Source organism: Lontra canadensis, unplaced genomic scaffold (assembly GCF_010015895.1).
Source record: "Lontra canadensis isolate GAN:19392208 unplaced genomic scaffold, GSC_riverotter_1.0 scaffold14, whole genome shotgun sequence".
NCBI lineage: Eukaryota > Metazoa > Chordata > Mammalia > Carnivora > Mustelidae > Lontra > Lontra canadensis.
The window spans coordinates 25129417-25417774 of NW_022631008.1; the positions used below are offsets into that span (position 1 = coordinate 25129417).

Below are 288358 nucleotides of genomic sequence, written 5' to 3' on the forward strand. Positions count from 1 at the left end.
CAGTTTAATTCAGTTCAGCCCGCTCTGTCCTCTCATGGCTTCCACACTTTTCCTTTAAGACACCCATCCCAATTTGCATTTCCCTATCTGTGGGTACTTATTCACGTAGCCATTGTCTCCCCGCTAAACCATGAAGGGCATGGCCATAAGGGCAGGGCCAGGGTCTCCCCACTCTATGCTCAGCCCAGGGGCTGCTGACAGAGCAGGACTCCCGCAAACCTGCTCTGAAAGAAAGACACCGTGAATTCACCAATGAATGTGGTTGCTCTCGAAACAGTCTTTGACCCTTGGAAGTTGGCCTGATGGGCAAACAGCTCCAGCTCCACAAAACTTATGGAAGTGTCACTGGAAGAAACAAATTGTGTCCTGAACTCGTCAGTGCCAATTCTTTATTTTGCTTTGTTTTTTCATCTCCTGGGCTCCAAGTGATCTTACCTGTCTATAATCTCCTGAGTCTTGTCCTTGCCTTCTGCCCTGTAATAAGAGGCTGCCTGGGGGCTTGCTGGGCTGTGGTTTCGAACGTCCACGGGTGGCTTCTCTCCTGCAGGGGAGGGGACGTTCTGGAGGGCAGAGCTGTGTATCCACCTTCCCCGGCACGCTGGCCCTCAGAGGCACGGCTGGGCACACGTGGTCTTCTGCTCTGTTGAAAACACACCTGCTCTCCCCTCTCGGTTCCCTGTCTGGGGTGTGAGTTCATTCTTACTGTGAGAACGAAGCGACTCTAAAAGCCATTTCTTAGTAAAGTTGGCAGCAGAAAACGCCAGCACCAATCCACATGCCCCTAATCCTTTCCACCATTTCTGGTGCAGCCAGACCTTGGTGTGCTTTTGCCTTTTGCTTCCAAGCCGGCCCCATGGTTCTTTCTGGCAGATGGCCCTCAGGGCTCAGGGAGCGGCCTCAGCTGCATGAAGGGAGCGCCCAGAACCCACTTCCAGTGCTGGGGTCGGCGGAGACCACCCTCTGGGAGCCCGGGCCTGCCTGCGTTCCTCCCCGGTCCTGCCTCCCCCGACCACTCCCTACCAGGCTCCTGCGTCGCGCACACGGATCCTTATCTGGGGTCTGCTTTGGGGGACCTGATCTAAGACGGTTGGTACCCGGAGTGGAGCTAGGAAGAAAAGCACACCGAAGCCAGGAGTGAACAAATCCACAAGCGAGGAATCCAAGAGGATCTGGCAGAGGCTAGACGCTGCCCACTAGCCCCCCACATTCAAGTTCAGACGTTTCATTATGGAGATTGACCACAGTTTATAGGAAACGTACAAGAGGAGAGTCAGTCCGACAATTCAGAGTCAGGTCCCACCCCCCGCCCCTCCCCCACCCGGTGTAGCTAGTCTGGAGAAGAAATGGATTTTCTTGTAACCCTCCTCTACCCCTCACCTTTGGCCCCTTGGCACTCTGCGGGCTGTGACCCTGCCCTTCATACCGGCCGAGTCTGAGTTTCTGGTTACCATGGCTCGGCCTGCTCTAATTGTCGGGTCACAACTCGCCCCAGGCCTGGGAGTGACCTGGAGTTCCATACATACTCCTGCCTGTCCCCTGCAAGCAGGGACTCCAGATGACCCATTATCCCACCCAGGATGGCAGCTCCTTTCTTTGCCTGGTGGTGGGCTGCCAGTCTGAGAAGCTGCCAAATGACCAAATGCTTACATTGATTCAGGCTTAGTGGGGCTCCTTTTGGGTCCCTTGCCAGATGCGGTGTCTCCCTTCTGGGAATCAGGGCCTCTGGACCCTAGATCTGGGGCAGTTGTGTCAACGGGAGATGCAGCTTCTCTCAGGTAGGTCACCTGTACAATGGTGGACAGAGCCACTCCCACTTCCATTGCTACCCTCCCCTGTCTGACCCTCGGGCTGGACAGTCATGTGCCACGTGCTCCAGGCCCCCCTGCCGGGTCAGTCTCTAAAGCTGGCCTCAGTCAGACTGTTCAGACCTCATTCTTCTTTGGCCTCCTCACTTTCCCTGGCCTCATCTCCCTTCTCCCTTACTGGTTACCTCTGGGAGCACTGCCTTGCTGAGTTGTTTGTCCCCAACTCTGCTTTCTGGGGACGCCAACCTAGAACAGAACCGGAAGTCATGACAAGTGGGGTGGGCAATGCCTCCCCTTTTTGAACATATGAAGTGGACTGAAGTCAGGGTTAAAGGAAGGAGGTTTGAGCTACTGTGTGGAGCCTCACACTGGAAGGGGAGGCACAGGGGTGCCTGGGTGGCTCAGTCAGTTAAGCGGCTGCCTTCTGCTCAGGTCATGATCCCAAGGTCCTGGGATCACGTAACCACGTGGGGCTCCCCGCTCGGTGGGGAGTCTGCTTCTCTCTGCCCTTCCCCATTCATGCTCTCTCTCGTTATCCCTGTCTCTCTCTCTCTCTCAAATAAATAAAAAACTCTTAAAAAAAAAAAGGCTGGAAGGTGGGAGTCACACTACTATTGTCCCCTCATGGGAAACCCCCCAAACAGGCGTCAGCCCTACCCTGTGTCTAATATGGATCATGTTTAACCTTGAGCAACAGAGATAAACTATTCTCATAAGGTACTCATAGCACATTTATTTACATGTATTGAATTTTAATCATTTAATCATTTGCAGGTAATAATATGTAATAAGGTACAGGTGACCTTTGAACAATGTGGGGCTTAAGGGCAGCATCTCTCCAACCACCTTGCACCCTGCACAGTGGAAATTCATGTATGAGCTTTGACCCCCCCCAGACTTAATTACTAATAGCTTACTTTTGACTAGAAGCCTAACCAGTAACATAAACAGTCGATTGATACAAATTTTGTATGTTGTATTATATACTGTACTCTTGCATTAAAGTCGGCTACAGAAAAGAAAATGTTATTAAGAAAACGGTAAAGAAAAAAAAATCCCATTTAGAGTACTAGCCTGTATTTATCCAGAAAGATCTATATATATGTGGACCTGTGCCACTCAAACCCATGTTGCTCTAGGGTCAATGGTAACATGACAAGAGCTAACACTTTCAGGGCACTTCTCCACTAGATTCCCTCCTTCGATCCTGACATCCATCCCATGCAGAACATATGATTTTTAGTTAGGGGTCCCGTTTTACAGGTGAGGGAACTGGAGGACAGAAAGTGATTTGTCTGCATGAGAGGCAGAGCTGAGAGTTAATCCAGGCCCCAGCTCTAAACGGCCTACCGCACTGTGAGCGGGGGGACCCATGAGAGTTCTGTCCATCTCTCCCCAGTGTGTCTGGGGTGCGCAGGGGCTTTGCCATTCTGGGTTTTAAGTTTGCACACACAGAATCCAAGATTTCTTTGAATTGACAAGAAAATGCTATTTGGCTGGGCTCTCCAGGGAAGCGAGGGGCAGCCCGAGGAACCCCACCAATCCTACTCCAGTGAAGGAATGTGGTTGATGTTCATATCACTTGATATTTGATATTTTCATGAGGAAATCGTGGCCGTCCTCAGCTCTTGGGTGGATAGGTGTGCCCCCACGTGAAGGGCACTACAGGGGAGTCAACAGCTTCCTTTCTGGTTTGAATGTGCCAAAATCTCTTCCAGAGGCCAGAGTCACCATTAAAACACACCTACCCTTAGAGCCATTTTCTTAAAAAAAGATTCGGTTTTCCCTCCTGAGAAGTCGTTTGTCATGAATCTTGATTGTTAAGTAAATTTGAATTTGATTTGGCAATTGGTAAGTCCAGGTTCCCACTCAGCCTGGCCCAGTTTTATAGATAAGACCCATATAGAATGAACATCTTTGTTAGACTAAAAGCCTTAGAGTGAGGCTTGTGTTTTGTTCACTCCCAGGGGTGGGGCCTGCCGCATACATACTAGGTTCTCTGTAAATGGTGTGACCTTAACAAACAGGTTGACAAATGACTAAAGAGATCTAGTACAGTTCAGGGGAAAAGCCCAGACTCTGGAACCACAAGCCTGGATTCAAATCCCAGGACCTGTGTGACCATGGGCAGGCGGACATACCTCTCGGTAGCTTGGTATTCCCTTCTCTACAACAGGTACAACATCCCTCAAGAACACTGGGAAGATTAAATGAGTTAGTACTACATGAGTTTGGGAAGTATTCAGAACAGTGCCAGGCACACAGCAAGTGTGAACTCACTGTAATTTTAACAGACTGTGACATCCGAGTGTGGCCCTGGGTACTCTCCTCACAGTTGTGGCCCTCTCTCTCGGCCATACTAGAGAAAACAAGTTTTGCTGCGTCTGTTAGCTCGAAAGCCCCTCATTCTCATTCTCCCCTGAAGTGTCTCCATATCTGGAAGTGGGGTGGGTGGGCTGCTAGATCTCACTGTTTGTACAAAAAAAGTGCTGAGATCCTGAAAATTCTTCCCTGCAAAGAGCGAGAAGAGATTCATTTTGTTTTTCCTGCAGCGAAGCTGACAATTTCTCATTGCCTGCCAACATCCTCTGCTAAGACTGCCCTTCTCAAACATTTGAAACCCTCTCCTTGACAGCCGCATCAGAACAACAAAGTCCCGAGTCCTGAGAGAGAGAGAGAGAGAGAGAGAGAGATGGGACTGGACAGGTGGCTGGAAGCCAGGTACAAGATGCTGCAGCAAGACTGGGGGACAGCTGAGCTTGCCATGACCCCCAGTCTGCAAGCCACTCCACAGGCAGGAAAGGGCAGTCTGCTAATGGCCGCCATTGTGGGCCACTTGCACTCTGAGGGACTGGTTTGTACACATTCAGAAAGCTAAGCATTCATCTCTTTGTTTCATTTACTCTTTGTTCATCTCTGTTCATTCAACAAATATTTCTGAGCCTTGACTATGAGCCAAGTGCTGGGAATGGAGAAATGACCAAGATAAATGTCTCTGCCTGTATGGAACTTACATCACGATCATTCATATCATCGCGATCATAGAATGTAAAATCATAATTAATATTACAGTGGGTTATTATCCACTCACTACCTACTGCAAACACGGCTCACCCAGGAACGGTTCGTGGAACTGTAGCAGTTCCTCGGGGATTCTCTGAGACCATTATAACATGCTCAGGGATTTTCTGCAAGTCACCAAGAGGCACTTGGCTTCTCTGGCCATGGGGAAAATGTTAACAGTAAGTACTGTTGTCACGTGTGAGTTGCAGCCCTGGCGTGGGGAGGCCCAAGGCTCCTGCCAGTCTGCACAGGGCTCTGTGCTCGAAAGTTAAGGTGCCATGCTTCACCCCCCTCAGGACGATCACTATCACAAACAACACCAACAACGGCAACAGAAAATCTCAAATGTGGATGAGGAAGTCGGAACCTTTGTGCACTATCTATGTGAATATAAAATGGTGCCATGGGTGTGGAAGACAGTTTGGGGTTCTCAGAAAATTAAAGATAGAATTACCATTTTGGGGTCTACAACCGTAAGAACTGAAAACAGGATCTCAAAGGGATATTGGCACACCCATGTTTATAGCAGCGTTATTAACAATAGCCAAGAGACAGAAGCCACCCAAACGTCCTTCAAGGGGTGAATGAATAAACAGAAAGTGGTATATAGAGACCATGGTTATTATTCAGTGGTTAACAAGGAAGGAAATCCTGTCCCATGCTACAACATGAATGAGCCTTGGGGACATTAAGCTAAATGAAATAATCCAGTCACAAAAAGACAAATACTGTATGAGTCCAACTCCTAGACACAGAAAGGAGAATGGTAGTTTCTAGGGGCTGGGGAGAGGGAGCGTGAAAAAGAGAGCTGCTGATGGGGCGCCTGGGTGGCTCAGTGGGTTAAAGCCTCTGCCTTGGGCTCGGGTCATGATCCCAGCCATCCTGGGATCGAGTCCCGCATCTGGCTCTCTGCTCAGTGGGGAGCCTGCTTCTTCCTCTCTCTCTGCCTGCTTCTCTGCCTACCTGTGATCTCTGTCTGTCAAATAAATAAAATCTTTAAGAAAAAAAAAAAGAGAGAGAGAGAGAGAGCTGCTGTCTAATGGGTATGGCTTCAGATGTGCAAATTGAAAAGGTCCTGGAGATTTGTTTCACAACAATGTGAATATACTTACCACTACTGAACGATACACTTAAAAAATGATTACATTGAATTTTATTATATATATACATAATGTATATAATATATAATGTATGTAATGTATACATTGTAAATTCTACATACAATGTATCTATTATTTATATGTATATACACATATATATTTAAATTTAAATTTAAATTTAAAAAATCTATTTAAAATTTAAAATTTTAAATAAGAAAAAAAGAGTTCAGGCTCCAGTGGCCAAGGACTGGGACTCTTTGGCTTCTTCCTAGACCCCAAAGGAGGGGAGAGAAGGGTGTGTGTAGGGTTCCTGGGGCAGGGAAAGGGCTGGGTTCTGCTCCACTTCCGTCCTGCGGCAGAGTCCTAGAAATTGAAATGAACCTGGTCGCCAGAGAGCCTGGGGTAATTTTTACTTGGACTAAGCCCCCAGAGGAAGTGCATTGGGGCTCACTGCCTGGTAGTTGTCCCTGCCAGGTCTCAAAGTCCCCAACTTTGTTATCACAAAAGAAGAACTAGAATATGGTGTAGAACAAGCATTCATAAGTTCAAATCCTATCTCTGCCGTTTACTTGGCCATTGGGGCCTTCAGCAAGGTACCTGAGCTCTCAAGTGCCTCAGTTTCTTCATCTGTCAAATGGGGGCAGTGGCACTCCTATCACAGGCATAGAGTGAGGACTAAGCAGCCGTCCTGTGAAAACCCTTGAACTCTGGTTGCTATTTAGGAAGGTCAAGGATTCTTGACAGGGTCAGGGCACGTATGGGGATATTCCTGCTGCATCTGAAGAACTGGGTCTCTGGGTGGACGTGGATGTAGTGGGAAGAAAACGTGGCTGAGGCAAAGTGGGCACCACGCACTCTCCAGAGCCACGTTGCTCAGCCTTGGGAGGCCAGCCTCAGGGCTGGGTGGACTGAGAGCAGGAGAGCGAGGTGGCCAGTGCTGCCCCAGCTGTCATTCCCCTCCAACCCGCCCCAGTCATATATGATCCCCTTCTCCTCACGCCCAGCCTATCAGGAGGGGGCGGCCCAGGTGTGTGGGATGGGACAGGCCACACCTGCCAGAAGCTGCCAGCTCCTCCGGCGGGGTGGGATGGTGGGACACAGGCCACCTCTGGGGCTTGGCACCTCCCTCCCAGGCTCCAGTTTCCTCTGAAGAATCACCCAAGCCAACTCCTGGGGGTGCAGTTTAAAACCGGTTCTTCTTGGGGCGTCTAGGTGGTTCAGTGAGTTAAAGCCTCTGCCTTCAGCTCAGGTCATGATCTCAGGGTCCTGGGATCGAGCCCCGCATTGGCATCATCTCATCGGACTCTCTGCTCAGCGGGGAGCCTGCTTCCCCCCCTCTCTCTGCCTGCCTCTCTGCCTACTTGTGATCTCTGTCAAAAAAATAAATAAAATCTAAAACAAAACAAAAAACCGGTTCTTCCAGTGATTAACCCTGCAACTCCTGACAAAAACACAGACCCAGGTGGAGCTAATTAGGGTGGGAGAGGCAGTCAGGACTCTAGGAATTTGGTGCCAGCCTCCCCTACAGGTCACTCAGGGGTTGGGGCCTCAGGCAGGCAGCTCAGAGCCACGCAACCAGCAGATGCCGCCTCCTTTCACAGAGCCCACATCTGATGGGGGAGGGGGTCACCCCTCCTCATGCTGCTTCCGGAGGTTGCCCCCTGGTTTGGGGGAGCTTCGGAATCCCGCAAGGTGACCACTGTGTAATCATAACACCTAAAGATGAAGGATTTGGATAAAGGCCCACTTCTTTGGCACTTGGTCTGTGGAGCAAGGTGCTTTGCAATTGACTCCAACTGGTGGGTACAATTATTATTCCCATTACACTGATGAGAAAACTGAGGCTCAAAGGTGAGAAGGTGCTTGGTTAAGGCCCTGAGGCTTTAAATGACGGAGCTGGTATTTTAAACCTGGGTTTGTCAGACTGCAAATCCTACTCACCACCGTTTCCCTTTTCTGCCTCGTACTGAAAATAAAATGATCTTACGCTACTGTGCTTGGCTACTGTGTTCTGCTCTGCCTGTCATGCTTATAGGCAACTGCTGGAGTTCAATGTTAATGCTGAGAGCAATGTAGTTATGATGCAAAACAGTCCAGAACCTTAAAACTCTGCACCTAAAATAGGATCACATCACTCTTGTTTTCAAAAATCTTCGGGGATTACTTACCAGATCAAATTCAAACTCTTCAGCCTGCGATGCAAAGCACTAAAGAGAGTATGACAAAATGCCAAACTCCCGTTGCTCTTTCCTCTTTCAAGAATGATCTTCAGTCTGGAAAGGGAAAAATAAACCTGCTGAGTTGGAACTGGAGCCCAAGGTTGGTGCAAAGATGCCCGTGACAGGGTTGGAGGAGACTCTGGATGCCCTCCCAGTGCTCCCCAGCCCCAGCACAGCCAGGGGGAGAGCAGGATCCCAGCTCGCTCCAAAGCTGTTGTTAATCTTTCATAGACCGTAGCAAATGCAAGAGATCCAAAGATTGGGGTGGGCAAAAGTCCTCATCTTCAAAAGGGAGAGTGCTTGGGTTCTGCAAACTACATATGTACGGGTACGATGGGGAGCACCAAAAAGCCCAGCACAACTGTAGTACATGCTAGTAAGCAAACGGTGCATGCACCCTAGAAATAGGAGCACAGAGAGCTGAATCGCTGCAGGGGTCCACTTGAAACAAGTCAGGCTGGCGTCACTCATTTCCTGTTCTGATGGGGTTCTTGGGCTGGTAGGTCAGGGAGACGTTGGTGATGACATATCCAGATTTCAGTGGCACAGTGGATATCTCTTAGGACTTTCTTGTAGACAAAATTGGAAAATTGTGAGCTGGATGTGCTTGTATTTAGAACACATGACCTGAGGAATGCCAACTCATGGTAACTCAGAGGAAGTCTGTCCTGGTGGGCAACAAGTCCCTGCCCAAGCCTGTTGTTTTGGATACTTTTATCAATAACAGAAAGGGCAGCGGATGCAAGGAGAGTTAACAGTCTGGGTGTGCAGAAATAGGATCTAGACTGACTGACACAATGGGCAGGATCTAATAGGATGAAGCTGAATTAGAATAAGTGTGGAAAGTTCTGGACTTTAGCAAATCAGTGACGCAGGGTGAAAGGACTTCAGGAATTCTGTGGACTAAAAGCTCCATGAGTTAATAGAAATCAAGTCCTAGAAAAAGGCTCATGGCTCCCCTCTGCCTTCAGGATATCAGATCCCTCCAAAGGATCAGATGGATTATTCAACAGGTTCCGGACTGTGCCACGTCCTTGCACACCTCCCACGCATTGTTCCCACCTCCTTCTCTAGCTCACCTGATGGATTCCCATTGACTCTAACGTCCATTTTCCAGCCACCCCTGCTACAGAATGTTATCTCTTCTGGGCTCCCTCGTGGCACTCACACATTGTTCAAATGATCAATTCACCTGTCTGTCTCTTTCACTGGACTATATTCTCGCGGAGCACAGGCTTTCTCATTCACAGGATGGGCGTTCAACAAATGCTTGCAGACAGGTTCTTGCAAAGGGCTAATCCTGTCTTGCTATGTTTGCACAAGAACGATGGGCAGAAATGATTTCCTAATTCTGCTCATGCAGGGAAGATCAGACAACCTGAATATGGATTTCAGTTCTGGGTCCCACACTTCAAAAGAGACGATGAGACAGGATGGAGTGACCCCAGGCTGGGTGGTAAAGGGTTTAGATGTTCTATCACATGAGGAAAAGCAAAAAGAAGGGAATGTTCAGCCAGGAAAAGAGGCAGCTTGGCCAGGATCACAAGAACTGTCTTGGAGTGTTTGATAGAGTGGTCCCTCACTGTCTGGGGTGTAAGAGACTTCTTTAAGCCCTCAGTGAAACACACACACACACACACACACTCTCTCTCTCTCATGGAGTGGGAGGCAAGTTGGGGTGTGGTTAAGAGCCCAGCTTGAGACTAGGACTCAGAGATCTGAATCCTGGTTGTGCCTTGAGCAAATTACTTAACCTCCTTATCTGTTTCTTTATCTGTGAAATGGACGTAATGATATTATCTGTCTCACAGGAGGATTACATGTGACAATAGATGGAATGTGTTTAGAACAAAATACGCCACATTCTATAATGTTAGCTCAGAAATATAAGAAGGGTGTTGTCCCGCAAAGCCTGAAGAAGTCTGCTCAGGAAGGCTGCAGATACCAGATTCAGAAGCCCCGGAACCCCCACCCTGTGTGGATATAGAGCCCTCGTGCATCTCTGGCCTGTGAGAATCTGTGGGTCTGGGCCTCTTCTTTCCCCTTTGTCTGAGCCCCACACTCTCAGAGCCCATCCTCTGGTTAAAGAACCCACCTCCTTCTGGCCCATGTCCACACTGAACAAGTGTGGGGACCGAAGCAGGAGGGTTCATGGCCGCTGGTAATACATGAAAGTTAGAAATCAAGCTGAAAACTGCTAAGTAAAATATGTTCTGTCCTCATAATTCACATCTTCGTAACAACCTGGAAGTCCAGGTTCCTATGGAGAACTCCTTGAAATTCTATGCCAGGACGTCATGGCAGGTGGAGAGCTGGCCCCAACCCCCCAACCCCAGGCAGGCAGCCTCTCCCCCTTCTCTGCACGCCCCTCCTCACATCCCTCCCCAGGAGGGGCTCCACAGGCAGATGTGTAGACACCCAGGTGTGTGGTGTATAAGCCATGTTTATAACCATATCCCTCCCTTCCCGTCTTGCGTCCCCATGAATGGTCGCCCCTCAGGTCTAAGGATGACGGCTCTGGAGGGATTGTCCATCCTCAGGAGGACGGAGCAAGGGGAAAGACCAGTCAGGGCCTATAAATATGCTCCAGGCTCCTTGGGCAGGGAATTAGATGTCAGACACCTGGAGCAGGGGCGAAGGGGCGGGGACTGGAGTTGCCAGTTTCCCTTGGCTCTTAGAGTCCTGGCCGTTTAAAAGTGAGGTCCAGAGGAGGGGCACCCCAGCCCAAGCTGGGGGCAGCTGAGGGCAGCACTGTGCCTGTGAACCCTCCAAAGCCTGTGTGCTTCCAGGCTAGCTGTCCCCTGCCTACCCCGCCCAACACGATGGGTTTGGGCAGGTGCCGTGGGGAGTGTTTGCCTCTAGGGAGCGATGCCTAGAAAGAGGAAGAGAAATCTATTTACTCTGGGGTCCGTTTAGAGAAAGATAAAAGGTGGTGTTGGCTTTACAGAAAGGGCTAGCAGGAGCAACGCCTGAGACCTGCCCCTAGGGGACAGGCTTCCGCGTGGCTAGACCACGTGATGTCAGGACTTCCGGTCTCGTGGCATCAGGACTTCCGGTCTCCTGCGCGGGTCCCAGGCCTGCTCGTGCTCAGGCCGGTTCCTGAGCGTCGGCTCCGCTCTGTGTGGTAAGGAGCAGGCTCTGCGGGCGGCACTGTCCGGGTGTGGGTGGGCAGCCAGAGGCTTTGGCAAGAGGTGGGAGGACTGCTGGGGTGGGAGGAGGCGCGGTATTTCTCCCCCTCCTGCTCTGCCTTGGGTGCCATCTCTGGCAGCAGACCGGCTTCTCTCGTGACCCCGGCTCCCGCCGTGGCTGTGGCCTCACTTTTCCTTCCGGTGACCTTCGTGCTTGCCCTTGGAGAGCCTGCCTGTCCCCTGTGTCACTCCAGCCTCAGGCGGTGGTGGCGTTCAGCTGTTGCTGATCTCTGGGCTGCCGCCCTCTCCCCTGGTTGACTTCTTAACTTTTCCCGTCACCTTGAATTCAGTTCCTTGCGTTCAATTCCTCTTGCTTTATATCCTCGGAAGCCGGTTTCTGTTTTCCTGAAATCGACATGCATGGAGCCCTATTAGGTATCAGCTGACTTCCTAGATCACCAGTTTGACCATTCAGACCCAAACCAGTGTAGATCGCATTTATATATATAGACTGAACACTGAGTTTCTAAGAGGCGAAATACGTTGCTAAGATTCCCAGCTAGTAAGTGGTAGAACAGCTAGGTTTTAAATCTTAAGTTTGCTTCCCCTCCAAGGCTGCTCTCTTTCCAATGCACCTTACCGCTTGCTTGGACGACGTGCTGGGAAACATTTGAGGCGGTGTGGGAAGCCGGTGGAAGAAGAGTTTTGGGGTGAGGGTGGCTCTTGACCTCCCCAGATTACGCCGGCAACCACCTCGTCTCTGCTAGGAAGGCATAAATAAGGAGAACTTTAAAAATTCTCATTTTAAGTATTTTCAGAAAATCTGAATAGAAAGAAATCTCACGGAGTCCATGCAGACTTCCATTCAGACTGCTGGAAACATTTAAATTGTTAAACTGAATGGAAAGCTGGGTGAAACACTATGATTTTTTTGAGACATAAGAAACTTGGCTGAAAGGAAATGCCTGCTATCATGAGACAATCTTAGATTTAATCCCTGTAATACCAATGCAAATAATTCTGTCCCCCTTCTCTCCTCCTGTTTTTTTTTCCCCTTCACTTCTCTTTTATTTTTTATTTATTTATTTTTAAAGATTTTATTTATTTATTTGACAGGGATCACAAGTAGGCAGAGAGGCAGACAGAGAGAGGGGAAGGGGAGCAGGCTCCCTGCTGAGCAGAGAGCCCAATGTGGGGCTCGATCCCAGGACCCTGAGATCATGAGCTGAGCTGAAGGCAGAGGCCTTAACCCACTGAGCCACCCAAGCGCCCCTTCACTTCTCTTTTAAAACCTTAAGCCAATGGCTCCCAGCTGATGTTGGTGCATCACAAGCTGGATTGGGGTGATTTGTTCCCAAGGCAAAGAACTTGGGTCTTTTCCTAATTCACAGGAGAGGGTGAGAGAGGGAGGAAAAGGTGGAAAATTAGGTTCATGGTATAATTTTCCTCTGTTTTAAGAATGTTCTTATTTAATTCTTCTTAAAAATCACCTGAAATGCTTCTGTGGTCCAGAATATAGACCATAATGTGAGGCAGCATCTGATTTATCATGAGTTTACTTAGAAAGCCTTGAAGGTGTGCCACAGAGTGGCAGGGCTCCAGTCACTCTGCCCTAAAAACAAGCTGTTGCCTTCAGAAGCGTGGCAAGACACCTGCCTGGACGCACAGTCAGATTCCATCTTGGGAGGGAAGGCACTGTGAGGAACATTTTCGGTGACTCCCAGTGTCCCAGACTAGCCAGGTCCCAGCTCATGTGACCCCCTGCGTCTGCTGTTGCACACCAGACCAGGAGCAACCCCCCCCCCCGCCCCCATCTTGGTTCAGAAAATAAGGTAGTGCCAGGCAGGGGAAACCGCTCCCGGTAGGATGACCCACGCAAATGTCGGAGGGCATTGTTCTGGAGTGACCTAGAAGCTTCGAAAGGATATAGGAAATGCCTTCCTTACTGTGGTATGGGCAAGGAGACTCTGTGGCTGGTCAGTGTCCCCTTTCTCTCGGTCACTCCTTGCACTAACCCAAAAGGTAGCCAAGACCTATGAGTGGATTGGTAAAGCTGATCAGTTTCACCTTTTGAGCCTGGTCATGGTGGGGAGTCTGCGTGAGGTCCTTGTCCTAGAAGTGGAGGAGAATACCAGCTCCACTTTAAAGAGGAGAACCCTGAACATTGGCCCTGGAGCCTGGGCTCTCCCTATCCCCAAATGTTTGCCGATGACCCCCCTATATGGGAGAAGAGGAAGAAGACTCTTGTCAAATTTAGCACAAGGCATTCACAGCCTATTTTGCTATGTGGTTTGCCAACGACGAAATGAGTTCCCCAGCAATCAGCAGTTGGTGGTGTTTGCAGATCCCATCCCAAAGCCCATCTCAGGAAACCAGGGCACTCTGCTCAATATTTGCACCACATCTCGGTAGGGGTTAATGGAATCTAGATCTGTCCTGCAGGGAATTGTCTTTTATTATTTCTAATAAGTCACCAGAATTGGCAGATTGCAGACCAATTTTTCAGAACAGCCAATATTTAATAGACTACCTTAGATGATTAAGTGAAATGATTTCTTGGAGTGGTCCCAGAGATCGCTCTAGAAGTTGTCTCGGCTAATTATCTTAAAACTGAAGGAGGAAGTCATAACGCCACTTGCCAGTTAAGTTTGGTTTCTGCCAAGATGAGGGCCTCATAATCTAGTATCTGCGTGCCCAGAAGGTCCACAATGAGGCCCCAGACAGTGAGTACCTTAGGTTCACACAAAGTTCTGTGTGTTTGTATCAGTGATCATCAGATTCCCCCGTGGATCCGTGACCCCAGAGAAGATAAAAATGCCTGCTTGGGGGCTTGGTGTCATTCATTTTACAGGTCCTTTTCTATAAACTCCGATTGATTTTTCATGTTTGTCTCAGATTTCTCCCCTTACTCTGGGTGGCTTTTGTCTGTGGACCCACGAAAACTGCTGGATGTTTATCAAACTGTTTCTGCGGCTGAGAAAGAAACGACATAATTTGTTTGGGAAGCTGACACCTCACTGCCTGTTCCTCCCCTCCCCTGCCCAATAATAAAATGTTCACATCTAAACCTGGAATAGTGGGGCAGGCAATGTTCAGAGTCTTTAAAATAAAGGCAAACCCGAGTTTCCCCGCCCCCCCCACAAATGACACGTCAAGTCAGATTTCCAAACATCTCAGGATGGTGCCTGTTCCTTGTCTCGGTGGGGTTACTAAATTACCCTCAGCTCCTTCTGACGAGGTCTTTTCCTTCCCACACCCTGGCAGTTACTTGCCCATTAATACAATCAAGTAACCACCGTATGAATAACTTTTAAATTTTGAATTATCAGGTTGTACATTTTCTTCACTCGCCTCCATCCACAATTTCCTGAATTTTCAAGGTCTGGGCTTTCCCCTCTCTCTCTTTCTCTCTCTCTTCTCGTTCCACTGAAAACCGGCAGGGGTGGGGTAGTGAGGAATATTCATGCAAACATCTGTGTGAAGGACTTATGCCTCCTTCCTTCCTCAGTGTACTAGTCACATAGTCTAAGCAGCAAGGCCAACGCGGGCTGCAGAAAAAGCCTTACCCACCCTAGAGCTGTGGGGTGTGTGAGCCCAGCATTGGAGATCCGACTTTCTTGCTGTCGGTTTTCTCGCTGTCCGCTGGGATTCCCAGAAAACAAAGCCCTCTTGTTCGGGTAGCTCAGAGCCCTTTAACACCTACGCATTCATTCCCTCTTCTGCCCAAAGTGCCACCTGGAGGCATGTTGGGTGGGGGTGAGTCAGCAGCACCTGCCCAGTGTGGTCCTCCGGAGGAATTTGGATCAGCGCACCTGTGTCCATTTTGTCCCAGTGACCCACTCTCCTCGGGTGGATGGAGGTGATGGAAACTCCTTTTCTTACTCTCTAGATATGTGTGACCCTGGACGAGTCACTTAATTTCCTTTGCTGTCAGCTGGTGGTAGTGACGCCTATGTGACCGGGAAGCAGAGCCAATTCACTTAGATGAAATATATCAAGTGTTTGGTTTCTTCTCACTTGTAAAGTAGGGGTAATGATACTTGGTGAGAATATAATCCTACTTATTAACAGCCTCCGAAGGGTGGTTCTGTGGAAAGCTGCAAGGAGTGAATGTGTATGGATTTTTCTAAAGATATTTGACTTGGAGGTTGAAACTTCTGAAGTATAATGTCACTAAGACGTGTACATTTGCATTAGGCTTTCCTAGGGCTTGTGCTTTTGGAACCAAAGAGATGGCGATTGTGAAAGAGTTCTGAAATCAAATGTGGTGTTTGGGAAACGCTGTAACCTATATGTTCCTCTAGGAAGTTGGCATTGCGCATTTGTATCTTAAAGTCCTGTGATTTAAAAAGAATGTTTAACTATGATTAACTCAGTGATTGCACATTTATTGGACCACTTAATAAAAAGGACCCTTTTATTCATGTCACATGGTTAATATCCCTGATTTGATGAAATGCTCCTAGATGTGCTAAATTACCCTACTCCTAGTGTAAGCTATCTCAAGGATTGTAATAATTTTAAAGATAGATTTTAAATTGAGTTGGAAATCCAAAAAGGGGGTGTTCTGTGACTGTATATTTAGTCATCAGGAATTTTTGTTAACCTGTGGTTTAAAAAGACGGCCTTCTTGCAAAAGATGGGTTTGGTATCTTTTGGATTCAGATACTCCAGCATCTGAGCATTTTGTTTAATCAAAAACAATGCCACTTTTGGATGTATGTGGCTTTTTATCTAGCGGGTCTACTACTTTATCTAACTGGTCTGCTACACAGGATCATCAAGGCACACAGGAAAGAAGCAGAGAATCCTTTATCCACATATTCCTGGAAGTAGTTTTCTCTGCCCTGAGCTGAAGCTGCATTGGGGTGTTTGTCCTCCCAACTGGACACACTGTATCTTCACTCTCCAGAAGCAATGCCTCAAGAGTTTCACATCTGGAGTGCCTAGGTGGCTCAGTGGGTTAAGCTTCTGTCTTCGGCTCAGGTCATGATCTCAGGGTCCTGGGATTGAGCCCCGCGTTGGCCTCTCTGCTTGGCAGGGAGCATGCTTCCCCCTCTCTCTCTGCCTGCTTCTCTGCCTACTTGGGATCTCTCTCTCTGTCAAATAGATAAATAAAATCTTAAAAAAAAAAAAGAGTTTCACATATAGCAGCATAGGCAACAGTGTCTATTTTTTTGAACAATTTTTATTTAATTAATTAATTTATTTATTTGAGAGAGAGAGAGGGAGAGCATGCGAGGGGGGAAGGTCAGAGGGAAGCAGACTCCCCATGGAGCTGGGAGACCGATGCGGGACTCGATCCTGGGACTCCAGGATCGTGACCTGAGCTGAAGGCAGTTGCTTAACCAACTGAACCACCCAGGTGCCCTATTTTTTTAAACAATTTTTAAAAAAGATTATTTACTAGAGAGAGAGTGCACAGATGTGAGAGTGGAGGGGAGAAGGGGCAGGGGGAGAGGGAGAATCTTCCAACAGACCCCGTGCTGAGCGCACACCTCCCCTGCTGCCTGCGAGATGGGGACTCAAACTCATGACGCTGAGATCATGACCTGAGCTGAAATCGAGAGTCACACACTTAACTGACTCTGTCCTCCAACTCTCCCCCCGGCCCGCCTCAGTGTCTACTGTTAAATGTGTTAGACACTAGGTGGTGTGCTTTAATCCTCATCACAGCTTTCCCAGGTAGGGATTATTTCCTTTATCTGACATCTGAGAAGACTGAGGCTCAAAGTGGTTCAGTTGACTTGCTTATAGTCAGATGTAGAACTAGGTCTCAAGGCCAGGTCTGCTGACTGAAAAGCTGTGGTCCTTATATCACCTTCACACCTTCGCACCTCTTCTCCAAGAAGTCTGAAGCTTTCCATGGCAGGATCTCATATGCCACACTTTTTATTACCTCCATAAAACTACATCAGTCTTAGTGCTATAGACTGTATGTGTCCCCAGATTCATATGTTGGAACCTAATCCCCCATGTGATACTATTAGGAGATGGGGCCTTTGGGAGGTGATAAAGTTGTGAAGCTAGCCCTCACGAGGGCTTGTACCCTTCTAAAGAGGCCCTGGAGAACTCCCTCATCCTCTCTGTCATGTGAAGACAAAACAAAAAAACAGTCATCTATGAACCAGGAAATGAGCCCTCAGTAGACATCGAATCTGCTGGCAACTTGATCTTGAATTTCCCAGGCCCCAGAACTTTGAAAAATAAATTTCTGTGGTTTATAAACCAATCTGGTATTTTGTTATAGAGCATGAATGGACTAAGACACTTAGTAAAGGAGGAAAACCATTTCACCATTTCAATCAATGCAGAAAAGCACTTAATAAGATTCAGCACCCATTTACGATAAAAACTCTAAGCAACTAGAAACTTCCTTAGGTTGATAAAAAGCAGTTCTGGAAAACCAACAGCTAATATACTTTATGGTGAAAGATTAAATGCTTTCTCCCTAAGATGAGAAACAAGGCGAGGATACCTGCATTCACTTTTATTTAATATTGCACTGGCAGCTCTAATCATTGCAATCAGGTAAGAAAAGTAAATAAAAAGCACAAAGACCAAGAAGGAACATACAAAATTTTACCTTTTTGCAAATGTTACAATTATTTATATATAAAATCCCAAGGAATCTACCATATAACTAGTGGAACTAGTAAGTGAATTTAGTGAGGTTGCAGGACACAAAGATATTATAGGAAAAGCCATTATATTCTTAAATACTAGCAGCAAACAATTTGAAAAGGAAACTTTTAAAAAAGAATTCCATTTGTAATGGCACCACCAAACATAAAATAGTTAGAAATGAGTCTAATAAAAATGTCCAAGTCTTCCATGCTGAGAACTATGAATCCCTGCTGAGAGATATTAAAGAAGATACAATTAAATGGAAAGCAGTACTGTGTTAGTTGATTGGAAGATTCAGTATTCTCCCTGAACTGATCTACAGATTCAACATATTTTCAATCAAAGTGTTAGGAAGGAAAAAAAAAAGTCTTAGGAAGATCTTTTATAAAGATCAATAGGCTTGTTGTACAATGTACGTGGACTTGGAAATCACACAGGACAACTAAAGCTGACTTTAAAAAGAACAAAGTTGGAGCACTTACTCTACCTGATGGATCATGGAAGGAGATGACCCAGCCACCTGGAGCTTGAATAATAAAGAAAGGAGGTGAGACTGATCTACTCAGCAACATTCCATTCAAAAGCTTGATTTGACATGGAGACATAAGAGGAAAAGCACGGAATTCTAGGTATAGCAGGAAGGAACGAGTGTAAGGGGACTCAGGGAGCCGAGAGGGCCACATGAGTCTGGCCTTGGACAGTCTGGGCTTTGACTTGGAGAGAAGGGTAGCCATGGAGGCTTTAGAGCAGGGGAGTGACATGGTCAGGTGGAGGGTTTTAATAGACTGTTCTGGGCTCTTGAGGAGAGATAGTGAAAGCAGAGGAGGTTGGTGACCCAGAAAGGACAGGTCCTGAGTTGGACAGTATGTTGTTCAACCTTGTCCTTGGCCCTGTCACAGTAACCTGTGACACTTAGCTGTCTCCCAGGAGGGTGGAAACTGCAGGCCTCCTACCCTTTGTCCTCACACTTAATCCTCCTGCTCAGGCTATCCATGTCCCAGTGTATCACTGTGAGCACTGTCTGAGCTTATCTCTGAGAGCCTCCCGTAAAAATGTGTGGGTTTTGGTTTAGGCCTTCCCTCAGCTTTTGCCCCATGAGCTGGAATTGCTTTCTGGCCTTTGACTTTTGGCATACTGAGGCAAACGGTAGTAAAATTAGGAAATATTGGGCATGTTAAAAATCAAAACAGCCTCTAGGGCTAGGATGTCTCTAGACAATTGTAGGGTCCAAGGCAATCACATTGTTCAGTTAGGATAAGCATGATAAGGCCTCCAGGAGAGAGGTCCTTCTGGCCCCCACAACTGAATGGAAGAGGAAGGCAGCAGCATGGTTCCCCTCTCCTGCACAAGGCTTGCTGTCCCATCCCAAGAGATCTTAGTTCCATCCCTTCGCGCTTAGTGGTTTTTGACTGAGGGTTACTTTGCCCTCCAAGAAACACTGGTGAATTTCTAGAGGCATTTCTTCGCTCTGACGAGGGGTGCTACCAGCTTCTGGCAGGTAGAGGCCAAGAATGGCACTAAATATCATACAGTGCACCAGGTATCCCCCTACAACAGAGAATTACCCAGCCCCAAATGTCCGTAGTGTCAAGTTGGAGAAATCCTGGGCTAGTAAGAAGGCTGAGTGCAAATTCCAGCTCTGTCATATAGCTGTGTGACACCAGGCAAGTCACTTACTTCTCTGTGTTTGTTTCCACTTCCATAAAATGAGGGTGATAACAGCAGGCTGTTATGAGCATTAAATGAGTTCATAGTATGTCCAGAGTTCAGATCAGTGACTAGGCCATGGGGAAACTCTATCTAGGAGTTTGTATTGGACAAGCCCTTGTTAGTATCACTCAGATGGTCATCACCCAGAAGAGTCCGAGCTCTTCATCCCCCTCCCCCTGCCCAAGAACTACCCCATCCCCAGATAAGCCCTCTCTTCTCTGGGCTACACATATCTCTTCTCTTCAACTGACTCAGCTCCCAGATACTTTACCAAGCTGGTCTCTTTTCTGGAAGGATTCTAATGTGTCAGTATTAAAAATAAGCCTCCCACAATTGGACCCAACAGACCTGACGTCCGAAAGTATAGAGGGACCATGCTATTACCACACTCTGCTAGGTGAACCCTTTGATGGATGTGTTTGAGTTGGGTTGGCTTTTACTATAAGACTAACCTTGTGCTTCGATTGGCTGCTTCTACTTTGACCAACTGGGATTTCTCCGCCATTCTTCTGCAGTGGAGGAGTCCTGGGGCAGAGAGAGCGTCCTGGTCAGAAATCACAGAGAACGTGGCTCTCCTGTGACAAATTCTGTATCTAAAAAGAATTTTCCCCTTAGCCTGAAAATTCAGTAGAACAAAACTCAGGTTTCTTTGAGGTGAAGTGCAGTGCCGTTGAACTGGAAAGAACCTCACAGAAAAGCCATGTCACTAAGGAGACCCTGACACCTGCATGCCTTATTCCTCGCCTGCCCTCCCCTCCTAGGTCAGGTCCTCGGTCTGATTTACTGTTTTTATCATTTATCCTAACACCTCAGAGAATAGCCCTTTCTAGAAACAGGAGCTCATCAACGACTTCCCTTTGTCTAACGGATTTACTCCACAGCAGGCGGGAGAGTAGCTGTTTGACACAGGGACAGGAGACCCCGCTATTTTGAATAGCAAGAGCAACTTCACCTCCAAACTTTGTGCAAGTCTTGGGGGAGCCAGCCTAAGCATTCCTCCCGGAGGTTTCCGGGAGGGTCTGTTAAACTGTCATGGCTTCATTTTGGTCCCATTAACCTCACACTGGGCCAGCTCATGCCCTTAGCTGTGGGTTGGCAGCTACTGCCGATTCCAGGTACAGGAGTGGGCAGGGAACCATGGACACTCACTTGGTGCATTACAGGAGAAAATGTTAACCACGTCCTCCAGGCGCGAGGGAACAAACAGCCCGGCTGAGGCATGCTGGTCAGAGGTGCACGGCCCACCCAGAAATCTGCATCAAAGCCAAATCAAGTGGGAATGAAGTACGTGGCCAGCTTTGAGCATGAGTGAGATTTGCTAGTTTGTTTTATGTTGTCTGCTGCCTTTTACTTAGCGACTATGTTGAATGGCTGCTAATTCCAGCTCCCCGTGATTAGGGAACAGCTGAACCGATTTCTTGCGTCCAAAGAAGTCTGTTTTAAAAACCTGGCTTTCTGTGGGTATCCTCCACGCTAAGCCCTTGCTTTCTGTGTAAGTCGGTGCCCCCCATCCCCCGCCGCCAAGTGGGTCCCACAGCTTTTCTGTGGGAGACCCAGAGCCTGTCATTTCCATTCTCACTCAGTGTCCTTTTGTGGTATCCTCCTCCACATCCAGGAAGAAGCTCTTCTCCACACACGTCCGAATGGTGGTTTTTAGCTTGAGGGCTACGGTTTGTAACTGGTTGATGGGACATGGCACTGGAAGAGTCAGCAAGGATCCCAAGGAGCCGAGGGCTTTTGACCCAGCCATTCACGTGCCAGTGGGAGGAATCAAGACCCAGACTCCAAGCTGGGTTCTGTAGAACCCTGAGCAAATCCCAGCCCCACTGCCTTTTCAACCAAGCGCCTCTACTTCGATTTTGAATTTTTCAAGTTTAACATTTACTTAGAAAAAGGCAGTCATCATCAAGGTACAGGTCAGGGAGGTTTTACAAACTGTGCACATTTGTGGAATCAGCACAGCTTCAGAAATAGAACATCCCGGCCCCCCAGGAGTCCCCATGCTCCTTTCCAACACTGCCCCCGAAAGGGGAGCCACTCTCCTGACTTCTCATAGTATCTCATTGATGTATTTTATATATTGGGGCCCTGCATAGATATATTTTTCACTTTTTATTTTAAAATAATTATAGATTCACAGGAAGTTATACAGATAATACAGTGAGGCATTCTTTCCAGATGTTCAAAAAATTCTTTTTAAAAAAAGAAGTTTAAAAACCAGTGGTATAGTAGAAGAAAATGGATGGGTTTTGGAGTCAGACCTCACGGGATGGAGCATGTGACCCAATGTGTCCTTCAGTAGTCCTGAGCTGAAGAGAAGTTTCATCCTCCTTTCCTGCTGTGAGGAGCTTCGGGATCAGGGTAAGACAGGGTGTGAACGTGCAAAGTATAGGGCACTGTGTGCAAAGGATAGGGCACTGTGTGCAAAGGATAGGGCACTGCATGCAAAGGATAGGGCGCTGCAATAGGGCAAGACCTCCCCGGGGCTCTAAGTGGAGCTGGCCAGAGCACGGGTGCCCAGTGGCGGCTTTGTCTGTCTCCAGTCGGGTATCACTGAGCACTCAGGACCCCAGCTCTTTGACCATTCCTCTGCCTCCCACGTCTGCAGCAGCATCTCCCTGGAGCTATTTGGGCAGGTGGGGTGTGGAGGAGTTGGGGCCTGGGCGGGAAGGCTGGGTGGGGAGGGCTGGCCAAGCGGGCCCAGGAGGCGTGTCCCTCTCAGACTGCTCTGGCCGGGCCTGCCCCCCTGTCCCTCACCTTTGGGCCAGCCACTGTGAAATCAGCCCTGTTCATGTGCCACCCAGAATGGCCACCAACCCCCGCCTCCACCCTCCATTCTGGGGGAAGGGTGTGCCTCACTGCTCATTAAAGGAGAATTCCCACTGTGGATGAGTGACAAAAGACAGCCTCAAGGAGTGCCCTTACTAAATCCGAAGGAATCTGGCCTCTCATTATCAGGAGGGTTGCTGAGGGCGACTCTTCGCCTGCTGCCCCTGAGTCATCCCGGGGAAGACAAGTCAAGCCCACATGACCCATCTCAGAGGCCTGAACCGGGGCAGACAGGTGCCTGGAGCCACCCAAGAGATAAAATCTGGGCTGGCCGGATCCACCAGTGCTTAACAATGGACAAAGGCTGTCCACTCTGCCTACCTCAGGCTGTACCTGCCACACCCCCAGACCAGAAAAGGGCATGCCCACAGAGGAAGGACTTTGTTCCCCTGGTAGCTTGCCATCATCCTGGCTTCAAAGTGTGTCACCCACTACGGTCCCCTCTAGAGAGCATCACGTGGCCTAGGCTGCCTCTGAGACGGCCACGCCCTTCTGGGAAATAATCCCTGCCTCGTTCCTTCCTTGGCAGTTCGGCTTTTCAAGGACATCTTAGGGTGCAGTCTTAAGCCTAAGGTCGGGGAGGGGGAAGTTGTGGGGTGGAAGGAGTGAAGATGTTGATGGCGATGGTGAGAGTAATAGCAACAACAGGATGGTAGGGGGCCTGGTGAGCAACACGGGAGCAAGGACTGTCTTGGGTGATAGCCTCAGGTAGCCCGGGTGCCCTCCCGCTAATGACAGCTGTCACTTCTTGGAGGCCTGTATGAACCATGCATCGCTCTCAGAGCTTCGCACGTATGGCGTCACTTAATTTGGTAACCTATGGAGGTCATTATTGTAATAAGGATGTCCTTTAAGTAACTTGCCGAAGGTCATATAACCGGTGAGTGGCAGAGGCGGAACATGGCTTGAAGTCCCTTCCTTCCCTCTCACTCCTGGCCCCTTATCCACCATACAGACACTCGACCTTCCTAAGGTTTTCCTCTGGAAAGTGTTTATTCTTAACAGCCTGCCACCCTGTTGCAAGTGACTGACACCTGTCAAAGCATAAGGCATTACTCACCTCAGGGGAGTCCGTGTTTTAACAAGAGCCTGGGGGATACAGTCGGGACCATCATTTCCATGGAGCCGTGGCTCTCAGGGTTAGGGTGCTGGCATTGCAGTTGGCAGACGCCATTCACATTCATTGTCTCCTTGCTCTAGAGCGGGTCTCCCCTGACGTCAGAGGGCGTTGGAACCACCCCGGGGACTTGTGCCAACACAGATTGCCTGCCCTTAGCCCATAGCTCTGATTCTCTAGGTCTAGGGTCGGAGGGCCTGAGCATTGTATTTTAAACAATTTCCCAGGTGCTGCTGATGCTGCTGTTCTGGGGACCACACTTTGAGAACGACTGCCTTGCAGGAAACCTGTAAGATTAGAAGAGCAGGCATTTTTGCTTCCGTCTTTTAGATGAACATGATGCACAGGGAGGTTAGGTGACTTGTCATGGGGTGACAGAGTGATCAAAAGGCACAGGAGGGACTTGAACCCAAGATGTGACATCTTGTACCCCCGAGCAGTACTTCTCCACAGGGCTGTGCTGGACTGAGATTTGTGCAGTGATGATCCCTCCCAATTATAGGAGCCTCTCCTGGGTCATCTGGGGGACCACCAAGATCCGGGTGCCTCCCACTCTTCAGGGTCCACCCCCACATATGCGTATGTGAAGGCATCATCCCTGGTGAGGGAGACCTGGGCAGGAAAAGCCTGCCAGACTCCACAGCCCACAGCCACACGCGTGTGGACATGTCACACACATCTGTATCTTTACCTGGTTTTTCATCCAGCAGCCGGTGGCAAGATCCGGCCAGCAGGACCTGAACCTTCCCTTCCGGTGGAAAAGGCAGAGGTGCCAGACGGCTGCCACAGTGAGAGCTGCTCTCAAGAAACATAATGAAAATAACTTAAATCCATCCTCAGAGGCATGAGGGTGTTGTTGTTTGTTTAAACAGACATATTTTTTACGTTTAAGAAATGCTCTATTCAGGGGCGCCTGGGTGGCTCAGTCGGTTAAGCATCTGCCTTCATCTCAGGTCATGATCCCCAGGACCTGGGATTGAGGCCCACATCTGCTTCTCCCTCTCCCTGCCAATCCACCTGCTCTCTCTCGAAAGAAAGAAAGAAAGAAAGAAAGAAAGAAAAGAAGAAAGGAAGAAAGAAAGAAAATGCTCTACTTGTACTTACGCCTGTAAAGCCCTAATAACGGTATATTGGGGTCTCTAGGGATGGAGAAGGCAAATCCCAAGTGCCATGACTTTTCTTTTTCTCCTTCTTCTTCTTTTTTTTTTTTAAAAGATTTTATTTATTTGACACAGAGAGTACAAGCAGGGGGAGCAGCAGGCAGAGGGAGAGGGACAAGCAGGCTCCCCGCTGAGCAAGGAGCCCAATTCGGGACATAATCCCAGGACCCTAGGATCATGACCTGAGCCAAAGGCAGATGCCCAACCGACTGAGCCACCCAGGTGCCCCTGCCTTGACTTTTCTTAGAGAGGTGAACTTGAGCTACCAGAACATGATGAGAAGCTTTGATGAATGGAACCAAAGAACATAAATCATAATAAATTAGAGTAAAACAGGTCTGTCAGGGGGAAGGGTTACCAGCACCCCAGGGGCCAAGGTCAGGGGTTTCACAGTTGCAGAGTCGAGGAGAAACTGAGCAAGTCTTCCTGGCCCAGTGTAAAGAACATTAGATCTAATAATGGCAGGCTTGCATGGTGGACTGTGCACTATCGTTTCCTAGTCATGTGACTTAGGACAGCTCACATAGCTTCTGAGCCTCAGTTTTATGATTTATAAAAATGGGGATTGTACTCCATAAAGTGCTTCTCCACTTTTAAATGAGATCGTGTCAATGAAAGCCTGACTTAAGTACGAAGTGTCATACAAATGTTCATCCTTATTGTTTTCTCCCCCCAGCTTTATTGAGATATAATTGATGTATAACACTGTGTAAGTTTAAGGTGTACAACACAGTAGTAATTTTATACGTAGTGGGTGTGTACGCATGTGTATATTGCAAAGTGACACCATACTACAGCTGGTTGAAACATCCATCATGGGGCCCCTGGGTGGCTCAGTCATTAAGCATCTTTCTTTGGCTCGGTTTATGATCTCAGAGTCCTGGGATTGAGCCCCCCATCAGGGTCCTTGCTCAGCGAGGAGCCTACTTCTCCCTCTCCCTCTGCTGCTCCCTCTACTTGTGCTCTTGCTGTCTCTTTCTCTCAAATAAATAAAATCTTAAAAAAGTTATGTGGGGGCGCTTGGGTGGCTCATTCAGTTAAGTGTCTGCCTTCATCTCAGGTCATGATCTCAAGAGTCTTGGGATCAAGCCCCACGTCGGGCTCCCACCTGAGCAGGGAGTCTGCTTCTTTCACTTTCCCTCTGCTTTCTCTCTCAAATAGATAAATAAAATCTTAAAAAAATAAAGTATAAATAAAACATCTATAACATCACCTAGTTACAACTTCTTGCATGAGAACTTTTTGGTGAGAACTTGTAATCAACTCTCTTAGCAACTTTCAAATATATAATAAAGTGTTGTTAACTACAGTCACTATGCTGTACATTACATCCCCAGAACTTACTCATCTTATAACTGGAAGTTTGTACCCTTTGACCATCTTCATCCATTTCCCCCCCCCCCCCCCCTGGCAACCCTCAATGTGTTCTCTGTTTCTAAGAGTTTGGCGTTTTAGATTCCACTTAAGTGAGATCATTCAGTATTTGTCTTTCTCCCGCTGTATTGTTTTGTCCATTTTTAAAGCTTTTGTTAGCCACCCCACCAGCTTCTGTACTTCTGCTGTTCCCTGTCACTACCTCTCCATCACACTCACAGAGTAGGAGCAGTCATTCCATCCCTATGGCCATGAAGGGTCAGTGATGGTGGCCACTTTCCAGGTCTCTCCAAGGGAGGGAAGATTCTATCTTGCTAGACCTGGGCGGGGCCTTGGCAGTCTTCTGGTCCAATACCTCCTGTGAGAGATGAGGAAGTGAAACCAGAGACACTGGACGTGACCTTCTAAATGCCACGAGGGAGTTAGTGGCAAGCCAGGAATGTACTCTCTGGGATTCTTTTTCAATAAATTCTTTTCCCCGTTCTTCCTGTTATACACAAGAATGGAAAAAGGTGCCAGATTTTCTGGGGGCTTAAGATCCCTTTGTCTGAGATTGAAGTGCACAGAAAAACCAGAGAACCCTGCCTGGCAGGATAGAAGATGCCAGTCAGGACTCATGTCGTGTCCAGGAATGGAGGGCAAGATGGCAGAGGGTAGACGGGAATGAGCCACTGGAACTGTTATAAGTCCTTAGAAGCTTCAGAATGAAGACTGAAGTATTTCTGTTAAGGATATTCTGAGAAGGGGTGCTTGGACCGCTTGGTTAGTTGAGTGACCGACTCTTGGTTTCCCCTCAGGTCATGATCTCATGGGTCATGAGATTGAGCCCTATGGTGGGCTCTTCACTCCAAGGGGAATCTGCTTGGGGATTTTCTCCCTCTGCTCCTCCCTTGACTCACTCATGCATGTGCTCTCTCTCTCTCTCTCTCTCCCAAATAAATCTTCTTTTTCTTCTTCTCCTTCTCCTCCTCCTCCTCCTCCTTCTTTTTAGAGATGTGGTGAAAAGACTCTCCTCTTGGTAGAAAAGTTAATTTTTTTTCTTCTGTTTATATCCATTAAAAGGTAATTTCAGAGGATCCCTTATAGGGAGGGGAGGAGGTCCTCCAGAAGAAGGGCCTGTGAGGCACAAGAGAGAGTGAGTCATTCCAGAAAACCTGAGGGGCCTGGGATATGGGGAGGGGCTAAGGATATGAAACCAGAAAGGTCGGCCCTCCTTAGTCACAGCACAGGCCAGTCATTTAGCTTGGCACATGGCAGTGAACCTACAAGAACTTTTCTTCCACACTGGAATCAGGAACCTAAGCCTTAGGACATAGTGAATTTAAATAAAAACTATTTGGCTGGAAATGGAAAGAAGAGTGAGTTAAAAGGATTGACACATTTAGAATATGTAGAATCCAGAGAAGTTAGGCCAGGCCTTACCTTAAGAGAGAAGGCTTTAGGTTTTTTTTGTTTTGTTTTGTTTTTGTTTTTAATTTGTAAACCTTTCAATCAGAAATCCATATGTGGTGTATGCTGCTGCATGAAATGTTTTGACAGTAAATGGTTTATCTAGTCAAAGATGTAGGTATTTATCAGAAACACAAAAACCATCTAAAGCATTATTTCGAATCACATTATACAGTTAGAAGCCTAGAGTTAGACTTTAATCAGATGTGGCCAGCTCAAGAGATTAATGGTATTTAGAAGACTATCCTCAAGAACTATGGGATGTATTAAGTATAAAACATGTCTCAATTCTGAATGTAGATTTATGGGACTAGTGATGACTTTTGATTCCAGCTGATTTCTGGTAAATGTGAGGCATAGAGTTTGGCCCAAAGCAGACAGTTCAAGTACCATTTGTTTTTTTGTGTATCTTCAAGCTTTTGGAACTCTCCTGTCATCTAGGTGGTCAATCCAGTGAAACGGAGTTATCCTTATGGGGCAGATGCGTGGTAACTGAGCCACACCCCAAGTTGAAAGGCAGGGAGAGAAACTTACACATGATTCACATCACTTCGTCTGTGACTGTCTTCTTAAATTGTGATTTTATTTCCACCAAACACCTCTGCGGTGGCTCAAATCTGTCAACTTTGTGGCACCCAAAGCAGTTCAGAAATGGGAAAGAAAGGCTGTTTTATTTACTTTTCAAATCACCACCCACATGAGTCGGGAAACCTGTATACTTCCACGTTCTCATTAGAAATACTTTCCTTCCCCTCACGGCCTCGACGCCATGCGTTGGCATCATTTATGCCATCATGGGCGGGCACAACCATGTGAGCCCCATCAGAGCATGCTGATGCTAACAAGAGCCGGTTCTGAGGAAGCCGCTGAGGAAATCTCTCCAAGTTTCTAGAACCCAGTCATTTGCCTGCATTAACATAGACCGGATGTGCATTCTTCACTTTGTCTTCTTCCAAGTGTCCCATCACTGGCTGCAGGGGAGGCCAGGAGCGTGGAGGAAACTCACCACCTTCATCGCTTCCTTATTAACCCTTCTGCCAGCGAGGAGCCTGCCTTGCCTGGTCTCTGGGTCTTCTGATGACGCCCTTCAGGAAGTGGGGCCAGCTGCCTTCTCCATTAACTTGAATCAACCCTTCCTTCGGCATCAGGTGAACTCCCTTTCCATGCCGAGAGCAAAGGACTCAATTTCTTGCAGGCAGGGAGTTAGTCCCTGACTCATTCGTATGCGCTGATGGGAAATTTGAAGATATGCTAAAAACCTCAGGCCTGACACACCCTAGCGGAGGAGCTGGAGGCAAGAAGGCCAAATCCCCATCTGTTGGAAGGCCCTTAAGACAAGAGGCAAAAAAGCCAAGCTTTACTGCAAGGTGGACACAGCCTTTACTACTGGCTGATGACTGTGTGTCCCTCAGAGCACCCAGGGAATGGGGCAGGGCGGGACGGAAAGGGCAAAGAAGTTCATCTCATAGGCCAAATCTAAAAATCGCTAATAACGGTCACTTTAGCACCTTGTTAAGAGGGATTCTAGGGCCTTGTCCAGGCTCCCAGGAGACAGATCTGTCATTGTTTGGTCGGGTCTGCTGTGGGCTCAGGATGGAGGAGCCTCAGTATCAGGCATCCCGTGTAGGTATACCTTACACAGTAGCTCAGAATGCTCCCAATCAATTTTTCCAGCAGGGAAGCCAGATCAAATTTAACTTGGCCTCCAATCTTCACATGTTTGCTCACCATTCAGGACCCCCTGAGAGAAGCTCCTTGAGGCTGCATAGAAAGGAAGAAGTCAGGCTCCAATGAGAGACTTGCCTTGGAGAGCTGGGGGAGATTCCTTAAGCTGCGGAGGCTTCCTCCTGCTTGTTACTTGGGCCGCCCACCATCAGTTTCTGCAGTGGGATTAGCAGTAAGTTCTTTAACTCAGTGGGGAACTGATTGCTGATTTGCTTGTTTGGAGGAATGAAGCAGAAGGGAGGAGCCGAGGAGACCGCGCCTTGCTCAGAAGCTGGTCAGGGGGAAGAGAAGTGCTCTTTGTCCCGTAGCAGCTCTGGAATGGAAAGAAAAGTAGGTCAAGTGCCTGCAGCCTGTGCACTGGGAGGCATGCTGCCCTCTGGATGGGCAGGTGATGGAGGGGGTAGGCGGGGGAGAGGGAGGTGACAGGGGACCGAACAGCTAGGAATCAGGTATGATTTGTTTTTCTTTTAACTGCATTGACCATGCCTTCTGACTCTGATAAGGTGCTGATTAATGGGAAATACTGATAGTTTGAGTATATGTGTGGAAATAAAGGGAGCTGGTTCACAGTTTTGGGCGAAGAGGACATCCATGTAGATATGAAAATAACCGCTTCTCAAATAAAGACTTTGCTTTTCCCCCTGTAGAAGTAACTCCTGATTCTATAGATCTATAAAACTATGGACATGAATTATACCATGCTAAAGGATTTTCTTCTGGTTTATTTTTTGTTTGTTAATATCATGGCAGCTAAACGGATTGCAAATTTCTAAGTCACAAATTTCCATCCCTATCAAACTTGCCTTCTTTCCAACCATTCTATATTCCTTCAAAGACACCGGGGGCATTGCCCAATTAGGTCTTCAGTACAAATTCTTTTCATGCCCCCAATATTCTTTAAAGAACGAGAAGAAACAAAATATGCTCATTTTCCTTGGAAAATTAACTGGGGCTATTTTATGAATTGAAACTCTTAAAATTAAATCATTTTACTTGAAAGAAGCCAGAACACATATTCATTCTCAATGCTTCCTGCCTCTTGGTGGGATGGTAGACATTTCCAGAAAGTTGCCCTGCCAAAGTTCCACAAGTCTGGTCTTTAAACCTGTTTTCCAAGCCTGCCCTCCAGTTGTTTGTGGAGAAACATGCCTTTCATGGTAAATGGAAACATATCCAGTGTCAAGTTCTTAGCTCTAAAATTAGAAAGTATTGCCGGGGGGGGGGGGGGGGGGGGGGGGGTGTGGTGACGAGGGTAGGACTGATGGTAGTTACTCAGGAAGAAACTCAAATTAGATGGGATTGTACAGATTTTGTAATGTGTTTTGTTTTATTTTTCTCATAAAAGCCAGGGACTTTCGTAAGAAGGGCGAAGGGGGGATGTGCTCCCAGGGAGAATGTAAGGAGAGAGCTGTGGTCCTTCATTTACAGTTTATATTAAACTAGGAGGCTCCACATCCTGTCCCAATTCCTCCCACCCCCCCAAAAAAACTCTAGTTCTCTATTTTCTCTTTATTTTTACTTCTGAAAGCAAAAAGCGATGGATGGATGGATGGATAGACAGACAGATAGGGGTGTGTGGATGTGTGTGTGTGTGTGTGTGTGTGTGTGTTTAACCTAGGGAAAGTTCTAAAAATTTGCTGTTCTGCCTCTGAATTTTCTCTGCCAGTCAACCTCCTCCTGTCTTCTTTGTCCCAGGCCACCTGTCCCCGGGACACTGGGGTGTCCTGACCTTTCTGTGTTTCTGAGCAAAACCATGCTGGTGAATGTACAGCAGCCAGAGCCACAGAGGTGAGATGGGAGAGACAAAGGGGCTGATGTCCAGCAACATTCTTCTGCTGGGGCTAAGACATGGTTTTCTTTTCCCTTTGGCTCTACCAGGAAGGGAGGAAGTAAGTAGGCTAGGTCCTTGCCCTCAGTCTCAGGTAATGTGAGCAGTTTAGCATTGCCAATAAAAACAGAGTTTTGCCAGACCCATCCTATGCCTTCTGGTTTGTTCACTTCCTCCTTTGTTTAGGTCCTAGGTCATTTCTAAACGTTAGCTCTCCTCTTCAAGTCTGCCATGATTAGATGGCCTTCTGGAGCACAGGGACTTGGCTTTATTCATCTAAGTCTGTCTTCAGGGTTTGCTGCAGTGTCCAGTACATAATGAGATTTCAACAAACATTTGTTTTGTTTTGTTTTCAAGATTTTATTTATTTATGAGAGAGAGAGAGCACGTGCTCATGAGCAGCGGGGAGGGGCAGAGGGATAGGGAGAAGCAGGCTCCCCCTGAGCAGGGAGCCTGACATGGGACTCGATCCCAGGACCCTGGGATCATGATCTGAGCTGAAAGCAGATGCTTAACCAACTGAGCCACCTGAGCGCCCCCCAACAAACAGTTGAACAAGCAAATTCTCTTTGGCACAAAGTTACTGATGCAGACTATGTGCAAGGCCCATACCTCAGACTTCATGTGTCAGAGGGAGGCGGAGTGCCCTGGTGACTCGGCACCGACACCTTGCAAGGTCCTAGTCAGGTGAGGGAGAGGAAAGGCATCTACCGTGATGCTTGAGGCAGGAATGACACCTATCGACAGGTGCAGACAGAGGTGTGCCCATACACGTGCATGTTGTAATAAAACACTTGATCATTCAGTTTGCGTGTTTTCAACCTAAGATTTCTGAAAGCTCTTTCTGGCTTCTAGCCTCCATACTTCCCCGATCAGCCAGGCCACTTCAGAAGCTACACTTGGATGCGTCCCTTCTCTCTCCAATCTTCGTGGAGGCTTTGACTTGAATCCAAAACTTACCCCCCCCGGCCCTCCCCCAGATTCTGTGACTCCTCTTTCCACTTCCCGCAGCCCTCGGCAGGGGATGCTTAGCCCCAAGCTCTAGAGGCAGAGGGCTTCTGCTGAGCAAAGGTGTGCTGTTTGCAACACTGGCTAGTGGTTGTGGTAAAACAACCAGAATTAATCTCAGATGGGACATGGGCTTTGTTCTGGAGAAGTCCATCACTACTGTGGTCTGTAGAGCAAAGGGATCCGAGGACAAGATTCGCAGGCTGGCCTGCCAAGGAAGAGTGGGAGAGGAGTGGGGTGAAGGGGAAGAGGCCACATTTACTTTCACAAGAAGAAAAATCCAGAAGGCCCAGTGGAGTTCTGTTGGTTGCTCGCTGGCGGCGGTGAGGGCAGGAGGGCAGGAGGAGAAGCTGGAGTCTGGTTTGGAGCTGCCACAAGAGCCCGATATTATGGGTGGAGTTTGCTGCCTTGTTTCAGATAACTAAGACGATGTTGCCAAAGGAGAAAGTTGGAAATCTGAAAGTTGGGGCAGAAGTTATTCTGGAATTCTCCATTCCTTTGACATTGAAATGCAGTGGAAATGAACACCCTTGCGTAGTTTGGAACCCTAATAACACAGGAGGTCCCAGAGGCCCGATGGGGCCACCTGCATCAGGAGCCCCCCACCCCAGGTCTCTATTTTAATGGCTGATTTGTGTCTAGGGAGGGTGGGCACGAAATGACTTTTGTGTCCTATGTCTGGGCTGAGGATGAGGGTCTGGGGAGAAGGGTGGTGGTGAGGCCCTTCTCCAGCCTGGCCCTGGAATGTGGGCTCAGAACAGTGACACCTTTTGAGAAGCGAGGGAAAGCTACAGACTTATCCTGGTGCTCCCCCTACATACTGCACATGCGCACAGGAACATATACAGGGGCTTCCTGGCTCCCCTGAGCCCACCCATGGGTCCTGAGCACTTCATGATTCCTTTGCTCCCGAAGATGTGGCCTCACTTCACCTCCGGAATGAACTCTTAGTTCTCATCATGATGTTCAAACCTCCCACGGCAGGGCCCCAACCGCCCTTCCCAGGGCCCCCCGTAGCCCGTTTGGTGTGGCTGCACACGGGCCTGGGGCTGGCGTTCCTGCCACCGCACTCCCTGTCCCAGCCCCAACCACAACGTGCTGCTTGAATGAGGGCTTCCCTAGCCCTTTCCGCTGGAAGTATTTGCTCTCTTCTTAACAATTTCTGAGTGCTTGGACTTCACTATATCCATCAGATGATGCTGGCTGTGATTTCACCTTCTATGTGTGTCACGTGATACCTAGCCAGGCCCATGGAGAATAAGTCACTCAAGGGCGGGCAGTGTCCCTTGTCTACCAGGTGTCCCTAGTATGAATAGTACCTAGGAGCCAGGATAACGCCCAATTTTGAGGTTTGAGGGTCTTAGGAAATGTGGGAGAGAATAAAGATAAGAGCAGAAAAATCTCAGCCACCTCAAGATTGGCAGGGAGCTGGGCAGGGAGGGGACTGTTGACAACTATGCCTAGTGTCCTACAAAGATGGGAGACAGGGCTTGGCTTTATGTCCTGGCAGACCTCCCCCCACAGCCAGCAGGGCCCCAGACCTTGACACCCTATGCAGGACTAAAACGCAAAGGGAAAACTCACAGGATGCAATGCAAGATGGCATGAGATGGTTAAAAAAAAAAAAAAAAAAAATTGCAGTATACATTCTTTGCATATGGCATCAAGTAAGAAGTTTTCTGGTAAAAAAGTTCTGTCGTTCATATTTCATGGGAAGCTCCAGGCCTTGATAGCATTTTTGACTCTTCTAGTCTCCTTCTCTTTTTCTTAAACCAAAGGGTTCTTTGCTGTTTACCGAACAATTTAGGCCTTGTTCTCATTTTTCACTTGGGATATTTAAAATGCTCTCGGGAAACAGTCCTGCCATTCAGAAATTCCAAATATATCCGTGAGCCTTTATTATTCCTCAAGGTTACAGGAATTTTCCTTGGAAACTGTTTGAATCTGAGTGGAAGTTCTGCTTTTCACGTCTCCTCTTGCTTTTAAAATGAGCGTAAGTAAATTGCCATCTCTGAAATTGTAGTTACTTGTTTATTTTGCCACATTTAGTTGGTCTAAATATGCTTTGTCATTAAAAAACAAACAAGCAGAAAGTAATTTCAGGCCCCCCCCGAAATTGCCTTTTAAAAATTAACCCAGTGAGCTATTACCGTGTGTCATTTGTTACCTCCAGCATAAAGCCGATATTGACGTTAACAGATGAAGCCAATGGAACTTAAAAAAGACATCTTTTGGCATCTCTTTTAACAGTCTGAACGAAACCTCGAAAGCCATTCCATCTCCTGATTCCCAACTTTGTAAACGAGACCCTGGACTAGGCCAACTTCTCTTAATGAGGCGCTCCTTGGAAAAGAGTGCAGTCTGGGGGTCATGGGGGGTGGAAACAAGAGTCCCCCCATCTGAGGCGCCGAAGGGCCAATGCTGTCGGTCTCCATCTTCACCTGACACTCTGGAGTGGAAGATTGACCGCGCTGGCACAGTAACCTCGCCCATACGGCAAGCGCGTCCCAGCAGTCTGTCCTGCCCAGGCGCTGTGCAAGCTGTAGAGGCTGACTGGGAGCCAGATCCTGCCAACAGGCTCCAGAGCTACACCCGGGAGCCCAGAGGAGGCACCGAGTGTAGCTGTGCAGGGAACAGGAGCACTGCCTTGCTGGAGTGAGCCCGGAAGGGGCGGCATTGAGGGACTCCTACAAAGGGGGAGACCTCTCGCCTCGCGCTGGCCTTTAACTGAAAGGGACATCGAGTGGGGCCTGATGTGGGCCCCGGGCTCTTTTTGCACAGGCAGGTTTGTCCAGGTTTGGTGAGAAGCTAACCTGACCGCAGCTCACCATCATTTCCCCTTCAGTAGCTGTGCATCCTTAAGAACATCACCTGACTCGTCCCAGGGTGACTCAAGTGGGTTCAATATATGCCTTCGGCTCGGGTCATGATCCCACGGTCCTGGGATCGAGTCCTACATTGGGCTCCCTGATTGACGGGGATCCTACTTCTCCCTCTTCCTCTGCCCCTGCTTCTGCTCTCTCTCTCTGGCTCTCTCTCACACTCTCAAATAAATGAAATCTTTAAAAACAAAACAAAAAAACCCCCAAACCGTCATCTCTGGAATGTAGATGATAATGTCAGGCCTCCAGATCACTGTGAAGAGTAGGGAAGCATTTGGTAATTTGTAAAACGTTATCAAACGGAGGTGGGGTGGCCTTATGACTGTCTGGGGCTCTGTGCTCAGAGGGCTCTTGGGAGCTGGCTCTTGGCTTGGGTTTATGGAGACATTTGGCTTCATGCTTCTGTTTCAAGGCCCATCACCCTGTTCTAGTCTCCCCTGTCCTTCTGCTTCCCCTGGGACCTCGGCCAAAGCACTCCACCTGTGTTTCTGTGCCTCAGCTACTCCCTCTGGAAAATGGGTCTGTCCTGTAACTTCCCCTGCCTCAGGGAGACCCGGCAGAGCAAATCACATTCATTTCCTGAACCAGAACTTACGGAGGGTCTACTCTGTGCCTGGCACTTAGGGTAGGATTAGGAATCCAAGAAAACCTCCGCCCTTCTTCTGAAGAAGAGACAGGCTAGTGATTGGTCCACTCCAGGCCACTGCAGTTGGGTGACACAGAAAAATGGGAATAATGCCCACTTAAGTAGCAGAATTAGAAGGGACCTTCTTGCCAACTCCATCTCACTGACTCCTCTGCAAAAGAGCCCGTGCTGTGCTCTTTAGGGAGACACAGTGAAAGCAGGAACTAGTCACACTTCTCACACAGGGTTGTTCTCTGCAGCCTGCAGAGCCCCAGGGGGAGAGGCTGGTGCACTTCCCCTAGTGTTCGGAGAGAGTCTTGCATTTCACGGAGAGTGTCCCGAGCAACCCCAGGTGCACCCAGCGTAAGGTGGTGTCACACCTGGGCGCTTGGCTAACTTGGCTGCTGAAAGTTCTCTTTTATTGGGGCCAAAGTCACACTAAGCAGTTACAGTGTTTGATAAGGGGGTAGTGAATGAGCAACCCACAGCGAACCTGAGAAGTCAGGAGTGGCAAGAGGTCGGCCTTCCCTGACTCACCGACTTGGTGACTTTTCTGGCCACACCTCCAAGCTGGTGCAGAGGTCCCATCCTGTCCCCTGCCTGCAGCTGAGGCGAGGACGTTGTCTGGATATAGGTTGAGCAGGGCTGTTGTGGTAGGCACAGAGCCAACTGAATTACACAGAAATGATTTCTTCTGTTCATGCAAGCATGTATCCTTCCATTTGCTTATAACTGTTGTACTGAATGGGCTGGGCTCATTGGGGTATAACAGGAAAGAGCGTCTTTTTTTCTCTTTCATCACTCTCTTTCCAGACTCCTCTGTCCCATCTTTCCCTGGTCAACATCTCAGGCAGATCCCATGTACTATTCAGTTCCTTTCAGGTGTTAATGAACAGCTCTCGTGTTGCAGTATTGAAAAACCTAGTCCAATATACACTTACAACTATTCCCTATCAAACCTGAAGCTATTTCCCCTCTCCCAGCTCAGGCTTGACCCAAGCTCAGAAAGGTGGCACTATCTGCCTTTTATCATTGTGTTGTCTCTTGGCTTTCATTCACTGGTTCTGACTCCCCAAGGTAGGGCAGAGAGTGGGGAGAACAGGAAAAGGAGCAAAATTGTCTTTTTACTTAGCTGGGACTGCTATAACTCAGCCAGTGGTGTCCTCTAAATACAGACGCTCAGATACTGATTATTTCCTTGTAAGGCACCTTGATAGGTCCCTTAGATGTGCCCCACCCAACCCAGGGCCTGTGCCTTGAAGTGTCTACACTCAGACTGATGCCCTCCCTGGCTGACTCTTATGATTCCGTTCTAACCCCGGTGCCAGTGGGATACTCCACGGGCCATCTAATGCCAGGTGCTTCTCTCTCTGGCAGTAAGGCCCTGGCTGGTTGTATCAAGAGGACTTAAGCCTAGCTGCCATCTGCAGAGTCCACATGGCCCACAGAGAACTTTTTTACCCATTGTCACAACAAACCCTGGAAGTGCAGGCCTTGCCTGAAAACACTTTTCCCCCCAAGATGGCAGAAGCCATGGCAGGCCTACAAGACCATGCAGCCGAGCGAGCGTCCACCAGAAAGGAAGATTTTAGTCTCTGCTCCTGGCACCCTCCCCTGTTCTCTGAATGGCCGTCTTCTGGCCATCTTTACTTGGATCAGTGATGGGATGAGCACTCCTTCCCCTTGCCCAGTCTGAGAGGAAAAGGAAAATAAATGCACAATACTTCTTATTAGAACTCCCTTACAACCAACCCAAAACTATGTCTATGTTCACTTCTATAGTTTTGGCCAAATCTTAACAAATCCTACATGGATGAAAGCTGCATCTCTCTTTAGAATCTGGGGTCTCTTGTTACCATCTCAGCTTTGGGCATCAGCAGAAAATCTCAAACAACAGAAACATTCCAATTTAACTCTCTGTTTTTCATTAATTCAATCGTTCATGCTATGTAGTCACCAAATACCCAGCGTGGACCATGTGCCCAGGGCTATTGCCCAGGTATGCCCAGCAAAGAGTAAGACTGGCCTGGACTTGGCCTCTTCTGGGTATGCGGGGAGCATCCACCACGTGCTGGCCTCTTGAAACCTCTTCAAACCTCTGCATTTGATTATCTCAACATCCTATCAACAGGAACTCTGTCATTCTTCCGTGGTATGTGACTACAGAGCCAGAGCTTGGTCCCAATTGCAGCAAGATTCCAAGTGCCTTTGGAGTCACTGCTAATAACTTGATCATCACAACTCTTTTAGTCTTGAGTGTGTATTGTTGATACCTGATTCTTTAGCAAGTATGAACTTCCTTATGAGTCTATCTTTATACTAAATAGATGTAAGCTCTGAGACAGAGGTGGTTCCCATTGTCAGAATGTATGCTAAATCCTGACACCCCATTATTTGAGAGACTGAGTTCAGGACTTTTTTCTGTTTGTTTATAAAGTAGTTCATAATTCAACAAAAGGTGTATATGTGTGTATAAATTGTTCCCACTTTGTTGTGTATTTTCTTTTATTAGATTGAATTTTCCTGGTATTTCTCCTTTTATCAAAATAAGTAAATAAGTAAAGGTGCCCACTTTCAGGCTTAAATGGATAACTCATTGAAATGATTAATTTAACTTGATTTTTTAAAATGCAAAGTCCTATGTTTTTAAAACACTGCTGCTGTTCTTGGCACTGCCAGTCAGAAACATTCAACTCAGAATGTCAGCCTTGTTCCTGAAGTTGGATTCTGTGTGTTTTGATTTTGTGGGAATTTTTTTTCTCATCTCATTAAACCTCTGCGTAGATGAAAAGTTTTGATCTCGTCCAGGGGAAAACACCAGAGAATCTTTATTGTTGCCAACGATTACATTTTAAAAGTCTTGCTTTCTAACCCTGGTTCCCTGATGTAATATATAAATCTTGTTAACCTTATAAATATGATTTTTCAAGAGCAAGAAACGTCTCCCTGCTTCCTTTATTATGTCTAATTTGCATACCAGCCCATAGTCCAAGTGTTGGCAGATAATAATATTTTAAAGGGCATTGAAGTATAAGAATAACTACATACTTGCAGATGTGTTATGAAATATACCCCATTAGTCACTTTTTATTTGAAAGGCAGAAAACTAGGCACCTAGCAATAGCATGCCGTCATTCAGGATTAGAGAAAAGCCATTCTACCTCTAGGAGATATTAGCCCCCTTTTGGGGGCTGTCGGACTAGTACATTTAATTACACAAAAGATCCTCACAAGGGACTTGGCTGTTGATGGTCCATATGCACAGTGAATGACAGTAATGACATCCCCCAAAGGATGGCTTTTGGCAGCAGCGGCTGACAGGGGGCTTCTTGTTGGAAGCCTTCCAGACAGGTTCAAAGTCAGTCCTGTGTGGGGAGACTTCGAGGCTCTGCTTGAGAACTATGCTTTCTCTTCTGGAAAGCCACCATCTTCTTCCTCTCTTCCCCTCTGAGTAGATTGGTAGGAGGATGTGGACCCCCCACAGAACCTAGAAGTGTAAGGATCCAGCACCCAATACTCATGCAGGACCTGTCTTCTCCTGTCAGCCACAGGGAGAGCCCACATTGACATCCAAATAGACCAAATTTCTAGAAGGTTCTTTTCTCATACCAGTTAGGACAAGTAAGAAGTAACAGCAGGCAAGCAAAGGTGATGAAGAGAAGAGAAATCAAAATCTAACATTCCACTGGGAAGAAATTCCTTCAGGAATCCCCACAGGTGCTTGTCCCACAATGGGGGCCAAGGCCATTCTGCAGTCATTTGCTGAGCCCCTATGGCAAATTCAGGGGTTCAGGCTGAGGATATATAGCTCTGTACTCAAGCAGGTCCCTTGCAGGCAATGGAGCTTGGCATCAGAAATGTCCCAGAAGAATTAAGTTCTCTGCGTCATGGAGACTTTCAGCAGAAATTCACATAAGATCAAATCAGCATCTTGCCTTCAAAGTCTTTTCTACACTGGTTAAGTAGAAGAGTGTAGAGGAGAGCAGTACAGTGGGGACTCATCTGCTCGGGAAAGCTGGGGCTTGGGGGAGATGGGCTTCCTTCTCTCCTTAAAAACAAAAAAGGAGAGAAGGGAGAGAGGGAGAGAGAGGAGTATAAGAGCAAAAAATCATACCCATGAGAAGTAGATACTGGTCATGGTTGCACAACATTGTGAATGTACTTAATGCCACTTAAAAATGGTTAAAATGGGGGTGCCTGGGTAGCTCAGTGGGTTAAAGCCTCTGCCTTCGGCTCGGGTCATGATCTCAGGATCCTGGGATCGAGCCCCGCGTCGGCTTTCTGTTAAGCGGGGAGCCTGCTTCCTCCTCTCTCTCTGCCTGCCTCTCTGCCTACTTGTGATCTCTCTCTCTGTCAAATAAATCAATAAAATCTTTTAAAAAATGGTTAAAATAGAAAACTTTATGTTATGTATTTTACCAAAATTTATTCCAGGGCTGCAAGGTTGGTTCAACATCCGCAAATCAATCAATGTGATAAAACACATTAATAAAAGAAAGAACAGGAATCATATGATACTCTCAATAGATGCTGAAAAAGCATTTAACAAAGTACAGCATCCCTTCCTGATCAAAACTCTTCAAAGTATAGGGATAGAGGGCACATACCTCAATATTATCAAAGCCATCTATGAAAAACCCATCGCAAATATCATTCTCAATGGAGAAAAACTGAAAGCTTTTCCGCTAAGGTCAGGAACACGGCAGGGATGTCCGTTATCACCACTGCTATTCAACATAGTACTAGAAGTCCTAGCCTCAGCAATCAGACAACAAAAAGAAATTAAAGGCATCCAAATCAGCAAAGAAGAAGTCAAACTATCACTCTTTGCAGATGATATGATACTATATGTGGAAAACCCAAAAGACTCCACTCCAAAACTGCTAGAACTTGTACAGGAATTCAGTAAAGTGTCAGGATATAAAATCAATACACAGAAATCAGTCGCATTTCTCTACACCAACAACAAGACAGAAGAAAGAGAAATTAAGGAGTCCATCCCATTTACAATTGCACCCAAAACTATAAGATACCTAGGAATAAACCTAACCAAAGAGACTAAGAATCTATACACAGAAAACTATAAAGTACTCATGAAAGAAATTGAGGAAGACACAAAGAAATGGAAAAATGTTCCATGCTCCTGGATTGGAAGAATAAATATTGTGAAAATGTCTATGCTACCTAAAGCAATCTACACATTTAATGCAATTCCTATCAAAGTACCATCCATTTTTTTCAAAGAAATGGAACAAATAATCCTAAAATTTATATGGAACCAGAAAAGACCGCGAATAGCCAAAGGAATATTGAAAAAGAAAGCCAGAGTTGGTGGTATCACAATTCCGGACTTCAAGCTCTATTACAAAGCTGTCATCATCAAGACAGCATGGTACTGGCACAAAAACAGACACATAGATCAATGGAACAGAATAGAGAGCCCAGAAATAGACCCTCAACTCTATGGTCAACTAATCTTCGACAAAGCAGGAAAGAATGTCCAATGGAAAAAAGACAGCCTCTTCAATAAATGGTGTTGGGAAAATTGGACAGCCACATGCAGAAAAATGAAATTGGATCATTTCCTTACACCACACACGAAAATAGACTCAAAATGGATGAAGGACCTCAATGTGAGAAAGGAATCCATCAACATCCTTGAGGAGAACACAGGCAGCAACCTCTTCGACCTCAGCCGCAGCAACATCTTCCTAGGAACATCGCCAAAGGCAAGGGAAGCAAGGGCAAAAATGAACTATTGGGATTTTATCAAGATCAAAAGCTTTTGCACAGCAAAGGAAACAGTTCACAAAACCAAAAGACAACTCACAGAATGGGAGAAGATATTTGCAAACGACATATCAGATAAAGGGCTAGTGTCCAGAATCTATAAAGAACTTAGCAAACTCAACACCCAAAGAACAAATAATCCCATCAAGAAATGGGCAGAAGACATGAACAGACATTTCTGCAAAGAAGACATCCAGATGGCCAACAGACACATGAAAAAAGTGCTCCATATCACTCGGCATCAGGGAAATACAAATCAAAACCACAATGAGATATCACCTCACACCAGTCAGAATGGCTAAAATTAACAAGTCAGGAAACGACAGATGCTGGCGAGGATGCGGAGAAAGGGGAACCCTCCTACACTGTTGGTGGGAATGCAAGCTGGTGCAACCACTCTGGAAAACAGCATGGAGATTCCTCAAAATGTTGAAAATAGAACTACCCTATGACCCAGCAAGTGCACTGCTGGGTATTTACCCTAAAGATACAAACGTAGTGATCCGAAGGGGCACGTGCACCCGAATGTTTATAGCAGCAATGTCTACAATAGCCAAACTATGGAAAGAACCTAGATGTCCATCAACAGACGAATGGATAAAGAAGATGTGGTATATATATACAATGGAATACTATGCAGCCATCAAAAGAAATGAGATCTTGCCATTTGCGACAACGTGGATGGAACTAGAGGGTATCATGCTTAGCGAAATAAGTCAATCAGAGAAAGACAACTATCATATGATCTCCCTGATATGAGGGAGAGGAGATGCAACATGGGGGGTTAATGGGGTAGGAGAAGAGTAAATGAAACAAGTTGGGATTGGGAGGGAGACAAACCATAAGTGACTCTTAATCTCACAAGAGGGGGTGGGGGGGGGGGGGTGGGGGGGGGGGGGGGGGGGTTATGGACATTGAGTAGGGTATGTGCTATGGTGAGTGCTGTGAAGTGTGTAAACCTGGAGATTCACAGACCTGTACCCCTGGCGGGGGGGGAAATATATATGTTTATAAAAGAAAAAAAAACTTTATGTTATGTATTTTACCAAAATTTTTAAAATACTGTAATATACCAAAACTCACTGATGTACATTTTTATGTTAATTTAAACATTTTTACTTTTATTCCAGTATAGTTAATGTACAGTGCTTAAATATTAGTTTCAGGTGTACAATATAGTGATTCAACAATTCCATACATCACCCAGCGCTCCTCAGAATGAGTCTGCTGTTAATCTTACATCACTTATTTCACCCATCTCCCCTGCCACTTCCCCTCTGTAACCATCGTTTGTTCTCTGTACTTAAGAGTGCTTTCTTGTTGTTTGTCCCTCTTTTTTTTTCCTCCTGTGTTTATTGGTTTTGTTTCTTAAATTCCACATATAAACGAAATCATATGGTATTTGTCTTTTTTTGACATACTTAACATTATACTCTTTAGCTCAATCCATGTTGTTGTTAATGGCAAGATTTCATTCCTTTTTATGGCTGAATAATATTCCAGTGTGTATAAGTGTGTGTGTGTGTGTGTGTGTGTGTACACACGTATATGTCCCATCTTTATCCATTCATCTATAAATGGACACCTGGGCTGCTTCTGCAGTTTAGCTATTGTAAATAATGTTCAATAAACAAAGGGGAGCATATATCTTTTCAAATTAGTGTTTCCATATTCTTTGGGCAAATACCCAGTAGTGCAATTACTGGGTCCTAGGGTAGTTCTCTTTTTCATTTTTTGAGGAATCTCTATACCATTTTCCACAGTGGCTGCACCAATCTGCATTCCCACCAATAGTGCACAAGGGTTCTTTCTCCACATCCTCACCAACACTTATTTTGTCTTGTGTTTTTTATTTTAGACGTACTGACAGGTGTGAGGTGATACCTCACTGTAGCTTTGGTCTGCATTTCTTTGATGATGAGTCATGTTGAGTATCTTTCTGTGTGTCTCTTGGCCATCTGGATGTCTTTTTGGAGAAATGTCTGCTCATGTTTTCTGCTTGTTTTTAAATCGGATTATTTGTCTATTGGGTGTTGAGTTGTATCAGTTCTTTATATATTTTGGATACTAACCCTTTATTGGATATGTCATTTGCAAATATCTTCACCCACTCAATAGTTTGTTTTTTAGTTTTTTAAATTGTTTTCTTTGCTGTGAAGAAGCTTTTTATTTTGGTATATTTCCAATAGTTTGTTTTTGTTTCTCTTGTCTTAGGAGACATATCTAGAAAGAAGTTGCTACATCTGATGTCAGAGAAATTACTTCCTGTGCTCTCTTCTAGGATTTTTATGGTTTCAGGTCTCCCCTTTAGGTCTTTCATCCATTTTGAATTTATTTTTGTGTTTGGTGTAACAAAGAGGTCCGGTTTCAATCTTTTGCATGTAGCTGTCCCAATTCTCCCAAGACCATCTGTTGAAGAGACTGTCTTTTTCCCATTTCATAGTCTCACCTCCTTTGTCAAAGATTAACTGACCATGTAATTGTGGCTTTTGGTTTTGTTTTTCTTGTTCAAGATTGTTTTGGCTATTTGAGATCTTTTGTGGTTCCATACAAATGTTAGGATTTTTTGTTCTAGCTCTGTGAAACATGCTCTTGGTATTTGTATAGGGATTACATCAAATCTATAGATTGCTTTGGGTAGTATGGACATTTTAGCAATATTTGTTTTTCCAGTCCATGAGTATAGAATATCTTGCTGTTTGTGTCTTCAGTGTCTTTCATTAGTATTTTATTGTTTCCAGAGTACAGGTCTTTCACTTCCTTGGTTAAGTTTATTCCTAGGCATTTTATTATTTTGGGTGTAATTATAAATGGGATTATTTTCTTAATTTCTCTCTCTGCTGCTTCATTATCAGAGTCTATAGCAATAAAGGGATTTCTTTACATTTATTTTGTGTCCTGCAGTCTTATTGAATTCATTTATCACTTCTAGCAGGGATTCTTTGGGTTTTCTGCATATAGTATCATGTCATCTGCAAATAACGAACATTTTTCATATATGGCCTTTATTATGTTGTATGTTCCCTCTAAACCTACTTTGATGAGGGTTTCTATCATGAATGGATATTCTACTTTGTCAAATGCTTTTTCTGCATCTATGAAAGTGATGATGTGGTCTTTACTCATGTTCTTACTGATGTGCTGGATCACATTGATTGATTTGCAAATATTGAACAACCCTTGCATACTGGAAATAAATCCCACTTGATTGAGTGAATGATATTTTTAATGTATTGTTGGATTCAGCTTGCTAATATTTTGTCAAGGATTTTCACATCTATGTTCATCAGATGAATTGCTTTTGGTTTTGGTATGAGGGTAATGCTGGCCTCATAGAATGAATTTGGAAGTTTTCCTTCCTCTTTTATTTTTTTTGGAACAGTTTGACTGAATTATATCTTTTAAGTGGGTGAATTGTACAGTATCTGAATGTATATGTCAAAAAGCTGTTTTTTTAAAAATAGTATCCACAAGTTGTGTACGTGTGCATGTGTGTTTACGTGCACATGTGTATGCGCTAACAGGAGAGACTGCCAATTTCCGAGTTAATCAACCTTGCAGAGAAAATGTCTGTGAGGACCAGACAAAGGTAGGGAAGAGAGATGTAACCTGTCTGCCCATAGTTCATGGGTATCCTAGAGGATGAAAGATGTAAAATTCAGCATATGCTAGAGTGGTATCATAATAGTACTAACTCCACGTATTTTTTTTTAAGATTTTATTTATTTATTTGACAAAGAGGGACACAGCAAGAAAGGGAACACAAGTGGGGGCAGTGGTGAGAGAGGGAGAAGCAAGCCTCCCACTGAGCAGGGAGCCTGATGCGGGATCATGACCTGAGCCAAAGGCAGACACCCAGACGCCCCTCCACGTATTTTTATAAGAGGGAGGATTCCCCCACGAAAAGGTCCATGCCTGATTCTGCTTTCTCTGTGCACCTTATTTTCTGAGTCAGAGGCATGGCCAGCTCTGCCTGCACAGGCTCATGAAGGTGTGGCCACTAATGACCCAGCTGAAGCTTCTGTTTTCTTTTTGAAGTACCTGCTTGTGCTTAGGAATGCAATACATCACCTTTGATTACACCTTGAGGCCAAAGTCCCTGTTCCTGGAAGCACACCGCCAAATGTCAACGTCTCAAGGTAGAGGGGATGCTGGGTGTGGGTGGAAGACCTTTCTCCCTGCCTGGGAGAACTTTAACTATCCACCTGGGATTCTGGGGCCATCACATGCAGATGATGATACTTCCCTTGCCTTTTCCCTAGAGTAGCACAAGAAACAAAATCTAAACATGGTAACATGTAAAAGCGTTCAGTAAACTGTGAATCACTGTCTGCCTTCGTGGAAGTTTTTCTGGATGCGTGTGAGAGAAACCCAATAAATACGCAAAAGAGGAAGGCACTGGCTTGAAGGATCTTGGGCCGTGTCTCAGAAAGCATGGCTGGAAGGGAGGCTGGATCCAGAAATGGAGTCTGGAGAGTGGGGACCACAAGCAGCTCACTCCCTTTGGCTCCTCTGATTTTCATTTCTCTCTCTCTTTCTCTCTCTGTGCAGACTGGCTTGCAGGGCCAAATATGGTCGCTCCGTGGCACTGTGATTACACACCCCTATGTTCAAGCCACGAACCCAGACTTTTATATCAGGTCTTAATTCAGACTGGTTGAGCCTGGGCTGGGGGTTCACTCCTTGTGTGCTGAGTTGTCAGTGTGGGTAGGAGTCACAAGGCATAAGCTCGGTCATCCTTTGGCCATCACCCTGAGCTGGGCAGGTCCCGGGGGAGGTACCCACTACAAAGATTGGGGCAACACCTGGTAGTACAATTACAACAGTCGGTGGAAGAGTGAGATTCAGTTTTAAGAAACTCCCTTCATAGCGTCCCTGTCTCTGCTGTCGTCTATGAGTTCTATCATGTGAGCTCTGTAGAGGCTGGTCAGGGCTGGGCATTGAGGCCCAAGTGAGCAAAGGTGAGGTTGGAGGGCCCAGTCAGTGAGTGGGGCGAGGCCCACGGGGGTGTCTTGGGGATCCTGTAGCCACCTTGCCTCTCCTTCAGCGTGATCAGGCTACTCTGTTGGGTATCCATGGACGCCTCCAATCCCAAGGTGTCCATGTTGCATTTCTCACAAAGTATATTACATATGAGAGTGGGTCCAAGTTATAGAAACTCATCCCAAGCTAGCTTCAACAAAAAAGATCGTTCTGGGGCTTCTTCTCCAGATCGCTCTATCCTTTCCTGCCTGCTGCCCTCTGAGCCACTCCATTTTCCAGCTCTCCACCCAGAGACAGACATGGCTAGCGTTCGGCATTGATCTCCTCCTGTGAAAGGACAGTGGGAAGATGCTGAAGCAAGGGCTGCTGATTCTTTTTTTCCTGTCTTTTTCTTTCATTGCCTGTGGTCTGCAATTACCCATTCCCCTCTTGGCCTTCATAGCTGTGAGAGGGTGAGCAGGTGTTGAGAGCAACTTTGTTCTTTTTGAGTCAATCTCATTACATGGCAAAGCTCCAGCTCTCTCTGGGTAGCTGGCAGCTCCTCCAAGGCCAGACCACTGGGCAGAGATCCCAAGAGCAATGCTAGTCTGTTTGGTGTCACAAGGAGCTGGGCCAGGCCTGCTCGTCCCTGCCCCCAAGAGCAGGCTGCTTTCAAACAGATGTACAAATAATTGGATGCTTTGGATAGAAAGCAATGGTGTAAGGTAGCAACTCTAGTGGCTTGCAGAAAAGTAAGAAAGAAAATCTCCAAGCTGAGGATGCTTCCTTTGTCCCCCTGACCGTGCCCCCCTTTTTAAGATTTTATTTATTTATTTGAGAGAGAAAGAGAGAGGAGCTCGCTGAGTGGAAGCCCAACAGCAGGGCTCGATCCCAGAACCCTGAGATCATGACCTGAGCCAAAGGCAGCCCCAGGTGCCCTTGTCCCCCTCAGTTCTCTGCCATCCCTCGGTCTCATCTGTCCACCTCTGCGGCTGAGCATAGGTGAGCCAGAACTTAGCCCCCGCTGGTCCTGGCACTAGTCACTTCACATTGGTCAATTCATTGAATCCTCCCAGTGCTTTGAGGTAGACGCTTTCATCAGTCCGTTGGACAAACGAGGAACTCCAGGCGTAGATTGGTTACACAGCATGCCCGATTTTACACAGTGAGTAAGAGGCAGAGCCAGGCTTTGAGCCCAGAGAGCCCATCTCCAGAGGACTACACAAGCTCTCCCCCATGTCCTCAGCCTGTCGGGATGCAAGTAAAACACCATACGGGAGGGAATCAGTCTTTGCTGCTGTGAGCCCATGATAATTTGCTTGATTAAAAGATGCCGCTAGAGAGGAGAAATATTTTAAAAATCTAACCAGTGGAAAAAGGACTTTTAGTGACTAAGCATTTCACGACCGATCCAAAGCTCCGCAGTCAATCGGCAATGTTGCTCTCTTCCCCTGGGAGTCACACCGGCCATTCTCACGGCCATTAACAAAGAGGAGCTCTGACCTTGACGTGCAAAGCCATGCAAGAGGAGGAGGGAAGCGGCTGTTATTTAAGCCATGTGATCTGAAGGGAGGGGCTGGAAAATGAGCAAAGGTGGGAATTATTCCATAGCAGCTCAGTGACGTTTATCGTGATTTACAAAGCTGTGAACATATGGTAACTGCTGGAAGCGCGGAAGGGCAGTTGGAAATGGGTAGGCTTGAGGGCAACCAAACCAGCCACACATCCTTCCTCCTCTTGGCTGCTGCTTTGCCCACAGCCCAGACACCGCGGTTGTCTTGCTAGCCGCTTTTGCTCCCAAATCTGCAGGAAGCCCAGGAAGAAAGGCCAGGACAAAGTAGCCCCTTTTCCTTAACCCATCTCCCTATTAGTAGGTGTAAGAGTCTCCGCTTCCTGCAAAAGTTGGTATTTGGTTCTCAGCTACTGGTGTCTCTCTTGTGTACTGTGCCCTCCCCTGGTTTTTGCTGATCTGGTTAAGTGCACTTCTTTGCTTCAGGTGGTTGGATGGGGAGCTGGAAACGAGGGGGTGGCACTTTGTCTGGGATCCCCGGTGGCCCTTGGGAATTCGGGACAAGCACTGTTTCTCTTGCCAGTTGAGAGAACCCTACAATGTGCTAGGCAACAACCACCCCTCCCTGTTCCCTTCCCCTGTGTTCTGCCCGGAAACCCTGTATCTTCCCGCTCCCTTCTGACGCCTTTGGGAGCGGCCAGATGATGATGACCACGATCTTCTCTGTGCCTGGTGCTGATGCACTTAGCTTCTGTCTTAGTCTGTTCAGGCTGCTAGAACAAAAGTCCCAGAGATTGGGTGGCTTCTGAATGACGGAAACTTACTTTTTTTCTTTTTCTTTTTTTTAATTAATTTTTTTTTTACCCAAATAAGCCCACTGGCCTACTTTGTTTTTTCTTTAAAGATTTTACTTATTTTTTTGACACACAGAGAGAGACAGTGAGAGAGGGAATACAAGCACGGGGAATGGGAGAGGGAGAAGCAGGCTTCCTGCCGAGCAGGGAGCCCAGTTCAGGGCTCGGTCCCAGGGCCCTGGGATCATGGCCTGAGCTGAAGGCAGATGCTCAACCAACTGAGCCACCCAGGCGCCCCCCAAAAACTTATTTCTCACAGTTCTGGGATCTGGGAAGTCCAAGATCAAGGTGCTGGCAGATCCCATGTCCTGTGAGAGCCTACTTCCTCCTTCATGGATGGCTGTCGTTTTGCTGTGTCCTCACGTGGCAAAAGGGCCAAGGGAGTTCTGTGGGTTTTTTGTTTTTGTTTTTTTTTAAATAAAGGCACTGCTTCCATTTATGAGGGGTCTGGTCTCATGACTGCATCACCTTCTGGAGGCTCCACGTCCCTAACACCACACACTAGGGGAATACATTTCAACTGATAAATTTGGGGTCAGGTCACACATATTCAATCAGTGACAGCCTCTCTGATGAGCTGCATGTTTTTCTCTCTCTCCTAAATTTTAAGATCATGGAGGTTCAGAACCACATGTTCTACTTGCCTTCTGCCTCACGCCATCAAGTCGCGCCTACTGTGTCTGTGAACACACTCATCTCTGTGTGCTCCATGCTGAGTGCACTGTCTCTCATCAGGAAACGAATCTGCTGCTTCATTCCCTGTTTTCAGAATCCTTTTTTCCTAACTAAGTGTCCTTGGGAAGTAGGGATAGTCCTGGAACAGAGGCCAGTTTTGCTCCCATCTGAGTGAGGGAGGTCTGAAAGTCAGTTTCATAGGTAAACTGAGGCTCCTGCAGATACCTGCCCTTTCACATAACAAGTTATCCCAGTGGGATCAGGCCAGGCAGCAACTTCTTGCCTAAGCACATCTCTCTAGGAAGTCCCATACAAAGAGTGCTAGTTTCCTTGCAATTTCCACTCTCCTTCTTTCTGAGTAATGGAGTCCCAGTGCCATTTTACGTGGCATGCATCCAGTGAAAAGACTCTCTTGTAGAAGACAAAAGCAGAAATTGTTGGATGGAACCTCTGGGAAAGCTTTTTGTGCCATTCCATCCTACCTGCTTACTGTTGTTTGGGATGTGGATATGATGTTGGAGCTGCCACAGCCATTTTGAGGCCATGAGGAAAAGACTAGAAGAATCACAAAGACTCAGCCCTGATTTTCCTGATTTCTTGCTTGAACCAGTAATTACCTATGTCTGCATTTCTCATGACATAGGGAAGAAAAGAGCCTTTTCGTATATGTTTATAAGAGTCTTATATGTTTAAAAGAGCCTTTTCTTATATGTTTAACCCACTTTAGGCCGTTTTCTGTGTCCAGCAACCAAAAGCAATTCCAAGTTGATACACCAAATTAGGAGGTAGTTCAGTGATACTCAGAGGCCTTAGCTACAGGGAATTGAGCTCTTATGAAGCCTCAGTTCTCAGAATTTTTTCCTTTGCTGACAAACCCTAGTGTTACTCTTCTCTGAGTTAAGTGACATCCTTTTTGGTGTTCCCAAATTTAACTTCTCTGGCGAAAGTGAAACACGAAAGCCACTGGGCTCCCTCCCGAGAAGCAGTTTTTAGGAAAGCAAGTCATCATTTCCCTTTGACGTGTAGTCACCTGCAAAAGCATTGCTGATACCATGCCCATGAGTTCCACGTTGAAGTTCTCCAACATCTGGCAGCTGAGATGCTACTTGCTTTTTTAAGCACAAGTAAAACCAAGCATTCAAATGTTCCCAATTTAGCCTGCTAAGCATAATGTTGGGTGTCTCTACCTTGGCCCACAGCTGTCAGCAATTCAAAGCTCTCTCTTCGACAGGCATTTTTCGTGTTTTTAGTCTGTGCATTTTCTTCACTCCCAACTGTGGTGAGGTCGCATTGGAGAACTTTCAAAGAGGTGACCTCTGTGGTGCCTTACCAGGAATAGGTGTCCACCAGCTCTCTCTGGGGATGGGGCGATGGGAAGGATCCTCAGAAGAGGACAGAAAAGGCTGCCCATGAAGCCAGAAACCCCATTTGCTATTAATCCCCTTTGAAGAGCCTCTTCCACTTGGTAGCCAGGTCCTCCTCTCAAGTAACCAGTTTAAGTAGTTGTGGGGCCATGGCGGTGATGTGGCAGAAATGGCAGCCCCCACCTTCTTTCTGCTTCCTGCCTGGGTGGGCTGAGAAGTGAGGTCGGTGGTAGGCAGAACTCTGGAGCAGATGAACTCCATCCTCCAAGGCCAGCCATAATTTGTCAGTCCTCCCATCCCCCAGTGATACTGCCCAGGGCCTGAGGGCTCTTAGACTGCCCTTGATCTCCCGACATTGTTTCTCCTGTCACGCTCCTGTGAGTGCTGCCTTCTGCCATGAATGCGTGGAATCAGAAATATCCAGAGTAGAGGGAGCCTCAGAGGTGGCCTCAGCTCACTTTTTCATTTGACACATGGATACATTGAAGTCTGTGGCAGAGAGACGACCTATCTCAGGGCATGTCACGGGTGGATGGCCTCGCCCTGGGCCAGCATGTTTGTCGAGGGAACAAATGATAGCTAATTCTTATATAATGTGTGCAATGTGTAAGGTCCATTGTAAGATATGGGTACACACACAGAGGTGTATTTAAGCTTTCCCATTTTATACGTGAAGATTATAAGGCACAGAGGGGTTTAGTAACTTGTCCAAAGTCACAGCTAGTCAGTGGGAGAGAAGATCTGAACTCAGGCATCTTGGCTATGTTCTTGGCATTATACTGACATATTACTGTCCAGTCCTTGACAATTCACAGCAGGTTTGGATGAGGGATCCTTAATAAGTTCCTTGGCCAGAGAATTGTTGGCTTAATGTCTTACCTCTGGAGGAGCATTTTCCAAAACATGACAGCAACAGCAACCAACCAAAACAATCAAAACAAAAACAGGAATAAATTCCATGGTCAAGTAAATTTGCAATGTTGTATGAAACCATGTTCAACAGGGTCTTGTTTTGGTTTTTGTTTTACTACAGAACTTCTCAGAGCCTTTAATATGCTAGTGGACACTGAATTCTCTAAGAATGTCTAAAAGCATTTGCTAAACTCTTTGGACCACAGAATCTTTTTTTTTTTTTTTTAAAGATTTTATTTATTTATTTGACAGAGAGAGATCACAAGTAGACAGAGAGGCAGGCAGAGAGAGAGGGGGAAGCAGGCTCCCTGCTGAGCAGATAGCCCGATGCGGGACTCGATCCCAGGACCCTGAGATCATGACCTGAGCCGAAGGGAGCGGCTTAACCCACTGAGCCACCCAGGTGCCCCCAGAATCTTTTTTGATGTAAGGATGTCATCACCTATCATGTGGCCTGTGGAAAACTCAGATGAGTGGAAAAGGTAAATCGTGTCTTATTATGAAAATAATTTTGATCTCAACAATCTCTTAAAATGGCCTAAGACCTCCCCCAACTCAGGGTTCCCTGGAATACACTTTGAGAACTGCTGTCCTAGGAAACTGTACTAAAAAAAATAAGACTTAAAGCACATTATCTTGGGGCTAAATATTATCTTGCCCCTTGCAAAGGGCAAAAGAGAAAAGCAGACAAAAGAATGTGGATCTGTGTTTTGAGAATCTGTTGCTCATTCTACTAATACCTTGTTTCCTTTTTTCTTTCTTCCCTTCCCTCCTTTCTTCTTGTCATTTAAGAAGTTTTGTTCCACAAAGGATTTAAGGTAGCTTACTCTTCTGTTAAGTCAACATTCTTGTTGATGTACTTAAGTCAAGTGTTATTATTTTGGGGAGACTCCTGACCTTCTACGCTATCCCTTAACTTCTCCTTTACCAGTGTCCAGTAGGTCAACCCCAAATTTCTATCATTAGCATTTTGTTTATTTGGGTAAGGCTATGTCTTTCTAGAAAGAGGCCCAAGCTCAGACACAGCTTCAGTCTGGTGAGAGGTGTGAACACATCGGGTTGATACCTCCTCAATGTGTGTGAGTTACTCAGGTTACAGAGCCCATCCAGGGAGGGGATCCCGAGGGACAGGGAGTTAGGCGGGGAAGTTCTACAGTGGGTCCCTGCATGGAATCCTGCAGAATGAGATTCCATGATAAGAAATAGCTGCTCTTTCCTTTTCAGGGAGATGTCCAAAGATGCATTATGTTCATTTAACAATTTTATCTAGACCCTGCCCTTGATCGGAGGTCATTGTGTGTTTACCCTAGACCAGAGGTCTTTGAACCTGATCTCAAAGCTCAGGTCAAAGCTAATGTGGCATTGTGGGTATTGCACTCAAATTCGACAACCCGGACCAATGGCCAAAAATGAAATGTGCTTCGGGTAGGCAGTCCAGGATCCCCCCCTTGGGATACTGGCCCACAGCAAAGGAGCGGCACCCTTTGCTCTCAGGCAGGGAAATCCCAGGAGGAAACTCCATTCTCCAGATGGAGAATCAGAGACTAGAGGGGACCCCAAGTGTCCTCTCCCCCTTAAGAATGCCACCATTGCCTTCCGTGTTTCTTTGTCTTTCCTATCCTCTTGGGTTTTAGGGCTCTGACATTTGTCATTGGCAAGTAAGAGGGCATGCCTGTCAGGCGATGCTAGCTCTGAATCACCAGACTCTCCACGCTTGCCATTGTTGTGCTGGATTTGAGCTCCAGCTGCAAGCAAGGTGAGTCCTTTGCTATTTGCCTGGTCTTGTATGGATGGTGTGGCCAAGGTAAACTCATCCATCAAAATATTTTATAAACAACAAAACAAGTTGATGAGTTTTTCCACATATATTAGTATACACATTAGTAACATACACTCCTTTTAGAACATTTAGAAACTATAGGTGAGACAGTGGAAAAATCATCCATAACTCTATTACCCAGAGATGACCACAGTCTGTTTTAGCTAGAAAACCTCCCTGCCCCTCCTTTCTCTCTCTAGCTCTGGCTTCATACCCAGCTGCATACCCATGTGACGGACCCAGATGGGATCCGTCTGTGGCCAGAATTTGGGCCCCTCCCCCCACATCACCCCCTGCATTGATTGGCAGCCTGGTCTATGTAGGGAAGAAGCCAGGTTTTGTGTTTGGATTCTCAGGCCTGGAGGGTAAATGGACTGGACAGCATGGAATCTGGCCCCCTTTCTACCTCAGGGGTGTGTTTGGCCCAGAGGAGAGAGGAATGCACACCCCGGTCTAGGACCCGAGCTACAGCTCTGCTCAGACAAGTGAAGGGGAGGGAGGATGTTCATTCTCAACAATTCCTGAAGCTGTTCTTTTTGGTCTTGGCACACAGTGGTCGTGGAGCGGGGCCTCCAGTAGGGATCCCACCCTCTTGGCCAAGTGCCTGCCGCTCCAAGTCACGGTTCCTCCAGCGCTCACCACTGATGCTACTTTGGTCTTCCTTTTAGATTTCTTAGTTCAGAGTCTATATTTAGTCTTTTCTGCACTAGAACACACATAGTAGTTAAATATGAAATCAAAGACGTCACAGACCAGCAGCCTGCTACTCCATGGAAAATGTGCGGAGAGATACGAGCATTCATGGGCTGGGATGAATCACCACAGGTTCTCAGCAACCCACCATCACTTTTCATTCTTTAAATCAAGCAAGGAACGAGCGGGGGGAAGCTGGGCTCTTTTAAGGCCAACACCAGCCAGCTAGAGTGAGGTTCCTCTCTGTTGGCTCAGCCTCTCCCCAGGCAGCCCCTGCTGCTTTATGGGTTTATCTTGCAATTTGTGCTAGAAGGAGACTCATGGGGAAATTTTTGCTTGGGGGCCCAGAATTTATATGTTAGAACTGCTCCCCCTCCTGAGAGCACCAGATTCTGTAGGAGGGTTTGAAAGCAATAGCTCTCAGTGCTCTTTCTAACAAGACTCTTGATACTAATCCTCGGTGATTTCAATATCCACAAACAAGGTCCTTCCCATGCCTCCCAGTTCCTCAACTTCCTCTCCTCCAGCAATCTTGTGCTTTATGGTATTGTGGCCCCTCACACCATGGCTATGCCCTTGACGTTATCATTACCAACAATTGTGCTCCCTCCGTAATTTCGATTTCAAGCATCCCCCTCCACTGTCACAATTCCTCCTTCCTGCTCAGTCCTCTGCTCTCCGGTGGTTTTTCAACCTCACTGAACTCCACAGTTGATTGATTTCCCACGTTTCCGCTGTTTCTCTCCACCCCACCACTGGCTGCAAGTCCTCATTGCCCTCCTTACCCACTTGGATTCTGTGGTCCCTCATGACCCCCCACTCATTGATATATAATCAACTCCCTTTGACCTTTCTCTCCCTACATTGTACCTTCCTGGCAAAACTATGACCTTGGCTCAATCTACACTCTGTCCACTACGTGTGTACCTGGACAACCAGGTGTGGCTGCCTGGTCTTACTTTAAATTTAGCACCACAGTGGCTGGCGGGTCCTTGGGGCTCACCTGCACTCCTGTTCACTTCCCTACACCACTGTTCTCCCATCCTTCAAGACAATGATTTCACATTTTCTCTTCCCTCCAACTTCCTCCCCTGCCCTCATTTTCAGTCGATGGCCTTGCTTCCTAATCCACTGAGATAATAGGTCAATGAACCACGAAGTTGCACGTTTCCACCACTGTACTCACCTGCTCACCGTCCTTTCTGCCTGCCCACTCTGCCTTCTCTCCTAGCAGAGGATGAATTCGCAAGCTTCAGTCGGTGCTACTTAAGATGTGGTCCTCAGTCTTGATTGGCAGCATCAGCAACACCGGGGAGATTGTCTAAGATGTAAATTCATCAGCCCCACTCCAGACTTGCTGAATCAGACTCTCTAGGGTGAGGTCTGGGAGTCTGTGTTTGAATGGGCTCTCCAAGTGATTTTTATGCATGATGAAGCTTAAGAAGCACTGAGTTAGGTCCCCTTCTCTTGCACCTGCTCAAGAACGTCCCTCCGGAGGTTACCACCTTTCGTGTGCATCATCACACTATCCCCCTCTCTCCTGGATCGTTTTCTATTACTGTATAAACATGCAGGGAACAAAACAAAACCTCTCTTGATCTCAAATCCCACTTTAGCCACCACCCCATTTCTCTACTTCTCTTTTCTTCTTGAACTCCCCTCAGTCAGTCTTTTGGTCCCCCTAGACCCCAAAACTGATCTTGCTAAGGACGTTATGGTAGAAATTGGCCAGATGGTCACAAAACTGTTTCCTCTCCCTGGACACACAAATAAATGATGTTTCCCAGTTTCTTTGCATCTAAATGAGACCATGTGACTAGTTCTTGCCATTGGAATGTGAGTGAGGGTAATGTGCCAGCTGCAGGCTGAGGCATTTGAGTATGGGAGTACTTCCATATGACTGTCCCTTCCCTTTCCAAGGTGACCCTGGAGGCCACACATGCAAGATGGAAAGAGTTTGACTACCCTAATCACCGCATGGAAGGTCATCTACTAAACACTTGACTGCACTATAACATGAGTGAGTAATAAGTTTTTATTGTCTTAAGTCAACTGATTTGGTGGTTATTTGCTACAGAAGTAAGCCTATCCTAATAAAATTACCAGTGAGCTCCAAATTTCTAAATCCAATAGTGAATTCTCAGTTATTTTCACATATGACCAAATAGCAGCATTTAGCCAAGTTAGTCAGTGGTTCCTTCTTGAGAAATTTTCTTCACATCCTCTTCAAGACTGACTGACTTTCTTTCTTTCTTTCTTTCTTTCTTTCTTTCTTTCTTTCTTTCTTTCTTTCTCTCTTTCTCTCTCTCCCTTTAATAAACCCTTTGCTCATCTTTCCTTGTATTAGCTCAGCCCAGAGCTCAGTCCTTACACCTCTTCTCCATCAGTACTCACTTTTCTGGTAATATCATCCTTGCTCTTGGCTTTATATACCTTCTCCTCAAAGATATTCCCAAGTTTACATCTCTTGCCTGGACCCAAGACTTGCTAACCCAGTGGCCTGCTAGACTCCTCCACTCAACTTCTAGCAGACATCGCAGACTTGGTGCATCTGAAATCATTCTCCGGATGTCTTTTACCCTATTTCCCCCATAATCTTCCTCTTCTCAGAAAACTGCTAACTCCAAAACTGCTAACTTCCAACCGCCTAAGCCAAAAGCCAGGGACTAATCCTTGACTGTCTCTCATTTCCCACATCGCATCATTATCGATTCCTGTAGGTCTTGCTTTAGAAATATTAAGCTCCTCCCCTTGCCCTCACAGTGCCCTGTCACGGTGCAAGCTGCTGCCATCATCTCTTTCTTGCATTATTGCGGGGTCCCCTGATAGTCTCCCTGCTCACATTCTTTCCTGCCTACATTCTGTGCTCAGCAGAACAGCCAAGAAGAGCTTTATACACATAAATCAAATTATCTCACTTTTCTGTTCCAATCTCTCCCCCTCCCTTGACACACAGGGTTTTCCCAGATCACTCAGTATTAAAACCAAAGTTCTTAAAATGGCTCTCAGGCCCTGCATGAGCTGGCTTCCCATTACCTCTCTGACTTCATCTCCTCGGAGTCCCTCCTTGGCTTGCTCCATTCCTGTAACAATGTCTTCTTTGCTGTTTGAAGTATGCTCTTGGCCGGAACACACTTGCCCAGAAAGTCGTCACTCACTGTGTCACTTCCTTAGACCCCCAGTCAAACTTATCTTAATGGTGTCACCTTCCCCTGATTCCAAGTCATGCTCACCCACGCCTACACTCCTTATGCCTCTTAGCACTTGCCACTACTGGGCAAACCCTATATTCAATTATTTATTTGTTTATTGTTTCCCCGCTCCCCCCAGGATGTAAGGAGAGCAGGAACTTTGTTTATTCTGTGTCCTCAGGACAGAGAACAATGTTCCGCATATGATAGATGCTCAGGAAGTAATCGCAGAATGAACGAAAGGATGAGTAGCTAAATGGTCCTCTATAGCCTTGTTGGCCCAGAGGAGGAATCAGGCCCCACAATTGAGCTTTGCATGTGTGCTTCATTCCTGGTGAATCTGGAGCCCTTTCTTGCTCTCCCAGAAAATTTCATCTTAAGAATCTCATCTTCAAAGCCTTTTGGTATTCAACTTGGAATTATCCCGGGAGACTAGTCTACCTTCTCCTAGAGTTGGCCTCACATATGTTTGGTGACATCCTGTGTGAATCCAGCACCAGTTCTTGCTCGTGAGGCTCCAGGGCTCCATTTTACACCGGGCGAATGGGCAAATGGGGTGGGAGGTGCTGATCCCCTGACCTGTTCTCCTACCGGGAATTCCTTGAGATCTGATCGTGAGAACAATGGGCAGCACTGGGTTCTACTTTTGAAAGAGTGCAGGGAAGAAATCATGAAACTTTCAGAAGAGAGGATGGAGATTTGGAGACCAATTCAGTCATAGTCGTAAGGACGGATGAGCAAGATTAGGTGGGTTTCTAAGAGGTGCTGCTTCCTGGTCCTCCCCTCCCTGCCCTCCAACACTATCTCTGGGAAAGGTTGTTGGAACCAGAAAACACACATGCTTGGCGGATGAAAAGCCTGTTTATTCCTAGTACACTGGACACTTTGTTCAGGAATAGTTCATCCATTTGAAAATATTGCCCTTGTAATGGTGCCAAGGTCGTTGCCTGCTGGGGTTATCAGCAGAGTACGTGCCAGCTCTGACTGGGGTATTTTAATAGGTGTATCATTTCCCTGCCAAAGTGACTACAGAACATTGCATAGTTAATTTGTATTCAGTGCTCTTCCTGCATGCATTCTTAATATTCAGTTTTTGTTGGGACTTTAAGAGGAAAAAAGAAAAAGAAATGAATAAATTTGTTAGGATACAATGAACTGCTTTAAAAAGGAATTTTAAGTGATACTGAGTCATTTTGGAGTTCTCCGTACCCATTTGGTAACAATAAACATTACAAAGCATTGGATAGTTTTAAAAAAAAATTATATTCATTCTCTTCCTTTGATGCTCAATTCAACCCTGTAACGTAGGGCAGAGTGGTCCCCTATTTTCGGTGAAAAACTGAGATAAATAGAAATTAAATGTCAGATGAGATCAAGGATTTAAATATGGTGGAATGAACATTAGGGCCCAAGTCTCTTAATGTCTAGATCAGATCATGTCAATCCCATCATGGCCAGCTGGACAGATATAAGGGGGGTCCATGGAGGAGAAGGATCTGGCTGCGTTTGGTCAGAATCTCTTGAAGTCTAGAAGTGAAAGTGAATGGAAAGCAACTTTGTTATTCAGTATAGACCTCTGTGTCAGCCAAAGCAAGGTAATAAACACAGATTCTTGCTGTGAAATCTGTGTGAAGACCCCACCTGTGGAGTGGATGGCGAGCATCTGCTCAGGTATAATAGGGCCTGTGGGAGGTAAGCACCCCCCATGGCGACCCCATGGCACTGTGGGAAAATCTCCACCTGGGCTTCAGGAGACTGGAATTCCAGTGCCATTTCCACAGTGCCTAGGTCAGCTGTGTGGCCTTGAGAAAACCCCACATAAGACATATTTGATCACATCTGCTCACTCTCTTGGTTTATCCAGCCAACTTTTATTGCAATGTCGCCAATACAGAAATAAAAGGTAGACCCATCGAGTTTGTGAATGCCACACTGCTGGAGAGTGTAGCTAATAATGACACATGATAGGTCAGGTTTCTAGATGATCTTGAGACTGGTCAGAACGCTGGGATGAAACTTCTAAGGCAAATGGGCAGAATTATACTCAGGTTTAACAATGACGGAGCCAGTGGTGGCACTGGTCATTGATCCATAGCTTTCTTACTCTGGGAAAGGCTTTGAGAAAGCTAAAGTCACATGCTTGGACTGGAGAATATTGAGGAGTTTGGGGGGACTGGAGGCTAAGCATGACTGGGGTTCACAGTGCAACCCGAGGCTCCAGGACAGAGGTGTAGGGCCTAGAAGGACTCCCCCTGGAGTTTGCATGCGTGGCCATGTGAGCACTGGGTTCCAAAAGAATGTTCTTTAAGAGCGTCATTGATAAATTGGAGGGGAATACTCTGTGGAGGGGGGGACTTGATGGTGGTCTTTATGTAATTAAATGGTCAGGGAGATGAAAAAATACAGAGTCTATGTAGAAAGCGGCAGGATCAGAGCTAGGCCAGTGAATGGAAACTAGAGGGAGGGGAGTTTAACTGTAAAAGTAGGGATGGGAGGTCTGGTGAGGGGTTGAGCTCCTTCCCATCAGACGGGCAAGTCTGACTTCCTGGCAGGGACTGGTGTGTAGCATGTACACCATGTGGGATTGGAGCTAAGCAAGGTCACTTGATTGACACTAGTCATCTAGGAGGTGACAGAATGTGTGTGACACGAAATTTAAATGCTGGATGCAGGCTGCCCTATCTGAGAGAGGAGCTGTAGAAGCTGTAGAAGCTGCCTCTGCATCTGCCTTCATCAAAACACACTCCATTATTCCCACGTGAAGAGAGAAGTGTCTGTCTACACTCACTCTTTACTGGCCTTAGAATCAGTTGCTATACTCTGCCCATCCCTCTGGACATGCCTGGAGAAAATAATATTCCTTAGACAAGACTTAATGAGTGTGTTTCATTTCCCTTTCATCACTGAGGATGTCGGAGTTCCAAAAACTTCAGGGTGGGGAAGAAATTCAGAGGCACCTCTTGTAAGAGCTCACCCTCGAGTGTGAATCTGTTCTAAGTAAATCAGGTAAGTTGGAAGCTTTGCAAACATGAATTTATTGGGTGTCCTCATCCCTCGCTCTAAGAATTGCTAAAGCCCCTGGCCAAGGGTGTGCTTCTGAGCCAGATTTACATGCAAAGGCCCTGCCCCACCTTTTTAAAAATTTTTTTAAAATTTTTTATTAACATATAATGTATTATTAGCTCCAGGGTTACAGGTCTGTGAATCATCAGGCTTACACACTACACAACATTCACCATAGGACATACCCTCCCCAATGTCCATAACCCAACTACCCTCTCCATAACTCCCCCTCCCCTCAGCAACCCTCAGTTTGTTTCGTGAGATTAAGAGTCTCTTATGGTTTGTCTCCCTCCCGATCTCATCTCATTTCATTTATTCTTTTCATATTCTTTTCATACCTACCCCCCAAACCCTGCACATTGCATCTCCACTTCCTCATATCAGGGAGATCATATGATAGTTGTCTTTCTCCGATTGACTTATTTCGCTAAGCATAATACCCTCTAGTTCCATCTACGTCATTGCAAATGGCAAGATTTCATTTCTTTTGATCCTGCCCCACCTTTGACTGGGGAGAACCCATCTACAAATTGGTCTGGACCAAGCAGAGACTGTCTCCTGGAAAATGGCATTGGGCCTGGCCAGTCTGGTGGTCAGTGGCTGGCTGGAGCTGGGCACAAGATGGAGGCAGGGTTGAACCAGTCATTTCTGATCTGTGCCTTCAATCAAAGAAAAACCTCCTACTCAGTGGTAAGAGCTAAGAGAGAGCCTTCTGTGGATATGGGTGCCTCCCTCCTTCCCCTCACTAACTGTGATTTCCCTGGGACGTCATTGCTAAGAATGAGCTTGTTTTCACTGAATTCTACCACAGTAAGAACCGGGGTGCTCTTGGAATTTATTGGACTCTGTGCCACGGGAAGTACATATAGGTGGTTTTGAGTTCACACTGAGAGTCATGAACTGGCGTTATAACCTTGGACTGTGTTTGAGACATGCTGTTTTCTTAACCTTTGTGACGTTGGGGGCCAGAGGCTGTGTTAGTGACTAATCTCACAGGGCTCCCCAAAGGCTTCCTTTCAGGTTTTTAAAATAATAGGCATGCTTATAGGGCTGGTGCTCATTATTTTGATTCAGGTGCCCATGCCTTACTCTTCTAATTACTTTTGCAAAACATTAAAACTCATTCTGAGGTTGTCTTTTATAATTTTTAAGACAAATGGTGTATCGACAAGAAATCGTATTTGGCTGTGAGTAAGAAAGACCTGAAAAACGGAGACATAAGAAGTTAGAGGCTTTATTTCTCATGTTAAACAGAAACCTCCGGGTGGCATCCAGGGCTTGGTATGGTAGCTTCACGGTCCAGTTTCCTTCCATCTGCCATCCTTAGCATGTGGTTTCCATGCTCGAGGACGTCAGATGGCTACCGGAACGCGAGCCATCAGGGCTGCATTGCCAATGGAAAAAGGGGAAGGGCCAAGAGCACAATGTTAGTTGGGTCCCTCCCAACAGCTTCTATTGATATCTCATTGGCTAGATTTAGTTCCAGGTTCATCTGGCAGGGGAGGCTGGAATATGGAAATATTAAGCCTGGCTCATAGCAGCCTCAGAAAAAAACTAGAGTTCTATTAGCAAAAAAGAAGTGGGGTGGGGAGGAGGTCTAGCGATCTGTGCTGTGTCTAAAGAAACATTTCTGTAAGAAATGTTCTATGGGCTTAATATTTTATCATCAAAACCTGTTTGAATGTCATATAAATTTTTCATGTAACGTTGTGAAATCTCTGGTAGGATTTCCACGGCTGACTTGCCATCACGTCAAACCAAAGCCATAATTGGTTTCTTAATCATCCCACCCAAATGGCTCTTGTTAGCCAGTTCCCCAGACCCAGGGCTGTAGTTTGCCCTTTGTTTCCCTTCATCCTTCATGTTTACCCACTCACAGATGTTATCTGCTTACTATCCAGGACACGTCTGAAATCTATCTGTTCCTGTCCAGCCCAACCATCGGGCCGACTGGATGTCCACTAAGTCAGACACCGTGCTAGACTCTGCATATGCAAAGATCATTAAAGCCCTTGGTTGTAGGACTTCAGTTCCGGGTTATGCACCTGCACCCGTCCAAGAGCTAATCTTCCTGATTCCACTTCCACACCTGCCACTCCTTGTGCGGACAGCCCTGACTCAGATACTTCATCCCCTCCTTCCCCCAAGATGGGGTCAAAAATCTATGTTTTTCAGATGCTCCACAGCCTGTATCCATTGTAGTTATGAGTCTTGGCTTCCCCTGGACAGTTGGAGGGAGGGCAGATTCTAGAAAGATCCCTGTGGTGCCACTGTGGCAGAATCTCTGGCTGCCAGAGGTGAATGGTGACGAGTAGCAAGGAACACTGCAGTGAATTTGTCAGAAAGAGGAATAGCAAAAAAATGTGAAAGAGCCTCCTGTTTTAAGAAGGTACTTGACTACCTTTGGATCAATTCAAGAGGGCCTTCAATGAGTCTTAAGAGGATTAAGCCAGAGGACTTCAGTGAAACTTTTGTGCTTTTGTTTCCCGGGGTGGAAACCCTTGATGAGTGTTACAGACAAACAACACTTCAGGTGGAGCAAGAGCTTTTCAATGACCAATTGGGGGCCCAGAATACCATTCAGCATCTCTGAAGAGCTTTAGGGTCTACAAACATTTTCAAAATATTTCATTTAGCCTTCACAATCATTGAAATGCTTGAAAAATCCCACATTTTGAGATGTCTCTATCAGAAGCATCACCAGCGTCCTCAACAGTCATTCTAAGAGAGGACATCTCCAGGCCTGTCACCCTCTTCCTCTTTTATACAACTCTTTAGAGAGAGTGCCTGGAAGGAAGTAAAGTGAACATCTTTAGCCCTGTCTGCAGTTGTGGGCATTGAGACTTCATGCGGTGAAGTGAGTCTTTTGGAATTATAGCAGTAAGGGGCAGAATTAGGGAGTGAAATCTGGTCATCCAACTCTCGGTCTGTGGGGAGACAGTGAGAGAAAAGGAAATGGTGACAGTGAGGAAATAAAACCATGTCATCCTCCTGCTACTCCTGTCGCAAACCTTGCTAAGATTTCAGAGTGACAGGAGAAAGGGAACACGTGGGTAGGGATGTGCTAGTGTTGGAAGAGCTGTATATGTGTTCTGGAGGGGCTGGGTATCAAGCACATTGCTGTGTGAAGGGAACTGGGGTCACAGATCCAGAAGCAGGATCCCAGAAATGGACTTAGAGGACCAAAGCAGGAAGACTATAGTCTTCCAAGTAATTTTAAGCAGTGTGGATTTACAGACTGAATTTGGCCAGGGGAGTGAACAACTGTTCTTTCCATTGTCCAAAAACAGTTTGCTTTCTCCTCTTCATAACCACATCCTAACCTCCTGCTTGGGAACTACCACCAACTCCATTCTCAGTCTATGGATTTCTGGAGGAATTGAATCTAGCCCTGGCCTGGGAATCAGGGAACTGACGTGGGCCTAGGTTAATCACTCTATCAAATTTCCCTAGGCAAGTGACTGATTGAGGAATGGGCAGTGACCCAATTAGAGCCAATGAGGTTTTCCACATTCATTTTCTGCTGGGTGTGGACCTGGAAGGGTGTAGTTCAGGAACCAGCTGACAGCCATCTCATGGTCATAAGCCTGTTTAAGAATGGCTTTACCATTCTACATGAAGCTGAGCAGAGACAAAGATAAAATTGGATCCTGATAAACTTCATGTGAAATCTTGTATGCAACGATCTTCCTCCTGAAATTTTTGGTATATAGAGAAAAAAAAAATTTGTTTGTTTGTTTAACCTGGTTTAGGACGTGTCTTCTCTCAACTGCAGTCAAATGGGTCCTGCTTCATAAAGTAAGATTTTAACTTTACATTTAAAATTACATTTACATTTACTGTCTACGGAGTAAATGTTTGTTACACAGATTTCTTATAATGAAACTTCTTTCTTTTTAATGGAATTGTGTTAGGAAGGTTCGCAGAGGGCTTCTGCTTCGGGCTAAAACGGAGTGGCTCCTAACAGATTACCTTCCTCTCAAGAGCAACCATGAAAGCTGTCCTTGAAAATACATACAGCTCTTTGACAGCGTGGAGAAGTGTTGAGGCAACCAGAACTGCAGGGGATTAGATCTCTGAGAGAATGAAGTACCATTCTAGATATAATTCTAGAGGTGGCACTCTACACTGAGAGAATGAAGTACCATTCTAGAGATCTCTAGGTCTCTGAGAGAATGAAGTACCTTTCTAGATATAATTCTAGAGGTGGCACTCTACACTGAGGTAAGGAACATGGTAGAAAGCATGTTTTGGTGGAGGGGTAAAATAATGAATTAGGGTGAGGGCACATTGACTTTGAACTGCCATTGGGACCTCTTCTTGGAAATGTAGGCCTAGGGATGAGGAGAGAAATCAAAGCAGAGATATAGATCTGGGAGTTGCCATGTGTATGGGACATGGATATTACATATCTTCTCAGAGTCTCTTGCCACCACTGCCCGTTGGACCCTTGACCACTTGTTCTGCTCTAAATGGGATCACCACCAGTTGACTGAATCTGCTTGCACTTAGGCAACTATGCCAAGCACCCCGCTCCTTGGTCACCCCCACACAGTGATGCCAAATGACAACATATTGTAGATTCGGGCACCTCCTGACACTTCCAGACTTGGATGAAATGGTTCATCACAGTTCATGGATCCTGGCATTCCAAACAGTCACCAAGAGGCCAATGATATAATCTGAAAATGTGGGGGAGCTAACTCCTCATGGAATAAATGATGACCAAGGGGTAATTGGAGAGCAGAGGAAATTCCTATGTCCTATGAACTGATACGGAGGCATAGTGTGTCCAGCTGGCCTATTTGGAAATATCCATGTGGTCAAGCAGACATACTTGCTAATAACCTGTGACTCATCACAGTTCATTATGAAGCAATGACTAGTGTGGTGATGCATGATCTTGCGTTTGCTTCACATTCTTCCCTTCCTCGCTTCTCAAATAAAGCATAGGTACCTAATCTTTGCCTCAGGCTCTGTTTTTGAAGAAACCTGATCAAAGACAGCAGCTGATAGGTGGTAGCTGAAGCCAAGGCTATTGAATAGGCAGAATATGAAGAGAGGCAAGCCTCATAAGAGCCATAAAAAATATCATTAGGCAAAGGATGAGGGAAAAAGAGGAACCAGAGAAGAAGACCAACACAGAAAAGTCAAAGTCACAGGACGAGCCCGTCTTCAGGGATGAGAAGTTCTTTCTACATTGGATGCAGTTAATAAAGTCTAAAGACATGGATCACAGATATTATACTTGGTAATAGGGAAATTGAGGACAAACTGTCCCATGCTTATCTTGTGTAGTTTTTAAAAAACTGTTATATATCTTCTCTTCAGTTGTTTAACTAAATTTTGGGGGGGACAAGAAGTTACATTTGTCTCAAATAGATATTACTATAAAACCCTACCCACTTGAGAATCCTTATTAAAGTACATCATGTTAACAGTGTGTTTTGATGTCTCTGGAGTCAACAGCCTCCATCAACCAAATGGCAAAGTCACTCCCTCCCTTGTATGGCTCTAGGAGCCCTCCAGCAAGAAGAGGAGTGGATCACATAAAATTTCTGCTACTGCCAGAGTCCCAACCATTCCTCTGCTCTAGCTGAAGCCTTCCTTTTCCTTCATAACCGTTGTGTCCATCCTTTTGGTTGGTCTGTTGATGCCACCTGCTCCATCTACCTCCATGCCTTGCTAACTCTTCCCTACCATCTGGGGGTGTCTGCCACTAACACCGGAAAGAACCCCAGCACCAGCTGCCTGCAGGTGTCCAGTACTCTAGCATAGCTAGGCTCCGTCTACCTGTCGTTTGGGTATCTACTGCAGGGATTGGCACATGGTCAGTGATTGATAAATGCCCGTGAAAAGAACTATTAAGTAGGAGAAACAAAGTAATAATAATGGATGGGACATTGGTATGCATGCAGCAGAGAAAGAAAACACTGTATCCATCTAGAGTAAATTTTAGCAAAAGATACACAATCCTTATGTCAAGGAAGAAAGAAGCCTTTCAGGTTTGAGGGGAAAGTTAGTGAGAGTGAAGTCAGGGAGGCTCTGAAGCCATCCCAACACATGGAAAATTAAACAGGAGGCAGGTTACATACTTTTGTGATGTCTCTGGCCTTTTACCTTGTGTAATTTCCTTTAAAATTTCTGGCCTTGTATTTTGTAGATATTTGGGGACTAGAAATCATCTTAGATGTCTTATTTGTGGATAACCAGTATACGTCACTTTTTTCAGTTTTGGTGTTTTTGCTTGCAAAGTGCCACAGCAACTCCCACTACAGTTTAGTTACCATACTGACAGTTAGTGTTAATAAGCAGTGATGCAAGTTTGCGAGTATGGGTGCGATTGTGCGTGATGGTGTATGAGAGAGAGACAGAGACACAGAGAGAGCCCACTGATGAGCAGTGCCAATGTGGTGAATTTAAAACATGTCTGAAAATTCTTTGATGTTTGTCCCATTGAGAATTAGGGTGACTATCTCCTCCCCTTTAATTTGAGCCTTTGTGATTAGTTGATCAACCTTAGTGACCGATTGGCCAATAGAGTAAGGCCCAAATTACACCTCCTGTCTTGAGGTGCTAGGTCATAAAAGGCAATGCACCTTCTGCCTGGTTCCCTTGGAATTCTTGTCTTTGGAGCCCGGAGCTGCCAGTAAGAAGTCCAAGGTCATCAAGCTGTGAGGAAGTCCCAGCCGCACAAAGCTCAGGCATAGGTGTTCTGGCTCATAGGGCCCACTGAGGGCCCAATGGACACATGAATGAAGATGTCTGCAGATGATTTCTATCCCTACTCCCTGAGTTGTTCCACCACCAAGTTTTTCCAGCTGAGACTATAGACATTTTGAGGTGGGAACAAGCTGGTCCTACCTGGTCTTTTTCAAATTCCTGACCCACACAATCTTTACTACAGTGATTGTCTTTTACTGTTGAATTTTGGAGTAGTTTGTTACACAAAAGTAGATGTTTAAACAGTCATAGAACTTTTATCAGAACATAGTTTTCAGTAACTATGCTTACCATGAACAAACAGTTGCTTTTATGCTTCAAATACACGTCTATTTAGTATCTAACAGTTGTTAAATAAAATGAAAAGTCAATTTCAGTAGCTTCTTAAATGGCAATCTCCTAAATACAATATTCCTTCCAGGGTCTCCACCCCAAATGCCAAATATGTGTACATTTGTACTGTCTTGTTTATATGAACATTACTCATAAGATTGAAGTAGGAAGACACACATAACATATTCATACCCAATTTTTAAGGAAGTGTTGCGCATTTTGATTTAGACTCAGAGGGTATTTATTATGGTCTAGTATGATGCCTATGGTAAGGGAAGCTAACATGCTAGTTCCTGTGGAGGTAGAATAAAAATAACTCAAGAAATGAATATAGGGGAGCTGGTATTGAAGGCGAGAGGCAGAAAGCAGGGAGGAAAACACTCCAATGGTTAGAAACGGCCAGGCTAAACTAGATATTAAAGTAAAATGCCCAAATGGAATATGGATATGTGTAGATGTATGAAACACACATGTCTTTGAAACTTGAAAACAAAGATAGGTAAGATCATACAAAACAAAGAAAACAGAAAAATGGGATTGATCCCCCAAATCAAACAAGGTTGAGTTAAAGACAAAAACCATTAAGTTCAGCACTAAATTAATCATTAAGACAGAGCGTCCTGTTTTAGAATGATAAAAGTGTAAATCACAAAAGACATCTAACAATTATAAATATATAATTATAAGTTATATAAGTTGATATAAGTTAATATACCAACAAATATAAGTTACATATATGTTACACATAAGTTAAATATAAGTTAATAATATGCCAACCAATTAATGAAGCAAAGGCTACAGAACATTAAAAAAAAAAAGAAGGAAAATATTGATGGTAGATTTTAATTTTTTTTAAATCTGAGCCCAGACAGGTACATAAAAATAAAAATAGTAAAGTCCTAAATAACATAATAAGATAGACCCATGAATATATATTCAAACATTGTATTAGAGAATATATCTTCTTTAAAGTAGACGTATTCATACAATAGTCAGAAAAATATGACTATATTAAACTGAAAGAATATTTTATTTACCTGAAAGATATGGAAATAGTGCAGGTCAAATTCTCTAACACTATTTCAATAAAACTGGAAATGTGGCCAATGTAAAGTGAGATGTACTGTAAGTATAAAATACACATCAGATTTCGAAGACATAGTATGAAAAAATGTAAAACATCTCATTAATTCATCTTACAGTAATTATTTGTTCAACTGATAGTACTTTATTAGGTTAAGTGAAATATTATGATTAATTTTACCTGTTTTTGTTTACTTAATGACAAATACGTCTCGCTTTTATGGCTTACATTTATTTCTATTGGACAGCACTGCTCTAGATCTTCTAGGTCTAGTCTTCTCCATGGCAAAATGACATGGCAGATTGTAAAAGAGAGAGGATGAGGGGGTCACTTTACCTCCCCTCCCATTCCATTAGCTACACTCAGTCACATGTCTACACTTAACTTCAAGGAAAGAGGAAAAATGTAGTCTAGCTTTGTAACCAGGGGGAAATGGATTTGGTTAATAACTAGTTATTCTCTTACACAAATCCCTAACTCACACCTTATACCAATGTTAATTATGATGAAAGAGTAAAATGTTTAAAAAGAAAGAAGGGAGGGAAGAAGGGAGAAAGGGAGGGAAGAAAAGAAAACATAGATAATGGGACGCCTGGGTGGCTCAGTGGGTTAAGCCGCTGCCTTCGGCTCAGGTCATGATCTCAGGGTCCTGGGATCGAGCCCCGCATCAGGCTCTCTGCTCAGCAGGGAGCCTGCTTCCTCCTCTCTCTCTGCCTGCCTCTCTGCCAGCTTGTGATCTCTCTGTCAAATAAATAAATAAAATCTTAAAAAAAAAAAAAAAGAAAACATAGATAAATTTTTCTAATTTTTAAAAATAAGTTGCAGAATTTTTTTTGGAATTATTTTTTTTAAATCTCAGAGTGAAGACAGCCTTTCAAAGTCTGACTTAAAATGTAGAAATCTTAAAAGCAAAGAATGATAAATCTAACTAATTTTAAAATTAAAAAAATTCTCAGCCAAACAAAACAAAACACCAACAGTAAAGTAAATACGAGTCAAATTCTAACTGGGAAAAAATCTAGCACATTGAAATCTCAGCCAAAGTGTAAATTTCCTAATGTGTAAAGAGCACTGACAAATCAATTTTAGGAGAGCAAAAACACTCAATAAAATAATGAGCAAGGGATGGGAAAACACAGTTCACAAGAAAGGAATAAATGGTTCTTAATGGTATGAAGAGATTCTTGACTTTGTTTACAGTAAGAGAAAAGTAGAACTACATTTTTAACCTGTCAGACAAAGAGGAAAAGACTAATAACGTATTGTGTTGGCAAGGGTGTGAGGCGATGCTCTTGAAGGTATGGATTGTTCTGACCTCTGTGGAGAGCAATTCAGCAGAAAAATGTACCATACCCTCATCCTTAGATCCTGTAAGTCCTCTACTGGACTTTTTCTATAGGAATTTATGTACAAATATACTTGTACCTAAATGAAAAGACAAACTACAACAGTACAATAATCATGGTGAGAGATTGGACATACTTAAATGTTCATCAATGTGGAAACAGGGAAATACAATGGAATATGATAAAGCCATAAAAAGAATAAGGTGAAATAAGTCATGGAGAACTCATCAAGATACACTCTCAGGTGACTAAGGCAATGTAACAATAGTGTATCTACAGAATGCAATGGTAGAACAGAGGTGGACTTCTGGGAGTGGAATGGGAATCTGGAAGATAATTAGGTGGCTGGAGGAAAGGGGTATGGGAACAACTTTCCTTTTGTAATATACCCTCCTTGTAAATGTTGTGCAGTTTGAATTTTGTAGACTGTGTATGGATTTCCCATTCAAATAAGTAAATAAGATGCATTTTTAAATTCTGGAAACAGATGCATTATTTGGGTCCTCTGAGAAGCAAACCCCAAATGAAATAAGACACTCAAGTGATTTACTGGAGAAAATGGTCAGGGAGAGCCCTCAGATGGTGATGAAGGTCTGACTCCTGAGAAGAAGAGAGGGAGGGAAGGATGGAAGGAAGTTCTGGCAGGGCCAGTGGGGGTCCTTGAGCTAAAAGCCCAGTTAGAAGAGTCCCACCTCATGCACGAATGGGTGTGCCTTAGTCTCCCTGCTGCACTTGGTCATTGGCTGGGAGCCACTGAAGAAGCATCCTCAGAGCTCCTGGTGGCTTCATAGCTCAGCAACCAAGGCTCTCGATCCCAGTGCTCCCTACTACAGATGTGCTGTCCATAGCAGCTCCAGAATCTGTTTTGACCATTCCTTTGGCATGAAGTCTGCCAATACTTCTCTTACATGATGAATTCCTGTGATTTTATCTTTGTGGTGACTTGGGCTTTTCTGGTTTTGAATGCTTTTTTTCTTAATCATTCACTCATGCATTTGTTCATTCATTCATCCATCCATCCATGCAACCAGCATTTTATTAAGTACTTACTATATACTATCCATTTTGCTAAGTGCCAGGGACACAAAGTTGAGCAAAACAGACATGGGTCCCAGACTCGTGGATCTTATAGTCGGTTGAGCTGGTTGACATGAATCATGATCAGACAGCATGTAATTTCAAACTCTAGCAAGTGCTGTACAGAAGTGTAGTAAGTCATGTGCACATCTAATGCCACTCTGGGAGGTTGGAGAAAGCTCCCCCAAAGGAGTGAAACACTGGAAGTATCTTGCTTATTCAGAAAACAGGGAGAAGACAGAAGGATTTAAAGAACAAAACTAAAATCACCTAGAATTCTAAAACCCAGGGATAACCTCAACAAGAAATTTTCTTTGTTTTAAAAAATGCAGTCGTCTAATATAGCACGGTCCAAAAGAAATAGATGTGTACTCTATGTTTAATTTTAAGCGTTCTAGTTGCCATGTTAAAAAAAAGTAAAAAGAAACCAGCGAGATTAACAATAGAATTGATTTAGCCTAATATGTCTAAAATATTGCCATTTATGATGTAATCAATAAAAAATTATTAAGGAGGTAGTTTATACATCATTTTTTCATACTAAGTCTTTGAAATCCAATATGTAGTTGACACAGCATCTCTTACTTTGGACTAGCCCAATTTCAAGTGCCCAATAGCCACATGTGGCTGGTGGTGATCATATTAGATAAAACAGGTTATATACACATATACAGGTATATAAATATGTATATGCAGGTATACATAACACCAGATTTGAGATCTTAATATATATTCAGTTTTATGTCTTATATTTCAGTTAACACTATATTGTGTACACTTTCCCATGACAATGTTTTTAAAAATCATCTTAATACATGGCAACCAACTGTTCTACGGATCCGCCATTATTTGTTGAACCATTTCCATAGTGTTGGAGTTTAAGTTATCTTCAACTCTTCAGTATTATAAATCACACTCGTTGCAATGGTCATAATAATAAACATAACTGTTCATTTGCCTCACAGCTTGTTACCTTGCAAAACATTCTTGTTGGAGTTACTGGATCAGAGCGAATGAGGATTTTTCAGGCTCCTGAGATATTTTATCAAATTACTTTGAGAATGGCTGTCCTCCCTGCACTGCCGGCAGTGAGCACGTAGGTCTTGCTGTGACTCCGGCAACAGTGAGTACTGTTAAGTTCTTCTAAATTTGCTAATTTGATTTTGCCAAATTTGGCATTTCCTTATTTACACAGGCAAGTCTTTGAATTTCAGAGGGGCTGAATGTTCTTTGTCTTTCACTTCATTAGCTGATTCATTTCTAGTTTTCAATTACTAATTTTCTTCTGTTAAAAGCGAATTAGTGGTGCCTCTTATATTGAATAGGGAAGGATTAGGCCTGACATTTGTGTTTATCTTTCTAAACTAACATGGTTTGACTGCAGATTCCGCCAACAATTGTTGAGTTCTTCGAACTGGGCGATGCTGGGCTGGTATTAGAGGAGATCCACAGAGACATGGACGACCCTCTCCAGGAGCTTAAGGTTGTAGAGGAAGGCAGGCCACACGTGCCACCTGCTCACCCACCGGGCTGTGAGCACAAACAATGGTCTGGAGGTTCCCAGGGCGTACGAGAGTACAGAATAGGGCTTGGTCACCTACTCCAGAGGGATCAGGCTTCAGGAAGGAAGTGAAATTTGAGACAGGCCTTGAGGACTAAGGATCTCTGGGCAAGTAGAGTAGGGTGAGAGGGCCCAGCAGACACACAGAGGTGTGGAAACGCTCCTGGTATTTCAAGGACAACTGGGATGAGTCTGATAAAAGTTCAGTGATAGGAGATGAAGTAGGAAGGCTGCTGGGCTCATGTTCCAGCCGAATTTAAATACCTGCTAAGGCTTCATTGTATAGATTTTGAGGATTGGTGGCGCTTTTAAGCGGTTGTTTTTCCACATGAGAGAGAAAATCTGAATCCATGGAGCTTTTCAAGGGAAAGAGTCTAAAGAGAGGTAAGATCCTACGTTCTCTGATCTGCATTCGTTCCCCAGGTTGATACGCACCTCCAAGGTCAATGGAAGGTGCAGAATGGTAAATTATCACGGAATTATAATGAACTCAGATCTGATCCAGATAGAAGAAATTAACCTGAAATCCTGTTGTTGTTTTACAACATGTTCATCCATAGAATCTTTGTAATGTTGTTTTCCACAAATGATTTCCTGGGTCGTAAAGGAACATAGCCACTGAGACAGTGGACCTTCCTGATAGGGTCCTGCTCATGAATAACCAGGTCTTCCCATCTCAGAAATTCTCAACTAGGGTTGAAAGTGCAGTGACTTCCTCCCTTGTGGGTATGTGCCCAGAGGGCAGCACTTCTGACTGGCTGCCCCCTCACAGGGTTCTAACACCCCCAGCTAGACTGCAAAGACTGTCTCCCCTGAAGTCAGCTGAGCAAGAAGAGATGGGCTTTGGTTCCTCAGAACCACACCCGGTGAGTCCAGTGCATGCCACGGACTGGCCAAGAGGTCAAGATAGTGTCGGAAGACTCCTGGGGCTGGCAGAGGCTTCCCTGTCATGGCGGCGGCTCGGTCAGGTTCCAGCTTGACCCAGTTTTCTGCCAGGCCTCTTCTAGTCCTTCTTCCACCCCGTGCACTCTTTCCATCTTGACCGCTCCACCTCCACTACCCCTCCGTGTCTACCCCTCTACCTTCACCTCCTCCACCAGCCCCTCCACCTTCACCACCAGCACTCCCCCTCCTCCCCGCCGCTCTAGCCTTCTGGAGGAACTCGCGTTGGCCCGCCTTTGGAATAGGCTGACCACTGACTATTTCTGACTCAGGAATGCCTTCAATAACACTTGGGACTTCCTGCATCTTCATTCCTCTAAACCTAATCAACAATCTCTGAGTCCTACCCACCTCTGGGCAAGGGGGAAACAAGGCATCAAGGTTTCTCTCTGGAGAGGGGAAGTAACTAGAAGCAGAGAAAGCCCCCTTTCAAGGAAGTCTTTTCCTTAGGAGTGTCTTTTCTAGAACGCAGGTGTTATAGTAAGATTGCAAACACATACTGCTTGTGAATTCAAGCAGAATACACAAAACCCACCCCAGCACTGGGTTGTCTGTTGTTGTAGAGGCAGGTTTTACAAATGCTAACAAGCCACTCCATTTGGCCTCCTAGGCAAGTACATCCTGGATCCTCTGGCCATTTGACAATTGCTAGTGCTTGAAACTCACTTTGGCTTCTTAAACCGTGGGTGGCAGACCGGAGGGGCAGGCTGGTTAGAAGTTCAATGGCCAGACTCTCCTAGAATAGGTTAATGTTCCTCTGGCCTTCTGTTCTCTGGTATGGAGTGGGAAGAAGGAAGGTGAGAAGGTTGTACTTTTCTTGATCTCTCCGTTTCCCTCAGACTTTCTGTCTAGAATTCTCTGCACAAGAAGGAGAGGAGGATTCTTACACACATGCACACGCTCCTCATCTCTACCTGTCAGATAGGCTCTGTGAGGGGCTAGGTGAGGGCTGGGGCATATTTGGAGAAGAACGCCTAGTCACAATCCAGTCCCAAAAATGAATCCCAAATCTGTGGGCGTGTGTTGGCAGAGAGGTGAGGGGCAAGACGAAACAGGGAGGATAAAGACTTGCATTAGCAGGATTGCTTTTTAAAAAGTATAACAGTTTGAAAAGGCTTTATTTTCTGTTTAGAGTGAAAGATAACCCTTCGTGCCATTTACGTAGCAATCCTGCCAGAGGGCTGTCCTGCAGTTCTGAAACAGTAGCCAAAGGCGGGCACAACCAGGCCCTTCTGACTTTGGCTGGTTCCAGACAAAGTTTCTGGTGTCACTGCTGCTCTCCCTTACTCTGGGCTCTATCTGCTGGGTGCGGGGAAGTTGGGGGGGAGGGGAAGTTGGGGGGGGGCACATTAAATATTAGGAAACCGGAAGAAAAGAGCAAAGGAGACCTAGAGTGCCGTCCGCCCTTCTGAGGTTTGTGGTCCAGGAACAGTGATAGGAGACTGCCACCTATGGGCCAGGTTCCAGGGGAACCCGCACGTGGGGTTTGGCCAGGACTCCATCTCCCCATAGAAGGGGTTCTTCATGGCACAGTCACTGCACCATTGGCCTGAGACAAAAACACTCGTTCAGGACAAGTGCACATTTTCCCTATTGAAAGAAAACTTTTCTGCAAGGGAATCAGCTTGTGAGCTGAGTTCTGTGTATAAAGAAAATAATGTAACAGACACCTCTGGACCCACCATCAAAATTAAACAGATGTTCACATCATTTGGCCGCTAGGTGCCACGGCAGAGCCCCCCTCCTCCCCCTCCGCACAACACCTAAAATTTTATGGCTGCTTCATAAAGATGAATCAGGGTAATGAATCAGAGATAAACATCATCTAGCGGGGCCATCCTAGTAGACAAGCAATAGGATAAATAACAACTGGGCAAACATCAAAGACATTACAAAGGACGCCTGTGAGGGATGGGAGGGCGGGAAGAGTGGAATCAGGCACGAAGGGGAAAAATAAAATCGAGTAAAATAGAACTAGAGAGGGGCCTCCCAGAATGGCGATAGTAATGGGCTAAGAACTGAATGGTATAATTGCATCAACTCTGCTCCTGAAGTGAAAAAGAAAAGAAAATTCACAGGATTTGAGCTCGTGCAAGAGGAGGGGTCTGTTGTGTTAAGTGGTTTCAATAGTATCGTGCAATTGTCCTTTGATATTTGAGATCTATGTGTTCGTGACTAGTAAATTCTATTATTCCCGTTGTGTTCCATTATAAAATCAGATCTGCCACACAATGTCTACACAATATTGAATTTTGAGTGATTCAGCAAGCTGGGGTCCTGTTGCAGAGAAGGGAGAGAGGGTGTGTGTGTGTGTGTGTGTGTTTCTTTATATGTGCTAGTTTGTGTACGTGTGTGCATGTGTGTATCAGTGTGTTTGTGTGAATATGAAAGTGTGTGTGTGTGTGTGTGTGTGTGTATGTGTGCACATCTTGAATAGAGGAACAGAGGAAGGATCATGGTTCTGGAACTCCAGGCTGAAGGAAGTTTAAAAGGTCCTCTGCCTGGGGTGGCAGCTCCTAGAGGAAAGCTAAGCCCACCCAGGGAAGCGGCAGCCCCTGAAAGGCGCAAGGGCCGGCTCTGCGTTTGTCTCAGAGGCATAGCGAAGCTATAGAATCTTCTACGGAATTCAGCAGGTAACACTTGGGGCGTCGGGCTGTACCTCTGGGGGATGCCCAAGGAAACACAACAAGGGGATTTCCCAGTGCAAACCAGCCTAGGTGCCAGAGAACAGTCCAGAAGCTGCAGGAGAAGACAGGAGCCTGTCCAGAGCTATTCTGTCACAGCCCCGCTGCTGGAGGGTCATTCTCCTTGATTCCTTAGTGAAGAGGAACTAGCTCTTGATATTAGAATCCACCGAATGTCTTTAGGGTTCTTTGTACCAAAGCACACAAATAGCGCTCATTAGTGGCTCAGTTCTCAAAAAGCCCTTTTATGTTTTATGTGTGAGCTCAAGGACCTCCAGGACACCTGGACGAGGAGGTGCCTCTCTCTCCGCCTCAGTGAAGTAAGATTTTGGTAAGATTTTGATATCTTTAATGCATTTGTAAATAATATGTGCTATTGTCTCGCTTATTTTCATTTTTATGTAAATGATACTGCATATAAATATTTACTTTGCACCTTTTTAGCTTATCATTATATATTTTGGATTTATCCACGCGGAGGACAGAGAGGTAGTTCACTCGTGTTAGCCACTGTGTGGTGTGGCATTGTATAAATAATGCACATTTGGGGGCGCCTGGGTGGCTCTGTCGTTAAGCGTCTGCCTTCTGCTCAGGTCATGGTCCCAGGATCCTGGGCTCAAGCCCCGCACTGGGCTTCCTGCTCAGCGAGGAACCTGCTTCTTCCTCTCTCACTCCCCCTGCTTTGTGTTCCCTCTCTCGAAGTTTCTGACTCTCTGTCAACTAAATAAAATCTTAAAAAAAATAAAAAGGGGGTGCCTGGGTGGCTCAGTGGGTTAAAGCCTCTGCCTTCGGCTCAGGTCATGATCTCAGGGTCCTGGGATCGAGCCCCACATTGGGCTTGCTGTTCGGCGGGGAGCCTGCTTTCTCCTCTCTCTCTCTCTGTCTCTCTGCCTGCCTGCGTACCTGTGATCTCTGTTTGTCAAATAAATAAATAAATTTTTTTTAAAAAAGATTTTATTTTATTTTTTTTTTTTTAAAGATTTTATGACCTGAGCCAAAGGCAGAGGCTTTAACCCACTGAGCCACCCAGGTGCCCCAATAAAAAGATTTTAATAATGCATGTTTTATTCCCCCCATTTTACCCCTGAAGGCCAGGTAGCTTGTCACCACTTTTCAGCTAGCGTATGGAGTGCTGAAAAGAATGTTCTTTTGTTTGTATCTCCTTGGGCCCATGTATCTCTCAGGAGCTTCTAGATACATCAAAGCGGAGTCATTCACAGGTTATACATTCACTTTCCCAGATATGGCCAGATTGCTGTCAGCCATGGTTATAGAATTTTATACCCCCCACTAGCAACAGATGAAAGTTTTTATCTCTCTGTTCTCACCAACTGGTATTGTTGGTAATGTGAGCATTAATAAACATTTTTTTTCCACTCTAGTAGTTGTGACATACTATCTATTTGTTGTAATTTGCCTCTCCTCCCTGTCTTGTGAAGTCGAGCATATTTTCATGTGTCTCTTGACCTCCTCTGCTAATTGCTTCTTCCTATCCTTTGCCTTTTTGGTATTTTCTCATTTCTCTTCTTATTTTTTGGAACTTACTGTACATTTTGGATACTTACCTTCTCTTGGAAGTGTAGGTTGCAGATATTTCTCTAAGTGCTTGTCTTTTTACTTTGTTATTATTATCATTTGTCATGGAGAAGTTTTTAAAAATTACATAGTGCAGTTGATCACTTTTCCATGATTTTTGTTGCTTTGCCCTTCTAGGATGTTATATATATTTTCCTATGTTTTGTCTGCATGTTTGCAACTTTCTCTTAACATATCTGAAATTTATTTCTGTGCACGCTGTGAGGTGTGAATATAATTTTTCCCCTCGAGAATGTTGTTAGCAAGGAGTCCCAGTGCTGTTTATGAAATAATTACCCTTTTCCTACTGATCTGTAATGTCCCCTCTGTCACATTTGAAGTTCCTATGTGTATAATAATTCTAGGTTTTACAGAAAATCTCACCCATTGATCTGTTTACTTAGATACTGATACTAGAGTATTTTAATTGCTATTAATTTGCGATGATTTGAGATTTGTTAAAGTGAGGCCTTTCTGTGTTTCAGCATTGTTTTGGCTATTCTTGGGCCTTTACTCTTAGAGCTGCATGAACTTTATGAGCTGCTTATCTGGGTCAGTGAAGGAAAAAAAAACTCCCCAGGGACTTTAAATATTATTTATTAAATTTATAGTGTAAATCAAGGAGAACATTTACTGTGAAGCTCTTGTCTTCCCATATATGAACATATGACTCCATTTACTCAGGTTATATTTTATGTCCCTCCATAAGCTTTTAGAGTTTTCTTCATAAAAGTTACCACGTCTTTTGGTAGATTTACATCTGGGCACCGTATAGCTCTTTTATAGTGTTGAATCTTTTGACTTCAGCCTTACTCGTGAATGACTGTTTAACTGTGTATAGAATTCTAAGTTAGCAGGTATTTTCTCTTGACATTCTGAATATAATTTCTCTTAATGAACTAAGAATAGATGGGAGATTCCTTAACCTGAAAAAGAGTATCCACCAAAACCGTAAAAATTTTCTTTTTAAATTTCAAGTTTTTTTTTTTTTTAAAGATTTTATTTATTTATTTGACAGAGATCACAAGGAGGCAGAGAGGCAGGCAGAGAGAGAGGAGGAAGTAGGCTCCCCGCTGAGCAGAGAGCCTGACAAGGGGCTCGATCCCAGGACCCTGGGATCATGACCTGAGCCGAAGGCAGAAGCTTTAACCTACTGAGCCACCCAGGCGCCCCTAAATTTCAAGTTTTCATTTAAATTCTAGTTCGTAGCATATAGGGTAAAATTGGTTTCAGGTGTGGAATTTAGTGATTTATCATTTCATACAACAACCAGTGCTCAATACAAGTACCTCCTTAATACCCATCACCCATTCAGCCCATCCCTCAACAAATATTCTTCTTCTTTTTTTTTCGTTTCAAAGATTTTGTTTTTTCGTTTATCAGAGAGAGTGCACGCACAAACAGGGGGAGTAGCAGGCAGCTGGAGAAGGAGGCTTTCCGCTGAGCAAGGAGCCCAACATAGGACTCAATCCCAGGACCCTGGGATCATGACCTGAACTGAAGGTGGACGCTTATCCAACTGAGCCACCCAGCCATCCCATCAACAAATATTATTCCTAATGGTGAAATGCTAAGAGCATCCCATTTAAAGTCAGTTACAAGACCAGGAAAAATATTCAAATGCAAATCATCCTAATTACCAGGAACAGACAAAAAATGTAATTTAAAAAAAACACTATGTACAGCTGAATTTATTTAAATCTGAGTCTCAGTCTTTTACCTGGTATATTTCATCCATTTACATTTTTGTGATTACATATAGGGGTGTGCTTTTATTGTGTGCTTTATGTTCATCCTGTTGTTCTTTTTTCTCCTTTTCTTCTATAGAACTAAAAATGTTTTTCCTGTAAGTGATTCTATTGCTATTTTTTCCTATTTACTTTTAAATTTAGCAAGCATCCTGTTCTACAGTCTTGTAAGTTGATCAGTAGTCCTTGCTCTCCTTTCAAATAAAATAAGGATCTTGGGATACTTTATCTCTTATCAGTCTTCTGCTGTTTTCATTTATTATTGTTGCAGCATTTTAATTCCATCAAATTTTATAACTTCTGTGAGTGCTTTTTCTACTATTTGATACATTTAATGCTTGTTTAGATTTGACTATATACTTATCAAGTTCTTTACCCTCTATTGCTTTTTTAAAAACATATTTACTGAAATATATAGTCAACTCTTGAGCAACACAGGGGGTGGGAACACCGACGCCCCACACAGTCAAAAAAATCCATGTATAATTTTTGACTGTCCAAAACTTAACTACTAATAGCCTACTGTTGAGTGGAAGCCTTACCAATAACATAAATAGTCATTTAACACCATTTTGTATGTTATATGTATTATATACTGTAGTCTTATGATAAAGTAAGGAGAAAAAAGAAAATGTTAATAAGAAAGTCCTAAGGAAGAGAAAATACATTTACAATACTGCCTTGTATTTATTCTTTTAAAAATCCATGTATAAGTGGACCCACCCAGTTCAAATCCATGTTGTTCAAAGGTCAACTGTAATTCACATTCTGTACAATTCACCCAATTATAGTTTACAGCTCAGTGGTTTTTACTGTATTAACAGAGCAGTGACTACCAGCAGAATCAACTTTAGAATATTTTCATGACCTCAAAAAGAGTCTCCATTTTCCTTCAACCTTCTCAGCCCTACGCAACCACTAATCGGCTTTCTATATCCATAGATTTGCCTATTCTAAATATTCATAGAAATGAAATTATAAAATATATGGTCTTTTGTGTCAGGCTTCTTTTGTTTAACATAATGGTTTTTAAGTTTCATCCATGTTTTAGCATGTATCAGTTCTTTGTTCCTTTTATGGCTGAATAATGTTGTATGGCTATACCACTTTTTATTTGTCCATTTGTCAATTGATGGACATTTGAGTCTCCCCTTTTTGACTACTATGAATAATGCATCTATGAGCATGTGTACACATTTTTGTCTAGACCATACTTTAATTTCCCTTGGGTATATATCTAGAATTGGAATTACTAGGCCAAATGGGAAACTTCAGTTTAGTCTCTTGACAAACTTCCAGACTGTTTTCCAAAAAGGCTGTATTATTTTACATTCTCACCAGCACTACATGAGAATTCTAATTTCTCCATATCCTTACTAACACTTGTTACTGTGTGTCTTTTTTATTGTAGCCTTCCTAGTTTGTGTGCATTTGTAATATCTCACTATTGTTTTGGTTTGTATTTCTCTTATGACTAATAATGGTAAGCACCTTTTCACGTATTTATTGGCTATTTTCTTTGGAATTCAAGTCTTTTGCCCATTTGTAAATTAGGTTATTTGTTTTTCTGTTATTGAATTGTAAGAGTTCTTTGTATGCTATAGATGGAAATCACTTATCTGATACATGATTTACAAATATTTCTTCCCAGTCTGAGGGTTTTTTTTTCCCACTATCTTAATGGTGTCCTTTGAAGCACAATAGTTTTTTAATTTTGATGAAACCCAGTTTATATGTTTTTCTTTTGTTGTGTGTGGTTTTTTTTTTTTAAGATTTTATTTATTTACTTGACAGAGATCACAAGTAGGCAGAGAGGCAGGCAGGGTGGAGGGGTGGGGGATGCAGGCTCCCTGCTGAGCAGAGAGCCCGATGTGGGGCTCAATCCCAGGGCCCCGGGATCATGACCTGAGCCAAAGCAAAGGCTTTAACCCACTGAACCACCCAGGTGCCCCAATGTGTGCTTTTAATATCATATCTAAGAAGTTTTTGCCTAACCCAACATCTTTATCCCTATATTTCTTCTAGGAATTTTATACTTTCAACTCTTACATTTGCATCTATGATTAATTGTGAGTTAATTTTTGTGTATAGAGTGAGGAATAAGTACAACTTCATTCTTTTACACATAATTATCCAGTTATCCAGAACCATGTGTTGAAAAAGATTATTCTTTCTCCACTGAATATTTTGTACCCTTGTTGAAAATCAATTGACCATAACTCAAGGGTTTATTTTTGGACTCTCTTCTGTTGATCTGTATGTCTATTCTTAATCTAGTACCACATTGTCTTCATTACTATAATTTTGTAATAAGTTTTGAAGTCTAGAAGTGTGAGTTTTCCAACTCTGTTCTTGTTCAGAGGGCTATTTGGAGTCCCTTGTACCTAAGTGTGAATTTTAATATCATCTTGAGTTCTGTACAAAAAGTCAGATTGGAAAAAAAAAAAAAGTCAGATAGGATTTTGTTAGCATTGTATTGAATCTGTAGATGAATGCAGGAGTACTGTCATTTTGACAGTAGTATCTTTCAATCCATGAACATGGGATGTCTTTCCATTTATTTAGGAATTCTTTAATTTCCTTAAAAATATCTTGTAGTTTTTAGAGTACAAGTTTTGTACCATTGTACTTGTACTTTTGTTAAATTTATTACTAAATATTTTGTTCTTTTTGATGCTAGTATAAATGGAATTGTTTTCCTAATTTTTTTTTTTTTTTTTAGATTGTGCACTGCTAATTTATTGCTTATTGAATCCTTTCTCATGGGTTCATTTTTCCTATTCCCTGAAGTATATCTTTATGTAGTTCTTTTTTTTTTTTTTTTTTTTTTTTTTAAGATTTTATTTATTTGAGAGAGAGAGAGAGAGAACACACTGGGAGTGTGAGAGGGAGAAACAAACTCTTCACTGAGCAGATAGCCTGATGTCATGCTCCATCCCAGGACCCTAGGATCATGACCTGGGCTGAAGACAGATGCTTAACCAACTGAGCTACCCAGGTGCCCCTCTTTATATAGGTCTTTCATTTAGAATCTGTGAGTGGAAAATTATCTTAGTCTTTGTTTGAAAAAGTCTTTATTTCATTTTCATTTTTGAATTATAATTTAAATGGGTGTAGAATTCTAGGTCTGCAGTTCTTAAAATATTTTCCTATTTCATTTTGGCCTCAATTTTTGCTACTGAGATGTCAACTCTCAGTCCAATAGTTGTTCCTTTGCAGACAATGTGCTTTTTTTAACTGACTGTTTTTACACTTTTCTAAGATTTATTTTTGAGGTTCCACAGTTTCACCATATATAAGTGAGTCTTATTTTATTTATTCTAGTCAATGTTTGTTGTGTTTTTTCAATCAGAAGATTTATTTTTCTTCTTAATTCTAGAATATTCTCAGCTATTAATATTTGGATATAGTAGGCTCTAGTCTCTTTCTGCAACTCCTGTGAGTATTACACTTTCTCATTTTAGACTCTCATTGTCTTTATTTTGTTATTACAAAAATCTCATTCTGTATTGCACTTAGAATACTTTTCAGATCTATATTCTATTTCTTTCTTGTGATTTTTGACTTAATACAAAGTAAGGGGATTAACTCTCCTCAAAAAGAATATTAAATTTGAAAAGGAGGACTGAAATTTCTTGGGGGGGGGAATCCCATAAAGACACTCTACCTTCTCCAATTCCACCTTTTAAAAATAGAGCATAGTCCTACAGTGGCTATAATCTTTTTAACAGAATATTGGTTAATTAATAGGATCTATGCTAGGGGAATATCTCTGAAAATAGTTGGGAGAAAAGACTGCATATTTTACACTTTTAGCTGTTGAGCGTGACAAATCAGTAGGATGCAAAAAAGCATATACTTTGGGGTCAGCTGAACTTGGGTTTCAATGCCAGCTTTGCCATTAATCTGTTGTGGGACTTGGGCAATTTCTTTTAACCTCACTGAGACTCTGGAATTTTAATTTCATCATCTGTAAAATAAACCCATCAGGATCAACATGAGAAACCAATGATAAGGTATATATAAAGAGGCTTGTGCAAAGTCTGGCTAATGGCAAGAGCTTCGTAAGGGGTATTATTATTTCTTGCATGAGAATCTTAATCAGAACTGGTGCCATTATGTGGGTTATCCCCATTTAGTATTTGAGATCGTCTCATTAGTCATGTCCCATCATAACCCCTTTGCTGTAACTCTGATCTCCCTAAAATACACAGATTAATAATTAATCTAGGTAAGGGATAGAATAATTGCTTGTGGAAATGTCTGCGGTAAGTGATATTTCACACTCTTTTCTCCTGCAGCAGTCCCCTTGGACAGCTACTGAAGGCCCAGAATAAAACACTGTGGGGTCCTTTCTTGCAGCAGAAGATGTCATACAAGTTTATCTGGGAGACACACCATATGGGCAAGACCTCTAGGACTCTTAAAAGATAAACGCTTAGAAAACTGATTCAGTTAAAATGGAGCTATTATAAACACACTTTTCTTGTAATTTTTCAAATGAAGATATTTAATTCTGTCTGGCAGTATCCTCTAAATTGAATTCATGTTAGATAGATGAGTCCATTGGAAGAATATAATATATTGATCAGGAATTACTCTGCCTTTGGTGGGGCACTCAGTATCTCAAAAAGTTGAGGCTGCCTTGTGCTCAGGGTCTGATGGCAGTTTTTGCCTTTCCTAGGCTGTTCTCATTAATTCTTTCCCTAGTGATAATTATGACAGGAAATGGAATTTTTTTTTCCTGTTAGCACATTTTAATGACTAACACCCCTATCTGTGTAGTATTTAGGTCTTTTTGTAGATGGGCTTCTTTTCATGGATGGGTACAGCCACTTGAATGTAGAATAGATTCCATCTTTATTAAACAAGATCAATTAGCGTATTATCTGCAACCCACTCTTGTACATGTCGTCATTACCTAGAGCCCAGAGAATGCTTGAGCCCTAAGCGAAACAGGGATCCCATTGTTAATATTACTAAGCTATTTAAGGTGGGGAAACTGTAAATAATTTAGTGATTGTAATAATCATAATAGTTAATATTATATGGTCTCAGTGTGTCTGGTATTACGCTCAGCATACATATATTAATACATATCTATATGTATATGGTATATATTAAATTTAGTGGACATAGTAACTCTGTGAGGGAGATACTATTATTGGCCCCATTTTACAGAAGAGGAAATGAAGCACAGACTGCATACCTGTGAAACAACTAGAGAATGACCAGCTTGTGACAGTGTTTGGTCACAAGCTGATCACACTTTAGGTTGCTCGGGTAGGATCATTTCAACATCTCCAGCCTTTTCTTATACATATTTGGCCTCAAGCCTTGCCTCTGGTGCTGTTAATGTACCATGTTCCTGCTCTGTGGCCTTCCCAGCCCATTGCTTGACTCTGCCACAGTCCTCCCTCCTTTGTTGCTTAGGCCTCCAAGGGCCTTCCTGATAGAGAAGGGCTAAAGTACCTGAACCAAGCTGGCATTGTAAATTTCAAACCACTTGAGGTGAAATGGAATTCCACTTCCGAAGTTGACAGGAGGTACAATAAGAGCATTAACTTGGTTTTAGCACAAAGACTAATTCACAGATATCTTCAGAAGGGCCTGGAAATGTTGGACCATAAGCGAGCATTTTAAGAAGACCTTCTTAAATTTTGTTGCAGTGATTATAAAAGAGCTTTCTGGTCTCCTCCTCTGTACTAGTTTGTATTAATCAGTTTGGGCTGCCATAACAAGATACCATAGACTGGGTGTCTTGACAGAAGTTTATTTTCATGGTTCTAGAGGCTGGGAAGTCTGAGATTGGGGTGCCAGCATGGTTGGGTTTTGGTAAGAGCCCTCTCCTGGTTTGTAGACTGTCCACTTCCTGATGTATCCTCACATAGGATGGAGAAGAAACTCTGAAGTCTCTCCTCCCTCTTCTTATAAGGGCCCTAACCCCATCATGAAGCTGTATTCTCATGACTTCATCTAAAATTAATCACCTCCCCAAGGCCCCACCTCCCAATACTGTCACATCAGGGGTTTGGGCTTTAATATATTTAATATCCCAAATATTTTGGGGACACAACCATTCAGACCATAACATAGGATGGGGTACTTTTAGCTCATAGAAGTGAGAGCAGCCCTCTGGCTTCTTGTCACCTCCCTAAACCCACCTTCCACTTCTTCACTGTTGGAACCTCCACGACTTCCCAGGTGATTCACTACCACATGGGACATTTACCTATAAGATCAGAATAACTGATCTTCCCACCACAGCCACCTTCTACTACTAGTTCACAGACCAAAGAAAGTATCTTACGTAAATATTTTATTCCATAGAACTTCTGAGGAATCTAGCTTAGATATTTTTCCTCAAAATTATTTTTTTAAGGTTTTATTTATTTGACAGAGAGAAAAATCACAAGTAGTTAGAGAGGAGGCAGGCAGAGAGAGGGGGGAAGGAGGCTCCCCGCCGAGCAGAGAGCCCGATCCAGGACCCCGAGATCAAGACCTGAGCCGAAGGCAGAGGCCCAACCCACTGAGCCACCCAGGCGCCCCTCAAAATTATTTTTTGTAATCCATGCACAAAATCAAAGAGTACAAAAGAATATAACATTCATTTGTCAAAACTCATCCAGTATGTCTCAACGAAGCTGACTTAAATTGGAAAAAAAAAATAGTTATGATATTTAAGCAAGTCCCTCTCACATTCCTCTTCCCCAGACGCCCTAAGCCTCCCTGGAGGCCACAGCGGTTATCTTTTTGTGAGGTAGGAACTGGGCAGTAGCCTTCCAGAAAAGTGTCCTGCATGCACTTAAAATCTTCTGTTTAAAAAAAAAAAAAAAATATATATATATATATATATATATATATGTATAAATATATATATATATATACATATATACATATATATATACATATATATATATGGCAGTATTGTATACACTCTTATCCTCACTTTTGCCTTCTTCTTTTTTTTTTTTTTTTGGTTTTAAGATTTATCCATTTATTTGAGGAGAAAGAACATGCATGCAAGTGGAGGGAGGGGCAGAGGGAAAGAATCTTCAAGCAGATTCCCCATCCAGCATGGAGCCCATGTGGGACTTGATCCCATGACCCATGAGACCATGGCCTGAGCCAAAACCAAGAGTCTGACATGCAACCAACTGAGCCACCCAGGTGTTCCACTTTCATCCTCTTAATAATAAATTGTGGCGATGTTTCCATGTCATACAATCAGGATTACCCCATTCTTTTGATGAGCTGCATGGTTTTCCCCTGTATGGATACAGCAGAGCATTCATGCCAGTTCTTTTTTTTTTTTTTAAGATTTTATTTATTTATTTGACAGAGATCACAAGTAGGCAGGGTTGGGGGGGGGAGGAAGCAGGCTTCCCACTGAGCAGGGAGCCCGATTCGGGGCTCGATCCCAGGACCCTGAGATCATGACCTGAGCTGAAGGCAAAGGCTTTAACCCACTGAGCCACCCAGGCACCCCTCATGCCAGTTCTTTTTAAGGAACTTCCAGGATGTTTGCCATCTTCCCTTGTTTCAAACAATGCCTCTATATAAGCATAGCTATAGAATACATTGCCAAAAGTAGAATTATGGGATCAAATGGTATGTACACTTTAAGAGCTGCAAAATAGTTTAAATATACAAAAATTATAAAGATTAATGTGACTAACAGTCCAACCAACTATTATGTGAGAGGAGTATTACATCTCAACAAGGAAAATCATTATTTCATTTAGGAAACCCCAAAGTGTAAATTCACTGACTCATGGCTTATACATTAATGATTTGGGATAAGGAGGTGATCAGATCTTGCTTTACGATGTTTTGCATTCAGATGCTGCAAGGATGGTAACTGTGTTCCATTTAGCGGCCTCAGGGATGTCCAAAGTGGATTGTTTTTTTCTAAATCATCACCCATGTGTTCCTGAATATAATTCTTTGATGTGCTTAAGCAGTGGGAGTACCCGGGCCTGGCCTGATGATGAGCGAGGCTGGAAAGAGGCCTGAATTAGCTAAAAAATAACCGCTTGGACCACATAGAGTGTACTCTAAGAATCCAGCTATAAGAGTAAGTGACTTTATGGGGATTAGTTCTGTGCCTTTTAAAATGGAATGAGAGGGGCACCTGGGTGGCTCAGTGGGTTAAGCCTCTGCCTACGGCTCAGGTCATGATCTAAGGGACCTGGGATGGAGCCCCTCATCGCATCAGGTTCTCTGCGCAGCAGGGAGCCTACTTCCCTCTCTCTCTCTGCCTGCCTCTCTGCCTACTTGTGATCTCTGTCTGCTGAATAAATAAATAAAAATCTTTATTAAAAAAATAAAATAAAATGGAATGAGCTTTCAATTTTATTCTTATCTCTTAAATTGATTGTGGCTTAATCTCTTTGTAAAGGAGTGTGTGTGTGTGTTTGTGTAATTTCCATCATACTTTATTGCATTTCTTCTGCAAAGGTTTAAATAATGCTTTTCTGAATAGGAAGCGAGGCGTTCTGTCTGTGCCCATTTCCTGCTCCGTTGTGTTCACTTTCCTTGCAGTCTGCACGGATAGGGTTAAGGTTTTTCAGTTTTCCTTTGAACGATGATTGCTGTATTCAACACAGCATGCTAACTTTCAGCCTATTATTTGTGTAGATGGCTCTCTGGTGCTTTTAAATTTACTTAATTAAAATTCGAGAATGGTATGATTCCAGTGGGTTACATTAGTCTCACTCTTACCTTCCTCAATCAGTTTTCTCTTACAGCCGTTTTCTTCGCAAGAATTCTTACTGAACATGACTATAGCCTCGCAGACTGCTTAACTCGTAATTCATGGCTTTAAAAAAAAAAAAAACTACAATAATTAAAAGCTTTCATTTTTGAAAATAGTGAAGTTAAACTCAGCTTGATATTTATGCCATATCTCACTGCCCAAAGGGTAGAGCTAACTTATCCTTAAAATGAAAAGAGAAAGGCTGCAGTTTCCAGAGATATCCTATCCATCTTTTATTTCTTTTTTTTCCTTTGAGCTGAAATTATTCTATCCGTGAACCACCAAGTTTGATTTTATTACTGGCTTGCAATTCAACAGGAGGGAACTAAGGATGTGTGTGATCTTTTCCTTTTATACCCAGGACATAGCAAAATTTGCACACCAGGCATTCAAGTATGGCGGGCTCAGGACTGACCTCTTGTACCTTTTATGTTCTTCCCTCTCTTAGTGACAGAAAACCCACTGGACCCTAGTAGCAGCCGAGCTCTGGCAGCCACTGTCCCCAAAGTTGTACCTCCTGCATTTGAGTCCTTTGAGGCCAGCAGGGGCAGTGGCCAGTGCCTCCATCTGTGTATCTAGGAGAGCATGGCACAGGTAGCCATTTAAACCCCAGCAGGATGATGTAAGCAAACTGAGACAGAGGGGTTAGGAGAAAGGGTAAAGGAAAGGGGAGAAATCTCATCAGGCTGCATTATTTACAGACAGCTGTGCCCAGGCTAGGCCGGGACTAATGCACCCCACCACCTGTGCCCTGAGCCAAACTCCTAGCCCTCTGTGCTGCCTCCTCCTGGCTTCCAGAAAGGAGGAAAGACTGCACAAAACAACCCCATGCTGAATTCTGTGGGGAGAGATTCATTCTTCCGTGATTTTTTTTTTTTTTTTTCCCAACTGGAAAAACAGGTCTCCACTTAGATAAAAACAGGCAGACCCACTCTGGTCTGCAAACTGCTTGGGTTTCACAGGAAAACTGGGCGGTCTTTCGCTCCAGGAGGAGGAAAAGCCTTTGCTTCTGCCTCTGGAAGTCTGCGGTCCCTCTAACCCCGCATAAAACTTGCAAACAGAGTTCTCAGCTTGGATGCCATCTTGCAGCACGAGCAAATGTTCAGGCTCAGGAAATGATGCTAAAGACATTTTGAAAAAAATGTAAGATGGGCTTGACCCAGCGTTGGCACAGGATATGTGACGGGAAGCAGCATGCTGAGTGGAGATAACGGCCCCCGGGGCAGGCAGGGAGCTGGTTTCACACCCGGAGCCCCAGCCCCCACAGCAGGAGCCCTGTCGGAGGCGGAGAGCGGAAATCTGGCCATGCCAGGCCGCTGAGGGGCCAAGGTGGGGGACAGGCCATGAGGAGGGAGGGTGAGGCCACCCAAGAGCACCTTCTGACCAGCAAGGACCGGACAGATCACCTGTACACACATCGCACTTTCAAAAGTTGTGTCAGGTTTGGTTGTTGGGGGGCTCCGCTCACACCTACTTCTCTAAAACACCTGCTGTAGACCAAGCTGGCTCGGGGACGAACAGGGATGCAACGTCTGTCCTTCGGGTCTCTAAGGGAGAGACTGCACAACGCCACTTAGGAAGGGGCTGAAAAGAAGTGAGGCGGCGAGGACACCCTGGTTACTGTTAGTGACAGGGTAAGATGGTAAGTGTGAGATGTGTCTCTGCGCAGCCCCGCCCCAGTGAAGGAACCTCCCACCCATCTGCTTGGGGAGGAGGGCTCTGCTTGCTCTTCTTCCAGATGGCCATGGCCTTTGGTCGGAGAAGGGCTTTCCTTCAATGTCTGGTGCTCCTGGCTGTGATGCAGACGAAGAATCCATTGTCACTTGCCGCTCGTACAAAATCAATGCTCTAGGCACAAGAACGGGAGCTTTGCAACCCTGAGCGGTTTGTGCTTATTCACGTACATAGGGCCATTCATTTAGTAACTTCCGCTGCAGAGAGGAAAGGACAAAACTTGATGATGAGATGAGGAGTTCAGAGCGATTATTGTATTGGGTTTGGGTTTCTCGCGCAAAACTCTTCCTTTAAGAGTAAGCAGGGAGGTAGTAACATCTATTTGCCATTTCACTTCCCTGATGTTGTATTGCTGCTGCAATTTTAACAGGCGTGGGGAGGCAGAACCATTCGAGGACCCCTTTAAGCAGCAAATTTTGCATGAATTCTGTAGGGGTCACTCAATTTAAATGATACAAAAGAACGAGTTTAGGTAATGAAGTGAAGAGTGTAATCCCACGATGTTGCAAAATCAACAGACAGTATCTCATCTCTGTCAAGCAAGCCCAGACACAGGAAGATAAACATCTTTACTTCTAGATAGACATAATTCCTGCTTTAAGGTGCTCAAAATCTAGCAAAGGAAACAGACACATATACAAATAATTGTAAGACAAGGCACATACGTGACAAAAGTAAAGTGTAAATCAAAGCAGCAAGGGTGTTCAGGAGACAGTGATTCATTCCAGGACTGAGGCCTCGGAGGTGGGATTAGAGATAAAGAGGATTTCCACAGGCAGAGTGGAAGATTTCCCCCATGAAACTCTGCTGCCTTAAAAAGGGGATACTCAGGGCGCCTGGGTGGCTCAGTCGGTTAAGTGGCTGCCTTCAGCTTGGGTCGTCATCCCAGGGTCCTGGCATCAAGCCCCACATTGGGCTTGCTGCTTGCTGGGGAGCCTGCTTCTCCCCCTCCCTCTGCCTACTTGTGCTCTCTCTCTGTCAAATAAATAAATTTAAAAAAAGGGGGGGGATACTCTGAGTCTATACCAACACATGGGGCCCCTTGTCTGATCTAGACTACATATAAAAGGCGGTTACTCAGCAATGCGTGTAGAATTCTTACTTTTAGAGTTAAAAAATAGATAGATGCATAATAGTCGAGTTTTTAAGCTCCACAGGCAGACTGGATTAAAATGTAAGCTGAGTACTTTCAGTGGATTGTGTTATTATTGAAAATATTTACTCTCTTTCCCCGGGGGGAAGCTTTTGTTTTCCTGTCCATTGATATGGGCTGGTCCTGTGACCTGCTTTGGCTAATGAAATCAGGGGCGAAGTGAGGCAGGCCCCTGTGAGTAGACCCTTTAGGAGCCATCATTTGCTTCTATTATGTGCTCTTTTCTCTGTATTCTGATGATTAGCTAAGTCCCTGATAGAAGGTGCTCTTTGGGGGTCAGTCCGTGTCCTGGGATGAAGACAAGATAGGTTGGAGCAGAGCCACATGTGGATCACAAGTTTCATCAGCCTCAGCAAAAAACAGACCTTTGTTAATGTCAGCCACTGAGATACTGAAGATGCTGTTACCGTGGTGTAACTCAGCCTACACTGGTTGATAGCTACTTTACAACATGTGGGATCTTATTCGACCTTTTAAACCTCAGTATCCTGGTCAATCAAATGGGGGGTAATAATAGTACCTCCCTGGGAGGGTCAGTGTGAGGTTAAAATGAGACCACTTTAAAGCACAGTGCATGGTGTCTAGTCCATAATAAGAATTTGGTAAGTGTTTGTGATCTTTAAATATGCACAGAGGCATGTCTGGAGGAATATCCATTAACTTGTAAACAACAGTTCTGTCTTGAATGTGAGATTGTAGAGACTTACAGTTTCCATTTCACTTATGTCTTTAATCAAAGTGTTTATGATGAACATACACTATTTTTTTAATATATACTATCTTAATAATCATAAAAAGGAGGGTTTTTTTTTCCCACTTTGGAAAAGAGGAACAATAGCACCCCATACACAATAGCATCTCTGTCACAATGATTATCACACTTGGGTCCTTGAAGGAAGGAGCTATGTGCATTGCCTGTGGTGGTAGGGTCTGGCCCACTGAATGGCACCAGATAGGTTCTCAAATGTTGCTACAAGTGTGATTGATCAGTTTCTCCTCTGGATAACAGGGTGGATGGCAAATAATGATGCACTATTTCTGAGATAAAAAAACCCGAAGATGATACTACATAGAGCACAAACTTAGAATACTGGCATTTGGAGTTTTTCACTGATCAATTAAATGTGCACTGAAAATATTAATTTGGAGATCAGAGACAGAGATGTGGGGCTCATCCAAGTAGAGGTGATTGGCCGAGTGAGTGTAGAGAGGGAGTATGGGCTTTGGGTTTTTCTCTAGTCCCCCTGCCCCCAGTCATCCCTGCAAAACCAAGTCCAGATCTTTGTCAACAACATTTATTCCACACTTTTTTACTGAACACCTACCTTGTACCAGGTCCTTATGGTACAGGAGTAAACAAGAAAATAAAATGTCTCTACTCTCAACAGTTTATGTTTTATGGTAAGAGGCAGACAACAGGCAATAGCAAAATAAATAAGTAAAATACAGAGTGTATCCTAGAGTGATAAAGACAAAAGTAAAACATGAAAGGGGGAAAGGGAACATGGGACGGGAGTGTTGCCGTTTACAACAGGGTAAGTCAAGGTAGGCCTTGCTGAAGATATGACATAAGACCTTAAAGACAGGGGTGCCTGGGTGGCTCAGTGGGTTAAAGCCTCTGCCTTTGGCTCAGGTCATGATCCCCGGGGTCCTGGGATTGAGCCCTGCATCGGGCTCTCTGCTCAGCGGGGAGCCTGCTCCCCCCCCACCCCCTGCCTGTCTCTCTGCCTACTTGTGATCTCTGTCTGTCAAATAAATAAATAAAAATCTTTAAAAACAAACAAACAAAAAAAACCTTAAAGACAGGCAAGGAATCTCTATCTTTTGGGGGGGAACAGTCCAGATAGAGGAAACGGAAAAGGCAGAGGCCCTGAGGGGTAAACATGCTTGTGTTTAAAGGAATAGCAAGGCGGTCAGTGGCTGGAGCAGAATGAATAAGGGGGTCAGTGGTAGAAAGGTTCAGAGAGATAGTGAGAGGTGGAAGAGGGGCGGTGGACAGATCACCCATGATCTCACTGTCAGACTGTGGGAGGCATTTTGACTTTTATTCTAAGTGACACGGGAAGCTCCTGAAATGTGATTAGAGGAGTAGCATAATCTGACTTGTGTTTGAAGCTGACCAGTGTAGTTACTCTATTGAGAACAGGGGCATGGAGAGCAAGGATAGAAGCTGGGCGAACATGAAGGAAGTTGTTATGGTATTAGGTGATGTGTGGGTTGGGCTGGCATGGTGGCCGAGAAGGAGATGAGAAGCCGGACGCTGGGCGTATTTTGCAAGTTGCACCCAACATGATGTACTCAGGGATTCGATGTGGCCTCCGAGAAAAGGAGATGAAGCAGGGATAACTCCACAGTGTTTGGCTTTAGCAACATAAATGATGGAGTTGCTGAGAGGGCAGGACTTAAAGAGGACCAGTTTGAGGTTGGAAGTTAGATGTTCCATTTTAGACAGGATGACTTTGAGACCCCCTTAGGCATCCAAGCAGAGATGTGGAGTGGACCACTGGAAGCCGGAGCCTGGGGCTCAAGGGAGTCAGCCGGCTGCGTGCGTGCATTTGAGAGTTCTCTGCAGGTGAGTCGTGTTTAAGTTGTGAGCGTGGAGAAGACCACCTAAGGAATACATACAGAAGAAAAGGGAATCTGGGCACCGAGCTTTGAAGCCCCCAACACAGACAGCAGGGGGGCAAAAGATGGAGCAGCAAGAGAGAGGAAAGTCGTCAGCAAAGGAAGAGGAGAGAAGCAGAAGGGAGCAGCATCCCCAGGGTAAGTGAAGAAAATGGTTCAAAGAGGAGGATATGCTGCACAGGTCCAGTGAGACGAAGGCTGAGAATTGTCCCCTGGCTTAGCCGGAGCGGTGGAGGTCACTGATGACCAGACGGAAACTATGGAGTGGAATAGGGGAGTGGCTGGGGAAGCCTGACCAAAGGAAGTGGTTTTTTTTTTTTTTTTTTTCAAAGACTTTATTTACTTATTTGACAGACAGAGATCACAGGTAGGCAGAGCAGCAGGCAGAGAGAGAGCGGGAAGCAGGCTCCCCGCTGAGCAGAGAGCCCGATGTGACTCGGGGCTCGATCCCAGGACCCTGGGGATCACCACCTGAGCCAAAGGCAGAGGCTTTAACCCACTGAACCACCCAGGCGCTCCACCAAAGGAAGTTTGAGAGAGAACTAGAAGAGAGGAATCGGAGATAGGGAGTGAATTCAAACAACTTTTTGGAGGAATTTTGCGGCAGAGGGGAGTAGGAAGCATGGGATGGTAGCTAGAGAGACAGATGAGACCAAGAAAGTATTTTCTTTCTTTTTTTCAAGATGGGAGAAATTACAGTGGTTCGTATCCTGGTGGAAAGAACACATTGGAGAGGGACAAACTGGTGATGTGGGAGAGCTAACGGGGATGTTGGTGCTCTGGACATGGAGGGATGCGAGGACGTGGGGTGTGTTGCACGGAGAGAGGCTGCTCTTAGATAAGGTCTCCAGCCATAGATGGAAGAAACAAAATGAGGAGCGGCGCACAAGGACACAGGTGTTGGTCATTCGGCAGAAGCAGTGGCAGGAGTGTTTCAACGTGTGCATTCTCTACTGATTGTTTCTTTTGGCCTCTGGGAAGCCGGAAGCAAGGTCATCACCTGAAAGGCAGAATGGAGGAGGGGGTACTGGGTTTTGGAGAAGGGAGGGACCCATGGGGTCTAGTGGAAGTGTCAGCCAGGCCCTTCTGTACCCTGAGTCCTGTGGCCATGAATTTAAATGATCGGCAGGGCTGTGAGCTGATCTCCACTGTGGGTGTTGGGTGGAGGTGTGGGTTTAAATAACTCAGAAGCTGGACCAATAACCTGACAGAGAGAAAGGGAGGAGTGGGATGAAGGTCAGATGTGAATGGGCTGGCGGGGGGCTGGAAAGGACTTGGGGAAGCGTTTATGATTCTGAGAGAGGAAGGAAGGAAGGAGGCGTGTATTAGTTATCTTCTGCTGTGTGACAAATCACAAATGTGGTGGCTTAAAACAACACGCATTTATTACCCACTGTTTCCTTGGGTCAGGAATCTGGGCATGGTCCTCTATTTCGGGGTCTCTCTCAAGACTGCAGTGGGGTGTCAGGCAGGGCTGGGGTCTCACTGAGGCTTGAACGGGGAAGGTACACTTCCCAGCTCCCATGCCTGTTGGCAAGATCTGGTTCTTTGTGGGCTATGAGAGCAAGGGCCTCCCTTTCCTGCTGGCTGTCAGCGGGAGGATTCCCTCCGCTCCTGGCCATGTGGGCCTCTCCATATTGTGGATTCTTTCCTGCAAAGGAGAGTGTCAATAAAGAGAATCTGCAAGCAAGAAGGAAGTTACAGGGTTAAATAATGTGACCACAGAAATGCCATCACCTTTGCCATATTCTGTTGGTCAGAAACAAGTCACAGATCCCATCCTCACTCAAAGGGAAGGCAGTTTCACGAGGGTCTGAATACCAGGGGGAAGGGATTATTGGGAGCCATTCCAGAGTCTATCTGCGATAAGGAGAAATGGATGAAGTGTAATTTTGAATACAAAGAAGGGAAACTGAGGAAGCTAAAACAAAAGAGAGGGCCCCCCTCCTAGTGAAAAAAAGAGCTGATGTCACCCCTTGAGAGAAAAAAAGGTCAAAAATGGGGGAAAAAGGAGGGGGATGTATGTGACAAGCAAGCAAAGGGAGTCTGTAGGTTGAGTAGATGAATCCCGAACAGAGCCGCGGGGCCAGCCGGATTAGAAAGTGTTGATTTGCTGTGATGCCCATTGGCTGTTAAGTGATTTGCTCTAGCGATAGATGGTGCCCTGTTTTCAGCCTGAAAACTAATGGATGGAGGGATTGGCCCAGGGCTGGGTGTGTCAGAAAGTCAGGGTCAAGAGTCTCTTTGGTACTGGTGAGGAAAAAGCTCAAGTAACTCAGAGTCATTTTTCTATTTCCGACTTCCACATTTCTACTTCACCAACTGTTCCAAAGTAAGTCTGGAGGTGCCCAGTCTGGCCTGGCTCTGTGAAGGCCAGCAGTCCGCCATGATGCACGGTCAGGTTGCCACAGGGTTTCCCAGCAGCCTCACTGGGGTCACTGCAATGTGGAAGGTTCTCTGTGGAGCCAGGATCTCCCTTGGAGGCCCTGAAGTCCCTACCCTACCTCCAAGAACCTCCCGCTGCTTCATCAGGTGCACCAAGGTCTCCATCAGCCCTTCCTCAGGGGCCAAGACCTCTCCCACCTGCACCCTCCGCTTCCTCATCCTCTACCTCATCCTCTACCTCAGCCAGCCTCTACCTCTACCTTTTGGGGCTAACCACCAAAACCTCCTTTTGGTGGTTAGCCCCATTCCGGGCAGTGTAAAGTGAGTTCTTGCCTGTCAACGCCCTGACCCTGAATTCACGACTATCCAAGAGGTTAAAACGCTGAAGTAAGGGGCTCCTGGGTGGCTCAGTGGGTTAAGCCGCTGCCTTCGGCTCAGGTCATGATCTCAGGGTCCTGGGATCAAGTCCTGCGTCGGGCTCGCTGCTCAGCGGGGAGCCTGCTTCCCTCTCTCTCTCTCTCTCTCTCTCTCTCTCTCTGCCTGCCTCTCCATCTACTTGTGATCTCTCTCTGTCAAATAAATAAAATCTTTAAAAAAAAAAAAAACAAAACAACCACGCTGAAGTAAGGAGAAGATACTCTGATTAGTTTGGTAAGAAATTTCATTCTCCATTCCCTGAGTTGACTTTGAGCAAGGATGGTAGCAGAAAGAATAATTCTGTGTGGGAAGGCTCCAGGAGGAGAACATAAGCCCTTGGCTCCATGTAACTGATGATTGAGAAGTGTTTTATTTAAGGCTTGGACTCAACGTAAAAGTTTTCTTGCTTTAGAAAAGTCTTAGAGAAAAGATAACCACTTCCCACATGAAAAGAGCTATGTTGGGTCTCATTCATCCTGGTACCCCCAACACCCAGCCCAGCGCAAGCCCTAAATACTCCTTCAAGAAGCATCTGTTGAGCTGAAATGAGTGCTCTATGTGTGAGACAGTAGCAAATCTGAGTTATTCCTGAATGATGTCAAATAAGTGAAAACGAAAAGAAATTCTGGGGCTTCTTATATTTAATATTAGTGCTTGGTGAGTTGCTGCTATCTGGTTTCCTTTACTGTCTTCCGGCTTTAAAAAGACACTGCATTTAGTTATTTATATATTTATCATCTATTTGTTTATTTATTTATAAATTTATTTTGAAGTGGGCTACATGCCCAGCAGGGAGCCCAATGCGGGGCTTGAACTCAAGATACTGACATCAAGACCTGCGCTGAAATCTAGAGTCAGATACCTAACCAACTGAGCCACGCAGGTGCCCCCCAAAGACCTGGCTTTTTAAAGACACAGAGTCAGGCTCTATTTTTAAGAGAAAACCCTGGAATGAAATTTTTTAAAGGCATGCAGATACAGAGAAGAAAATCATAAGGACCTACTTCCTTGCCGGGCAAAATTAAGTACTATTAACTTTTGGGCATATTTGCTTCCAGCCTTTACATCCAGTACTCTGTTTTTAAAACCAATGCTAGTGCACTGATACGCTGAAAAATATGAAGTGTGTCAGTTGTGTGCCCACGTGTGTGCACACGCACGTGCACAGTGTGAACTCACAAATTTGTTCTCGCACATTTGTGGTGTTTTGCTTGCTCCTTCCCAGAGTTTCTGAGCTGGAAAGGGCTCTGCCACCAACTACTGTGGCAATCATGGAACGATGAAGCCATGATTTAACACACCACTGTAGTGCGCACTGTCCAAACAACACATTTTTAAAGCATGAAAACTCTAAGTAATCCGTACACGCTGGAAAAAATTTTAATGTGACCCTTTTGGCCTTTAGTCTTTCAGTTTTTCTTTTCAGAGGCAACCGGGATTACCAGTTCCTTGTGAATGTCTCCAGAGAGGTAATTTGCATCTACAAACATATATTTCCTAGTTCCCTACACAGCTGGTAGCGTCCCATGTATAGTGTTTCATGCAGAAGTATAGTATTTTGAAATTTGGGGAAGTATTTCTTAACAGTAAGGCGTTTTATCTTTCATTTTTTCTTTCTTTAAAGATTTTATTTACTTTAGAAAGTGAGAGCACGTGCGCATGAGCGGGGGAGGGGCAGAGGGAGAGGATCGCAAGCAGATTCCCTGCGGTGTGGGGAGCCCTACATGGAGCTGGTTCCCAGCAGCCCAAGATCATGACGGGAACCAAAACCAAGAGAGGGACGTTCCACCGAGTGAGCCATCCAGATGCCCTAACAGTAAGAGGTTTTTGTTTTTGTTTTTGTTTTTTTAATTCAGTTTATTGAGGTGTTTAAAAAAATTCACTTTATTGTATTGACATACAAAAAGTAAGTTTTGGGGCTGTGTAAATTTTTCATCCTGGCCTTCCTGCGTCCTTAGTCTTACCTCGGGGGTTCAGAGAAGGTCCTCCACGGGCTGGACAGGCCCCCCAAAACCACAGATTCCCATGTCAGCCCTAGACAGTTTGCTCTTACTCTCTCTGGTTGAACTTACTTACAGGCCCATAAGGAAACCCTTTGTACTTCTGGTAACTAAACCTAAATCCTGTGGAACACAACAAAGCCGAACAGAGGGAAATTTGGGGCTCAGCTTAAAATACAGCTGGCCAAGCCCACACTCAGTTGCTGGAATAACAACCAGCTGGGAGGCCTAAATTTAGCTTGGAGCCTTAAATATGGTCAGCTCTAGAGTGTCCACGGCCCCTCTGCAGACGACTCGTCCCCCTCTCTAGGGCCGGTCTTCAGAAAGGAACAACGTTCGTCCAAAGCGCTGACTTTGTGAAACTGGCCTAGTCGATCTGGTGTGATTTAATAGGCTGTAAAATATTTGATTTACAGCCGATCAATAGGCAAACAGTATGATTTGTTGTTGGGGGAATACAGAGCACAGGGACCAGGAAGATGCCAAACAGTAGGAAAGGTTAATTAACATCGTAGAGTTCATTTTAAAGTCTGATTTTAAAAAAGAAGACCAGACTGGAACAGGAAGCGGGTCCCCTGGCCTGGAGGGAACCAGAAGGTGAGCAGAATGGGCTCCTCCACGTGGTCCTCCTGGGAGGCCCCCCACTCACGCTCTGTCCCAAAGGACGGGGAGCCCCCAAACAGGGCCTCAAGTCTTGATGTTACAATTTGGTTAGCCTCAGTTTCACCCTTTTTCCATGCTAGAGGGTTGGAGACGAGCCCTGAGCCTCCAAACCTCAAGGTTTGGGATTCTTGGTGCTTTTGCCTCCTACGACTAACTGCCTCCCCACCTCAAGTTGCTCTATACCTTCTACCCTCGCCCACTGGAATCCCAAGTGTAGGTAAGCACAGAGGCCTCAGTGCCTCGAGTTGAGACCTTGTTTTGCAAATCTAACTTGGTAAGGGGGGAACACAGGGACCCTGAGAGAGCCGGGCATCCACCCCAATCCTGCAGATGGCACCAAAGAAGGCCTGACAACCCACAGCGCACCCCAGATTTCGGCTGGGCCTCCTTTAGGAGAGGAATGTGACACAGTTTATGGAAGATAAACAGTATGAGGTTGCCAAGTATGGCCTGAGTGGTACCCAGGGAACAATTGCAAGGGAACTTGTGATTTACTTCCTACACTCACACGTGCAGAGAAAACGTCTGTCTTGGTCCTCCCGAGGCCCCTAACCACAGGATGGTGGTAAAGAGAAGGCAGATGGAGCCTGACTGGCTGAAGACTGAGATGCAGTGATTTAAATACTGTCTTTAGGTTACTTCACCTCCATGGTTCAGCGGCTCAATTTTCTAGGCTTCTCTGCTGCTGCCACCCCCTTCTGCTTCTCTCTTAGAGGGTGTCTAGTGGAGGGAGTGGCAGAAAAGGCTTTACAGGCTGTTGTGGCCATTATGGGGTGGAGAGGGTGCCCTGGTCTCATGCCGTTCTGCGTGTGTAAACATTCTCCATGGCCCCCAAGCTGTGGTTGGGTTGGGTTGGCGTCCTCTTGGTCTCAGTGGCCTGTGAACTCCTGGTGCATTCTCTCTCAGCCTATTTGGGGGCCCACTTTCCCTCCCCATGGATCTGGGCTCCCCTCGCCTCTTTTTGTCATCACAGACCACCTCTGAGACCCTGTCAGCACCTCCCTCTGGACCCCGGCCAGGCTGCCCCCCAGGGCCTTGGCGGGAGAGTGACTTTGCCTCCAGCCCTCTCAGGGCCCTGATGCAAATGACTCTTCTCCATCTGTGAGCTAAACATCTTGGGGGTGGGGGGTGCAGGGGGTGGGTGTCCTCCCAGAGGTGGCGATGCTGCCTCAGCAGGCCCTGGGGGAACAGCAGAAATCCTGGGGGTGAGCACTGTGGCCAGGAGCGTGAGTTCCACAGTCTCACGGGCCCGGCTTCCTCTCCACTGCACTTGGCACTGGTGAGCTTCAGACCAGGGCCTTGACCACTGGCTAACGGGAACAGTACATGAGGTCATGGTCAAGGAGACTTGTGTTCAAGCAAGCAGCTCCCCTGCTGGGTGAGTGAGGCAGGACAGCTGGAGTGGAGAGGAAAGAGGTATCCATTGCTAGTGAAGCCAGGGGAGGCCATGGGCTCCCTAAGAGTTCTCATCCCAGCCCTGCCTGTCCCCACGCAGCACCCTGAACTGCCATGTGCCTGACTTCTGCTTTTTCTGTTACCTGTTTATTAAGGACTCAGTGACTGAAATGCCACTCGCGGATTGGCCAATAAGCCATTTTTTTTAAATAGCAAATTTTATGCTACCTCAATTGCCAAATCTCCTGGGGACAAAGTCAATTTATACAGCGACTGGTCGACATTGCAATAAAAAGGGGTCACTTCCTCTCAAGGGCCCAGAGGCAACTTGCAGAGATGCGGCTGACCTCACCAAGAAGCTTCGAGACGCCCACAGGCACGGGACTGGTTAGGGCGCTTCTCTCGGGAAAATCATCAAGAAAATTGAAGTCAGCTTGTGCCCCAAGGACACTTGCTCCTTCTGATTTTGATTTTGGCAAAATCAAAAATGAAGAGACGAGGTTCCTGCATGAAACAGCGGCCAGGGGTGCCCCGACCTACGTCCCCAATTCTGCCAACCCAGTGAAGCCTGCCATCAGGGGACTGATGAATGAATGGGAACCAGACCACTCCCCCATTGGGGACATGGCTAGCTATCACAAATGGGTGAATTTATGGAACCAAGGAAAGGAAGGTCATGTGACCCAGCATTGCCTTTCTTGGGCCAACCCCAGGCACAGCGTGTTCTGTGTTGGGTCCACAGGGTGACTCCCCAGAGTCTGGATGCCTTCCAGGTCGCTCTTTGGAAGCAGACTCTTCCCTTTCCAAATGCTCCCTCCTCTCTGTAGGTAGCCCACACCCAGGTGAGTCTCCAGTCCCCTGCTGCCACCTTTGGCTAGAGGGGAGGATAAGGTACCCACTTACTCATCAGAAGTGTTAGCCCTGGGCCACCTGGGTGGCTCAGTTGGTTAAGCATCAGCCTTCTGCTCAAGTGATGATCCCGGGGTCCTGGGGTCGAGCCCCACATTGGGCTCCTAGCTCAGCGGGAAGCCTGCCTTTCCCTCTGCCTCTGTCCCTTCCCCTGTTCATGCTCTCTCTCTCATTCTTTCTCTCTCTCTCTCTCAAGCAAATAAATAAAATTTTAAAAAACAAAAAAAGAAGTGTTAACCCTGTAGGATTTGCATTTTCAGCCATCTAGCAATTGAAATGAAAGGATTTTTGTCTCCTGAATGGGGTTTTAGGTCTTGGTAGGGGTGGAGATGTTCCATTTTATGGGCAATGGCCCTGGGTCAGTAAGTGCTCCTGAAATTGCCCCAGGCCTGGGTGGTGATTGGTTGACCCTTTGGGAACCCTGGCATAGGGAGCCAGAGCCTAATGGTCCTCTGCTTCCTCCAACCAGGGTGGCCCAGGCAGTGTCAGGCTTCGTCCCAAAGGAGCAGATGAGAGGAGAATGCTCACAGTCACTTCTTGACCTAAAGGCAAACCCACCTCTTTCCTGTGTCCTTGCACCTCTTTCCTGGGTCCCTGCCTTGCCCATCTTTGATTCCAAGGCTTCGAGATACATACATTATCATACAAGTGACAGCATTTTAGATCACATTTAATGATTTCTTTGTACCAAACCTCCTAGCCTTATTTCCTTTACCTTCCCTCTCTTCTACCTCTATGTTAATGTTCCCTCTACTAATAAAATGCCTGCAAGGGGAATATCCCTGAAATTATCCTTTTTGTTAGTAGAGTTATTATTTTATAGAAAAGCCATGGAGGCATTCAGGGGGACCTACAATGCCTCATCAATCATATAACTAGAGCAGAAGGGCTGACTAGAGAATGAGAACCCATAAGAGAAATTAGAAACATACTGTCCGCTCAACTTTAGGGGCTGGAGAAAGGAAGGTGGCAATTTAATTTAAGAGCTATTCCTGACAGGGAATTCAGTCATGTCAGGAAAGCTGCAAGTCAGAGGAAGAATTCTGTAAAATCAAAGGAGGCTTGTTGGGTAGCAATGCTGAAAATGTCAGCCCTCTTCTTGGAGGTGAACTGACGCAGTCCAGATGAAGGCGGGCGGGTTAAAATGTCACGCTGCTTCGCTAAGGGGACCTGCCCTCCCAAACATGCTATTTGACTTCTGGCTCCTTCTGTCCATGATTCAGGTTATTTATATATCTTGTACAATGAAAGCAAGGCCATGACGGCTCAAGAATAAATTGGTTCATTATCGGTTTGTAGAAGTGTCCATTGGGACTTACACTTTCCATTCCACTTCTTTTCTCCCCCACCCTTTTTTTAATAGTTTTATGGTTTTGACATAAGCTACTACAAAACCTAATCTGGAAGTATGTGGTGCAAATAAAATTAAATAAAAATTTCTTTGCTGTCAAACACGCAGTTCTCCCATTGCAAATTCTTTTGTGTCCATTCCCCCAGCACTTACTGCAAAATTGAGAGTAAAGGCCTCCACCGTACATTCAGGAATCACTATGGCAGGCCTCAGTGGGCATCATTGCTTCGTCCTCCCTGTTCCCCAAGTAGAAATATCGAATCTTCTTCCATGAAGCCAGTGCTCGTGCCAGCTCCCAAACCAGAACCTCTCTTCCAAGTTCACAAATGCTTGTCCTTCTTCTTCGTATGCTCATTCTGATTTTATCTTGTAATATATGTATTTACTTATTTTTATGTCTCTCTCTCCATCTCTACCATCTTGCAATCCCTACGTTGTAGGCTCTTGGAGGGCAAGAACTGAAGTAACGTATCTGCAATTCCTTGGAAGCAGAGAATAATATCGTGAACATAGCTCACTCTTGATAAGTGTATGTTGACTGACTGTGTGTCAAATTTTTTATAAGGACATTATCAAGAAAGTGACACCTCAACCATTCATGGAAATGGTCTGTGCTTACTGTGTAAGGCATAGGGGATAGGAATTCCACAAACCTACCAGAGAAGCCCACTTTTTAATCACCTTTCAAGAAAGCTTTTATTATTTTGGCAACTGGAGTACAGTGTTTCTGCAGTTTTTCTTATTTTCTGTAATTTTAACTTTCATAAAGTTAGAGAGAAGCTAGTTGACCCTTTATAAACTTGGAGCATGATATTAAATCAGAATTTTCCAAAAGCTAGTAGAGCAATTTGGTCTGAATAGGAAGGAATCAAAAAACCCAAAGGTGACTGGGCTTTGAGATGGGCGGGAGGCCACAGGGCACATTGAAAAATTGTTTTCTTATTTAAAAGCAAGGCTTACTCCGTAACTCATTTGACGAAGCATACCAAAATCTCCAGTTCTTTGTGCCAAATAGCAATGCATACTCGGGCTATTAAAAGACAATCTAAAGAGCCCTTATTTATTTCCCCTACCTTACTTCCCAAAGGATCAGAGTTGGCTTTATATAAATATACACAATATAGCAAACAAAAATGAACAAACAGAGATAGGTCAAAAGAAAAATAAAGAAAGAATAGTAAAATAAAGATGAGAATAAAGTTAGCATGCTGACACATATGTTAAAAATTCTTGAACTTCTCAGGGTGCCTGGATGGCTCAGTTGATTAAACATCACACTCTGGATCTCCACTCAAGTCTTGATTTCAGGGTTGTGAGTTCAAGCCCTGTGTAGGGCTCCACACTTGATGTGGAGCCTGCTTACAAAGGGGGCACCTGGGGTTCTCAGTTGGTTAAGCAACCCATTCTTGGTTTTGGTTCAGGTCATGATCTCAGGGTCATGGGGTTGTGCTCCATGTTGGCCTTGGTGTGAATCTGCCTGTCCTTCTCCTTCTTCCCCTCCTTCTGCTCTCTCTTTCTCTTAAATAAATAAAATCTTCAAAAAAGAAATTCTTGAACTTCCCAGTTTGGATCTGAGTTTCCTGGGGACCAAAGCAAGGAAGGGAACACAACTGGTGACAGGATTTCACAGTGTTTAAAAATCAAACCTAGTTCTTCATGTTCGCATGCTGGACACTGCACCCCACTTCTCAGTGGTTTTCTGCATTTAGGACTGGTTAATCTGGTGCCTGCCATGGTGAATAAATGTGTCTGGAACTGTAGGATAGAGGGGAGCCCTCAGTATCGCCTGTGGTGCCGCTCTCGCAAGCATAACGCCCATTGTTGTCATGAGTCGACCCAATGAGGCCCGTTTTGTGAGAAAGGTCAGAAGGAGAAGTTACTCCTTCTCCGTGGCAGTGTCACAGGGAGGACTGTCAGCCATGGTCCTAGCAGTGAGGGTTACCCCCCAGAGAGACCCTAGAAAAGTCAAAAGGGGCAAAAGAGTCTTTAACATATTCTTGACAGTTGACAACTCTCCTCTTTCTGTCTTCCAGAAACGATGAGATTCTAGGGCGCTGAAAACCCCAGTCTGCTTCTCTCAAGTTCCTCCACCAGGTGCCCCCTTCTCCAGAGGAGGAAAAATTTGACACATTCTCCCTCAGAGAGCTGTGAGGAGGAAAGCCATGTACGCAAAATAATGAATATAATGATGTGCTGGACTGACAGCCAAGCCTCCCAGGAATAGATTTTATTTTTTAAGAGTGGTTTTGAACCCACTTAAAACTCTCATTACCTCACTCGAGGGTTGGCTGATGAATAGATGGTGAGTTTGTAGAGCAAAGTTAGAGATTTTACAACAATGACACCTTCTCTGTATCTCTTGCACATTTTAGTGACCGCTTTGTCATCCATCAAAGACAAAGGATGCCGCAACTTGACCTCCAGCTTCTAAAACTTCACGACTGTGGACCTAGTGGTACATGAGATGTACTGGAGTCACTTAAGTCGGTTACCTCACTCAGATCTGATGTTAGTTTATAAAGAGGAATAACCATAGAAGTCATTTTAGGAAATTTGGACATGAAAGTAATAGGAATACTTTCTCTTCCCTCTTCCTGTCACTCATCCTCCCTCCCTCATCCCTTTGTCAGAGGCAAACCTGATTAACGACTGGTTTGATGCTTGAAATTGGATGTCCTTTTCTTTCCACCATTCCCAATGCTGCTTTGCTTCTGGACAGTCTACAGTGTCTGCTCGTGTATCACTCCACTGTCCTATTTCCACAGAAATCATTCCATTTGCTACTGTCTCATAATTAAGGTCAAGTCCCAACGTCAGTTTACTCAAGCCAAGGGCTTAGATGTGGGGTGCTCACTGCTCACCACTCAAGGGGGCCCATACCCCTTTCCTCAGTCTCCTTTGTCCTATGTCACCTGCAATGGAATTGTCAGCAGCAGTTATCAAGGGACAGCATCTTGGGATACATATATCCCGTGTGATTTTTTTTTTTTTTTTTTTGGTTTAAAGGCCCCAGTTTTGTTTTAGTTTGTCCTATAGATAGCTGGGTTCCAGATATGAGCATCTGGCTAACTTCAGACTTCTCGATACACAATTCCCAGTATTTTGAACATATTTTATTTATGTATTATTTTTAAATTCCAGTATAATCAAGGTGCAATGTTATATTTCTTTTAGGTTTCGCTATAGTGATTTGAAAATTCTATACATGACTCAGAGCTCATCACAGTAAGTTTACTCTTAATCCTCTTCACCTATTTCACCCATTTCCCCCCGCCCCCAGTTGCCCCCTAGTAACCACCAGTTTGTTCTCTATGTTTAAGTGTCTGGTTTTTTGTTTGTCTCTTTTTTTTTTGTTTGTTTGTTTTATTTCTTAAATTCCACAAAGAAGTGAAATCATATGATATTTGTCTTTCTCTGACTTATTCCACTTAGCACTAAACCCTCTATGTCCATCCATGTTGTTGCAAATAACAAGATGTCATTCTTTTATATGGTGAGTAATATTCCATTGTAACTACATATGGTGTATGTACAAACCATATCTTCTTTATCCATTCATCTGTTGATAGACACTTGGGGGATTTCCATAATTTGGCTATCGTAAATAATGCTACTATAAACATAGGAGTGCATGTATCCTTTCAAATTAGGATTTTCATATTCTTTGGGTTAAATAACCAATAGTGGAATTACTAGATCATATGATAATTCTATTTTTAATTATTTGAAGAACCTCCATACTGTCTTCCACAGTAGCTGTACCATTTTGTATTCCCACCAGCAGTGCACAAGTGTTCCTTTTCCTCCACATCCTTGCCAATACTGGTTGTTTCTTGTTTTTTGTTTTTTTTTTTTAGTCATTCTGACAAGTATGAGGTAATATCTCATGGTGGTTTTGATTTACATTTCCCTGATGGTTAGTGATATGGAATATCTTTTCATGTGTGTATTGGCCATCTGGATGTCTTCTTTTTGGAATTGTCTGTTCATGTCTTCTGCTCATTTTTAATTGGATTATTTGTTTTGTGTGTGTGCTGAGTTATATAAGTTCTTTATATATTTTGGATACTAGCTCCTTATTGGATATGTCATTTGCAAATATCTTCTCTCATTTACTAGGTTGTCTAAATTTTAGTTTTGTTGATTGTTTCCTTTGCTATGCAGATAAAGCTTTTAATTTTGATGTAGTCTTTATGATTTATTTTTGTTTTTGTTTCCCTTGCCTTAGGAGACATGTAGAAATGCTCTCACTGGTGTCAGAAAAAAAACATCCTGTGTGCTCTTCTAGGATTTTTATAGGCTCGGTTCTAACAAATTTGGTCTCTAATCCATTTTTTAGCTGATCTTTGTGTCTGGTGTAAGAAAGTGGTCCCGTTTCATCCTTTTGCATGTAGCCGTCCAGTTTTCCCAGTGCAGTTTGCTGAAGAGAGTGTTTTTTTCCACTGCATATTCTTGCCTTCTTTGTTGAAGATTGACTATATAAGTGTCGATTTAGTTCTGGGCTCTCTATTCTGTTTCATTGATCTATGTGTCTATTTTTGTGCCAGTGCCATACTGTTTTAATTACTACAGCTTTGTAGTATATATTGAGTCTGGGATTGTGATACTCCATTTTGTTCTTTTTATTTTGAACATATTTTTAAAAGATTTTATTTATTTATTTGAGAGAGAGAGAGAGAGCACAGAGGGAGAGTGAGGCAGTGAAGCAGATTCCCTGCGGAGCAGAGAGTCTGACTTGGGGGAGGGAGGACTCAATCCCAGGACCCTGAGATCATGACCTGAGCTGAAGGCATATAGTTAACTAACTAAGCCACTCAGGCACCCCTTATTTTGAACATATTTAAAAATAATAGCCAATAGTGACAGAGTACATTGGTTAGACAAGACTTCCCAAATACTAGTGATATCTGGGAGAAATTTTTTAATAGAAATGACTATTAGAAAGCACTGAAGAACCAAAGCTGAGAGAAACTAGACAAGAATCTATCCTCGTGAGATTCTCTCTCTGCAGCAGCTATTTTTTTTTTTTTTAAGATTTATTTATTTATTTGAGAGAATGAGAGAGAGCGAGCATGAGCAGGAGAGGAAGGGCAGAGGGAGAGAGAGAAGCAGGCTCCCCACAGAACAGGGAGGCCCACTGCAGGGTTCAATCCCAGGACCCTGGGATCATGACCCAAGCCAAAGGTTGATGCTTAACCAACAGCCCATGCAGCAGTTTTTTGTTTTGAGATAACTTTTCAGTCTGTATGCAGCTTTCTTCCAGGGACAGCAGAAATCCAGTCTCACTGGGTTAAGGAGTCACATGGCAGGGTTTAGGGGAGAAGAAAGATTTAGGAAGGGAAGGAGACCCAGAGACAGTGAATACAAAATCTGTTAAAAAAAAAAAAAAAAAAAAAAGGAAAATCTTGGGCTGACCATTAGATGATCTACTTGTGAAGAGATCCCAGGGCCTTAATGGAAAAACAGTAGCTAGAAACAAAATTAGCAACCTATGTTTCAGCCACTTCCCATCACAGGGAAAGTAAAGCTTGAAGTTTGAGTTCAATAATGTTAACTATTTGCTAAGACAAAAATTACTCTTTAGAGTAACATAACAGAATCCAGAGTCCTCACACTGAATCATTTACAATGTCCCTATGCATTTTTAAAAAGTCACTAGATAAGACAGAAACAGGAAAATGTGACCCATACTCAAGAAAAAAAGTTAGTGAATTCTAATGCTGAGAAGTTGCAATAGTGGACAAGGACTTAAGGGTGCTATTGTAACTTTGTTCAAGGAGTGAAAGAAAACAGTACATGATAAATGAACAGATGGGGGAAACTCAGCAGAGAAATAAGCTGCACAAATAAAACACATGGAAATTCTAAAGCAGAAATGTGTACAATTAAAATAATAAATTCACTCAAAGTTTTTAATACTGGATTGGAACTGGCAGAAAAATGAGTCGATGACTTGAGATAATTCAATAACAATTCCCTCAAAAGATGAGAGAGTAAAAGCTGAAGAAAAACAACAGTCCTAGACTTGTAGGATAATATCAAGTGGTCTAACATACCATTAGAGTCCAAGAAAGAAAAGAGAGAGGATGAAGAAGAAAAAGTCCCTGAAGAAGTAAAAGTCAAACACTTCACAATTTAGTTAAAGATATGAATTTACAGATCCAGGAAGCTGAATAAAGCCTTAGTGGAATAAATATATACTTAGTGGGATAGACAACCATATCTAGGCACATTATTCAAAAACTCATGCAATCCAAAGATAAAAGAATGTTTTAAAAGTTTCCGGAGTAAAACAATACATTTCATTCAGGGAAACAATAATATGAATTACATTTTCCTGTACTAAGAAATAAGAGAAGCTAAAAGACAGTGGAATACAATCTTTAAAGAACTGGTGGAAGAAATAAGCCCATCCACCTGGGAATTCTATCAAATATTTAGTGAAGTAATAATACCAGCTTCATACAAAATCCTTTAGAAAATAAGGGCAAAAAATACTTTTTTATGAGGCCAGCATAATGCTGATACCAAAAATCTGACAAAGGCATCAACAGAAAAGAAAATTAAAGATCAATATATCTCATAAATATTAAACACAAGAATTTTTTTTTTTTTTTAAGAGAAAGGGAGGGAAGGGAGGGCAGAGGGGGAGAGAGAGGATCTTGAGTAGGCGCCATACCTAGCATAGAGCCCAGTGCGGGGCTTGATCTTACACCCTTTAGATCATGCCCTGACTTGAAAAAAAGCATTGGACTCTTAATTGACTGAGCCACCCAGGTGCCCCAAGACACACAAAAAATTTTCTTAAAGATTTTATTTGACAGAGAGAGAGAGAGAGCGTGTGCATGAGTGGGGGAGGGGGTAGAAAGAAAAAGAGAGGGAGAAGCAGACTCCCCAGTGAACGTGGAGCCAAATGAGGGGCTTGATCCCAGGACCCTAGGATCATGACTTGAGCTGAAGGCAGTTGCTTAACTGACTGATCTACCCAGAAATGTGAGATTAAATTTGTGTTTTAAGCCACTAAATTTGTGGTAATCTGTTACAGCAACCTTAGAAACTAACATAGCTGCTATAAAAGACATACATTATAAAGCTACTGTAATAAAGACAGTGTGATACTAATGTAGAGTTAATCATAACAAGTAATGAAACAAAATAGAATCTAGAAATAGAGCCCCACATATACAGTCTATTGATTTTTTTCAGAAAGGTGCCAAAGTGATTTAATGGGAACAGGATAGTATTTTCAGAATGGTGGTAGAACAACTGGATATGCACATTTGAAAAGTGAACCTTTATCTCACATAATACACAATAATTATCTTGAGATGGACTAGAGATATAAATATAAAAGCTAAAACCAAAAAGTGTGTGCAGGAAAACCCAAGATAATATCTTTACATCCTTGGATTTGGCAAAAATTGCTCAGATAGGACACAGAAAGTAATAACCATAAAAGAAAATAATTAACAAATTAGTCTTCATCAAAATTAAGATATTCTGCTTATCAAAAGACATCTTTAATAAAGTGAATTGACAAAGCACAGACTAGAAAATATTCATAAACGTGTTCTGACAAAGGTCTTGCATCAGAATATATAAAAGAATCTCTAGAGGTACCTGGGTGGCTCAGTGGGTTAAAGCCTCTGCCTTCAGCTCCGGTCATGATCCCAGGGTCCTGGGATGGAGCCTGCATTGGGCTCTCTGCTCAGCAGGGAGCCTGCCTCCTCCTCCTCTCTCTCTCTCTGCCTACTTGTGATCTCTATCTGTCAAATAAATAAATAAAATCTTTAAAAGAATCTCTACAACTCCATAATTTAAAAAATGAGCAACCCAATTTATTAAAAAAGGAAAAAACTACTTGAACAGACATTTCACAAATGAAGACACACAACTAACCAATAGCATATGAAAAAGTGCTTAACCTCATGAGTCATCAGGGAAATGGAAATTAAAACCACAATGAGGTACCACCCTATATCCATCAGAATGGCTAAAATTTAAAAGATGGATACAGCTAAATGTTAGCAAGGCTGTGGAGTAACTAAAATTCTCACATGGCTGACCTAGAAGGTTGGATGTATGTGTTGGACTATAAAGTGGTACAACCACTTGCAAAATGGCTTGGCAGGGTCATACAATTAACAATTAACACAGAACTGCACTTTTACTCAGCAGTTCCATTCCTAGGTATTTATTTATTCAATAGAAATGAAAACTTATATACATGTATACACACACACACACACACACACACACACACACACGATATTTGTACAAGAATGTTCATAGCAGCCTTCTTCACAATAGCCAAAAGCTAGAAGCAAGTCAGTGTCCTCCATCAGATAGTAGGAACCTTCCTACAAGGGTTCTTCCATCGTAAAGACCAGTGTTCTCACAGTGGACCACTGCTCAACAATAATAAAAAAGGAGTGAGGCAAAAATATGGATGAACCTCACAAAAATTATGTTGAACGAAAGAAGGCAGAGTCACAGGAGTATGGTTTCATTTATGTGAAGTTCTAGACCAGACAAAAATAACCAAAAGTGAAAAATCAAGCTGGTGGCTGTCTCTGAGTAACTAGGAGGAGACATGAGGGAACTTTCTGGGGGAGATGAAAGTGTTCTACATTGTGACAGGCGTGCGGGTTATGTGAGAGTATCTATTTGTCAAAATCACACTGTTGACATTCGTGCACATTAATGTAGAGGTTACCTAAAAGAACCAACAGCAAAATTTATAATAATTTGGTGTCTTTGGCAAGGCGAGGGTGGGGGGTTGTTTGAAGAAACAGATGAAACCATAATGGCAGAATATTAGCAATTGTTGAAGCTGGGGCTTGGGTACATGGGGGTTCATGATACTGTTCTGTTTGCTTTCCATAACAAAGTTTTAAAAATATAATAATTGATATATAATTCCTTTCAAATATAGCAAGATCCACTGAACATGATCTAGTATATTTGATTAGCTGGAGGTTAAAAATGAGAAATTAAGTGGCTTTCATCAGGAATGTGTTTTTCTTTATTTATTGGATCATCTTCATTTTTTCAATGTTCAGAAATAGAAAAGAGGCCGTCCTTTGAGGGCTAGAACCCTGAAAGAAAATGTACTGAGCTTATAACTAACATTTCGTCAGAGAACAGATTCAAGAATCTGATTTTATTAGAAAATTCGCAGGTCTTCAAACTATACGAGAATATATTTGATAAACCCCAAACATTAAATTGTCTAATTTTTATTACAAAATTCCACTAAACTGTACACTGAAAAATGGCTAGGATGTTAAATTTTATGTTAAGTGTATTTTACCACAATTTAAAAATGATTATGTAAAGTAAAAAGTTCCAAATGAAGAAATGAAATGTTTTTTTTTTCTTTTTCCTCCACATACTCAATATTTATTCTCTTGCCCTCATATGTCACATGGTGCTCATTAGAGTTCCTGGAATTAAATACTTTTAAAAATATTTCAAGTAATTGTCAGGTCCCCAACAAGCAAAAATCTGGGATGCCAATATTCTCTGAAATTTGTAAACATAAATGTTTCATGAACACTTGATTCGCAAAAACTTCTAGATGAATTTAAGTTTAGCAGCCTGTTTTATACCAGCCTTTTAATGTCATAATTTAAAAACCCTCAATTTGGGGTGAGGGTAAGAAGAAGAAATGGATCGATTCCATGTATAAAGAATATTTCCATAAAAATTCACTGAACAATCCTTAGAGAAAGAGGTGCAGTTGTAGGACTGACTTTTCACAAGGTTCTAATTTAGATTTTCTTCAAGTGTGGGAGCTTTCACACTGGAATGTCTCTGGCCGGGCTACCGGGAGTTTTGAAATCTCTGTTCCCTGGGAACATGGTGGTTTTAGAAACAGGACAGATCTTCCTCCAGGGCAACTTTGGGCAACCAGGCGTCCAGAACAACTCAGCTGACCTGGCCAGGTAGTAGGGCTAGAGTGGGAGTTTTCTGGAATACATGAACACTCACTGCTATCTTCTGTCCTCAAGTCACTTCGTTGGAGATGTAAAGTCTTGAGGGAAAGAGTGTAATGGACTGAGCTTAGGTCTTGAGCTTGCTGCTGGTTGTACGGGGGGAGTGATGGGAAGTTTCTGCCAGAAAGAACTTCCAAAAACTTCTTCAGCCTTCTCAGTGGTAGGGCAGGTTGTTTCCAATTACTGAACATAGTGGAGGAAATGAAATGCCACAAAAGGAAATAGGGTGCTGTTGTAGAAGGGGTGTGGAGACTGGGCCAACTTCTGAGAGGGCAAGCTGTTTAGAAGGGACTCTGAATATGGCCCCATGTTACCCATCCACTTCATTTTCACTAATTTAACGTCAGGCTCCTTCAGCCCCCAAAGATGGTCATTCCTGTGTTCCTGTTTATCTCAGTCATCCTTGCAACACCAGACAGAGTAGGTAGATCAGGGCCCTGTGGGCTGTAAAGAAAACCTCAATTCTATTGACTTAAATAATCCAGAAAAGTATTATTTTCACGTAACAAGATCAGATGGGTTGGTTGAGTCAGTAGCTAAGTAATGCTGTCAAGAATTTAAGATTAATTCCATCTTTCTGCCTTGCCATTTTAAATGTGTCAGTTACTAGATGCCTACGGCAGCTCCAGGCTTCAAATCCCCACATACCACTATCCAGAAGCAGAACAAGGGGATTATTGTGCCCTTGCGTCTCTTTTTAAGAGCTGAGAAATCTTTCTCAGAAGTCCCTCAGCAGATGTCTCTTCATGCCTTGTTGGTCAGAATTGGGTCACATGCCTCTTTTGCATCAAGGAAAATGGAATTTCCATTAACTGGCGTAATCAAATTTTTTTTTTTTTTTTTTTGGTCCATCTGGTCAAAGTTGGGTAACGTTGTGTGGGCATTTGTCATATTTGTCATATTTCGACAAATTTCCCACATTATGAGTCCTGGAGAGCCAGGACAGAAGCAAAACTCACCAGTAGGCGGGTATATTTGGGTGCAGGTGTGTTGCCTGGACGCCACTAATTAGACACACCTGTGCAAGACTTCAGTTCAGAAGAGAGGAAAGTACGGAGTTAGATGGCAGGCAGAATCCCTTTTCCAGGGAAGGTGGAGGAACACCGCAGAAAGACGGTGTGGTTTTCGGAGACAACTGTGTGGTGACATTCTGCGCACGGCAGCCATGGTACAGGTGGCAATGGCTGCACGTCTCCACTGGAGCAGTGTGGTGGTGTAATTTGGGTACTGTCCCAGGTTACGTAGCTTTCAAGCTTGATATTCTAGTCTCCCTTGGGATTCCGTGAGCTCCGTCTGTCCCTAATCACCTCCTTTCTGGCTTAAACTAGCTCGAGTTGGTTCTGTTGTTTATTACCGGGAACTCTGCAAGGAAGAAGTGGAGAATGCTGATGGCAGGCCAAAGCCCCTCTACTCCAGGAGGGGCTCAGCAGGTACTGGGCGTCATAAAGCACCACCGGGCTGTATGCTGTTGGGCGCACCCCACTTACAGAGAAGACAATGTGAATGACGCCCCAGAAGTGGTACCCTGTTGCCCAGCCCCGCTTCCTTCAGGATGAATCTATTCTTCCTGGTGCTCTCCTTAAGCATTTTCCAATGAATGCCTTCATGCCCTGAGAATTTTTCCCCTTGGCCTCATGCGTAGGTGTCACTCAGTAGTGTGTGGAAGACATCACAGACCAGTCTAGCCAAGTCAAGCCATGCATAGATAAAAAGGTTGAAAAAAATGAGATACTGTATACTTTCCGTTTTGTATCCTCTTACAAATAACTAAAAGGAAAAGAATCTTGCCTGCAATTTTTATAAACAATTATTTTATAATTTATTTTTAGAAATAAAAATAAAAATTTTTATTAAGAGAAAAAAAAAGCATGGCGACGTTAATGCAACTTCCAATAACAAGGAACTGGGTTTACAATTCTGTCCCTCCCCCCATGACAGAACTGCTTGTGCCTCATAACACTGCATTATTTGCATATCTCAGCTGGGCCTGTATATTCATTAAGTGGGTACGATATATTTTCCCTAACTACCAATCACCCCTCCTAGATATTTAGGAGGCTGCCAGCTTATAAACATTCTTATATTAGTTTTGTATTAAACAAGTGTAAAACATTGTCCTCCTTTTGGATGATGCAAATCACTGAATCCTCTGAAAATTTGGAATAGATTTGCCTGGAATTGCTGTTTTGCATTGCCAACAGCAATGTATGTGTGGACCAGATTTACCACACCACCTCTAGCAACGAATATGTTTTAAGTATTTTATTAATTTAATAGAAGCAAAATGGAACCTTATTACTCTTTTATTTTGTCTGTTTCAACTATTAGTGAGGTTTTCCTATGATTCTGAAGGTAAAGACTCCCTCATTCAGTATTGTCATAGAATGTTCCCAGAGTCAGCACCCGGCTCATGGATTGCAAATGTAATAAAGACGTGCACATTATCAAGAATGTTTCAGACAGTGCCATGTGGTTTTTTTCAGGAGCTGGTTTTAGGCAGAATTAATCCTTTTAGAGGGTTATTATATTGGATTGTCCCAGTTATGTCAAGGGATGGCCTGGGGGAGGGGTTTTCTTCATTTGTCGGAACATTGCTGTACATTTAATTCCAAATTTTCTGCTTCGTGCATAATGAAAAACGTTCACCGAATTTGCAGCAGCAAATGTAAACTGTATTTTTGACGTTTGAAAAATTTAAAATAGATTCATATTACAGAACTGCATAGGTTCTCTCTGAAATTCCTTCCCCAAAATAAAACCGCTATTTTTCAGATAAATTACTCCTCCCTTTTTCTTTTTTTCTGTGCTAGAGACATAAGCAGTCACTTAAAAAAAAAATAGCCATTGAAAGAAATTTACATTCTGGCAAATGTGGCTTAATTTTGAATGCTGGTATAGAATTTCTCACAGAAAGCCGGGGGTCCTGGAAACAGAATGTTCTTTTTTGAACCACATTTTGAAAAGGGAAATTAATTGTAACTCTTGCTTTTCCAAGCTGTGCCATCCTGGGGGAGGACAGGCAAAAAGTAACAAAAATAGTTTTTGGCTCCAAGGGCCCACCAATGGAAATGTTGAAACTCCTGTCCTCAAAATCCTTTCTTCTCACAGAGGCCCCTCTGGATAAAACCTGCACAGAGCGGAGGATCTTTCACGGGCTCCCCTGTGCTACCCTCCTGGGCTCCGAGCGCCCCCCACCCCGCCCCTGCCCTGCCGCCCCCCTGCTCAAGCTTCCATGCCTTTGACCTTGTTGCTGCCCCAAAGCCACCTGTTCTCTGTGGCTACCCCCACCCTCAGCTGCAGGTGTCCGCCCAGCTGTTCTGGCTGAGTGAAGAGCAGGCTTTGTTTCCTCGGTGCATTATGGCAAGCACCCTGGGGGCACTCTCTGATAAGCTCACACCCTGAGGATCTTTTCCTGAAACACTCTACTCTGGTTCTCCCAGCCCTGGATCAAAGGACATTGAAGTGACACAATGTATTGTTGCCTCAAGGTCTCTCCCCCTCCTCAACAGCTGGGATGACAGGAGAACTGCAGACAGAAGAAGGAAAGAAGGACGTGTTCCCATTACCAGCACTCTGTGTAAGAATTAACTCCAAACGGCTTGAGGCCGTAAGACCTAAAACTATAAAACTCCTAAAAGAAAACAGGAGAATATCTTCATGACCTTGGATTTGGCAATGGATTCTTAGATACGACAACCCAAAGCATAAGCAATAAAAGGAAAAAAATCTGCAGTGTGGCCAGCCGTCCTGTATGACTGCACAAAAGAGCCACATCTGCTCTCCCACCTGCCGAAGCTCCTGGAACCTGAGAGGTGAACCTACCCTACGAGGCGTCTATTACCTCTTCACTTGCTGCATGAGTGGCCCCTGTAGCTTCTGGGTGGGCTGTTTTCCTCCCTATGCCCGCCCAGAGGAACACTCCCTCCCATGCCTTTCCTGGCTAACGGCTCATTTCCCACAACTAGGTTTCCTTCCTGTGCTTCTTGTTCAAGACCCTTCTCTCTCATAAATCTCATGGTACCATAGACTGCTAAAACCTATTTTATTTTGCAGACCCAGAAACGGAGGCTATGGAGCTCCCGTGATTTCGCTCACATTACAAAGCGGTTGAGAGAAAGGTGTGAGGCTTGACCTTGGACCCCAGGCCCTGAGCCCAGCGCTGTTTCCTGGATAGGACTGTGAGATCTGGGAGGCTGGTGACCCCCACATGTACCCATTTGCGGAAGGTGATTTGCAGGAGCAACTTTGGCTCTGGCTGATGGGAAAGGAAGGCATTTGTTGGCGTGGAGAGGGAGAAATATAGAGTGACAGGGAAGTGAGAGAGATGGAGGAGACTGACCCTTAGCCAGGCCATGTGACAGGTTTTGAGCCTCAGGGCACTGAGATGGGTGTCACAGAATCAGGGGAGCCTGCCTCACCCCAGAGTGGCAGCAGTGGGGAGGATGGCAAAACCATACTCTCCCGAAGGAAGGGTTCCCGCAGCTGGGGCAGCACGGGTCTTTTGAGACAGTGGGAGCGGGGGAGCATGAGGGGGCTCTGTCCTAAGCACAGGGGGATGGCAGAGCCGGGGGCACACCCAGAAATAACGGGCAGGAGGCTGGGGCTGACTGTCTATGGAAAGGCCTCCTGGATCATAAGGGTTCCATATTGTGATCTCGGGACCTCAAGTATCACGTGCTCAAGCCCACATTCCTCTGTTTACTTATTCAACAAATACTTCTTGAATATCTCTATGTTCCAGCTACCGTGCTGGTATTGAAGACACCCAAAGGTGAGCAAGAGGGACAAGAGCTCTGTTCTCAGGGGCTTACCATTCCATTTAGCTGAGCATTCCCATTCTCCTCTTTTCAGGGTTCTCCTCTCTGTGACCCAAATAAACAAAAAGTATAATACATGGTGGAAAAAAAAAAAACAAAACAATCAGGGCGCCTGGGTGGATCAGTGGGTTAAGCCTCTGCCTTCGGCTCAGGTAACGATCTTGGGGTCCTGGGATCGAGCCCCACATCGGGCTCTCTGCTCAGCAGGGAGCCTGCTTCTCCTCTCTCTGCCTGCCTCTCTGCCTACTTGTGATCTCTGTCTGTCAAATAAATAAATAAAATCTTTAGGAAAAAAGAAAAATAAAAAAAGGAGGCGCTCTGGAGCATCTTCTAGATCTTCCCATAGAGCAATAATCTTTCTCAGTAAAGTCCTTGAAAGTAAGGACTGCGTGTTGGTGTAGGACTCCTGTACCAAGCGCTTGGGGACATGAAATGATGCTCTCCCCTTTGGGATGAGCTTTCCTTGAAACTTCTCAGCACCTCAGGGTGGGTCCTGGCTGGGGACCTGCTGGTCGCTCTGTCAGGAGCTGTTCTGGGAGACCAGCTGGTACACGTGGCTTCTTAAGCCCTTAAGCCACTTAGTGCAAAGCCTGGCAGAGCCTTAATGTGGGAGCCAGGCAGAAATAGGAGGTGGAGCGTGGAGTGGTCAGTCACAGTTGGCTGGGGGCTTGGTCCCTGCAGCTTAAAGGATGTGGGAGACAGAAACAGTGTGCAGCCTGGAGCAGCAGCAGGAGGTGGGGGAGGGGGCGGGAGGGAGTCAGGGGGTCTCCACTCCTGATGGAAAATGAGCTGCTTTGAACACTGCTGTCATGCCAAAAATTCCTCCTCTTAATTTGAGTTTGAACTCTCATCATCAAACATAGTTTAAAAATGGAAAAGTTTCAGGGTGCCTGGGTGGCTCAGTTGTTTAAGCATCTGCCTTTGACTCAGGTCCTGATCTGGAGTCCCAGGATCAAGTCCTGCATCCGGCTCCCTGCTCAGTCTGCTTCTCCCTCTGCCCCTTCCCCTGCTTCTGCGTGCTCCCTCTCTCTCTCTCTCTCTCTAATAAATAAGGAAAATCCTTTAAAAAATTGAAAAGTTTCAATAAAAACTGTGGCACTGAAATGTTAAAAAAAATTATAAGTCATTTATACCTCAAGGAAGCTGAAATTTTTAAGAATAAAATGTTAAGAAAACTGTGATTGACACATTGTTCATTTTAACAGTCTCTGGCTGTGAATTTAGAAAACGCCAGGAAAGAATGATTTCACTGAGACTTTCAGGGCTGAAATCCACTTTTTTTGGTCAGTTAAGGCCGGTCCACTGGTTTCCAGGTCTAAACAGAAATTGTTTTCTCCAGAGTGCAATGTGAAATAATCATCCTGTTTATTTCTCGACTCATACTTCTTCTATGTTTGCATTGAGGAGCTGTGCAGAAATGAAATAGGAAATGAGAGAGTGAAGTGGTTTATTTTAAACTTTTTATTTTGAGATCACTGTAGATTCATATGCAGTTGTAAGAAATAATATAGAGTGTGGGGCCCCTGGGTGGCTCAGTTGGTTAAGCGGCTGCCTTTGGCTCAGGTCACAATCCCGGAGTCCTGGGATTGAGCCCTGAGTCAGACTCCCTGCTCAGTGGGAGCCTGTTCCTCCCTCTGCCTACTCCTCCTCCTTCTTGTGCTCTCAATCTCTCTCTCTCTCTTTCTCACTGTCAAATAAGTAAATAAATAAAATCTTAAAAATAAAAAAAGAAATAATATAGAAAGGTTCTGAGAAGTCCCACGCACCCTTTGCCCTGCTCCCCCAATGGTGACATCGTGCAGAACTAGAACACGATACCACAGCCGTGATAATGACATTGATAGTCCCTCGCTATATTTGGATTTCCTCGGTTTCACATGTGCATGTGCATGTGTGTGTTGGTGTGTGTTTTGTTCTGTGAAACATGTTTTGAGCTCTGATGAAGGAAAGTGCTTTGCGAGTGCACAAGTGATTATCATGAGGCTTTAATTTTTTGTGTGGTTATTACTTTTGCATCGTTGGTAGATAATATGTTGTATACCCTCTTTATGTAATACCTTTTGTCTGAATAGCATAAAGAATTCTATGACCATTTTCATCCCAATGAGATGTGTTTATAACATCTTTAGCTCTTAAAGATATTGCTATTAGAAGCCCAAATACATTCAGTTAGATTTGGGACCTGCTAGGATTCCTTTTGTCTGAATATTTAAAACTGAAGCTAGACGCTATTTCCTGGATCATCTGAATTCCAACAGTTAAATGACACTTTTCTCTATTTACATTTCCTTCTTGTTATATTGCCAAGATAACATATTTTTGGGCTGATAATTCAATAGTACATAAGTATATTGTTTAAAAAAATATAAGCTGAATTTGAGAACCCCAAGAAGTGGTCAAGTTAGTATCCTGGGTGACCATCTCTAAGCCCACAGGGTCTCTAACTAGTTAGGGGGTTCCTTCTCTAACTGACAGTTGCCCTGACAGCAGGGAAACTCCCTGCTGTCACCACCCATGAGAAGCAGGAGGCCTAGCTCTCCTAGAGCCTCAAGCCCTGGGGACTGGTAGCTTTTTCTGGGGCTGTAGGTTCTAGGGGGGAGGGTTGAACTAGTCAACAGGTGTCATTACCACAGTATAAGGGTCTTGAGGAACAAACTAAACAAACTACTGACAGGTGGGGTTCTTCTGTCTGTTCCCGCTCTGTCGGTGCCCCCGATCACTCTAACCTTCTCCAGGACAGCAGCCTGCCAGGTCACACCTTGGACCCCATTATCTGGCTGTCACAACTGAGTCACCCCTAAAATCTCTAACTCTCAGCCCCCTCTCTGATCAACCCACCTCATCTGCTCTGGGAGGGTGTGACCTCCTTTCTCTCCCAGGCCTCCCACACCAGCACTCTCTCCTCTCCCCCTACTTCCCCATGTAGCCCAGGCCTGCAGCCTACCCCTTCCGACTGTACTCTTCCAGCTCTCGCCAGTCCTAGGCACTGCTCTTCTTCCTGGGCTGTGGGGCACTGTATAGAAAGCCATAGAAGCATCCCAACTAGATCCACCATGAACTTGACCAGTGGAAAACAGGAGGCAAGAGGGAACAGGCAGATATATTCCATCTTCTTTGTCTCTCCTGTGGACGACACCAAGGCAAGTGCCTCCTTGCAATTCTTCCAGGGTTCCAGAACCATCGTTGCCGAGTGCCCAGGCTTCCTGAGGGAGAGGCACCAACCAAAGGGAAGGCACAGAGGTGGGGAGATGCAAGGAGAGTCCTGGCAATGGCAGTAGTCGGTTTGGCTGAGCACATGGTGCGTGTAGGTCTATGGCCTCCGCAGTCAGACTAGCTGGGCTTGCCTCCTAGATCTGCCATTTTTACCACCTGTGTGACTTGAGGATCCAAAGCCTCCATTTCCTTGCATGTAAAGGGAGGATAATAGTTGTGCTTTTAGTGTTGAAAGATTTACTGATTTAAAGTCATCAAAACACTTAACCCCGGGGTCTGTTAGAACCCTCGAATAAATCCTGGTTATTATAATGAGGGAGCAGTACAGGCAGTAGGACAGCGAAGGTTCTAGGATTTAATTTGGTCAACAGGCAGACATCATGAGCAGAGACAGGCATGTCTGGGAATGTGGTCTAGGACAGTTCCTTTGGTTGTGGAGTGTAGCGTGGCCTCGGAGCAGGGGAGAATGGAGTGGGATCTGAGGGGCCAGCTGGAGAGTAGATATAAAAAGTCCCCAAGATGGCATGAGAACACTAGGGAGGCATATCAAGGACAGCACAAGAGTCCATGAGACCCGTTTTTCCATCTCTGGGTCAAGCAGAGTTCTATTCCTTCTGCTCTGAAAGCCAAGGATTCTTTTTACTGCTCTGCTTCCTGTTGGGTCCTGGCTGAGGCCCTCTGGCAGGAGAGCCCTGGCCTTCACTAGGGCTGTTCTACATACTGGCTGCTGCCCAGGACAGCGCCCCCCACAGCTCTAGAAACCATGAAACCCATTCCCCTGCTCGCTCTTCCCCTGCAAGGGAATCAGAACACCTGGGCGCTGGGCAGAGATGGCTCCCTGTGTGAGATGAAATCCTCTGCCCAAGCCCCAGGGGATGAGCCCTTATTGATATAAGTTGATCACAGTAATAGTAGTAATCCATTCATCTCTGGCTGGGGCTGGCATGTGGGCACATGACAACAGTTCTGAACAGTGATGTGTGGCTTCTGGGAAATTTCTCCCTTTTCCCCCATAAAGAGGTGTACATGGAGATGGTCTGGCCCCCCCTCTCTCTTCCCTGCTTTGAGACGCCGTCATGTGCCCCCGCAAACGTCTTGTGACCGTCACTGACACTTCCTAACGCCAGCCCTGAGTTGCAGGACTAACCCTGAAGCAGCCCGCTTTGAGGTTGCTTGTTAAAATAATAAATGTCCTTGGTATTGAAGCTACTGTCGATGGGGCATTCTGTCATTTGCAGCCCCAAGCTCCCAGACAAGCTCTCTTAGTAAGGTGTCACAGGTGAGGCTGACAAAAAAAGAAAAAAAAAAAAAAAAAAGCCAGTTTCTGATCGTCTTAGCAGGTCTCTTCCAACATAGAAGAGGGACTTCGTAGTTGTTGAAATGAAGCAATTCAGAGTTAAGACTGCTATTGACTCAATCCCTGAAAACTAGAACCCTCTCCCCTCTGATGAAATACCAAGTAGAGACTCTGTAATAAACTGATAATTAAATGAACCCTCATTCATTAGCATCCCTAGCAACAGTTTGACTTGACTGCTCCTGACAGTGTGCCCTGGGGTCCTGGAAATTCTGTGGTGGGGATAATGTGCTTAAAGGAAAAGTAATACTTCAGATGCACAGGTAAAGCCTCAGCCCCATTAAATAGAGAATCTTCACTTAATATTTTTCAGCTGATAAGTTTTAGGACTATTCTACAGTCTTGTACCTATGCAGTTCCATGAAGTTAGTTAATTTTCATTGCATTGTAAATTTCCACCAAGTTGCATTTTAATGTATTTGTACCTTGAAATTTGTATGCAGAGACTGCATAGGCTATCAATTTGATGAACTCCTCACAGACATTATGTGATAAATATAATTAAAGCACCGAGATTCCATATTGACAAAAGCAGAAAGTGTCTTGAAGCGAATGTTAGAATTCTAAATTGGTGATTTTTATTCCATGCCAGAAGCAATTTTTTTTTCCCTCTGTGATTCCATCTCTGTTACAGTTGTAAAAATCATTGAGGGAATTGTGAGCATTATTTATTCAACATGCATCTTTTCAAAAATATATCTAATATATAAACCCAGATAAGCTTATAGATATTAAACATGAGATGTATGTGATGTGCACTGTAATATAAACTATAAAATCCACTGGTAGTAGGTGAATAAAATTATCTAGGAGTTCAACATTTTATTGCATTTTTCCATCTTAGAGTGTGTAATTCTCATCTTAATTCAAAATCCAAAAGTCCAGCAGGCACTTTCAAGTTGAATGTAAAGATTCCCAAGTTCCCCCTGATCCCTGTAGCCCCACACAGGATGTACTCTGAGATAAGTGAAAAAGAGAAAATGCAGGGCATTTTGTAACAGTTTCAGCAGTCTAGGAAATACCTCTCAATGCTGAGAACGAGAGGCTTCAGCCTAAAAAATTGTATTTACCCGTGTACAATGGCAAGTGGCACTTGGGACTTGAGCATTGAAAACACCAGGTCTCACATCGCTTTACCAGCTCTGTGACTGTGTGGCAGATCACTTACCCTCTGTGAACCTCAATTTTGCCCACTTTCAAATTGGGATAAGAATCCCTGAACTAGTCACCTCTCAGGCTAGCTGTAAACTCCAAATAAAACAATGAAAATGAAATGCTCCATATGGAAGCAAATTGGAAATTATAAAGTGCTTTATAAATATCAGATGCTTACAATTAATATTTTGTTTTCCTCCTTAATCTTTCTAAGGTATAAAAAAGATAGCAATTTTGTTTCTAAAATAATTTCACTTACAAATTTCATTATATCAAATTCTGTTAAATAGCCGTCAGGTAAGCGCGGAGGAATAGCCAGGTCAGTATAACAGGACATTGCTATGATAGCCTCAATGTTTTCTTGTGTCGTGTCATTCATTGAGGTAAGCTGGGCAGCTTGATTTCTTTAAATAATTGCGTCCTATAATTCTGCCGTTGTCACTCTTCTCTAATTGTTCTAATTTGCCTGGCAGGCATTTTCTGGCCAACTGAGTTGGCTAGCTTCTGGTTCCAGTAGTGAGCTTACTTGTCAATTTGAGAACAAGACCCTAGGTGCAAGACGATAGTTGGTAATTGGCTATACAACAGCTTTTTAAACTGTGGTTTCAGCTGAGATGATAAGTGAATAATCACCAGTTCCAAAGTGCAGGCGAGGCAAAGTCTCCTTAGGGCAAGTTATAAAGAAATATATAGACTGGACCAAAGGGTCTGGGCTGAGGCTAGAAATGAGAAATCAGAGAATATAGGGGCAGGATGGATGAGGAAGTTTCTTTGGAGAGGAGTGGGGGGGTGCCCCCTTCATCTCAAACCCAGTGAGAAGCCTTCCCAGAGGAGCCTGCCAGGGACTGAAGTTAGGTAGATCAGAGGACTGGAGTCTGACTCACTCTGGGAAAGCTAAAGCTTCATCCTGTGATAGCATAGGGGAGTGGGGAGTGCTGCACTGGGATGGGCCTGCATTCTCAGAGTTATGAAGGAAAGAGATGTATGTGGTTGGTTTTTGTTTTGTTTTGTTTTTTTGTTTTTTTTTGTGGTTTTTTTTTGGACTAGGTATGGCACCATCTTGGGACCCATCTAAAGGGGTTGGGGTAAACTCTGGATTTCTAGGGTCAGAGAATGGGTTGTAAACAAACAGTGGGATAGCTCAGCATCCACCTGAAGAGTTCCCTGGAAAGACGTCTTCATTAATAAGAAATGCTGATGAACCCAGGAGGGCCCCACAAGGGGTGCTTTAACTCTAGCCCTGGCACAGCAACCTCCAAGCTATTCAAATGGGGGTGGGGGGGAAGTGCTCCATCTCCTGGCTTCTTTTCTCCCCACTTCCTGCCCACCTCCAACCAGGTTGGGTCCTAAAGTGGCCTCTAACGAATGGGGGAGTGCTGAGCCTAAGCCCACTGCATCTCTGCTGGGAAAGGCATCTGGAGACCTGAGACAGGAGAGGGGGGTGAAGTCTTATTTTCAAGTAAAGTTTGCTGCATTTGTTTATATCTTGTATCCAACATTATAAATTTGGAATGAAGCTGTGATTGAGATTTAGTTACAGTAGGACCATCGGTTATCTCAAAATGAGCAAAAAATACATGGGCATTACCCACTTTCCATCTAGGGGCAGGGGAAGAAAACTAACACTGAATGTATCTTAAAACAGCTGTGAGAGATAAAAAGAAAGTTGCATTTTAAAAGACTTTTTTTAAAAAAATATTTTATTTATTTATTTGACAGACAGAGATCACAAGTAGGCAGAGAGGCAGGCAGAGAGAGAGGAGGAAGCAGGCTCCCTGCCAAGCAGAGAGCCCAATGTCGGGCTCCATCCCAGGACCTTGAAATCATGACCTGAGCTGAAGGCAGAGGCTTAACCCACTGAGCCACCCAGGCGCCCCAGAAAGTTGCATTTTAGTCACATCTCCCAAGTTGTGAATTCAAAATATTAGTTATGTTTTTATATTAAATGGCAAAGTTCCCTTGGTATAATGGAGTCCAGTGGCCAGTGGGACTTGATGATGTGATGACATGTTGACTCACTTGGAAAAATTAAAACCTGGAAGAACACAAATACTTTGTTTCAGGCCTTAAAATTACCCAACCCACTAATAAGTTTTCCTCTTGGATCCTTTGAAGAATACTTACATTCCTTTAGTTTAGGCTAGTATCATTTCCCACCTAGCATGATGGCTTACACATAATATGTGCTCAAAAATATTTTCAATTTAATTATTCTTTTTTTGTTATTGATTTATTTGACAGGCAGAGATCACAAGTAGGCAGAGAGGCAGGCAGAGAGGAGGGGAAGCAGGTTCCCTGCCAAGCAGAGAGCCCGATGTCGGGCTCCATCCCAGGACCTTGAAATCATGACCTGAGCTGAAGGCAGAGGCTTTAACCCACTGAGCCACCCAGGCGCCCCTCAATTTAATTATTCTTTACAAGATACTTAGCACCAAGGCATGTGGCATTTTTTAAGTTGACAACAACACTTCAGCTGAAAAATCCCCATATTTATAAAACGTGGTGTCAACTTGAATGGAGTGTGATTATGGTCTCACTTGTATTTCACACTGTAAAGTGTTGCTGAATGGTCTAATAGAGAACGGAATTTAAACCGGAAACATATAAATGGGATTCTTTTTGCCAATCAACTGCGATGGTGCAGTAAGTACAGAAAAAATGTTTGCCCACAGGGAGGCTAGACTTGAATCTTCCACTGTCATTCACTACACTTCGGACTGCCGTTTTGTCCCCTGTGAATGGGGATGCCAGGCTTGCTTGCTACCTCAGAGTGGTAGGGACACTTAAAAAGAAAATACACAATAAAATATCCTTTGCAAACTCTAAAGTGCTTCCCCCGTGCAATTGCTTAAAAACAACCAAACGTTTAACTTTCATTCATTGCCATGTGCATAGCGCTTTATATCTATTTTTTCATTCAGTCTTCAACACAACACAACACAACAAGACCTAGCTAGGTACTACTAATTCTCTCCATTTTACAAATGAGGAAACTGAGAGAGTAAGCCAACTAGTTCGAGGCTATACGGGGCTGTAACTTCAATCCAGTAAATCCTGACTTTTAACCCTAAGCACTAAGCTATCGTCCTGCTTTTTGTTGTTAAAAGTGCTGAGATCTCATAGCGTCTCAACAAATTTGGTTCGGTAAGCTGTTAATTTATAAGGGAACTCCTCCCCACACCTGTCTTCTAAGCGGTTCCCTCGCACTCCCCCTCTCCAGCCCTCGCCCAAGATCCTCCCTTCGCTCCTCCAGCTCCCCCGCCCGCTCGGGGCCTCAGCGTTCCTACGCATGCGCTGGGGGACCCGCGCAGGCCCAGTGGCCAGGCGGCGCCGGGAAACCTCCCAGTCTCTTCTCTCCCGGCCCCGCCCCACTCCGCCCCGCCCACTCCGCCCCGCCCCGCTCTGCAGCTCCTTCGCGGCTGCTGGCTGCCTCTGGAAACCTAAAGGATGAGCTGAAACTCCGCAGCTGTTACTGTTACCAGCGCTAATCACTGGGGCTTTGGGTTTGGCCGGAAGCCCCTTTCCCTGCGCCTGGTCCCAGCTCATTTCCTGTCCGGTTCCGCGCGTCGAGCAGCGACCTGGCTCTGCAGGCAGGCGGCCCAGGCGCCCGGGGTAGGTAGTTTGTGTACGGTTACCATGGAGACGCCGGCCGGCCTGGCAGAGCCGGCGAGCTAGGGGGCTGGCAGGAGGGTGGGCTGGCAGGCAGAGTGACCGCGCTGCTGTGCTGTGTCCTGGCCTGAACCTGTGGAGGAGGGGACATTGCCGGGAGCGGGGAAGCCTCTGTCCGTACGGGAGGTGAGGCGTCTCCCGCCTAGTCACCCGGGACCTTTCCTGTTGTCGCCTGCCTTTCTGCCCCCGAAGGGTGTATGCTCTCGGCGTCGGTTCACGGCTGTCCTTATTTCTGTACGCCGACTGTGTAGTCCACTGTGTGGAGCTTAACAGAAGCTTGGAGATATTTACTGAATGAAACTGGTAAACCAAGGGGTTTTGTCTAGGTAGACAGCGACCTCTCCACGGTCACACAAATTGTACCTGGGCTCTTTTAGGCAACAGATAGGGAGGGGCCCAATAAAAAAATAATGTAACAGTATACATTAAAATACGTCATATGTACATATAATGCCTTTGATCGTCCGTTCCCACGACTGTCACAGCGGCTCTTCCATCTCACTCTAATTTAGAATTATTTTAAATTGGTAGAAAAGCAAGAAGTACTCGATTTGCATCCTATTTTGTGATCCTATAAAATTCTGATTAGTTATTGATTTGGCATACCTGATAGTCAATAAAATACTTGATAAAAATTCTTTTTCACAATGAAACCCTGCATTTAAATTTTAATTTACAAAAATTTATGGAAACACTTAACCTCATTCCCTTTCATTTGCAATTTCTTTCATTAAATGCAATTTTTTATTCATGGGAGAATTTTTATTGTATCCGCCTGGGTCGAAGTTAACTTTTTCTTAAGGGCTAGGCACCACGCTAAAGCACTTCACAAAAATTAGGTTATTTAATTATCAGAACAATCCTATAAGGCAATTATGGCCATCCCTGTTTTACGGATGAGGAAACTGAAGCTTAGAGGCATTACAGTCTTTGCCAATGTCACATGGCTGTGAATTGCCAAGAGAATATTTGAACCCTTATCCAGCAATGCACTTAACCACTGCCTCTTTGGGTGCTCATGTTAACAGAAAGGTATTTCAGAATCATGGAAAGGGTCTTGAGTGCAGATGGCCTCGACTCACCATGGTTCAGCTGAAAATTTTCAACTTTACTGTTGGTGTGGCAGCAATTTTTAATGCAGTAGAAACCATACTTTGAATTTTTATCTTTTCCGGCGCTAGGGATGGGCTCTGTCGTACTCTCTGGGGATGCTGGGTAGTCGCAGCCACTCACTGTTACACACTCACAACCATTCTGTATCTATATAGCCATCTGTTTTTTTTTTAATTTCTTTTTAATTTAAAGATTTTATTCATTTATTTGAGACCCTGAGAGCAGGTGCTGAGTGGGAGAAGGGCCGAGGGGGAAACCGACTTCCTACTGAGCAGAGATTTCCCCAGGGTGAGGGGGCTCTATCCCAGGACCCCAGGACCAGGACAACAGAAAGCAGCCACTTAACCAACTGATCCACCCAGGACCCCACCCCCCCTCAGCCCCCAGGCAAGCCATTCTGGTTTTTATTTTAGGCACGGTATTCCATAAATGACGCGAGCTACTCAATACTCATTGTAAAATAGGCTTTGTGTTAGCTGATTTTGCCCAACTGTGGGCTAATGTAAGTATTCTGGGCATGTTTAAGTTAGGCTGTGTTATACTATGATGTTCAGTAGGTTGGGTGTATTGAATCCATTTTCAACTTAATATTTTCAGTTTAGGATGGGTTTTTCAGGGTGTAACCCTATCACAAATTGAAGATCTGTGTTTGATTTGCAGGGAACAGAGAGTGGAGGGGATCAGCCTTTCTCTTGTTGCAGAATATCTTGATAGAGTAATGCTGCATTTAGCAAGGAGACTGGTTTAGGTAACTATTAGTGGCAAAGAGAAAGATGGGTCTTGATAATTAGGTACGAATTTTTACAAATGAGGACTCTGAAATTTTCTCCCAATGAGTAAGAAATATTTTGTTAAAAATGAAGATCCCAGTTTTAGACTTCCTACCGCTGGCTGTGGTCATCCTCTAGAGGTCCTGCGGACATCATCAACTCAGGACAGTGATGCAAGGCAGCTCATAGCCTTTTCCTTCTTTCCCTTCAAAGTCTACTTCTCTTGTTTTCTTTTAAAAGGTCTCTTGGTCCTCTGATCTCGGCGCCCCTCCAGGTTTGCGTAAAGTGTCACGTTTGGCTTCTTCCTGTCCTCTCAGCTGCTAAATCCTGTTGGTTCTTCTGCTCTTGTCCCTCACTTGTTCTCATCTCTCTTCTTACCTCTGTTTCACCTTTTCTCCTTCATCTCAGGCTTTCAGTACCTCATTCACGGATCACACTGTATATCAGGTCTTACTCCCTGCCAGGCAACTTGCAGTAAAGGCAAGAAAGGAAAAGGGTGCTGAATTTGATCTCATATTACCACTTGGCATCAAGAATCAAATACCATTTGACAGGGTGCCCTGCTGGCTCAGTCAGTAGAGCATGAGACGCTTGATCTCAGAGTCATGAGTTCAAGCCCCACTCTGGGCATGGAGCCTACTTAAAAAAAAAAAAAAAAGAATCAGATGTCAGATGCCATTGAAATCAAGTCCCATATGCCTTCCTAATCCACTGTAACAGATGTCTCCAATGAAAGAAGCCATATTGCCTTCAGCTTGATATTGCTTGACTTAGATCTGTATTGGAAAATGGAGTTCAGGGGCACCTGGGTGACTCTTGATTTCAGCTTAGGTCATGATCTCAGGGCTGTGAGATGGAGCCCCAAGTCAGTCTCTGAGCTCAGCGGGGAGTCTGCTTGAGATTCTTTCTCTCCCTCTCCCTCTGCCCCTTTCCCCTGCTCATGGGTGCTCTCTCTCGCTCTAAAAATAAATAAATCTTAAAAAGAGAGAGAGAAGAGAAAATGGAGTTCAGCGATTCAACAAATGCTGACCTTCAACCATGCCTCACAAAAGGAACTGTGGCTCAGAGTATGGTGAGACAGCACAGGGACACAGTGGGAAGGTGTACTGACAGAGGCCAGCTGCTGATCTTGTAGAGTATGGAGGAGAAACACCTAACAGGCTGGAGGACAGGGAAAGCCATATCCAGGGATGCTTCTCTGAAGACCTCTAAGAATTAGTTGGCTCATTACATCAGAACTACCTCCTTCCCATCCTGCCCTCTCCTGCCAGATCACATCATGCCTCCAAATCTATTAATTTACTCACCAGCTTTTTTTTTTTTTAATTTCTTGACCTGCTATTCAGTTCTCTCTCTGGTCCAACTCCAATCTGTATTTCCAGAGCTCATTCTTCTCCAGCACACATCCCATATGTTCTTGGCACTCTGCCTTGGCTCACTCATTGACTTTGCTGGAAATTCCTTCTCTACTCCAGATCTAATGTCTGCCATTGCCACATGCTTCAAATTCAGCCCATTTTCCAGAACGGAGCTCAAGCATCACCTCCTCCGGGAAGCCTCCCTGACACTTCCTCCCAATCAGAAATCCTTTTTTTTTTTGCAATCACATGGGAGTTATTTCAGTTTTTTTCAATGCCCCTACAAGTTTCCACCTTGTATTAAAATCATTTGGGTACAAGCAGAGTTGACATTGAGCTGGTACACTCCAAGAAAGCCGCTCCAGTTCTGGAAATATCAGCCTGTCTCTATATTGGTACAGACATAGCCGCAGCCAAGGCCTCCAGTGGCCCTGCCTCTTTCCACCCCATCTCATGAGTATAGTTTCAGTATCATCTCTGGACATATGTCGTAGCTTCTGTGCTTTGTCTAAAACCTCATCCTTCACAAAACTGTTGTAGGGTTTCATTGAGATGATGTCCTCGAGACTGATTAGCACAATGCTTGGTAGTAAGGCAAATGTTTAACTAGCATTAGTGGTCTTCTTGGCTGAGAGTTGAGACAGTATTCATTCCTGTGTTCCCAGGGATCTGAGCAGAGGGCTTTGTACATAGGAAACAGTTAATCCATACTAGCCGAATGGATTTGTTCCAGTTGCCAAGAGAATTTTTGTAGAGTTAAAATTTCTGTGATACTATTGTGTTATTGTTCAGGTGTCCTTTACTATAAACAGACAAGCTTTCAAACTCTGAGTGATTGTTTAAGTTGGCAAAAATCCTCTATAATAAGAATTTGTAATCTAACAAAGAAAAAAATACTTCCCTCTCCCCTAAAAACATGCTTCTAACTCAGTTCACTTGGTGTCCCTGAAAATTCAGTCTCGAGGACATCATCTCAATGAATCCCTACAACAGTTTTGTGAAGGATGAGGTTTTAGACAAAGCACAGAAGCTACGACATAGGTCCATATTTGATTTAGTTCATGATACATTAACACAATAATAGTAGATTAACTGTGCAGATCTTACATTATTGAAACTGCTTCTCACAATGTAACCATTAAGGTTTGGGAGAAAGAGAAAGGAAGAGGGAGAGAGAAAGTTGTTTTAGAATTTGTGGTAAAAAAATTTCTGAACAAAATGATTTTTAAGCCTACTGTTCTACATTATTTCCACCAATATTTGATCAATCTAAATTCCTGTGTGCCCAAATAAAGTACAGGACTCTTAGCACTCATCCTGAGTGAATGTCCCTCCTTCATGACTTCATGGAAGAGTGTAGTTTTCCACAAACTGAAGTACAGGATCTCGGTGAGGAGCGCTATGCCACAGTGTTCATCCAGAGCACTTCCTCCAGTATTTAGGAGGTTGCCAGATCACCTTCGACATCGCTGGACTTACTAGAGCTATGCGGGGCCAAAGGAATCACAAACCTGATTTGGGCTCAGGGAGAAACCTGTTCATTGCACAGGAACTTCCTCTCTCTAAGTGGTGTACTTTCTTACTGCACTGGGCCTTTTATTTTTTAATTTTTTTATTTTATTTTTTAAAAGATTTTATTTATTTATTCGACAGACAGAGATCACAAGTAGGCAGAGAGGCAGGCAGAGAGGGGGAAAGCAGGCTCCCCGCTGAGCAGAGATCCCGATAGGGGCTCGATCCTAAAACCCTGGGATCATGACCCGCAGAGGCTTAACCCACTGAGCCACCCAGGTGCCCCCATGGGCCTTTTAAAAACAAACAAACAAAGGAAACTAGTATGGCCGCTTGAGTTAGATGTAATGGGACTGAATTTACATTACCATGCATCCAAAAATAATACAGGTATCCCCTGCTTTCGTGCTATGTCACTTTGCTTTTATGCAAGATCTATAATAACGCAGTCTTATAAAAGTGAATGTCCTCTTCAGATTTCTTCTGGTGAGTGAAAACAGGTGTTAATGCAGGCATTTTGTAAAAGCAAAGTGGCGGAAAGCGGGGGGCACCGTACTCTTCACACTGTTTTGGCTTATCAGAGTTTTCATGCGAATGTGCTCTTTTAGATGGCAGGGAAACATGTATATATGGCTATACAAAAAATACTATACATATTTTTAATAATCAGCCTTGAATATTTTAAAAATAAACAGCCAATCACATCAGAAGAATTAGAAGTAAAATGTATTTGGTCTGTCATAGTTTTTTGTTTGTTGTATTAATGTGCATGATTTTGGGAGACCTTGCTTAAATTCCAAATCCTATAACAGAAATTCCTAGAAAGAAAACACCTTGAATAGGACGGCTTATCTAGGATTTTTTTTTTACTGTTTTACCTCACCTGGCCTTTCCATATGAAAGGAATAGCATAAAAATCTGCAAGTCTTTTTGGTTTTAACACTGAAAAAGTTTTGAATTAAAAAATAAAAAATGTCCTCCAAAGGCTAGTTTTTTAAAGTGTTAGTGTTTCTCTGTAAATATTTATCTGTGCTGGCCAATCAGGTATTATGGCTGACTAAAAATAATCATGTATGTGACCAGTTTTCAAAAGTAATGAAGTACATTTAATATTTAAAAAAAGAAAAGAAAGGAATAACATATTGTTTATAGTTTTCATCATGCTCTTTACCTCAAAAACTCTTAGGGTAGGGTCTGGATAGAACTAAACAAATGTTCTTGTTGTCTGTTGTTACATAACAACTTAATGTATAGAATCACAATATAGTAAATCCTCTTTACTTGTCTAAGGAATCATCTGTTGATTCCACTTATGGAAATGGAGTCTTTTTAGTTTCCTTGGGCATATGTCACCAAAAAATGTTTCTTTTTTGCAAAAGTTATTCTAAAATTGGGCACTGAAATATAGGAAAAATTTCCAGGCCTCTTTCTCCTTAGAGATTTTCAAGGATCTGGGTTGTTGTTGTTGTTTTAATGAACACCTAATACCAAACAGTAATTAGAATTATGTTTTTTAAATCTCGGCTGTTTCCAAGTTTAGAGCTACAGAGGTGTCCTGCCAAGTTAACCAGGCCTCCCTGGGGACATGCCAACATTTAAGAAGGATCTACATTCTCATGGCCCTTGTGCATGACTTTAACTGAGAAAACTAGCCTGGGAAATAATATTTGATGTTGATAATTTGATATTTATTCCTCTAGGACACTATCTCACATGGAAGGTGATTTGAATCCATTCATTCAAATACATCATGGTAAATGTGGGGCTGAATCTTTCCCTGAATTTACAAACTACGTTTATAAAAGCAAATAGAGCTTGGAAATAGGCCCCATCTGTCTAAATCTAACCTTATACTTGCAGTTTGCGTGGAGGACAGCAGAGGGAAAAAAGGAAAATTTAGTTAAAATTTTAACAGAACCCCCCAGTGTTGTTGTTTTTTATAGATCGGAGAATACGAGATAATTTTTTCTTCCTCGTCTGTCCTCTTTCACGATTTCTCCTCTTTGTCTCCAGGTTTAGCTTTCATCCTGGCTCTCTTCCCTGCACACCATTTCCCCGGAGTGCATATATTCCCGTAGGCATAACTATGCACATCAACCTATATTTTTGAAAGCTTTTCTTCCACCCTGATCTTCTAACTGTAACTGCCTGGTAGCTTTTTAATTAAAAATTGTTTGTGACGGCGTACCGGGGTGGCTCAGTCAGTTAAGCTATAGGCTTTTGATTTTGGCTCAGGTCATGAGCTCAGTGTCATGAGCTCAGTGTCGTGAGGTCGAGCCCCACATTGGGTCCCACACTCAGTGCAGGGTTTGCTTGGGATTCTCTCTCTTTTCCTTTCCCTCTGCCCCTCCCGCCTGCCCTCTCCCACCACAGGCTCTTTCTCTGTCAAAGAATAAATTAAAAATCTTCTTAAAAAATTGTTTGTGACTTTTTCTAGTTTAATATAGAGGAGTGGTTTAAACATGTGGGTTTAAGCACTCTTTTCTAAACACATGGATGAAAACAGTTCATATATTGTATCATATATTTGCAGCCTGTGGTGTCTACCTGAAGAACATTTTACTTTAAAAGGAAAAGATGCTATCTCCAAATGATAAAAAGTTAGAAAAGCTGGATCCATTTTATCGACCTTCTATGTCCAAGCAGAAGACCAGCGCAGAAATCATAAGTGAAGCACGAAATGCATTAAGAACAGTTGGGACGCAAAGACCATTTACACCACGGGAAGACCAAAGAAAACTCTTTGGTCCTGCATCTTCCAGAACACCGGAAAACAGACCTCCTTCTTCCTTCAGGTAATGACGTTTCTCTTGCTTATACACTCGGCTCTGTAAGCCACCAGAAACGTTTTCCCTTAATTCTAGGTATGAATAGTTGCTTTTTAAGTTTGATGTCTGCTAATTATACCTCTTGTATCTATTCAGAGATTCCTAAAGGTAAGTCCAGACCTTGGGTCCAACAAGTTGCTTTGGTTTGAAATGGTGAATGGTGGTTGTCATACCAACTCTATAAAGTGATATGAACAAAACTTTTTAAAAAAAAAATCACCATATGCATTTCTTCTTTTCATTATTCAGTATTTTTTTAATTCCCCTACAAGCAATGAACAATCTTAGTAATAAAATGTTCTAAGAACTATTGATTTTTTAAAAATTGCTTCTTCCTCAAAGCTTATGCATTAAATGCTTTTACTTGTTTTGGGACTAGAGTTAACTAACATACACTAGAAATAAATGATTCTTCACAAACTAATATTTCTGTTCCATCTCCTGTGCTAGCCTCCATGCATCCAGTTTTGAGTCATCTGAGTCCAGGCCCATCTCTGGTGCTCGTCTCAGTCCACTAGATTTTGTGAGTACCTTATATTACCATCAGTGCTGTGAAATGGAATTGGCCCAAAATACTTGGAATCAGTACTTGTATGTGCTAAGAAAGGGACCACATAGACTTAAGTATAGTGATAATTTAATATGAAAACAATTTCATTTATATTTTTTCAAATGTTTCGAATCTTGATGATACACTTCTGTTATTTTCCTATAATTTATTTATTTTTATTTTATTTTTTTAATATATTTTATTTATTTATTTGACAGAGAGTGACCGTGAGAGAGAGAACACAAGCAGGGGGAGGGGCAGAGGGAGAAGCAGGCTTCCTGCTGAGCAGGGAGCCCAACATGGGGCTGGATCCCAGGACCTTGGGACCATGACCTGAGCCGAAGGCAGACGCTTAACATCTGAGCCACCCAGAAGCCCCTGTTTTCCTATAATTTAATAATAAGAACATCAGAAATAGACAGTAACCTGGCAAACAGAATGTTTTACAACATTTTTTGTTTTTCACAGTTTGTTTTTTTTTTTCTTAAAGTTATACATATTTATTTTATTTTTAATAGAAACTTATACAAATAAATTATATATATGTATACATAAAAGGTCAAAGGTTTGTTACCCAAAACAGTCCAGGGGCCCCTGTCCCCTTATTCTTCATTCTACTCTTAACCAGTGACTCTCACTTTAAACTCTTTTGGCATGTTCTTTTGGTATTTACATCCAAAATTTTAAATAACAGTGTCTTGTTCCTCTCTGACTTATGAGTTTGAAGAATTATCTAATGACTTCTCACTAAGGAAGATGAAAATTTAACTCTTGTCTGTCCTCCCACACATCCTCACAACACAGTCATCCTTTTTGGCCCCACTGCTATTCCCAGTATAGATATATCATCATTTTGCTTAGATCCCTTTTCTCTGACTATGATTATATAAATCCTGTTTACAACTGAGTCTTGAACTAATGATGATTACTTTTCCTTGCCCACACCACTTTTTGTTTTCCCTGGTGTTAATTGTTGCCTTGCTTTTTTGTTTTGTATTACTACCATTTCAACCCCAAACTCTTCTCCAGGGTTCTAAATCTACTTCACATACTCAGGCACATGCAGTATTCTATTGATTCATCTTTTTGGAGAACTTTCCCCACTTTCTCCCAGACCATTTACCCTTGGTACCTGGCACACAGCTTGCTTCTCCCTCTTGTGATGGCTTACCTGTCTCCTGTATCCCAGGATTTACTTTTGGAGTACTTCCTCTGGTAGCTTCTAGAGAAAGGGTTTATGGGAAGTACATTATTGGAGACCTTGATTGCTGTTTTTTCTCTCTAGAAGTTTGTAGGATTTTTCTCTTTGTTTCCAGTGTTCTAAAATTTCATGATAATGGACCTTTGTGTTAGTTTATTTTCATCCGTTGTGCTGGGCACTTTCAATGGAATCTCATGCCCTTCAACTCTGGGAAATGTCCTTGAATTATTTTGGTGTATCTTCCCCTCTTTTTTCTTCTGTTTGCTCTTTCTGGAATTTATTATCCCAATATGTAGGAGTCCCTGGGCTGGTACTTCAGTTTTCTTTCCTTTTTAAAATTTTTATTTCCCATATTTTTTTGGAAGAGACTTTATCTTCTAATCCTTTTATTGAGTTCATTTCTGCTATCTTTTTTTTTTTTAAGATTTTATTTATTTATTTGACACAGAGAGAGATCACAAGTAGGCAGAGAGGCAGGCAGAGAGAGGGAAGCAGGCTCCCCACTGAGCAGAGAGCCCTATGCAGGGCTCGATCCCAGGACCCTGAGATCATGACCTGAGCTGAAGGCAGAGGCCTAACCCACTGAGCCACCCAGGCGCTCCTCTGCCGTCGTATTTTTAAATTATTTAATTATTTTTAATTTCCTAAAAGCTTTTTCCCTGCTCTAAGTGATCTTTTCTTATGGATAGTATTCTTGTGTTTCATGGTTGTAACATCTTGTCTGAGTATATTAATTAAATTTTGATTTTTGAATTATTTCCTTTTTCCTTTAAAATCTCTGTTGTGCTGTGTGTGTGTGTGTGTGTGTGTGTGTGTGTGTGGCTTAAACAACAGAAATTTATTTTCTCACAGTTCTGAAGTAGAAGTCGAAGATCAAGAGGGCAATAGGGTTTGTTTCTATGGAGGCCTTTCTCCTTGGCTTGTAGATGGCCATCTTCTCCCTGTGTCTTTACACGGTCTTCCCTCTGTGTCTGTTGCATTTTAATGTTTGCTTTGGTTTCTCTTTTTCATGTCAGAGGCTCTCCTCTGATAGCTCATGCTGCTTGTTTGGCTGCTCTTATGTGAAAGTAGAAGCCTGTGGAATAGACAGGTCGACCCATAGGTGATACCTAACCCCATCAGGGAGGACTGGCTGGGCTGTGTTGTTTATGAAACCCCCAGCAGCAGTATCTTCAAGGATTAGCAGTATCTTCAGGGATTTCCTTGTGGCAAGTTAATTCTCTGTAGAAGTATCTTCTAAGCTCTTGCCTAAAGGATAAAGGCTGGTTGCTATCTTCCAAGAACCAGCTGGAGGAAGAAGGTAGGAGTACCTAGCATTCAGTAGGTAAATATTCAGTTAATTTCTACGTTTATAATAAGTACCCTGACACTTAACTCTGCATAGTTAGCCTGATTCAGACACCTCTGTTTTACCCTCTCTATGGAGCAAATCTCCTGACCATGTAGCGTAGCTACATGGAGCTGGGAGGGAAGGAGTTACACAGACTTTCAGCCAATCCTCCTTGTTTAGGTCTCTTCCCCTTGTAGCTCTGCTGCCATAAGTACCTAGTGATGCTAGTCCCTTAGACTGTCATGGAATCGGGGTGGTGTACAAGCTGCTTCTTGATTTTTTTTCTTTTAAAGATTTTATTTGTTTATTTGACATAGACAGAGATCACAAGTAGGCAGAAAGGCAGGCAGAGAGAGGGGAGGGGGGAAAGCAGGCTCCCCGCAGAGCAGAGAGCCCGATGTGGGGCCTCGATCCCAGGACCCTGGGATCATGACCTGAGCCGAAGGCAGAGGCTTTAACCCACTGAGCCACGCAGGCGCCCCTGCTTCTTGATTTTTATTACCACATCTATGTGTGCTTATTTGTGTGTGTATATGTGTTTGTCTTTGATGAACTATTTGAAAGTAAGTTGCAGATCTTTTAGGACTTCATCCATAAAAATTTAAGTATGCATCTCATATGAACAAAGACAGTCTCCTACATCACTATAATATTATCATCAGAGCTCAGAAAATTAACATTATTCAGTAACATCATCTAATGTACAGTCCATGTTCAAATAACCCCAATTGTCTCCAAATGTATCTCATATTCTTGAACTACTCATCAAAATACTTCCGCGAGGAAGATTATGCTTGTTCTTATACTGTAGATGGCAAAAATAAGGTTCTAATACAGTAAGCATGAACCAATGTGTAATAAACACTGTGTTAGCCATTGTTGACATGTAGTTTCTTACACTTACAGTCTTGGAAACCTCTTGGATTTTAAGCCAGCCACAAGAGGCCCCCTGGTTTGGAAGCCCAATATGTTTACCTTGTTGAGGGTGGTTCTCTGTGTTCTGATCCTGTCATTTGACTCCCATGAATTGTTTTTAGTATTCTTTAGTTTTTGGAGATTTACTCAGTTTGGGCCTATTCTATCCTAAGAATCTCTAGTTCTAGAGTTAACCTAGTCAAAGCCAGCCCTTGTCAAACTGGTACAGTCTTCGGTACAGTCTTTTCCCCACTGCAGGATTAGATAGTAGGCAAAGATAATATTGGCCTTTGCTTCTGTTTAGGGTCATTATAATTATATTTCTTTACTGCAGAATGGTTGGGTGCTATGTGCAAAGTAACAATAGACTCAGAAATCCCCATGTTGAGTAAAACAACTCCTTTAGTTTGAACTCCTTTTGTTATAGTAGATTATGTAACGGTCTTAATGAAATATATGAAATATATACTTAAGACCGTTACATAATCTACTATAACAAAAGGAGTTCAAACTAAAGGAGTTGTTTTACTCAACATGGGGAAAGTTTGGAGCCCCCAGTCAAAAAATTCTGAAAGTGAACTTATACTAACCTGCCATTCCACCTTCTTTCCTTTTCCTTTCCCCTTTGAGAGAACTATGTGACTCCGAGAACCTCTGTCCTGCCAAAGGAGTGAGATGAGGGGAAGGAGGAGTGCGGGAGGAGGGAGCAGGAACAAGGAGACAGCTGGGGAGGCTGGACAGGGCTGTCTCCTAGTTACTGGGCCCACTAGCTGAAAGAATTTGCAAAGACCTAAATGACCGAACTTTAGCCCTTTCTGGCTCTAGGTGACTTTCTTAGGCTAATTTGCCTTTTAATAATTCCTCAGCTAGCAGTCAATCAAGGAAGAGGGACCAAGAAAGCACCCTATTCCAGCTGCTACATTTAACAAATCAGCTCACCTCTTTGAGCTTGTATGTTTTCCCCTCTCCCTGTTTTGACACCCGCCACCACCCCAACCCTGGGGTCTGGCCTGTGCTCCTTCCCAACCCCCACACCCTCTAGCAAGTGGTGGGCTGCCCTGGCCCCTGACTACTCGGGCCTTGGCTGCTGGCCTGACTGACTGGGCAAGGTTCCCATTAGGATCTGTAATCATATCAGACAGGAGGGAAACATGTATACCTCCTTGCTGTATCAGTATGGCCGGTACCTCTCTTTTCTTCTGTAGCAGCTCCCCACCTTCCCATGACAGCTCTGAGGCGTGGAGCTGTTGGGTAGTAGTAGTTATTTCTGTTTTCATTCTGCTACCCTGGTTAACTGGTGTTCAGATTTTTATACACAGGAACCGCTGTAGGAAAAGAGATGTGACCCTGTGCATGAATAGGAGATTTTTGTCTTTCATTTTTTTTTTTTTTAAGAAACAGATTTATTGGCTCTGTGAGATTCTTTTTTTTTTAATTTCTTATTTTTTTTTATTAACATATAATGTATTACTAGCCCCAGGGGTACAGGTCTGTGAATTGCCAGGTTTTTTCATCATTATTTTTGTCAAAACAATTCTTCGTGTGTTTCCTAAACCTACAAAGTCTAGTTGGTTTAAGCCCCATATATTTTTATTAAACTTTTTATTGACATGCAGAAAAGACACAGATCGTAAGAGTGCAGCTTCGTAAATTAGCACAAACTCACCTCACTCTGTGATCAGCGTTCAAAAAGAAAAAAAATAGGTCATTACCAGCACCCCAGAAACTGCCTCCCCAGGGCGACTACTGTCTTGATTCCTCACAGCATAGATTAGGAGTTTTTAAAATTGTATTTATTTATTTTAGAGTTTGTGAGTAAGCAGGGGGAGGAGCCTCCAGAGGGAGAGGGACAAGCGGACTCCATGCTGAGTTCAGAGCCTGACAGGGCATTTGATCCCAGGACCCTGAGATCCTGACCTGAGGTGAAATTAAGAGTCAGAGGCTTAACCAACTGAGCCACCCAGGCGCCCCAAGCATAGATTAGTTTAAGCCCTAATTTTCCCCACGTTTTATAGGAACCAAGTTCCAAGTATTTGACAAGTTAAATAATATAATATATTTTTAAAAGAATGGGATTTGGAATTCCCTATGTACCTTGGGGATAGGGGAAATCCAGGTTAAGAGAAAGCAGAATGCGAATGTCAAAGCAATCTTTTTCTCTGTCACTATTTCTGAATGGGAGCATTACAGCAGTGAGTCACATGCTGAGAGTGACAGAGGAGCCCAGCACACCCGTGGACAAAATCATAGTGATAGAGACGCACATACAATTGCCACATCCAAAGGTTATGTGCTGGTAGGAAAATTTTTTTTAACAGCTTTACTAAGGTGTAATTGATACACAATTGTATGACTCAGGATTTCCAGAAAATAAGAACCAGTAGTCAGATAGATAGATAGACGCATACATACATACAAACATAGAGATACATAGAGATTTGTTTTAAAGGATTGCCTCACATGGGTGGGGGGGTTGAGAAGTCCCTTGGTCTGCTGGCTGCAAGCTGGAGGCCCAGGCAAGCCAGTGGTGTCATTCCAGTCCAGGCCTGAAGGCCTGAAAAGCTGTGGGGAACAAGGTAGCCGGTGGCCGGTGGTGTGAGTCCCCATCTGAATGTGAAGGCTCGAGAACCGGAAGCGCCGGTGTCCAAAGGGAAAAGATGGATGTTCCGGCTGAAGCAGAGAGGACAAAAATACCCTTCCTCACTTGCAAGAGTTTTTCATATTTGCTTTCTAACTTCCAAGAGGTCTTTTAGTGTGTGTGTGAGTGTTTGTGTTTGTGTGTGTGTGTGTGTGTGTGTTCTGTTGCTCAACAAATCAAATCCTAGCAACTTTCTGAGGTGGGATGTGGCAGACCCCCCTTCCTATAGAATAGGGAGGATCCTCCCTTTCCGTCTGGTGATCCAGAGGGGCCATGTCCAAAACTGGTCAAGGCCCACTGTGCTGGGGTTAGAGTCAAGGCCAGGCAGATTCTTTAAATGTTCTAGGAATTTTGTCTCATTTGATTGGGTTGTTCTATGAGAACAGTCTCATTCTTCAACAGACATTTTATCAGCAGGAACAAATCCTACCATCTGAGTTTCCCAGTGTCCTTGATTATACTCGAGTCACTGGAGTGTCATGGTACACAAAACCAGGGAGGTGAGGTCCTCAAGGGAAAATTTCAACTTCCTTTCAAAGTTCTCTGAGTTCGAAAATGAAGTGAATCTTCTAATGAAACAGTTTTTACTGTTTTGCTCCGTAAAAGCCAATTTACTCCACAAAGGGGAAGGATGTGTTGTAGAAGCTGGCAGGATGGAAATTGATGGCCTGTTTAGTAGTTTTCCCTCAAAGAACTAAAAATGCTTACATGTATTACTTTATACTTTACGTAGTCAAGTGAGATACATGTTTAAATGGAATAAATAATTTTCCTTGAGGACTGGAGTCACATGGGACTAATTTTTCATTCTACAAACAGTGACGGATTTTGCACTAGGAAAATAATGTCTTTTATCAAGAAGCAGTTAAGGGGTTTTATCTTGCCATCCAGAGATAATGGAGTTATTTTCTTTTGGGTAAAAATTAGCTTTGCACATGTCCTTTTTATAAGACCTTTTACTTTGTACCCAAAACATTTATAACAGGGCATCTGTAAAAGAAACCATTTACTTTATTCACATTATTATTATTTGTCAGACTTTTCAATCTTTGTTTCAAGATTCAAAGTACCTGCAGAGTACAGGCTTTCTGAGATAAGAAAATCTCACATCTACATTTAATACTGACATTATCCATATATATTTCATCTTTCATAACTATAACTAAAGCACTTATTTTCCTGTTTATACTCTTAACTTTTTTTTTACTATTAGCTTCATGGCCCAAATCACATTCTTTTGAATATTTTGCAACAAGTTAGGGAGACTAAAAGTAAAGGGACTATTAAGTAAATATAGCATAATTTATGCAGACAAGTGAGTGTTGTCTCCCTTAGAAGGGACCCCTCTGAATTCAAAATCTTTTCCACAGCAAAGTTGTGTCAGAGGCTAGGGTCTTGGCTTTTTATTTTTTCTTCCCTTTTTTGAGATTTTATTTATTTATTTGAGAGAGAGGAAGCACGAGCGGTGGGGGGGGGTACGAAGGGGTAGAGGGAGAGCAGGAAGCAGGCTCCCTGCTGAGCAAGGAGCCAGATGCAGGACTACGTCCCAGAGCCCTGGGAACATAACCTGAGCTGAAGGCAGAGGTTTAACTGACTGAGCCACCCAGGCGCCTTTAAGGGGCTTGGCTTTTAAAGCTTGGAAGAAAATCTGGTAAATATAGTGTTGAGGGGAGCTAGCCTTTCTCGAGCCTCCGTAACTGAAGTTGTACGTATGTCAATGTCCCTGCTAGACGGTGCTGATCTCCATTTGAGAGCGGGGCCACATTCACATAACTAGGACATGGATTACACTCCAGTGTGGTTTGATCTCAGGGTGATTTACTCTTTCCTTGTATTAGACTGATTATTTTATTTTCCCTTTTTCTGTGTTTAGGAAAAAATGTGTCTCTAAAGTCATGAAGCTATTTTTTTTCCTGCCAGGTTGATGGATTGATTCTGGATGTAAATGAACAAGAGGATACAAAAAATATTTTGAAAACTATTATCATTATCGAAGTAAACAACTTCTTGGAAGGAGAACTCTAATATGTTCTATGTTCTATTAATGTATATGAGGAAATGAGTGTTTGAAATTGAGTGTCATATACAATACATAACCTCACCCATTTTTCCAGAGCATCTGGCTTCAGTTTCAATTAGATTTCTAAAAAGTGCACTGATTCACCTATTAGAATGAGAGTCACTCCGTTCATATATTACATAAGTGACTTTAGGAACTTCAAGTCGATTGTTTTGGGCTAGAGAGCTAAAAGCACCTGCTGCCATAACATTACTCTTTCATAAACAGATAATCATGTTAAAGTTGGAGGGAAGAAGGGTGGATCACTAAGCAACCCCAAAAGTGGGAGTTCAGGTCCCTGCGAGGTTCTGGCCCTGGGTTAGAGGCTACCGCCATCTGGAAGTGAGACTACAGGGTTCTCTGGTGGCAAAATGCCCAGTGTTTTGGTGCTGGTATTTTTTAAAGTCTTTAAGGAATTGGAATATTTGCCAGTAATGTTCCTTTTCTAAGGGTATCAGCGTGGAATTCTTGAGATGTGGAAAATAAAACGTTTTTAAAAAGGTTTTATTTATTTGAGAGAGAGAAAGAGAGCACGAACAGGGTTGAGGGGCACGGGGAGAGGGAGAGGGAGAAGCAGATTCCCCGCGGAGGAGGGAGCCCGACGTGGGACTTGATCCCAGGGTCTGGGATCATGACCTGAGCTGAAGGCAGACACTCAAACAACTAAGCCACCCAGGCTCCCCAAAACATTTTTTAAAGATTTTATTTATTCATTTGAGAGAGTGAGAGAGAACACGTGCACATGAGTGGGGGAAGTGGCAGAGAGAGTGGGAGAGAGAGAGGCAGACTGGGCACAGATTACAACATAGGGCCTCACACAGGGCTCCACACGGGGCTTGATCCCAGGACCCCGGGATCAAGACCTGAGCTGAACAGATGCTTAACCAACTGAGCCACCCAGGCACCCCGAAAATAAAACATTTTTGTATTATAAGTCCAAGACAGCTTCTTGTTCTTGTATTTTAGACTTTATAATCTAAATTATTCAAGAATTTTTATATTCTTGAAAAAGTAATCTTGTGGAGTCCAAAATATGTAACGATAGTACTTACGTTCCACATAGTTCTTGGTGTACATAGGTGCTCAGTAACTGCCTTCTGAGCTGGCAAGAACTTTACAAAGCATTTTGATCATATTGTATCAAATGTTACAGTCTCATACAGATATCTGTTTCTGAGCATGGGTAAGTTGTTTTTTCAAACATGCTAAGCATGGTAATAGAGTATTTAAAATAATGTTTTTATATTTGACAAAAACTATATATATTATATTAAATACGAATATGACAAAAAGTATATATAATATATAACATATACATAATGTGATATATATGTGTGTGTGTGTATGTATATGTATGTATATGTATATGTATGTGTATATATATATATATATATATATACACCCCACATGTCACATTAACTCAAATGGGCCGGGGAGAATTGTTAGAATTGGGTGGCCAGAATGAGGCCAAGCGAAGCAGTGAGCCCTGTGCTCATCCAGAAGTGTCAACACCAGCGCCGGGGGGTGAGTCTTCTTTGAGACACGGAAATGCTCGCCAATCATCTGAAAAATCTCTTTCCAGAAACCGAAAGCTCCGGCATCTCCCACCACGGAGGAGGATCCTTGCCTTGCCTTTCCCAAGCCCCCAGTGGACCCAGCGAAGATCAGAAGACTAAGCAGTGCCCGGGCTCGCTTATTCAGGGCGGCCTCCCAGGGGGCCCTGCTGCCCGACAGGACCCTGCCTCCTGCTGAGTGTAAGGCTGGGTCACCTCCTTTGAAATCTGGGGGGCGGGCATGTTCTTTTGAATGGGCACACAAAAGCTATTTTTACGATTTTTTTTTTTTCAAACCCTACAGGACTTTTACATTAACGAACCCTTAGTGAATATTGTGCAAACCTGGTTAAGAAACAGGGTTCATATATTTTTCTGGGCATTTAAGAAGAATACCTAAATAGCCAGTTTTGTTTTGTTTTGTTTTAAAAAGTTACTTGGTAGGAAAAGAATATTAGGGTAAGTGTTCAATAACGAGGAGGTTCACCTGAGTTGGAAATAAATGATTTTTAAATCAGAGTTCAAACAGTTGTTAATTTCATTAGGCACATTTAAGATTCATACGATGTGCACTGAGCTGAGGTCTTTGAAAATACCTTTCCAATCCCATGTGACTATGAAAGCTAAAGTTGGATGGGGCTTTCCCAGTTCTTTTCCACAGAATGGCTAGTGGATTTCTAAACCTGGAAACAGAGAAGCTACAAACCTCAAGTTCTAAGGTGTGCCCCAACCTTTGGAATCACCCCTGCCAGAGTATACTAAGAGTTTTTCAAATTCTGCAGGAAATGACCCATTAGTGAGATGGCAATCAATTTAGTGGATAACCAGCATTTTAAAAAAAATGAAGTAGAATAGAATGGAGAACATCAGGGCAAATCGCAGACAATAAGGTAAGTATTGCTTCAAGGACACCTACTGTAGTCATGTACATGTGTACTCAGGGTCGCATTACGAATTTATTACATATTTATATTCAACTATATTGTGAATTTATTATTATTCTATGTAGTCATAAAATTGGAAAACCGCTTTACCAGGGGCTGACCACACCGGCCCTCCTTCAGTCAGTAAGGCTTGAGGAAGAAGGCTAGGTTTACAGACACGGAGAGGAGATTATCTGAAGAGGGATCCCAAAAGTTCCATGTCACTGCCCGAGGATCCTACTTGCTTGACATAAAAGCATTTTCCTTTAATTAGTCACTAATGTTTAAATTTAGAAGACCTCATGGAAGAATCCAGATTTATGACCTCTTCTGGGAAACTGGAAGATCTGGCAACACTGGGCCCCCGTTCCGGGAAGCACCCACCCCCGTTAGCCCAGGGTACAAGCCGCAGCTCCCCTTGTCTCCCCAGCCCGCTTTCCTCATTTCCTGACCCCTCCAATCCCTCGTGAACCCTGACATTGCCGAGGAGGTAGAATCAAGAAGGAAGGAAGAGACAAAGAGGCAAGACAGGGTGTGCAGATCACGCCATTACGGTGCTGTGGCAGCATGTGTGATCAGGCAACTTACTTTACCCTGGGTGTCCCAGTGTGTTTCTTTTCTTTCAGTCAATCAGATATTAACTGAGCCCCTTCTAAGTGCCAGACAGCACCCTCGGCCCACAGGGTCCTGCCCTCAAACAGCTTGTGAGGTTTGTAAACAGTAAGTAGGAAAACAAGGAAATAAGATAATTTGGGTCCTGATAAGGACTGTGAAGAAGATAAGTGAGATAATGGGTTGGAGAATGTCCACGGCAGGAGTACTTTGTGTGAGATCAGGTGGCACTAGAATGTGTCCTTGAGGAGGTGGCCCTGAGTTGAAATGTGACCAATGAGAAGAAGGCCCCCATGGTGAAAGCTGAGGACAAGGAGCCCACGCTGGGGGGACCTGGAGGCTCGGAGACAGGAGGAGAGTCACTCAGGTGGTGGAGGACCGGAAGGCCATTGTGGCTGGGAGATGGTTTACCCTGGGGACATGGAGGGAGCCACCGCCCCAAAGGGCCAGACAGGGGCAAATGGCCCACACTCTATGCTGCTTACCCTGAAAAGTCAGCGCAGGGTTTAAGGAAGGGACAGACCTCCTCTGACTTCAGTTTCTCAGCTCTAGCTGCACTTAGAATCCCCTGAGGAGCTTTTCAAATGGGCCCTCCCTGGGGACCCCGTCAGACCGATGACATCAGAGAGGAGTGGGGATTGTAGGACCAAAGTCCTTGCCATTATGAGGGGCACAGGATCTGGAGCCTGGGGTTGGGGGTGAGGTCAGACCTCGCTAGGAACTCCTTAGAAACGGGGGTGGCAGAGCTGGTGTGAGGGTAGTGTCGCTCACTAGATGTTTTGCTTCTGAGCCTGGATGCCGCCTAGGTGTTGTGTGCATTTAACTCTTGGTAGCTCTCAGGTGAGCGCCCTGCAGCTCAGGGAGCTCTTCGGGTGTCTGTGCGGGTGACTGAGGGATTGAGGCTTCCCCCCACCATCCTCACTGTCTCTGCTTCCCTCCGGGCTTTGCGCCTTCCCTTCTGTGCCCCCGCTCCCTGGCTGTCGTCTGCACACCCACAGTGGCTGCCATTTCCCAGCACTGAGACCGTCTTCATGCTCCCCGAAGGGCCAGAAGCATGTCTTTGTGGCCATTCTTGTTGCCGTGTTCGCAGGTGCCCAGGGCTCCTCATCCCTGAGGTCCAGGTCGAAGTCGGGGTCAGCACTCACGTGACAATGACAGTAAAAAGTCATCGTCATTTTAAAAGCACACATTGCCCCATTAAAACAATATACTCAGGGTGCCTGGATGGCTCAGTGGGTTAAGCCTCTGCCTTCGGCTCAGGTCATGATCTCAGGGTCCTGGGATCAAGCCCTGCCTCGGGCTCTCTGCTCAGCAGGGAGCCTGCTTCTTCCTCTCTCTCTGCCTGCCTCTCTGCCTACTTGTAATCTCTGTCTGTCAAATAAATAAATAAAATCTTAAAAAATATATATATATACTCTAAGACTCCAGCCTCGGCACCATTGTCATTTGTGCAGGAGCCTCCTGGATTTGGTATCGGAGTCTCTGTTGTCTAGCAAAGGTGCCTTTCAGTGGGGGACTGAGGCTCTCAAGGCAGCTGAGCGGGGAGACAGAGGGTGTGTGCCTGCCTTTGGCATGAAGTCATTTGTAGCTGACTCTGGCACAGGCAGGCCGAGGGGTGTGGTGGCAGGTTGGGAATTTCTGACTGAAGAAAATGAAAGGTGAAGGGACATGTGTGGCCGTCTTCGTAGGACCTGCAGTGCAATTGCTGTGTGTTCAGATGGGCCTGTTGGCTGGAGGTGGCAGTGTGACTAACACTGCCCAGTTGCTCAAGCTGGACAGAGGCCACAGGGCAGTCTCCACCGTCTCACCATCCCTGTCCTCTTGGCCTTCGCCAAGCCCTCGACAGGCTCCCTAAATGGGCTTCCGAAGCGTCTCCTGGCTCTGCACGTTCCTTTGCCACCATTGCCGCACTGCTCTCAGCCCCCCTTGCGGTGCCTGGTCTCCTGGCGTCCCTGTCTTGCTCCGCCCTCCGCTCACTGAGGACCGTGCTCCCTTGGAGCAGCCAGAAGAGCCCGGAGAAACCAAGCTGCCAACCGCACATGGCTGTGAGCAGCAACCTCATCCCTTCATCCCAGTGGACCGTGAAAAACGATTATTGTGCGCCATATGGGACAAGGGGGCAGGAGGCAAATAAAAAATCAGATTGCATCATCCTCTTGCTGAAAACCCTTTGGAGGGCTCCCTGTGTCTGAAGGAGTGTTTGCTAAACTGAGTCCCAGCTTTCCCTTGGACGAGGGGTCCAGTGCTCAGATCGGTCTGCCTGCTTCCTCCGTCTCGTGGAGAGCCCCAGTGCACATGGGCCTAGCTGAGGGTCAGTAAAGATGCCCATTTCATCTTAATTCAACCCAGCATTTTAGTTATTCATTCATTCATTATTCATTTATTCATTTATTTATTTCCATGTAAATATTTACTATGCAGTGGCTAAGGGTATGCAATGGTGGGCAATGTGGTCAGTATTTTTTTAAATTTAATTTTATTTTTTCAGTGTTCCAAGATTCATTGTTTATGCAGCACACCCAGTGCTCCACGCAATATGTGCCCTCCTTAATACCTGCCACCAGGCTCACCCAACCCCCCACTCCCCTCCCCTTGAAAACCCTCATTTGTTTCTTAGAGTCCACAGTCTCTCCTGGTTTGTCTCCCCCTCCGATTTCCTCCAATTCACTTTTCCTTTCCTTCCCCCATTGTCCTCTGTGTTATTCCTTATGCTCCACAAGTAAGTGAAACCATATGATAATTGACTCTCTCTGCTTGATTTATTTCACTCAGCATAATTTCCTCCAGTCCTGTCCATCTTGATACAAAAGTTGGTATTCATCCTTTATGATGGAGGCATACCATTCCATTGTATATATGGACCATATCTTCTTCATCCAGGAAAAAAGACAGTCTTTTTAATAAATGTTGCTGGGAAAATTGGACAGCTATGTATAGAAGAATGAAACTCAACCATTCTCTTACACCATACACAAAGAGAAACTCGAAATGGATGAAAGACCTCAACGTGAGGCAGGAATCTGTCAAAATCCTAGAGGAGAACATAAGCAGTAACCTCTTCAACATCGGCCACAGCAACTTCTTTCAAGACATGTCTCCAAAGGCAAAGGAAACAAAAGCAAAAATGAACTTTTGGGACTTCATCAAGATCAAAAGCTTCTGCACAGCAAAAGAAATAGTCAACAAAACAAAGAGGCAACCCACGGAATAGGAGAAGATATTCGCAAATGACACTACAGACAAAAGGCTGATATCCCAAGATCTATAAAGAACTCCTCAAACTCAACACACAAAAAATAGATAATCACATCAAAAAATGGGCAGAAGACATGAAAAGACACTTCTCCAAAGAAGACATACAAATGGCTAACAGACACATGAAAAAATGTTCACCATCATTAGCCATCAGGGAGATTCAAATCAAAACCAGATTGAGATACCACCTTACACCTGTTAGAATGGCCAAATGAACAAGACAGTAAACAACAAGTGTTGGAGAGGATGTGGAGGAAGGGGAACCCTCTTACACTGTTGGTGGGAATGCAAGTTGGTGCAGCCACTTTGGAAAACAGTGGGAGATTCCTCAAAAAGTTAAAAATAGAGCTTCCCTATGACTCTGCAATTGCACTACTGGGTATTTACTCCCAAGATACAGATGGAGTGAAAAGAAGGGCCATCTGTACCCCAATGTTCATAGCAGCAATGGCCATAGTCCCCAAACTGTGGAAAGAGCCATGATACCCTTCAAACCTAGCGTTTTACAAATGTACTTGACTGGGGAATCTGTGTTTTGAAGAATGCAGTTTGGGAAATACTGACCTAGCAGAAGAGCTGGCAAACTTTTTCTGTAAAGAGCCAGAGAGTAAATATTTTAGACCAAATGGGCCATGTAGTCTTTGTTCAACCTATTCAACTGTCCTACAACTCTGTTGTAGTGGGAAAGCAAGATAGACCGATTGATAGGCCCCAAAACTTGAAGTTCTTCTCAGTTTCACATGTTTTAGAATAGGGTTCTCCTTTGAGTTCTTCCCAGCCATTGAAATATGTAAAAACCATTCTTAGCTCGCAGGCTATACAAAAACAAGGGACAGGTTAGATTCGGTGGATGGTTTGCTGACTCCTGGTGGAGGGGATGAAGTCCCTACTCCTCAGCATGCACAGCTCTCTGGCGATCTGGCAGAAAGAGAAGCAGGCGCTCTGCTGAGCGGGGAGCCCGGTGTGGGTCTCCATCCCAGGACCCCAGGATCATGACCTGAGCTGAAGGCAGATGCATAATTGACTGTGCCACCTGGGTGCCCCTGAAAAAAACATTTTATCAGAAACTCAAGTGTGCTAGCAGCATCACAAATGAGCTATTCCTAATGGCCACTGGCTGATAAAGAGAGAGTATTGTATCATAGGTCTAAGAATCTGCAGTCATACACACAATAGATGTTTAGTTTAGAGACTGGACTTCTGTTTGCAACTCTTATCATCTTAGCCCTCTTTAGAAAGCCTTAGAAGCCAATGCCTTCCTCTTCCTACCACCTGGCAGTGGTGTCTAGGTCCTCCCCGATCTGGGTGCTGTCCCTCTGATCAGCTCTCTTCCTCTTCTCCCTCACATACTCCGCTCCTGTTGTGTCTTGAGCATGCCAAGCGCACCCCTGCCTTAAGAGTGCCCTACCCTCTGTAGGGAATTCTGTCCCTTGTCCACCAGTGGCTAGATGCCTCGCCTCCATTGCTTACCATGTCCACCCTCTTCAAAACTGCTGTCTACCCCCATCCCCAACCCTCTTAATTTTCTCCATTTTTCTACTTTTGCTTTATTTCCATAGTACTTATTATATTATATCTTGGACCTCATTTATTATGGTATATTATTTGCTATCTGTTTATGCCTATTAGGATGTAAGCCTACAAAGTCAGGGATCTTTGTTTCATCACTGATACCTCCCAAGTGTCTAGACCAGTGTCTAGTTACTCAGTATTTTTTTTTTTAAAGATTTTATTTATTTATTTTAGAGAGATGGAGGGAGGGAGAGAGAGATAATCCCAAGCAGGCTCTACACCCAGCATGGAACCCCCGATGCGGGGCTTGAGCCCATGACCCATGACCTGAGCCAAAAGCAAGCATCAGAAACTTAACCGACGGAGTCACCAGATGCCGTAGCACTCAGTATTTTTCGAATGAAAAGTTGTTAACATGATCAAATTCAGGAAAAGGAGTCATTGTTCTGGGAAGCAGAAGTATTTCTGTGGACTGGGTTAGTCATAAACCTCCATTCAAGTTCATGTCCGCTGGTAGACTCTGAGAGAGCAGAGAGAAGATCCCATTCATTTTAATGAATCGATGCTTCCAAGCCTGAAGTAGTGGGGAGGTCTTGTAGATTTTGGCAACACAATTCCAGACGAGATTATAAGTAATATAAAAAATTTTAAATTGTATAAACTCTTAGATTGAAAAAAAATATTGAAAGAATGATTCCGAAAATCAGAAATACTTAGACCGAACATCTCCTTGATTTTACAGCAAAGAAGACGGTGGAACCCGAGGAAACAGTTGTGATGGGGGACCCTATGGTGAAAATAAACGGGATTTATTTAACAGAATCAAGAGCTGTTGGCTGCTTACAGAGTCACCCACTTCAGCTAACTTATGATAGAGGCTTCAGTGAAATCAAGAAGCAAGAAATGTTCAAAGGGACAACCACCTTGCCATCTCATCTCAGAAGTGGAGGGTCAGTATTCTTTTGATTTAGTTTTCTGTTTAGGATAAACTGTGTCATATACTAGTTTGTTTCCTAATCTTATGTAGATGATTGATTTGCATTTTCCCTCTTATACAAACACATTTTTAAGTTAATGACGCACGAAAAGGAAAGATTTTTTTCTCATGGCTAACTGGAGTTGGCTTTACATCATTCCCTATTTATTCCTCAGGAAAACATTTATTCATACCTGCCAAACGCTGCATTGATAGGCCCGTCAGAATTCTTTGCTTCAGTTAGGCTGTCCGGCCGGCCCTCGAGTGATGAGTGATTGTTCTGTCTGTGGGTCATTTGGGATTCCTGGCTGGCCTGGAATCTCACGTTCCCTCCCTTGGATTAGTTCATGTTGTTAATTCCACCAGAGAGTAGACACTTTTCTTATTCCCACGTAGAAACTTGGATTCAAATACTTATTTTGCAAACAGGTCAATAGTTAAAACAGGAGAATCCCTTACATTTCTCTTGTCCGTGATATCCCTCTCCTAATCCCTCATAAAATTAATTATTGGGAATTACTTTATTTCATACCATGTTCCTAGACAGGGCTTTCTGGGGCTTTCCTTAGAAAATCGAAGAACAATTTTCTTACCATAGTAAGATATGTGGAGAAATGTTCACTGTACGGACCGTATGAATTCTCCCGTCCCCCCTCCCACATCCTTCGTGTTTTCCTAAAGAAGTCTCTGGAATGAAGGGGAACTGGGGTGGAGGATGGGAGTGGAGAGAGCAGCCTCTGTCCTCTAGCCCCAGGCCAATAACGATGCTAAGATATGCAGAAGGTCTTGGACTGGCCCGGGTCATTCAGTTAAAGTTATTTTTCTAGGACTTTCCATTGGGTCATGGTGGACAACTGCCCGGTTCAGCTTTGCTTAACAAGATTAAATTCCATGAGCCATTTTAAGACCGACAACTTGTTGCCCTCACTTTAGATTTTGGGTCTGACTTTGGCTCGTACACACGCCGCGTGTTTAAAACTTTTCCCAGAACCGGCTGCTTGGCTGGACTGACCTTGTCTGCAGATGCAGCCCAAAGAGTGTCACACACACGGAATTCATATCAGGCAACCTAGTTGTCCTGGTCATGTTGCTTTGCATTCAGAACATTTTTTAAATTAAAGGAAAAATGAAATAACACTTTAAGTGGAAGAGAATGACTTCAAATCGGGACTTTGGGAGCTGAGCACAAAACATCAGACTGGCCATTGCAACCGATCTTTTCCAGTTGGTGACTGAGAATGGGCTGCAGGCCTCAGAGCTTAAACATAAAAGACCACGGGAGAGCTTGTGTTTCTCCAGCACTGAAGGGAAAAGGAAACATTTATCTTGCTGCACCCATCCTTACAGTAATTAAAGTTGACTAGGAAAAACCAGACAAGAGCCGTTTTATTTTATTTTTTTCTTGCAAACCTTCAGATGGTGCAGAATAATCTGGCAAGCAAGAGTTCATTCTGTCTTCCTCTGTTGGGATTGGGGAGGGCATTTTCAGTTGCATATTTTATCCCACCAACAGCAAAGGAGAAATCAATTAGGGGCTGGAAGCCCTTCTTCCTGACTGTCCAAAATTATGAGGCATCCGTGGCCCTAATTGTTTTCCTTCTGTTCGGTGAGGATAGCTTTTGCGTTGTGTAATGACTGTGTCTGAGTCGAGTTTGCAATGCACCCTGGCGAGTTTAACTTCCAATTACATGTCTGCTTTATGAATCTTTACCTCCTTGAATCACGGATGGGGTTTGGTTGACGGGGTGCCAAAAAAACAGTTTATACAGTAGGATTAAAACAAACCAGAAAATGGAAACTATTAGCAATTCTGTCATTAATTACATTTGTGAATCAATCTGGGACACTTGATAATTGTTTCTCGTAAACATTTAAGTGAAGAATTCCAAGAAATGATCTTTGCTATGCAACGGAGTAGTCCCAGTTTTGATGCCAAAGCCTTACTCAATTAACATTTTTCCGTCTTTAAGCCCTAATGTGGTAAATGACGACTCTTGTCAGTGAGCCCTGCTGGCAGAGGGGGGGGAGGCGAGGGAGGGAATGCAAGAACTAGAAAAGGAGGAGGCTTGAGAGGACACTGGCTGGAGGAGGAGCACAAGCGGGTCTTGGAAAGGGGAAAGAGGAAGTGAGGACCAGCGTCCCGCCCCCCTCGTGCAGGGTCCTTACCCACTTGCTTAATGTGGAGGAAGTGACCACCTTCACGCTGCCTGCTTCATGGCTGGGTAGAGAAGGGAGCGGTCTATTCGGGCGAAATAGCTTTGATTTGTACCCCCTTAACTTAGAGTATGGATAGCTCAGACCCGGGATGGACTGGAGTTTCACTTTATGCTGGTTGTGATGGAAAAAGGATTTGCTAAGCAAGCTAGCATCATAAAAGAGATCTTGGAGGACTATATAACTTTCCCAAAGAGAATATACTCTGAAGAACTTACCCAGCTGTCATCTTCAAACAGTCTTGCAACTCCGACACTCTCTCTGCGTCCGGTTAAGGGCCCATCTAAGCTTTGGCAGGCTTGCCCCTTAGGGACACTCCATTTTCTCTTTGTGTTGCCATGTGGATTGAAAATAATAAAGCTTCCATTAGAATATGAATGTGTATATATGTCTATCCACCTAGCCATTCATCCATCCAGTGGTTCAATCTGATGAACCCCTTGGTATTCCTGCTTAAAAACCTTCTAAGGCTTTCAATGTAAAAACGGTTCAAACTATTGTGGTTTGGAAATGTGATCTTCAGGAGGAAAGCCCAAGAACTCTTCACTTGATCTTAGCCAAAAGGCCGAGAAGTGATAGTCCAAGAACTCTTTGCTGGAAACCACGATCCTTGGATTTAGGCTTGGTTCACTCTCAGCCACTTGACTTATCTGTATGCTCTTTGGCAAGTCTCTTACCAGGGGCTCAGTTTTCAAATCTGTAAAATGGAAATAACTGGGCGCCTTCACTCCCATCTCCCCCCAGCCTTCACCGAGGGTTGTAGGATGATTAATAAGGCCTGAAAGCTTTATCCGTAAACTGTCAAGGGCCAACAGTATTTTTGGAATCAAAAAGGAGGAAAGAGGGCTTCTGATTAAAGGTGATAAAGCAAAGGCATTCTTCAGAAAATGAACACAAGCAGCAAAGAATGAAAAACACAAAAATAAATGCCATCAATGAAGCAGAAAACCTGTTCCATCCCAAAATGACAGAACATGGAGCAGACTTTATACCGCAGTGTGGGCTTGATTTTTTTTGTCTACCTGGCATTCTTGCCTTTGGAGAGCAAGCTGTCTTGCATCATGCTCACTCCAGGTTTAGAGAAGGGCTGATCTTATCTTCCCTGCCCACCTTCCCTGGGGGCCCGGGGTAATTATGTGGCCCCAGACTGGCCTTCTGAGTTCTCCAATCCACCAACCACAGCAGTTGGTTCAGAGGTGGGCACATGATCCAAAACAGGCCAGCTGAATTCCTCTCTGGGCCTTTTGCCAAAGCCTTTGAGGAAAGTGCTCTTTCAAGTTCATAAGCTGTAAAGATGATGTGGTCTTAGAGCCGATAGAGGCCATTTCATTGCCTTGTGGAGGGTGGGTTTGAAGGGGGAATGTGATGTATAAACAGAGCTAAAGAAATGGAGATAGTGACCAAGTTCAAGGATGATCCATAGATACCCCTAGATCCAGCCGTACCTGAGGCCACCATATCCACATCACAGACTGCTCTGTTTTGTGAACCGGTATGTTCCTTGTTCTTTTTTTCTTTCTTTCTCCTTCTTCTTTCCTTCCTTTCCTTATTTTGACAGGTACAGCATGTAGTATTTCAGATTCGGTTTTTGTCACTTGAAATAGTGCAAGCAGGTGTCTTGTTAACCTGCCGGACTCTACGAAGTATAGATGAAAACAAGGGGTCATTTGAGAGCAAACACTGACCTCCTCAGATCTAGAGCAAGAGACAGATTTCACTAAGAGTGAGTCTCTCAGTTCAGACAGGTGGATAGCGGTAGTCTTTAATTCAAGAAAAGAGACTTGAGGGTGTGGGTCAGCCATGGGAAATGTGGAGATGCCCCGTAAAGACCTCATTCAGGATCCAGATGGTGAAAGGGCAGAGGGATGGAGCCAAGAGTGATGATCTCCTCATTTCCTGGAGGCCAGCTGGTGCCCGCGTGTGTGCCTGCGTGCGTGTGTTGGCAGGGGAGGGAGTTTGCTAGGTTAGAACTCTAGGATCCTATCACGGAACAGGGTTTTCCTGTGAGTCACAGTAATATACCACACACAGACCCAGCGGACACATGCTTCAGGTCAAGAAAAATGACAGACTTGGTGAATGGATGTTCAAGGAAGCTGACTCAAGTTGAAGCTATAGAACACCTGATTCTCCCCCTCTGTGGCTCCTATTTATTCTTCAGCAAATAAATGGCTCGGTTTTAAAGATAAATAAATAGGACAAGAGTTAACATAGAACTCGAGCACAGATATATAAAACACATAACAAAAGACAGATGAAGAAAATGGATCACAAAAGGAATTGCCCTCTAAAACAAGAATTAAAACAATTTTCCATAGTGTCAAAAAAATTTTTTAAGAAAAAGGAAAAAGGAGCTCTTCTTTGGGTTATAAGAACTCAAATTCGAGATTCTAAGCCCCCTAAAGAGATGAAAAATATGTTTGCAGTTCTCAAGAAGTGAAAGAAAAATGTATAAACATGGAGAGGAAAGTCATATTAGAAATAAAGTGAGAATAAAAACAGTTGAAAATGCAATGAGACGTGGTGTACAGGCTGGAAGCAATCCGACAAAAAAGAAATGAATGCGGAGATGTGAACATGATTAAAGCAACTGGGATAGATACAGGAGGCATGGTGGCACTTGTAGTCTTGTAGTCTTCCTCCTCTCCCCCCAGCCCTTCCTAGTACTAGCTTACTTTCAACAACTACCTGCCATGCACTCTTCCAAGCGATTGACATGTGTTAACTCATTTGATACTCACAAGAACCCAACTGACAATGGAAGAGACAAGTTTCTGAAATAGCAGTTTGAATATGAAGCTCAGGGGACACATCAACAAAATTTTACACGGAGTACTCCGTACCAAGTACTCACAACCATGTTCAGCACGAGAACACTACCCAGGACGGTACACCCTCAATTAGTAACTGTTGATTGAGTGGATACATGGAAGAAGGTATCCTATGGCCAGCCAGGTTGAATAAGCAAGTCACATAAAAGGAGAAAAAGGCAGTCTGCCTCTGGCTTTATTAGAGCACTTCTTGGTGCCAGAAGACAGTGGAGTAAGGTCTATGAAGTCCTAAGTATAAGAAGAGTAACCCTAAATTGTATTGCCAGCCAAGGTATTCCTCAGTAAAAAGGCAACAGATAGACATTTCCAAATGTGAATGAACTTGGGAGCTATATCATACATGCACTTTCTAGAAAAATTAAAAAAAAAGATTGTATGTATGTATGTATGTATTTGAGAGAAAGAGAAAGAGAGGAGGGGGAGGAGCAGAGAGGGAGACTCTCTGCTGAGAGTAGAGCCCACTGGAAGCTGATCTCGTGACCCTGAGACCATGACCTGAGCCAAAACCAAGAGTCAGATGCTTAACTGACTGTGCCACCATCCAGGTGACCCTAGAAAACTCTTTGCCATCAAAATGATGTGTCAAAATTCAGAAATGAGAAGGCATTCATGGTGAGTATCGACCTCATTTTCATAGTGAACTAAAACTCTGAAAAGGATGGTTATGGAACAGAAACCTTAATGATGTAATAGTAATATAAATAACCTGGACTGGTACTTGGGAGGCAGTGCAATTAGTTCACTTGATAAGAGGGAGTAGATTTGTCGGTAGCTACAGTCTGAAATTGAAATATAAATTTTAAAAAGAATATTTCAGCATTCTAATGTCTTTCATTATTTTTTTTTCCTTAACTTCAGAGAGATCTTTTAGAAACTAATATCTCTTGGGAAGACCCATTCATCTGAAGTTCCGCAATTCCTTCAGTTTCACCTCAATTTCTGTTTCTCTGTCAAATTCAAGTAAAATTTATACTTAATACTTTAAAATTACAGTGACATGTATGGTATGATTCTGTTTATATGTATCCTTTACCTGCCCTCCCTCCAAATCACTCTTCTGTTCTGTCTTTTCTCTTTTCATCTGAATATGTGCAAAATATGTCTGGAATGATGTTTACCATATATTAGTATTTATTTCTGGGTGATGGGATCCTGGATGATTTAAAAAAAAAATCTTCTTTGTACTTTCTTATATTGTCTGGCCTTAAAAATTAATAAATACATCATTTTTTCAAAAATAATGAAGTCATTATTATTTGAAGCAATTAAGGGTAATGTGGCTGAGAAACCGTTTTCCGTTCAGTAAAGAGAAGCACCGGCCAGAATGGTTTTGCAGAATCCTACCTTGTTCGACCGTTTCCATTTAACAAGCATTTCTTGGGAAGCATGCAGAGCCCTACGAGGGCTCAGGGAGTGGGAGACAGAGAAATGGATCCCGCCCAGGAGGCGCTTCCAACCGCAGCCGCCTCCCAGCCGGGCTTGCTGCTTAGGTGTGGTGGCCTCTAGAACTGCTGCGACACCCATCACCGGGCCGCTTGCTACAAATGCAGAATCTCAGGCCCCATCCCGGACCTAGGGGATCCAAATCTGCGTTTTTATAAGACAGCCAGGTGATTTGAATGCACAGGAAAGTTTGGAAAGCGTTGTTCCGTGATTAACTCTGAAGCTGGCGAATGAGTTTTGGTGGGAGAGCCCCTCATTCTGACCTGAAGATCAGGGGAGGTTTCCTGAGGTCCAGTGGGTTTGGGACGCCTCCCGAGGCGATTTTCAGCAGGGGTGCGACAGGGTGTTCTTTGCTGAAGGAACTGCAGAGGTTGAGGGGGTTCTGATCTGACTCGGTGGCGGCAGTTTGGCAGAGAGGCAGATGGGCTGCTGTGGCCAGAGCCTGGGTCCTGAGGCTGGAGGCTGCAGGGAGCCACTGGGAAGTTTCCAGGGGGAGACTGAGTCTGGTAGCCGAGTGAAGGGCCGGGGGAGGGGAGAGCCCGGGCCAGAGGAGCCGGTTGGGAAGCAGAGTTTGCCGCTGTTCTGGTGGAAGATGGTGTGTGCGTCAGCGCCCCATCGGGACCATAGGGAGGAAAGCAGAGGTGCGGGGCCCGTGTCCACACTAACGCGCTGGGGAAGAGGGCAGTCTCAGCCCCTCTCCCCATGAGGAAGGCTGCCGCAGTGGGAAGTTCCGGGGCTTTTCACACCAAGTACCTGGAGGCTGTGGGGCTGTGAAGGTTAAGGGAAGTATGAACCCATGGGCTTGTACTGGAAGTCAAGGGAACTGGAGCTTAACTAAGTGAAGCTAACATGGTTAGCTACAAAGCCATGTCGAATCAGGTCTCTACAAGTAGAGTTGAAGAATAACCACCGCGTGACCACTGAAAAAGATACTAAGGTTATAGATGTAATTTTTAACTATGTAATTTTTAAATCTTGGGCCGCAACCCAATGCTATAGATACCTTAGAGGACTTAAAATTTTGACCTTATGACCCTTATTTTGAAGTCATATTCTTTCATTTCACTGGGCTTATATGCGACTGTTTAAGTAGAATTCTATTTTTTAACACTTGTTATTAAGACAGAATGCCGATGTTCTTAATGCTAATATGTCTAGAAACTATGTATCTGGTGCTTGAGGCCACAAAGACACCATGAAGGGACCTCCCCTTGCCCCCACCCCAGTACCATTCCTTGGTGTGGCCTTCTCAAATCGCAGGCAAAGGATCTTAAGAGACGATGAAGGCTGGAGGAGAGGTAAGCAGCCTAAAACCCACAGGCCAAATCCAGCCTAGTACCTGTTTTTGTGAATAAGGTTTTATTAGAACACAGACATGTTCATTCAGCTCTCGTCTGCGGCTATGTGCACCCTACCAGTGGAGTTGAATTGCTCTAGAGACTGTACGGCTGCAAAGCCCTCAATATTTACTTCCTGACTTGAATCTATTCAACTTGAGTCTAATTCTAAAAATGAAGTGTCTTTTTCTTAGAGAAAAGGAAAGTTTGGCTCAAATCTGCTAAATTTTTCTTTTTATCATATGCTTACGATAATGAACCCATTTAAAATTTAAATGTGCTTTAAAATTTTAAATATACCTTTAAAGATTTCCTTTCCCATTTTCATACATGTAATTTTTTTCCAAATGGAAATAAATTTATTGCTTTTTTCCCCCCTTAATTCCAAATCCTTCTTAATGTCTTTATAGTTACTGCTTTAAAGCAGGAGTCAACAAAGTCAGGCCGGCGAGCCACATCTGGCCAGCCACCTGCCTTGTTTCATTTTATAGCCCTTGTGCCAAGAACGGTTTATACGTTTTTAAGTCATCACATTTATTTCTTTTTAAAGATTTTATTTATTTATTTGACAGAGAGAGACACAGTGGGAGAGGGAACACAAGCAGGGGCAGTGGGAGAGGGACAAGAAGGCTTCCTACTGAGCAGGGAGCTCCATGCGGGGCTCAATCCCAGGACCCTGGGATCATGACCCATACTGAAGGTAGACACTTAACGACTGAGCCACCCAGGTGCCCCAAGTCATTACATTTAAATGGTTACAGAAGTACCTACATGGTAGCCTCCATTTTGCCATTCGGCCTGAGAAATATAAAACATATATTGTCTGGCTTTTTAAGAAAAAGTTTGCTGACCTCTGACTTAATCATTATACTTGGAAAAACTGTCTAAATAGCAAAATCTGAGTTTTGAATGTTTTAAAAGAAATATACTTTATGTCTTCGGTGTATATATGGTCCAGAATTAGACGTTGCCTATAGGACTGAGTGGTGGATGAGCACTAGTGACTCAGTCAGTCTGTGTAGGGCATTGCCTGGCTAGAGAGCTTGGTTCTGGTAATTCAGTGAAATGTAGGACTCCTGTAAGTAATTGGGAAGAGAAGACGTTGCTTTTGCTCGGAAACATGTTGGCAATAGATCAGGGACCTGGGAATGCCATAGCCATCTTGCCGTCTTCAGTGATCCCACCTGAACTGAAAGAAGGGCAGAACTGAGAGAATTACAGAAAGATGGAGCCGACTCCCTGATCACACTATACCTAAAATCCACCCTAGTGTTCGACTTTTAGGTTATATGAGCCAATACATTTCATTTACTGGTTAAGTCTGTTAGAATTTTTTTTGTTGTTATTTGTAGATGAAGATACCCTAACTAATTAAATGGTGTTATTCTGCCTCTAAGAAGAAGTTCAGAAAAGAGCTTTAAAGAATAATTTCTGGAATTATTTTATCATTGGACATCAAAAATCATGGCACAAAAATTAATTATGGTCTCTGACAATTTGGAACAGGAAGCTGGGAAGAAGAATTATATTGGATGACTGAATCCAGATCTAGACATGTCTGATAGACAGGAACCCTTTGCCAAATATAACACTGTGAAATTTAATGAGTCCACTATGGATGGGGGAAATCTGCCTTAGCTGCGCATGAAAGAAAAAACAAGAATTGACTAATGTTGTGATGTGACCACCAAAACCACTAACGTAGTCTTAGGCTGCATTATTCTGAATCTCTCTTCACTGTTCCTCAGCCATACCTTTAGCTCGGTGTTGGGTTCCAGACTTTAAAAGGGATCCAGACAGAGTGACACTCGCTCAGAGTGACTGAACAGGCTGACAAAGAGATCTGAAACCACATCCTAGGAGGAGGAGTAGAAGGGACAGGAGAAGTTTGTCGGTGACATCAGTGATGACACCGGCAATGATAATAAACCCTTACTGAGTACTTACTAGGTACCTGGAATTCTGCTAGCAAGTCCACATTTTATCGTTTGATCCTCACAACAGCCGTATAGAGCTGGTTACTAGAATTTACCACCCCCTCAGATGTAAGTGAGGAAACCAAAGCTTAGGTGAAAAACAGGCATGAAGTCACACAGCTAATAACTGCAATCATAATTAGCTGATAACGTAGCTAATAAAACCATGGGATTTAAGCCCTAGGAGAGGACGTTAAGTGGTGAACACCACATTTTTAAGTATATGGAGAATTACTGAGAAGAAGGAGGATAAATCTTTGTTTCCTGTGGCTTCAATTAGTACAGAGAACTGAGAAGGTTCTTGGGGGTAGAAGTACGGGAGAACAGATTTCCATTAACTGTAAGTGCATCTGTTCTCTTCTTTGGCAGAGAGGGGATTTTCTTTTCTTGATGCCTCTCTCCCCACCTCACTCTGGTTGTGGGACTTCAGCTGTCCTGCTTCCCAAACGGCCTTGTGGGGCTTACTCTGGTCAGGGAGATAGTTCTTCCTCAGTGTTCTTAACAGTCTTTGACCTGTTAATCATGCTTGCCTTCTCAGCAAGCTTGGGCTCTGTGAGAATATATTTTATTTCTCCTCTTCCTTTGGACTTCTTTCCCCCTTTTCTATCCTTTACATGAACATCTAACAAGGCTTGGGCCAGAGATTCTGGTCTTTTCAGCCACAAACCTGATGACTCCAGTCCCTGTGTACCACTTGGATCTCTAACAGCGCTCTTTCCCTGATTTCCACATCTCCTTTGCCAATCCTCCATTTTTCATTCGAAACTCAATATGGCAGACATTGCCCGTGCTTCACTCCTCAAACTGTTCTACTCCCTAACCTTCCCATTTCTGTTGATGGCAACCCTGCTCTCCTGTTCCTCCAGGTCTACCTTCTGCTCTTTCTTCTGCCTGAAATCAACCACTCATCCTGTCAACTGTTCATTTGCAAGATCTCTTCAATTTTTCCTTTTTCTCTAGTCCTATTGGCACCCCCAAGAATTAGTTCTTGTTACGTGCTTCCAAGTCTCCTAAATGCTCTTGTCACAACTCCAGAGCCCATTACCTCCTGTTTTAGAACCTATGACCGCTCCTCATTGCCCATCTGATGGGGCCATCGCCTCCCCCGAGTTGCGGGCAACGGTTCCCACGTGTCCCAGCAGAAATCTCCTATTCCTACCTTGCTGGCCCCGTGCAGTTATCCCCTGCCCCGAGTCTCAGGCTGCTCACATTCCTCTTTGCCTTCACTCGTGATCCTCCCCTCCTGAGGGTTGTGCTGTCGCTTGCGGGACCACGCTTTTTACTCTTTTAAGACCTACTCTGTGGCCTGTTTCTCCCTCTCACTCATCACTTCCTTCTCAGCATCCCTCTAGTTCCTGTAACCTGCTGGCTTTCACGATCTAGCCCTTGATTAGAGACTTCCTTGGAACTTTCCATTTTAAGAAGTTGCTGAGCTCCCCAAAGTAGCTTTTAGACTCCTTCAGGGCAACACTTTGTACATTCTTTATCACAACAGCATCCAGCCCTGGACTATTCAGACAGGTTCTTGTTGATTCAGAACAAAAGAAAAAACCAATATTGACTATGAACTTTTTCAAAGGTACCAGTCACTGTACTAAGGAGAGGCATTGCCCTTATGTCAACATAAGACCAAGGCCAAAGGCTTAAGTAAGTTGCCCAAATCGACACAGCTGATAAATGTTGGCCCAGGACCTGGTAGTTTGGGTTCAGAGCTTACAAGTTCAACAACTGTACAAAGATGATCATAGCGAGTGTTCGTAGATCCCAGTCCTGCGCTCTTCTTGAGAACCAGCAGGACCCGGCACTGCCGAACTTTGGTATATACTAAGAAGGACCCTTCGTCTTTCTTCCTTTCTTCCTTTTTTTTTTTTTTTTACCCCTTCCCATAATTGGGATACACAAATGTGTTAAATAGGGAGGCAACCTCATCAACATCCGTGACTCCGAGAGAGTGGCCCAGTGACTTTAGAAAGCCATGAATTGAAAACTAGCTTGCTGGGTTTCAATAGTTATTTAGGACAATAATGAAAAGAAGGCCTTGCCTCTATTGTTCTGACTTTCTTATTATATCTAGGAGTGAGAAGTGAGAGAACTTCCTTGGCTTCACACCCTGTCAGACTTGGTATTTTACCTTCTCATAGGGTAGATTAGATCTGTTCCTTTTGAATCTCAACTCTGAGAGCGTTGATGCAGTAGATCCCATCCACATACTCTTTCTTTGATTGGCCAGGAACCCCTTGGTACCAGATTTATGTTTTTTACATTGTGTAAAAATAAGGCAATTGTTTCATAGTATGAAATAATTACACATTTTGGGAAAGATTAGCTTGATCTTTTCTCTACTAAATGATATGAAGTGTTAAATCAAGTGTTTAAAAGGGGGGCATGTTTATGGGAAAAAATGGTGTTTGGAGAAGCTAATCCTTGGGCAGCAGTACAAGCCAAGCGCCAAGACACAACACTGAGCCTTTCCCCAGTCTCTTACTGCATTGGCGCAAGTGTGGAAGCCACACATGTGGGTGTTTGTGAGTGACCCTGGCCCCATGTATATGCATTCTTTATGATTTTGTTGTAGCAAATCTTTTATTTGATGACAAAAATATGTTGTAAAACTTGCACTCAGTGTTTTTTACTTTGGAATTGTGTGTAGGTATTTAAATGTAAGTACTTTTAAGTGTCAGCTGTAGTTAAAGGAAAGTTGTATCCTTCCTGGACAGTCTCTACATTAAAGAAAACCTTAAAAACAAAACAAAACAAAAATCCAAACCAACCTGGCAATATAATCCTACTATTGGCCAACCGCTACTCTTTTATTTGGAACACAAAATATTTGTCATCTGGAGGCTGCCTGAATTTACCTTCGATTTTTTCACATTTAAAAATTATTTGGAAAAATAAGGCATTTTTCAAAGAATATTAACTGAATGCATTTTTTAAAGTGGAAACAGGGCACTCTGTGACAAAGTAGAAAGAGCTGTGAATTGGAAATTGTGAGATCGGGGCTCCAGATCTGATGCTGGTTTGTGACCTGGGGCACATCCGACCAATTTGGGAATGACTTCCTTGCACAGGGAGACCGAGAGAAAAGGTCCCTTCCAGCTCTTAAATGCTAGTCTTTTGTGGGGCCGGCAGACCTGAGTTCTTTCTTATTGTAACAGTGACCTCTTGTGGTATATATCCTTCATCAGTTTGTTTGGTTTTGGGGGTTTTTTTTGTTTGTTTGTTTTGTTTTGTTTTGTTTTGTTTTGTTTGGATTTACAAAGTAACTTTGGGATTTGTTCATTGTTGTTGTTTCTAGTAACTGTATTTAATACTATGAAGCCTCTCTGTCTTTTTTTTTTTAAAGATTTTATTTATTTGACAGACAGAAATCACAAGTAGGCAGAGAGGCAGGCAGAGAGAGAGAGAGAGAGAGGAGGAAGCAAGCTCCCTGCTGAACAGAGAGCCCGATGTGGGGCTCGATCCCAGGACCCTGAGATCAGGACCCAAGCCGAAGGCAGAGGCTTAACCCACTGAGCCACCCAGGCGCCCCTCTGTCTTGTTTTTTGATAGATAAATCTAAGCTGGAAATCAGATGATTAAAGGACTGCAGAGTGTGAAACTCCATCTTCTAAGCAACCCTCTGTGCTTTCTTCCCAATCTGCCAATAGCTGACTCTACTCGCAGAAAGAGAAACGTTCTGGTTTTTATGCTGAACATTGTTGTATTCCTCTTCCTCCTAGGGACCAGGGGAAGAGGCGTTCAAGAGCCTCATCTTGTTTCAACAGCTCAGACCTGAGCCGACTGGAAACCAGAGCAGGTGAGGTGCACATACGCCGCGAGGCCCCAGAACTTCACCTTCAGCCCCAGAACTTCACCTTCAGCATCTCCACTTGTAAGAAAAACATTTGCACTCAAGATGTCTCATACCGGCTCACTGTTTGAAAACTCCAGTCACTTCTTCCAACTTGGCCACGCATCAACATTTAGTTTTAGAAATTTTTACTGTTTTCACAACAATCTTAATATTCTTACCATTATCCAGCTTTGGGGCCTCAGACATTTATAGATCCTGGTCTTAGTGAGCGTGAAAGAAACTATTTTGTGAAAGCATTCAGAAAGTTGCAAAAGTTGACAGTAACGTAATTCTTGAGTTAACCAGAAGTTCAAAATCATTGCTCACTTAAGTGAAGCTATATTAACGGTGTGAAGACAGCCTTTGGGGGTCTTCAATCTGTTTGAGAAAAAAATATATATAAGAGTATTAATCACAGGCTAGAAATGAGGCAGCGTGTATTCATGCAATGAAATATAGCAGTCACGCTTATAATATCGACTGAAATGAGTACAAACAATATTACGTGAAAATGTTAAGTTGCAGAAACAGTGACATATGTTGTTTATGGATACAGATCTATGTGGTGACATGTAAAATCCAACATGATAAAAATAACCACCTGATTTAGAATGGTGGTAATCCTTGGAGGGAGGGGAGGAGGGGAAATGGATAGGGGGAGGCGACTATATCTGTAATGTTTATTTCTTCGAAATAAAGGGGAGGATAAAAATACCATTAGTATTTGACCAAACTATTTGTGGACACACAGGTGTTTGTTACTTTTTCACACTTTTTTTTTTTACACACATGACATTCTATAAAACCAGACTAAAATCAGATTGAAAAAATGTTTTATTACTTTCAAAACTAATTTCTTATCACTAAAATGACTTCTGTGGCCAATAGGAGTTTCTGTAACACTCAGGAAAATCTTAGACTGATTTCCGCATCAGCATTGTTGCTAAGGATTTTACATGCACTTGCTAAAAACATCAGCCAATAAACATTGTGTCAAGTTTTTGTGTCCAGAACTCAAAGCTGTGGTTAAAAACTATAACCACTGAGACAGCAAAATCGTCAAAAACATGCTGAAATTTCTGCTTGACTTACCCAATTTCCTGTTGAATCATAATTTTTATATTTAGCAAACTGTGAACCTAGATGAAAGTGCTTTCTAAAATATTAGGTTGTTGCCCAAGACTGAGGCAAACTTTATTTAGTTTTTGTAGATTTTCAGGAGTAATCACAGGATTCCATGCTCCAGTTGCTGGAGTGGAGAGTGGTCTAGTTATATAAAATGGGATTTCTGCAGAAAGCAGCATTGGAGGGGGTGCCTGAGTGGGTGGAGACGTGGAAAGGTCATGGCTGGACACAGCCACTTGCCATGCAGTTCTTGGGGGTGGGTTGAAAGGGAACCCTTACGCCGCAGTGTCTGGCTGACTTCTGCTCTGAGAAGGAACAATCTTAGGACCATTCAGAAGGGCCTGTAAGGGCCTTTCCTTTGCCAAGGTTAAATAAGTGTTCTATGATTTCTGGCTCATCCCTGTAATTTCACTTTTCCCGGGGTGAGCGCATTATTGATTTTGTTTGCCCTAAGAAACAGATTGATAATCATTGTTCCTCATAGAGCTGTTCTATTAAAGTGCATACTGCTTAGAAGGTAAAAATGCTGATTTGAACTTATTGGACTTGGAGTCTGTATTTCTAGTAAATGTTAAGTGTGCTGTAAATATTGGGTGATTAAGTTATTTATCTGACTTACTATCTACTGGCTTTTCACTTGCCTTGATATATGCTGACGATACTCACATGTTCTGGACTTGGTCATGTACTTGGGACTATGACTAGCTATGGGTTAGGGTTGCTTGAATATTCAGGTTTACTTTTTGAGTCCATACCTATAATTTATCAAAGTTAGGGTAGACTCATAAAAGTAATGACCCAAAAGATTGAGATGATGTTCTCCCATCCATCATCTGCGGTTCTGAAATCCCCAAACTGAAGCTTGGGAAGCCTTGGAAAGCTGAAGTGTTTTTCAGACTCATGTAGTGGCAATGCCCAAGCCCAGCTGATGGGAGGCCAAGAATCGTCTTTGTTTCGTTCGTGTGAATTTGCACATACCCTGCCGCAGGGTGCCGCCCCAGAAGACCCTCCTCGGGGTGCTGTGTGTTACACAGCATGCGCACCCTATTGCCTCATTAAAATCCAAAATTTTTGGATTCCCTAACCACATCTGGTCCGAAGGCTTTGGCTAAGGGATTGTGAACCAGTTCTGATATGGACTGACGTTGTCCTAAAGACAATGCACCCATGCATTTCATGAATTCTTCCTTATAGGTTAGACAAATGATGGGAAACTTTGTTATTAAAACTATAGACAGCACACCTATGCTACTGAATTACAGCTTTGTCGATACCCTCTCTGTCTACTTTTTCTGCTCAAGGGCTCCTCACGCCTAGTGTGCCTGGACCCCTTTTGGTGCCAGGGAGGTTTGAGAAAAGGCAAACCTGGACTCACTGCCCCCTGGGTCCGGGGTGGGTATTTCTAGTGTGGAGGGTTAGAGGGGGGCCCATGCACTGGAGGGGATGGATAAATCGCATAGCTTTCCTGCTTCTCCTGGGTGATATCATCACTGTATGCTTGGGAAGTTTAATATGTATTGTATTTTTTTTTTTTCCTTCTCAAGAGTAGCACAAATGAATGAGAGGTTTTGGAAAATATGGAGCGCATAAAAGAAATTAATAGATGACCATCGTTACCCCATTTTATAGAGGGAAAGTGATGCAACTTGCCCACAGTCAACCAGCAGAGCTAGGATTCAAACCCACACAGTGACTCTAGAACCTTAGAACTTAGGACTCTAGAACTCTTAATGGGCCTTCCTAGTCAGCTGGTTTCCACCCCGGCCCCTGCCCTGAGTTAAAATAACCTAAAAATCTGTAGGCCATATGCCTTTTCATTGTTCTCACTCTCTTCCCCTCTTTCTATGAAACCCTGATTGTCCCTATTATTTCTAACTCTTTGGGGGACATTTTGGGATCTAGGCACCCACGGTGGGCATTTGATTGATTGGTACCAGGTCCACTCTGAGCAGGTACAGACTCTGAACCAGTATAGACTGGGTGCCATGAGAGGGCCTTATGGGGAGGGAGGGAGGGAGGGAGCGGAAGGGAGAAGGGAAACTGAGGAATGTGTCTTTAGCATTGCTCCTGAGAGTCCACACTGGGGTGGGGGGAGGGGGGACTCTCCGGCTACACAGTCTGTGCTTTAGATAGTGGGGTATTTCCTGTGTGAAATGTAATCAGGATTTGCAGTTTCTAATACGATTCACACTGCTTTCCAAAGTCACCTCTCAGTTTACTGATTTTGCTGTGGGGTGGAATAGCACAGAGGTCAAGAGCAAGGGCTATGGCTCTGTATGACCTTGGCAGGTAGCTTAATGCCCCTGAACCCCACTTTCTTCATCTGGAAAATGGAGACAATTTGAGGACCTCCTCATTATGCTATAAAAGTTAAGTAGAAGCACGTGGCCTCTTACAACGCCCAGCCAGTGGCAACCATTCCTCTTCTAGGACCTATGACGTTCCGGGGCAGCAGCTAATCTCATTGATTCAGTGGTATTGTGCAGCCGGATGAACGTCAGACAGCGGTGGCCTGTTGTTTTTTAATCAGGAAGATGAAATTCACATTTATTGAGTGTTACAAGAAGCCAGACACTGGGAACTGAGCTTTACCTATATCATGTCTTTTAATTCTCAGAGCCCCGCAGGCAAAGATTTTCATCTCTGTTTCACTGATGAGGCTCAGAAAGGGTAAGAAGCCAGACCCCGGGGCAACCAAGGCATCTAATCCGACACTGCGATTTGGACTGAGATTCACAAATTCACTTGGCGCTGCCGACAATGGCCTTGAAATCATGTGTCTGTTTCATTTCCTATAGGAAAGAAAGCCTCTCTGCAGGCCTTCCTTTTAGAAAAGTTTTCATTGAATGTTTTCAGAATTCTTATTCTTTACATATCTATAGTTTTCTATTTATTCCACGTTACCGAGTAGTAAGCTTAAATAAAAAATACCTCCAACTCTTTGCCTTATGGGGGCACCTGGCTGGCTCAGTCAGTGGAGCATGTGACCCTTGATCTTGGGTCATGGGTTCATGGCCCGCATTGGGCGTAGAGCCTACTTAAAAAAACAAAAACAATCATTTGCCTTATGACAAAAATTCCAACACTTAACAAAGCTTAAGACATCATGTAGTGTCCTAATGAGAGTTTAAAGTTCTGATTTCTTTACATGACCTTACTTGATTTTGATGTGTGGTGATTTGATTAAAAGACAGTGGTTCTAATTAGAATTAGTTGGGCTTAGGGGGCAAGGTATAATTTAATTCCAGAGCTGATTAATTTTGGTGATGAATAACAAAGACTTGAGGTGGTACTCCCGGTGTACCTCCTTACTCACTGCTTTCTCCTGATCTGGGTTTCTTTTGCAGCCTCAAAAGCTGACGTGCAAGAAAAGGAGACAGAAATAGAAGTAGACGAAGTCTTTTGGAATACAAGGATCGTACCAATTTTGCACCAATTAGAAAAGGGTAACACAAAAAGTTTTTGTTTTAAATTGAGAATATCTGTACTTATTTCTATGTTCCCCATTGCCCTGATATTTTTAGTACACTTTGACTACCATTTCTGCAAACGTGTTTGGAAACAAATGAAGTTATCTCTATATTCACCCACTAATGTACGTAAGAAATACAGGTAAACCAAATTTTTAGTGAGTAAAAATTATACTTTAAATTCAGGAGGAGAGCCTGCTTCTAAAAATCCCCATGGAATACATATTAACTATCACCCTCCGTCTGCCCAAGAAAATGTTGGTTTGAGCTCTCTAGGGTGGCAGTTAATACATGAAAGTGAAAGATTAAAACAGATTTCAGGCCCCTGAAACTTTGACTAAATCTCATGGACTGGCGTGCTTGGGCGGTGTGCCCATGGTTTTCTAGATCCAAATGCATGTGTCCTACTCTCCTAAGGTTACCACAGCTCAAGACCCCAGTGGACGACTTTTCTCCTTCTAGAGTTCCTAATTTCCACCCTCAGCTTCACTTGGGGCCCTTTATTTTAGGAGATGTGTGCAAACACTAGTGAGGAGAGCAGTCAGTCTGAACAAAGGTTCAAAACGAGAATATGCTAGTGGAGGAAGGCCTGCAACATGAAGGCCTGGGCCAGAGGAAGTCTTCAGTCTGAAGGACTTTAAGAGAGCTCTGAGAACACCAGCAGAGAAAAGGGAACTGGAGTTTGGGATCTGGAATGTGGATGAATCTGCCTTCTCAGAGGATTGGGGGCCCTGAAGTATGGCATCTCTCCCATCAACTTAAGAACAGTGAATGGTGGCAGGACTGGGTTTACTTGAGCTTTTGAGGGTCTTTCTTTCTTGTTTTCCTTTTTATTTTGACATAATTTCAGACTTAGAGGAAAGTGTCAAGGGTAGTACAAAGAAACCCTGTATGCCCTTCCCTCAGATTCTCCAAATATTAATCTTTTACCACATTTGTTTCATTATTCCCTCTCTCTCTTCCTCTTGCTCTCATTTTCTCTGTAGTCCCCAACACACACACCCACACACACACACACACACACACACACCCATATATAAACATTGTTTTTTTCCTCTTTTGAACCATTTAAGAACAAATTGCCAAGTGATGTCCCATATCCCTAGTACTCTAACATATATTTCAAGATGCAAGGACATTCTGTCGCATATCTGGATACTACCATACCATACTACACAAACCTTATTGAGTTTTGCCAGTTATCCTAAAAATTCCTTTTATAGAAAAAGAAAATCCTGGATCACAAGTTCAAATTATTTGTCCTCTTTTCATGATCTTGACACAGTTGAGGAATACAGGCCAGTTCTTTTATAGACTGCCCCCACAAAGGAGTTTGGCCTGGTGTTTTTTCACACTTAGACTGGGATGAGGCATTTGGGGCAGGTACACGGCAGGCGTGGTGCTGTGTCCTTCTCAGTGCGTCCTAGCGGTAGGCTCATGATGCTCTTCTGGTCTCTTACTGGGGGTGTGAATTTTGATCACTTGGGGAAGGTGGTGTCCAGGTTTTTCCACTCTAAAGCTACTATTTTCCTCTTTGTAATTAATAAGTATCTTATAGGGAGCCACGACTTCGAGGCTACATTGCTTTCTATGACTTCTCCAACTTTCACCCACTAGCTTTAGCCCCCTGAGAATCTTGAAAGTTCTTAAGTTCAAGTTGTCTTTCAAGGCTCTATAGCCTTTACAACAAGCCGACTGGCATAAAGAGTTAATTTGATCAACAGTTTAAAATCTGACCCATGAAACTTCCTTTTTTAGTTTCTTTTCAACTAAGGCAGCTACTCCTCATTGAACCCACCAGGCTAAAGAGTTTGCAGAGGGAAGTGTTAGAAAAATGCCTTGAGATCTCCCCATGGCCAGAGAGTGGCCCACGGCCTGAACTTGGGGTTTGTGAAGAAACTGCCAGGAACAGAAGAATAAAACAACAAAACAAAAGTGTTCTTACAATAGAGCTCAGGTTTTTCCTTTTATTTAAAGTGAGTCTAAGTCATTTCCCAAAAATTCATTTATTTAAGTGTATAACCGAAAGCCATTGAAGGTTACCAAGCTATTGAGGTTTAACATTTTTTCTTAGATGTTATTGTTGAAAAGAGCTAAAAATGGCCTGAGTCATTTCCTTCTTCAGGCGCACACTTCCTCTATGTGGGCTTTTAAGAGCACATTATGGTATTTATTTAAGATTGGTTTCCTAATTTTAAGTTTTGTGATGGGATCTATCAGATAATATTTTTCAACTGAATATCTCAGACTTGGATTCTTAGATTTCCCCTCAGGTTCCGCTTTGTGTGCTTGTTTTCTTCTTCATATGCCTACTGGGATGGATACCACGTTCAAAGACGGCTGTCCTCAGAATTCTCACCATAAAATAAAATGTTCTAGGGTTCTCCCCTTTCCCAACTACAGTCTTCTTATCCTCCTCTCTTGTAATAACCACCTGCAAGTAATAGTGGCTGAGGTGACACTGGTGAGATTTCTGTTCCCTTGGAGCCCTCTTTTCCCAGATAATGAGCATCGTTCTCACAGAAAAATATGGATCATTGTTTTTGTCACCAGATACATTATAAAACAAGTATTTATTAAACTATGTTACAGGTTGTCAGTACAGTATTCTCAATGAACCATGTTCTGGTGATACAAAGATACAAAGACACGATTCCTCCTCACTTAGCATGACATCTGGGCAAGGGCACAGGACATGGAACTCGGCATCCATAGATATGTAAGGAATAACACAATACAAAGTAATGTTCTTGGAATGTGGAATGGTACATCTTTTCTGGAGGAGCCAGAATGTAAACAAAGCCTTGATGGACCCAAATCAGTAGGAATGAAGGAGAGGAGAACATTCTGGGACAGTGGAACTACGCCCTAGAGGGCTGGAGGTAGAGACACTGTGGTGTGTTTGCCTGAGACTGAAGGGAGCACCATGAAGTAGTGGGCGTTTGGGGAGTAAAGCAGGCCACCTGGGATCGGTACAGTTCTATTCTTTAATACACTCTTTGAAAGACTGTGTGTTCTAGATAAGCTGACTGATGAGTAAATAAGTCAACATGTAGGAGGTAGATGAAAAAAAAAACAGGTAGATGGAAACTGCAAGAGAAGGGAAAAAACATAGTTCAGGAATTTGAAGATGTTTAGGGAAAGAATTAGGGGGTTTTACTTACACTGTGTTTGACACACTTGAAGACTTGACCTTAATTAGTAAGTGCCGCTTTACTCTCTTTGCTCTGACAGAAGAAAACATTGAAACGATTTGTGCTGCTTGCACACAACTTCATCACGCTTTAGAGGAAGGAAACATGCTTGGAAATAAATTTAAGAGAAGAAGTGTTCTCCTGAAGACCCTGTATAAACTAGTTGATATTGGTTCAGACTTGCTCAGCCTTAAACTTGCAAAAATTATTCTAGCAGTAAGTCTTTCTTTCCTCTGGTCTAGTAGACTGTAGCACATAAAAGTTCTATCTAATGCTTTATTTGTAAGTCTTACAGAGATCAGAAATGCAGTGTGTTCATTTAGAATCTTGAAAAAAAAATCAGGGTAATAAATTGCCATCTCCGAATTTGACTAGGAACGCTGTCTGAGGCTGAGGTCGTGGAAAATGTTCAAATAAACTCTTATATTTGGACTGTGGGTAGGTTTAAAAAAAAAAAAAAAGGTGACAATAGGCAAACACATTCAAAACAGTTTCTCAAGTAACTTGACTGGAGATCGGTATCAGGGAACCCAAGCTTGTGGTTTCTCCCCTACGGTTTCTGCTGGGTCCTTGATTCTGCTCCATGATTTAATAAATAACCGAGGATACCCTGGGCCGTGGGCACACTGGCCAGGTGCCTTATGAACCAGCGTGAAACAGAGAAGCAGCTGCTTGTGGTCATGGGAAGGCGGGAACAGAAGGCTCCCGGGACGTGTTAGAAGAAAAAGCCAGACACCAAATAAAAGTCTGGATAAGCTCTGTCTCGGACAAAATGATACCATTGTTTGAGGGGAACACTTTGTTGTCACAGCCATAAGCGGTTGGAAACAAAAGATAAGACAGAGTTATTAGAGAACCTTCTAAAAGAGCCGCTAAAACAAATGAATGAAGCTTTGTTTACCTGGTTTCATAAAAGTAAAAGCTATTTTGTTAACACCCATAATTCATATAATTTAAAATCCGAAAGTACACAGGGAAGGTAAGTGTTGGCATACTTACTAAGAGCTCAGTAAGAATGCCCAGCGTTCCTTATTTTGATGTCTTTCATGAAAGCAAAATATCCTGACTACATACTCCATGTAATTTTTGGGGAGAAGCTACACCTTTACTTAGCTGTCATCACAAACTATTTATCCTCTTCTAAAACACTGTGATATGATATATGACTCAGAAAGCAATACTTCTTTGAAATGGTGATTTGAGATGTATTTTGATCCCCTCACTGGGGGTAACTGATCGGTCAACTTTAATGAAACAAAAAAGAGCAGAAGCCACAGAGATCATTGAAGTTAAAAGCTATAGGTAGACTTACGTTAACTAACTGGAATTTAAATAAAACTTGAAAAAGAATAAAAAAGGTGCCGGGTAAAGGTGAAAAGGTATCAGCGTGCTTGCCCCATTTCCTGTCTGGCCCTGGATTTGGGGTGCCCCCTAGGCCCAGGAGAGCCCCTGTGAGAGGCTGGAAGTTTCTACCAGCATAGCTGCGCTGGAGAGACCGAAGCTGTTAGCTGTTGAGCAATCCATTGTTTTTGGTTTTTCATCTGGATCCCAGACATTTTGCCTCCTACCAAGCCAAAAAGTAGATAAATAAGACAGAGAAGGAAAATGTCATGAATTCATCAATGCTTTCCCGAGAAAATATAATTTTGGCTATTAAAGGTTAATTAGATATATGATAAATTAATTAGATATATGATACGATTTAACTATTTTAGGGTAAAAGGCTAGGTGATCTCCCAGGCAGTGATCTCATCCTGAACTCAGTTTGATTAGATAAAGCTCTCTGTGTGGCGTTGACCGCCTTGCAGAATCAGGGGCGATTCTGAGCGGGCTACACTCCAGAGTGCAGACATGGGCAGGCTGTCCCTTTTGATTAGCTACAGAATCAGGTCAGGAAGGTTGTTCAAGGTCATCCAGGCCAACTTCCCACCTGCTACCTGAATCTCCCCTTAATGTTCCAAACAAGACATTGTTTTGCATAGGCCTTGGTGATGGAATTCTATGTAAGTTTTAGAAAGACCATATCATAAAAAGTTAAAAAAAAAAGAAAAGCTAACTAACAAAAAATATATATGGAACTAAGATGTTTTTTAATATCTTCTCTAGTTTCTGCCAGTACTACCAGTTTAGTATTAAAGTTCAGACATTTAAAATTATTTATAGTTAGGGGCACTTGGGTGGCCCAGTCAGTTGACCTTCAGGTCAGGTAACGATCCCGGAATCCTGGGATTGAGCCCCACATCGGGCTCTCTGCTCAGCGGGGAGTCTGCTTCTCCCTCTCCCTCTGTAGCTCCCCCTGCTTATGCTCTCTCTCTCTCTGTCTCTGTCAAATAAATAGATTAAATCTTTAAAAAAATTTTTTATAGTTAAAAACATTCAGGGAGTATAATATCAGTTCTTCTGCTTTCTTGCATTTTTTTTTTTGGTTAAGTTAGTTGGAGGTTTTGCCAGACAGCCATATAATTTTAAACTTTGTGTCAAAGGATCTTACAAAATGTATCAGTCTGTATTAAGAATTTTTTAAGTACAAACATATATGCAATGAATGCAACTATATATTCAGGAGGGGGAAAAAATCTAGTACTCTAGGTAGGGGGTAACAAGAAAACAGAAAAGAAACCCCACCAGTCTGTCAAGAGTGATTATATATAGTAGTAGTAGTGTGTAAGTGTTCTTAAACTTCTCTTTAATTTTCCAAATTTTCTTGGAATAGAAAAGACTGCTATTTTTAATGTAAGAAGTAAACTACCCCAGTACAAGAACATACTCTGTGCCAGGGACTCTTGATGCTGGGAATACAAGTGAATAAAATTCCCTGTCTTCCCTCCTGGTGCTGTATGTAGCAGGAGAGGCTGTGAAAATGCAGAGAAATGGCGGGGGTAGGGGTGGGGTGGGGAGGGATGGGGGGTGGCGAGCTGGGGCCAGCATGTTGCTAAGAGCAGAACGTGAAGCACAGGGCAGGGAATGGTCTGGGTGCGAGGAAGGGCTCTTCTATGTAAGGTTGTCCATGTTCCTTGCATGTGACTTAATATCTTATTATATTTTCATGTCTCAGAGTCATAATTTTATAGTCACCAAAAGAGAAGGTGTAGGAATGTGCTTTGGATGTAAACTGACCTTATAGCAGGCTTAGAAATCGTCGGGTTTTTGTTTGTTTGATCTTTAATGAAAACCCGGACGTGAGTTGTTGTCATTTTCCTTTTGTCACTTTTTACTAAAAATAGAAGACTTGGGTGGAGGTTGAGGTTAGTTGTCGTCATTCATTTCTTCAACACGTTTTATTAAGCACAGAACACGTGCTACATTTCACACACACACACACACACACACACACACACACACAGGCTCACAGTATAGAAAAGATGGTTAACTGATTAAATATATTCTCAAGTATTAAGAACAACATCTATTTCCATTGATAAAGAATTTATTTCCACTCTCTTTAGTCAGCTCATCTTCTGGGTTTTTATTTTATTTTATTTTTAAAATTTTATTTATTTGGGGGTGCCTGGGTGGCTCAGTGGGTTAAGCCTCTGCCTTCGGCTCGGGTCATGATCCCAGGGTCATGGGATCGAGCTCCGCATTGGGCTCTCTGCTCGGCGGGGAGCCTGCTTCCCCCTCTCTCTCTGCCTGCTTCTCTGCCTACTCGTGATCTCTCTCTCTCTGTGTCAAATAAATAAATAAAATCTTAAAAAAATTTAAAAAAAGATTTTATTTATTTGACAGAGAGAAACACAGCGAGAGAGGGAACACAAGCAGGGGGAGTGGGAGAGGGAGAAGGAGAGTCCCCACTGTGCAGAGAAACGATGCTCTGGGGAGCTCAATCCCAGGACCTGGAATCATGACCTGAGCTGAAGGAAGATGCTTAAGGAATGAGCCACCCAGGTGCCCCATCTTCTGGGATTTAAATAATTTTTTGAAACCCTTAAGCATTCCATTTTTTCCCCCTAATTCCCATTTCCTTTTCCCTCCTGAGAACAGAAGGAGTGGCCATCCTGCCACATGTAACAGTTTCCGATGCTTCCCCAACAGAGAGTCTCAGACTTGCCCAAGCCCTGATCTCCAAGGAGTTTGCTAAAATGCAGATTCTGATCCAGCAGAGCTATCTGGGCCCGAGAGTCTGCATTTCTAATACAGAGACTCCCCAGGTGCAAAACGGAAAGAACTCCTAGTTTGTGAGGTTGCTCTGAGATAACCTGTCCAGGACCCAAAGCAGGGAGGCAGATGGACACCGCTGTGTGGGTAAAGCTTCCCTCCCTCTGCCCCTTGGCACCAGGCTGACGGCGCTCATCCTCGCATCTCCTACAGTGAACAGCCCTGTGCCTGGTCCACAGCAGGAGTGCGGTAATATTTGTGGATCAAACACACAATGAATCTTTTTTTTTTTTAAGATTTTATTTATTTATTTGACAGAAAAAGATCACAAGTAGGCAGAGAGGCAGGCAGAGAGAGAGGAGGAAGCAGGGTCCCTGCTGAGCAGAGAGCCCGACGCGGGGCTCGATCCCAGGACCCTGGGATCATGACCTGAGCCAAAGGCAGAGGCCTTAACCCACTGAGGCCCCCGGGGTGCCCCCACAATGAATCTTTAAGAACAAATTCCATTCTTTTTTTAAAAAAACTAACTGGAAAGTCATTAATAAACAATATTGAAGGTAATTTTGAAGATGCTTTTTAATGATAAAACAATGACCCATAAGATATACTTATTTGTTCAGATGACCTCATTCCTATAAACATATTTTACATTCTTGCAATGAGGGCATATAATATTTCCATCTTACAATAAGTTATAAATGTCTTTTTTTAAAACATGGTATTCATAGTTACACTTTCTGGGACTGCTTGATACAAATGGTATTTTTCCACAATTTATTAAATTATTCCCTAATAATGAACACTGAGGATATTTTTAATTTTTAATTTTTACTACTTTAGATAAATAATACAGCGAATTGAGACTCTTTGATGTAGTTAGCCCCCCTCTACTGTGTCTTTTTTTTAAAAGTATGCTTCCTTATTGTCCCTGTGTTTAATGTACTTGACTATTTTTGTCTGATTTAGAAGGCAATTTTAAATTTTGAACACTATTTGCCATTATTTCAAAGCATTCCAGATATAGTCTGAAAAATAAATATATATGTATTATCTAATAAAAAATTAATTTGGGGGGTTATTTTTATACAAATAATAAAGAGAATCATACCTTCCCCCTTTTCTTTCTTTCCTTCAGCCCTACTAAATCTAATCTACCTAAATCTACTAAATCTAAAATGTTGGTATCTGTCTTCCTTTACTCTTGTGTGTTAGAGCAATTACACAGCTTAATTAAACTTGTCAACATCCTCCCTCCTTTTATCCTCATATACTCTTTAGAAAGTAACTAATAATCTCATATATAAGGATAAGACTTTATGAAGTAAGAAATAAATGCTTATCAGTGAAGTGTGCATACCCCAAAGATCATTTATACTGTATTTACCATGATTTAATGAAATACTATAGATGGCAAATGCTGAGCCTAACCTTAGATTTGTTCTTTATGTTTTTTTTTTTTTTAAGATTTTGTTTATTTATTTGACAGACAGAGATCACAAGTAGGCAGAGAGGCAGGCAGAGAGAGAGGAGGAAGCAGGCTCCCCGCCAAGCAGAGAGCCCAATGCAGGACTCGATCCCAAGACCCTGGGATCATGACCGGAGCCGAAGGCAGAGGCTTTAACCCACTGAGCCACCCAGGCGCCCCTTCTTTATGTTTTAAAAAATACCCTGGAGCACTTTTAAAATAGGTATTTGTGATAAAAAATGATGGCACATCTTTATTTCCCTCTGCAATAAAAACGTGTTTTCTTTCTCTGCAGCTTAAAGTGAGTAGAAAGAATCTTCTTAATGTCTGCAAACTTATATTTAAAATTAGCAGGAGTGAGAAGAATGACTCTCTGATTGAGAATGACAGCATTCTTGGTGAGTATCATTCAGTGCATGTGGCCCTTGAGTATGAGTGAGAAGTTTTGGGAGTGAAGTTGTCATTAATGGTGGCTAGAATATTTAATTTTCTCCTAATATCCAGAAGTTATGTGATGCTTAGTTTTGCTCTGTCCTTCTCTGTGTTTTCCACATTCTGTTTAATGTGTATCTTTGGAGCCAAGAAGGATTGTTGGCTGTTTGTTTTACTTTTTTATTTTTATTTAAAGATTTTATTTATTTATTTGACAGAGATCACAAGTAGGCAGAGAGGCAGGCAGAGAGAGAGGGGGAAGTAGGCTCCCTGCTGAGCAGAAAGCCCGATTCGGGACTTGATCCCAGGACCCTGGGATCATGACCCGAGCTGAAGGCAGAGGGTTTAATCCACTGAGCCACCCAGGCACCCCTAGCTGTTTGTTTTAAATGCCTGTAGTAACATTATGTGACTTTAGCAAGTGTTCCCTACTTAAAAATCCATTTCCTGGTCTCAGATCGATTATCAAACAAAATACATATAATGGTATTTGACATAATTGAAATTTGGGGGATTTTGATGGAGTAGGAATGGCTCAAACTTGGAAGACAAACTGGAAGACGGCTGTGTAGACGTTTGACATCAGAGTGTCTCAAATGTATTTCAGATATATAGAGAAATTTGATTACATGCTGCCTTCCTAACTAATACTGTTTAAGTCTTGGTACACCCTTAAATAATTAAGATGCTTAAATAGTTACATCAATAGAAATCTTTTATGAATTTGCATTGCTGATCTAAGGCAAGGCAGCAACAAGGAAAATGCCCTGAATTCTTTTTTTTTTTTTTAATTTTTCTTTTGTGACCTAGGATGAATGATCTCTTTTTTTGACCCCAGCAGACAGGGACAAAGAAAGATTCTGACAAATGATCACACTGACATTAATAAAATTAAATGGGAAAGAGACATGATTAACCTTATCAGAATTGCCTGGGTTCCCCCTAAAATCTAGTAGTTGTAGCTATTCGGATGGATGTTCTTAAGTTGTCTCCGGAACCAGGTGGATGTTATCTTCAAAGTATCCCTTTCTGTGGTGATTGAGATTTCTTAAAAGACCCTGTCTTGATTAATTTCCCATTCATAGGGCAACCAGTATGTCCTCAAAAGTTTGTTGGAATTTAACTCTTGGGCACCCAGGTGGCTCAGTCGGTTAAGCACCTGCCTTCTGTTCAGGTCATGATCCCAGGGTCCTGGGATCAAGTCCCATGTTGGGCTTCCTACTCAGCAGGGAAACTGCTTCTCCCACTGCCTTTCACCCTGCTCGTTCTTGCTTGCTCCCTCTCTCAAATAAATAAATAAAATCTTTTAAAAAGAAAAAGGAAAAAAAAAGAAATTTCACTCCAAATTGTCTCAACTATCAATTATTCTATAATAACTCAACTTTCTTGTAACTAAAAATAAAGGTTGGTAAATATTAGTAAGAGGCAAGAAATGGCATTTTGATTAAAAGGACGTGTTCTTATTTATATATTAATATTCCCATCCTTTTGCTGTCATTATGATTACAGAGATTTGTCTCTGCTGCAGATAAGCTTACCTCTTCATCCCACAAGAATAACACTTAACAAGCATTTGAATGTAATACTGACCAACATTTTACAAATTGTGTTTGACGGTCACACACAAGTGCTTTAAAATAATCTCTCTCCAGTTGTTACACATTTGTAATAATTCATCTTTTTGGCAGAATCATTATTGGAGGTCCTGAGAAGTGAGGAGCTACAGACGAACATGGAAGCTTTCCTATACTGTATGGGGGCTATCAAGTTCATTTCTGGAAATCCACGATTTCTCAATGAAATGATCAGCAAAGGTGCTGTGGAAATATTGATGAATTTGATCAAGCAGATAAACGACGACACCAAGAAATGTGGCACCTGCTTGCCTAACTCAGGCCACTTACTAGTCCAAGTAAGTATTTTAATTGAAAAGGTTGTATGTATAAAATGGGTTTTCATGTTCCCTTGTACCCATTACCTGCCAGATGGCTGTAACAGGGAACAGGTGGGCTAGGTGGGCTGTTACCTACAGCCAGGTGGGGGGTACCTGGCATTAGGGATCGAGAGAAGCAGCCATTGCCCCACACACACCCCATGTGTGTTTCCCCTGGAAAGGCTATTTCATGGCTGTTCACCAAGCATCTCTCTGCACAGCTTCGACATCCATTTCTGCTACTCTGCAAGGGAAGCAGGCCTAGGAGAATAAAAGGAGAGCATCTCTCTTCAAAATGATTTCATGCTATCATCAGAATTTTAACAGGCAGGATTTTAATCTTTAGAGTTTCAAAGACTGGATATCGTTCATGAGGATGGGTAGCTGATGTCATGAATCTTGTATCTGCCATAAAAAGTAGAAGTTAATGATATTGAGTGGACGGTAGTTGGGGGCTGTGTAGATGACCTTCAGGCCTGAGACTACAGTAATGAAGGTAGCAAAACTAGATACATTTAATATGACCAGGGGCAAGATGAACAAAATGTGTTCTGTGTTACTTTTATTACTTCTTTTGTGGCAGATTAAATTTCATAGTTAAACTGTTTTCACTGGAGCTGCCTCAGCTCTCATATTCATTTTTAGATGAGATTTTACTTTTTAATAGCATTTGTATGTCAGATAATATCATCTTTGATGTAATAATTCATGAGATTTGAAATGTGCTTGTCAATTAATGAGGATTGATTGAGCACTCAGAGTGCTTGGAGACTTTGGGAGAGTGTGTTAAAAATTAGATTTAAGACCTGCCTTAAAGATGCTTAAAGTGTTTATGATGATCATTAATTTTGGACTTTGTGGTCTGTCTCCATTTTGAAAAAAAGATTGGGAAAACCCCTTTTAGTTGTGAATGATTCAAAATTCTACTGGATATGCCATCTTGTGTCTATGAAGACTTAGAAATTGTCATGCTGCCAGTGGTAGTGAGTTACTCAAAATTGTTCCTCAATGAAAATTGTTATTTTGGTTATATAATTATTATTTTTACTTACTAAAATGCAAAAAAGTACAAGGAAGAATGTAAAATCCCCTGAAATATTTTTACCCCGAGATAGCACACCTCCAACATTTTTATAACCATTCTTCCATTGCATTTTCATGCAAATATATACTTACATATGCATAATTTTATATAATTCTTGATTTTTATTATGGACCGTCTTATTTTTACTAGTTGTTTTGCTTATTTTCCATTATTCTCTTCCTTCCTCATTTCTTCTGTTCTAACCAGTTAGCCCACATTGTTCGCGCTGGTGTGCTCAGCACCTTTTAGTGCAATCATAGGTTTTCAAAAATGGGATATTCTATGCACTTCTGTGTTCTCATGTAACAATACACAGTAAGAACCCCTTGTAGATTCATTTTACATTTTTTAGTGACTGCATAATATTCTACGATAAGATTATACCTCAGATTCTGAACTGTTCTTCCATTGGGGTGTTCATTCTTTTTCATTTTTATGCAGCAGCTTTTAAAATTCTTGTCTGATTAAAAAAACTCTTTCCAGGGATGCCTGGGTGGCTCAGTTGGTTAAGCAGCTGTCTTCGGCTCAGGTCATGGTCGTAGGGTCCTGGGATTGAGTCCCGCATCAGGATCCTGGCTCAGCGGGAAGCCTGCTTCTCCCTCTGCCTGCTGCTCCCCCTGCTTATGCTCTCTCTCTCTCTCTGAAAAATAAATAAAATCTTAAAAGAGCTCTTTCCAACCCATTTATATACATATATAAAAATATATATGTAAATATATGTTATAATTTACATTATAATATGTAATAAAATACATATAAAAATAAAATAAATATAACTTTATTTTTATATATGTATTTTATTTATTTTTATATTTACATTTATTTATATATTTATAATAAAACATATCATATGTAGAAGTAAGGTCATTTGGTATAAAGGAACATTGAGTATTATTGTGACCTAAAATACATCCAGTCCAGAGCTAGGACATCTGGTATAGCCGTAAGTACAGTCCTATTCCCCATGTTCCTCTCTTTCCTCCCTTTTCCCCCCATTCAACATCCTTAAGTGCAAACTGACTCACTGGGTTAAATGCCCCTTTCCTTTCCTGACATCCGTTTACCCCTCTAGGGGATGTGACAAGGGACACTGCAGTAACTTCTTCCTCCCTGCCTGCCACCACTCACCAGGCACTGTCCTGGTCTCCAGGCTTGCTCTGAAGCTGCCGAGGATCTGGCTTGGGCAGCCTTTACGTGCCTGAGGCTTCTGCCTGGGGCACAGTCCAGCAGGAGGAATGGCCGCTGCCTGAGAATGGGCTCCCACCGTGGTCACCAAGCCCCATTTGCATCAGCTGTACAGTGTCACTCCGTGTGGGGTATGTGTGTGTGGTGTGTGTGTGTGTTTGGAGGCCCCCTGACTTGGACGATCCCTCTCTTTCATGAAATTGAAGAAAAGTTGTTTCGTGTCACATGATGGATGAGACGTAAGCCATGTGGCTTCACGAGAAGAGCAGGTGAAAATCTGCTCCTGTAAGTGTGTGAGGCTGACTGGCTCATCACTAGCCCGCTCGTGTGCACGTGCGACCAAACAGGTCTGGCCACGTGCGGAATTGTTTGTTCACACCAGTTTGTGGAACTCAGTAACTCTAGCTCGTGAGACATTTTTTTAAAGCGACTTTGTTCAGTAGAAAAAATCAGTTAATTACTGTGGCTATACCGACAAAATGTCTATGAGCCGGAGAGCGCGTGGCAGGGCCAAAAAGACAAAGGCAGGCAACACCGGCCAGTTGTGAGTGCCTCTCTTTCATGACTTTCAACCTGGAGAACCTCAGTAACTTTAGCATACTTTCTGGGGACCTCCTCTTACAAAACTGTACACTCCAGCATCTGGGGCAAATGCTAGAGTCACTGTGTTTCCCTGAAGCTGCCCTTTTGGACGTCTGGAAGCTGGAGGCTGAAAGTTGTATAGGGTTTGGGAAACTGGCACAAAGGGAAAGAGATAAGGTGTGTTTGGGGCATACTGAGAAGGTAGGTTGGTCCAGAACAGAGGGGTTCCATGAGAATCCATGAGATTCATAGGCCACAGCCCTGAGTCTCAAACACTGAGCCGTACAGTGTGGACTTGGAGGAGTCGTTGGAAGTGGGTGCGGGGGGAGGAGGAGGTGAGATCAGAGCAGCAGAAGGATGACTGTGCATGAGACGGGAAACTGATCACGACCAAAATGCTGAAAAGTGATGGGAGGAGAATGTATCAGGGGTAGGAACAGATTGGAAGGCTAAGATCTCACACACAGTGGCCCCAGTTAAGAAGTGTTGCTAAGTTATTAGATTTGAGGCAGATTATCATAGAGCTAAAGGAATGAGGTCCAGGAATGGGTGTGGAAGAAAAGCTCCTCCACAGCACCTGAGCTAACGCAACCTACAGGAAAAAATACTGAAGTGTTGAGATTTCTACTTTCTTTATGTTGTTTCTATGTTAAAGTCTCTCTTTATATCACACACACACACACACACACACACGCGCGTGTGTGTGTGTGTGTGTGTGTGTGTGTGTGTGTGTGTTTATGTTTATCACTGTATGGCCGAAATCAAGAGACATTCATTTCACGGGTGATGGAGAGGGGCTCCTCTGTGCCAGGCATATTCTGGGTGGCATACTCTTTGGAGATTCTTGTGTCCAGATTCTTATATACCTTATACCTTATAAGGTATTCTTATGCCTTGTTCTTCTACAAAAGCATGGCATTTCCACAGGTGCATTGCTGCCTTAAGTTCTGCCAATCAGATGCGTAATAGCATTTTAAGAGGATGAGTGTTGCTGCTCGGAGGGTCTGAGGGCCACCACCTGCACACCAAGTGCAAGTATTAATACTCCAGTCTGGAGATACGACTTTGTCTGTAAAATTGCAAGAGTAAAGAAAGTTAAGCCGTGCACATTCACTGAATTCTGGAATACTAGAATTTCAGGAGAGCTCCCCAAAACTGGGAAAAAAAGAAAGACCAGGTAAAAGTCAAGGCCCCCTACAGGTCAGTAATGGATTGCATTACCCCAGGAGGTGACAGACAGAAGCAGGGATTTGTCAGTGTCCTTCTGGAATGGATTATCCGGAGGTGTCAGGGTTCATCTCTGACTTCTAAGGCTAACATTGGGAAGACTTAACACAGGAAAACTGCCAGAGTCGCCTCCATCAGAAAGTCTGTTGCGGTCTCCTTCATGCCCCGTTCCTGGGGCATAGAGAAGACCCTTCTGTATAAGTCATTATCACAACCAACCCCTGATTCTCCTGGTGTCTTGTTTGTCCTCTGGTGTTTCGAGAACACCGTGCATTAAGCTGCTTTACTGTTATTGAGGAAAATCTCAAGGTATCACATCTGCAGTTAGGTCATTTGTAGATACATAATGTAACTGGTAAGACCCAGATGGTCTTGAACTAACATTCCTATGTTTTTATTCCTTTGTATTCCCAACCTTTCTTCTTTACAGCCTGCCTCATTTGATTTTGAGTTCAATCTGTAGAGAAGTATATTCTTACCCTGCTTCAGATACGTTTTTGAAGTTAGACTGTTTTGCAACACCCAGATACCACGGTTTTGTTTCCCTCCCCACCTCTCCGGCCGGGCTCACTTCTTGAGGTCTGCAACTGTCTCCCAGAGGGTCCTTCCGATCCTAATCTTTCCCCCTCCTTTGCTCAATACATCTCCCATGTCATCTTCTTCCTTTTTCTAAGAGGACATTTCTCAGTGATGTCAGTCACCCTGGCCCTCATCACTCCCTGCTCCATTCCTTCACCTTGGCTTGAGTCTGGGGAAAAGGAAAGTGAATTAAACAAAGAGAGATGAGTCAGACATTATGAGCCTAGATGGTTCAGAAAATGATATTATTGCCATGAGAAATTAGAGAGTTATGCAAGGAACTGATTTGGTGAGAGGAGGAAATTACATAACTAGTCTTCATTGAAAACTTGAAGATGCCGGCAGAAGAGCCAAGTAGGGCGGTCCGGTAAGTGACTAGAATTAGAGACTAGTGCTTAGCAGAGACAGTAATGCTAAGAAAACAGATGTAGCGTCATCTGCATGGAGGCAATAGTTGAAGTCAAGAAAGACAATGCAGGTACTCAAGGGGAGAATATAGAAAGATTATAGAGGAGGGCTGAGAACAGATTCTATGAAATGGCCAAATTTGTGGAATGTGAAAAAAACAAGTAGCCAGAAAATGAAGGAAGGACAATGTACAGGAGAGCAGAGATCTTAAAAGCACGGATTGGATCGGTCAACTTTGGCTAATGCTGTTGATGGTACCCATGGGAAGAAGACTTCTGCTCCTTTGTGTGGAGAAGTTTGAGCAGGTGGGCAGGATGGAGTCATGCTGCTAGTGGTCCATGCTCTCTTTGAAGCTTGCCTGAGTTTTTATCTCTGCATCTTTAAATTAAAAGGTGTTCAGTTGGGGCGCCTGGGTGGCTCAGTGGATTAAAGCCTCTGCCTTCGGCTCGGGTCATGGTCTCGGGGTACTGGGATCGAGCCCCGCATCGGGCTCTCTGCGCAGCAGGGAGCCTGCTTCCCCCTCTCTCTCTGCCTGCCTCTCTGCCTACTTGTGATCTCTGTCCAATGAATAAATAAATCTTAAAAAAAAAAAAAGGTGTTCAGTTGATTTTTTAAAAGCATTCCCAAGCCTAGTGTAAACTCCCTGCTTTGACTGATCTGAATTTGCTGCTGTATTCTGTGTCCCACTCTTCCTCTACCGCATCTTCAAGAGCCTGATGGTCCATTTGGCTTCTTACCTGCTGTTGAGACAGGGCTCCCTAGTGAAGAGGGCAAAGACCTGAGCTAGCCTTTCAGCTCTGCCCCTGGCAGTGCTTCTCAGTCTCTGAGCCTTCCTTTCTTCATCTTTCAACAACCAGCTGAGGGGTGCCTGGGTGGCTCAGTCGGTTGAGCATCTGGTTGGTTTTGGCTCAGGTCATGATCTCAAGGTCATGAGATCAAGCCCCAAGCTGGGTTCTGGGCTCAGTTTGGGGTCTGCTTAAGATTCTCTCCCTCTCCCTGTGCCCCTCCCCCAGCTTGTGCACAGGTATTCTCTCTCTATATATATACCCCTCAAGTAAGTAAATAAATAAAATACCTTAAAAAAAAAAAAAGGACCATCTTGGTTTTTTTTTTTTTAAGATTTTATTTATTTATTTAACAGAGAAAGAGAGAGCACACACAGGGAGCAGGGGCAGAGGTAGACTTGATCCCAGGACCCTGGGATCATGACCTGAGCTGACTTTACTGAGTCACCCAGGTGCCCAATAAAGGACCATCTTCATGAGTAATTTTCAGTTGGGAAAATTAAATGAACTGACCTATGAAAGCACTACAGAATAGGACATGGCCCACAGCTGGTACAAGTTGGCATTCAGCAGAAATTTTTATTAAACAAAGTAAGATCAGAGTTACCAAAACCTGAAGCTTCAAAGAGCCATTTCTTCTGAGGAGAAAAAAAAGTTAAGCACAAGAAATTAAGGTGACAGAGTTAGAGGTGAATCTCAAATGTAGGATCTTTTTCATTTTTCTGTCTTTGAGAAGGTATGTGGAGAACCATTCTGAATAGAAACTAAAATTGGAAGGGGGTGTTGTATCAGCAGCGTGGGATTCTGGGTACTTAATGGAGCTCAAGTCTCAGAGCCAACTGTTCCCGCTTCAAGATTCTGGGAAATTTTTTCTTTTAAAGATTTTATTTATTCATTTGACAGACAGAGATCACAAGCACACAGAGAGGCAGGCAGAGAGAAAGAGAGGGAAGCAGGCTTCCTGCTGAGCAGAGAGCCCGATGTGGGGCTTGATCCCAGGACCCTGAGAACATGACCCAAGCTGAAAGCAGAGGCTTTAACCCACTGAGCCACCCAGGCGCCCCAAGATTCTGGGAAATTTAAGAGATGCCTTTGACTAAAGTCTGGAGATTCAATGAAGCAGTGATTCACATTTTGTTAGTAATTAACGACTATACCTACGTGGTAGGGGTCCTTTAAATCTTGCTTTAGTTACATTTTATAGTTTTAAAATGTAGAGATTAATATGTATTTAGGTAGTTAATTATTATGAGTGTGCAGACTTAAGTAGGAAAGTATGTTAACTCCCTTTCTCTGGCTTACCCTTGCCTATGGGAAGCCTACATCTCAGACCATAAAATCAGAACCAAGGCAATAACTTCGACCTGATGGAACCTTTCTCTGGCTGTTGGAGGAAATAAATTGCATACCTATGAGAGCAAATATTCCCATCTTTATATTTCTTAAATTCTTTTTAAAAAATATTTCTTAAATTCTTAGAATTTTATTGGAGATTTGACGATTAAGCAGAAAAAAAATTAGGGGTACCTGGGTGGCTCAGTTGGTTAAGCATCTGCCTTCAGCTCAGGTCATGATCCCAGGGTCCCAGAATTGAGCATCAGCAGAGAGCCTGCTTCTCAGTCCTCCCCTCCCACTGCTTGTTTTTTTTTCTCTCTCTCTCAAATTAAAAAAAAAAAATCTTTAAAAAATAAACAAAAAAGTATTTTTAAAGCATCTTTTCGGAAGGTTTTGTTTGAACAGGAAATGAGGTCATTTATTTTCTTGTTGTCTTAATTGTATATACTTTCTAATACAGTGAAATGCCCAGATCTTATATGTTTGATGAGTTTTGACAAAAACATATAGCTATGTAACCCACACCCCTATCAAAATGCAGAAGAGTTCTATCACTCCAGAAATTTCCTTCCTCCTCTTTCCAATTAATTCCCACTCTTCTACCCCACAAAGGGAACCATTTTTTTTTTTTAATCCCTTTTACCATAGATAAGCGCTGCCTGTTCTGGAATTTAAAATAAATGGAACATACAGTGTGTGCTTTTTTGTGTCTGGCTTTTTTTTTTTTTTTGGTAACTTTTATTTTGAACTAAGTATAGGTTCACAAGATGTTGCAAAAATAGTACAGAAAGGTCCTGTGTCCCCATCATCCAGTTTCTCCCAATGGTGACATCTTACATAACTACAGCGCATTATTAAAACCAGCAAATTGTACAATGTTGCTAACTAGAGTACTATTTCTGGCTCATTTTGCTTATAGTATATTGTTTTTGAGATGGGATACAACTTTCTTGGTCCCAATCTTTGGTATTGGTTCTTAGGCTTGCTAATTTTGTAATGATACATTTGTTAGTGGGCAGGGGACCGCTATTTGCTACGTAGGAAGCTTCTTTTCTGGAAGGAATAGCAGTATAGTTCTATAGCTAAGAACTCCCTCACCCAGCCAGCATGAGAGAGTAGGCAATCAGAGCTCTGGCCCTTCCTCTCCACTTCTCCTCCCCTTCCTGGGAAGGGCCTGTGAACAGGTAACTCATGTTCCCCTCGAACTTTCCAAGGATGGCATATCTAAAGATCTGGGGAGACTCAGAGACCCCAGACAAGTAATGTAATGCCTTGGGTTTTGAACTTGGAAATAAGAGAGAAACAAAGGCAGATGGGTGGGGGAGAAGATTATCACCATATTGAAAGCTGTAATTTATAGCGGAGGCAGGCTGGCATTCTCATCCTGAACCCCTGGATTAGACATGCCCCCCCCCTCATCACAAGATGCTTCTGCCCCAGGAGGAGCAAGGGAGAGAACCTCATACTCCACAGTCAGGAAGTGAGGAATGATGGTGGCCAGGAGTATCATGATTAAGAATATCTCTTCACAAGGAGCCTCAAGCATTGGGAAGTAAATATTCCTATGCCTGTTGTTTCCAGGGAGAGATATTTGCTTCTTAATTGCTGTCATGACTGCTCAATCTTGTCTCTTCATGGTAGACAAATTAGTTGTAGCAATAAAGAAATGTCAGTGACTTTAACATGGAATCGGGGAAAATCGGTGTTAGTACTTGGTAGTTCTTGGTATTACGTTATCTTTCTCAGACTCATTTCCCTCCAGCAGGAGCTGGAGAGTAATGAACAGAGGCAAGTGTAGAAGAGAGTCCCAGAATAGGGCTCTGGGGGTTTGAGGAGGACAGAACCATTTCCTGCTGAAGTAGGACCCCATAGTAGGAAGGTGCCAAATGGACTCCACAGCCAGGCACCAAGCATTATCAAGGATTCTGAGTTAATATTACTTTCATATGCATAGATCTTAATTCCAATAAATTGCTTAGGAATTTGGGGTGCTAGCTTAGGAATTTCCCGGGTACGGTGGCATCTTGTCGTTGATGCCTCTCGTCTCAGCCAGAACTGTATGAACCGTCCATGAGACAATACGAAACTCCTCCGGTTACCACAGAGGCTCTGGTTTGGGCATATATGTGGTCGCACTTGGGCATGGATCCAGAAAATGAATGCGCTTTAATTAATAGAGGGAGATGGTTTTGCTGAGGTTGGAAAATGGTGTGGCTTTGGTTCTTAAATCATTTGACACTGTTTGCGGTCTCTGGTGGCTGTATTCATTCTTTCACATCATCAGTGGGAAGTGAACCATTTTGCAGTTGGCAGTGAGGTTGAGATAAAGCTCGAGGGATTTTGGTTAAGGATGTTCCAGATGATTGAGAAATAAGTGAATTCTTTTAGAGACAGCCAACTGGAGTGGGGGAGACAACAGACAAGGAGTTGGAGCTTAGAATGCCCACCTACCTGGTGGCTGGTGGACTTTCTGAGACTCAGTTTCCTCATCTGAAAAGTGGGGCTCATAATACCTTTCTTGTCTGCCTCATGGTTTAGGGAGCAAATGAGATCAAGTTTATAGGGTAGCTCTATAAAGCCTAAAGCTGCTCAAATTCTTTCCATAATCACATTCAATGTATAAAAGTAAATAAAACTGAATCCTCATGCTGATTTTGGGAAAGGAAAACATAATAACTTGCAGACTAGTGATGGTGCGGTTTTTAATTGCGCTATGTTCCAGAGGTTTCTTTGAAAGCTGGTTTTCTGAAATTGGGAAAATGTTTCTCCAAGGAACAATATCATGATTGATGGTGAAGTTCTTAGGCTAGCCAAAAAAGACTGCTTAACTTGTAAAGCACTGAACTAGGAGTTCTAAGGTGAGCTGTGAGCTCCAAGCCCTTAGTGCTCTGGGGCAGCTCTGGTGGCTGAATGCCTTCTAGGGCAGAAGCTGGGGGGCTCCCTGGGGACTGAGGATTCTGATAGAGGAAAAATGCAAAGGAAAGAGAGAGGGCCAGCCACTCTGGAAATGAGCAGTGCACAGAGGCTCAAATCAACCACTTTGTGCCCATCCTGCTGTGCACCCATCCCACTGCAGTAGAACATGCAGGAATGGGGCCTCAGCTGCCAGGCTTGTTTTGTCATTCTTAAATCTCATGATATCCATCAGGAGGGTCTCATATTTTAAGACAACGATTTCTTGCATTTGCTAAGGTTTTTCTTTTCTTTTCTTTTTAAAGATTTATTTACTTATTTGGTAGAGAGAGACAGCGAGAGAGGGAACACAAGCAGGGCGAGTAGGAAAGGGAGAAACAGGCTTCCCACCGAGCAGGGAGCCAGACACAGGGCTGGATCCCAGGACCCTGGGATCATGACCTGAGCCGAAGGCAGACGCTTAATGACTGAGCCACCCAGACACCCCAGGTTTTTTAATTAATAGTTGAAAACACAATCAGAGATCGATAACTAAGTGCCTATAATCAATCTGAAAAAAAAAAAGCCCAGATGCTTTTTAATTCTAATTTTGCTGTACTAAAATGATATTTATAAATTATAAAAGCCTTTATGAATTATCTAATCACTTCTCAGTATAATTCTTCCCTTTATAATGCAGCTCCCAGTGTTGAGGATGCAGTGAGAACTTTCAATGCTAGGGTTTTTGTCAAACTCTTCAGACATTTTTGCTTAGAAATTCTGATTGAAGGTGGGGCCCAGTACCCCTTGTGACCAAGGAACTTGGGGACCCAGAAAGAAGAAGCTGCCTCAGCAAAAAGATGAGCTCCATAAAGTTCTAGAGTGTAGCTCGGTCTGTTTTCAGGAGCAGATTAATAACCAGAATCCCACCAGAATGCTTCTTTCTTGGCTTATACCGAAAATGAAGGGTGACGCCTCAGACATCATCTAACAGCTGCTAAGAAGCAAGGACACCTAAATTCCCATCAGCCGTCTTTGTAGATGATCAATTCGGTATTCTCCTTTCTCTTCTTTCCCCTGCTCGCCTTGCTGCCCCATGCAGTCACGCGTTAGGAGATGGGAAGAAAAAGAAACATGCTTTTTTTTTTTTTAAGATTTTTATTTATTTATTTGACAGACAGAGATCACAAGCAGGCAGAGAGGCAGGCAGAGAGAGAGAGAGGAGGAAGCAGGCTCCCCGCTGAGCAGAGAGCCCCATGTGGGGCTCGACTCCAGGACCCTGGGATCACGACCTGAGCCGAAGGCAGAGGCTTTAACCCACTGAGCCACCCAGGCGCCCCAGAAATATGCTTTTCTGTTTGTTCTTTCTTGGTGGGATGACACATGGAAACTGCTCCAGTGAGCCCTTTGGAAGCTCAACAGACATTGATAAAATCATCTAACCCACATTTCTTCTTCTGTCCTAAAGGATTTGAGAGGATTTAAAAGTTTATAGACAATAAAACAGAAAAGTACATAACTAAGCAGAGTTAGAAACCATATAAATTCGAATGGAAAGTTAAGAGCCCTGTCCACTTCTGCAAGCTTAAAGCTTGGACTTTGGTGAACTCCTGCTTTGGGGGCAGGCCCAGTGGGTGGGCTTTCCTGGGCAGCGGGGAGGACAGGAAAACTCATTAGTGATTTCCGCAAATATATCTCTGTTAAAAGTGGGAGCAAGTTTGAAAGTTAAGTGGGTTGACTAGAAATTCGTCTTTACTGTTACCACAGTATTTAACGAGACTCTCCTCCCACCGATCTTTATACATTTTTCCCAGAAACAGCCCCTTGTCTGTGCTTGGCAGTCAGAACGACCCCCCCCCCACCCCCTCAGTGAAATTCCTGGCTCTCAGCCAGCCTCTCAAAATGGGGAGCCTGCTATGCTGCCTCAGCCTGGTGACCTCCTCCTGATCCCCAGCCCTCAGGGCTTTAAGCTCAGGCCTCTTCTAACCAACACCCACCCCAACCCCCCACGCCCACACTTTCTTGCCAGAAGCTTCTTAAAGGAGAAAGTCCTCCTTCTCTGCTCCCTTGTCCCTTCCTCTCCTTTCCTCCTCTTTTTCTTCTTCTTTTTTTTTTTTTTTAAGATTTTATTTATTTATTTGACAGAGAGAACACAAGCGGGGAAGGGCAGTTGGAGAGGGAGAAGCAAACTCCCCACAGAGCAGGGAGCCGGAAGCAGGACTTGATCCCAGGACCCTGGGATCATGACCTGAGCCAAAGGCAGGCGCTTAACCGACTAAGCCACCCAGGTGCCCTGTTTTAACTTTTTGTAATGAGATGAGAAAAATAGTAGAGAGAGAGAGGAAAAAACTGAGGTCGAAACAAGAAAATAAAACCTCCTGAGAACACTACCATCCCTTTTGCTGAGATGATGCCTTACCAGACATTGGATGTGGGGAGCTAAAGGATGGTTGTAGATCGAGGTCCCCAATCCGTGAAGCTGTGGGAACCAGGGAAGAGGACGGGTTTCTGTGTGCGATGGTTCAAATGGCTATTGCACAGCCTCCGGCTGCCTGACTTCAGGTCAGGATTCACGCAGGCATCTGGGCTCTTTGGACTGCTGGTGCGGACACTTGTGAGTCATTCTGGGATTGATGTAATCCAGTTGCACTTGACCGCCCAGGCTGTCTCTAGAGAAGGAGAACAGGTAGAGCCAGGATCAGATGATGAGAATTTTCCACGTTATGGTGGTGATGGCCTGAAAAGCCTAAAACGACGTATTAGCCTTCCCAGAAGACCATTCCTTAGCTGGGAGACCGTGCTGTAGACCCACAGTTAAGTGGAATGCTCAAGAAGTTTGTTTTCCCCTGTGATATTTGGATGCTGAAGCTTTCAGGGAGTAATTTACTGAATTGCTATATAATGGAATTGACTTCAAAAGACCCGGGGACGCCTGGGTGGCTCAGTTGGTTAAGCAGCTGCCTTTGGCTCAGGTCATGATCCCAGCGTCCTGGGATCGAGTCCCCCATCGGGCTCCTTGCTCGTCAGGGAACCTGCTTCTCCCTCTGCCTCTGCCTGCCATTCTATCTGCCTGTGCTCGCTCTCTCTCCCTCTCTCTCTCTCACAAATAAATAAATAAAATCTTTAAAAAAAAAAAAAAAGACCTGAACACGTGTACTTGAAGCATTATTTTTATTTTCTCTTTTAAGGGAGTCAGTTATATTTATCTTGCTGTGGTAACAAAGGAAAAGTAACCAAACATATGTATCTTAATAATTGTTTTTAAAGTTGATTAACGATGGCCATAATGAAGCTTTATATTTGCATAAGGCTCTACAGTACACAGAGCCATTGGTAACATGTTTCCATTGGATACTCACAACCACCCCAGGCAGGGAGCAAAGACCGTTGCTGCTTTTCACAGGTGAGAAAGTGGGAGAAGAGGAGCGATGAGTGGGGGCCTCAGTCACGTAACTAGAGAGAGATTTAAGGCTTGACTCTCCATCATCTGACTCGAAGGCCGGTGGTCCCTCTTCTGCATTTTGGGTGTGAAGTCGCGTAACACCGAGAGGGGAGCCTTGATGATGTTTGACTCCTGTTAGGGGATGGGGATTGGCAATGCCCTTCCCACGTCTCGTCTCATCGAATCCTCACAACTCCAGGGAGCTGTCACCGTGCCCACTTTTCTGAGGAGAAAATGGCTCCCTGGGAGGTTCACTTGCTAATCGAGGCTAGTAGGTGGAGGGGCTGGGGTTTGACCAGGTGTCCAGCTCCCGAGCTGACTCTTTTTTTTTTTTTTTAGATTTTTTTTTTTTTTATTTACTTAACAGACAGAGCTCACAAGTAGGCAGAGAGGCAGGAAGAGAGAGAGAGAGGAGGAAGTAGGCTCCCTGCTGAGCAGAGAGCCCCATGCAGGGCTCGATCCCAGGACCCTGGGATCATGCCTCGAGCCGAAGGCAGAGGCTTTAACCCACTGAGCCACCCAGGTGCCCCTGGAAGACTCTTTTTCACCAAGAGCCTGCCTCATCCTGTTCCATGAGGAAAGATCACACTGAGTGTCGAAAGTGTTAGAGAACTGAAGCATTGGTTTTTCTGACCTTTACCTTTAGTAAATTGGATTTATGGAATTATTCGCTACTTTTTTTTTTTTTACAGATCTGTTTACTTATTTTATTTATTTATTTTTAAAGATGTATTTATTTATTTATTTGACAGAGAGAGAGAGAGAGAGAAAGAGATCACACAAGCAGGGGGAGAGACAGGCAGAGGGAGAGGGAGAAATAGGGAACCCAATGCAGGGCTTAATCCCAGAACCCTGGGGTCATGACCTGAGCCAAAGACAGATGCTTAAGGACTGAGCCACCCAGGCAACCTGTTTACTTATTTCAGAGAGAGAGGGAGAAAGCAGGGGGATCGGCAGAGAGACAAAATCTCCAGCAGGCTCCCCACTGAGCTGAGTGTGGAGCCCCACATGGGGCTTGATCTCATGACTCTGAGGTCATTACCTGAGACAAAACCAAGAGGCAGATGCTTAACTGACTGAACCTCCCAGGTGCCCATTCTCTTCTCCACTTTCAGACAAAGATAGCTTTCCTGAGCATTTTTTACAAAATAAGACAAATTTGGGGGTGCCTGGGTAGTTCAGTTTGTTAATCATCTGCCTTTGGCTCAGGTCATAATCCTGGGGTCCTGGAATCTAGCCCAAGTCGGGTTCCTGGCCCAGTGGGGAGTCTGCTTCTGCTTCTGCTTTTCCCTCTGACCCCCTCCCTGTTCATTCTCTCTCTCTCAAATAAATAAACAATTTTTTTTTTTAAAAGACAAATTTTCAAGAAATCAATACTTGTCTCTTGGAAGAGTATGAAACTAACAGTCTTAAATATCCTTTGGCCAGGGATACCTGGGTGACTCAGTCCGTTAAGCATCTGCCTCCAGCTCAGGTCATGACCCCAGAGTCCTCGGATAGAATCCCACATTGGGATCCCTGCTAGGCGGGGAGCCTGCTTCTCCTTCTGCCTGCTGCTCCCCCTGTTTTTGTGCACGCTCGCTCGCTCTCTCTCTCTCTCTTTCTGACAAATAAAATAAATAAAATCTTTAAAAAAATATCCTTTGGCCAGAACATTATTTGATGCTACTCTTAAGCCTATAGAATGAGAGGTTTCTAATCTGTGGAACTGATACGTCATGTCTCAGGGTAAAGTGAAAGTCTTACGAGAGACAGCTAACAAACCCAGATGATGATTACTTAACCCTAGGGTTTTGGTATACTAATTGCTTATTAATATGAACTTCTCATTCTTTGCCTTTGAACCAAAGTAGGCTTTCTTTGCATTCATTCCTTTTTTTTTTCTTAATTCATGCCATTTGTCCTCAGGCCCATGTTGTCTGGTAGGAGATGCCTAACAGGGCTTGCTTGGTTTTACTACTGATTTAATGAAGTTTGTAGGATGAATTTTGTGGTACGGATTCATGTTACTGTATTTTCTAATTAAAAAACTAAAATGGCGCAAACACACTTTCGTCCTAGATGACGGCTACACTCAGAAACTTGGCTGATTCACCACTAGCAAGAAGTAAGTTGCTGAGCATCAGTGCCCTTCCCCAGCTCTGCATGGTGATGGGACAATACATGGCTGACAAGGATGTCTGCACCAATATTGCCAGAATATTCAGGTAGGTGGACTAGGAAAATGAAGTAACCTTAAACAAGTGCTAAGGCTTAAATTTGGGGTTATCTTTAATATTTGTGTGTGTGCAGCTTGCAAGGAATCCTATTTTTGCTTCTAACTTTCCCCAGACAAAAAAAAAAAAAAACAACTAGTGGCCCACGTTCAAAATAAATGATGTAAAACTAATGACCCCATTTCCCGTGTATTCCTAATGTGATTCTAAACTCATCCATTGTAAGTCACCTTAGTTCTTTGGTGAGTTGTGAGTTATCCTGGGGTTTTCACAGGATAAACAAAAATTCCTCTTAGCTTATTGGAGATAAAGAACTGTATCACAAAACACGATGAACTTTCTAGTATACTTGGAAACAGTACTTAAGGATTATAATTCAAAAAGGGCAGCATTACTTAGAAAGTCTGATCTGACCTGATTATTTGAGTTCACTTGTGCAACTAAATTTGGGCTCATATACTCACTCGTCATGTTTACACTTCAAGCCAGAAGTGAGGACTGTCGGCATCCAGGTCGCTTCAAAGCAAGATGTTAAATTTCAGAACTGTCTTTAAATTATGCATTTATATTTCCTCTCTTTAAATTATGCATTTATATTTCCTCTGCTCCTTGCCCATGTTTTTACATAATTATCATTCTCAAGAGACCTGGGCCTTTTTAAACTTCACTGTAGTTGTTTAGTAAAATAGAATATTCTCTGAAGACCCATCGGTAACTGACCCTGGGATGAGGATGGGAGTCCAGATTTGATTTTTTTAGCCCTGTGCTTTCCCTTCTGGGTACTTAGCACTCCCATTTTGAAATGCTATAAAATCATACATTTTGGTTTTGTATCTGGTGGCGTGCAGGGATTCAGTTTAATTTTTTTCCCATATGGCTAGTCAGTTGTCCCAGCACCTTTTATCAAATATACCATTCTCCCCAACTCCTCCCCCACCCCACCGGTGATTCTAAGAGCTTAGTTATTCAAACACGAGATTCCATATACTTGTAGGTCTGTTTCTGGGCATTCTGGCCCATCTTCAGATCAGTACCGCACTGTCTTTACTGTTATAGATCGAAGTCTTGCTATAAGATAAGATAAATCCTGGGGTGCCTGGGTGGCTCAGTGGGTTAAAGCCTCTGCCTTCAGCTCAGGTCATGATCCCAGGGTTCTGGGATCAAGCCCTGCATCGGGCTCTCTACTCAGCAAGGAGCCTGCTTCCTCTTCTCTCTCTGCCTGCTTCTCTGTGATCTCAGTCTGTCAAATAAATAAATAAAATCTTAAAAAAAAAAAAGATAAGATGAATCCCTCACCCCTTTTCTCCTTTAAGATCCAAATTCTTCCCTCTTTCTCAAGAGTTGGAGAATCAGCTAAGGTTGATTAGCTGTTGAAAACCCTAAAGTTTAGGGTTTTTCTTGGAATAACACTGGGTATGTAGAGCAACTGGGATGCGAGTAAAGAGAACGGACACATTTATGATACCGAGTCTTCTACCGATAAACAATTATGATATTTTCTTTTATATCTTCCCATAAAATTTTATAATTTTCTCCAAAAAGATTTTGTACATCTTTTATTAGATTTATCCCTTCATGGCTTTTGCTGCAACTATGAATACAGTCTTTTAAACATATTTTTAAAGGGGATTAAGAAGTACAAACTTCTATTTATAAAATAAATAAGTCACAAGGAAGAAAAGTACAGCATAGGGAATATAGTCAATAATTTCATAATAACTTTGTATGGTGACAGGTGACGACTACACTTATCATGGTCAACATGTCATAATGTATAGAATGTTGAATGACTATGTCATATACCTGAAATTAACATAGTAGCACATGCCAACCATATAATATGTGTATAAAATACTTCCTAATAGGTTGTTGCTGGTTTATATAAGTAGTATTGATGTTTGCTTATTAATCTTTACCAAGGAATCTTGAAATTTAGGGCCAAGAGCTAGTCTGTAGATTCTCTTGGATTTTGTAGGCAATTTGTCTGCAAATAAAAATAATTTGTTATTTTTTCCCCCAATTATTACAACTCTTTCCTGCTGTCCCACCTCTTCCTTACCACCTTGCTCAGGATGTCCCATTGAAAGCTGTAAGAGTGTTGGACCTGTTGCCTTGCTCCTGACTTCAAAGAAAATATTTTTGTGGTTTTACCAATTAAAAGTAATATTTATTGTAGGTTTTTGTTTGTACCCTTCAGAAGGCTAGGGAAGAATTTTCTCACACTAATGGATGTTAAATTTTCTTGAATGCTTGCCCTGAATCTATTTGATTATGTGGATTTTCTTTTTTTAGTTCATTAATATAGTAGATCACAGATTAATAGATTTTCTCATGTTAAGACACTATATACCTGCTAGGTTTAATTGGTTAATATTTTACTCAAGATTTTTCATCTATGAGTTAGATTAACCTGTACTTTTCCTTTTTCATATTGTCCTTGTCTGGTTTTAGTATCAAGTTTATTCCAGCCTCATAAAATGAGTTGTGAAATAGTCCCACTTTTTCTCTTTCCTAAAAGAATTTGTGAAAATGAAACTTACCTGTTTCTTGAAAAATTTGTAGAACTTGTTTGAAAATCTATTTTGTCCTGGTGGGTGTGTCTGCACACATTCATGTGTGATTGTCACTGACTACTGATTCACTTTCTTTAATGGTTATATATTTGTTGTATTCTCTATTTGTGCTGGGGTTAGTTTCAGAAAGTTATATTTTTATAGGAATCTGCCCATTTTATCTAAGTTTTCAAACAATATAAAGTCATTCCAAATATTATCTTATTATCCTTATAATTTCTGTTGCATTTTGAATCATGTCCCCTTTTATTCTTTAACTAATAATATTTACTACTACTATTTTTTTTTTTTAAGATTTTATTTGTTTATTTGATAGAGAGGGAGATCACAAGTAGGCAGAGAGGCAGGCAGACAGAGCGGGAGGAAGCAGGCTCCCTGCCGAGCAGCAAGCCCAATGTGGGGCTCGATCCCAGGACCCTGAGATCGTGACCTGAGCTGAAGGCAGACGCTTAACCCACTGAGCCACATAGGCACCCCTACTACTAATATTATTTAAGAAATACTTAGATAACGACTATCAAATGCCGGGCAGTGTTCTGAGCACTTTCCAAATATGAAATTATTTATTCCTTATAACAACTTTAAAGGTGGGTACTATCCTTATTGTCTTCATTTCATATATAAGGAAACTCAGTCATGCAGAGGCTTAGTACTGTTCTCAGTATCACACAGTTGGAAATCAAACCAGGCCATCTGTCTGGCTCTGGAAGCCGTATATTTAAGCACTAGGTCACACTGACTCTGCATTGTTTATACTGATTTTCACTCCTTTTGATTGCATATGATTTCTCCTTTTTTTCTGGGTCAGTCTTGCCAAAGGTTTGCTAACGTTAATAATTTTGGTAAAGTATCAGCAGATTTCTTGATCCAATCCATTGTATGTTTGTTTTCTATTATATTCCTTCTGTCCTCATCTGTATCAACACTTTTCTTCTACTACCTTTGGATATATTATATTTTTCTTCTGTTTTAGTTAGAAATTTCATTCCTTTTTAAAAATCCTCTGAAGACTAGAAATTTTCTTTTAAATGGTGCCAAAAACATTTCCTTTAAATGCTTTAAATGGTGTATCTCACAAATATTGATTTGTGGGTTGTTGTTGTTGTTGTTTTTTTCAGTTACTCGGGTCTCTGTGTTTTATTTTTAAACCTTCAGGTTTCTTTGTCCCATAAGTTATGTTCTTAAGTTTTCAAAAGTAAGTTTTCTAAGATATGTATTCTTTTTTTTAAATTATTTTTATTAACATATAATGTATTATTAGCCCCAGAGGTACAGGTCTGTGAATCGTCAGGCTTACACACTTCACAGCACTCACCATAGCACATACCTGCCCCAATGTCCATAACCCAAACACCCTCTCCATAACACCCCCTCCCCCCAGCAACCCTCAGTTTGTTTTGTGAGATTAAGACTCTCTTATGATTTGTCTCCCTCCCAATGTCATCTTGTTTCATTTTTTCCTTCCCTGCCCCCCAAACTCCTCACCCTGCCTCTCAAATTCCTCATATCAGAGAGATCATATGATAGTTGTCTTTATCTGACTGACTTATTTTGCTCAACGTAATACCCTTTAGTTCCATCCACGTTGTTGCAAATGGCGAGATTTCATTTCTTTTGATGGCTGCATAGTATTCCATTGTATATATGTACCACATATTCTTTATCCATTCATAAGATATGTATTCTTACGTTGATTTCCTAACTTAATTGTTCTTTGACCAGAGAATATAAGCTGGAAGACACTTCTCTGAAAATTTACTGAGACTTGTTAATGGCTTCGTACAAGGTCACGTTTCTACAATACTGATGATGTTTTACCTATTAATCTATCACTTAATGAGAGATTTAGGAACATCTCCCAAGTTGATGTAGGTTTGTCAGTACTGCCTTGTGGGTTTTGGTTGGTTGCTTGTTTGCATGTCTTCAAAATTTTGAATCTGTTTTCAAGGTTTTTAACTTTCAGGACATTTTGCCTCTTATCACTGTATCACTATTAAACAGTTCAACATTTGTTTCTGATGGGGTCCCAGGGGATTCAGTGGTTGGTATATAAACAGAATTTGTGTAAATTTCTTAGCTTGTGTTTTCCGAAACACGTGTATGGTGTAAATTCACACTGAATACATGTATCAGAGACTTCAGGTTTCTCTTTTTCGAAGGATCCCCCCTGGCCCCCACCTCCATGCCCCCAGAGTCTAAAGCAGACAGCAAGCCTCCTTGTGTCTTATCTGGAATGGCGTGCGGAGTATTTCTAGCCTCTTTTTCAGGCACGGGCAACCCTTTGAACGTCTGCATTTGGAGTAACCGTATGTATATTTGAACTTAATGAGAAAAAAAAAGTTTATTTTTATTTTCCCATTTGGCATTTCTGCAGCAAACTTACTTCTTACCATGACTGCTGTGTAGCCTTGGCCAACTACTCCAGATGTTACGCCTTGTTTTTGAAACTGATAAACAAATACCAGAAGAAACAGGTCAGTTCTTCATGCATATAATTCTTCAGAATGTCTTTGCATTCGTGTGTTCTTGTGAGCTCATGTTGGGTAGTCTTATGTTTTGAAGGTACTAGTTTCTTTGAGAAGCTTCCATCTGACGTGTTCATGGGTGGACCAAGGAGACTATTACTTGTAGGAGTTGAAGAGGGAGTAGTTTGAAGCAGAAAGGGCTACAACAGGATGGTTGAGGTGGTAGGATTCCTGGTTTAGGGAAGAAGGTAGGTGCACAGTGTCATTCCTCCCAGTGATTTATAGACCCTTACTTGAGAATCCTCTTGGTGTGGGATGGGGGTCATTTCTAGGACCCATCCTCAGCCTGCTGAGTCAGATGGGTGGGGAGAGGCCTGGCCATCTGCACTTCAGTGAGGACCACTGGAACCTCTGATGCAAAGTACAGTTTGGGAACCCCGACAATGGGTAGACTCTAAAGATTCTTTTAGCCCTGAAATTCTTTAATTCTTTGACACTTTAATATTTAGAAGATGAAATTCTTCCAAAGTAAGGTTGGGGTTAATGGATCAGGTAAAAATGTATATACAGTTGTTTAAAAGAAGGAAGAAGTCACAAATGGCTCCACCTTCATAAAATCATAAGGTTTATTATAAGTTCTTGAATATTCATTAAATGCAGTTTATTTTTATTCAGCTTTATAAATGCTTAAGGTGACATCAGCTCTTTAGTGAGGTGTTTTATACATGAACACAATTTATATTCATTTCAAATATGGTAAAATTTCAGAATCACTAAGTTTAAAACCAAATAATTTATGTGGATACTAGGACTATTTTAATATAAAGCCTTGTGTTTGTTTATATTGGACATCTCAAAACCACCTCAGAATATAATCCCTGTTTGCCACAAATAGCATGTAACTTATTTTTACCCAGCCCAGTACTTTTGCTGAGAATGACTAAATTTGTCAGATTTGATGCTATTATTAGCTGATTTATTAAAAGGTTACTAGTCTCTTTGGTTATACAGATGTCAGAGAAGTTTCTATTCTCATATTATACCATGACTACAGCTTGAAGATGATAAAACCTTGCTTAAAGTGTTAAGTTTTCATTTAGATTTTAAGCAGTGATTTAGAAATACGCACTTGAGTTTCTGATTCTGAGTATTTGGGCTGCAAATGCTTTCCCCTACATATTTTGTGTTTTCTCTACATTATACACTTTGAAGGATTTCAGGGTATAAGATTTTGCTATGTCAGTGGAAGAATCGATTTGATTAATCTACCCGAAAGTATTCTCAATCTGAAGTGTCCATTAAACATTTATTAATCTAGAATTTGGTACAATATATTATCTGAACTGTAATCTTTGGACAAGTGACTTACTCCAGCAGAAAACTTAAGCACTCCTATTCTTGGTTGTCTTTTTTAAGGAAAAAAATAAAATGGTAGAAAAGATACTTTACTATAGCATTAAAAGAATTCTTTTAGAACCTGTACTTAAAAAGTTAAGTTATAGATTTTATTTTGAAGTGTTATTTTATGGACTTTCTTTGTAATTTTATTTTGTCATCATTATTCTTTTGCTTTGGTGTTTTGATCATGGGTGATTTAGATAACTAGAACTGGAGAAGACACCTTTGCTTGCACTAGAATTTTCAAAAGTCGGTGAAAGAAAACATTTCTGTTTAACAGTTTGATTTCAAGTTATGTCAGAACCTGTAATTTTTTTAAAAAGGAAGAAAACCTATCAGTTCAGTGCTAACAAATAGCCCCGTTGTTTTGTAGCATTACTAGTAATAGCTGTTTGTTTTTCTGACTAGCTTGGATAATGGCCATGTTTAGTAAACAGATCCCCTGGTATCTTGCCAATATGAGACACTTGTGATGTCAACATAGTTAGGAGTATGCTTTTTTTGGTTCAAAGGATGAACCATCTTAAAGTTTAATTGGTAAAAATTTTTACCACACCTCTTAGTGAACTATTTTTCACTTTGGACCAATAGTTATCTGTAAAGCAAAATTGGTGTTTCAGACCCATATTTTTCCTCTGTTGATCTATATGATAATTTTGTGTTCCTGTTAAAATTATTTTGTTCAGAAGAATGAAAATCTCCTTGCAAACTATGTGCAGTACATATTGTTTCCAGAACCATCCAAGAAATGCATAACTTATTAAATTATTTTTATCACTGTAGTAAAAATAATATTCAGGGGCGCCTGGGTGGCTTAGTCAGTTAAGCAGCTGCCTTTCGCTCGGGTCATGATCCTGGGGTCCTGGGATGGAGTCCCACATCGGGCTCCCTGCTCAGCGGGGAGTCTGCTTCTCCTTCTGCCTCTCTCCCTGCTCATGTTCTCTCTCTCTCTCTCACTTTCTCTCACTCTTTCTCACTCATATAGATAAATAAAAACTTTTAAAAATCATATTCAGATATGTTGTTTATTTCCTTGTCTTCTTAAAGGTACTAAAAATAATTTAACCTCTTCTTTTTTAAAAATTATTTTTATTAAGACATAATGTATTATTTGCCCCAGGGGTACAGGTCTGTGAATCATCAGGCTTACACATATCACAGCACTCACCATAGCCCATACCCTCCCCAATGTCCAAACCCAGCCACCCTATCCCTACCTAATTTAACCTCTTCTTTTTTTTTTTTTAAAGATTTTATTTATTTATTTATTTGACAGACAGAGATCACAAGAGGGCAGAGAGGCAGGCAGAGAGAGAGAGGGGGAAGCAGGCTCCCCGCTGAGCAGGGAGCCTGATGTGGGGCTCGATCCCAGGACCCTGAGATCATGACCCGAGCCAAAGGCAGAGGCTTAACCCACTGAGCCACCCAGGCGCCCCTAATTTAACCTCTTCTTGATGCCCAAGGTCAATATTATAAGTATTACTCACTGCTGTAGAGGCTATCTCTCCCATCCTGGAGCATGAATCTGTTGATGAGATTCTTTAAATGTCTGTGCCTTCATTTTGTAGATCTCTCTCTCTTCCCTTTCTACTGATTGTTAACTCTGCCTTTGGTAATCTTCACTTACATTTTGTGATTATTTCCTTGCAGTTAAGAGAGGAAACTCACAATAAAATTTGTTAAAAGTATCACTTAAAGAAGCCTTAAATACAATTGAATATGAACGAACTCTTAATGAGGGGACCTGAGGGGACTCTTAGATGAAATAGCCTTTGTCATTTCTCATCTTCAAGGGCCAATTAGTAGCACAAGATGTAACTCTCGTGTCCCCTCCCTTATGAAGCTTTTGAAGACCCTCAGCTCCTCCCACATCTGTGCATCATTTTAAAGATTCAAACGTAGCCAGTACACCCAGCTAGCACACCCAGAACTAAGGATGTCCCAAGCAGAATGTCCCTAGTCTTAACCACTTCACGGTAATTAAGAAAAATTATTCAAAACTTAGAAATAAGATGCTGGGCTGGGAGGCTACATGTCCTGACAAAGTCATGCTGGGGAACTGTTTAATTCTCCAGGAGAATGTATCTGTGTTTAAACTTGCTATTTACTATTTGATTAGAACCCAGGCCCTGTAAAGTACACATTAATTTGTAGATTTTTCTCTGGTAGACAAGATAACCTCAAAAGTTATGATTGTATGACCCTGGGGGCTATTAGCCAGGTGTGTATCTAACCTAGTAATCGAACATTTTTTTAATGCTTGTAAGCACCCAATTCTTTAATTGTTCTTGGAGCCAACTTAACCATTGTATTGGCTCCCTCATTAATGAGATAAGTAATTTTTTTAATGTGTTAATTTTATATCTGTATGAGAATCATGTTGTTAACTCTTCAAAAATTCTACATTGACTCTGTGCCGTGTTTTACTTATCCTAAAGAATGAAATGTTTACAGTTTTGATCTCTGATTTTTTTTTTTTTTTTAGTAAGAAAAAGGGACACATAATTTATATTATATTTAGAAGAGCAGGGTAATTGTTCAGGCCATAAGGAAGTAGTTATGTGTCCCAACTACTTCCTAAAATCTTTAACCAAAAGCTCCATACTCCATAGGTCTTTATAAATATTTCTTTTGTGATTCTCCAAATGGTTGTTTTTTGTGTAGCTGCCTCGCCCACTACTGGGAAAATTCCTGAAGGACACAGGCCTTGTTTTGATAAACCTGAGATGACGCTTGGTGTACTAGACACATGACAAAATGTTGAAAGAATGAATTTTGAGTATTTGAAATGCTTTGGAATCCATAAAGCATGATAAAATATTTCTTCTAGTATTCTAGTACTTCTTCCTTAAATATTTACTTTCCTTTTCCTGCTTTGGAAGAGGAAATAATAATAATTTTTTCCCACATTTTTCACATTGGTGAACTGTCATACAGAGAACTAAAACAGAAGTAAGGGATTTTAAATTATTTCAGACCAGGATAGCGTCTTAGGTTCATGGTGCCAAATGGCCAGGTGAATATGATTTGTATTTCCTCTCTTTTAGAAATAAAAGTAAATCCAGAAAACCCACACCAGGCATGTTCTGCTGGGAATGTATTAATCTGCAGTGGCTAAAAACTGCTACACCTGAGATTTATTTGGATGTTGAGGCTTTGAACTAATCTTTGGAAAACCCACCAGGCCTCCAGCAACTTACAGAATTGTTAGTTCCTATAATTTTTATTTTATTTTATTTATTTTCAGTGTTCCAGAATTCATTGTTTATGTTTACAAAAGTCCTAGATTAAGTTGGGTTGTAGATGTATACTTTGGAAGACTGGTAGTCTCTTAATAGACATAGCTATCACCAAGCGATTAAAAAAGCAGGAGTCTATACACCTTATCTTTCTTCTGAGGGGTCAGTATTAACTTTATCTTAAAAGTCTGAGGGCTACACTAGGAATCAGCAGAGACTTCATTTTTCTGAGATTAATTTTTAAAGCAAAGAGTGTTCATGTCTAAGCATTTTTTTTTCCAAGAATACAGAATAAAAATTAAAAAATTTAAAAAAAGGAAGGAAAAAGAAAGAGCCCTCTGCATACCTCCTTTAGTGATTTTATCAAGCTGGTGAGGAACTCTGCAGGAAACTGTGTCAGCCACTTCCATGGTCCAGCAAGGGGGAAATTCTGTTTTGACTCAGGTAGTGCCAGAGCTGATGGCTGCTGAGAGAAGAAGAATATTTCCTCCCCATATCTGCTGATTTTCCCACTGAAGGAAAAAAAAAAAAAAAAAAAAAAGGAAGGAAGGAACAAATTTTGCATGAGAAAATGACAAAGGTTAAAAAAAAAAAAGAATTCCTTCTTTTTTTTTCAAATATTATTCATATTCATCTCTTATCAAGGTAAAGTCTGACTTCTGCATATAAGACCGGGTCTTTTTAAAATGCACCTGATCTATGTTTATCAGGTCAGTGATAATGAAGTGTTGAGGAGCATTTTCACTTTTATATTTTACACCTCTGTGTTGTGAAAATCTGTTACAAGGAACATGGATTTTATTTTTTAAAGTGATATTATAAAAACAGACAGTAGGTCTTAAGATGGAGAGATTTCTAATTCTTTCTTGATAATAGCTCCTAAATGATCATCAGAATCACCCGGGGAGCTTTAAAAATACACATTCTCAGGGCCCCACCTGTGGAGATTCTGGTTCTGGCCTGGAATGGGGCCCAAAGGCCTATTTTTAGAAGTCGTCAAGTGATTGAAATGCATAGCAGCTTTGGGAACCCTGTGGTATAACTTATTAAAACAATTTCTCCAACATCGACAGCGGAGAGTTTCTATAAAATCTCAAGAGATTTTAACGTGATGAATCAGATCAGCCACACAGGGTCAGTCTTTCTCTGAGGGGCCTGCGACCGACAGTGCATCTCCCTTGCAAAGTAGGAGCCAGACTAGCAAGACAAAGTAGGTGCTGATTGGGAAAGGTTTCCCCAGCAAGCGGGCATAACCGGCCCTTTCGCTTTTTGCACCAAGAGCTGAAGGCTTTTTTAGCTAGAGAAAATGAGATGGTTTATTAGATGCTTCCATGAATTCCCCCCACCTCGCTGGACTTGTGTCAAAACATCTAGTCCTGGATAAAAGAAAACAAACAAAAAAGGAATCCTGGGACCACTCCCAGGGGTAAGACTGACAGTGCTTGACAGCACGGCATCGCGTTGGTGAGTTTTCAGGCGTGGGTTGGGATGAACCACTCAGGAGAGGCAAGTTCAGGTTTTCTCCTGCAGGACCCTCGGAATGGCCTCAACCTCAGGTAACTAGACAAACTCTGAGTTGCGGATTTGCATTGAGCGAAGTCACCCCCAGATTTTATTGATAAAGGAATCACCAAATGTTCCTGCTGATGTCCTGCTCTGAGAAAATTCAGTGTAGACCCATATCTAAACTTCGTAAGTTTGCAGCAGATACATCTGAGGAAGACTTGTGTGTACAAAACATGGCCGAGTTGGCTCCAGCCCTCTTTGCACACAGCCCTCCAGTGAGGTGGGCCTGTCTGTGGCAGACGATTGTGGTACCAGCCAAGGTTTCTGGTTTTTCAACAGTCTCAGAGAAAAGGAATCCACTCCTCCCAGCTCTTACAAAGGACTTCCTCAGGGAGAACAAGGGAAACGTCTTTGGCTCCTATCTGAGGAGGTTAATTAGTCCAAGATCCACGGTACGACTCATAACTCCGGTTCCCACACACACACATGGAGACCAAAGCACAACATTTCAGTCAGCTTGATGCCGCCCGAAAGCTAAACTGTAGCACGAGGTAGAGCAGCTATTACAAATGCTAACCAAAGCTCAATTAAATGACACGTCTCATTTCAGAAATGTGTACATATTGTATGCTTTATGGTGTAAACTGCATTTGGTAGAAACCAAAGGTACCAACAGATGGTTCTCGTAACGCAGGAACGAGCAGGGTCGGCAACATCCTTGCAAACCGGGGCCTACCTCGGAAGGTGCCTCTGATGTCAGCGTCGCCGCAGTTAGCTTCTCCACAAGTACGCTTGGGTTTGTTTTCTGGAAGAACATGAAGGGATTTTCCCCACTTCTTCTGGAAATATCTATTGGGCAGGAGATCCGGTAAAATGCCTCCAAGAAGCTTTGTAAGATGGGCAATATTTCCCAGAGGTCATGGTCCAGAAACCATAACCTTTATCTGCATTCCCATCACTTGCACCCATTGAGGAGCTGTCTGTCTAACCCTCTCCATTTTTAGATGGGGTCAGTTTCTTGTTTGTTTGTTTGTTTTTTTTAAACCGGAACTTCCAGAGGCAGGCCAGTCATCAGAGTACTCACAAACACTGTCTGGGAATCGCCCAACGTGTCCTTGCTTGTGCCGCTTTCAAAGCCATGCCTCCCTCATTCCGTCTGGTCTTCTTTCCGGCGAAGCGGTCATGTTCAGCCTCGCGCGCACAGTGAGCACCATCTGATCTGGAATGCTTGGAAATGGCTGTGTTGACCGCGGACCTGGAATGTCTACAGAGTGTGGGCTGACCTCACCACCGTCTGCCGTCTTTCTAGCTGTTTCCTCCTTAACGCAACCACAGGGGTGCAGCCATCCAGAGATAACATGCCCTCTCTCTCTGCTCCATCTTGTGTGGGGCCGGTGAGGATGGGCCAGGAAGGCACCTCCACCCCTTCCCCTGGAGCCTTTATATGGCAACTTGGCTCCCAGCTCGCCCTCGGCCTCCCGCCTGGCAGGAGTGGGCCCGTGGCTCTCTTCCCAGCCCCTCTGCAGGCACATTCCCCGTGGGTACTGCGAGCATTTGGCTGCGCTCGCTCCTTTTCTCAGCCTTGGCCTTGGTCTGCACTCCTGACCAGGCAAGCAGCACAATAAACCCTCAGCGTGTTCATTCTTTCCAGCTCCTGCTGCTTTGCCCTTGTGGAACTGGCTCTTCCCCCACGCAGCACGGAACCCGGACGCCTGATTTATGTCTGCGGACTTTAAAAAGAACAGAGCCCAGTGAAATTCTAGCCCTGCCTGGTGCTTTGGAGTGGTCCAGGAGCACGTAGCTGGGGCTTGATAAATGACTGCCGATGGGGTGGATAGATGAGGCATCAAGTGTGGTGTCTTCTGGTTTGATCGTCCCCTTAGACCCTGGGTTTCGAGTCTCCAGCATCTCGGATTCTTCCATCTTGTACGGGTCGGCACTTCTGCAAACCGCTGACCCACCTTCAGGACCCCAGGGTTAATTAGCATTTTTGTGGGAACACAGTCTGCCTGCCACGTGGGTAAAACTGATCTGTTCTTCAAGCCACCTGTAAGTTTGATTCACATGGACGATTCATGTTGACCTTTCGTTTGAGGCTGGGAATTTGGGTAAAGGTGGCAAATTGCAAATTTAGCTCTCAGATCCACGTTGCATGAGAAACTCCTAACCCAATTTTAAATGGGGGCACCATGAAGATCTTTGTAAAATGTTTTCCTTTACTCACTAGATGTGGTTCTATCCTAAGTAAGTGGCATCTGCTGACCATGATTTATTCGTTCTAGGATAGTTTGATATGGTTCCTTCCCTGGGGTTGGTGTGATGTGCACCAGTTATTTTAAGGCTGGGTAGGAAGGGTGTGGGCCTCAAGGAGGAATATGTTCGCTTTGGCTGCCCGTGGCCAGGGCTAATAACGTGAGGTCATTGTGGAACTGGTCGCACGGGGCCAGATGGTGCATCAGACGCTAGCTTCGACATTTACTAGACAGTGCATGTTTTTGAGCAAGGGGATGATGTAAGAGCCTTAGGAAGCCGTGTTAATGTTGATCCCAAAGGAAGGACCCCATCAAGGGTCTGTGGCAGGTGTCTATAGGCAGGGACCCCCTGGGGGGGGCAGGCCTAGGAAGGAGGGGCTGGGAAATTCTGAGATGGCAGAGCAAAGGGACCTCGGCGACTGGTTGATGAGGGGAGTGAGGAATCACAGATGTCCGTGGGGCCAAGTCTGGGGGACTGGACAGGTGAGGGTGATGGGGAAGGACGAGAAGGGCTGATGGAGTTTGGGAATCTGTCTGTAGGCACAGGTGCTCCGAGTCCTGCCCCTTCTCACCGGGCTTGGACTTGGGGCTTGGTGAGTGCCGGGAAGCCTGAGTGTCCACGTCTCTGAGAAGGAAAGCCTCCTTCACTGACTTGAGGCCAGTCTCTCCAATGTGGAAAGCAACATCAACACGCCTGCCCCTTGCTTTTTTCCAGTTAAAGCAATTTCATTTATAGCAGCACGGGCCCACTGAGACGGAGTACTGTGCTTGCTCTCGAGGAAGGATTTTCAAAACTAGGGAGAATATCCCACATGCTATGACTGGAAGGCACGTTGGAGGTCAGGGCTCTTGAGAGAGGCGGACCTGTTTGTCCGAGCTCTGGTTGGCCACTGCTGTGGCTGGGCCAAGTCCATTTTTATGCACAATGAGAAAGTCCGTATGAACTGGTGATACTAGACTGCTTTCTTTGAGCAAAATTTTATCTCTCCTGATTCATCTTCACTTTGCTGTTTCAAAATTCATGGCTGGGGGTATAAATCTGCAACCTGGTATTAAATTTATTAAAAATGTTCCAGAAGTTCAGGGTTGATTTGTAGGGGGCTCTCTGAGACCATCTGAGAATAAAGGAGCAAATCTATACCTCAAAGGAGACCTGTCTACTGCTGAAACGATTTTCTGCTGTGGATTCAAGCCATGGTCTCCACACGTGGATACTTTGGGCCTTTGTCTAATTCTTCAAATCTTTATAGAATATTTAATCAAAGGGCACTCTGTGGACTTGAGAAGGATTGGGCTGTGGGACAATAAACAACCTCTCTGTGCTGCAGTCCAAGGCAGTCCTCTGTGCAGGGCCAACCACCCAGGGCTGGCCTCGGCCCGCTGGGGCCTCTCAGGGATTCCAGATGAGTCAAGACAAGCACCACCTCTGCCAGCCTCCTGGGAGACGGCTTCTATTTCGGACTCGTCCATGTTCCCTAGATCTGTAGAGAATAGAGTCGAGAAAGGTGGTGGAGGGGGACTGAAAAGCTGCCTGAGCCAACCCCGAAGAAGAGGACAGACCCAGTGAGCATAGCAGTTGCTGGAAGCTTGGTGCCGCAAGCCGCGCAATCTGCCATCCCCGTTTGTTGATCTCGCATGCCATCCTTCAGTTGGCACCATGGCTGCCAGGAACCACCCCCTCCTTTTTCCATCCGAAGGCAGGGAAAGAGGCATTGTGGCAGAGTTAACTCTTCCTGCCCCGAAGTCTAGAGTTTCTCCTTCCCCAGTCCCCCTGCCCCAAGTGGGGGGTTGGGAGGTTGGTAATCTGTGCCATGTTAGGATCCACACAGATATTAGAATCGAAGAATTTTAGAAGTCAAATGGGCCGAGGGAATTTTTCCGAAGAAGAAAAGCAGCACTTCTTCGCCCCTAGATTGGACCGCACACGGCAGGGGCTGGAGGGCACCTGAATTTGGAAGGACAGTGATCTCTAAGGAAAGCTGCCTTTTTCTCCGGCCTGGGATGATCTGGGCCAAACACTCCTGACAAGTCAGCAAGGACGGTAGAGTTGGCATAGGCCAGAGACACCTGCTGCGGTCTACGAAGGAGGAAAACACACACAGGGAGGCAGAGGTGAAGAAGCAAGTCCTGGGAAGGGGGTGGCGGGGAGGGAAGAAATAATCCGGCATCCTTCCCAAGGCAGCTGTGACATTTTACAGGCTAAACCGAGTAGCCTGATGTGACTTAGCAGAAAGAATACCACTCCTTTTTCCATGTTTTGTAAGAAGTCATTGAAAATCACATAGAAGCCCTTTCCTGTTTTGCTTATCATGCTTCTGAGGAGGTGGGAGAGGGGCGCAACCTGGGACCCAGCGTGAGGTCCGGAAATGTCAACAGGGCTGCCCTGGGGTGTGTGCGGGAGGGACTACCTGGACTGCGGAGCGTGGGAACAGCACTGTTCAGGGGAAAGGGCCACAAGCTATCCCTGTTAATGAACTAATTTGTATATCTGAATGCTTGGAACAGTGCCCGGCCCATCATACATGCCCTGGGTTCACTACTGCCGCTGTTACCACCACGACAGCTGACTACTGTTAAGTTTCCGGAGGCAGAACTCACGTGGCGGGTCTTTACTCAGAAATCGTACCTCAAAGTTGATGCGAAAAGCTCCTCTTCCTCAGCTTAGGAAGCATAAAACGGAATAGCCTGGAGGAACCTAATTCTCAGAAATACCCTCTGTCCTGTTGGGAAAATGTCCTGCTTTTCCACTGGATGTGGCCAGGGCGCAGGGGTGCTTTCCTTCCAGAACCCAGGGAGGAGCCTCTGCTCCTAGGAGTGATGTGCAGCAGCCACTGGTTGTATGTGCGGAGACGGATGTTGCAAGGGAACTGTGTGTGCTTGTGTGAGATGTAGGACCCACAGACTTCAGATTTTTCAGGGAACCATCTGGTGATCAGAGACCGACAAAGGGACCCCAGTTCCCAGGGAGGGGACTGTCCCAGGTCCTCTTTCTCAAGACCCGCTCCTTTCCACTGACCAAGCCGCCCCAGCCTCCCCTCCAGAGAGCCGTATTTTGAAATTACCTCCAACAGATCTGAATTCAACCTTACCCCATAGATGTTAGCCTCATCCTCGCAAATGGATTAGAACCTCTTCAGAGCCCCTTGTCCCATTTTTTTCCTGGGAGTGTATCCTCCCAGGCGCTCAGCATGGAGAGGTATCTAGGGACTGGCATTCAGGTCCTGGTGGCCCAGGAGTAGGTTCTCCCCACCGGATGACTGGCTGCTGTAGGTTGCCTGCCGAGCAGAAGTTTTTCCCAGTGTGAAGTCTCCTGGACCAGCTCCAGTTCTTGCTGGCGTGTTAGCCTTCGACTTTCTTCATGTTGACAAATGGTTCCCAGCTGCACAAGCCGCGGCCTCGCCTCTCCTCGGCCAGTGCCAGGGAAAACTTTTCTTTCAAAAACAAGCAGGAACAAGTTGGTGTTGGCCAAGTCACCCCAGGCAATTCCAGAAGTCTTGTCCTTTGTCTGCCACACGTGGTCCCTGCGCTCCGCTCTCTGCCACACGTGGCCCTGCGCTGCCCACCCCCCAACCCTCAGGTCCCACCTAGACCTGGCTCCCCGATTAAAACAGGTCTAGGCCTCTGCCCTTCGTCCCTCGTGGTTGAGGCTGCTAATTACTACAGATCTGATAAACAAAGCTGGGTTTACTGGGAATCCCTCCTGGTGACGTATTTGCATTTTATTTTTATTTTACTTTTTTAAAAAATTGTATTTACTTATTTGAGAGACAGAGAGCACACACAAGCAGGGAAGGAGCAGAGGAGAAGGACAAGCTGACTCCAAGCTGAGTGCAGAGCCCAGCTTGGGGCTAGAACTCACAACCCTGAGGTCATGACCTAAGCCAAAAGCAAGAGGAGTCTTAAGGGGCTGAGCTACCCAGGCACCCCACATATTTGCTTTTTTTTTTTTTTTTAAGATTTTTTTGTGTATTTGAGACACAGTGAGAGAGGGAACACAAGCAGGGGGAGTGGGAGAAGGAGAAGCAGGCTTCCCACTGAGTGGGGAGCCAGACATGGGGCTCGATGTAGGGCTCAATCCCAGGACCCTGGGACCATGACCTGAGCAGAAGGCAGAGGCTTAACGACTGAGCCACCCAGGCGCCCCACATTTGCATTTTATAAGGAGATAATTTCTTAACTGCTCTGCAAAAGGCTAGGCAAAGGAGGACCTTAACAGGATAGGCCCTGTGGGAGTCAGGGCTTGGCTATAGAAAGGACTCCAGGTCAGGGGAATCCTGGGTTCAAATCCTAACTCACTCCTCACAGCTTCTACAAACCCCAGTTTCTGTCAGATTACACAGCGCCTGGCACCCTGATAGCATCCAAATCGGTGAGAGCCCCTCCATGAGTGTCTCTTCAAAGTCCCTTCCTGGGGTCCCTGCATGGCTCTGTTGGTTAAGCATCTGCCTTCAGTTCAGGTTATGATCCCAGGGTCCTGGGATCGAGCCCCGAGCCCCACATCAGGCTCCCTGCTCAGTAAGGCTTCTGCTTCTCCCTCATCCTCTCCCTCCCCCTAGCTCGTGCACTCTCTCTCTCTCAAGTAAATAAATATAATCTTAAAAAAAAAATAAAGTCTCTTCCTCCCAGAGGAATTCCCTCACCATCCACGGGTAGCTGGGAGGCCAACTGTATTCCGTCATCTGTCTGTTATTGTAGAATTAAGAACATAATTGTTTTTGTATCCTGTTCAGTTGTAAATTGCTCTCAGCTTGGGATTTTTAGAAACATTTATTGTGAAATATAGCTGACTTGCAGAAAAGTGCATGAAACACACATGTACCATTTAGCAAATTGTGATAAAGGCGTTGCCCACGTCACCACTACCCTGGTCAAAGACGAGAAGTACTGCTTTAAAGTGGAACATTTATGACACAGTGATTCTCAGCTGGGGGTCACTTTGCCCCCAGCGGACATTTAAACCTTTTTGGTTGTGGGGGCGCCTGGCTGGCACAGTTCGTAGAGCGTGCAGTTCTTGATCTTGGTGTCGTGAGTTCAAGCCCCGCGTTGGGCGTGAAGCCTGCTTAAAACAATGGTTAACCCTTCTTGGTTGTGATGTCAATGGAGGCACTACTGGCATCTCTAGTAGGGGCCGGGATGCCGGCTGATAAACACAGCCCCCACAGAAAAGATTCTCCTGCCCCCCGAAGTCTGCAGAGCCTGGGTTGGGGAAGCCTGATGCAACACAATCTGATGAACCGTTGTGCAAAACATCCGGTTTCTGGAAACACAGTGCTTCCCTAGGAGGTGACCTCTTAGTGAACGATGTAGGTGCTCAAGAAAGCTGTTAGTGTCAATACTTATACCTAACGTGTTATCAGTGATCCCATCCCACTCAACTAACTGTTCTCTGGGGGATTTAAAAAAAAAAAAAAAAAAAAAGGCCAGCCAGAATTTCAGATGAAGGATCTGAAGTTAATAGCCCCTGCTAAGTACGTCCCTCAGTTTGTAGTCTCTCACTGTGGCCAAATGCTTTTAATCTCCCCTGTCGATATGCACCGATCTTGGGAATCAAATACTAGACACGTTAGGAGAAGCCAGATGTGTTCCATCCTACTATTAATTAACTCGGGAATAAATTAAATACTGTACTCTTTCCAACGACTGGTCCTACCCTTGGCTTTTGTTTGGTTTTTGTTTTTTTAATTTATTTATTTGAAAGAGAGAAAGAGAGAGCGAGCACAGGCAGGCAGAGAGGCAGTCAGAGGGGGAGGGGAAGTGGCTCCCCGCCGAGCAGAGAGCCCGATGCGGGGCTCGATTCCAGGACCCTGAGATCATGACCTGAGCCGAAGGCAGCCGCCCAACCGACTGAGCCACCCAGGCGCCCCGGTCCTGCCCTTTGTAACCGGCTTCTCTCTACTGCAGGATTTGGTCGTCCGCATTGTCTTTATTCTCGGCAACTTGACGGCGAAAAATAACCAGGCTCGGGAACAGTTTTCCAAAGAGAGGGGGAGCATCCCGACCCTGCTGGCGTTGTTCCATGCATTCTACAAACTGGACCTGTGTGCGGAGAAGCCGATGGCGGGAGCGGAGGAGCCCCAGACGCCCAGGCCGCGGGCCCAGGCGGAGGACGTGCTCATCAAGCTGACCCGGGTGCTCGCCAACTTAGCCATCCACCCTGGCATCGGCCCTGCGCTGGCCGCCAACCCGCACGCCGTGGGCCTGCTGCTCACCACTCTGGGTAAGGCCCGCGCCGCCGGCCGCTGCCTGCAGGGGACGCAGTCAGGTGGCCCCCCCCTCCCCAGGCGTGGCGACGGTTTCAGCGGCGCGATCTGCTCGCTTGAATGAGCCTTCTCAGCAGCAGGTGGGAAAATTCCTCTTCTGCGCAGAACTGCCTCCAAAGTAACCCAGGTTAAAAAAAATATATATAAATATACACACACATACACACACACATATGTATATATGTATGTATATATGTATGTGTATGTATATATATGTATTAAATATGTTTTAAATATATATATTTAAAATTTAAATTCCACATTAAAAATACATAAAAATATATTTTTCTCATACATATATATATATCTGAAAAGAAGAGAAAAAAAAGTTACTAAAATCCACTGAAGTGTACACCTTGAAAAGGGTTTATCTTATGGTATGTGAATTTTGTCACAATTTAAAAAAAGAAGGTACCAATCAAATTGCCAAAAATTGGCCAAACTAAGCACAGTTTAAAATCCTTCATTTTTCCTGGGTTACTCCACGGGATGAGAGTGTATCTTTTTCTTAGATTTTTTACAGTACCTGTAATTATGGCCCCCAGTCACTCTGCTCCCATTTCTCCCCATTATTCACCACCGCACTCTTCCATAACAAACTACCACAGACTGGGTATCTTGACCCAGAGAAATTTGTTTCTTGTGATTCTGGAGCCTGGAAGCCCAAGGTGGAGGGGCCCGCGGGTGGGGTCTGGGTTGAGAGCTGGGTAGATAGCTGACTTCTCACCAGGTCATCACGTGTGGTTCCTCAGAGCGTGGCCCCAGGGAGAGAGTGGATGATCTCTCTCTTTCTCTTCTTCTAAGACCTCAAATCCGGTCCATCAGATAAGGACTCCACCATTAAGAACTCTTCTCACTTTACCTCCTAAAACCCCTGTCCCCAGTTGCAATGGCATTGGAGGTTAGAGCTTCCACATATGAATTTGGGGGAGGGGACACAATTCAGTCAATAATATTCTGCTCCTGCCCCCCCCCTTGCGAATTCATGTCCTTTTCACACACAAGACACATTTATTCCATTTCAATAACTTCAAAAGTTTTAATTCATTCCAGCATCAACTCTAAAATCTAAGGATCAACATCTCATTTAAATATCTAAATCAGATATTGTGAGACTCAAGATATGGTACATCCTGAGGAAGAATTCCTCTCCTATGAACCTGTGAAACCAGACATGTTACATGCTTCCGAAATACAGGGTTGGGCAGGCCTAGGATAAACATTCCCATTCCAAAGGGAGAAACAGGGAAAAAGGAAAAGATTGCAGTTCCCAGGCAAGTCTGCAAGCTAGCCAGGTGAATGCCGTCGTAGTTTAAGACCTGAAAGCCATCCTCTTTGTTTCAGTGCTCTGCCTTCCAGAACCCCTGGGGCGGGGGTCTGACTTCCACATCTGTCTGTCCAGGTACTGGGGCTCTGCAGGCTGGTCTCATTCTCAAGGCTTCAGGGTGAGGGTGTCTGGCCTGTTGAACCCGAGGCAGGGGCCCTGGTTGTGATCTCTCACCTTTGGGGTCATTTCCACTCTTCTAGAAGAATAATGCCCACTCACAGCCCAATAGCTCCCTCGTCCTGTCCTGTCCCACGCAAGGATAGCCTTCCTGTCTCAGAGCCTTTCCGTTCCAACTGGCAGTGTTTCTGCCCACAGAACCCCAGAAGCTCTGTATTGATTGATATTCCAAATGCACATTTGTTTCCCTCTAGCACATGCTTTTACACTTTTTGCCATAGGGATAGACTGAAAATCTTCCAGATCTTCAGGTTCTACTTCTTTTTGCTTAACAATTCTTTCTTCATCTCTCTCTCCTCACATTTTACTGTAATGTCAGGAGAAGCCAAGCTGCTCCTCAAATACTTTTGCTTTGAGATCTCAGCTCAGTATCCAGTATCGTTGCTTGCAAGTTCTACCTTTCACAAAACACTAGAACGAAAACATAGTTCAGCCAGTTTTTCGCCACATTACAGCAACCATCACCTTTCCCGCAGTTTCCAGGAACCTGTTCCTCCTTTCTTCAGAATGACCTTTTATGTCCATATGTCTACCAACATTCTGTTCATGATTACTGTTGTGGTCCCTAAGAAGACGGAAGCTCTCTCTCCTGCTCTCCTCTTTTCTTTCTGAGCCCTCACCCGAATTGCCTCTAACATTTCTCATTTGTACCATGCACCTCAGAATCCTCCAGCCTCCCGTTATCCCCCAGCTCCAAAGCCGCTGCCACGCTTTTAGGTACTTGGTACAGCAGCAGCCCACTTCATGGTACCAACCCCCATCCCAGTCTGCTCTGATGGCTGTAACAAAAGAGCGTAGACTGGGTGACTTCAACAACAGATTTATTTCCTCACACTCTGGAGACTGGACGTCTGAGATCGGGTGGGCATCATGGCTGGGTTCTGGTGCAGTCTGTCTTCCTGGCTTGAGGATGGCTGCCTTCTGTCTGTGGCCTCACATAGCCTCTGCTGGCATGTGCCCTCGGAGAGCATGTGCTCTCTCTCTCTCTTCCTCTTCCTTTTTTATTTTATTTTATTTTATTTTTTTAAAGATTTTATTTATTTATTTGACAGAGATCACAAGTAGACAGAGAGGTAGGCAGAGAGAGAGGAAGGGAAGCAGGCTCCCTGCTGAGCAGAGAGCCGGATGTGGGGCTCGATCCCAGGACCCTGGGATCATGACCTGAGCCGAAGGCAGAGGCTTTAACCCACTGAGCCACCTAGGCACCCCTTTATTTTTATTTTAATTTTATTTATTTATTTGTCAGAGAGCACATGCAGTGGTTAGGGGGAGCGGTAGGCAGAGGGAGAAGCAGGCTCCTCGCTGAGCAGGGAGCCTGATGCTGGGCTTGATCCCAGGACCCTTAGATCATGATCTGAGCTGAAGGCAGATGCTTAAGTGACTGACCCATGCAGATGTCCCTCTTACTCCTCTTATGAAAGCCACTAGGCTTATTGGATAAGGATTCCACCCTTATGACTTCGTTTAATCTTCATTAATCTTCATTTAATCTTGTATTTCCAAATACAGTTACGTTAGGGCTTCACCAGAAGAACTGGGAGGACATAATTCAGTCTATAGCACCCTTCCACTTTTTAGGCCTTGTCGTTTCCCACAGTCACACCTGCACGCCGGTGTGCAGGGAAATTAACTACCACACAGAGGGATCAACTTAGCTACTACTTACCAGGCTCTGATGGATTTTTTCACTGCAGAAGAAACATTAATACCTGATGAAAATGATGTTTTGGGGTAACCTTTGGACTTGGCCCCCTGCTCTTCATTAAGATCCATTATTGAGTGCTTAGTGCCTAATGAGTCCTATGCTAAAGGAGGTTTATCTTAGTCTGCTCAGGCTCCCGTGTAACAGACCACCACAGACAGGGTGGCTTAAACCACAGACATGTTTTCTCACATCACAGTTCTGGAGGCTGGAAGCCCAAGGTCAAGGTGCCAGCAGGGTTGGCATCTGGCAAGGATGCTCTTTCTGGCTTATAGATGCTCCTTTCCTCCTCTTCTAAGGGCAACAGCCCTATTGGACGAGGGCCCCATTCTGATGACTCATTTAACCCTTCATTACCTCCTCGCGGGCCCTCGCCCCAGATTCAACCACCTTGGGGGTGACTTCACACTGGGGCTCCTCCATATGAACTTGGAGAGGAATACCAACCTTCAGGGCATAGCAAGGCTTAAAAACACATAGTGTCTGCTCTCCAGGAGCTCTGGGTCTACAGTGGAGACGTGGCAGGCATGCGGACAGGAAGCTGATGACAAGCACCGGCCTCCAGGCCAACACAGGATATGTCGAGGACTTGGAGCCCCAGCACTTGTCTATAGACACCAGTCTCTTCGCAGAAGTCTTTGAAAATTAAAACAAAACAAAACAAAAAATGTTTCTAATAAGGACTAGCCCTTTCAGGAAGCTCCCAGATTTAGAGATTTGCTGCCTTAGTGGCCAGCTCCAAATTCTAGACTTTGCTACATCCGAGAGCCAGCTACACAGGGCTCTCTCAAGCCCTCCGGCAGCAAATGCTGGCCCCAGGCAGCTCTACTGGGCACTCAGGAAGAGAGGCAATGGGAAAAACACATGGTTGAGTTAGGCATACCTGGATTCAGATGTGGGTTCTGTGAAGCAAGGTATGTAACACCTCTCAGCCTCAGTGGTCTCATATGTAAAATGGGCATATTAGGAGGTTGATATGGACTGAATTGCACCCACCACTCTCCGGCTCCCAATATTGAAGCTCTAATCCTCAGTGTGATGGTATTTGGAGATGAAACCTTTGGGAGATAATCAGGTGTAGACAAGGTCATGAAGCCAGGGTGCTTGTGGTGGGATTAGCATCCTTCTAAGAAGAGACTCCAGAGAGCTTGCTCTGGCTTTCTCTCTACCACATGAGGATATGGCAAGAAGGTGGCCATCTGCAAGCCAGGAAGGGCTCTCACCGGAACCCAACCACATTGGCAACCACATTGGTGTCCTTCCAACCTCCAGGACTCTGAGAAAAAGAAATTTCTGTTAATTAAGCTTCAAATCTCTGGTATTTTGTTATGGTGGCTGAGCTAAGACAGATGCACCATTGGAGTATGAATTATTATGGGCTCAAATGCTTATAAGTGCATGTAAGGCATTATTTTTGTGGCGCTAAGTGCACGTGCAGCCCTTGGTGCTGTTGTGAGGGATACCTTGTAGCAAGTCCCTCTTGCCTAGATGCCAGACCCTATAGAGAAGGCAGTAACACAGAAGAGCTACGCTTTCTTTTCCTGGACAAGCTAATGAATTCTTCCAAGGCAAGAGAAAAAAATCAGATTCCCGAACACCACCCAAGGTCTAGTGCCATCAGTATGGGGGTGGAGGGAACAAGGACTCCTCAATGGCATTTCTACCTCTGCCGAGAGATGAGTGTGGAAGCTGGGTGAAAGGCAGGGACGGAATGACCAAGGGTCTCCTGTGCAGAGTAAGGGTTCAGTCCTTCACTTGTTGCTGCATTCAGCGACTATTTATTGAGCACTCCTGTGTGCCAGAGTCTGCTCTCGCTGCTGGGAAGACAACAATGAAGAAAACAGACAAATCCCTGGTCTCACATAGCTTCCATTTTAGGACTGGAAGACAAACATTAAACACATAACAGGTCAGATGATTATGTGTGCAATGGAACAGATAAAAGGAGGGTAAGGGAAAAAGAAGACTGGATGCCATTTTATAGAGGGAGGTTAAGGAAACTGTGTTCAATAAGACGACATCTAAACAACGACCTGAAGGATGAGGGGAGTGAAACAAGTGGACACTGGAAACACAGCACATTCTAGACAGAAGCAATAGCGATGCATAGGTTCAGGCAGGATCATGCTGATAGGTTTAAAAAAAGAAGGGGGCGCCTGGGTGGCTCAGTGGGTTAAAGCCTCTGCCTTCGGCTCATGTCATGATCCCAGGGTCCCGGGATCGAGCCCCGTATCGGGCTCTCTGCTCAGCAGGGAGTCTGCTTCCTCCTCTCTGTCTGCCTGCCTCTCTGCCTACTTGTGGTCTATGTCAAATAAATAAATAAAATCTTTTAAAAAAAGGGAGGTGGGGTGGGCAAGAAGACCAGTGTGGTGCAGGTTGGAATAGCAAATGAGGCGTCCGATGTCAGAATTAGGGCTGCCTAGGGGCGCCTGGGTGGCTCAGTCTGTTAAGCATCCAACTCTTGATTTCAGCTCAGGTCATGATCTCGGGATCATGAGATCAAGCCCCACGTCGGGCTCCGCGCTGGGTGTGGAACCTGCTCCAGATCCTTTCTCTTCCTCTCCCTCTGTGCTGCGCCTCCCACAAAAAAAGGAACTGGGGCTGCCCAGGTAGGGCCTGAGGCTCAGGTAGGACAAGTGGTGTTAGCTGACTATTAAAGGATCGTGATAAGGATAGACTCAGGCAGGAAAGTGGGAGAGGAGAAGCCGGGTAAGAGGTGAAGGATGGGCTAGGTGGTAGCAGAGGAGGCGAGAAGTGATCAGGTTCTGTGTGTTTGGAGGACAGGACGATTAGGAGTTATGAACAGATTATGCCCTAAGGGTCATTCTGCTGAGGGGTGGAGGAGTGAGGAACAGACTCGCAGGGTCGCAGCCCCCAGGAAAGCTCAGAACAGTGCAGGTCAGTGGGGGTAAGACGCAGATCAGTGGGGGTGAGACACAGCTCAGCTTGTCCATGTGTTGGCACGTTCACTTGACTATAACCACAGAGCCTAGGTCAGCCTAATTTTTCCAGATGCCCTGACTGGAGGGATTGAGCTTAGAGTGTTCTAGAACCTGGTCAGGAGTGGTCCCCTGTGTTTGGTGCATGTCCCTGCAAGAAGAGTCCTGGAAAGTAAAGCAGTAAGCAAAGCCCCTGCACAGACCCCATCTGGGACAACAACTTGACCCTGGCATGCTGGGGCAGCTAGGAGGTCATGTTTCTGCCCCTACAGTGAATCTTTCATACCCTTTTCCTAACTTTCTTCCAGAATACAAGTCAATTGAGGATTGTGAGGAGCTGGTGATCAATACTACAGCCACAATCAACAACTTATCTTACTACCAAGTGAAGAATTCTGTAATTCAGGACAAAAAGCTATATATTGCTGAATGTAAGGTTCAGAATTGGGTTCGGGCAGATGCATGGTTAAGATTTTGACTTTTTTAATGAAACACAGAACTGGTGTCCTTCCTATTTTCTGATTTCTTGTACAAATATCAAAGAAACTGATTTGTTTCTAAGAATTCAGAATATGGGGGAATGTTAGGATCTTGGTTCTCGCTAAAGTCCCTTATAGTTTGTATTTTATTGTCACTTGAAAATTTTGAGTTATCGGTATTTAGTATGATGCTGATGGCTAATAGCCTTTAAATGAAAAGTTAAATTCAGTGATTTATGTCTCTGGTTCCCAAACCCAGTGCTCATAAAGCTTCTTGTGAGTAATAACATGGATGGAATCCTAGAGGCTGTGCGTGTTTTTGGAAACCTCTCCCAGGACCATGACATCTGCGATTTCATTGTGCAGAAAAATGGTGAGTTAATGACACTTCAGGTTCATAAACATGTTCTTCTTGCCAATAAACAGCTAAGCAGTGTTCAAGCTTGGGTCATGACGATGTGATACTTGTCTCTGCGCTGGGACAAGTAGTGCTTTACATTCTGTTCCATCCGTACTAAAGGCCTTCAGCTCAGTGTGCCAAGATAGATCTGGGCAGTGTTTCTCCCTGTTCCTCTCTCCCTTGTGAGTGCTCTGAGATGGTGTGTGGACGTGTGTGTGTTTAAGGGAAACAGGTCATCCATAGACATCATTATTGTCCCTGAGAATGGACTCAAGAGACAATCTCCTTCATGTACTAGAACATCCCTAACAGTACAGCTTGTAATTGTAAAAAAAATGGAAAGAATTTAAATGTAAATACATTATGATATTCACACAACAAAAAGTTCTATATCGGGGTACCTGAGTAGCTCAGTTGGTTAAGCATCCAAATCTTGATCTCAGCTCAGGTCTTGATCTCAGGGACGTGAGTTCAAGCCCTGTGTTGAGCTTTACCCTGGGCAGGGTAGTCTACTTAAAATAAGAAAGAAAGAAAGTACTACATCAATTAAAATGAATGAACTAGAGATTCACTCAACACAAATTAGCCTCAAACATGTAATACAGGAGTGAAAAAGCCGGTGATAAGAGGGTATATAAAGAATAATACCACTAAATATGTTCTAGAACATACATAACAATCATGAGTATTGCTTATGTACCGTACTTAGTAATGGTATAAGGTACAAATGACATTTGAAAATGGTAAGACAGAAGTCACCTTTGAAGGGGAAGGGATGCCCAAAGATATCAATTGGATCTATAACATTTCTTAAACTGAATGGCAGGTATCCAAGATAACCATCCTCTGTATGTCTCAAATATTTCATGTATGAATAATAACTAAAAATTCCCAATTATCCACAATAGCAAATTTAGATAACACAGATATTACGGGGGAGAAAAAGCAGCAGCAGTAAACTGTCACCCATCATCTCACTCCCCCAGAGAGTATAAACTGTTAATGTTTTGATGTACATTATTTAGACTTTTTTTTAAAAAAAGATCATTTATTTATTTGAGAGAGAGCAAGAGAGAGAGAGAGGCAAGAGTTCGCATGTGCTCGAGATGGGGGAGGGGCATAGGGATAGAGAGAAGCAGAACTCCCCACTGAGCAGGGAGGCCTAAGAGGGACTTGATTCCTGGACACCCCCCACCCCAATCATGACCTGAGCCAAAGGCTGGGACTCTGAGGATCATGACCTGAGCCGAAGGCAGATGCTTCACCAGCTGAGCCACCCAGGCGCCCCCATTCTTCAGACTCTTAAACACAGGCATAGATGTGTCTGACAATCCCTGGGACCAAAGTCAGAGCAGGATGGCCACCTGTCAGGTGTGGGGGCAAACAGAAGGCAGCAGAACACACACTTTATCCAACCTTGCCCAACCCTTTGCCCGACCCCTGCGGGGGCTGTTAAGACAACAGGACGAGGAGTTCCATTTCCTGGAAGTAAAGGAAAGTGGTTCCCAAAGTTAGGGGGCCTGTCTTGATCTGAGCCGCCCCCAGCCCTGACAGTCCTGCTTTGCTACAGGCCAGTTTCCAGCCCCCGAGCAAGTTTTCTCTTACAAACCCTGGAAGACTTTAGAGAGGATCTCAATGGGAGAGCCCCCCCCCTCCTCCCCTGAGGTTGTGTATTTCAAGAAAATTGCGGGTGGTCATTCAAAAGGGCTCTTGAGAAGAATCAGGTGTTAGAGATGAATGTCACCTGTGTGGTTGGACCCAAGATTTTTTTTTTTTTCCCCTTTTCTACCAGAAGGGACAGTATCACTGCCCTGGAGAGGGAGCTGCTATCTAGGTCAGAGACAGAACTACGTGGGCACCAAGGACTTGCGGGTTGGGGAGCAAGTTCTAGATGCAGTGGGTGTTGGTGAACCTGCAGCTGGGCATGGCGAGAAAGCTTTAGAAGAATGGATTAAATCCCCTAGCAGAGTTTCCAGTTTAGTGAGCCAGTCCCCATCTTCCCCTTTTCCTTTTTCCAAAATAAGGCACCCTAAGCTGGGAACCCTAAGCTTTATTGCTCCGCATTTGTTCTCTGCCCTCCCAGTTCACAAGTTCATGATTGCCCTGCTGGATGCCAAGCATCAGGATATTTGCTTTTCTGCCTGTGGCGTTCTCCTAAATCTCACTGTGGATAAAGAAAAGCGTGCCATCCTAAAAGAAGGAGGGGGCATTAAAAAGTAAGTTTCAAGGCATGGAGTCCTGACTCTCTCACAGTTTCCCCAGGGAGCTTGGGCCCCTCTTGTGCTTCTCCTGGCGTGGAGGTCTTTCAACGTTTGGAACTGCCAAGCTACTACCTAAGAGGGAATTTAGGTTCCCCTGGACCCTTAAAATAATTCAAAAGTTGGTTGTTGCTACTTTGTAGCTGCTTAAATTTGTAGATGTGGAATTTTTAAAACTAATCACTAAATTACATATACATATTAAATAATACAGAAAGAGTATCGTTGTTATGCTGAAAATATAAAAGAGATTCTGACCTAATGACTTCTCAATTTGACTTTTCTTAAACTCAGGTTGGTGAATTGTTTAAGACATTTTGGTCCCACCGATTGGCAGCTGGCCTGCTTGGTTTGCAAAACTTTATGGAACTTCAGTGAAAATATCACCAATGCTTCATCGTGTTTTGGAGATGAGGACACCAACACGCTCTTAGTCCTGCTGCCATCATTTTTAGGTAAGACTGTGAGTCTGTGAGTTTTATCAGAGTAAGAATTTTTTTTTTCTGTGACCTGTATGAATAAAGATTGGTATGTGTTTGAGTAGCTGTGTAAATTTGGAGATATCTGGAAGAGGCTGAGTGTTATTTACAGTGGGGACACAAGGACTTTTAACTCCTTGGACACTGTCATGATTTCTGCAGCATTTTCCCTTTTTTTTTTTTGTTTTTTGCATTTTTTATAGACTACCTAAATCCAAGATTTCAGCCTAAAGTATTGCTGTTGCTTAAAAATATATAGATGTTTTAATTGAGAAAATAAGGCTAAAAGCTACTCTGAATTGTCATGATTTTAATGTACCTACGCATTTTATTTATTTTTAAACACTTATTTATTTATTTTGAGAGAGAGTGTGTGAGAGAGTGAGCACTGGGGGTCAGGAGGGACAGAGGGAGAGGGAGAAAGAGAATCTTAAGCAGACTCCCCGATAAGCAGGGAGCCCTCACAAAGGGCTTGACCTCAAGACCCTGAGATCATGACCTGAGCTGAAACCAAGAGTCTGAAGCTTAACTGACTGAACCACTCAGGTGCCTCAGGATCCACATATTTTAATTAGCAACTATATTAATTATAATGTGGAGGAGCATCTGTGAAACTATTTTGACATTGCAGTGGGGTTCAGACCACTGAAAGGCAAGAAATCCCTGATACAAACTAAATGAAAGAGGATAGTTTCTTAACTTAAAAAAAAAAGTTCTTTAGGAGATTTTTTTTCATCCTGGGTTATGTCTAAAAACAATGATTTGAGTAAGTAAATGAGCATTTTCAATAATCCTTTCCCCCAAATGGAGGCAATGTCCCCACCACTGCCCAGCCACTGTGTGGGATCAGCAAGGCCACGTGGAAAGGCTCAGTGTGACTTAGCAGTCATGGATTCAAATCCTCGTGCTCTCTTATGGTGTGATTTGACGAGGGAATTTCAGGACCTGTCTTTTCATCTCAATGATCGTGACATGGTAATCCCTGCCGCCCTCTAGCCAATAGCGAGCCTCAATTAGGCCTCTGTGCGCATCATGAAAAGACCAGACGACCACAGCTGGACAGTTCTGAGTTTAAAACCTTGCTTTTGGCCCTTCTAAGTTGTTGGTGTTGGGCTTAACCTCCCTACATGTATCTTTTCTCATCGCTAAGCTAGGGACAATTGATGGACACTTTGCAGAGTTATGAGAATGGTGAGAGGAGACTTGTGCAGAGAGCCTGGTACAGTCCAGACTCGGGGGTTTATAAATTCCAAGTGTTGTAACAAAGTTACTAAACAGGAACTCAGAACCAGAAGTTACCTGAAAGACTGGGGATGGCTGAGCAGATGTGCAATTTGCTTTTTTGCGGCAAAAATAATCTTGCATGTGTAGAAGTAAGAAAAAAATGAGCATGGTTTTAAATGATTGAGGTTCACAGGGTGCTTTGTGAACGTGGAGCTTTCCCAGGTTGCCAGGAGCAGAGGGCTGTGCTCAACTTGCCTTAATTCGGTTCTCAGGTGTGGTAGAACATTGGAATCAAATGTGGAATTTAAAAAACACACTGACCCCATCCCCAGAAATTCTGACTTAGGAACTCTGGGGTGAGGCTCGTTATCTGCATTTTTTGCAAAGTTCCACAGGTGAATTTGCTCTGAGGCCAAGCTTGAGAACCCTTACCCTGGTTAATGAAGGACTTTAAGGGAAGGGTGCACCTTGCCCAAAGCCTGCTGGAGAGGCACTGGAAGGATGTTCTGGATGAAGCCAGAGTCCCTGATTGACCCCTTCGGTAGCAGGCCAACATTTCTCCACCAAGCTGGAGATGCCTCTCTGCTCTGTCTCTGCTGTTATGCAAAAAGTTCCCGTAGGCTCCCGCTTGGTCCTGGCTTCAACTAGGTCAAGGCTGCTGCTTGCTGCCCTCAGCGTGAGTCTCCTCTGCTCTTGGCTCACTCTTTGTCTCCCATTTCGGGGAAGAGGTGTGATTGGTTCCGTGCATCATTCCCTCGGGTTTAGGGCCTTCCGGGTTTAGCCGCCTCTATCAGAGACTATCTCTGGCTTGGTTTGGCACTTAGGTCGGGGCTGTTGACTATAAATAGCAAAATCGCTAGGCCATGGGACACAAAGGCCCCTTTGAAGAGGTATGGGCATGACCAGCTCCTCAGCAGGTACGGAACCTGGCAGGCGCTTCTTTCTAGTAGGCCTAGTGTCTGCTCCCCCCTCCCTCAACCTTCCCTTAGAACCGGGTTGGGCCTCTCCTTGTGCTTCCCCAGCCTCTGAGCCTTTGCGGGTGCCGTACCCCTTACCTGCCTAGCCATGTGCTGTCTATCCAGGCAGACCCTTCCCGAATCCCTTTTCAAGCCCATGGCCTGGTCCTAGGAAATCCGTACTTCTTCAATAGCAATATGAACCGTGTAACTTATCCTGTATTATTATTTTGTAACTTTTATCTTGTTTCCCCAATCCATTTGAGCAACTTTGGGGAAAGGATATTGCCTCCTACGAAAGAGGTCCTTGATAGATGTCTGTGGACTGGCTAACTTTCTAAATCCCCTACTGCCAGCCACTCCCCCAGCCCCTGGGAGGGGACTGTGGCTGGATGACAGAAATAAAGCCGGTTGATCAGGGAGTGGAGTAACTGGCACCATGTGTCAGTGAATCCTCACCTGATCGCCAGACCCTCCTTATAAAACCTAAGGACTGGGCTCCTTCCTGCTTTCTCCCCTCACAGACCCTCACTTCCGACAGGGCTGTAGCTGTGTCTGACCAGCTGGGCAGCAGCAAGTCCTGCGGATGGGGGGTGAGAGTAGGCTTGAGTTTCAGTTCCTTCCCAAAGATGGCTGAAAAGCCGGCCATTTTGAAAACAGGACCAGCCGTTACATCGCTGAGCCCCGTGCCAAAGTGTGAGCACTGTTTTTAGAAATGATGACAAGGTAATCAATATAGAAATGTAAGTCATCGACTTTTTCTTGATGGGTGACTGAGAGGGGAAAAAGGAGAAACTGATGGTCCTCAGCACGGTTGGGGCATGGGGATGTTGATGTTGTTTTTGGAAAGTGGCTTAAAAAGTATGTTGTCTAAAACTTTCTGATGGATTGCAGCCACTTCTTACGAACTCATCAGCAGTGTCTTTATCTTGAAGTTCTTAAGTGGCGTACCCTGGCGTGCTGGTCTACCCTGGGCTGTTTTCCCGGGAGCTGGTCATGTGCGTGTGTGTGTGAGGGGGGGGTGCTGTTTATTGTGAATGTAAAGGACACAGGTTGCATTTTGTTCATTATGAGGTATATACCACTTAGCACCTGGATTACGGGATAAGAGGTAGAGTGGGGCCCCGTGTTCAAGTTGAAGGATCACCTTAAAGGGGCTCCTGGCTGGCTCAGTCGAGTGGAGCATCCAACTCTTGATCTTGTGGTTGTGAGTTTGAGCCCCACACTGGGTATAGAGATTACTTAAAAAGATAAATTTCTAAAAATACAAGAAAAAAGAAAAAAAGGATCACATTAACAAGCCCACGCCAAACAGCATGCATCATGAGGGCTGTGCCTTATAATAGGGCAATAATTAACCCTCAGTAGCTACCTTGTGCTGAGCCCCAGCTGGAAGATCGTGCAGTGAGTAGGAGAAGCTTTTATTGGTGGTGCAGGATACGTAAGCGATATTCGGGACTGTGCTATAACGATCACTGAGAAACTTATTGTTTTGACTTCCCTGCCCCTTTGTAAACCTTTCAAACATCTTGACTCAAATCCTAGTATTAGAAGTATGCGGTACACGAAGAAAGCTTAAGAATGATTGGTTATCTAAACCCGTGCTCTTCACACTGTGTCCAGCATCTTTAAAAAATGAGGTCACAAAGAAAGAAAATACCAGAATCTATCCCATGTAGCAAAGCAAAGTATTCTACGGTGAAACCGTTGTTATTTGTACATAAGTTGGTAAGTCACCATGTACAGTCATGACCTGTGTACTTTTTAGGTCCCAGGCCAGAGTTTGAGAATCACAGATCTCAACTGTTCTTGAATTCATCTCTGCCATTTTTTTGTTGTTTGTTTGTTTGTTTTTGTTTTTTGGGGTTTTTAAAAAAGATTTATTTATTTATTCGAGAGTGAGAGCATGAGAGGGGGAAGGTCAGAGAGAGAGAAGCAGACTCCCTGCTGAGCAGGGAGCCCGATGCGGGACTCGATCTTGGGACTCCAGGACCATGACCTGAGCCAAAGATAGCTGCTTCATCAACTGAGCCACACAGGCGTTGTGTCATAGGGCACTTTTTTTTTTTTTTAGGTATTTGCTGTATTTACTTTCAAACTGCAGACTGCCTTCCTCTTACCCGTAGCTCTTTGGCCCCTTTTGTTATCTTGTTTTAACTCATTTTACAAAGTAATAGGGTTTGAGTGTGGATTAACTAATCCGAGGCCAAACCTCAAGAAAAATAACAGTCTTGACCTAAGATTGAAAAAAGCCCCAAAACACCCAATCGAGGTTTACTAAACCTACTAACCCTAACCAAAGCCCCAGCAGAGAAGGGAACTGCCCAGTGCTTGGGCAGCCACTGGCCCTGAGCCTCTTGAATAAGAGATTTCACGGTCTAATAGCAGTCTGCTCAGAAAGCCTGGAAAAGAGCGAGCCAGGAGATGTTCTAGAAGTCTGAAACTGCCATGTCTCTCCGGCTCCTCTTGGCTGGAAGGAGCCCAGTGGGAAGGGATTCGAAGGCATCGAACGCCGGTTTCTTTCTCCTCTCCGGGCCCTGGTTGGCGTGTGGCTGGGGAAATCCGGGCCTCCGTGGAGCACCTTGTGGGACTGTTTATGTCTGTGCAGAACTTATCTCAGTGCTGCAGAGCTGGCCTCTCGTTCGGAGGACAGGAGGGGAGAGGACAAATATGGATTCAGGTCCCCTTATCTTACTCTGAGGGCCGATGCTAACACCAACCACGCCGCAATACGCAGGGTCAAGGAAAACATCCAGTGCAGAAAATTTGATGTCAACAGTAATGAAGCATTTTATAATGGATTTTCATTGGCCCCGTGGAAAAAAAGTTTGCTGGTTATGTAAGAAGCACTAATTGTGGTCACTTTCGGGCTTAGTGGTTCTCACTCGCAAAGTCGGCTGCGGCCACAGACCTCGGAAGTAGAAGTGCCAATCTTCTGACCTGCAGGCCCGGGTATTTTCCTAAAATCCTTCCCATGGGGTGTGAAGCCGAATAAAAACAAGTAAACATGCTGTGGCCGGTTGGCACGGAAACCTTTGTGGCCACTTATCTTCCTATTTGGGTTGGATATACTTACGGCATTGGCAGAACTCAGGGTGCCCTTGGACTAAGAAGCAAATTAAGGTTGTAATTTTGCTTTTTTTTTTTTTTAACTAATGCTTTTTGCATTATACATAGAGTGACTTGGGATTCTAATACTCCCTGGGATTCTCAAAGTCTCATACTCTTTGCCGTTACTGGCAAGGGCATGGGGGATTCCCTTTCGGTACAACACACTGGGGCTACTTCGAAGCTGCAACCTTGATTTTCTTCAAGTCAAGTTTACAGCATCAAATTCAACTGTGCTACTTTCCCAAAAGATTTCCTGACTCCTTTTATATCTGTGGATCACTAAAGTAATTAACTTTTCTAATGCCCGGATAAAGAAGGAACTATTAATATTTTGCCTCTTCTGAGAAATTGTGATCTGACTTTTGGATATGCCCTTACATCAAAACACTTAGGGATTAGTTAAAATAAGAGCTCAATTCAATCTAGGCTTTTTTTCTTTTGAGAAGATTATTGTCCTTTTTATTAAGAGATTACGAATATTTTAAAATAAGTATAGTTCAAAGTGCCAAAGAGAGTAAAGAACTCCTTCTTTTAAAAAAATCTTTTTTGGTGGGGGGGAACGCCCGGGTGGTTCAGTTTGTTAAGTGGCTGCCTTCTGCTCAAGTTATGATCCCAGGATTCTGGGATCGAGTCCTGCATCTAGCTCCTGGCTCACCAAAGAGCCTGCCTCTCCCTCTCCTTCTGCCTGCTGCTCTCCCTGCTTGTACTCTCTCTCTCTCTCTATCTCTGTGTGTGTCAAATGAATAAATAAAATCTTTAAAACAAAACAAAACCATTTTAACCCCCCCAAATCATATCTGTGTCATCTTGGAATCAGAGGTGACCCAGGATGAGTTTAACGTAGGCCAACAAAAATTAAACTTTCCCCAGTAGGGTGACACTTTCAAATAATCTCTGTAATTTTAATTTTTCCGATACAGATGAAGAACTAGCACTGGATGGCAGTTTTGACCAAGACCTAAAAAGCTATCACAAACTCCAGTGGGAAACAGAATTCAAACCTGTGGCACAGCAGCTTCTAAACCGAATTCAGAGTCATCACACTTTCCTGGAACCCCTGTCTGTTCCTTCTTTCTAACACGACGCAGCTTCACAGAAACAGGAAGTCAGGTCTCCTTCATTCTTAAGCAGTGGTAACAAGCACAAACATTTGTTTCTTGGTATTGACAAATACTGAAAGTTTTTCAGATACTGATTAGGGAGTAGTCTAAGGTTTTTAGAAGAAAGAAGCAATTTTTTTTCTCATTAGGTATTATGGAAAAATGAACATAAATGTACTTTCTGTTATGAGAAATGTAAGATGAAAATATATCCATGGGTTTTCTAAGTAAATGACTTTTTCTTCTGTTCTCTAGTCAGTACTTCAGTTCTAATCTTAAAATCCCGACTGAACAATTCTTGAAGTGTTTATCTGTTCTGTAGTTAAGTGAGCTGTGCAATGAAATTAGATTTTTGTATATAGGAGGAATGGTGGTCAATGCTATGAGGAACACATTCCTACATAAACATCCATACTAATTCTTGTATCCTCTAAGAATAACTTTCTGGTTATGACTAGTATTTTTCTGGTTCTCCAATTAAGAGCAAGAGTAAGCCAGAACATTTAGAAAAGACTTCTTTGGGCAATAAATAAATAAGTAAATAAATAAGTAAAATAGATGGGAAAGGGAGTATTTTAGCTCTTTCTTCTCACTTGAAATAAAATGACTAGACCAGATAGTCCTTCTAATTGTAAATTTCTGGGACTAAGAGGTGACGTAATGTCCTATCAAAGGGACTAAGCTCAGGCATATGGCAGAGCTCAGTTTGAATCCTAGTTATCTCCTGCTTCGGCCTTGGGCAAGCAGCTTAATTTCTTTAGCTTCAACTGTAAAATAAGAATAGTTGATTATAGTTCAGTTTGGAAAAAAAACATTAAATGGGCAAATTGCCTAGTACAGTGTCTGATGTGGTTAGTAGGTGCCCAATGAATGATAACATTAGGACGGTAATGAGTTTATTAGTCTGCCATTCTTTGCAGGGTAAGTTTGGCCTTTGAATGTATGACAAAAGCCAAAGAAACTGAGATGGCCATTATCCTATATTAGCCAAGTGAGGATTTGGAAATAAAAGGAGATGTACTACTCTGCTTGGAGAAAAGCTGTTATTAATGGCTCCTCACCTTACAAAATGCCAAAACAAATGGGAAGAAAGCAGATACCCCAGACCGAAGCCCGGAATGGCTTTCAAAGGCCATTAGAAAATACCTAAATTTCCAGGAAGAAATAAACTTTCCTAGGGCCCTTCTAATCTAGGGCTTGTCTCTGACAAGGGCTCAGCACAATCCCATGGGGCCATGCCTTATTGTAGAGTGTGATGGGCTCATCTCTCAAAACCATTTAAGGATCTAAGTCTTTAAAAAATTTTTTTAAATTTTTTATCTATATCAGATTATATATTCTACTTTCAATGAAAAGATTAAACTATTTCCCTTGCTAACATGGCCCCCTCAGTATTTATAACTAATCTAATAACTCATGGTGGAATACCACTATATAACTCAACATAGACTCAACTTCAGACTCACGCAAGCCGGACCTCTTGGAGTCAGCTATCTGCCTCCCCCACCTTTAAAGATTTTATTTTTTAAGTGATCTCTACATTGAACATGCGACTTGAACTCACAACCCCAGGCTCAGGAGTTGTATGTTCTACTGACTGAGCCAGCCAGGCACCCCTGCCTTTTTGAAAAAGGGTTAAAGAACACATAACATAAAATTGACCATACTATTTTCAAGTGTACAGTTCAGCTATGTTAGGTATAGTCACATTGCTCTGCAATAGAACTCTAGAATTTTTTCATCTTGCAAAACTAAAACTCTATATCTGTTTTAAAAAAAAATCCCCATATCTTCTCCCCCCACCCCAGCTCCTAGCAACCATCATTCTACTTTAATTCTATGAATTTGATTAGTTCAGATACCTCCCGTAAGTGGAATTTGTCTCTCTGTACTGGCTTATATCACTTAGTATAGTGTCCTCCAAGTCTGTCCATGTTGAAGCATGAGACCGGATGTTTTTCCTTTTTAAAGCTGAATAATATTTCCTTGTATGTACATCTCATATTTTGTTTATCCAGTCGTCGATCAATGGGCATTTGGGTTGCTTCTGCCTCATGGTTATTGTGAATCATGCTGCCTTGAACATGGCATGTAAAATTCTTTGAGATCCTGCTTTGAATTATTTTGGGTATACATCCGGAAGTGGAACTAGTGGATCATATAGTGGTTCTATTTTTAATTTGGGGGGGGATATCTATACTGTTTCCCATGGAGACTGCACTGTCTTATATTACCACCAGCAGTGCACAAAGATTTGAATTTCTTCACATCTTTGCCAACACCTGTTATTTATGTTTTTTATAGTCGTCATCATAAGAGGCGTAAAGTGGTATCTCATTGAGGTTTTGATTTACATTTCTCTATTAGTGATGCTGAATATCTTTTCATATGTTTGTTGACTGTTTGTGTGTCATCCCTGGATTAATGTCCATTCAAGCCCCTTGCCCATTTCTCAGTTTGGTCTGAGTTTTTTATTGTTGAGTTGAAGGAGTTCTTTATATATTCAGGGAATTAACCCCTTATCAGGTAGGTATGTAATTTGCAAATATTTTCTCCCATTCCATAGGTTGCCTTTTCATTCTGTTGATTGCGCCCTTCCATGCACAGAAGGCTTTTTTTTTTTAAGTAATCTCTATGCCCAACATGGGGCTCGAACTCATGACCCAGAAATCAAGAGTTGCATGTTCTACCAACTGAGCTAGCCAGCCCCCTATGGATGCACAGAAGTTTTGGAGTTTGATGTCATTCTGTTTGTCTATTTTTTTTTTTACCTTTGCTTTTGGTGCTATATCCAATAAATCATTGACAAATCCAATGTCTTGAGGCTTTTCCTGTGTTTTCTCCTAGGAATTTTATAGTTTCAGTTCCTACATTTAGGTCCTTAATCCGTTTTAGTTGATTTTTGTATATGATGTAAGGTAAGAGTCTAACTTCATTCTTTTGCATGTGGATATCTAGTTTTCCCAGCATCATTTGTTGAAGTGCAGTTACTTCCTCATTGAACATTCCTGGCACCCTTGTCCATCATTTGGCTATTTGCATGAAGGTTCATTTCTGGGCTTTCTGTTCTATTCCAGTGCTCTATATGTCCTTTTTTTTTTTTTTTTTTCTATATGTCTGTCTTTATGTCAGTACCACACTGTTTCAATTACTGTAGCATTGTAATATGTTTTGAAATCAGGCCATGTGAGACTTCCATCATTTTTTTTTTTAATGGAAGTATAGTTGACCTACAATATTATGTTAGTTTCAGGTATACAACATAATGATTCAGCAATCTGCATTATGAGATGCTCACCAAAGGAAGTTATCATCTGTCACCATACAAAGTTATAACCCTATTGACTATATTTCCTAATGCTCTACTTTTCATTCCCATGACTTCTTTAGAACTAGTTTGTACCTCTTAATCCCCCTTTTTAAAAGATGTGTTTATTAGAGAGAGAGCACGTGTATGTGAGTGGGGAGGGGCAGAGAAGGAGAGGGAGAGGAAGAGAATTTCAAGACTGTGCTGAACATGGAGCCTGACACAGGGCTTGATCCCACAATCCTGAGATCATGACATGAACCGAAACCAAGAGTTGGTACACTTAACCAACCAAGCTACCTAGGCAGCCCCCTCTTAATCCCTTTCATCTGTCTTGCTCATCCCCCCATGCCCTCAACTCTGGCAGGTACCAGATTATTCTCTGTATTTTTTAGTCTCCTTCTGTTTTTATTTGTTTATTCATTTGTTTTTAAGATTCCATATATAAGTGAAATCATGCAGTATTTGTCTTTCTCTGATTTATTTCACTTAGCATACTACCCTGTTTGTCCATCCATGTTGTTGCAAATGGCAAGATTTCATTTTTTATAGCCACATAATATTCCATTATGTGCATGTATACCACAAATTCTTCATCCATTCATCTCTCAGTGGATGCTTACATTGCTTCCATAACTTGGCTATTGTGAAAAATGCTGCTGCAATGAGCATAAGGTTGCATATATCTTTTCAAATTAGGGTTTTCCATTTCTTTGAGTAAATACCCAGTAGTGGAATTACTTGATTATATAGCATTTCTATTTTTAAATTTTTAAGGAACCTGCATACTGCTTTCCATAGTGGCTTCACTAATTTACATTCCCACCAACAGTGCAGGAGGGTTTCCTTTTCTCGCCATCTTTGCCAACACTTGTTAGTTCTTGTCCTTTTGATAGTAGCAGTTCTGAGTGGTGTGAGATGATCTCTCATTGTGGTTTTGATTTGCATTTCCCTGATTAGTAATGTTGAGAATCTTTTCATGTGTCTGTATGTCCATTCTTTGGGAAGATGTCTATTCAGGTCTTCTGCCCATTTTAAAATTAGATTCTTTGGGTTTTTTTGGTTTTGAGTTGAGTTCTTTATATATTTTGGGTATTAACTCCATATTGGACATATCATTTGCAAGTAGCTTCCCCAGTCAGTAGGTCGACTTTTCATTTTGTGCACTGTTGCCTTCACTGTGCAAAAGCCTTTTAGTTTGACATAGTCCAAAAGTTTATTTTTGCTTTTGTTTCTTTTGCCTGAAGAGACTGATCCAAAAATCAGTTTCTAAGACTGATGTTCGTGAGTTTACTGCCTATATTTTCTTTTAGGAGTTTTATGGTCCCAGATCTTACATTTAGGTCTTTAATCCATCTTATTTTTTCTGTATGGTATAAGAAAATGATCCAGTTTCATTCTTTTGCATGTTGCTGTCCAGTTTTCCCAACACCATTTATTGAAGAGACTGTTCTTTCCCCATTGTGTATTCTTGCCTCCTTTGTCATAGATGAATTGACCATTTAAGTATGAGCTTATTTCTGGGTTCTCTCTTCTCTGTTGATCTATGTTTCTGTTTTTGTGCCAGAAACATACTGTTCTGATTACTTTGTAGTGTAGTTTGAATCTGAAGTTGTGATATCTTTAGCTTTGTTCTTCACAAGATTGATTTGGCGATTTGGGATCTTTTGTGGTTCCATACAGTTTTCAGATTATTTCTTCTAGGTGTGTGAAAATACTAATGGTATTTTGATAGAAATTGCACTGAATATGTAGATTACTTTGGGTAGCATAGGTCTTTTAATAATATTTTCCTGTTTATGAGCATGGTATATTTTTCCATTTATTTGTATTGCCTTCAATTTTTTTCATCTATGTCCTACAGTTTTCAAAGTACATATCTTTTGCCTAGGTATTTTATTCTTTTTGATGCAATTGTAAATAGGATTGCTTTCTTAATTTTTCTTTCTGCTAGTTATTAGTGTATAGCAATGCAATAGATTTTTGCATATTAATTTTGTATCTTGAAATTTTACTGAACTTATTTATTAGTTCTAAAAGGTTTTTGGTGTCGTCTTTAGGATTTTCTATATATGGTATCCCGTCATCTGCAAATAGTGATAGTTTTACCAATCTTACCTTACCAATGAGGGTGCCTTTTATTTGTTGTCTGACTGCTGTGGCTATGACTTCCAATAGTATATTGATTGAAAGTGGTGAAATTGAAAATCCTTGTTCCTGATCTGAGAGGAAAAGGTTTCCATTTTTCACCTTTGAGTAACTTAGCTGTGGGTCTGTCATATATGGCCTTCATTATCTTTAGGTATATTCCCTCTACACCCTCTTTGTTGAGAGTTTTTAATCATGAACAGTTTTGTCAAATGTTTTTTATCCTTCATTTTCTTAATGTGATGTATCATGTTGATTTGCTGATAGATATTGAATAACCTTGCATCCCTGAGATAAATTCCACTTGATGGTGATAAGTAACCCTTTAAATGTATTTTTGAATTCAGTTCGCTAAGATTTTGCTGAAGATTTTTGCATCTATGTTCATCAGAGATATTGGTCTGTAATTTTCTTTTTTTGTGGTGTCATTGTCTGGTTTTGGTATCAGAGTAATGCTGGCCTTATAGAATGAATCTGAAGCATTCCTTCTTGTATTTTTTTGGAATAGTTTGAGGATAGGTATTAGCCACCTTTAAATGTTTGGTAGAATTCACCTGTGAAGCCATTTGGTTCTGGACTTCTTTTTGTTGGGGGTTATTTATTACTGACTAGTAAATAGTAATCAGTTTGATCAAATTATCTATTTCTCCTTGATTCTGTCTTGGAATATTGCATTTCCAGGAATTTATCCATGTCTACTAGTTTGTGCAGTCTGTTGGCCTATAATTTTTCATAATAGTCTCTAATTATCCTTTGTATTTCTGTGGTGTCAGTTGTAAATTCTTTTTTCTGATTTTAGTTTTGAGTCCTCTCATTTTTTTTTAAAGATTTCATTTATTTATTTGACAGAGATCACAAGTAGGCAGAGAGGCAGGCAGAGAGAGAGAGGGGGGAAGCAGGCTTCCTGCTGAGCAGGGAGCCCAATGTGGGGCTCGATCCCAGGACTCTGAGATCATGGCCTGAGCCAAAGGCAGAGGCTTAACCCACTGAGCCACCCAAGCGCCCCAAGTCCTCTCATTTTTAATTGATGAGTCTGGCTAAAGGTTTATCAATTTTGTTTATCTTTTCAAAGAATCAGCTCTTAGTTTAATTGATAGTTTCTATATTTTAAAGTCTCTACCTATTTCCACTCTGATCTTTATTATTTCCTTCCTTCTATTAACTTTGAGCTCTGTTCTTTTTCTAATTCCTTTAGGTGTGTGGTTAGATGGCTTATTTGAAGTTTTTCTTGTTTCTTGAGGTAGGCCTGAATTGCTATACACTTCTCTCTTAGAAATGTTCGTGGTGCATCCCAAAGATTTTGAACCATTGTTTCCCATTTTTATTTGTCTCCAGGTATTTTTTTAGTTTCCTTTTTTTAGTTTCCTTTTGATTTCTTCATTGACACACTGGTTGGTTAGTAGCCTGTTTATCCTCACCTTATATCTGTGTTTTCCAGTTTTTTTTTTCTTTCCTTGTAACTGATTTCTAGTTTCATAATGTTATGGTCAGAAAAGATGCTCGATAGCATTTTATTTTATTTATTTATTTATTTATTTATTTATTTAAAGATTTCATTTATTTATTTGACAGAGATCACAAGTAGGCAGAGAGGCAGGCAGAGAGAGAGGGGGAAGCAGGCTCCCCGCCGAGCAGAGAGCCCGATGTGGGGCTCGATCCCAGGACCCCGAGATCATGACCTGAGCTGAAGGCAGAGGCTTAACCCACTGAGCCACCCAGGCACCCCACTCGATAGCATTTTAATGTTAAATTTACTGAGACTTGTTTTGTGGCCTAATATGTGATCTGTCCTGGAGAATGTTCCATGTGGGCTTGAACAGAATGTGTATTCTGTATTTGGATGGAATGTTCTGTGTGTATCTGTTACATTGTTCTGGTCTATGTCATTCAAAGCCACTGTTTCCTTATTGACTTTTCTGTCTGGATCATCTATCTATTGATGTAAATAGAGCATGAAAGTCCCCTACTGTTATTGTTGTATTGTTGTCAGTTTCTTTCTTTATATCTGTTAATATCTGCTTTATATATTTATGTGCTCCTAAATATTTAGATGTTTACAGTTGTTTAGATATGTTACAATTGCATAGATATTTAAATTGTTATATCTTCCTATTAGATTGATCCCTTCATCAGACTGTAATGCCCTTCTTTGTCTTTTGTTATAGTCTTTGTGTTAAAGTCATTTTGATGTAAGTGTTGCTATCCCTGCTTTTGTTTTCCAATTCCATTTGCATGGAATATCTTTCTCTAGACGGTTACTTTCAGTTTTTATGTGTCCTTGGATCTGACATGAGTCTCTTGTGGGCAGCATATGAATGGATCTTGTTTTTTTAATCCATTTGTTCTTTTGATTGGAATATTTAGCTCAATTACAGTTAATTATTGATAAGTATGTACCTATTGCCATATTAATTATTTTCTGATTGTTTTTGTAGTTCTTCTCTGTTCCTTTTTTCTTCTCTTGTCTCTTGTGATTTGAAAACTTTCTTTAGTCTTGTGGTTGGATTCCTTTCTCTTTATTATTTGTGTATCTCTTATAGACTTTGGGTTTGTGGTTGCTCATATATAATTTCCTCTGTATATAGCAGTCTATGTTAGGCTGATGGTTGCTGAAGTTCAAACACGTCTTAAAAGCACTGCCTTTTTACTCCCTGTGTGTTTTATATGTATGATGTCCTATTTTACATACTTTTGTTTTGTGTATCCCTTAACTAATTTTTATAAATAGAGTTGATTTTACTACTACTTTTTGTCTTTTCACCTCCATGCTAGTTTAATAAGCAATTCATCTATGTTTTTTTATGTTTGCTTTTTACTAGTGAATTTTTTCCTCCCATAATTTTCTAACTTCTAGTTATGGCCTTTTCTTTTCCATTTAAAAGCATCCTTTAAAGATTTCTTCTAATGTTTAGTGGGATGAACTCCTTTAACTTTTGTCTGGGAAACTCTTAATCTCCTTTAATTTTGAATGATAACCTTGCCAGGTAGAGTATTCTTGGCCACAGATTTTTTCATTTCAGCACTAAATATGTCATGCCACTCTTTCTTTCCTGGCCTGCAAAGTGTCTGCTGAAAGAACAGATGATCACCTAATGGGATTTCCCTTATTTATAACTATTTGCTTTTCTCTTGCTGCTTTTAAGATTCTCTCCTTACCTTTAACTTTCAACATTTTAAATTGTTATGTGCCTTGGTAAGGACCTCTTTGGGTTCAACTTGTTTGGGACTCTCTGTGATTCCTAGGCCTGAATGTCTGCTTCCTGCGCTGTGATAAGGAGTTTTTCAGCTATTATTTCTTCAAACAAGTTTTCTTTTCCTTTTGAGAAATTTCCTTTTGGGACTTCTATAATGTGAAGTCATTATTCTTGATGTTGTTGCAGGGGTCTCTTAACCTATCCTCATTTTTAAAAATTCTTTTTTCTTTTTGCTGTTCAGCTTGAGTACTTCCCATTACTCTGTCTTCTAGATCACTGATCCATTCTTCTTTACCCTTTAATTTGCTGTTGACTTCCTCTAGGGTATTTTTTTTTTTTAATATTTTATGTATTTATTTGACAGAGATCACAAGTAGACAGAGAGGCAGGCAGAGAGAGAGGAGGAAGCAGGCTCCCTGCTGAGCAGAGAGCCTCTAGGGTATTTTTTATTTCAGTTATTATATTCTGCAGCTCTGATTGGTCCTCCTTAATATTTTTAAAAAGATTTTTATTTAATCATTTGAGAGAGATACAGAGACAGAGATGGAGAGAGAGAGCACAAGCAGGGGGAGAGGAAGAGAAAGAGGGAGAAGCAGACTCCCCACTGAGCTGGGAGCCTGACATGGGGCTCGATCCCAGGACCTGGAGATTATGACCTGAGCTGAAGATTATGACCTGAGCTGAAGACAGATGCCTAACAATCTGGGCCACCCAGGCACCCCTTTAATATTTTTTATCTCCTTGTTGAAGTTCTCACTGAGTTTGTCTACTCTTTTCTCAAGTCTGGTAAGTATCTTTATGACGGTTACTTTTAATTCTTTATCAGATTTCTTATCCCTATTTTGCTTTTTTTTCCCCCTGAGGTTTTGGTCTTATTCTTTCATTTAGAACATATTCCTCTGTGTCATCATTTTGTTTGAATCTTTGTGTTTGTTTCTATGTATTAGGTAAGTTAACTATATGTACTAGTCTTGAAAGGAGTGGGCTTATATAGACAGCATCTTGTGGGCTCCCATTCTCCTTCATCACTAGAACTAAGTTCTAGTGCCCTTGCAGTGTCCCCTGTGTGAGCTGCATGTCCTCTCCTGTTATGACACAACTGCTGTGTGCACACTGGTGGGCAGGGTTGGCTCCCAGTATGGGTGGTTGCAATGAATGACATGATTATTGCAGGTGCACTAGTGGGCAGATCTGGCCTCCTGCTGTGGCTGGTTGCAATGACCAGTGCGGCTATTGCAGGAAAACTGGTAGGCAGAGCTGTCCTCTGGTGTGGCTGGCTGCAATGACTGGCAGGCCTATTGCAAGGATGCTGGTGGGTGAGGCTGGCTCATCCCTTTCCCAGGAAAAGATTTGCTTTAGAGTGGTGCCAGTACTGCTAGGGCTGCCCATGGTGTAGTGGAGCACTAGTGACTTTGGGGGGGATGCTGGTCCCAACTGAGGCTACTTGCCAAGTATGGTGGGGCAGGAGCCAATTTTGGAGGCTATGTCTGCTGGGTAGGCCCTCAAAGAAATACCAGAATAGCATGAATATTACTAGCAAGGTAAATGGAAAACAATAGAACTGGCTCTTGCCAGCATCAGGCCAGCTAGGCTGAAGGAAGGTAAGAAAAATTGGTGCCTATTTGCATTTCTGTTCCTGGAGAAAGCTCCTACAGATCTCTGCCTCTCTGGTACATACCATAAAATTAATTAATGAATCCCTTTCGTGTATAATCCAAGCACTTTTCAAACTGCTATTTCTGTACTGGGTCTTGGACAGAGTCATAAACCACTATGTCTTTAAGAGCAAAGTCTTAGTTTCCTATAGCTCTCCAGCTCTCCTGGAGTTAAGCCTCACTGATTTTCAAAACCAGGCAGCATGGGGGCTTGTTTTCCCAGTGCAGGTCTTCAGGGTTGGGATGCTCAATGTGGGGCTTAGTGTCTTTGCTCCACATGGAGAACATTTACACCTGTGATATCCCTCCTGCTGTGAGTGGCTATCTTGGAGGTTTCATTCCTGACCATGTCTATTCTCCTCCTACCTTTCTCAGTGTGGATTCTTCTTTATCTTTAACTGTCAAAGATGGGTTCTACCATTCTTCAGGTCATTTTCAGGGTGAGTTGCATTGGTGTGTCCATGGGAGGGGATAAACTCAGGATCCTCTCACTCTGCCATCTTCTTGGAATAAGCCAACCTTGTTCTTTGGGATCCTTTGAGACTCCATATGAATTTTAGGATGGATTTTTCTATTCTTGCAAAAAATGGCATTTTCAGAGTTTACATTGAATCTGTAGGTTACTATAGATATAATGACATCTTAACAATATCCTGAAGTCCTTCAATCCATAACCATGAATGTCTTTCCATTTATTTGTTTCCATTATTATAATGGAATTATAATAATTCCATTATTGTTTCTAAATTTCCATTATTCCATAATATCTTCTTTAATTTCTCACAGCAATGTATTGTAGTTTTCAGGGTATAAGTCTTACATCTTCTTGGTTAAACTTATTCCTAAGTGTTTATTCTTTATGATGCTATTATAAATGGAACTGTTTTCTTAAGTTTCTTTTCAGATTGTTCATTTTTAGTGTATAGAAATGCAACTTATTTTTGTGTGTTGATTTTGTATCCTGTAACTTTGCTGAATTTATTAGTCCTAACAGGTGTGTGTGTGTGTGTGTGTAATCTTTAGGGTTTTATGTGTATAAGATCATGTCACCTGCAAACAGATAATTTGACTCTTCCTTTCCAATTTGAAGACCTTTTCTTTTTCTTGCCTATTTTTTTTAAGATTTTTTATTTATTTGAGAGACAGAGATCACAAGTATGCAGAGAGGCAGGCAGAGAGAGAGGGGGAAGCAGGCTCCCTGCTGAGCAGAAAGCCCAATGCAGGGCTCAATCCCAGGATCCCAGGATCATGATCTGAGACGATGGCAAAGGCTTTAACCCACTGAGCTACCCAGGCGCCCCTTTCTTGCCTATTTGTTCTGGCCAGGACTTCCAGAACAATATTGAATAGAAGTGGTGAGAGTAGTCATCCTTGTCTTGTTCCTGATCTTATAAGAGAAGCTTTCAGTCATTCATTGAATATGATGTTAATTATAGGCTTTTCATATTTGGGCTTTATTATATTCAGATAGTTTCCTCCTAATTCTATTTTGTTGAGTGTTTTTAATCATGAAAGGGTGTTGAATTTTGTTAAATGCTTTTTCTGCATCAATTGAGATAATCATGTTTTTTTGGTTTTTGGTTTTTGTTTTTTTGGTCTTTCCTTCATTCTGTTAATGTGGTGAATTGTGTTGATCATTTGTAGTATGTTGAACCATCCTTGCATTCCAGGAATAAATCCCATGTCATACTTCTAATGTGCTGTTGAATTTTCTTTGCTAGTATTTTGATCAGGATTTTTGCATCAATATTCATAAGGGATATTGGTCTGTAGTTTTCTTGTTATGTCTTTTTTTTTATTTTAAGTTTTTATTTTAATTCCAGTTAATGTACAGTGTTATATTAGTTTCAGGTGTATAATACAGTAATTCAGCATTTCAATACATTACCCAGTGCTCATCATCCTCATCACCTATTTAACCCATCTCCCCTCACCCACCCCCTTCTAGTAACCATCTGTTTGTTCTCTGTAATTAAGAGTCTGTTTCTTGATTTGTCTTTCTCACTCTCTCCCTTATTTTTTCCCTTTGCTTGTTTGTTTCTTTTCTTAAATTCCACATGACTGAAATCATATGGTATTTGTCTGTCTCTGACTGACCTATTTCCCTTAACATTATATTCTCTAGCTCAATCCATGTTGTTGTAAATGGCAAGATTTCATTTGTTTTTATGGCCAACTAATATTACTCTGTGTGTGTGTGTGTGTGTGTGTGTGTGTGTGTGTATCTGTCTGTGTGTATACATGTATGCCACCTCTTCTTTATCCATTCATTAGTTGATGGACACGTGGGCTCTTTCCATAATTTGGCTATTGTGGATAATGCTGCTATAAACATAGGGGTGCATGTATCTCTTTGAATTAGTGTTTTTGCATTTTTGGGGGTGTAAATACCCAGTAGTTTGATTGCTGGATTATAGAATAGTTCTATTTTTAACTTCTTGAGGAAACTCCGTAATGTTTTCCAGAGTGGCTGCACCAGTTGCATTTCTACCAACAGTGCAAGAGTGTTCCCCTTTCTCTACATCTTCACCAACACCTATTATATCTTGTGTTGTTGATTTTAGCCATTCTGGCAAGTGTGCAGTTTTGATTTGCATTTCCCTGATCATAAGTGAGGATCAATACATTTTCATGTGTCTCTTGGCCATCTGGATCTCTTTGGAAAAATGTCTGTTCATGTCTTCTCCCCATTTCTTAATTGGATTATTTGTTTTTTGGGTGTTGAATTCTATGAGTTATTTATAAATTTGGATCCTAACCCTTTATTGCATATGTCATTTGCAAATCTCTTCTCCCATTCTATGGATTGCCTAGTTTTGTTGTTTCCTTTGTTGTGAGAAGCCATTTTATTTTTCTTTTGTTTCCTGTGCCTCAGAAGACCTACTAAAAGAAATTGTTACATCTGATGTCAAAGAAGTTAATGTCTGTGTTCTCCTCTAGGATTTTAATGGTTTCTTGTCTCACATTTAGGTCTTTAATCCATTTTGAATTTATTTTTGTATATGGTGTAAGAAAGTGGTCCAGTTTCATTCTTTTGCATATTGCTATCCAGTTTTCCAAACACATTTGTTGAAGAGATTGTCTTTTTCCCGTTGTGTATTCTTTCTTGCTTTGTTGAAGATTAATAAATTGAGCATACAATTGTGAGTATATTTCTGGATTTTCTATTCTGTTCCATTGATATGTGTGTCTATTTTTGTGCCAGTACTGTATTCTTTTGATTACTACAGCTTTGTAATATAACTTGAAGTCCAGAATTGTGATGCCTCCAGCTTTGTTTTTCTTTTTCAAGATTGCTTTGCCTATTTGGGGTCTTCTATGGTTCAATACAAATTTTAGGGTTGTTTGTTCTACTTCTGTGAAAAATGCTATTAGTCTTTTGATAGGGATTTCATTAAATCTGCAGATTGCATTGGGTAGTATAGACTTTTTTAAAAAGAAGATTAATTAGTTTCAGAGAGAGTGAGAGCATGCACATGAACATGCAAGGAGGGGAGGAGCAGGGGGAGAGGGGAGAGAGAATCCAAGCAGACTTGCCCTGACCCTAGAGCCTGGCATTGGGCTCAGTTCCATGACACTGAGATCATGATCTAAGCCAAAACCAGGAGTCAGATGCTCAACTGACTGCACCACCCAGGTGCCCCGGGTAGTATAGACATTTAAAAATATTCTTCCAACCCATGAACCTGGTATGTCTTTCCATTTCTTTGTATCTACTTCAATTTTTAAATTCTTTAGAATTTTAAAATTTTTAATTTTTTTTCAAAGATTTTATTTATTTATTTATTTGTCAGAGATTGAGAGAGAGAAGGAGACAGAGAGAGAGCACAGGCAGGCAGAGAGGCAGGCAGAGGCAGAGAGAGAAGCAGGCTCCCTACCGAGCAAGGAGCCTGATATGGGACTTGATCCCAGGACCCCGGGATCATGACCTGAGCCAAAGGCAGCAGCTTAACCGATTGAGCCACCCTGGCATCCTGTCTACTTCAGTTTTTTTAATCAATGTTTTATGGTTTTCAGAGTACAGGTCTTTCACATCTTTGGTTAGGTTTATTCCTTGGTATCTTATTATTTTTGGTGCAATTGTAAATCGAATTGTTTTCTTAATTTCCCTTTTTGCTCCTTCATTATTGTTGTTTAGAAATGCAACAGATATCTGTAGACTGATTTTATGTCCTGAACTTTACTGAATTTATCAATTCTAGCAGTCTTTTGGTGGTGTCTTTGAGTTTTCTATATATAGTATCATGTTATCTGCAAATAGTGAAAGTTCTACTTCTCCTTACCAGTTTGGATGTCTTATTTCTTTTGTTGTCTGATTGCTGTGATAGGACTTCCAGTACTCTGTTGAATGAAAGTGGTGTGAGTGGACATCTGTGTCTTGTTCCTGAGCTTAGGGTAAAGGCTCTCGGTTCTTCCCCATCGAGGATGGTGTTAACTGTGGGTTTTTCATAGATACCCTTTATTGAGTTTGTTCCTTGTAACTCTACTTTGTTGAGGATTTTAATCATGAGTGGATGTTGTACTTTGTCAAATGCTTTTTCTTCATCTATTGAAAAGATTGTATTGTTCTTATTCTTTCTTTTATTGATGTGATGTATCAGATTGATTGATTTATGAATACTGAGTCATCTTTGCAAGCCAGGAATAAATACCACTTGATCATGGTGAATGACTTTTTAAAATTTTAACCTATGTTGAATTTGGTTTGTTAGTTTTTTTTTTTTAAGATTTTATTTATTTTTTTGACACAGAAGGAGAGAGAGAGAGAGAGAGATCACAAGTAGGCAGAGAGAGAGGGGGAAGCAGGCTCCCTGCTGAGCAGAGAGCCTGATGTGGGGCTCGATCCCAGGACTCTGAGATCACAACCTAAGCTGAAGGCAGAGGTTTAACCCTTTGAGCCACCCAGGTGCCCCAGTTTGTTAGTATTTTGATGAGGATTTTTACATCTATGTTCATCAGAGATACTGGCCTATAGTTCTCTTTTTTTGTGATGTCTTTATCTGGTCTGATGCTGGCCTCATAGAATGAATTTTGAAGTTTTCTTTCCTTTTCTAAGATTCTGTAGTAGTTTGTGAAGAATAGGTATTAACACTTCTTAACATGTTTGGTAGAATTTACCCGTGAAGCCATCTGGTCACAGACTTCGGTTTCTTAGGAGTTTTTTGATTACTGATTCAATGTCTTTGTTGGTTATCAGTCTATTCAAATTCTCTCTTCCTGTTTCAGTTTTGGTAGTTTATATGTTTCTAGGAATTTCTTCTAGGTTGTTCAGTTTGTTGGCATATAGTTTTTCATAATATTCTCTTATGATTTTTGGTATTTTTATAGTGTTATTTTTCTTTTCTAATTTGTGATTTTATTTGGGTCCTTTTTCTTTTTTTCTTGATAAGTCTGCCTAGAACTGCATCAATTTTATTGTTTTTTTTTCCCCTCAAAGAACTAACTCCTGGTTTCATTGATCATTCTATGTTTTTTAGTTTCCATGTAATTTATTTCTGCTCTAATCTTCATTATTTCCTTCCTTCTACTAGTTCTAGGTTTTGTTTGTTGTACTCTTTTTAGCTCCTTTAGGTGCAAGGTTGTATTTTTTTATTTGAGATTTTTCTTGCTTCTTGAGGTAGGCCTGTATTGGTATAGACTTCCCTCTTAAAACTGCCTTTGCTACATCTCAGAGGTTTTGGACCATTGGGTTTTCATTTTCATTTGTTTGCAAGTACCTTTTAATTTCTTCTTTTATTCATGATTTACCCTTCATTGTTTAGTAGCAGGTTATTTAACCTTCCTCTATTTGTGGTCTGTCCAGATTTTTTCTTATGGTTGACTTCTAGTTTCATAGCATTGTGGTCAGAAAATATCCATGGTGTGATTTCGATCTTTTTGAACTTGTTCAGGTTTGTTTTCTGGGCTAATATGTGATCTACTCTCGAGAACGTTCCATGTACACTTGAAAAGAATGTGTATTCTGCTATTTAATGATGGACTGTTCTGAATATATCTGTTAAATCCATCTGTTTCAATGTGTCATTTAAAGCCATTGTTTTTTTGTTGACTTTCTGTTTGGATGATCTGTCCCTTTCTGTACAGGGGATGTTAAAATCCCCTACTATTGTATTACTATCAATTAGTTCCCTTATGTTTTTTGACCATTTTATGTATTGGGTGCTTCTATGTTGGGTGAGTAAATATTTATAACTATTGTATCTTCTTGTTGGATTGTCCCACCTATTAGTGTATAGTGTCCTTCTCTTTTGTTACTCTCTTTGTTTTAAAGTCTCTTTTGTCAGATATAAAAATCGCTACTCTGGCTTCCTTTTGATATCCATTGACGTGATAGATGTTTCTCCATCCTTTCACTTTCAACTTTCAAGTTGTAGGTGTCTTTAGCTCTAAAATGGGTTTCTTGTTAGTAACATATAGATGGGTCTTATTTTTTTTTTTAATCCGTTCTGTCACCCTATGTCTTTTTTTTTTAAAAGATTTTATTTATCAGACAGAGATCATAAGTAGGCAGAGAGGTAGGCAGAGAGGGAAGGGGAAGCAGGCTCCCTGCTGAGCAGAGAGCCTGATGCTGGGCTTAGGACCCAGAGACCATGACCTGAGCTGAAGGCAGAGGCTTTAACCCACTGAGCCAAGCAGGTGCCCCACCCTATGTCTTTTGATTAGAGTGTTTCGTCCATTTACATTCAAAGTAATTATTGCTGGATATGTACTTATTGCCACTTTATTACTTGTTTTCTGGCTGTTTCTGAAGATTTTCTCTGAGCCTTTCTTGTCTTTCATGTTTTGGTCATTTTCTTTAGTGATATGTTTGGCTTTCTTTCTCTTTATTCTTTGTATATTAGTGTTTTTCGATTTATATAGTTACCATTAGGTTTGTATATAACCCCTCCTCCATATAGCCATCTCTTTGAAGTTGATGGTTGTTTGAATTTGAACTCCTCTCCTCTCCTTCCCATGTTTTAGATATATGTTATTATATTTAAAACTTTTTTGGTGAGTTCCTTGGCTGATTTTTTTTTTTTTACAGAAATATTCATTTTTATAGCTTTTTGTGTTTCCTACCTCTATACTGTCACTTTTGGTCTCTCCACTCAGAGTCCCTTTTAATATTTCTTGTAGCTCTGATTAATGGTCATAAAGTTCTTTAGTTTTTGTTTGTTTGGGAAACTCTTTATGTCTCCTTCTATTCTGAATGATAGCCTTGTTGTATAGAGCATTCTTGGCTGCAGATTTGCCTCATTCAGTCCTTTGAATATATCATGCCTCTCCCTTCTGGCTTACAAAATTTCTGTTGAAAACTCTCCTGGTAGCCTTATGGGTTTTCCCTTGTAAGTTAATGACTTCTTTTGTCTTGCTGCTTTTAATTTGTTTTTCCTTTACCTCTATATTTTACCAGCTTAATTACAGTATGTCTGGTGTGGGTCATCTTTTGTTCATTTTTGTTGTGGGTTCTCTGTGCCTTCTGGATCTGGATATCTGTTTCCTTCCCCAGGTTAGGGACATTTTCAGCTATTATTTCTTCAAATAAATGTTCTTACCCCTTTTCTTTCTTTCTGGGACTTCTATAATGTGAGTATTGTTACATTTGACATAGTCACTGAGTTTCCTAAGTCTGTTCTCATTTTGCATAATACTTTACTCTCTCTTTTGTTCAGCTTGACCACTTCCCATCACATTATCTTCTAGGTCATAAATTTGTTCCTCTGCTTCTTCCATCCTGCTGTTCATTCCATCAAGCATGTTTCTCATTTTTATTGTGCCCTTTATCTGTGCTATATTATTCCTTATCTCTGTGTTAAGGAACTCATTCATGTCTTTTACTCCTAGGTTCATGAGTATCATTATGCTCATTACTTTAAATTCCTATCAGGAATGTTATTTATATCTGTTTCACTTAGATCTCTGGCTGTGGCCTGGCTTATTCTTTCATCAGATGGGATAAATTTTTCTCCTCATTTTGTCTGCCTTTCTGTCTGTTTCTGTGGGTTAAGGAAGTCAGTTGTGTCTCCTGCTCTTGCAAGTTGTGATTTTACAAAGAGGTCCTGGAATGCCCTGCAGTGCAGTGTCCCCTGTTCACCAATGTTCATCACTGGCATTTCGGGAGAGTGTCCTCTTTGTGCTTCTTATGCCCTGCCGTGGTGCTTAAGTCACTCTTCCTTTCAGTGCAATTGTCTGCACTGACTCTCTGCCTGTTGTGGGCTGTGCTTGTTCTCTCTGGTGTCAGTTGGACCCAGGCAGACCAGCTCAGAGGGAGTGTGCCTGCTGGGGTAATTGGGAGCAGGGTGGCGGTGTTAGCAAAATTTGTTCTGGGCCACTAGTTCTAAGCTGAAGACCCGGAAGTGCTGTGGTGGCTGAGGGCTGTGCGCCCTGGTGGGGGTGTGAGGCTGGGTATGGTCAGCCAGCGCGATAGCATGTTTGGGGATGCCCCCCTGGGCAGAGTGTGGCAGTTGGGCGCAATGTGGAGGGGCAGCTGTGCACCTGGTGGCTGGGTCGGACACCCGTGCAGCTTAACAAAGTTTGCCCTGGGCCCAGGGCTGGGACTAGCAGGCTTGGAGCAGGTGAGTCCTTAAGGAAAACCCATGGGTGTCATACATTGCTAGCAGTTAGATAGAAAGTGTTTGTGCAGTCCCAGCCCTGCAGGTGGTTCTATGTTTATGCTGGGGGCAGGGGAGGAAAATAGTGCTCACCAGCTCCCTTGTTTTTTAAGAAGTACCCCAACATGCTCCAAAAGCAGTATGAACTGATCTGTCTCCTGTTTGCCCCCAGCAATTTGTAAACTGCTGGTTTTATGTTGTCTCTCCACATAGGCTGCTGTCTCTTTAAGGGTGGTGACCCAGCTATCACTTGCCGTTCTGGCTTGCCCAGCGCTGAGTCAGCTGACTTAAACTCCACATTTCAAGTCCTACTTTTTTTTTTTTTAATAAGAGCTTTATTGAGATGTAATTCACGTACCATAAAATTCACCCTTTTAAAGTGTATAATTCAGCAGTGTCTTTTTAAAAAATTCTTTATTTAAATTCAGTTTAGCTAACATATAGTGTATTAGTAGTTTCAGGGGTAGAATTTAGTGATTCATCACTGCTTATAACAGTACTCATCACATCACGTGTCCTCCGCAGTGCCCACACCCAGTTACCCCATTCCCCCCTCCCTCCCTTTCCCTTCACCACCTCCTCCAGCAGCCCTTAGTTTGTTTCCTTTGGTTCAGCATCTCTTATGGTTTACCTCCTTCTATTTTATCTTACTTCATTTTTCCTTCCCTTCCCCTATGTTCATCTGTTTTTTTTTCTTAAATTCCACATATGAGTGAAATCATATGGTAGTTGTCTTTTCTAATTTATTTTGCTTAGCATAATACCCTCTAGTTCTATCCACATCATTGCAAATGGAAGATTTCATTCTTTTTGATGGCTGAGTATTATTCCAGTGTGTGTGTATGTGTGTATGTATGTGTGTGTGTGTGCACACATTTTTCTGTTATATACAGAAATATACATAAACATGTGTGCATATATACATATATACAATATACATATACATTTTATTCATTTGTCTGTCAATGGACATCTGGGCTCTTTCCATAGTTTGGCTATTGTGGACTTTGCTGGTATAACCAATGGGGTGCAGGTGCCCCTTCGGATCACTACATTTTTATCTTTGGATAAATACCTAGTAATGCAATCGCTGGATCATAGAGTAGCTCTATTTTTAACTTTTTTTTTGTTGTTATTTTTATTAACATATAATGTATTATTTGCTCCAGGGGTACAGGACTGTGAATCGTCAGGCTTACAAATTTCCCAGCACTCACCATATCACATACTTCCCCAATATCCATAACCCAACCACCCTATCCCTACCCCCCAACCCCCAGCAACCCTCAGTTTGTGAGATTAAGAGTCTCTTATGGTTTGTCTCCTGATCCCATTTTGTTTCATTTTTTCCTTCCCTACCCCCCAAGCCCCCCACTCTGCCTCTCAAATTCCTCATATCAGGGAGATCATATGATAATTGTCTTTATCTGATTGACTTATTTCACTCAGCATAATACCCTCTAGTTCCATCCACGTCGTTGGAAATGGCAAGATTTCATTTCTTTTGATGGCTGCATAATATTCCATTGTGTATATATACATCTTAATCCATTTATCTGTTGACAGATATCTAGGTTCTTTCTACAGTTTGGCTATTGTGGACATTGCTACTATAAACATTCAGGTGCACATGCCCCTTCGGATCACTATGTTTGTATCTTTAGGGTAAATACCCAGTAGTGTGATTGCTGGGTCCTAGGGTAGCTCTATTTTCAGCTTTTTGAGGAACCTCCATACTGTTTTCCAGATTGTCTGCACCAGCTTGCATTCCCAACAGTGTAGGAAGGTTTCCCTTTCTCTGCATCCTCACCAACATCTATTGTTTCCTGCCTTGTTAATTTTAGCCATTCTGACTGGTGCAAGGTGGTATTTCACCATGGTTTTGATTGTGTTTCCCTGATGCCGAGTGATGTTGAGCATTTTTTCATGTTTCTGCTGGCCATTTTTATGTCTTCTTTGGAGAAATGTCTGTTCATGTCTTCTGCCCATTTCTTGATTGAATTATTTGTTCTTTGGGTGTTGAGTTTGAGAAGATCTTTTTTAGTTCTTTATCTGATAAAACACTTCCAAGTCCCAATGGTTTTGCAAACTCATAGAACTCAGCTTCTTTGGGCTGTCATTTATTTTTTAAGTAGGCTCTATGCCCAATGTAGGGCTCAAACTCACGAGCCCAAGATCAAGCATCCCCCGTTCTACTGATTGAGCCAGCCAAGTGCCCAGCCCCTCTGGTTTTTAAAGCCAAATGTTATGGGGGATTAGTCTTCCTCATGCAAGCTCTCTGGTATGAGGGCCTGTCTCTTTGTTTTCTTTGCACACACAGCTTCCTCCCTCCTGTGGGCAGCCTCCTTCCACCTTTCTGGCCCTCCTAACCTTTCAGATGCAGCTTCTTCTCTGTATTTAGTTGTGGAATTTGTTTTGCCAGTCTTCAGATAATTCTCTGGTTTATTGACTTGGATGTGGATGATATCTGTTTGAAAATGTGGGACAGAGTGAGCTCAGGGTCCTCCTACTCCGCCATCTTCCCAAGCTCCTCTCTTGTAATGTCTTTGTCTGGCTTTGGTATCAGGATACTGCTGGCCTCCAAATGAGTTTGGAAGTGCTCCCACTTCTTCAGTTTTTGGGAAGAGTTTAAGAATTAGTGTTAATTCTTTAAATGATAGAATTCTCCAGTGAAACTCTAATCTTGGGCTTTGTTGGGAAGTTTCTGATTACTGATTCAGTCTCCTTAGTAGATATAGGTCTATTTAGATTTTCTGTTTCTTCATGATTCAGTCTTGGTAGGTTGTGTGTTTCTAAATTATCCAATTTTATTGCATAGAGTTGTTCATAGTATATTCTTGTAATACTTTTTTGTTACATTGTTTGTAATATCCCCTTTTTCATTTCTGATTTTACTTGAGTCTTCTTTCTTAATCTTTTTAAGGTCTGTCAATTCTGTTGATCTTTTCGAACAACTCTTAGTTTTTATTGACTTCCCCCAACCCCATAGTCTGTTTCATTTCTTTCTGTTCTAAATTTTATTTTCTTCCTTCAGCAAGCTTTGGTTTAGATTTTTTTTCTTTATCTGGTTCCTTGAAGTGTTAGATTGTGGATTTGAGATCTTTTTTCTTTAGTGTAAGGGTTTATAAACTTCTTAGCACTGTATCCCATAAGTTTTGGTATATTGTATTTTCATTCTAATTTGCCTTGAGGTATTTTCTAATTGCTTTTGTGATTTCTTCTCTGAAGCACTGGTTTGAGAATGTGTTTACTATTTACATACTTGTGGACTTTCCAGTTTTTCTTTTTACTACTGATTTCTAGTTTTATTCCATTATGATCAAAAGTTACTCTGATTTAGATTTTTAAAGTTTCTCTTAAGACTTGTTCTGTGACCTAACACGTGTTCAGTCCTAGAGAATATTCCATGGGCACCTAAGCAGTCTGTTGCTGATGCTTGGAGAGTGTTCTGTATATTTCTGGTAAGTCCAACTAGTCTATAGTTGTTGTTAAAATCTTGTTTCCTTAGTCATCTTCTGGTTGTTCTACCCATTATTAAAAGTGAGTTATTGAATCTCCTACTATTATTGTGTTGCTATCTATGTCTCTCTTCAATTTTCTTTCTTTGCTTCGTATATTTAGGTGCTATAGGATTTGTTGCCTATAAATTTATAATTGTTATAGCTTCATGGTGAATTGACTGCTTTGTCTGATATTAGTGTAACCACCTCTGTTTTCTTTTGGTTATCATTTGCATAGAATATTTTTTTCCATTCTTTCACTTTCAGCCTGTATCTTTCACTTTCAGCCTGTATGTGTCTTTAGATCTAAAGTTGGTCTTTTGTAGATAGCATATAGTTAGATCCTCTTGTTTTATGTTATCCATTGAGCCAATCTTTGTCTTCTGGGGAATTTAATGCATTTACATTTAATATAATTACTGATATGGAGGGAATTACTATTGACATTTCATTAACTGTTTTCTATATATTTTATAGCATTTTGTCCCTTATTTCCCCCTTTTCCTTTGTGTTTCATTAACTTTTTTGTAGTGACATGCTTTGATGGCTTTCTCACTTCTTTTTGTGTAAATTCTAGACATATTTTGTGATTACCATGGGGATCATATAAAAAAAAATCTTAGTTACAAAAATCGATTTTAAATAGATATCTTGAATTATATACAAAAACACCACTCCTTCACATTTCTGGCCACCCCCACTTTGTTAGTGATGTCACAAATTATATCTTTATATATTTTGTAACCATTAACATGGATTTATATTTTTTATGCTTTTGTTTTTGAATTCTATACAAGAACTAAAAGTGGATTTATGTGCCCAAATTACAATAATAAAGGTTTCATATTTGTCACATATTTACTGTTGTCAGATGATTTTATATTTTCATATGGCCTTACATTGTTCTGTAGCATCCTTCTGTTTCAACCTAAAGGACTGACTTGTAGTGCAGGTCTAGTGATAATAAATTCCTTCAGATAAATTCTGTGAAAGCCCTAACTTGTCCCCTATTTTTAAAGAACAGTTTTGCCCATACGGTATTCTTAGCTGGTAGTTTTTTCCCTCTCAGCACTTAGAGTATATCATTCTACTGCTCTCTGGCCTGTACAGTTTCATCATTTTTTTTTTTTTTTAAAGTAATCTCTATGCTCAACATGGATGGGCTTGAGCTCACGACCCTGAGATCAAGTCATGTGCTCCACCCACTGAACCAGCCAGGTGCCCCTCTGGCCTGAAGGTTTATGCTGAGAAACCTTTTGATATCTTGTATATGCTCCATTGAACAAGACAACTTCCAGGATTTGTTTTCTTTGACTTTCATCAGTTTGGTAATAATGTGTCCTCCTGTGGGTTTCTTTGGATTTATCTTGGAATTTGTTGAGCTTCTTGAATTAGTATGCCCATTTCTTTCCTCAAATTTGGTAAATTTTCATTCATTATTCCACTAAATAAGTTCACTGCTCCTTTTGCTCTCTCTTCTCCAATACCAATAACATGTATGTTGGCCTGCTTGATAATGCCCTGTAAGTCCCTTAGGCTTTCTGCACTTCATTTTTCTTTTTGTCCCCCTGCCTTGATAATGTCCAAATACCTGTCTCCAGGGTTGCTGGTTCGTTCTTCTGTCTGATCAAGTCTCCTGTTGAGCTCCTTTAGTGAGTTTTTCAATTCAATTGTTCTCTTCAGCTCAGAATTTGTTCTTTTTCATAGCTTGTCTCTTTGACAACAATCTCATCTTGTTTTCATGTTTTCCTTCTTTGTCAATTATGTTTTAGTTCATTGAGTGTCTTTAAGGCAATCGTTTTAAATTCTCATCAGTAAATTCAGAGATCTCCATTTCTTTAGGGTCAGTTTCTGGAGATTTTTGTGTTGTAGAGTAGGCCATGTTTCCTTGTTTATATGTTTTGTGAACTTTATTGGGATTTGGGCATTTTGAAAAACAGTCACCTCTTCCAGTTTTTACAGACTGGCTTTGCTCATCAGCCTAGCTAGAAGTTCTGGAACCTCTCAAACCTTTTTTGGGGATGTATCCCCTCTTGAGTTTGTGTGTGTAGTTTCATTTCAGTATATACATCTGCTTTTTTTTTTAATATTTTATTTATTTGACACAGAGAGAGAGATCACAAGCAGGCAGAGAGAGAGAAGGGGAAGCAGGCTCCCCACCAACCAGAGAGCCCGATGTGGGACTCGATCCCAGGACCCTGAGATCATGACCCAAGCCAAAGGCAGTGGCTTAACCCACGGAGCCACCCAGGCACCCAGGATATACATCTGCTTTTAACTGTTTGAATTTTCCTAAGAGGCTTGCCCCTGTTTCTTCTCAGGACTTTTCTATTTCAGTTTTTATTGTATCTGTTTGTACTCTCTTGCAACCTCGGCAGTCCAAACTGTAAACTCCCTGCTGTTCTAAGAAACCATTGTGCTCACTTCTGCTTTCAGTGGCTTGTAATCAGCCAATCCAAACCATGCCACCGCTCCCACTAGTGCTCCAAGTCAGGTCTCAAGCAGCACCAAGACAAGCCAGAATGCTGGACACAAATACACAAGTTCTACTTTTTTCTTCCTGCCCTGAGGGAGGAGCCAAGAATTGGGACTTATTTGTGCCATGCTGTGCCTATAATAGAGAGAAGGGCAAGGATAAGTGTATTTCCATTAACTTCCCTACGTTTTGGTATAGCTTCCTCCTGGTTTTAATTCTGCCTGGTGCTGTAGCTTTGCAGCTGGGTTCTAGAGTCTTCACAAAGGTATTTTGGTTCTGTGTTGTTGATAACTCAGTGTCTCCATGGGAAACGAGGACCTGGTGTCCTCGTTTGGTGTCACTTCCTATTCACTTGGCTTTTGCTATCCCTTGATTGATACTCACTAGTCAGATATGCCAATAAGCTTTCACAGTATCTTCATGTTGGAAAACATGCTTATCCAACAACTTTTCTTTAAAACTAACTTGAAATGCCTAAACCATTAGAAAAATAAAATTCTCTCAGCTTTTAAATGAATTTGAAATTATCACCACCATTTATATGAAGTTAAACTTAAAAATTACAGTAAATACAGATGTGTTTGGAACTTAATTATAAGAGATATTAAGTTTGGCCTGATAAAAAATTTCCCCAATTTTTACCACAAAACCTCTGATAAAAAAAAAAAAAAAAGAATCCTGGAAACTTCAACCAGAAATCTTTTCACGATTTAAGTAATTTTGCTCTTGTGGGGGAGGTTTTTGGTATCCAATATTCTATTTTGCCTCAATTATTTTGTCAACTCTTAGTTTAAAAGATTATAGTAACATTACAAATCCTGTGCATTTAATTTTGAGAAAACCTTCTGAGTAACAGAAAACACCTGTTCAATAAGGTATTGAAACATCAACTTTGTATCACAGGCATGCCTTTATTACTTTAGGTATAGGCATACTTTTTTACTTGTTAAAGTTTTCATTTCAACTTGTGATTTCTAGGTGATTCTATAAACCAGTGGGCTGAGATAATGCATTTGGCTGATCTTGTTGGGTGATCAACCTGTTATTGATTAGAACTTCTAGCAGAAATTTTAAGAGAAAGTGTAAAGAACCAAGAGCAGAATAAGTAAAACTTCAACTATATCCAGTGTAAACTTACTTATTGGGTTCACCTGTATTGTTATAACTCAGCAGCAGTCAGAAAATGGCAAAGGCATGATGTAAATTTAGTGGGTAGGACCATGGATATATTATTGTAAGCTAATTAGAAATGGATTTAGGTTTTTTTTTTTTTTTAAGATTTTATTTATTTGACAGAGAGACACAGTGATACAGGGAACACAAGCAGGGGGAGTGGGAGAGGGAGAGGGAGAATCAGGCTCCCCGCTGAGCAGGGAGTCCGATGCAGGGCTCGATCCCAGGACTCTGGGATTATGAACTGAGCCGAAGGCAGACACACAATGACTGAACCACCCAGGCACCCCTTTAAATATAAAATATATTGATGAAAACAGTCTTCTCACCAGGGTATGTAACTTTGAAGGCAGGAGCCAATTCTATTTAAAATTCTGCCTCCCTACTCTCATCCATACATGATAAATTTGTACGCACTGGATTGAGCTCAAATGTTTTGATAAGTAACAGTTATTACAACAGCTTTGATTATATTTAGAGCTCAATGATTTAATGATTTAAATTTGACAGTATCTTTTTGTTCTGTTGTCAAATTAGACTTTGTTTCTAATAATTCTTTTTAAGCTTTTAAGTAATCTCTATACCCAATGTGGGGCTTGAACTTAAAACTCCAAGATCAGGAGTCACATGCTCAACCAACTTTTAAGGGGGTGGGAGAGAAGTTTAATACATTCACCAAATTAAAAGACAATATACTGTAGACACTTCAGAAATCTAAATGAAATGTCAGGTGACCAACCAGTGAAATTCACCAAATTTTGGTTAAGAAAATTTTACAGTAATAGAATAACACCCATGCCTCCTTTTCTAAAAATTATAGCCAAAATTCTAATTCTTGTTTTAAAAAAGATTTTGAGAGAGCGCATGAGCAGGGGGTAGGGCAGAGGGAGAGGAACAAGCAGACTCCTTGCCAAGCTGGGAGCCTGATGTGGGGCTTGATCCCAGAACCCTGAGTAAGTCAGGTGCTTACCACCTGAGACACCCAGGCACTCCCACCAATTCTCACTCTAGCTTACATTCAGTATTAACCTGTGTGAACTGTCCCATATGGTAAGGTTCAACAGGTCTATAGATCAATTATTATGTGGGGCTGAGCCAGCCCAGTGTCCCTTGTTTCTGATAATCCTTATTTGAAATGTGAAACATCTCAGTTCAAAAGGGACAAAGCATGAGGCCATAAAATAGTCTTATCTAAGATCATGAAGGTGCACTCTTTGTAACTTTTAAAAGGACATTAAAAGTTTGCTATTTAATAGTCTCTCATCTGATTACAGCATTATTTAAGTGTGAATCTACTTGGCTGATAAAAGTAAACAAACTCAGAATGGTAACTGTGTAGTCATGACTTAAGAGCTTGAGATAGTACATAAAACTGGAGAAAAAAATGATTCTTTATTGAAAAATACCAATAATACTGACAGACTTCAAAAGCAATTCACGCTTCCAGAATACAAAATGTACTTAATACATTTTTTCAAATCTTTTTGCATTTCAAACAAAGTTAGCATTTTTGTAAATCAAATTTGATAACCTGACTAAAAATATTTTCCAGCTTTATTATTTAAACAGCTCCACAATCTTTAAAGTGGGGACCATGAGGCAGGCAGGAGCAGAGGGACAGAATGCACCTGGGACTGCGCAGCAGTCTACAGCAACATTTCCCACAACTTCAGTGCTGGAAACAAAATACTGCACAAGACAGCTGTCCTCCAGTGTCAGAGAATCTTGGGAAACAGCTTATCAAAAGATAGCTAGCTTTTCTTACAATTTACACTCTTTCATTTAAGATTGCTTTTTGAACAAAATCTTTAAGAATGCCACTGTAATTTAATTCATCCAATGAAAGAAATGAACTGTTACCATCAAAATGGCCTTTGCCGAGCTTAATAATTCTATGCTTTTTTAAATGCAAAAAAATTAACACATATGCAAGTTTAATTTGAAACCACACAAATTAGGTATGTAGGCTCAGATAGTAGCAGTGTTCACTTTTATTACTAATAGCTTAACTGGAACAGCCACTCTATTCATTCCACCAGCAGAAATAGCAGCACCAAGATCTAAAATTCTTTATGTATAAAAAGCTTATGTCATTATCCAGGTTCCATTCTTTGCATGCTCCAATTCTTGTTATCTTATTTAACATAAAAGCAACAGGATTTGGAGAGTTACTATTTGCTGTATTAAAACAGTTATACAGCATCTTGTACTGTCAAAAAGCAAAATACTGTGAACGGCAGCCCTTCTTCACAGCTCTACACTTGAAGCTGCCAAGCATTCACTGCTCGTGCCGGCAGTGGTGTTTCCACAGTAACATAGCGAAAACTAAAGGAATCATGGCACAATGGATTTCTGAATTCTTTTATCTACCATTGGTCCTGGGGCTTAGTACCATCCCCTGTAGACTATATCTGCTGATCATTCCATTATCTTTAATGGAGGAAAGGCATCAGGTCATATAGCGGGTAATGGCTCTCAGAGCGTAGAGGAGTTCTGCTTGCATCCTAGCTTCTATAAGAAGCAGATTAACATGAACCTGAATATAAAACACAACATAATTTAAGGTTGTTATAACATAATTTAAGGGTTATAAGCATTCCCAATTAGTTTCTCAGTGCAGTTAAAACCCCCTAAACTAAGTACATTTTCTGTGTGCTACTGAATAACTTAGAAGTCTTGACTTTGTCTAAAACGAAAGCCATCTAATGTTCTTCTTGGCTAGACACTGGCTTATATTTATATCTGATCGCATCCCTTCTTGGAAGTTTGTTACATTTCAGAAAATCTAGACATTGCTTTATTAGAATACCAACGTCCCCTGCCAAATCATTTAATAATTTAATTTTTAAAAGATGGCTCAAAGACCAGACATTTGTATCTATAAACAAGTAACAAAGAGCTCTTGCAAAATGGTCTTCTTTCTCCCAAGCAGTGACAGCCAGGCCAGCACTTCTGAAGTGAGACCAGCTGCCTGTTTTTATTCTTTTACTCTAACACTATAATGAGGTTCCTTCCAAGAGATACCAGGGATAGATGTGCAGGAATGTTCTTCTCTGGGTTGGAAGAGGTAATGGAAAGGATTTGAGGGCCATTAGATTAGCTGAAGGAGAATGAGAATCACTGTTGAACAAACCACAACAGGTACGTACCTTCTCAGAGTGCTTAAACTGCCTCCAGAAGCTATCATACATTCTTCTGGTAACCTTTTCGGGAGTGCAAACAACAGTTTTGATATAAACTTTAAAGCTACGGTCCAATAGCTGGTTAATCTCACCATAGTCATAGTCATCATATCTGTTAAGAGACAAAATAAGAATTATATTTTCAATATGTACTGTTTTCTTATGAAATTATGGACATTAATAGTAAATTCTTCTTCCCTCTCTGTCCTCCCAAATAACTGCTTTACAATGTTTAATTGGGAGTGGATAAGTGAACAGAAAGGGATGAGAAACAGAAGTTAGGGAGAGGAACAAAATCTGCCAGTGCCCAAGCAGGAGTATATATTTATAATCATAAAGAAGCAAACACACTGAGGAAATTGTGGGAAAAGCTTGAGAACTGCTGAAGTTAAGAATTCCACAAATCAAACAGTATTTATTATTGGTTACTCTTGCAATGATATATAGATGGTAATCCACTTATGTAAATGAAAACAATTACAATTATCCCTTTTTTCTCTCATGTTTCCAGGAGTTTCTGGGATCAGATGAGGAAAAAAATGGTGGGGGGTTGGCAGACGATTATTCCAAAGGGAAGGATGATCTATAAATGGCCTCATAGCGTCTATACTTAGGAAAGGCTATTCTTTAAGTGAGATGGTTGTATGCAGCAGTGTCTGCTCTGTCCCAGTGGGTGATGGTTTCTAGAATAGCCAGAGACTGAAGTCTCTTATTTGGTATTCAGTAGAAAAGGAAAAAAAAAAAAACCTCTTCCAAAGCTGGCTTTACTACTATTCTGGAGGCGGTGAGTCAATAGTCTGGTCACTGATAAAATTAACAGCAAGCTTTTACAGCTAAAATAAAGTCTTACAGTGTGGAGTTCATGTGTATATGTTAGAAGGTGGTATATATGTAATGGTTGCATTTCCTATATAACATAATATGGCTGAATACCTAACAGTCGGGACATGAAAATTTTGCATTTTGATGATGTATCATGGGATTAGGTAGTCCTCAGAAGGAGCTTGAGAAGAGCTAGGAGGGCACTGTAAGGGTATCAATTTCCAAGAAGGAGATGATATCAAAGATGTTTGAGGACACACTTTTCCTTTATGCTCTAGGACCAGCTTGCTTGCCCTCATCTTCCCTGGAGGCATCTGTCATTTAACTCTTGTCAATGTCCCTAACTCCCTTCTGCCTAGCTAGGAAAGAGTGGTTCATAAGCAGCATAAAAATAAGCTATTGTGATGGGAGCATTTATATATGTGTCTTGCATGTGTGTTCCAAGCACCTGAATAATTGAGTCCAGAGGAAAATATTTCTTTATAAACATAAGAAAACAGACTAACCTTATTCCAAACATGCAGTGAATATAGTTCCAAATAGCTCGTCTAAGCATTGAGGTATCGACATCTTTGTGCATTGCCATTGTATTATAAGTAAGATTATAAGCAATGTGAAATTTTTCATCAATCAACTGTCCTACATCTGGATAAAGGCGATTTACCAAAGAATAACCATGGTCTTCCCAGCAATAGTCCTAAATACAGAAAACAGAACAAATGCGAATAATCAAAATGTGGCCAAGTATAGTTCTATGTCTACTGTTCTGTCGATGGTGAGATTACTGGCAGTCGGAATCCCCTGCCTTTCTAGTGCATCCTAGTTCCCAGCTTGACCTGCAGTATAATCTGATGTTTTCAATTTCTATACTGCAGCACACAAAGCTTTTGTAACTCAGTGAGTGTAAAAAACCAATGGGATTCTTTCTTACACATAGACTATCCATTTTCAGCTTCCTCTCACTCTGTCCTCATTCAGCATCCAGAGGCAACCTATCTTGGGAGTCCTCTCTCCTTTTCCCTCACTGCAGCTATTCCAATAGTCCTCAAATTTTGTACATTTTTAATTCAGAAGCACCACTCATTCCTTTTCCTCCTCCCTGCTTTCTCTTAGTGCTGAGTTCCCTAATTCGTTTTCCTACATTAAATCTTCCTGCTTCCTTTCTTTCTACCTCAAGCAAAATAAGCCCCTACACTACTAGGTTGCTCTCATATTAATTTTCCTGGAATACCTCTTTGATATGTTATCACTCTGATCCCCAAACCTACAAACCTGACCAATTTTAAACTAGCTTCCCACTAATCAGAAGTAGGGATCCTTTGCTTCAAACACTTAGCAGCCCAGCCAACTTCTTTATGATCCCTTTCCTCACTCTGTCTCTCAACTGAAGCTCAATTATTGCCTATAGTCTCCTCTGCTTTCCCAAGCCCATGCTTCTGGATCATTTAAATCTTTCAAATCCTAACTTACTCCATAAAATTTCTGGTCTACATGATCTCTCCAATTCTATTTCATGACACAATTATACTATCAAGTAGAAATATTCTATAACTCTTCCTTGTGCCAAATTTTTGCCCCTATAAACACCATCTTCATCACTTGAGCAAAGAAACAAAATCCTATAGGTCTCAAATACTCACATTTCTGATAAAAGTTATTAACATTAGCCCTTCACAATAATTAAGGAAGCTGGAGTATCAACTAATCTGAATTAAATAATTTACTTACCTATCTAAATATTTATGCAATAGACTATTTAAAAAATACACTTAGGCTGCAGTATGTTTCTACTAATCAATTGGACTGGAAGCAGTCTTACAAAGCTTAGAGCATGGAATAAATATTTGCTAATTGATGATTTTCAAATTTCATTGTGGAACCAGAGAACATAGCTACTGAGAGATGTTTGCAAAGCACTTTTAGCATCGTGCCTCCTGCTAAGCAAAAACAAAGAAGGAGCCTGGTATCCTAGAGGATGACTAGTCCCTAAGTTTCATGAACTCAATATATACACAACTGTACTGAGGGAGTTTTACTGTGTATTTCAAAGTTAGTGATTGGGGAGCTAAAGGAACTGGATCTACCAACAATAATTCTATTCCCTACATCACTTAATTTTATTCACTCTAAGAGATAAGTGCTAAGTACTTTTGGAATAACATTTATGTGAATCCTCATTGCTTCCAATAACACTCAGTACACATTTTGAAGGGAATTAGGATACTGTAATTTACCTGATTAATTTTCTATTGTATCTGTAAAAACTCACCCAAATTAAAAACAAAACAAAAAGAAAACAAAAACTTACTCTCTCTAAAAGGAATAAAGCATATCTTTCACTTCTGATTTTTTTTTTTTTTTCATCTTCTTTCCTTCCACCCACATACATATAATGCTTGAGTTGCTGGGGACATTTCTCTTGTCACTGAGGCGTGGTGCATATCAGAGCCTCATTGTAGCACTGGCGCTCAACAGGAAGAGGGGAGAAAAGCCAGTGCTGTGCATGCTACTGTTATTCATGGTTCAGATATATCAGGGACTTGAGTTTTAGCGCACCAGATATCTGGGAACCTAACCCACTACTGCGATTTAGTTTTATGGATGAAAGTGTTTTGATTTCTGATTCACTGGTTTATGAACTTTAACAATAAAATAAATAAATTTAAGGGAACTGCCTGACATAGAAAAGTTATTTCTTTCTGCAACATTTTGTAATTCTCAAATCCAGGGGACTTTTTCTTATTTTAAGTCAGACTGACATACTTCTAACCTGTCATGTGCATAATAGTAAGTTGCAATTTTACCTGAACTCGAAATGTTGGCACATGCATCCCATGTCTAGAGAAATCCTTATAGCCGTAACTAGTATCCTCAAAGTGACGAGACACATCTCTTGCTGGTGTGACTTCTTCATCATCTGAAATAATTAAACAAAAAAGTCACTGAAAGCTTTTCAAAAACAGGATGCTAGAAATTCATTTTACCTACAACAAGTAAAAATAAGTTAACTACTCAGTGTCAGAGAAAGGGTTAACTAAAGTCTTAAAACCACAGAGAGAAATAGCTTACTTACCAGTGAATGGAATGTAATAAGATTCTCTGTTATAACAAATATTCATGGTTGAATTTACTATGCTTTGCATTCCTCTCTTTTATATACCCTCTGGCGTCCCCACTCCAATTTTAGATATCAAGTGCTACTTTAAAAGTATGCACACAGAATTTGAACATACTTTTGGATAATCTTTATGGTGATAAATCATCTATGCTCTATAGTTTAACACTTAAAGACTATTTCTGGTTGAATATCAATGTTCTATAATATATAATATGATCTCTCTAACACCTCAAAGGTCCTAGAAACAATTCTGGAATGGTGACTCATTTTTTATAATGTTTCCTGAACTTCTGGGATTATTTTCATGTTTATCTGAAGAAAACAGAAACAAAAACTTTTCCTCAAGGAGAAACAAGAGAACATCCAACCTTCATTTATACAAATTTGATTTTTTTTTTGCTATTAGGAAACTTGGGGCTTTTAACACATACACTCTTTATCCCACTCTGTTATCAAAAGACATTTTGAGATACTTTAACTTTTTTCCTTTAAATTACCTGGTTTAAATATTAAATCCTATAGCCTGTATATAAAGGCCAAACATAAAGGATTTAAGTTTGTTGTTAGCTGTCTAAATAAATAGCTTCTTTGCATAAATCATTGAATTCTAAAGCTGAAAAGCAACCTTAGGGCTTTATGAACTCAATTTCCTAATATTAAAGAAGAGGAAAAAGAGCATTCATATGTTAAGTGACTTACATTCACAAAGCTTATTGGCAGTGAATTGTAGTACTAAAACTCAAATATCCTCTTTTAGTCTAGTGCTATTTATACTATAACTTCCTTTTCTCGGTTGCCTGCTTTATTTATAAGTAGGAATACCTATGTAATAATAGCCTCTGTAAAAGGAAAAACATTTGATGTTTTGAAACTTTTATTTAAATTCTTTAAATAAAGTGGGGCTCTTTTTTGGTAAGCAACAGAAATTTTGTTGACTATGTAATGATTGCTTTTACCTGAAGAGAAGACAAACATGCTCTCTCTTTTTTCTATTTCAAAACGTGAAGCCATCTCTTCCTGACTTGCCTCTTCTTCATCTCGACATTCTTGTAACTGCCTCATCTTTTCCATGAGGGCTTCGACCTCAAAGAAGGAATCACTTACCTAAAGAGAAAATACAACTAATGTTACATATGTAAGATAAAGGTTGAAATTTTAAAATTTTCTTATTAGGATACAAATTCTTATGAAACAGAATATAGGAAAAATAGACTGTAGATTTTTAAAGTACAAGAATGATTAAAAAATAGAATTATTTTGGCCTGTTACATATATAGATATGCAGATTTTAAAAAATGATTTTAAGAACACATTTTTACCTTACAAAATCAGTAATAATATCTTACTGTTAATGCTAAGTTTTTTTTTTTTTTTTAAAGATTTTATTATTTATTTATTTGACAGAGAGAGAGATCACAAGTAGACAGAAAGACAGTCAGAGAGAGAGGGGGAAGCAGGCTCCCTGCTGAGCAGAGAGTCCGATGTGGGGCTCGATCCCAGGACTCTGGGATCATGACATGAGCTGAAAGCAGAGGCTTTAACCCACTGAGCCACCCAGGGGCCCCTAATGCTAAGTTTTAAGAATTAAAATTTAAAACTAGTTAAAACTAGTTGTCAATATAAACAGAAACTGCTCACTTAAATAAGATACAAAGTATCTTATTTAGATACTTTGTATCTAAAGTATAAGTGGTTTTGCATCAACTATGCACACTGGGTGTATTGTCATCTCATGATGATGATGTCTTCAAATTATAGTAATCACCTCTAATTTGCCAATTAAGAATGAAACCTGTCCTTTCAGGGCTGGAATGCTCTACCTGACCTCTGCAAATGGGTCTGGCAGTCACAATTTGTAGTGAACTGATTCCCCCAAAATATATTACAACTCAAGTTGACTTGTTATATTCAAAATCCTTACTTCTAAGTAGTCCGGAGTACATATATACATAGTGCTAACTGTACCTCCCTACAAACTAAAGCTACTGATCATTCGTCTGCTGTCCAGGAAAGTACTACTGCCTTTCTGCACAAATACATACACAAAAAGTACAAGTTTTGGAATTTTCTATAATGAAACAAGGTTTTTCATTTAATACATACCATTTCAGCATTAAGAGGTGGCCTCTCCATTCATATATATGTATGTATGTGTGTGTATGTGTGTATGTATGTATGTGTGTATATATATATACACACATACATACATATATATATATATATATACACATACATATATATGGTAAACAACTTTTCCTTTTGCATAAACCCATCCTACATTCTAATTCTCTCTTTTTTTTTTTTTAAAGATTTTATTTATTTGACAGAGATCACAAGTAGATAGAGAGGCAGGCAAAGAGAAGGGTGGAGGGGGGGAGGAAGCAGACTCCCCGCGGAGCAGAGAGCCCAACTCGGGACTCGATCCCAGAACCCTGGGATCATGACCCGAGCCGAAGGCAGAGGCTTTGACCCACTGAGCCACCCAGGTGCCCCCTACCTTCTAATTCTCTTAAGCACTGATAGACAAAATACTTATTAGTTGAGGAAGAATTAAGGCAAGTTCTGGCCCTTCCAAAGGTGCTGTGAGACTCCCCCCACCCCATTATCTTCTTTAGCCTTGTTCTAAATCCAACGTGGGGAAGGACAACAATCCAACTCCAAGCATCCTAGCAACTGATATATACTCTGCCTTAGACCATTGCATAACCCTTATGTTTTAATAATCAGTGGCCAAAGGTGGGGCTATAACATGAATCCAGGTAGCTCAACAGCAGGTGAAGCTCATGGTCTTAACTTTGTCAGCACAGCAGTGATCAACTCTGGGAAAAATATTTCCCTTCATTTGCTAATCTCACAGTATGTAAATGCTACTTCTTATTTAGCACCTGATACATGCCAGCCGTATTAGTCCTTTTACTTCTTTAGAGACATTTCATTTAAACCTCAACCTTGTGTTTGACCTTTATTTATGAATGAAAGAACAGAGGCTCAGGGAGGTTAGGTAACTTGCCCACAGTCAAATATATACACTAAAGGCAATTCAAACTGTTTAAATCTGCTCCAAAGGAACAATATAACTCAGAAAATCTATGCGAAGTATTTAGAAGACTGTGATGCTATTTCTGTGATTTCTCTTTGGAAACATAAGTAAACTTTCACTACAGCAAAGGAATGAAAAAGGAATTTTGACTCATCATATTCAGGAAATTAAAACCTGCTTATAGAAAATTCAACTTGTTCTAATCTGTTTCAAAGGAATAACAAAATTGAGAAAATATAAAAGCCAGAGAAAAGGAGAAATAGAAGTGAAAATGTTTTAATAAATTTACATTCACTTTTATATATATTTGTGCCAAGTTAAACATGAGAAAGAATTTTACAAAAGGAGAAATTTCCAGGTAAAGGCTGATTAAATCTTCTGAAAGATAATTATGAAACCAGCCTGTTTCTTTTATGCAAAAGGAAGGAAAAGAATGTGATCAGCATCAGGAAGTCTTGGACCACCAAGTTGCATGACCTCAGCCTCCCCTCATCTCACTGCAGCACCATCCAATACTGGCTGGCTCTGATGGGGCACATGCTGATGGCTCCTGATCCTAAAATTACTCGAGGGTCTTAAAATTTTACATATCCCTTAGCACTAAATGAGTGCTGGGCATTTAGAGGAATGAACAGATAGAGGGGCCTAATATCTCTATGGACTTCAAGGGTGGGTTTTCTAAGTCACATGAAAAAAATAATAAAACAGCAATTACTGTGGTTAGTCTTATGATGATAATCCTGTAACAGATAATACTTACCGAAACATTTCCTGCTGAGTTGACCTGCATCTCATCCACACTGTGATTGCCATTTGTAATGTCACAGATGCAGTAGTTACTAACCGAAGGAGGTCTGAATGTGTGGCCACCATCACAATGAATTTCTGGACTGATTCCACAGCCAAATGTGAATGAGGCAAGAGAATGATAGTGTGTGAGGAGAACTACTGCATGTACCAGTTCTGCAAGGGACCAGCTGTGCTCTTCGGCTTTTAAAAGTCCCTTAAGGAAAAAAAAAATGAGAACATATTTATACACTGGGTTACAGTGTTGGTAAAAGTGAATAGTTCATCTTGGTATTTAATCTCTTTAAAACAGGCTTAGTCACTACATAAAACCTAGAGTAAAATTATAATTTGAGACATGCAGAATCCAGAATTTGCTAAAATAATTACTTATTTTCAAATAGAGCTTAACATAACCTGCTAATGACACTTTCATTATTATTTTGATTTTCTGAAATCCTGATTTAAATGTAATAGAATGCACTTTGCTTAAATGCAGTTGCCATATTTCAGATGGTGGATTATAAATGCATTAACTGCTGTTAGTTCAAAGTCTCAATCCAGACGTATTTCAAGTGCAGCTACTGTATAAGATATGCCTGTGTTTTTCTCTATCATCAAGCTTTCTCAAGAAATCTTAAAGACAGTCGTTTGAACAACTTGACTCTGAATATTCCTACATCATCAAATTATAATATTTATTTTAAAAACTATGCTCAAGGTAAAGGCTACAATTTTTCAAAGTCTTACAAATTTGTATCCCTTCTGCTTCATTATCTGTTTTATAATCTTGTATAATTTTCCATTACCAAATGATACAACAGACACTACGTTAATCATATTCAAATTTTATATCTTAATCAGATGCTTCAATTATGTAATAATATCTAAAATGTTCTATGAAATAGAAAGATAAGCCCCAAAATATGTTGTATTTTTAAGAATTTCTACTGCATGGTAGTTACTTTTAGGGAATGTCAATCTACCTTTATTCTATTAATAAACAGAACCAGAAAGACCTACTTCAAATTGCATTTGAAAAAGATACATAAGATGCCACTTCACACCTATCAGAATGGCTAAAATCTGAAACACTGATACATCAAATGCTGGTAAGGATGTGGAGAAAAAGGAATGCTCATCCATTGCTGGTGGGAATGCAAACTGTTGTAGCCACTTAAGACGACTGTTTCAGTTTCTTACAAAGCTAAACATAGGTTTGCCATGCAATCCAACAATCATATTCCTAGTTATTTACCTGAATTGAAAACTTACATCCACCCCCTCGCCAAATGCTCAAAACGGTAAATAACCAGGATGGCTTTCAAATAAACTGTGGTACCTTCCCTACATTGTATTATTCAGTAATAAAGAAATGAGCCATCAAGCCTACAAAATGCACAGAGGAATCTTAAATGCATATTGATAAGTAAAAGAAGCTAATCTGGAAAGGCAATATATTGTATGATTCCAACTCTAACATTCTGAAAGGGCAAAATTATAGTAAAATGATCAGGGGAGAGAGATGAATTAAGTAGAGCACAGAGGATTCTTAGAGCAGTGAAACTATTTTATATGATAATATAATGGTGGACAGATGACATGCATTTGTCAAAACCTATAGACCTGTAGAACACAAAGAGTGGACCCTAATGTAAACTACAGACTTTAGTTAAGAGTAATATATCAATATTGATTCTTTGATTATAGCACATACACCATACTAATGCTAGATGTTAATAGGAAAGACTTGGGGGGAGGTTCAAGGGAGTGGAACACAGGAACTCTGCACTTTCTGTAAACCTAAAATTGCTCTAAAAAATAAAAGTCTATTTAAAAAAAAATCTCTAAGGGACACCCTAGATATATTACTTCTACTTACCTCAATATGTTCTTTGGTAATAAGCCAAGGTCTATGTGCTAACACTTTGTTAAGTTCTCCTAAATTCTGTAGTTTTTGAGGAGCATTCTCTAAACCATTAAGCCACTTGGGGTCCCCACCAACATGAAGGAAATCATTTACATGGAGGTTCACTAAGTAGGAACACTGGTGTCTTGCTGCAGCCTTAAGAGAAAACAAAAAGATCAATCCAACTATAAATATTAAAAGTTTCTGATTAGTATGTTTGCAAATTTTCCATAAACTACAGAAATAGTTTCATATAAACATTAAAAAGATCACACATACCATAGAAAGCACCTCCAAAATACCTCAAGAACAAACAAAATATATGATAAAAGTATTTGAACCTTAGAAATTGTGTTTATATAACAACTTTCAGATCCTCAGATTAACAAACTTCAATAAAGGTGCCAACCATTAAATAATGGAGTACAATTTAAAAACTGAACAGGAGTAGCACCACTTATGTCAATGTGAGCTATCTGTAATAGTGGACTAAATCCTTTGTTCTTCTTTATTCTCATTTAATGGAAAATGGTTCTCAAGAGTATATAAATACATATTTCTTTTTACTGTTACACTGAGTATACTTACTTAGAAAGAGGAAAACCACATAATACCTAACAGGAATCCAATTAGAAGTCAGCATATAAGTATTTATCCTGTATTTAAAGCATTAGCCATCTCTTAAAAAGATTAATAAAGGAGGCAGGATTTTTCACTTTATGTATACAAACCATTATTCCAATGTAGTGCCGATAATGTAGGGGTAATGGCCCATCCATTTGCAGTAGATAGTGTTGAGTTTTTAGGAAACTTTCTAGATATTGCGGGTGAAAAACCATCACTAATGTAATGTTATCCAAACGACCCAAAGCAGCAAAAGAATCTGCAAATAAAGTATGCATCTGTGCGTCTTCACTCCCCACTTGGAGAATCTGTATAAAAGAGAGGAAAACCATGGTTACATAAATTGTAAATTGGTGTTAGAATGCAGTGTATACCTATTTTCTTTAAGTGTCATCTAGAAGCAGGTTAAATCTGACTGGAGAGAGGTGTTATAACTCTGAAAATTTAACTCAACCGGGTAGCAAAATAGAAGAATAAACAGTCACATATTATGTAGAAGGAGATAAACAACAAAGGTTGAACATTAAAGGCCATCTAGATAGGTTGCTTGCAGACTTGGCCAGAATCCAGATAAAGCAGCAGATTTAGATTATCAAATTTGCAGAGCTTGCAAACAGACACTAAAGCTTTTCCCCTTTCCTTATAACGCCTACTCTCACTCATTTAAGGAGAACCAAAATTAACATCAAACAATCTTTGAAAACAAAGCACAGAAATTTCTACATATTTAGAATTAAAGATCCAATCTTGCATTGATACCAGTCTGTGGATATGGCTGACCAAGTAACTCAGCCTATGGGCAGACACCTAAACATCCAAATATGAGGAGATGGAGAATCACTGGTCAAAAACAAGTCTTAGCTTTCCTTGATTAAATACGGGTGTTAGAAAAGCATCATGAAATACTAGAAATCAACCTGACTGTAACAGCTTTCTAATACCACAGATTCACTGCCAAAGCATGATTATTAACTGTGATCAACACTGAGTAAAAAACATGTTGTCCAACAGTTGTTCAGATGCCAAGATGTGGGTCATGAAAGCTTTTCCTTAAAAGCATACAGTTCACTATGTACTTTCACAAACAACATACCTCCTTTTCTGGGATGAATCTGCTTGGTCCGTGTCCTAGTGGTCGAGGAATTCTAATTCCAAGTTCCTAGAAAATAAAATTACACCATCTCAAGCCTCCAGCAGTAAACAACATGAACTGAGGCTACAGGAATGGGAGGGAAAAACAACCAGTTGAACAGAGACAGGCTTGTTTTGGTGGTTTGTTTTCATTGCTATATATACATACCAACTCCTCTGTTTGCATCACATAGCTGACAAGAGCTTATAATATGACTAAAGACAATTAAACCTGCTTCACTAAAAACAGAGTTTTGCATAAAGTACTTGGCAGAAATTCTGGAACAGAAAGTTCAGCACACAGCAACCAACCCTGTGGACTGTCAGTGATACAAAATAAGACCAATGTGTTTGTATATCCAAAACTCAACCAACCAAAACACTAATCCCTGTGTATCTTGTCAGGAAATGAGAAAGTCCTAACTTCTACCTAGATGTCTTAAACTAAAAGGAGTGTAATTATCATTACAGCTATAATAACACTTCACAATAAGAGAAGAAATACTATGAAATATAGAAAGCAGTGACTTAAATCCACAAAAGAGAAATTACTGCAGGGCATGTTTTCTCTGTGGCAGAGTAAAACAATCTTAGAGAAACTAATTTTGTGAGTTTGCTTTAAGTTTTATACAATATAATGTTATCATCTTTATTATATATATATATATATATATATACATACACACACACACACATATATATATATATAAGATTTTATTTATTATTTGACAGAGAGAGACATAGTAAGAGAAGGAACACAAGCAGGGAGAGTGAGAGAGGGAGAAGCAGGCTTCCCACCAAGCAGGGAGCCCGAGGTGGGGCTCAATCCCAGGACCCTGGGATCATGACCTGAGCCACCCAGGTACCCCTCTTTATATTTTTGAGAAGCTCAACTAATTAAGATATAAGAAATAAAGGTTTTCTGCCCTTTGACATAGTGAATTTAGAATCCTGTATCTGGAGTCTACTAGAATCCTATATTTTATGTGATAGTATAATATAGTTAACAAAAACTGATAATCAAGCAGTAGGGGTCCATCTTTTCCCCCAATACAGAGTGCTACAGGAACAAAACTAAAATAATACAACTTTTTTTTTTTAAGGTTCATGTCTTATCAATCAATCTGGTTTCAAAGAAAACAAACAAAAATAATTTCTAGAGTTTTCACATCTAATTATCAACCCTTGCTTATATAATTACATACAAATACTATTTCAACTCTCTACTGCTTCCAAAAGTCCTTCAGGATGTTCCTTTCAAAGAAAGAAAAAAGAGGGGGGGAGCAAACAGAGATGGATACGTGGCACCAATTCAAAAAATCTGGTCCAAGTGAATGAAAACCTTTTGAGCAGAATGGACTTTTTAAAATTAGGCAGGCAGGACAAAACAGAAGTAAATCTTTATTGGGAGAACTTAAGACTTGGATTCAAAGTGGGCTATAACTGCCAACTAATTCTATGAAATATAATTCAAATAGCCACGTGCTAGAAGCCAGTGATGTCTTACTCCGGTTATTCCACACTGAGACTCAACACAGCAGTGCTCTAACTGAAGCCTTCATTAGAGGAGGCACTCAATTCACTGGTATGGCCATGTGCATGTCTTGATTTTAGTAGCCTATAAAAAATGCAAGAAAAAACCCTACATCCCTGCTTGCTATTCAATACATCATCTTGGCACAAATGCAGCCTTTTATATAAAAACAATGACTCTATTAGCTTTTCTAACTGCTGAATTTCTGATCCAATTACACAGATTTCAAACAAAATATATTGGGCAAAACATTAAGATTAAAATCAATATTTATTCCTTCTAATTTCTTCACTATCTTATTTAAATAAGATGCATTTTAGGAATACACCCATTTCAAGGGTTTATTATTCATTTTATACCTAAGAGACACTATTTCTCTTGAGGCCTTAGTATATAAAAAGGTAGCATTCCAAATGGAGGAGAAACAGATTATTCAACAAATAATATCGATACAACTAGATAGCCGCTCAGAAAAAAGTGAAGTTGGAACCATAAATCATACTTGACTCAATACTTCAGAGATAAGTGTAAAAACAAAAACAAGAAAACATTAGTGTTAAAAGAAAACACTCATAGAATGAAGTTAGGCCTAAGAATGCCATAAAACCCAGATGTTATAAAATAGAAGACTGATAAGTCTGATGACATAAAAGACTTTCACATGGGAAAAATAAACATATAAAAAGTCAAAACCAAACAGAAAACTGCAAAATAGATTTGCAACTCCTATATCAAAAAGGCTAAATTTCTTGAATACATGAAGATTCCTACAAATCAGAAAACCCCCAAAAACCTGACAGAAAAATTAACAGAGGACATGGACAGTTCCAAGAAAAGGAAATACAAATGGCTGAAAAATGATCAACCTCACAATCAAACTTCAAGTTAACTACACTGAGATACTATTTTTCACCTAAAAGATTGCTTTAGATCAAAAGTTTAATAATAGCTGTGTTGAAGAGGAGGTGGATAAACAGACATTCATTACTTACACATTTCTGATGGGAGTGTTCTGAAGTGTGAGGAAATGAGATCAAGAAATACGTAAGAAGTATAAACTACTACAACCTATAGAGTGCAATTTGTAATAATGACTGAAATTAAGAAGTCAGAAATCCTCTGAGTCAACAATTTTGTCTCATATGTTAACCTGTACTCACAGAAATGTCACATGTAAAAAGACAATCGCTCCAACATTGTTTATAATAGTACAAGATATAAAACAACCTAAGTACTCAACAAGACTGTTTCAATGTAGTATGACCACAGACTAGAATAGCATGTAGTCCTTACAAAGAATGAAGCAATTCTACATGAGTTGGCTTTAAAAGATCTCCAGGATATAGATATATACATATACATATACAGTGTGTATATATATATGTAGTATATATACATGTATATATATGTAGTGTATATATATGTGTGTGTGTGTGTGTGTGTGTGTATAGTATAGTGGGGGAGCAAAGTGCATAATACATATATATTATGTTACTATCTGTAAAGACAGGGGAAAACATTTATAATTCCATTTCTAGGACTTTATTTTACAACTACAGCAACATGTGGGTGGCATATACATATTTTTAATAACAAGACTGATAGCACATGTGCCTTAAAGAGGTTGAATTATATTACTTGGTTTTGTTTCTATACCAAAAATATATTCAACTATCATAAAAGAATAGCTTTAGAATTCCAAGAAACTGGCTATCAAAGTTTCAGGAATGGAGTATTTTCCTATAGGTATGGCAAGGGTCTTTCCGATGGTCCCATGTAATTCTCAAAACTGTGAAAGTCCACCCCTACAGCCAAATTTGGTGGTTATGTTGGTATTACTGTCTCCCTATTCCTTGCCTTCAATGGGCAAAACCTTCCTTCCTTCTTGGTTCCTTTAGAAATATATTCTTTTAGAATGAAAACTATGTGTTTCAAAGCAGGATGTTAGTCAAAAGCAAACATGGGAATGGATTATAGACCCATTATGCTAATAACCTCTTAGTTCTAAGGTCACATTCATTCTTTGATGAAGTACCAGTCTGGCAAGAAAGCTGGAGACAGAAAGTAGAAAAACTATGAAAGGAAAGGAATGGGAAAAGTCTCTGACATTTGAGATTTTCAATTTCATTATTTTACTTAAGGGTAGTTCCAGGTAAAATAGAATTTTACGCAGCTCACACTTAGACTACCAGGGTCAATTTCCTACTTGGCTGAAGAGGTTGTGAGAGGTTTGTGCCATGTAAAAGCAGAAAGCGAAATGGTAGGAAAGAAATGGAGAGGAAGTGAAAGAAAAGACTGGGGAAAGGGGAGAAGGGGGATGGATACCCACATACTTAAAAAAATCAAGTCTTTCACAAAAAGAGTTGGTCAAGACTGATATAATGGGAAATAGCACTGTTCTAGACCCACATCAATTTATTCTCCTACATTTGAAGGCTAGACTCAAAAAGACGTTCTTTGTTCTCTTTCTTAATAGACTAGGTACATGAGAAGGATACAAGAATATGATGAACTCTAAGACTCCATTCCAATTTATCCCAGTCCAGATTCAGGCAGTCAGGAGATCATTTTACAAATTATTTATATTTTTATATATATCACATTATATATATATATACACATATATGTATATATATAATTTCTATAACATACTTATAATTACATATAATGTTTTATAAATATATGTATACAATTTAAAATCAAGTACCTAGCTCAGTATTATGAGTGGTAGAGATAGAGGCTGAATCCAGGAAATCCAGAAATCCAGTTGGTATCTTTAATTACTCTTTTGAGCCTCTTTAAGAGTTTTTGATACCTTAAAGGTCCTTTTGGATACCACTATTGTCATTCAGTAGTATCCTTTGTTTCTAAAAAGTTAAAAGTTTCAACTTTCTGGAAAATTCTTTTTTTTTTTTAACATTTTATTTTATTTATTTGACAGAGAGAGAGAGATCACAAGTAGGCAGAGGCAGGCAGAGAGGAGGAAGCAGTCTCCCTGCCGAGCAGAGAGCCTGATGCGGGGCTCGATCCCAAAACTCTGGGATCATGACCTGAGTCGAAGGCAGAGGCTTTAACCCACTGAGCCACCCAGGCGCCCCTGGAAAATTCATTTTTGAAACACTTCTTTTCCTAGGCAACATGACAAAATTAGTTACGCTATTTTCTAGCAGGTACTGATTTTAAAAAGGTACTGCAGTTCTTCAATAGGGTGATCATAAGCTAAACGAACCACATTTCATAACTTCCTGCAGGTTACTTCGATTGTGCCTTATCTGTAGCTGTTAAAGAAAATGAATTATAGACTTGGAACAAATTTTGGCCAATCCAGATTCCAAGAGGCAGAACTGCCAACAGCAAGTGGTCTTGTTTAAAAAGCAGATGTAGATGCTAATCACAGCACAAAGCTCACAGGCTCTCCCTGAAGGTGTGGCTGGAAAAACTAACTTGGGAACTAACAGTTCTTCCCTCTCAACAATCCTCCTAATCAGCATTTTGAAAAAGAGAGCAACAGCCTCTGCCATGACAACACTGCTGCAAAACTCTGACATAAGATCTACTTCTTCATTAGTGTATAATATTAACACACTAATTTTCACTATATAAAAATTCTTAAATGCTGACTTGACAGTATCACAGAAAGACTAATAATCACTATATGAATCAGTGTTTGTACACTAGGAGTAAGTTCTAATCATAATTTCCAAATGTATTAAAGATACATTTATGAATCTATAGCAATATCCTTAAGTGAAAGAATGAATGATTTGCCACAAATGCAAAATAAAAGCATTTCTTGGCTTTTGGTATTTACCCACTTGCAAAACTAGTTGAAAAGTAAATATAATTAAGTTATTTGAATGATTTTTCTCACTGCACTTGGGGCACTTTTAAAAAACTCTCTAGACGTTTTATACCAATAACCACAGTACTGATATTAATTTTGATTTAAAAAAATTACAAAAGCAGCATGTGCTTTTTGAAACACACTTCAACGAAACAATAAATTGTGTAAAATGTGAAAGCTCCCACTCCACTCTCCCTTCTTCAGGAGAATCACTTCAGAAGAATCACTTATAGATGGGTGCTAGCCCATTTTAAAAATGAAGAGATGTAGAAGTGTTATAAAAAAAAAAAAAATCCTGGGTGCCTGGGTGGCTCAGTGGGTTGAGCCTCTGCCTTCGGCTCAGGTCATGATCTCAGGGTCCTGGGATTGAGTCCTGCATCGGGCTCTCTGCTTGGCAGGGAGCCTGCTTCCTCCTCTCTCTCTCTCTGCCTGCCTCTCTGCCTACTTATGATTTCTGTCAAATAAATAAATAAAATCTTTTAAAAAAAAATCCTGCTATAACAAATGTACTGGTGCTTCTTTTAAAACTGTCATTAACTCTACTTGGGAACTTAGAAATATTCAAAGTTACCTCGTTTTCCCAGTATCCAGTCTTCTATGAAATGCATTCTAAAAAAATAAGCCACAGACTTCAAAATACTAGATTTGTAAGGCTGACTTAGTCATATGTGTATTTTATACTTTGATCAGGAGTTCCATCCCTGAAAAGTGTCTCATTTTTAAAGCACTATGTAAGTTTGCCATTTGAGAGTCATGTTCTTAATTCTTTTGTAAAGTTTTCCTATAAAGCACTACTTCCTAACTTATTTTCCCACATGCTGGGTGTGTTAAAAATAAAATAGAACTCTACAGCCACTTCCTAAATACAATCCCATAAGCACTGTAATCAATGTGCAAGCTAAAATGTATCTCTTTATCTTCCAGTTTACATGGCTATATTTAGAGATTGTAGATCTGGGCCAGAACCAGGGTTCTGCACACAAATACCACCAGAAATAACAGATCTATTCAAGCACAATGACTGGGGATCACTTCTATTCAAAATGAGAAAAGATCTCTTATGGCCTGCAAACAGAAACCATAAATGCTATTTCAACACTTTCATACAGTTTTCTCTCTTTGACAGAGTTTCCAAACAAACAGTTATAACAAGTTTTTTTTTTTAAGGTTGTATTATCTGTAAACAATCAGGAGTGTATTATGTGCCTATGAATTTTAAAATCTAGAAAAGTTTGTTCTAAAAACCTCATGAGAAGGTGTCTTCATTTAAAGTTAAATGACTATATGTGGTATACTCACAATGCAGACTCCATCTCCAAAAAAATATAAATACGAAAACAGTCATTTAAGTGGGCAATCAATGCTGCAGACCAATTACTTCCTATTTGGATTTCTTGAACTAAGACAACACAGCATTCTGATTTCATTTCAAATTTTAATAACTATTTCTCTACTTTCTCCTTGTCACCTTTTGAATCAAGAGCCTTTTAAAGGTTCGATTTTTAATTAGGTTTATCCCCAACTTTCAAATAGGGCCCTATTTACAACCACTTAGGAAAAAATACAAAATGTGACAATTAAACAGCTTTCTGAAGGCCATTTCAGACACAAAAGGGAAGGTTAATAAACAAGGGTGAGCACTGCATAACGTCATAGAGCTGGCAGAACATACGTATTCCAGGCAACATTATCTTTCAACTGACTCCAATGTATTTTTTTCTTTTTTTAAGTAGGAGGCAAAGGGGGAGGGGGTCGCTGATAATCTGTTTTGACAGGACGCTGAAGGGGGAAAAAAATCCACAGGCTGTTCTACCGTAAGACTAGAGCTTTGTTCGGTTCTGACTTGTGGAGACTTGTACAGAAGACAACGTTATTTACGTTTTGGAGACTCCCTTTAAAGGACCGAGGCGGCTGTCGCTGCCAGCCTCAGCATTTTCTGCCCGGGCCCGACTCACGATGGAAACCGTCTCTCCCCCCACCACAGGCCGCCCCTTCCCCTGAGGGGCGCCGGCCAGCCCGAGACGCCCCCGCCGGGCTGCGCGGCCGGCCGGGCGGTTGCTCCAGGGGCGCCCTCCCTGAGAAGCGTTCTCCGCAGCTGTTCGGTAGGGAGGCGGGGAGGCGTCGCGATCTCGGGGCAGCCCGGGCAGCTCTGCCCGGTACCCGCCCTCCCGACCCCTCGCCCGGGTACCTCGTCCTGGCCGCGGCCCCCGCCGCACTGCTTGCAGCCCAGCAGCTCCGAGACGGCCAGCGAGGCCGTGTACGCCTCGTTCGCTGTGGTGGCCAGGCGCATGTCGGCGCGGGGAGCGCTGCCGACGTGCAGGAGAACGGCGGCGGGGCCGAGAAGGCGAGCGCTGACCTGAGCGCCGGGCTCCGGGCTGCAGCGCCTCAGTCAGCGCGGACCGCGGCAGCACTGCGGCCCCGACAAACAGGCCGCGCAGCCCCGCCCCCGCCGTCACTCCGCCCGCACGGCGGCCGCATGCGCCGATGCCGGCCCCCGGGGCCGCGGAGTGCCGCCCCCTTAGCGCGGCGGAGCGGAGGGTGACGGGCGGTCTGCGGAGGCCCGGCGGAAAAACAACCTCGAGCGTCCGAGCCCCCCCCAGAAGCTAATTCTCACGCCAGGAGCGGGTTCGGCCCGGGGGCGCTATGGCTGAAGGTGCAGCGCGGGCCCTTAGGCGTCAGTGAAAGGCAAATGTGCCCCTGCCCTAGCATCAGCAGTCGAGAGCCTGACCTCCTTCCACCCTCTCGGATTCATTTACCTTGAACGAAACGGCGACCAGCCTCTGTGCTGACCCTGACACCCACAGGAGGAACCGAGTTCGCTTTACATTTTATGAACTATTGCAGTCCCCTTCGTCCTTTCCCATAATGCCCAAACATCGCTGAATGGGCACAAAATGTTGGAACAAGTACGGGGCTATGGCCTATATTCAATATAAAATTAGTTTTGGTAAGCTATGTACAAACTATAAAATCATTCTCCTACACGGATAATAAGCCTTGGTGCCAATCTCTGAATTTCCTTTCTCTTTGCGAGTATATTCGAAGGCTTTAAAATTTCTAATGTTCTCATAAGTGCCCTGGGTTCTAAAGAAAGAATTTCTCACTTTGAAATCTGATGAGGAACTCGAGAAAATACAGGTTTTAAAGGAGCATAAATAACTGACATTGCTGACCTTGGAACACGAATCTCTCAAGTCCCGTGTTAACACTATTTCCTTACACGGCTTCATTAACTTCTTTTAAAAATCAACTTTTAAATAAAATCTCTTTTTGCATGTCTGCTCTTGTGTTTTCAAAAGTTTACATGTTCAGGTTAAGAGAAAAAAAAAAAGGCTGGAACATTCTGACAGAAGGAAACAAGCAGAGTTTAAATCAATAAAACTGACAGACACAGAATCAGGACTCCTAAACGCAAGTAAGTTTCAGTCTTAGAAGTGAGGTTACAATGTCTCAGAGAAGAGAAGTTACTCTTACGGCTCTTAAAGTGTCATATTTTAAAAGCAGGTTAAAATGGTTATTTTTTATCTTCTCCAGATAAGGTAAATGCTGTGTGTTCTCATACACTGCTTTTACAAATTGCAAAATCATGCACAATTTTTTTTTTTTTACTGATCAAGAAAAGCAATTTTGGGTTAATATTAACACAAAAGAAAAGGCTACAGAGGCTTCCAAGCTCTCTTCCTCTGAGCACAACCACAAAAGCAAACAATATAATCAAATGCCCACTCAGTCACAAACAAACAAACAGCAAAAATTAACTCAGTAAAACACTCAATTTGCAGCAATACCCTCCAAGATAAACTGTTTGTAGAGGAATTCCTTGGAAACATAAATGGACTTGATATATGAGGTTGGGAGCCATACTGCTAGATAATGAGAGAAGTATATGAAAATGATGACTCCGCTGTAAGAGTTGAGCTGTGATTTTTATTTTCTGGAAGGGATAAAACAGTGGGGTCAGTTGTCTACTAGGGCATAACCTTGTTGGTGACATTAAAATGATACATGTGCAAAATGGAAAATGCTTAACTTTCTATTTTTTAATGAGAGGCAAGGGAAATGCATGCATTTAGCTAATCCAAAAATGGTTTAAAATAGTTAAATGCAAATCAAAACTGCAAGCTATATATATATATATAGTAGGGTTTGAACCTTAGAGCTTGATAAATATTTACTGAAGAAGCATACAGTAAAATTGTATAGGAAACTGCAATTAGGATTACTTCCCCCCCCCCAGAAAATTTCAGTTTAATTATTTATTTTGATGCTGCCTTACATAAAAAGAAAAATAATTTTAACTCCTATTCTAACTCAGTGATTTACTGAGGACCTTTAAGTTATTAAATGTCAAGATTGCTTTATGGTCTCTATAAAGACTGACTTAAGTTCTTCAAAGAGTACTAATTTCTGCCCTTTACAATATGGAGTATGGTGAATTAGTTACTTTATTCTCCAACATAAAGGGTTGCCTCCAAATAAATCTACAGTAACTAAGAATTCCTAGCAATATAATAACCTGCAAATATCACTGTGTAGATTTCACTTCTGGAAATGTTTTGTTTCAAAACTTTCAGTAAAAAGTTTGGAATAGAGTTCACTTCTTGGGTAGGCTAGATGTCCTGGGTGCTTCTCCTAACAAACCCACAGTGCTAGGCATGTCTTGGCATGCAATAAACATCTGCTAAAAAAATGAAATCCTGATCACAGAACAATAATTGGAAAGCACTAGGCTTTTGATATTTATCACAGGTTATCATTAGAGGTTAGCAGTTACTTTATAAAGTTTGCTAGTACTTAAGTATTTCAACATTTTATTTCTTCTAGGAAGAATCCTGATTAATCCAAGAAGTAACAGTGATTCTGAGATATTTCCTTTCCCCTAAAAATGTTTTGGTAGACTTACTCAGCAGTATCAAAGGTTTTTACATGTAATTATTAGTAATGGTCTCAACTCTTAATAGTCTCAAAAAGGAGCTGACATACCTATGTAAAAGCAGGGTGATGTCAAATGACTTTATCTGAACTGAGAACTATGATGTATTAGAGAGTTTAGACTTGAAGCTGTGGTGTAAGACAGGCTTCCTGAAGGAAGAACATCTGAGCTGGGGCTCAGAGGATTAATGGAGAAGCCTTGGCAAGAAATTGGGGGGTGGGGAGGGCGGAAGGAGGGAAGGCTTGAGAGATAAAAGCTCTAAGCAAAGGAACCAGCATGTGCAAAGGCCCAGAGGCAGGAGAGAGAGAGTGGCCCAAACAGAGAAGCTGAATAAAGGAAATTTATTTGGTCTGGAAGGGGGGCTGGTGGGTATAGACAGTGAATAGAGTTCAAATAAAAGATCAACAGTAGGGAGGGACCTTGTTCAAGCTTCATTAAAGAATGTAAATTTCATTCTTAAGACTACTGTGGACTTACTGAAAGTTTTAAACAGTAGAAAAACATCAGATTTGCATTTCACTACAGTTTAGAAAAATATATTGCAAAGGGCAACATTGGCGGCAGGGAGGTAAGTTAGCAAGGCTGCTGAGGCAATTTTGGCAAGGCAATATCGTGGATCTGAAGAACAAAAGGAACGAAGCAAAGTGTAGGGATGAAGGTGGATTTTGTTTAACATAATACGTTTCTTGAGAAAGGAAATCATGCCTCATACTCTCGTTTGAAATTGAGGAAATAAATCTCAAATTAGCTGCTCTCCTGACCAACTGGCTTTCCTACATCCATTAGATTTTTAAAACTAGTTAATTCATGGAAAAGAACAGATGTATCTTAGTAAAACGAACACTTATCAGTCCAACAGGCCTAATAACACTTTCATAAACCACATATTAAATCTTGAATTTTCCCTTTTACCATAGGAATTATATTAAAGTACTACAGATTTGTAGATCTATTCATTAGAATAGGAATTATATTTAATAATTGGTTAGAAAACACATATAGCAGTGGTTTCATTCATTAAACCAAAGAATGCCTTTAAGAGTGAGCTTTAAAGCATTCTTTTAAAATGCCCTATTGTCATTTAAAACATTTTATTTAGAATGCTGGTTTATAAGATAATTTCTGCTTACTAATGTTGTCAAGATTTTTTCCTCCAAAAGGGGAACCCTCCTACACTGTTGGTGGGAATGCAAGCTGGTACAGCCACTCTGGAAAACAGTATGGAGGTTCCTCACAAGGTTGAAAATAGAGCTACTCTACAACCCAACAATTGCACTACTGGGTATTTACCCCAAAGATACAAAGGTCGTGATCTGAAGGGGTGAATGCACCCCACTATTTATAGCAGCAGTGTCCACAATAACTAAACTATGGGAAGAGCCTAGATGTCCATCAACAGAAGAATGGATAAAGAAGATGTGGCTACACACACACACACACACACACACTGGAATATTATGCAGCCACCAACAACCCCCCCCCCCCGAAATCTTGCCATTTGCAATGATGTGGATGGAACTAGAGGGTAGTATGCTAAGCAAAATAAGCCAATCAGAGAAAAACAATTATCATATGATCGCACTGATAGGAATCTGAGAAACAAGACAGAGGATCATAGGGGAAGGGAGAAAAAAATGAAACAAGATGAAACCAGAGAGGGAGACAAACCATAAGAGATGCTTAATCCCAGGAAACAAACTGAGGGTTGCTGTAGTGGAGGGGGGTAGGGGATGGGGTGGCGGGGTGATGGACATTGGGGAGGGTATGTGCTATGGTAAGTGCTGTGAATTGTGTAAGACTGATGATTCACAGATCTGTACCCCTGAAACAAATAATATATTATGTGTTAATTAAAAAGAAAATTTTTTTCCTCCAGCTCATATCTTCCTGTTTTTATATATATAGCTTGTCTGCTAAGCACTTTTTTTCCTTTCAACATCATGTTTTGAGTACAGTGAGATCTTTTTAGCACTGAACTTTAATTTTACGTTGTTCTCTTATTTGTCCTCTACTTTTCTCACTTCTTCAATTTAATTTTTAGAATTTATCATTTACAAAGGAGCAAGACTGTTGACTGATTTTTGCTCTCATTCTCTCCTTTGGGGTTTCTTCTTTTAGAAATGCAGTTTTAAATCTCTGCATAGGGTTTTAGAAACTCATAGGCCATCACCCATATTTGTAACTAACAATATTCCAAACAATGTCGTGGTTTTAAATTAGAAAAACACTTCCCCCCCAAAAATAAGCATGTTAAATTGTGGTCAGGTTTTCCAGGTTAATAAGACTAGTGACTTACCAACTTCTACCTGTCACACACTAAAGCAACTGACATATACAAGGCAGATATTTACTTCTATTTCCAAATTTATAAAGCAGAAACTTCTAAAATATGGGTAACTTGCCCAAGATTATAAAAGTATTAAATTGCAATCAGGGATTAGAATGCAGGTCTGTCTGAATCCTGAGCAGCAGAAGGTGGGTTGCTTCTTTTAATGAGTATTTTATAAATTTTGATAACTATGTATTAGTCTTAGTTTTTGATTCTGAGGACAAAAGGAAAGGAAAAAAAATCTATCTCCCTTTCTTACATTCAGGATGAGATCTGGGGTGTGTGTGTGTGTGTGTGTGTGTGTGTATTTGATTTTTAAGAAAGAAATGATGAAATGAGTCATCTCGGTTTTTGAGAACTTCCCTCCTCTACTTTTCTATCCTTGTCACTCTCCTTAGTGTCTTTTCCCAGGCCTTTGCTAACCTCATGCTGCTTAAAGCTCCACTACAGAACTCACCTGAATCTGCCCTAAGACCCCACCTAAGTCTACTAAAAGGTACTCATACTACCTACCCCTATTCCTCTTAGAATAACTGGTTGATGTGCTGGGAAGAAAGGCTTCTTGAAACAGTTCACACTATTTATTGTATGAAGTACTGATACCTCATACTAATTTATTTATTTAGTCTGATTCAATAGAATATAAGCTCCACAAAATCAGAATTTTTTAATTTTTCACAGCTGTATTTCCAATGCCCAAGTGCCTCACACATAGTAGACCCTCAATAAGTATGTACTGAATGAACTCCACAGAGATTATTTCTATTAAAAAAAAAAAAAGTTTAACTCAAGTGAAAGCTTAACATTGAACTTCAAGTTCAATATTCAGTTTATGAAAGATTTGGGCCATCTAGACAAAGATTTTTGGACGTTTTGGGTCTACTATATAAGCAGGCAGGCTTTGCTTGGGAATCAGCCTGTCCTTGGGCTCAGCTCTGCTAAAGCAACTTCTATTTTTCCTAGTCTCTCCCCATTTTCTCCTTGGGAACCCACAAATAGTCCCAAGCTTCTTTGATTTTTCTTTGCTTGCTCTCCTTGCACTACAAAGATAGCTTTAAAGGTTCAGGCAACGTTATACATGGCTCACTTGTTAAGTCAGGCATGTACTTACAAGTCAGACACTGCCTGTATACATATCATTGTTTGACAAGATTCATGAACATTCTGTAACCAAGTTTGGCTTTCAACATCTTTAGGCCTAAGATGAAATGACAGGAAATAAACTGTCTATTGAGATCTCAGAATTAAATGGGAGAACTCATTAAAAAATGCTACAAGTTTTATAGGTGAACTACTTTCCAGCATTATTGTTAAGTTAAGTAATAATCGGTTTAATTTGGAATAGGCTGAGATTCAGGTAATAGGTGAGTGTTGGGGGAAACTGAGAGAACTTTATCACATATGTACTTAGGAGCTACTGAAAGTTTTTAAAGGAGGAGGAAAAGGAAGTGATACAAACTCAAAAAAAGGTAACCAAAGATACTAAATATATGACATATATATCTGAGAAAATGTTTCTCAGACTATGCACATATACTACTGTACTGTACAATTTTTAAAATACTTTTTGAGGCGCTGGATTGCAACTCTATCTAAAACCATATATGAAAATAAATATTTTTTAAATTCTCAAAGTACTTCTGGTTTGTGAGCACAAGAGCTGATTTTAATATGTAACCTATAATTTTTTTTTAGTTCTTTTACTTATTTATTTATTTTTAGTAATCTCTACACCTAATATGGGGCTTGACCTCATGATCCTGAGATCAAGAGTCGGATGTTCTACCAACTGAGCCAGCCGGGCACCCCTTAAATCTTTTAATCAAGTTATTTTTTTATTTACAACTATCCTGACCTCCCTATCCATGCC

General features: G+C 42.5%; 2 protein-coding genes and 1 long non-coding RNA gene across 5 annotated transcripts in view; 2 read left to right on the forward strand and 1 right to left on the reverse strand.

The window, feature by feature from the left end:
• The first annotated feature begins 98289 nt into the window (after nt 1-98289).
• Nucleotides 98290-116525, forward strand: LOC116868222. The gene is made up of 4 exons (XR_004382769.1): nt 98290-98443; nt 104979-105247; nt 106120-106170; nt 116432-116525. It is a non-coding gene; the product is annotated as an uncharacterized LOC116868222 (long non-coding RNA).
• Nucleotides 116526-126888: 10363 nt separating this feature from the next.
• Nucleotides 126889-234490, forward strand: ARMC2 (armadillo repeat containing 2). Of its 2 annotated transcripts, none has more exons than XM_032858267.1 (18): nt 126889-127097; nt 134441-134702; nt 135186-135258; nt 145011-145182; nt 152026-152233; nt 165783-165859; nt 170368-170466; nt 173725-173900; nt 179540-179642; nt 181365-181588; nt 197190-197335; nt 202292-202391; nt 216679-216994; nt 223491-223613; nt 223921-224034; nt 226145-226277; nt 226614-226774; nt 233010-234489. In XM_032858267.1, exons 2-18 carry the CDS (start codon nt 134485-134487, stop codon nt 233165-233167), a joined length of 2601 nt encoding a protein of 866 aa, XP_032714158.1. In that variant the 5' UTR covers nt 126889-127097; nt 134441-134484; the 3' UTR covers nt 233168-234489. The 2 variants fall into 2 exon arrangements, with proteins under 2 accessions (XP_032714158.1, XP_032714159.1); XM_032858268.1 differs by lacking the exon at nt 126889-127097 and adding an exon at nt 128661-128769 and having other exon boundaries at nt 233010-234490.
• Nucleotides 234491-260603: 26113 nt separating this feature from the next.
• Nucleotides 260604-288358, reverse strand: part of SESN1 (sestrin 1) — a 116623-nt gene continuing 88868 nt past the window's right edge. The window contains exons 1-10 of one of the 2 annotated variants that reach the window (XM_032858270.1): nt 281415-281639; nt 273811-273876; nt 272825-273025; nt 272067-272249; nt 270159-270401; nt 267315-267462; nt 266045-266157; nt 263747-263937; nt 262386-262530; nt 260604-261772 (exon numbers count right to left, since the gene is read on the reverse strand). In XM_032858270.1, coding sequence (XP_032714161.1) covers nt 261686-261772; nt 262386-262530; nt 263747-263937; nt 266045-266157; nt 267315-267462; nt 270159-270401; nt 272067-272249; nt 272825-273025; nt 273811-273876; nt 281415-281516 — 1479 coding nt within the window. In that variant the 5' untranslated portion in view covers nt 281517-281639 and the 3' untranslated portion in view covers nt 260604-261685. Of the gene's footprint in view, nt 261773-262385; nt 262531-263746; nt 263938-266044; nt 266158-267314; nt 267463-270158; nt 270402-272066; nt 272250-272824; nt 273026-273810; nt 273877-281414; nt 281640-288358 lie in introns of those variants that run through there. The other variant, XM_032858269.1, reaches the window with a different exon arrangement.

Excerpts from the sequence above, each read along its gene's own strand:
- ARMC2 (XM_032858267.1), top strand. The coding sequence starts at position 134,485 with ATGCTATCTCCAAATGATAAAAAGTTAGAAAAGCTGGATCCATTTTAT. Across the intron at positions 181,589-197,189 it reads CAGGCCACTTACTAGTCCAA|ATGACGGCTACACTCAGAAA; the intron begins GTAAGTATTTTA and ends CTTTCGTCCTAG. Across the intron at positions 216,995-223,490 it reads CCTGCTGCTCACCACTCTGG|AATACAAGTCAATTGAGGAT; the intron begins GTAAGGCCCGCG and ends ACTTTCTTCCAG.